The sequence below is a fragment of the Eptesicus fuscus genome, chromosome 17, assembly GCF_027574615.1.
Source record: "Eptesicus fuscus isolate TK198812 chromosome 17, DD_ASM_mEF_20220401, whole genome shotgun sequence".
Classification (NCBI taxonomy): Eukaryota; Metazoa; Chordata; class Mammalia; order Chiroptera; family Vespertilionidae; genus Eptesicus; species Eptesicus fuscus.
The window spans coordinates 43686025-43965378 of record NC_072489.1 but is presented as its reverse complement, the minus strand read 5'-3'; the positions used below and the strand labels follow the sequence as shown (position 1 = coordinate 43965378).

The 279354-nt window shown below is 44.7% G+C and overlaps 8 protein-coding genes, 1 long non-coding RNA gene and 2 pseudogenes across 22 annotated transcripts in view; 6 read left to right on the top strand and 5 right to left on the bottom strand.

Annotated features, from left to right (window-relative positions):
- LDB1 (LIM domain binding 1) overlaps nucleotides 1-12463 on the top strand; it is a 14491-nt gene extending 2028 nt beyond the window's left edge. For 3 of the 7 annotated variants that reach the window (XM_054728868.1, XM_008144223.3, XM_054728870.1), the window contains exons 2-11: nucleotides 7463-7565; nucleotides 7689-7733; nucleotides 7846-7921; nucleotides 8015-8117; nucleotides 8291-8463; nucleotides 8939-9061; nucleotides 9287-9370; nucleotides 9455-9578; nucleotides 9776-9924; nucleotides 10633-12463. In XM_054728868.1, coding sequence (XP_054584843.1) covers nucleotides 7546-7565; nucleotides 7689-7733; nucleotides 7846-7921; nucleotides 8015-8117; nucleotides 8291-8463; nucleotides 8939-9061; nucleotides 9287-9370; nucleotides 9455-9578; nucleotides 9776-9924; nucleotides 10633-10863 — 1128 coding nt within the window. In that variant the 5' untranslated portion in view covers nucleotides 7463-7545 and the 3' untranslated portion in view covers nucleotides 10864-12463. Of the gene's footprint in view, nucleotides 1-4956; nucleotides 5031-7462; nucleotides 7566-7671; nucleotides 7734-7845; nucleotides 7922-8014; nucleotides 8118-8290; nucleotides 8464-8938; nucleotides 9062-9286; nucleotides 9371-9454; nucleotides 9579-9775; nucleotides 9925-10632 lie in introns of those variants that run through there. The other 4 variants (XM_008144224.3, XM_008144225.3, XM_028149312.2 and 1 more) reach the window with 4 other exon arrangements.
- An 18631-nt stretch (nucleotides 12464-31094) lies between these two features.
- On the bottom strand, nucleotides 31095-33750 carry HPS6 (HPS6 biogenesis of lysosomal organelles complex 2 subunit 3). 2 transcript variants are annotated; one of them, XM_054729153.1, is made up of 2 exons: nucleotides 32986-33750; nucleotides 31095-32571 (listed from the first exon to the last, which is right to left on the bottom strand). In XM_054729153.1, the coding sequence occupies exons 1-2, from the start codon at nucleotides 33647-33649 to the stop codon at nucleotides 31238-31240; spliced, it is 1998 nt and encodes a 665-aa protein (XP_054585128.1). In that variant the 5' UTR covers nucleotides 33650-33750; the 3' UTR covers nucleotides 31095-31237. The 2 variants fall into 2 exon arrangements, with proteins under 2 accessions (XP_054585128.1, XP_008142444.2); XM_008144222.3 differs by having other exon boundaries at nucleotides 31095-33750.
- Nucleotides 33751-36460: 2710 nt separating this feature from the next.
- ARMH3 (armadillo like helical domain containing 3) lies at nucleotides 36461-194167 on the top strand. Its single transcript, XM_008144221.3, has 26 exons — nucleotides 36461-36559; nucleotides 47785-47897; nucleotides 52156-52212; nucleotides 52322-52468; nucleotides 54810-54917; nucleotides 58146-58238; nucleotides 59227-59301; nucleotides 59423-59509; nucleotides 67698-67754; nucleotides 70204-70247; nucleotides 71498-71558; nucleotides 76608-76654; nucleotides 77168-77243; nucleotides 79247-79340; nucleotides 84464-84565; nucleotides 92147-92205; nucleotides 94276-94341; nucleotides 95655-95724; nucleotides 96769-96829; nucleotides 102593-102681; nucleotides 117397-117479; nucleotides 118696-118822; nucleotides 126610-126685; nucleotides 167212-167290; nucleotides 190245-190361; nucleotides 192551-194167. The coding sequence occupies exons 2-26, from the start codon at nucleotides 47796-47798 to the stop codon at nucleotides 192641-192643; spliced, it is 2070 nt and encodes a 689-aa protein (XP_008142443.1). The 5' UTR covers nucleotides 36461-36559; nucleotides 47785-47795; the 3' UTR covers nucleotides 192644-194167.
- On the bottom strand, nucleotides 69208-69750 carry LOC114232488 (60S ribosomal protein L21-like; annotated as a pseudogene).
- LOC103288499 (kelch-like protein 36) lies at nucleotides 72302-74458 on the bottom strand. Its single transcript, XM_054728761.1, has one exon. It carries the CDS (start codon nucleotides 74444-74446, stop codon nucleotides 72599-72601), a length of 1848 nt encoding a protein of 615 aa, XP_054584736.1. The 5' UTR covers nucleotides 74447-74458; the 3' UTR covers nucleotides 72302-72598.
- On the bottom strand, nucleotides 153615-154114 carry LOC114232487 (60S ribosomal protein L17-like; annotated as a pseudogene).
- A 1906-nt stretch (nucleotides 194168-196073) lies between the features above and the next one.
- KCNIP2 (potassium voltage-gated channel interacting protein 2) lies at nucleotides 196074-213648 on the top strand. 3 transcript variants are annotated; one of them, XM_008144212.3, is made up of 10 exons: nucleotides 196074-196146; nucleotides 209945-210040; nucleotides 210890-210943; nucleotides 211599-211723; nucleotides 212136-212205; nucleotides 212370-212440; nucleotides 212566-212673; nucleotides 212844-212948; nucleotides 213082-213144; nucleotides 213424-213648. In XM_008144212.3, the coding sequence occupies exons 1-10, from the start codon at nucleotides 196074-196076 to the stop codon at nucleotides 213469-213471; spliced, it is 813 nt and encodes a 270-aa protein (XP_008142434.1). In that variant the 3' UTR covers nucleotides 213472-213648. The 3 variants fall into 3 exon arrangements, with proteins under 3 accessions (XP_008142434.1, XP_008142433.1, XP_008142435.1); XM_008144211.3 differs by having other exon boundaries at nucleotides 210845-210943; XM_008144213.3 differs by lacking the exon at nucleotides 210890-210943.
- Nucleotides 213649-216854: 3206 nt separating this feature from the next.
- Nucleotides 216855-218506, bottom strand: LOC114232486 (uncharacterized). The gene is made up of 2 exons (XR_003618543.2): nucleotides 218378-218506; nucleotides 216855-218124 (listed from the first exon to the last, which is right to left on the bottom strand). It is a non-coding gene; the product is annotated as an uncharacterized LOC114232486 (long non-coding RNA).
- Nucleotides 218507-218905: 399 nt separating this feature from the next.
- Nucleotides 218906-246619, top strand: OGA (O-GlcNAcase). 2 transcript variants are annotated; one of them, XM_008144209.3, is made up of 16 exons: nucleotides 218906-219129; nucleotides 222702-222753; nucleotides 223155-223252; nucleotides 225330-225460; nucleotides 225789-225960; nucleotides 228064-228162; nucleotides 229349-229633; nucleotides 232461-232619; nucleotides 233083-233696; nucleotides 234071-234245; nucleotides 237390-237475; nucleotides 238432-238536; nucleotides 239227-239312; nucleotides 239585-239777; nucleotides 243283-243442; nucleotides 244509-246619. In XM_008144209.3, exons 1-16 carry the CDS (start codon nucleotides 218931-218933, stop codon nucleotides 244643-244645), a joined length of 2751 nt encoding a protein of 916 aa, XP_008142431.2. In that variant the 5' UTR covers nucleotides 218906-218930; the 3' UTR covers nucleotides 244646-246619. The 2 variants fall into 2 exon arrangements, with proteins under 2 accessions (XP_008142431.2, XP_054585170.1); XM_054729195.1 differs by lacking the exon at nucleotides 229349-229633.
- A 987-nt stretch (nucleotides 246620-247606) lies between these two features.
- NPM3 (nucleophosmin/nucleoplasmin 3) lies at nucleotides 247607-249856 on the top strand. The gene is made up of 6 exons (XM_008144407.3): nucleotides 247607-247731; nucleotides 248025-248110; nucleotides 248365-248484; nucleotides 248581-248674; nucleotides 249294-249418; nucleotides 249511-249856. The coding sequence occupies exons 1-5, from the start codon at nucleotides 247626-247628 to the stop codon at nucleotides 249407-249409; spliced, it is 522 nt and encodes a 173-aa protein (XP_008142629.1). The 5' UTR covers nucleotides 247607-247625; the 3' UTR covers nucleotides 249410-249418; nucleotides 249511-249856.
- A 5274-nt stretch (nucleotides 249857-255130) lies between these two features.
- On the top strand, nucleotides 255131-260702 carry FGF8 (fibroblast growth factor 8). 4 transcript variants are annotated; one of them, XM_054729078.1, is made up of 6 exons: nucleotides 255131-255162; nucleotides 255256-255292; nucleotides 255825-255911; nucleotides 256179-256326; nucleotides 259466-259572; nucleotides 260412-260702. In XM_054729078.1, the coding sequence occupies exons 1-6, from the start codon at nucleotides 255131-255133 to the stop codon at nucleotides 260700-260702; spliced, it is 702 nt and encodes a 233-aa protein (XP_054585053.1). The 4 variants fall into 4 exon arrangements, with proteins under 4 accessions (XP_054585053.1, XP_054585052.1, XP_054585055.1 ...); XM_054729077.1 differs by having other exon boundaries at nucleotides 256146-256326; XM_054729080.1 differs by lacking the exon at nucleotides 255825-255911.
- The last annotated feature ends 18652 nt before the right edge of the window (nucleotides 260703-279354 follow it).

Here is a 279354-nt window from a genome sequence, read left to right as displayed (position 1 = left end):
GCCTATTCCCTCTTAAGATCCTGTGACACCCCCCTCCAGGCAGTTTCTGAGGACCGTGTTTGGGTGGAGGGGTTAATTGGGGCCCATCTTCCCCCCTTCAAATTTTCCTGCCTGTTGCCAGGGAAGGCTGGCCATCCTGAGGGACAGGAGGTATTCCTGGGGGAGGGGGGCAGATAATTGGGCCCTGGGGCCTGGCATGTCCGCCCTCGTGAGAGTGGGAATGTGGAGCCCCAGGCAAAATAGGAACTACTAGAGTGATTTGTGAGAGCTGAGTTGAGGGGAGCAATGCTTGAACCCAAAATAAGAATTTGAGAGAGAACTTAGGGTCAGAGCCCTGCCTCCCCAAAACACTGCTCTTGCCAATGACAGCCTGGATCTGAGTTCTTTCCTGGGGAGGGAAGGCTCCCCTTCCCTGCCAGGGGGGAAGAGAGAGGCGATGTGACTGGAGAGGTAGTCTTCAGAGGGCCTCAGAACACTGTCAATCCACATCCCCAGGACTCCCCAGGACCCCGGGTTCTTGAGTTATTTGCAGGACCCCCTCCTGCCCCAGATTGGAGTTAGCTTTCTTCTGAAAGTCAGGTTTCCCCAAATCTAGTCTGGTTTGGGACCTTTGCTCCTCCTCGATATGCTCTGTTTTGTGGGAGGCCCATACCCCACAACTGCCCCTCCCCCGCATCCCCAAGGGAAGCTGCCAGTGAGGAAGCTTCCTTGAAAATCATGTGACCCTGGCCAAACTGGGTTGGGCACACACTTAAAGTGCCTGCTGAGGCTGAGGTTTAAGGGGCCCAGGGCCCAGAAGGAGGGCTAGTAGAGCCTGAGAATCCTGGAGTATCCGGGTGTGGGGACCCCTGGCTCCTGCTGCAGAGAGTGAGGAAGAGGAGAGGGAAGAGCTTACTAAGCTGGAATCATGCCCAGTCCCATCATTCTTCCTCCTCCCAGCTTGGTGTGCATATTTATGTGTGTATTTTCTTTATAAAGAAAATGCTGGGTGCCTTGTTTGGATCCATTCATGCTCTGAGTTCACCCCATGGCCTTGATCCTCCGTTGCCACACGTGAGCATAGCAGAAACTAAGGCTCTGGACAAATTAGAGTCTTATATTTTGATACTTAGTTCCTACCAATAGTGGGTAGGAGGTGGGTATGGAGGGGTTGTCAGGCTGGGAGTAGATGGGAGGTTGGCCCTGAAGTTGAGACAGGGTGCTTGGGTCCAGTAGAGAAGGGAGAAGGTTTCCTCCTCAGCCTCTAGTGTAGCAGCATGGGGACAGGAAGAGGACTCAAGCACCAAGACGTGGGAATGTGGGGGAGGGGCGTATTCAGTCAGTGCCCCAAAAGGCATGTTTCTTTCTTGTGTCTTGACCTGGTTGTGGGAGAGAGGGCAAAAGGTGGCTAAGATTGGGGAATCATTTACCGAATGTGAAGAAGTCTGATGGATTGATGCCACAGAGGATGGATGGAGGTTAAAGGAGAACCGCATGAAGAAGGGCTGGAGAGGGGCCTGGAGGTGGGGAATGATAGGAGTTGGGATAAGAGAGGGGACCAGGCTTGCATGGGTGGGTGGGAGCACATGGCTAAACACAAGGACATCGTGGCAGCATGTACAGTCCAGGCCCAAAGATACCCCCCCCTACACACACCACCACCCAACCTGAGCAGTCCTAGGGTGGGGGTTGAGGCGCCCTGGCAGGCCGCCCGCCTGCTGCTTGCCTGCCTGTCTGAGTCTCTCCTTTGTGCTCTGCTGTCTCCCAGCTCCTCCTCCTCCTCCTCCTCCCCGAGCCCAGCAGAGACAGCACATGCCCCACACATGTGACTGAGGGAAGCCAGAGCACATGCAGACCCACGAACATGCACACCACAAGATACACATATACACACACTCAGCTCCCATAGTGCTCCTGGGGTGGTGACTAGCTTCTGGGGCTTTGGGCAGGAACAGGTAGAACCTCTGCTAAGGGGCATCACCCTGGGCAGGGCAGGTTGCTGAAGGGGCCAGGGCCTGTCTGGGGCAGCATGTGGCTCAGAAGGGTTAAGGCAGGGAGGAGTAGGGGGAGGGGAGGAGAGAGCAGTGGTGGCGGCTGGGAGCCAGGAGAGGAGGATGGCAGAGCGCCAGGCCAACGGGAGGCCGGGCACAGACAAAGGAAGGGGGGCAGGCACACTGGAGGCCTGGGTCAGGGAGCCCCAGGGGCCCGGGCAGGGGGCAGTGCTGGTACATTATCCTGTGGGCTGGGGCAGGCTGCTGCCCTTCAGAGTTCTCACCTCCAGGAGGGGTGCTCTCCCTCTACTCTGTCCTCATCACCTTTGTCATTCTTTGCTGCTCCCTGCTCATTCCTACCCCAAATTTTAGGGCCTTCTAATTCAGACTTGCTCTCTTTAGCTGGACCTCTTCTGTCCCTGTGCAAGTGAGAGAATTAAGTCAGGACATGGAGAGGAGTAGACTTGCTAGAGAAGGAACTAAGAGAGGGACCATTTTGGATGATATGCCAGAGCCTTGGTATGTCTTGGTATATAGGGGCACTTCTCCCCAAAATTTGAGGAGACAGACTGAGTCAGGGTTCTGAGCTCTGAACTGGAGCAGAAGCCAGAGCATACACCTATACTCCTTCACATGTAGACACGCATTTGGGGCCTAGAATGGGGATTCCTTGGAGGGGGAATAGGAATGGCTGCAGTGCCCTAGGGCTGGCCTTGGATGAGTGAGGTTAGAAACCCAGGATTCCAGGCTCAGGCCCTTCTGTCTTATTATAGTCTGTTCTAGTTAGGGTAATAGTTGGCTCTGTGTACTGTAAGGATTTCTTGAGGTACTGCCTGTGAATGCACTTTGGAAAGTTTAAAGGCACCAAACAAATGACAGGAATTGTCAGTGGGGGAGGAGTGTGGTTCTCCCAGAGTTGAACAGTAAATTTGGGGGTCAGTGGGAATGTCTCAAATCCTGGTGTAGGCAGTATTTTGCTGGGTCTGGCTGAATGTCACATATTTCGATGTTTGTAAAAGCTGGGGTGTGTCCGTGGCCAGGCTGTGAGAGTGCCGTGCAGGTTTCAGGAAGTGTGGTTTATGGGGTTCAACCCTGGATAACAAATGGTCAGTACGTGTATATAATAGTCTGTCACAAGTTCAGGAGGTATATAATGCGCTTTTGGTGTGTATATTAGGGTTAAGGGAATGTGTGTCACTAGTCCCAGTGTGTATGGAAGTCAGGGTCTTTAATAGACTGTATGTGCATCTTGGGTTTGGGTTTATTTAGGGTTTGAGGTATATCACTGGTTAAAAGTGTGTTATCAGGTGTGCATCAGGTACTGATTTATGTGAAAGTGAGATGTGTTATTTATGTGTGAGGATGTTCACAGAGCCGGGTGCAATATTATTTCTGCACAGTCAACTGGTGTGTATGTCGTGGGACTATGGGTGAATATGGTGGGGATGGGTAGGAAATAGGGAGCAGCAACTCCACCTTCAATGAAGTAGGAGATCATACGCTGCCCCCTCTAGCATGTGTGTGTGTGTGTGTGTGTGTTTCTTTTTTCCTATGTGGCCAGGGAGTAGGGTCTGGACCACGACCCAAGTTTTAGAAACACCTCCTCTCTCGGGATTACCCTTTGCATTGGAGAACAGGTTCTACAACAGTAACTACATATCTTTTTTACTGGGGTGTTGGGGAGGATTCAGCCTCAGACTAAGCTCCTCCTGTAGACCCTTGGTTGGGCAAGCGTGGCCTTCCTGGCTTTCCTGGCTCTGACAGCGCCTCTTTCCCCTGCACCCACGTGTCTCTGGTGGTGGTGGTGGTGGTGGTGGTGGAGGAGGTGGAGGTGGAGGAGGAGGAAGGGGCCTCCTGCTAAGGCAGATCTAAGTCAGGGCTTGGAACTTAGCTGGGTTGGGGGCCCAGGAGCCTGGAGTGTCCCCCTCCCTCCAATCAGAGTTCACAGGCTGAAGTCAGAGTCTATCTCTGTCAAAAGTAACCCCCTGGAGTCTCCCCCCCCAGCTAGCTGCTCTGGGATTTCACCAGGAGTGGCAGCCCAGACCAGTGTTCAACCCAAGAGATCACCGAGGAGAGGAAGAGGGACTGGGGGCACCTTTGGGAGGCAGTTTGGAGATACTGGGAGTCTCCAGAGGGGAGGGCACCCTCCTCCACCCCTGCCTGTGGCTTTGGCTCCCCTGCTCACTCCTGAGCACCACACGAGAGTTGGGGAGGGGGCGGTGAAACATTTCAGTTCCTGGCCCCCACAGGCCTCCCTTCCGTCCAGGTCTCTGCAGGCCCAGTCTGTTTTGTTTCCATCTCTCCATCCCAGTCTCTCCCAGTCTCTGTCTCTCTTTGTTTTTCTCAGCAGTCCTCCAGGCCTGCCTGCCTCCCTCCCTCTCTCCCTCCCTCCCTCTCTCCCTCTTCCTCTTCCCCGGCTGGGAGGGGGCGGGGCCGGTGGGGGCAGCTCCACCCTCTGCCCGCCCTGGGGCCTCATTCTGAGAGAGGCTCCGAGAGCGAGCTGGGAGGGAGGGAAAGAAAGGGAGAAAAGGCTGTGAGCTGGTGGGCGCTGTGTGTGTCCGTGCGTGTGCGATTGTGAGTGAGTGTGAGTGCCGTGCACTGCCTCTCCCGGTGCCCCGGCAGAGGGGCCTGGGGGCCTGGGGAGGGCGGGTGGGCTGCTTGGAGGCAGAGGCTGCGAGAGGCGGCGGCGGGGAGAGCCGAGGAGGAGGAGGAGGAGAGAGGAGAGAGCGGAGCAGCCATTGTTGAGGGAAACCTCGCAAACAAAGAAGGCTTCGGACTCCCCGCAGTCCCCCGCCCCCCAGGCCGGCCCCCTGGCCCCCGGCCCCCGGCCCGGTGGCCATTATAACTTTCCCCCGGGGCTGTGGCCGCCACGGGGCAGGCCAAGGCAGTGCGTGCGAGTCTTTGTGCGGCCCGCAGAGTGGAGCTCCCAGCCAGGCCTGCCCGTCCCACTCGGGACATGAGCGGCTGAAGTTGGCCCCCCTTCAGCCCTCACCCCTGCCAGAGCCCTGGTGGGCTGCCAGTTGCTCCCCGCACCTCTCTTGGGCCCCTCAGTTCTCCCAGGTAAGTCTGAGCGCCCTGCAAGCCTGTAGGGGGTGGGTAGAAGGTCCTGGGTCTAGCCCTGGCCTGGTATGCTGGCTGGGGAAGAGGTGCCTCAACTCAGAGAGGCCAGGGCTCCCCGGCCTGCTGACCTCTGGTCAGCCCCGAAGGGAGGGAGCCTGCCCTCAAGTCAGGCTGGTTACCATGGAAATGCCCAGCTGGAGGTGCCCCCCTCAGCCCTAAGATGCAGCTTCCATCCTGAGAAAACTTTGCTAGTTCTGGGCTCTTCCTTTCTCCTTCTTCCTAAGGTTTCCCAGATTGCTAGAGATGGGAAGGGGGCTATGTTTGACTCCAAGACTGGATGACACATCCCTTTCATCCCCACCCCCACTTTGCTCCCTCTACCCCTGCTGCTGGGGACAGGCAGCAACAGGGACAGATGGTCTGGGTGATGTTCCCTCCCCTTCTCTTCTCTCTCCCAAGCCCTTGTGCTGGGGCTACTGGGAGTTGCTATGCCTCTGGAGAGGTGCTGAGTTTTTGTGTCCATTCACTGGAGGTGTAAATAGAGTCCACAGAGCTTTGAATTTTTCCTCTTCAGAACTGTTAACCCAACCCCAGACAATGCCTGTCAGTTTGCTAGTGAGAGAAATGGAAGTTCTGAAACTTTTTTCAGAATTAAAGAGGAGCCCAGGTGTCCCTGCCTCCCTTCTTTTTAGGGTCTTGAGCTGACACATTTCTCCAAGTGGCCCTGAAACTAAGGGCAAGGGCAGTGATGCTTTTGGGGGGAGGATGGCCTAGTTAAGGCCTGGCCTGGCCTGTGGTGAGCTGTGTGAGTTTGGGCTTCCTACATGGCTTTGGTCTACCTGTCTGTGGAGTGGGGAGACTTGGGGCTGGGTGGGACTGTCCCTTTTCTTGAGGACACAGGCTCCTCATTCAGTTCAGACAGGCATGTGAAGGCTGTGTGTGCTGTGATGGGAACATATGGACATGGCCTGTGTGAGCTCATGCATGGGGCGAGGGCCTGTTTTGGGCATACTGATCCTGCCTGGGGCTGCTGGGTTCCAGCCCTTGGTAGGCATGTTGGGGCGAGCTGAGGGTAGAAGCCTGCTAGGCAAGATGAGGCACACATGTGTGCAGGCATACACAGGCTCTGACTCTTGGCTTCTTCAGGGACTGTATAGTGTAGGCCCTTCTGGGACCCTCCTTTTGCCTGTATTGTGAGGAAGATCCCTGGGGAGAGAATTAAATGACACATTGGCACAGGGTCTTCCTTTGTCTCTTCCCCCTAAGGACAAAGTAGATTTTGTGTCTAAATTGAGGAGGAGGCTCAGACACAACCAATACAGCTACCCTCCCAAATGTAATCAAGTCTGGGGACGAGGAAGCACCTGTAACTGGGGTCGGGACCTTTGGAATGGTGCCTCAGTTTCCCCTCATCTTGTAGCGAGAGGGAAAATAGCATTGCAGGGGTACCTGGCTCATACCCAACTATGAATATAACACATCTTCCAGTTAGGTAATATAGTTCACTAGGAACTCAGGTGGAGAGGAGACGTATGCAGGAGCACAGATACAAGTAGAGATCCCTGTCTAGTTACCACCTGCCTCTTAGATGGAGCCTCCTGGAAGCTAGTCTCCTTCCTAGGCCTCCTCTTTTCCTTTTGTAAGTAGAGCAAGATTCAGTGACTGTAAGTCTCAAAGGCAAAATGGGTTGAGGTTTTGGGTTTCTGGTTTGGAGACAATGCTAGATTGGTGTTAGGTGTGAGGGAGGGGGCTGGCTGATAAGGGAGTGGCCGTTGGAGGGGGGTGGGACAGAAGGCCCAAGTGGTTATCTGGTCTGCAGCACCCAGCAGGCACCCACCCCCCTTTATCTTTCCATCCCCTGTCCTCCTGAGACCCTGGGTGTGGAGGAGGGGCAGGGGTTGGCCAAATTCCCTTTCTTTCTCCCACGACTTGATCTTCAGAGGGAACAGAAAAGTGAAAATACTGCAGGCTATGGGAATAATCGAAGATCTGGGCTCAAATCCTAGCTTTATGATCTTGGCAAGTCCCCTTGAGCTTTCAATTGCCTAATCTGTAAAATGGGAATGTTACAGTTGACCCTGCTACCTCACATCGTGGTAGTGATGATTGAACAAAATAATGTAGTTGAAAAGGGGGTTTATCAAAATTAGGTTATAATGTTTAGATATTTATTTATTCTATGGTATTGACATTTCTTTCCAGTTTCAATTTTATCATCCAGGCCTCAGTCACATGAAGAAATAAGATCTTGGATATTGGGCCAGGGTACTAATAGTTTCTTAATAAAATAAGATTGGTACCAGATTTAAAAGCAGAGATAGGTACTCCCTAGGGTAGTCCCCCTCCCTTGGCTCACTGTCCACACAGTCTAGCAAACTTTAGGAGAGCTCCTAAGAGGGGCTCAGGGTGCCCCTTCTTCCTTTCCATTCTAGGTTGTTCCTCAAAGTCATTCAAGCTGTACTCACCGAAGGAGCCCCCGAACGGCAACGCCTTCCCTCCCTTCCATCCCGGCACCATGCTAGATCGGGATGTGGGGTGAGTCCTATTCACTTCTCATCCCTTTTCCAGATGGGATCCTGCCTGAAAAGGGGAGGGAGTGACATCTCCCAATAATTCCTGTCTTCCACCCCCATTCTCATAGCCTCTTCCCTTATACAGCCCAACTCCCATGTACCCGCCTACATACCTGGAGCCTGGGATTGGGTAAGTGGAGTCCAGTGGGGTGGGAGGTACTTTCTGTTACATGGGTGAAGGCAGAGGTGGGGGTGGGGAGGAGGCGCTGCTCCTACTAACTTCTCTTCTACACTTACCCCAGAAGGCACACACCATATGGCAACCAAACTGACTACAGAATATTCGAGCTTAACAAACGGCTTCAAAACTGGACAGAGGTATCCAGGGGAAAGAGGAGGGTGAGGGCCATCTGGGCACCCCTGTGGGATATCTTCTGATAGACACAAAAATACCTCTCCCTGTGCTCTTAGGAGTGTGACAATCTCTGGTGGGATGCTTTCACAACTGAGTTCTTTGAGGATGATGCCATGTTAACCATCACTTTCTGTCTGGAGGATGGACCAAAGAGATACAGTGAGTGGCCTCTGAGGGTTCTACCAGTTCTGCTGTGGGAGTGTGTACCTCCTGTGTCCTTCTAAGGTCTGGGAGTGGGTATTTGTCTCAGGTTATCTGTTTTGGCAGGGGTAGCATCTGCCTGACCCCTTTTGAGGTCCTTCTATTCTAAAGAGTTTTTCCCATCTCCACAGCCATTGGCCGGACCCTGATCCCACGCTACTTCCGCAGCATCTTTGAGGGTGGTGCTACAGAGCTGTACTATGTGCTTAAGCACCCCAAGGAGGCATTCCACAGCAACTTTGTGTCCCTCGACTGTGACCAGGGCAGCATGGTGACCCAGCACGGCAAACCCATGTTCACCCAGGTCAGCAATCCAGCTGGATGTGGAATGCTGAAGCACCTGAGTTTGATTCCCTTCCTCTTTCCCAAAATGTACTCAGCTGTTCCCCAAGGAGGCATAATGGGAAATGATCAGACAAGAAGGGAGGGCAGGTGTGCTGCAGCATTGAGCAGGCATTTATTGAGCTTGTACATGACTGTATTCTAGGCCACAGGGGTATGTACACCAGTGAACAAGAGCCTGCCTTAATAGAAAGCTTATAGCAGATGAGTGTATCGCTAGCTACATGGGAAAAGACAGGATCAGTTAAGCATTTCTACCATGTATGTGTTATGTGTAAGGGTCAAGGGTGTGACAGGTATGTGAGGGGATAGTCCATGTCAGTTACATACCCAGATTTAGGTGCAGGTAGCAGAAGTATACACAGTAGGAGAGTTGTGAGCAAATGGGAGAACAGGTATATGGGGAGGGGGCAGAGCTGTGACAACCTTGTCTCCAGGTATGTGTGGAGGGGCGGTTGTACCTGGAGTTCATGTTTGATGACATGATGCGGATAAAGACATGGCACTTCAGCATCCGGCAGCACCGGGAGCTCATCCCCCGCAGCATCCTTGCCATGCATGTGAGTGTGGGCAGAACCCAAGACACAAGGGGGAGGGCAGACAGTGGGAAGGATGGGATAAGGTCTGCCATTTCTTGTCAGTGACCTGAGAGGGTTAGAGTTTCTCCACCTAAAAAATTATTGAATACTAGCCCCTCTTTTTCAGGAGTGTCACAGGCTCAGATGATAGGGCAGGTGAGCAGATGCATCCCAAGTGCTAGTATTCTTATCTTTCTCCCCCTCTAGGCCCAGGACCCCCAGATGTTGGATCAGCTCTCCAAAAATATCACACGCTGTGGGCTGTCCAATTCCACTCTCAACTACCTCCGAGTGAGTCTGATCGCCCAGTCTCTGGCCTATTCCACTTGGTCTCAGTTCCATGTCCTGAAAAGCCCCCTTCTGATCTCCCTACAGCTCTGTGTGATACTCGAGCCCATGCAGGAGCTCATGTCCCGCCACAAGACCTACAGCCTCAGCCCTCGTGACTGCCTCAAGACCTGCCTTTTCCAGAAGTGGCAGCGTATGGTAGCACCCCCCGGTGAGTGCCTTGCACCTGTACCTGTTCTTACCAGGATCTGATGCCATCCCCCAAGGCTGTTTCTTCTCATGAAGCCCTTTTCTTGCCCCTGGGTCTGCAAGATTGGGATCAGGGTAGGCTCAGGCTCCTTAGGAGCCAGAATAGGGAGCCAGGGGCCCAGGACCCTGCCCCACCTGAGTTTCCTTTTCCTGGCACAGCGGAGCCCGCCCGGCAGCAGCCCAGCAAACGGCGGAAACGGAAGATGTCAGGGGGCAGCACCATGAGTTCGGGGGGTGGCAACACCAACAACAGCAACAGCAAGAAGAAAAGCCCAGCCAGCACCTTCGCCCTCTCCAGCCAGGTACCTGTAAGCATCTCGGCTTTCTTCTCTCTTCTGGGCTGCCCCACTGCTGACCCCTGACCCTTGACCCTGTCCCATTGTGAGCTCACTAGCGGGCATAGAAGCACAGACGGTTTTTACCAGTGTACTCTGCCAGTATGGCTGACTCTTATCACTGATGAGAGTCCTTGTTAGTCACATGCACAGTTGTGGTCACACAGACTCAGACATAACAATATAGATATAAAGGGACAGAGTCAGCCATGATAACATACGGACGTTCAGGACAGACAGCTTAGGGGCACACAGACCATCAGAGACATACACATTCACATTGATAGAGGGCCATGCAGCCGCAATATGTGTGAATCTGCAATACACCGACATGCACATGCACATACTTCCCCCATTGGTGTTTTTTATCTGCTCCCTCTCTTACATGTGGACAGAAGTTTAGGAGCCATCTAAAATGGGGGGGAGATGGAATAGGGAGCTAGGGGAGTAAATTGACTTCCCAGATTCTAGTGGATGTGGGTTAAAGGGTGTGATGCTCTGCAGTCCTTCAGTGGGAAGGATTCTTGGGGATAGAGGAGTCGATGTTTAAAACTGGGATATGAGAAGGGGGAGGGGGTGTTGAGTTTCTTGGGTGGGTATTGGGGCACTGGGGGGTTTCTGCCGCCCTGGGCCGGGCGAGCCCCTGCCCCGATTATGTTTGGGGACCTCCGCCACTCTCAGGATGTGATGGTGGTGGGGGAGCCCACCCTGATGGGCGGGGAGTTCGGGGACGAGGACGAGAGGCTCATCACCCGGCTGGAGAATACCCAGTTTGACGCGGCCAACGGCATTGACGACGAGGACAGCTTTAACAACTCCCCTGCCCTGGGCGCCAACAGCCCCTGGAACAGCAAGCCTCCATCCAGCCAAGAAAGCAAATCGGAGAACCCCACATCACAAGCCTCCCAGTAAAGGCCTCACCAGGGCCACGCAGCGCTCTGCTTACCTGCCCCACCCCTCGAAGCCCCAGGGAGCAGAAGACAGAATGAAGAGACTGAGCATCTAAAATGGGCAGCCTCCATCCACCCACTTCAGGGAGGAACTGGACTCGCTGGGGGCAGGTGCCAAGCTTTGCCCCCCAGTGGCCCTGGGCTGGGCCTGGCCTCTGCAGAGCCTTTTGGGGGAAGGGGGGTACTCATGTGGATGCCTACATGGACCCTGGGCCTCTGAGAAATGTTCTGAACACCCCCAGAGCATTTGCCTCCATCTTCACCCCAGGTTCTGGGTTCCCCATCCTCCTGACTCTGCTCCCTTCAAGCCTGGGGTTGTCTGTACCCACAGCTCCTAGGGACTTAAATTTATGGAGCTTGGTTGAGCACCCCTCCCCCAGGCCCTTCCCCTAGGTGGCTGGTAATAGGGGGGTAAAACTCTGAGCCCCTCCCTTTTACCACCTCCCAGCTTCACATTTTTTAAAAAAATAATATTATTAAAAAATGTAAGTTAAAAAAAATCATTCATGTCCCCCCTCTTCCCCTTATTGAAAGTCCAGCTACCTCCCTATACCTGGCAGATGGGGGGCTTAGGGTCCAGGTGGAGGTGAGTGTGGGGGTAGGGTAGGGGAGTTACACATCATTTTATATAGTTTGAGAGCTTCAGACCAAGGAGACACTTTGCCATCTCTCTTCCCTTTTCCTCGGGGGTGACGAGTTGGGGAGGCATGCCATGGGGCAGGGGGCCATTGATGGCCTCACCTTTGTAACAGTTCCCAGCTGTTGTCTGTCTCCCCGTCCTCCAGGAGTCTGGCCTGCCCTCCTAGTGCTTGTGACTCCCTCAAACCCAGCCCCCTTCTCCCCCATGATGTGTATATTCTTTACAAGCCCTCCACTAGAGCAGCTGCCTTGGATGGGAGGAGGGGGAGGCTCCCTCCCTTAGGGAGTGTGGCGGGAAGGGAGCAGCCTTGTTTGTCACTGTGTTTTTTGTTTTGTCTCAGTTGGGCAGGCATGGGATAGGGGAGGGGTTCATCCATATTCTCCAATACTCTCTTCCTCCAATCCCTCAAATTTTGTATCTAGTCCTCCCCTGCCCTCCATAGAGGAGCCACTGAGGATGTCCCAGCTCTAAGCTCACCAGGGAGGAATAGGCCTCTGTTCGCCAGCTGAAGTAGAGGATCTTCATCTCCCAATACCTTCCAGTTACTGGTCTCATAGAAGGAAGGGGGAAGGCAGCCAGGATCCTCAGTTCTACTTCAGTTGGACATGTGGAAGCTTTGAGGCCAAAAGCAGGATCCTATGAGTCTGGGCCCAGCTCTCCCTTTTCCTGCTGCCAGTTCCAGAAGTGTTAGTACCACCTCTTCCCACTCTTCTTTCTGGATTCTGGGGCCCTTTACACCCTGATTCCTTCACTCTAGCTGCCACTGTTGGAAGGGTATTGTGCCAGGAGCTGAGGGAAGGGGGTGGGGAAGATGAATGTCCCACCCTAACTGTAATGCCTTTTTTTTTTTCTTTTTTTTTTTTTTTTTCTGGCCATTTGAGTCATGTATGGTACAGATCAATAAAGAGACTTTTGGGTTTGAGCGTGTCTTGGTTGGTCATTGGTGCCCAATAATGACTGCCCAAAGCAGTCTTTTTCCCTCCTTCCTGCAGTCCTAAGACCAGTCATTGGGGAAGAGGTATGAATTGGACTGTGGATTCCCTTTTACTCCCATCTCACATTTCCCCTCATCATTCTGGTGTTGCTTCTCATGTATCCCAATATGGCCCCTTGTCCCTCAAAAGTTGACTCCCCATTCCCCCTCTCTCCCAACTGTTCCTCACTCCTGTCTTGGGGTTGCCAGAAAGGTGGCCCTGAGGCAGGGTTCCTGAGATATCCTCCCTGTTAGGCTGTTGGAGGTAGAATGGAGAACAGAGTCTCTGAAGGAGTTTTGGATAGTTAGAGTTCCTGGGAGGCTCAGTCAGTGAGATTCAGGCCATTACTAGGGAGGCCAACCAGCCCAGCTGCCTAGGTCTCAAGTCGGAGAGTGGGATTGTTTATCTCCTTGCTGGCTTTGGGTGGGGCATAGAGGGAAAGAGGAGGATGCTTAAGCGGTGTTGCTAGGGAGCAGCCTGAGACACTCCATAGAAGAATGGAAAGAGGAATAGGACACTTCTTAAACTCCTTTCTGGGTAGTAACTCCCCACCTCCAGTCCCCTCTTCCCCCACCATTAAAAAAGATTGTCAAGACAGGGACACCCTACTGTGGATTCGGAATGGGGTCTCAGTACCTACAAAGCCCCCTACCCAGTCTCCCTCATTTTCATCCCAGACAGGGGAACCTGAGGCCTCAGACTATTCCCCCACTAAGGTCTCTCTGGATCTGAAGTAAGATCTCATGGACCTGTGTCTCTACCCTCACCTCCCAGCTAGCAGAAGAAACCAGAGGACAGCACTTCATGGCCTACCCCGCTCCCTCTCCAATTCAGGAGGGATCTTAGCCCTGCCTGCTGCCAGCCCAGCTCCTTGTTGCCCAGTGCCTCAGGACCCCAAAGCCTGCATTTGCTTACACACAAACACACCACTCCTCTTCTGCAGGCATGACCTGGCTGAAGGACATTGGCCAGACAGCTGCTACCACCAACTCACCCTGAGAGTGCTAGGTAACACCTACTTGCAGTGTGTGTCTGGTACTAGGTGTACATCTAACATTTTTGCCTGAGTGTGTGCCATTGTATGTATATATGTGACTGATGAGGTGGGAGAGGCCTTAGATATATGTATGTAATAGAACAGGTGCATGTGTGAATATGTATGTGGTGTAGTATATGCATTTGTTTATGGTATGTGTCTTAGTGGATTCATTCATTCAGCTAATATTCATTGAGCTTTCTCCAGGTTTCAGGAACAACTCTAGGTGCTAGGGATATGGTTCTGAACAAGGCAGAGAAAGCATGACTGCTGAGTGTGAGTGGGAGGCTACAAATACAGAATGAGAATGCATTCAAATACAGAAATGAATCCATGGCTTAGCAGTATGTGTTGGGTTTGGGGGGCTGCTGAGACAGCAATTGTGTGACTGGGTTGGGCATATGAAGATTCATTGTGTGTGTGTGTGTGTGTGTGTGTGTGTGTGTGTGTGTGTGTGTGTATGTGTGTTTTGGAGGAGGTGGGGAAATAAAAATAAAAAAAAGGTGAATTGCCAGGCTTGGACTCTGCCCTGCTTGGAGGAAGGGAGTGTGTCGGAGAGACTGGGGGACCCACTTTTGAACTCAGGAAACAGTGGCCAGCAGACTTCCTCTGGAGCCGCAGATCTGGCTCCTCCCTGTTGGCCCCAGCAACCTCCCTGAGGAAGGACCTTGGTCAAGAGGAATTGCTGAGATAGGGGAAGGGAGAGTCCCTTCAAGGCCCTCATCCTCTCTGTTTGCAGGAGCAGGTGAGGGCCCTGCCCCAGGTCCCAACATGATACAGAAAAAATTTGTTTTAGTCCAGTTAGCCCCCACCGCAGAGGCACAGGCCCTGAACCCCAGATTCCCAGTTCAGCCTGGGCTCAGCTCTTTCCCCATATTTCCTGTCCCAGCCCAATTCAGCCTGACCTCTAGCCCCACTTTTTTAGGACTGCTCAACCTCCAGCCCTTTTAATATCCTTAGCCCACTCTAGCCTGCTCTGTAATCCCTTTCCCCAAAGGTAAGACTCCAGCCTAGCCAGCCCAACCCAGTTCAGTCTGATTTCAAGTCCCATTCCCTAATGTGAAAGGTTCTAAGCTACCCTCCCAGGGCCTCCCCCCACTCCCCCCTTTTTTTTTTTTCATAAAGTAGGGCCTCTTTGGGGGATTGGTAGATGTAGAGGTGAAGGTATAGGATTAAGAACTATAGCCTGGATGAAGGGAAGGCAGGGAGGTGAGGGGTAGGAGGTATTGAAGATGACCCAGGCATGTTGTGGGCCAGGATGAAAGGAAAGGAATGTGTAAAAAAGTTTTAAGTCCGTGATCCCCGACTCGCAAGCTGAATTTCAAAGATCCTGGTTTTGGCCCCTGCTTATTCCAGTTCCCAGTACCCCGAATGCTTACAATGACTGTCTACCCTTTGACCACAGTCCCATTCTCTCAGGACCCACTTATGAAACTCCTCCCCACCCCCATGCTGAGGTCTTCAATGAAGCAGAACAGGAAATGGGTGGGAAACTACACACCCTGCAGTTCTTAACCTGGGGAATGGGGGAAGCTGAATGGGAATGGCAGCTGACCCACACCTCCAGATTCCTACTCTAGCGTTGGGAAGGGGCCATTTCCCCATCAATTTTGGGATCCTTTTCCTGAAGTAGCTAAACTCAGGATTACTCCTCTTTCCTGCTACCCCACCTTTGTGCCACCAGTTCACCTCTCTAGAAGGAGAACCTGAGTCAGTCCCTGGAAAAAAGTCCCCGAGAGGGATGGGAGAGAAGAATCTTTTCCCATTGCTCCCAAACAAGTAAGGCTGCCTGACATTCTTTAATGGATGTCAGGTACACAGGATTAGATTAATCATAACCTTGGTTTATGGCACACTCTTTTCATTGCTCCATGCACAGGACACATTTATTTACTTATAATACTACCATAAGAGCTCATCAACATGAAAGCTAAGATTTAGGCAATAGCTAAAATCTAACTGTGATCCATCCCCATTCCATCCTCTCCCAAGGTATTCATCATTCTTTTTTCTCATATGTACATTTTTTTTTCTTCTTTCTCATTTTTTTCAAATGTGCCCTGACCAGGGATTGAACCCACAACCTTGATGTATTTGGATGATGCTCTACCCAACTGAGCTATCTGGCATTTATTACTATTATATGTATTCCTAAAACTTATATTTTAAAAATTTTAGGTGTTTTTTTTTTTTTACCTTATAAAGGAATACTGCTATATGTAATTTTTGATGGATTATTACTTTTACTTAATATTGTATTACTAAGATTCATATTGTTACATACTGCTGCAACTCATTCATTTTCAGTGCTGTGTAATATTTGTGTGATTGTACCATACATAGTTCATTCTCCTGTCACTGAACATTGGTTTTTCTCTTAGGTTTTTGCTATCATAAAGTGTACTTTTATGAATGTTGTTATTCCTGTCTCCTATTGTACACTGCATAGTTTTTCTTGGTTATAATATTGAGACATAATCTCTGCAAACTCAGGTTTCCACTTCTGAAGCCCAGGCAGAGTATCTATCTAGGGTTAACTTGAATTAAAGTTCAAACACTTATTGAGTACCTGCTATATAAACCATTCTGTTCATCATTCATTCAGCCAAACTCATGCTACACTTAATGAGCATCTATAATATGCCAGGAGCTGGGGAGGGAACAGTGAACAAGATAACATGACACATATAGTTGGGCAGGGGAAGCATATTGAACAAATGGTTACATACATATCTATCTATATATATAAAAGGCTAATATGCTAAGTGTCTGTCCAACTGGTAGCTATGATGCGTACTGACCACCAAGGGGCAGACACTCAACGTAGGAGCTGCTGTGACACCCACTGGCCATTTACAGAGAAACGGCACCACGGACCTGGTGCCCACAAAGGAACACTCAGCTTCCCATAAGTGGGACACAGGCCTCGCCACCACCCTGGAGCGACAGCCCACCAAATCGCAGTCAACGCTGCTGAGACCCCATGGCGCAAAGTGTGGCCCACAGCCCAGCCCAGTCTGGATATGGTCACTGTGGGCGCTGGGTAATGACATCACATAGCAATGCCTGGCTTTCTCTCCCTAGCAGCTAGCCTCTTTGGAGTTTCTTCAGCCTAGGCACACAACTTGCTTTATAGCCAGGTGCAAACATTTTACACTTTAACCAAATGTCTGAAGCGTTTTCCCATGCCTCATCTCATTTGATCCTCACAGAAGTCCTGAAGTAGGTAGATAGGAGACTCAGTGGAATCATATTTTCTTTTCATTAGCCAGAAAATGGTGATTTAGAAAACTTAGAAACTTGACCCGACTGAAAAGAAGTAAGAAATGGTGGAACTTGAAAATGACTTCAGGTTTTCTCGATGCGCAAAATATAGTCAAACACTGCTGCAGTTAAATATTTTACCCTTTGTCCTCCCTGCATGATCTACAATAATAATCTGCTTTGTGTTGATATTTACTGCTGTGTTGCTGACAATTACCTGAAAGAGAAGTTGGGGTGCTTCACTGGGCTGGAAAAAGTTTAGCTAAATCAGAAAGCAGGTCTAATTAAGTAAGTTTATTCTATATCTATAAAAGGCTAAGTTGACTCGCTCATGCTTGATACATGTAAAGCTCTCACTGGCGCCAGTCAACATGCGTGTGTTTCAATCTGTCATTGTCAATCGTGAATTTGGTTGACACTTCTATTATAGAGAAAGGGCGAAGAGCGATATTAAAATATTTCTTCTAATTAATTTTCTTTCAATGTGCACGAATTTGTGCACCAGGCCACTAGTGTAATTATAATCTATACTGATAAAAGGGTAATATGCTAATTAGACCAGACATCTTCTGGACGTCCTTCCTGACAAAGCTGGGCCCAGGCAGAGCTTCCCGTGGCCCCGGGTGCCTATGGCTGGCCCGGGCCGAGCTGCTGGGGCTCCTGGGTGCCTGCGGCTGGCCCGGGCAGAGCCACCGGGGGTCCCAGGTGCCTGCAGCCAGCTGGGCCGAGCTGCCCAGGGTTCCGGGTGCCTGCAGCCAGCCAGAGGGAGGGAAGCCTGGGTGGGGGGACCAAGGCAGAGGTGGTTAGGGATTATCAGGCAGGCAGAGGAGCAGTTAGGGGCAATTAGGCCAGCAAGGGAGCAGTTAGGGGCAATCAGGCCAGCCGGGGAGCAGTTAGGGGCAATCAGGCTGGCAGGGGAGGAGTTAGGGGTGATCAGGCTGTCAGGCAAAGGGGTTCAGGGCGATCAGACAGGCAGGGAGAGTGGTTAGGGGCAATCAGGCAGGCAGGCAGGCAGGCAGGCGAGCGGTTAGGAGCCAGTGGTCCTGGATTACAAGAGGGATTGTCCAACTGACCAGCAATCAGACATCCCCCGAGGGGTCCCGGATTGGAGATGGTGCAGGCTGGGCTGAGGGACTCCCCCTCTGTGCACAAATTTTGTGCATTAGGCCTCTAGTTTATGATATAACTGAATAGGAAGACCTAATTTAAACTGGTATGTTAAGGAAGGTCTCTCAGAGGGGATGATGTATCTGCTGAGACTTGAAGGATGAGGAGAACTTAGCCAGGTAGAACATGGGGAAGAGGATTTCAGGTAGAGGAAACAGGTCCTCATGCTGGTAAGTGCTTGGTGGGTTGGAAGAATAGAACAAAAGTAGATTCTAAACCTAGTGAGCAAGGGGAAATGGTAGCAGAGAGAGGCTCAGTTCAGATGAGACAATGAATGCCCTGGTGTCGATGATGATGATGAAGATGATGATGATGAAGATGACGACGATGACAACAAAAGCTGACAACTCTGTGATGTAGGTACTGTTATTATCTATCCTTAATGTGAGAACACTAAAGGCCAGAAACCAGGAAGGGCCAGAGAGGCAAGCAACTTTGCCCAAAGTCACAGAGTCAGCAAGGATTTGCATTGCATCCAAACATAATGTGCTGTCACTGAAGGGGCTAAGGCAGTTCACGATTAAGGCCTGGTCCCTGCCTCCCAGAAACTCCCAGAGCCAGAGAAATCAGGCCCTACCACAATGTGAGTAAAAAGCACACGTCATGAAATAGGATTAAGATGGGCAACGTGCTATAAACCTATAGGAAGAGAAATTTGTTTTGACCAAAGATATCTGGGAAAGTTTCTTGCTGAAGGTGAAATTGGTTGTGATTGTTGAAGGGAGGTGGATCTGTAGCAAGTAATTTTGGCAAGGACCTAAAGACACTCTTAAGCAGTGGGACAGCTTTAGGGAAGGTACTGAAGCAGGAGGGTCCAGGGAGAAGATAATTAAGCAAGTGAGGCTATAGCAGCAAGGGGTAAACTGGGAGTTTGAGGTGTCAAGGGAAGGAATGGTGGTACATTGCTGGATGGGAGAGAAGGAATCAGTAAAACTGCCTTCCACCGTTTTCCTAAATTGTAGAGAATTTTGAATGACAGGCTGAGAAGTTTAGACTTAATTTCATAGGGAATGGGAAGCCACCAACAGTTTTTGAACAGAGAGTGACTTAATTAGATTTTTTAAAAAATATATATTTTATTGATTTTTTACAGAGAGGAAGAGAGAGGGATAGAGAGTTAGAAACATCGATGAGAGAGAAACATCGATCGGCTGCCTCTTGCACACCTCCTACTGGGGATGTGCCCGCAACCAAGGTACATGCCCTTGACCGGAATCGAACCTGGGACCCTTGAGTCCGCAGGCCAACGCTCTATCCACTGAGCCAAACCGGTTTCGGCTTAATTAGATTTTTTAAAAATATATTTTTTTATTGATTTCAGAGAAGAAGGGAGAGAGAGAGAGTAACATCAATGATGAGAGGGAGTCATTGATCGGCTGCCTCCTGCATACCTAGTGGGGGATCAAGCCCACAAAGCGGGCATGTGCCCTTGACCGGAATAGAACCTGGGACCCTTCAGTCCACAGGCCTACTCTATCCACTAAGCCAAACCGGCTAGGGATAGATATGTTTTTTTAAGTATTATTTATTGATTTTAGAGAGAGAGGAAAGGAAAGAAAAAAAAGAAACATTGATTTGTTGTTCCACTTGTAATTGCATTCATTGGTTGCTTCTTGTATGTACCCTGACTGGGGATTAAACCAGAGATCTTGGTGTATCAGAACAATGCTCTAAATGACTAAACTACCTGGGCAGGGCTTTAGATCTGTTTTTAAATAAGATTAGTTTGTTAAGGTGTATAGGACTAGAGAAGAAGAACCATTTAGGAGGACATGAAGTCCATGCAGCTAATAACAGAAAACCAAAACAAAAAGATCCTAACTTTTCGTGAAATAAATTGTACAAGATTAGAGAATTAAATGTATGCCCTGGCTGGGTAGCTCAGTTGGTCGCAACATCATTCAGATATGCCAAGGTTGAGGGTTAAATCACTGGTTAGGGCACATACAAAAGCCAACCAATGAATGTATAAATGGATGGAACAACAAATTGATGTTTCTCTCTCTCTCTCTAAAAATTAATCAATAAAAAAAATTTTTTTAAAGAATTAAGTGTAGCCGAGGCCGGTTTGGCTCAGTGGATGGAGCGTCGGCCTGTGGACTGAAGGGTCCCCAGGTTCGATTCCAGTCAAGGGCATGTGCCTTGGTTGCGGGCACATCCCCAGTGTGGGGTGTGTAGGAGGCAGGTGATCGATGTTTCTCTCTCATCGATGTTTCTAACTCTCTCTCTCCCTTCCTCTCTGTAAAAAATCAATAAAGTATATTTTAAAAAAATAATTAAGTGTAAGTAAATAAAATTAGAAGAAAATGACATGAAATAATATTCATCAATCTTCTAGGAGTATGTGTAGGGAAGACAAACTTGAAAGTTTAAATACCTTTCTTTCTGATTTCTTCTTTCATAGAAAGAAAAGAGTGAATTTCACCTCAATACTCAATAAAAGAATCATCAATTTGACTACATATAGACTAAATTTACAATTTTGGTAAGTGTGTGTGTGTATAAATAAAAAACAAACTAGATTTCTCCCTCCTTCCCCCAACCCCACCAAAAAAGGGGCAGATACTTATTTTAAAACATTTTCACCACTCCTACATTTGCAGGAAATATGAGTTACAATCTTTTGTATAACCAATTCATGCAAAATAGGTTTTAAAAAAGAGGCTCCTTAATAGATAAATGGATAAAAAACAATTTCAGAGGAGGAAGTACTAAGAATACATATAAAAATATAGTAAACAGGCCCTGGCCAGGTAGCTCAGTTGGTTAGAGCGTTGTCCCAATGTGCCAGGGTTGCAGGTTTGGTCTCCAGTCAGGGCACATATAAGAAGCAACCAATGAATGAATGCATAAATAAGTAGAACAACAAATCAATGTTTTTTTCTCTCTCCCTCTCTCCCTCTTTATATACAGGTCAATCAATCAATAATTTTAAAAAATAGTAAACAAATGAGTGTATATTGAAATAACATGGCTCTTTTTTTGGTTTATTAAACTAACAAATACATTTTCCCCAGTAAATTAAAAAATATAACAGCTTTATTGAGATATAATTCACATATCATACAATTCACCCATTTAAACTGTACAATTCAATGGCTTTTGGTATATTCATGCTGTTGTTCAACCATCACAACTTATTTTCTTTTTCTTTTTTTTTTTTTAAAGGAAGGAAAACATGTTCTTTTTAGTTGAATTTATTTGGGTGACATTGGTTAATAAAATTACATAGGTTTCAGGTGTACAATTCTATAATACATCATCTGTATATTGTATTGTGTGTTCACCACCTCAAGTCAAATCTCTCTTCCATGCCATAACCGGTTTGGCTCAGTGGATAGAGCTTTGGCTTTCGGACTCAAGGGTTCATCACCATTTATTCTCTCTACATCCACTTCTACCCCTCCCCCCCCTTTCCCAGCATTGGGTAAAGATTTTCAATGATCCTACCTAATGCTGGGAAGACTGCAGGCGTCCTCAAACTACAGCCCGCGGGCCACATGCGGGTGTTTTTGCCGTTTTGTTTTTTTACTTCAAAATAAGATATGTGCCGTGTGCATAGGAATTTGTTCATAGTTTTTTTTAAACTATAGTCCGGCCCTCCAACGGTCTGAGGGACAGTGAACTGGCCCCCTGTTTAAAAAGTTTGAGGACCCCTGGTGAAGAGGCTAGAATCTCATACACTTTGAGTAAGGTAATCTTTCAGAAAAGCAACTTGTATTAATGTGCACGCTAATTGACCCATTAATTTCCTTTCTGGGAATCGCTGCATTATTTATACTACGGAAAATTTGGAAACTCCAGAAAGTGATGGATAGGAGAATGGCTTGGTTAACTTATGGGACATCCTAACAATGGAATGCTACACAGCCATCCAAATTATGTTTACCAAGAGGTTAAAAGAATGTGAAAAAACATGATAAATGTTAACTGAAATAGTATGATAAATTATCATCTGAAGTGGCTGCAATTATATAAAGGAGTCTATTCATAGGAAAAAATACATGGGAAGAAAGTACAATGGTGATACTAAGATGATTGAATTCTAATTGGATTTTTTCTTTGCCAGTTTCCAAATTTCCTTTATGTACTCAGCTATCTTTTTTTTTTTTTTTTTTTTTTGGAGAGGAGTGGGGAGAGTTGGGGGAAGAAGGGAAAAGGGAAAGGCAGGGGCGTGCTCCTAAGAGGAAGCGCACCTCAGCTATCTTTATAACACCAAATACTAAGCATAAAAATGAGACAGAATCCTGGTGGAAAGTAACAAAGACCTAAATTAGAGCCTTTGTGGTGGGTCTGGGGAAAGGAGGAGGAGAATAGATACAATTTGGCAGCTTACTGAATTTGGGGAATGAGTGGGTGCCAAGGATGAAAGACAATGTTGACATTTGGAAGAACTGAGAGGGCACTGGTGCTGTGAACTAAAATGAGGATCCCTGCCTAGCTCAGGGGATAGAGCGTTGGCCTGCGGACTGAAGAGTCCCGGGTTTGATTCCAGTCAGAGGCACTGGCTGGGTTGTGGGCTCCGTCCCCAGTAGGGGGCGTGCAGGAGGCAGCTGATAAATGATTCTCATCATCGATGTTTCTAACTCCTCTCCCTTCCTCTCTGAAATCAATATACTAGTATATATTAAATAAAATGAGGGTCCCTGGAGTAATCACAGCACAGTGGTTCAGAGCATGAGCTCTTGCTATGGATGCTTTGAATCCCTGGCTCAACCTTTTATAGGTGGGTAACCCTGAACAAGTCATTTCATCTCTTTGAGCTTGTTTCCTCATCTCTAAAATGGGGATAATAACAGCACCTGTCTTATAGGATTGTTAGGAGGATGAATTCATAATAGAGAGTTTAGAAAGTACAGAAAGAGTCCCTTCATCTCCCCTCTTCCAGCCAGCTCACTGCCAGGAGGTTGCCCAAGGGGATGCTCTGAAGCTCACAGAATGGGAATGGATGGGACCCTGAAGTGGGATGTGTGGGAGGATTGGAGTAGAGGAATGGAGAGAGGAAATAAGAAACTGCAAAACAAGTAGGGTAGTATAACAGTAAGCAGAGAGGCTCTGGAGCACCCCATCAGAGCCTTCCTGTCCCTGGTCAGTATATCAAGGTGCTTTCTGGATGGTGTAAGGAAAGGGCACAGGAGAGGCTGTCTGCCTTTGCTCAGTAGGTGCTGAATTGGGTCCATTCCACCTTACCACTCTGCCTCCTGCCCCACCTAGACCTAAACTTGCTGAGAGCATAAAAAATAAGGACAGCTAGTGGGACAGCTGCTAGAAGATAAAGGGAATTCTGTTTGCTGGTCTGGCCTCCAGAGGACACCTCTGTCACTGCCCCGGCCTGTCCTGAACACATAGGAGGTAGGATAGGATGTGTGAGTAGCTAACCGATGTTTGGCTGAAGTCCAAGACCACATTCCTGCCTGGCCCCCCTCCCAGGTCTTAAAATATGAGGCTGGCTACGTAATGGTGTTTGCCTCATCTTTGGTCTGGTGTTCTTTCTGTCTGGCCTCAGACTGCATAACTGCCTGTGTGAATTCTGCAGAAGCTATTAGTTCCATCAGTGCAGTCCCCAGAACCTGCCTACCTGCTTCCTGCTGGCCATGACCATGCTCCTCCTGTATGCTGACCTTCCCCTACCCAGTGCCCACCCCTCCTGTCTGAAAGCTGGTCCCTCTCAGGAAGATGCCATCCTAACCTGTGACCCCTCCCCACCTTAACTATTTGGGCCCCATGACTCCAAAAAACATCCCCTTTCATTACCCAGAACTTCCCAAACCCAACCCCTGCTCATGCCCTCACTCCTCTCATCTGCTCCTGACACCTCTTCCATTGTCTTCCCTCACTCCTGACTCCCCTACACTCCTAACCACCACCCCTCCGCCACACCTCCATCCATCCCCTCCTAACGTCTACACCCTCCCACACTTCCACCTGCCCTCTTTTCCTGATTCTCACCCCTCTCTACTTTCTGACCTGGCCGTGAATGTCCTCCGCGCCCCCCCTTCCCCTTCCTATCCTCCCGCCTACTTCTCACTTCCCCCTCCTGCCTTGTCTCCCTAGGAGCTGGAACGTCTGCAGTTTATAAACAATAAACAGCCATAGGAAGCCATGTCCTACAGCAGCTACTCCCTCAGAAATAACAAGTACAACCTCTCCTCCCTTAAGTTCATCCTCGAGGCACAGAGTGGACTTAACTCTCCCTCCACCCTGGGAATTTCCCTCTGGGCCAGATTCGGATCCCACCCCCACTCCAGAATCCCAACCTCCCAGAGAGCCTGGGTCACACCCACAGGAATGTCAGATTCCAGGCATCACAGTCACAGGTGATTGACCCCAGCCTACCCAATCTCATTTCTCTGGCTCTTCTCCCTAGGGATCATTTCTGGGCAGGAAACCCTCTTCCCCCAAACTTTCCCTCATTCCTGGTATCCTGACCCTGCTCCCTCTCCCCCCCAGGACATGGATATAAACAGTACCTCCCAGGACAGGGATATAAATACTATCTGTGGATGGAAGCCCATTAGAAAAATCCAATCCAACTTGCTGGGTGAGGTGGAAACAGCCTGCAGGGGGGGGGGGGTTTGGTGGTTTGTTATCCTGTCTCCCCCAGGCTTCAGGCCCTTGCCGGGAATCAAATGTGGATTGCCCTCCATCGCCACTGTATTTTTTCAACACCACCAAGCAATTATCTGACAGCAACTGGGTGTCCTATAATTCAACTAGATTCTGACACTATCTACCTGGAGAATAGTATCAGATCCCACAGGTTAAGGTTTCCATCTTACAAGACAGACCTCCACTTCAGACATCCATCACAGGTCCAGGTTGTTACCTGTGCTTCTGACTAACTGGCTGTAAATTGAACATTCTCATGAGGGGGAGGAACATCCCCCTCGTCTGTTTCATTAATTTGCCAGAACAGCTCACAAAACTCAAGAAACCAGTTTACTTACTACATTGCCAGTTTATTACAAAGGATATTAAAGGATATCGTTAGAAAGAAACAGGCCTCAAATGAGTCACGTGTGCTAAGCCCCACAGTGGCAAACTTAATTGCTGTTTCAGCCTCTCCCATGTATGTGACTTTAAAAAAAAAATGTTTTTATTGATTTCGGAGAGAGAGGAAGGGAGAGGAAGAGATAGAAAAACATCAATGATGAGAGAGAATAATAATTGATTGGCTGCCTCCTGCACACCCCACACTGGGGATCAAGACTGCAACCAGGGCATGTGCCCTGACTGGGAATTAAACCAGAAACTTTTGTTAGCCTTGTGTATCATTGTCCATCATTGACCTTTAACTCAAAGAGGGCTAGGACTATGCCCAACCAACTGAGCCATACCGGCTAGGGCACCACCCTCATGCTTGGTGAAGGCCACCCCTCACTCTCCTTTTCCCTCCTCTCCCCACCTCTCCTCCCTTTCCTCCTTTCTTGCCCTCTGAGAACATTAATTTATTACCTCCAGAGGCTTCCTCTGTCCTTAAGAAATGGTCAAGTGCATGCAGGTTTAAGGAAGTGGATGTAGCTGGCTGTGACAAGAGGAACCACTAGGGGGAGCCTGTGCATAGGAAGAGAATAAGTGGAGACTTGAGCCACTTCAAGGATTCTTCTTCCCTTCTCTCCAGGAAGAGTCAGGCATTCCAGCCTGGGGTGGCTCCCTATGGAGCTGGGGGTGGGAGGTGGGGGGTTTGGATCTCCTTCTTTCCCACTCTTTGAAGTGCCCTCTCTTTCCCTGACCACCCAGGTCAGTGTGAATCAAATTCTGGCACATCTGAACACTTCCTAAGGACAAGTTCCCTGAAAGCTGTATTCAACATGGAGCTTAGCACATACAGTGAGGCTCAGTTGGTTGAGTGTCATCCCATGCACCAAGAGGTTGCCAGTTCAATTCCTAGTCAAGGTACATGCCTGGGTTGTGGGCTCAATCCCCAGTGGGGGTCATGCAGGAGGCAGCTGATTGATATTTTTATCTCTCTCTTTCTCTCCTTCCTCTCTCTCTAAAATCAATAAAAAACATACTTTAAAAACAAATAAACATTGCCCTGGCTGGTTTGGCTCTGTGGATAGAATGTCGGCCTGTGGACTGAAGGGTCCCGAATTCGATTCTGGTCAAGGGCACATGCCCAGGTTGTGGGCTCAACCCCCAGTAGGGGCGTGCAGAAGGCAGCCAATCTTTCTCTCTTTCATCATTGATGTTTCTCTCTCTCTCCTTCTCCCTTCCTCTCTGACATCAATAAAAAAAATATTTTAAAACAAACAAACAAACATGGAGATCAATCTTCAGTTCTTTGACCTGACCCCCCAACTCTCTCTAGCTCCTTCTACCCATTCCTCCCATAGAACCACACTGACCCAGGCTTTACCTGTCCTTCTTCTCTCCTGGTCTGGGGATCAGGGGACCCTGGGTAGTACCAGTTATGCCCATTCCTTCCACCTCCACCCCAGCTCCCAAGATGGCTCTGGCTCAGCAGCTTCTTCACCCTCACCATTGCCCCAGATGGACTGGTTCTTCCTTCCGATCCAGCTGACCTACTTCTATCAATTTCATGTTTCGATCAACCAAACAGTAAGTCTTCCCTAAGGGAAAAAGGGAAGAAAGCCAGAGAATCCATAAAAACCCAGAGTCCAATCCCTCTCATTCAAGGTCACAGGGACCAGTCACTTCCTGCATCTGTAATAATAATTTAAACTAGTATGACACTGGCACTGTGATACATGCTAAGGGTACAAAAGTACAAATAACCATAGTCTTTGTCCTCAGGGAATTTGTTTACTAAATAGGGAGACAAATAAGTAGGTAACACAACATAATTTTTTAAAAATATATATATTTCTTTATTGATTTCAGAGAGGAAGGGAGAAGGAGAGAACGATAGAAACATCAATAATGAGAGAGAACCATCGATGGGCTGCCTCCTGCGTGGACAGCCCCCACTGGGGACCAAGCCCGCAACCCAGGCATGTGCCCTTGGCTGGAATCGAACCTGGATCCCTTGGGTCCGCAGGCTGACGTTCTATCCACTGAGCCAAGCCGGCCAGGGCCACAACATAATTTGATAAATGCTGTTTTAGAGGTATGCACCAAGAATTGTGGGAGAACAGGAGAAGGTGCAACTAAATTTATTGGAGGTGAGTAGGGAAACCTTAGGAGAGGAGATGATATCTGAATGTATCTTAAAGAGTTTAGGCCAGGCAGAAAAGAAGGGGGAAAGCGTGCCAAACCTAAGGCACAGGGATAAGAAACCTAGTGAGTTCAGGGAACAACAAAGTAGTTCAAAGTGTAATATATTCTTCAGAAGGTGGGAGAAGGAAGAGTGACTGGAAAGGAAGGCCGATCCAGTCATGAAGGAAGAGATGTGTTTTTTGAGAATTTGGCCTTTACCCTGAATATTGAAATAGGCGCTGAACTTGATCAGATTTGCTTGTTACAATATTCTGGGTAAGCAAGGCTAGATTTGAGAAGACAGGGATACCAACCAGGAACCCATGGCAACAGTCTCAATGATAGGTGGTTGGGGCCAGGCCTAGTGCTGGGTCAGGGCATGGGAGGAAAGCAGGAGTGGTTTGGACACTGACCCACGTTGGCCAGGAGATCCAATTTCCTACAGGCCACATGGAGAGGAAGGGGTGAGGCTCTGATCTCTGGCTTTTGCAGGCTGGTTGCTATAGTCCTCTGGTCCAGTCATTGGGCAGCATGGAAACTGGTCTGTATTCAAATAGCAGATTCCTTGGTAAAGCTTGGAGTCTTCTGACTTAGGCAGACCACACTGGGTCATTTCTTTTCTTTTCTTTTTTAAAAAATATATTTTTTATTGATTTCAGAGAGGAAGGGAGAGGGATAGATAGAAACATCAACGATGAGAGAGAATCGTTGATTGGCTGCTTCCTGCACACCCCACACTGGGGATTGAGCCTGAAACCCAGGCATGTGCCCTGACCTGGAACTGAACCATGACCTCCTGGTTCATAGGTCGATGCTCAACCACTGAGCCACGCCGGCCAGGTTCACAATGGGCCATTTCTATGATGGCCCTTTCACACACTAAACCAGAATCCAGTCACATGATGACATATGCATGCCTGAGCTGTTTTCCAAAGTCGTAAGACATGGTTTGGGGTCAGTCCCACCCCCCACATTAGAGGTGGAACATGAGCAAAGACATGAGCAATCAAGGGCCCAGCCTGTTAGAGCAGGCGGGAGTTCCCGACTAAGCCCACCTGCTCCCCTGAGAGCTTTAAGACGGGGTCATTCCTCATTGGAGGCTCTACTAGTGGGTGGCCCTGAGGAACCTTCTTGAGCCATAAAACTCCAAGGAATAACTGGTCCCTTCTTTTCCCCATGCCCCCAGGGGCCTACTGAGTACAATTCCTTCTCCTCTGAGCACAAAAGGAGTTCCAACCCAAATTTCAAGCAAAGAAACAACCACAATTCAGCAGGATCATGACCAGGAAGATTTCTTTTGTCCAGCCCCAGCTTCCCACTGAGGAGCCTCAAGACCAAGAAGAGGAAGAGGACCCTTCCTGGCTGAGGAGGCTGAGGGATGACCTATCCCTAGTTGTGGGCCTCTGGGAGTAGTAGTAGCTTAGGGGTAGTAGCATGACTCCTGGTGTTGGTAGATAACCGGGCTTGAGGCCAGGACGATGGCCACTCAAGTCCTGGATGAGGCCAAAGTATTATCCTTAACACTTCAGTGAGACTGGGGAGCCATCCCAGGACTTGGCCATGTAGATGAGTTAACTCAGTACCTCCATGAGGCTGAAGAGTAGCAACAGGCCTTGACAAGCCTGAGAAGCTGCCGCACTTTGCCAAGAGACTGAAGAACTGTCTCTAGTACCCTAGGAAACTAAAGGACCACCTTAAGCACAGGATGAGGCTGAGCAGAATCCAAGCTGTAGGTACCAGCTGAGGATAAAACTGAGTGGCAGTTTTTACCTTGTCCCAAGTCTTGGACAAGGGATAGGTGGGGGCCCAGGATGATGCTAAGTAGCAGTATCCAGGGTCCTACCCTAAACCTAGAACCAGGCTGAGGGGTCACGTGGGTAGAAGTTGGCATAGGGCCAAGACCTCTTCGGAAGTGGTCTTACTGAATAAATCCAGACAAACAGAAATCTGTGTTGGAGATGCTCTTGTTTCTTGGCTTAAGGAGTCAAGAGGAATGTGGGGTATTCCAAGCAACCCTACTCAGGTAGCTTTTCTGTCTGTGACAAATCTTGCCTCAATTAGGGGCTGCTCCAGGAATCCTGGAGTGAAAAAAGCATGGGTCCAGGACCTAGCACAGCTCCTATGTGGGAACAGAAGTCTTGAGGAAAGGGTCCAGCTCTGCTGATCCCCCTCCTCACAACAGGCTAGGAAAGCTAGCGTTGGGCCAGGAATGAGAAGTGCATTCAAGACCAAGCTGATAGTAGCTATTGGGCTGTACGGTGAAGTGGTTCAAATCTTGAGTTAAGCCCTTGCTGGTTTTGCTCAGTGGATAGAGCATCAGCCTACCGACTGAAGGGTCCCAGGTTCTATTCCGGTCAAGGGCTCGATCCCTAGTAGGGGGTGTGCAGGAGGCAGCCAATCAATGATTCTCTCTCATCATTGATGTTTCTATTTCTCTCTCTCTCCCCCTCTCTGAAATCAATAACAAATATATATTATAAAAAAAAGAGTTGCCACTTTTTAGTTGACTGATCTCAACTAATCTTTCTAAAGTAATCTTTCCAAACCTTATTTCCTATTTCTAAACCTATTTCATCACCTGTAAATGGGGATAATATTAGTACTTTCCTGATGGGGTTACCAGAAGCATTAAACGAGGAATTATTAAAAAACCAGCAGAGTACCTGACACATATTAAATGCTCATAAGTGTTAATTATTTTCATGATTGGAAATGGCCACTTTAGTCAACAGATTTAGGTTCAACAACTCCCTCTATAACACACAACCCTCTGATATCTTTAGCTATTCAAAAACACATAAACCGCCCTGGCCAGTGTGGCTCCCTTAGTTGAGTACTGGCCTATGCACAAGGAAGTTGCTGGTTGGATTCCGGGTCAGGGCACATGCCCAGGTTGCAGGCTTGATCCCAGTAGGGCGTGTGTAGGAGGTAGCCAATAGATGTTTCTATCTCTCTCTCCCTCTAAAACATATTTTTAAGAACATGCATGTACAAACTGTGTATATAATTCTGGAGTATTTTCCAACACCAACAATCAGTTCTCTTGTAGAACACACACACAATTGGGTGTCTTACAAGTCAATTCAATTCTGACACTAACTACCTGGAGTTAGTTCAGGTCTCACAGGTTAAGGGCTCAGTCCCACGAGACTGCCCCCTTTTCAAACGCCAGTCACATGCATGTGCCCTGACTGGGATTTGACCCAGCAACCTTTTGGTGCATGGGAGGATGCCCAACTGATAAAGATTTAGGCCAGGGCTAAAATGATATAGATTTAAAAAAATGTTTTTATTGATTTCAGAGAGAGGAAGGGGGGAGAGAGATAGAAACATCAGTGATGAGAGAATCATTGATCAGCTGCCTCCTGCATGCCCCCCACGTCGACTTCCTGGTTTATAGGTCGACACTCGATCACTGAGCCACACTGTCCGGGCATGATATAGATTTTTAAAAAATGCCAGTTGCAAGACACTGGTGGAATTCCCATATAATAAATTGGTTTGATAATTTGCTAGAATGACTCACAGAACTCTGGGAAATACAACTCAGGAAAAGCCAGATGGAAGAGATGCGTAGGGCAGGCACAGGATGGATGTGTGTGCCTGTCATTTTCATGCCCTCTCTAGGTGTCACCCTCCCAGCACCTTGATGTATTCATCCAGCTAAAAGCTCAAATTTCCTTGTTCGGCAGTTTTTATAGATAGAGCTCAATCTCTAACCCACTGCCTTCCCAGGAGATTGGAAATGGGGCTGAAAGTTCCAACCCTCTCATCACTTGGTCTTTCTGGTAACCAGCACCATCAGAGGCTGGGGCCACACCCTCGTTAGCATACAGGCAGGTGTGATCTAAAGGAGTTCGTATGAATAACAAAAGATATTCCTATCTCACTCAGGGAAGTCCAAGGGTTTTAGGAGAGCTCTGTACCATAATAAAAACCTGAGGATGAGACAAAACATATTTATTATACCACAATATTTAACACACATATATATATTTTTACATTGCTCCAGAAGTGAGAAGAGTATTGCACAAGCTGGTCCCACCCTGGCCCTCTCCAACTCCTAGGCATCCTTCTCTAATCACAGAAACGATTTTCAGCCTGTGTCAGTCACACAGAGGTCCTGTCCAGATGGTGCCCAGGCCCCTGGCCCTGGGTGGTCTGATGCCTGGAGGGTAGTCATAGGTCCCCGAGGTGGGGTAGGGGGTGGAGTGCCTGGGTCCCAGAGGATGTCCTCATATAGGCTTAGAACTGGGCCCGAGGGCTGTCTTTTAGCCCCAGTCTGCTCCAGGAGAGCTCTGAGCAAGCCCACAGTGAGAGGGGGTTCTGCTCCAGGCTCAGGAAATGGGGTAGGGGGCTCCGACTCATCGGGGAGATGTGTCTGCAGTAGCAACAGGAGCTCAGCTGGAGCTAGGTCTGGTGGGCACAGGCGGCACAGGAGGGGGAGGTGAGCATCAAGCCGGCGGTGCCGAGCAAATTCGGCCAATAGCAGTTTGAAGATCTCACTTCGAAGTAGGGGGCTGGAGGGGCCGAGGGCTAAGCCAGACTCTAGGACCCGCTCCCACTGCCCCTTTTTCACCAGCTGCCCCACAGCTTGGAGCACAGCTTTGGGCCGCCCACTGCCCAAAAGCAACTCTAGCTCTAGTGCCTCAGGCCTGGTCCCCTCCTCACCTAGTACGGCCAGGGCTCGGCGATACAGGGGAAGCCCTGGGCTCCCAGCCCCCCAACCAGGCCCACCCTGCTGCTGTGCCAGCTCCACAAAGGGTGGCAACCATCGTGGCTCCAGCTGGCAGAGGCATTGGCACAGGAGTTCAAAGAGGGGCAGTACCCCATTGGGGGGTTCCTTTCCAACTGCTGTACCCCCTAGTACCTTCTTCCATACATCAGGGGGAGCTTGAGACCTCAACCTGCCATTCCCATCTGGTTGGAGCTGCAGAGCCCTGAGGATGGCGCCCCAGGCTGCTGTAGGAAGGGCTTGGAAAATGGTGTTGAGCTGGGCCAGCTGGTCTCCTATCAACTCAGTCCTTAGCAGACGTGCCACTTCCTGCTCTGCCAGCTCCGTCCAGCCAGCCTCCTCCTCATCCCCAGCCACCAGCTGGGCTTTGAGCTGCTCTAAGCCCCGGTAATCGCGAAGCTCAGCCCTCAGTGTGGTCAACAGTGTAGATGGGGACACATGGCCCTGGAGGATGGAGGCCAGGGCCTGAGGTGCCCGGAACACGTTGTTCTGTCTCAGTTCCTCTGGGGTGAGCTGGGCACCCCGCAGGCTCCGCCGTTGGTAGTACTCGCAGGCTTCCTCAAACACCAGGTCTTCAGCTGAAGGCAGCTCAAGCGTCTGTGGGGCTTCCCATACTACTTGAAACAGACCCAAGGCTGAAAGCAAACGAAGACCCCCCCGGGTCTCCATCTCTTCCTCATCTTTTGTGCCAGGAGCTAGGGGTTCAAGCAAATGTACTCGGTCTGTACTAAGGACCTTCCTCTCCAGCAGCTGCCCGCTGCCCATGTCCAGCAATTCCAATGTGGAGCCCAGCACACAGGCTAGAGTGCCCTGAAATGTTCCCAGTGCTGCAGACTCTGCTAGGCCTACAGGTGCCTCCTGCAAGGTGCCCACAGCCCGGGTACCACCGTGGGGCTGCACCAGGCTCACAGTGCCCCGGAAGTCAAGCAGCAGCAGGCCCTGGGGAGTTGGGGCCCAGGTATGTACAGTCAATGGCTGCCTGGGGGACAGCAGCCCAGGAAGACCTCGGAGCAGGGTCCGGAAGTCCCATGTGTCCCCTCGTCCAGGATTCAGGCTCTTACTGTAGGAGAGGCGAAGACTTGGGGCAGCCACCATCACCTTCCCCTTACCTGGGCTCCAGATGAGCAGAATGTGGTTCACGCCAGGCAAGGTGGTGGCAGTGGGCACCAGGAAGAGGTCCTTGCGGGAGGCCAGTAGCCTGAAAGGGGGGCAATGGTGCAGAAGGATGCGTGTGCGGCCCAGGTTGGTGCCGGCCTCCCCGCTGGGCTCCAGAGTCCGGACGCACACGCAGTGGCTGAAAGCGGCGCAGGGCGGCGGTACCCGGCCCTCAGCATCAGCCTGTCGCTCCTCGCACCACACCAGGCGGCCTCGGGGTGCCGCCACGGCCACCACGCGGGATCCGCCGCCCGGACACAGCTCGGTGCTCTGAAGCAGCCGCCAGCCAGGCCCCACGCCCGCACCCCACACCTCCGCTAGTCCACTCTCCCACACCAACACCAGCGCGGGTCGCACGGGCCACGGCAGAAAGAAGGCGTCTATTGGCGAGGGGTGGCCCGCCGGCCAGGCACGCTCCAGTTCCTCGCCGAGTCCACGCACGGCGACGAGCAGCTGCGGGACAGGCGCCCCCGGGGGTCGCAGCAGCAGCAGGTGGCGGCCATCCGGGCTGCAGCGGACTCGGACGGCTGGGTCCGCAGCCAGAAGCTCCCGGAGCCGGGCCGCGCCGCTGAAGTTGCTCAGGTCCGAGAGCAGGCGCAGAGTCGCCGCACGCTTCATGGTGCCGGCGGCCCAGTGGGGCGAGGCCCCGCGCTGGGTCGCGGGTTCCTAGGGGAGGTCGACGGAGGAGCTGAGACTTCCGTCCCGGGTCGATGAGGTGGGCGGAGGCCCGGCCTCAGTGTCTCCGCCGGCCCCGCCCCGCCCCGCCCCGCCCCGCCCGCCGGCTGGCCGGCCGAGGGCTTGCCCCCGCTTGCCAGGGGAGGAGTCACGGAAGCCGCGCGGGGAGGAGCTCCCGGAGCTCCCGGAGCGCCCTGGTGGCTGCGCCTCTGACCTTGCTATCCCTAGAGACGCTCTCTGAGCTGGGATGTAGGAAGCCGCCAAGTGGCCAGAATCTGACTCAGGAACTGGTATTCCAGTCCCGCTGAGCCCTGAACCGAAAGCCTCCTTCCCCAAGGCTTTCCTTCCCTCGAAGCCTCACTCTCTCACCCCAACTTATTCACTCATTTATTCATGAAATTTTATTGAGCACTTACTCCGAGTAGCCAGTCCTGAGCAAAATAGAAGCCCTCATCCTCATAGAGGTGACAATTTAATGGAAAATAATTGTAATAGCTAATACTTCCATTCAACAAGCCCCTTTTACAGATAAAGAAAATAAAAAGCACAGAGAGATGAAGTAAATTGACCAAGATCACACAGCTATTGAGCAGTAGAGGTAGAGGTGGGCTTTTAACCACTGGTAATCTGAGTCCAGAGTCAGTATACCAAAGCACTTTATCAACAATTCATCACTAAAACTAACAGCTTGCTAGAAGAAATAATTAAAACATACGTTAGAGGCACTGATTCTGTGTGTAATTTCTCCAGCAACACCTACAAGTTGATATGCAGGGGCTCTTTCCACCTCTGATTGCCTTTTCAGGTGATGTGATCGGTATTCCTCCTCCCTCCAAGTCTAGTCCCTCTTCATGAGTTCTGCTTCTCCCTCTGTTCTCCCACAAATTCCCTGAGAACCTGCATCCATTTCTACTTCATCAGCTTCATTCTGCCCTCTTGCTCTATCATAGAAACACTCCCATTTGTCCTTAGAAGTCACTCTTCCATCCTTATTACCTTTAGCCCTATTGTTTCCTCTCCCTTTCCTTTCAATCAAGTTTCTTGCAAAGATCCTCTAGCATTTGCTGCCTCCACGTTTTCTTCCATTCCTTTCTCAAACAACTACTTACCTGAAAGTCCCTCTTGTGGTTTCCACAGCATCTTTTCCCTCTCAATTTCCTCTTTTCTATCTCCAGAATTTTGTTTGCTATTGGTTCATCTTCCTCCACCATTCTTTAAATGTAGGTGTTTAAATTCTATCTTGACCCCATTTTTTTCTTTAAAAATAAAATATATATATTTTGCCGAAACCGGTTTGGCTCAGTGGATAGAGCGTCGGCCTGTGGACTCAAGGGTCCCAGGTTCGATTCCGGTCAAGGGCATGTACCTTGGTTGCGGGCAAATCCCCAGTAGGGGGTGTGCAAGAGGCAGCTGATCGATGTTTCTCTCTCATCAATGTTTCTAACTCTCTATCCCTTTCTCTTCCTCTCTGTAAAAAAATCAATAAAATATATTTAAAAAATATATATATATTTTATTGATTTTTTTCAGAGAGGAAGGGAGAGAGATAGAGAGTTAGAAACATCGATGAGAGAGAAACATCAATCAGCTGCCTCCTGCACACTCCCCACTGGGGATGTGCCCACAACCAAGGTACATGCCCTTGACCGGAATCAAACCTGGGACCTTTCAGTCCGCAGGCCGACGCTCTATCCACTGAGCCAAACCGGTTTTGGCGACCCCATTTTTTTTTAACCTTCTTCCTAGGTCATTCCCTCTCTTCTCGTGACTTGAACCATTACCACTAAGCCAAATGGCTTCAAAATATTTATATCTGCTCAGTTCCATAAAATCATTGAGGCAGCCACCCTCAATCTTTTTTACTGCCCAGCATATCTTTTTCGTAATCCTCACCCAAGGACAGGCTTAGAGAGAGGAAGAGAGAGAGAGAGAGTGAGAGAGAGAGAATCCGACCAAGGATAGAACCCAGGTATGTGCCCTGACTGGGAATCAAACATGCACAGGATGATTTTCAACCAATTGAGCCACTACAGCTGGGCCCAGCATATCTTTTTTTAAAAAATATATTTTTTATTGATTTCAGAGAGGAAGGGAGAGGGAGAGAGAGAAAAAACATCAATGATGGGAGAGAATCATTGATCGGCTGCCTCCTGCAGGACCCACACTGTTTTGTTGTTTTTTGAAAAAAAATTTTTTTCCACTCCGGGATTTGAGCCTGCAACTCAGGCATGTGCTCTGACAGGGAATCGAACCATGACCTCCAGCTTCATAGGTCGATGCTCAACCACTAAGCCACACCTGCCAGGCCCAGTATATATTTTTTAATCTTCCATTTTGCATATGCAAAAACAGACTCAGGTTACTTGCCAACTTAACACAGTCTTACACGATGTTCTGCACATAGTAGTTACACAATACCTATTTGTTAAATGAATTTGTTTCCAATCTTTCGCTCACAAAGTTGCCATAAATAGCTTGGAACATATATCTTTCCAAACTCTGCCAGTGTATAGTCATATTCAGATTCTGCCATATTTAAAAACATTGCTATTGCAACTTGCATCCAGCAGATCCTCATAGATATTTCTTTTGTTAATTTTTTTTTCGCGGTGCATTTTGGGAGTTGTTGTCTTTGTGATGCTTGCTGGGAGTCGTGGTCTAAGCCTGCCTCAGGGTGTGGACGAATCTATCAGACGGCGGACTTTAGGACCCAGCGGGGCGCTGTGGGCCTGGGGAAGGGTCGGGGGAGGTCGGGAGCGCGGCCGTGAGCCCGGAGCAGCGGCGGCGTCGGTGGCATCGGGAGCGAGCGCGCCCGGGAGCGGCGCGGGTGGTGGAGGAGGAGTCGGGGGCTCGGTAAGAGGCGCGGGCCCGGGCCGGGCTCCGAACCTGGCCAACCCCTTTGGGTCCTGCTGTAACTAGGCCTTGGCCCTGTGGCGGCTCTGGGGGCGGGGCCTGCGCTCGCCTAGGGGACGACGGGGGTGGCGGGCGGGGGAGCGGGGAGAGGGAGGGAGGACAGATGCTGAGGCTGCGTGAGGCGAGGAGGCTGGGCCCGGGGCGGTGGAGCGGAGCCCGAAGCGCCTCGGTTCAACAGCCGCGGGGTCCGTCGGAACATCCGGTCCGGTGCCTGTCAAGTCCCTCCTGCTCCCTGTTGGGCCCTCCGGGCAACCGACCTTTGACCCCAGCACGGGGCTGACCCTGACCCCTAAAGCAGCCTCCCCTCCGCAGATTGTTCCCGCTCCTGGGTGGCCTTCAACCCATCCTGGCCTTGGGGTGAGGGCTTAGGGCAAGACCTTCGAGAAGGATTAGGGGAGGGCCCGTCTGACCCTAGGCTTCAGGTGTCCCGGAAGGGCCCCACCCTCTCGCTCTTTTTAGTCTCTGACTGACGGTCTTGAGCCCACCCTTCACACAGAATCCGTGCAGCCACCGTGCTTTCTCCGGGTTACGTGGTGCGAGGCTGGGAAATGAACCTGTTCCCAGACAAGTGTGGGGAATAAACTAGTTCCCTGAGGAAGGAGAGCTATGGAGGCTGTGGAGTGCCGCCTCTGCAGAGTGGGGAAGTAGAATTTGGGCCGGGCCGAATAAATGTTTCTTGATCATAAGACCCTCCCCAGTTACTCCTCTACAGAAAAAGTTTTGAGCTGAGTCAGAGCTGTTTCTTTGCTATCCTGAGCTCTCAGTGACTTGTAAACCAGGGCAAATAAGGTTTATATACCTGCCCTTAACTTAGCACAAGTGAGTTGGAATTATTTGGGTGTGCCTTCAGTTGGATTTGTGTGCGCAGTGCGTACTGTGTAAAGTCTTTTCAGATAATCAGTCTAGGGACAGGTGGATCCTTCTTGTTAGGATTGTAAAGGGGGAATTACCATTCTTTTAGTGAGTAGGGGAGCCTTTAAGGTGTTTTCTCTGGAAGTTTAGGCATTAATTCATTCACCTGTTCAACATTTGTATAATTAAAGAAAAGCACCTTGAAGACTCAAAAGAAATTGTTATAAAACTTGAAATTTCACATAGAATCAAATTCAAGAATTCATTTGGGGAATATTTGGGGAAAATAGCCAAATAAATTGATTAAGGATATATGGAGGTGAACTGTTTATTCAACATACATTTATTGAGCACTTGCTATGTAACTGGCACTGGGGTTAGAAATATGAGTATTGCCCTGGCCCGGTAGAGCACATACGAGAATCAGCCAATGAATGCATAAATAAGTGGAACAGCAAGTTGATGTTTCTCTGTCTTTGTTTCTCTCACTCTTTCTCTCTAAAATCAATAATAATAAGAAAGGAAATAAGAGTATCTTTTCTAAAGGACATCAGAAAGACATATTCATATGAAAGTTGTGCTGTGTGTTACATATCATTACAAAGGAATTTATACAGTGTGAAGTGACTCCTGCCATTGCCTGGGAGAGTCAGGGAAACCTTCACAAGGGGGAGATACTTTAGTCGGGTGATGAAGAGTGAGTAGGAGCGTGCACAAGTAAGGAAAGGCATTCCAGTTGTAGAGAACAGTATGTACACAGAAATGGTGCAAGTGTGAGGAAAAAAATAACGTGATGTTTAAATGTCAGAAATTTGTCCCAATCAGGATATGTGGTGGGGAAGTTGTCAGGAGATGCTTTTTATGTTACGGAATGACAGAAGTGCAGATTAAAGTAATGAGAAATGAGTCAGTGAGACCAATTCGAGTTGTTGCAGTTAAGTGAGAGTCTGAAAAAAGTGTGGCAGTGGGCATGAAGAATGGACTTTAGAAGTAATTTGGAGATAGATGCAGCAGGACTTAGTGACTGGAGAGAGTGGGCTAAGGTTTCTAATTTGAGAGATTGGGTGAATGGGAATTCCACTGGCCAGGATATGCACTGGGAAAAGTAGAACGTATTTTTAAAGAGTTGGAGTGGCTATGGAAAGAAGTACAGAGCAGAAAGTCTGGTGTGCTGAGGTCAAGTTGCCTGTGGGATGTGTATATGGAGATATTAGTAGGCAGCTGGAAGTGAGGAGGTTTAGTGAGTTTAATACATTGGCAATGGTAAGTGAGGGCATATCTGAAAAAAAATCCCGGGGAAAATCTTTATTTTGTTTGTTTATAAAGAAGTATCAGAATATGTACTTCTTCCATTTAATTGTGAGCTTCTCAAGGCAGGGACCAGAACAGTAATTTTAGGTCCCCTTTTTGTGGTATACTATGCCTGTGTTATTATAAGGTTAGTTATTAAGTTAGCAGGAAATCAATTTACTTTGTAAGGTTGCAGTCACCTTTTTGGGCTTAAAGAAGATTCTGGGAATTTCTTATAATTTTCATTTTATATTTAGGTGGTATTCATGAGGCTTGTATGGTTCAGTAGGAAAGGAAATGAAGAACATATGAGTGACGTTGTGCTGCTTGAGGAAGTTCAGGGTTTGAGCAGGAGATAGACAGTGTTAATTTACAAGAGGCTCCTGCTCATTGAAGAGAGAATCGTACAATGAATTTTCATTCTGGGAGATGTCAGAGGAATGTGATTTTCAATCAGTGTTTTCTGCAATCTTGTCAATTTGGAGTTGGTTTCTCTTTCTGAAGGTGCAAGTGCATTCTTTCTTGTGTAAAATAATTTGAAAGGGAACCTGAGATAGTCATGTTTATTTAAACCTCTTCATCTGTATTATTAGTTTGTGAAGATAGGCAGATTTGGTCAATTCGGATGAGATTGGATTGAATTCTGTGAAGCTAGTTCACCATTAGTAGGTACAGAAAGCGGGTGATACCTAGAGTGGAGATTGGGAAATTCCTGGTTTTGCCACTTGCTGCTTAGACTTGGGAAAATCCCTGAATTACTTCCACTTTCAAGTATAGGCACCACACGCACTCTGAGGTGAGCTTTGCCCAGAGCACACACAAGATATGGATGCTGCCCCGTAGTGGCTCGTGCGCTCACTGAATCAGGCTGATCTGTCCTGGTATCTAGAAAGTAGGGAAGATGCTTGTCAGACAAGGTCCTGAGTTGACTGGCTTTTCTTGGATAAAGTGGGAATGTTGATATTATGAATATCAGTCTCCATAGAACTTTAAGTGAATCTGATTTTGAATGTTCTACCAGTCAGCACCTGAGTTTTTGCATTAATAGGGTATTCTGATAGGGAGAAGGGCTACCCGAGAGAAGTATTTAGTGGCTTTACCTACTTACTAGCTGTGTGACTGGGCAAAGTAGAATCCTCATTGTAAAATATGATAATAGTAGCTATTTCATCTGGTTGTTGTAAGGATTAAGTATAGTATATTTAAAGCACTTAGAACATTGCCAAGTGTGTAGTGAGTGCTCAGTCGTGTTATTTATTATATATCACCCTGAGTGGGAGGCAGTGCTTTGAAAGATTTGGAGGAATAAGTGATGAATTCCAGAATTAAAAAAAGGAAATATAAAATAAGGAGGTGGTGGCCTGCCCTGGAGCTATCCATGAAAGGAGGGAAAGAGCCAGGTGGCTTCAAGAATGCAGGCCTTAAAAAAAAAAAAAAAGAATGCAGGCCTTACACCATTTGGAAAATATAAAAGGCTTAGAGTGACTAGCACTAAAAATTCATTAAAATGGAAAGGAGTTGTATGATTGTTTTAGAGCCAGTCAGGGGGTGGAATTGGAGGAACATGTTTTTCTCACATCGATATTTCTCTCTGTCTCTCCCTCTCTCTCTGAAAACCAATAGAAAAATATCTTCGGGTGAGGATTAAAAAAAAAAAAGAAGCTATGGCAAGGAACCATGAGGAATAGTAGCAACACAGTACAGTGCCCATGCCTATATCTGGAAAGTGAAGTAAATACAGATTCAGACAAGGGTAAATTTAGAAGGCCAGTCTGGACTATGTGGGCCAGCAAGTGAGCTAAATCCTTGGGGCTTTCAGAAATGAAGAGGTGACTGGTGTGAGTGGCTCAGTTGGTTGAGCGTTATCCCATACACTGAAAGGTTGCTGGTTTGATTCCTGATTAGGGCACATACCTGGGTTTTGGGCAGTCAGGGAGCGTATAGAAGGCAACCGATCAATGTTTCTGTCTCACATTGATGTTTCTCTCTCTCTCTTCCTCCCCCCTCCCCTTCCTTCCCTCCCTTCTTTGCTCTAAGCATGTCCTAGGGTGAGGATTAAAAAAAAAAAAAAAGAAAAAAAAAGAAGAAAAAGAAATGAAGAGGCATATTAGGAACTAGTTTGAAAAATGAAGGTTGAGATTTGGAGGAATACCCTGCATTCTCTTAAATGCTTACACTGCTAGTATTACCTCCAGGGAGTATGGTATACCTTGCAGAAAATTTAGGGAACAGATAACTTGTGCCTAAAGATTAAAAACAAAACAGCCTTGCATCTAGAGGAACTAGGGAACTTTTAGGAGAGTCAGGGCTGGAGACTATTTCTAGCTTTATAAACATACTAGAGGCCCGGTGCATGAAATTCATGCACGGGGGGTTTGTGTCCCTCAGCCCAGCCTGCACCCTCTCCAATCTGGGATCCCTTGAGGGATGTCCGACTGCCCATTTAGGCCTGATCCTACAGGGCAATGGTAAGTGAGGGCATAACTTACCTACCGGGATCGGGCCTAAACGGGCAGTCTGACATCCCTCTCACAATCCAGGACTGCTGGCTCCCAACTGCTCGCCGCCTGCCTTCCTGATTGCCCCTAACTGCTTCTGCCTGCCAGCCTGATCACCCCCTAACCACTCCCCTGCCAGCCTGATTGATGCCTAACTGCTCCCCTGCCAGCCTGATTGATGCCTAACTGCTCCCCTGCCAGCCTGTTTGCCCCTAACTGCCCTCCCCTGCAGGCCTGGTCCCCCCCAGCTGCTCTCCCCTGCAGGCCTGGGTCCCCCCCAACTGCCCTTCCCTGCAGGCCCGGTCGCCCCCAACTTCCCTCCTCTGTTGGCCTGGTCACCCCTAACTGCCCTCCCCTGCAGGCTTGATCGCCCCCAATTGCCTTCCCTTGCAGGCCTGGTCCCTCCCAATTGCTCCCCTGCTGGCCTGATTGCCCACAACTACTCTCCCTTGCAGACCTGGTCCCTCCCAACTGCCCTCCCCTGCTGGCCATCTTGTGGTGGCCATCTTGTGTCCACATGGGGGCAGGATCTTTGACCACATAGGGGCAGCCATCTTGTGTGTTGGAGTGACAGTCAATTTGCATATTACTCTTTTATTAGATAGGATAGAGGCCTGGTGCACGGGTGGGGGTCAGCTGGTTTGCCCTGAAGGGTGTCCTGGATCAGGGTGGGGATTCCCTTGGGGCATGGGGTGGCCTGGGCGAGGGGCCTGTGGTGGTTTGCAGGCCGGCCATGCCCCCCGGCGACCCAAGTGGAGGCCCTGGTATCTGGGATTTATTTATCTTCTATAATTGAAACTTTGTAGCCTTGAGTGGAGACCAAGGCAGGCCAGGTTGTGCGGAAAGCTTGGCTTCCTCCATTGCCAGGGAAACCCAAGCCTCCTGCTCACTCCAGCTCCGTGGCTGCCGCCATTTTTGTTGGGATTTATTTATCTTGTATAATTGAAACTTTGTAGCTTTGAGTGGAGGGAGGCCTGGGCCCGCCAGAGTGTGTGAAAAGCTTGGCTTCCTCCATTGCCAGGGAAACCCAAGTCTCCTGCTCACTCCGTGGCTGCAGCCATCTTGGTTGGGGTTAATTTGCATACTCGCTCCTGATTGGCTGGTCGGCGTGGCTTGTGGACGTAGCAGAGTGATGGTTAATTTGCATATTACTCTTTTATTAGATAGGATGGCCTCCTCTTGTGTATTGGGTGAATGGCTCATGGTTAGACAATGGTAGTATTTTTAAAAAATACATTAGTATTGATTTTAGAGAGAGGAAGAGAGAGGGAGAGAGAGAAACATCAATGATGAGAATCATCGATCTGCTGCCTCCCACACACCCCCTACTGTGGATCAACTTCTCAATCTGGGCATGTGCCCTGACCGGGAAATGAACCATGATCTCCTGGTTCATAGGTCCTCGTTCAACCATTGAACCACACCATCTGGACTCTTTCTTTTTTTAAGTTTTATTTAAACTGATTTTTAGAGAGGAAGGGAGAGGGAGAGAGAGAGAAACATCAATGTGAGAGTGAGACATCGATTGGCTGCCCCCTCCTGCATGTTCCCATACTGGCCTGTAACCCAGGCATGTGCCCAACCAACTGAGCCATACAGGCCAGGGTCATACTTTAGTTTTTTTATTGTAAAGTTCCTTGATCATAAGTTTGTTGTGAGGATACAACGAATTAATGTATATAACATGTTTAGAACAGTGCTTGGTACATAGTAAGTGCTAAATAAGTGTTAACTCTTTGGTTGTTATTTATTTATTTTTTATTTCAGAGAGAGGAAGGGAGAGAGAGAGAGAGAAACTTCGATGTGAGAAAGAAACATGTATGGGTTGTCTCCCACACTTGCTCTGACTGGTAATCATACCTGTTACCTTTTGGTGTACAGGGCGATGCTCCAACCTGAGCTACCTGGCCAGGGCCCAAGACTTTTGATTGATTAACTATGGCAGCTCTCTTGAAATCAGAGTGAATTTCTATAAAATTCTTTTTAAAAAATTCTTTTAAAAAATATGTTTTTATTGATTTCAGAGAGCGGAAGGGAGAGGGGAAGAGGGATAGAAATATTAGTGATGAGAGAATCTTGATCAGCTGCCTCTTGCACTACTCCTGCTGGGGATCGAGCCTGCAACCCAGGAATGCACCCTGACTGGGAATCGAATCATGACCTCCTGGTTCATGGGTCAACTCAACCACTGAACCATGCCGGCCAGGCTTAAAATTATTTTTGATACTAGAATTGGCAAATGTTGTAATGAAGACAATAAAATAAATGAATAACTGGCTAAGTGTAACTAACATTCCTTGCATGTTAGACATTGGAATAGTTGGCTTTAGGTTTTAAAATCTTGATGTTTGGCTTTTTTGTACTGTAGGGGTGTGAAGTGATATGCATTTAAGAAATATGTGTCTCAGTGGATAGAGTGTTGGCCCGAGGACTGAAGGGACCGGGTTTGATTCTGGTCAAGGGCATATACCTCAGTTGCAGGTAACCAATCACACATGGATGTTTCTCTCTCTGTTTCTCCCTCACCCTTCCACTCTCTCTCTAAAAAAAGAGTCAATGGAAAAATATTCTCAGATGAGGATTAACAACAACAATAACAACAAAAAAGAAGTATGTGGCTGGATTGCTTAAATATATAGTTCTTAAGAAATTATATGGCCCGGCCAGTGTGGTTCAGTGGTTGAGCATCAACCTATGAACCAGGAGGTCACAGTTCAATTCCCAGTCAGGGCACATGCCTGGGTTGTGGGCTTGATCTCCAGTGTGGGACGTGCAGGAAGCAGCTGATCAATGATTCTCTCTCATCATTGATGTTTCTATCTCTCCCTCTCCCTTCCTCTCTGAAATAAATTAAAAAACCAAATATATATATGAAATGTATGACTTGGAACTTTGAGATAAAAGTTGTACTACAGGTCATGGGATCGGCAGTCCCTGAGGTTTAGGAATAAAAGACTTCATTTATTTACTATTGAGTCGGGGGGATTTGAAGCCATTCCTGTTTGGTGGTAAATGAAATTAGTATTGAAAAGTTGCCTGATTCTCTTTTATATTTTGCCTAGTATGTCTTATTTCTGAGAAACTGTACTAAGCCTAATATGACATTTCTGTGGGATTACTATGGCTTTGCTGTATTTGCTTCTTCACCACAAGGATTTAAAAACCAGGATCAACAAAGGTCATAGTCATAGAATGCTTCTTTCCCTTCCTTGTGGTCCCATAGCATTAAAAAATTTGTTTTTAGTGCTTTTACTCTATTTATTTCTCTATTTATTGCCTTGTACTATGCATTATTATGTGTCTGTCTCTGCCAATAGATAGTGAGCTCCCAGAGCATCAGGTATGAAGTTTGCTTTTTGTAACCCCGTAGGGCCTAAGCTAGTGCTTTATAATATGTAGGTGTTCCTTATGTGTTTATGGTATTTAAGTGATGTTGAGAGGATCATTAGATGATATATCTAGTCCAGTGGTCGGCAAACTCATTAGTCAACAGAGCCAAATATCAACAGTACAACGATTGAAATTTCTTTTGAGAGCCAAATTTTTTAAACTTAAACTTCTTCTAATGCCACTTCTTCAAAATAGACTCGCCCAGGCTGTGGTATTTTGTGGAAGAGCCATACTCAAGGGGCCAAAGAGCCACATGTGGCTCGCGAGCTGCAGTTTGCCGACCACGGGTCTAGTCCAATCCCCTTGTTTTATTTATAAGGAAACTGAGGAGTAAAGACTTAATTACTCTGTCATCTAGTTGGTGTTCTCGTTTTGGTTCTGTTGGTTGGTTCCATTCTGCCTTGATGCTCCTCAGCTGGTGCTGATTCTCTCTACAACAGGGGAGTGTTGTAAAAGAGGAAAAAGTGCACTGAGAAGTTGTAAATAGATTATACTCACATTACTGATGTGCTGCAATCGACTGCTCTACCAGTCAAATATTTTACTTTCAAATTTAGGATTACAGGCTTAATTTCTGAGATACCCACTCCCCTAAAAACATTCTGTAAGAGTTCGACATTTCTCCCAGTCTACCACCCTAGATATACCCTTTGCTGTGTTTCATGGATAGAAGTGCTGGAGGAGGAGGTTTATATTATCGTTTCCAGTCACATTTTCGACAGCTTGGGTGGTAAATTCCAGTTGTTTGTGATGATGACAGAGAGTAATGAGTTGAAGCCCTTGGTTGAATGTTCCCCCCCCCCCCCCCCCGCCCCGCTCCAAATTGAAGGAGAGTGATGGAAAGAATTTAATTTCTTAGGGAATTTGGTACTTTGGATTGGAATTGTTTTTCCCTCTTCTCCTATTCCCATTTGCTTATTAGAAAGTATTGATTCTGAAATGGAGAAAGTGAGTTTATTAGATTTGAGGTAGACATTGATTAGCTGGAACCCAATTATAAATCCTCAGAGGGGGATGTTTGTAAACATGTGCTTTTCACATCCAGGAACTCGTGGTTCCCACTATTCCTGCTAATCAACTGGTTGAAGCTGAGTACATGAAAGATCTATACCCACTAAGTTTAGAATTGCATTGCTTTTGATTTATTTTAATAGGATCCTCTTGATTTCCAATTTGTTTTCTCCCCTTTAAGGATATCTTCCTCTTGACAACCTATTTAAGAGACACAGGAATGTTTTGAACAGAGGCTGTATTTCATGTTTTAAGGCAAAGCCATGATCAATATAGCATAAATTGCCCACAAGAATCTTTTCTTTGTTATTTTCCCCTTCAGTTTTCTCTGCACCATAGTGGAATTTGAGGGCTTAGTGAGGCCTCAATAAAGATAGGTCTTACTAACATTTTAGGTCAGATCTAGTACTTTTCAGCTGCCTCCCTCCCCCCCCCCCCGCCCCCCGCCTTTCAGATTCAGTCAGTGATGAGCATACCATGAGCCATGGGGCTATAGAAAAAATATAGGATGCATTCCCTTTGCTAAAGATGCCTAATACCTAGTTGGGGAAATTTTCTGTGCTTTATGCATTTTGTGTTCAAAGGTGAATCTCCTTTTTGGCTGTATGTATTAGAGAAAAACAATGTCTGAGATAAAATCTTTTATACTACTTAAGGAACATCTGTTCCTTAAACTTTTTATTTTGATTTGAAAGATACTGTATATTTCTCAAAAGTGATTGAACAAAATTAATTTTGTTCTGCTGCTTTGGGTTAGTCTGGAAGTAAAAATCAGGCTCCTCACTACCCCCCATACTTGCCATTGGGAAGTGAGGGAATATGTGTAAATCCACAGCGAAGACCTGTTGGATTTTAAGTTCTCACTTAAAAAATTGGGAATTCCTAGCCCTAGCCGGGTGATTCAGTTGGAATGTCGTTCGGTAACCAATGGTTGTGGGTTCGATTCCTTGTCAGAGCATATATCTAGGTTGCAGAATTGATCCCTGGTCAGGGCACATAAGGGAGGCAACCAATTGATGTTTCTCTCTCACATCGATGTGTCTCTTTCTCCCTTTCTCCCTCTCCTCCTTCCTCTCTCTAAAATCAGTAAACATATCCTTGGGCCCTGGCTGATTTGGCTCAGTGGATAGAGAGTCAGCCTGCAGACTGAAGGGTCCAGGGTTCGATTCGGGTCAGGGGCACATGCTTGGGTTTCGGGCTTGATCCCCAGTGGGGGGGGGTGGGGTGGGGTGCAGGAGGCAGCTGCTCAATGATTCTCTCTCATCATTGATGTTTCTATCTCTCTCTCCCTGTCCCTTCCTCTCTAAAATCAATAAATATGGTGTGTGTGTTTAAAAAAAAACCAAAAAACATTTCCTTGGGTGAGAATTAAAAAAAAAAATTGAGAATTCCTTGAAGCAAGATGGGGAAATTTGGGCATGATTCATGGAATTGCTTTTATATAGAATTGAAAAATACATTGAGGTTTGATCTGTAATATTATATTTATGCACATACATACATGTATAATTACATTTAAAAGGAGTACATTGTTATATTCAGTTATTTTGAAATCAAGTTTAATTTTTGGCCTTTAACTGGTATTTTCTACCTTGGGTCTCTTTCCAGAGGAATTTCTGAAGACAGTCAAGTGCGTTGTGATTTATGAGGCAGTGAAGGCCAAATGCTTTGCAGTGACGAGAACCTACTTACTCTGGGGAAAATCAATGGAGCATATCAGTCTGCAGCACACTTCCTGTCTTAATGGTTCTAAGCTCGATCAATACTTGAAATTTAACTTCACCATCAGTCTGGGGCAGTGTGTACTTTGCAGCCTTCCATCAACCTCAAATATATGGCCAGACCTATTACAGATGGAGCTAGTTACACTTTCCTGCTTGGTTTTGGATCTGCTTTAAGCCTTGTCCACTGGCATGTTTTAAGGATATAAAATGTGTTGTGCTATAATTTAAATCTTGAAATTACCTGGTCAGGAGAGGGGGTGTTGGACAGATGTGCAAGACCTATAGCATGGTTGTTTATTATTTCTTCTTCCTAAAAAATTTCCCATTAAGCGGTGTTTCAATAGAATCTCCAGAATCTTGGAGAGCAATTCTAGCACTGACTCTGGTTTTCTTTTCACAGATTCTCTAACCATGGCACAGGTAGAGAAAAGAGGGGGTTTGCTCCGGAAATCTTCAGCCTCCAAAAAACCACTGAAGGAAAAAGTGGTGCTGATGTATGATGAGATCTTCATGGTAAGACCTGAATCCATCTCCTTTATGATCCATGTTAGAATTCATTGTATTAAGACATTAGTTCTTGGTAGTAATTTTAAAAGGTCAACTTAAGGAAAGGTGATAGCAGGCAATTGACCTACTGATTTTTGTCATTAGCTTTCCTGTAAAGTGGCGGGGTAAGGGTTATCTTTTTTCTTATTTCACTCATTAACTGGAAGCCTCTGTCTAGAACAGTGGTCGCCAACTGGTGGTCTGCGGACTACTGGTAGTCTGTGAGGTCTGAAAGGTTGGCGACCGCTGGTCTAGAATTTCTGTTTGAAAATTATTGCTGAGAAATTTTGGATCTTAGCACTATAATTTTTGCTAACCTTTTGGACCAATTTAACTAAGGAAAGAGCATGTTAAAAACTCTGTACAAAGGACTAAATACATATGTGAGGGCAAGTAGAAGCAATCAACACAAGATGTTGTAAAAACCATGACAGTATTACTGAGATGATTTGGGTTCTGGCTCCTGCTCTTTTATAAGTCACTTAACTTTGTTGACCCTCTTTCCCAGAAAGAGATAATGATTATATCTACCATACTTGGTTCACTGGGTCATTATATTTCATACTAGAGGCCTGGTGCACGAATTTGTGCATGGGTGGGGTCCCTTGGGGTGGCCTGTGGGGTGGGTGGCCTGGTACTGCCCCCTCACCTGCTTCACCATCCCGCCTGTGGGGCGATTGCTTGGGGCCACCTGCCTCCCCCCCTCAGTGCCTGGAAGCCAGGCAGAGTCTATGCCCCCTGCCGCCATCTGCGGGGTGATTGGCAGGGCGATTGGGCCCCTGCTCGCACCTGCCTTGGCCTGGCGCTGCCTGCTCATCTGCTGCACCATCCCACCGCAGTCCCGCTCTCATTGAGGCCCATCGCCTGCACTGCCGCCTGCTGCCAGCACCGATGCCTGCCATGTTTCGCCCGCCCCCTGGTGATCAGTGCACGTTATAGCAAGCGGTCGAACTCCTGATTGAACTCCTGGTCGAGGGGACAATTTGTATATTAGGCTTTTATTATTTAGGACTAGAGGCCTGATGCAGGAAATTTGTGCAAGGGGCTCGGCCCTCACAGCCATGGTGGCTTGCCTCGGCCCTTGCAGCCCCAACTTTGTCTGGAAGGTCGTCAGGAAGGACATTTGGCTGTCCAGTCTAATTAGCATATTACACTTTTTTTATTATAGATATGTGAATGGGCTTTGAAAACTGAGCTTGATACAAATTCAGTGGGGACATATAATTTGACTAATTTATTTGGATGATTAAGTGCACTTACTTTTTAAGAAAAAATTTGTTTATTGATTTCAGAGAGGAAGGGAGAGGGAGAGAGAGATAGAAACATCAGTGATGAGAGGAAATCATTGATTGGCTGCCTACTGCACGCCCCCTACTGAGGATTGAGCCTGCAACCCGGGCATGTGCCCTGATTGGGAATTGAATTGTGGCCACCTGGTTCATAGGTTGATGCTCAACCACTGAGCCAAATTGGCTAGGGCTAGGTGCACTTCTTTTTTATTTTTTAAATGTATTTTATTGATTTTTTACAGAGAGGAAGGGAGAGGGATAGGGAGTTAGAAACATTGATGAGAGAGAAACATCGATTAGCTGCCTCCTGCACACCTCCTACTGGGGATGTGCCCACAACCAAGGTACATGCCCTTGACCGGAATCTAACCTGGGACCTTTCAGTCCCAAGGCCAACGCTCTATCCACTGAGCAAAACCGGTCAGGGCTAGGTGCACTTCTTGTTAGAAGAGAAAGATTTGAGGGAGATTCTTTTTTTTTTTTTTTTTTTTTTCTTTTCTTTTTTTTAATGAATCTTTATTGTTCAGATTACAATTGTTTCTCCTTTTTCCCCACATATCTCCCCACCACCCAGTTCCTACCCGCCCTCTTCCCTTACCTCCCCCCCCCCGCTGTCCTTATCCATAGGTGTATGATTTTTGTCCAGTCTCTTCCCATACTCCCCACACAGACACCCCTTTCCCCCTGAGAATTATCAATCTACTCCCATTCTATGCCTGATTCTATTAAGTTCACCAGTTTATTCTGTTCCTCAGATTTTTAATTCACTTGACTTTTAGATTCACTTGTTGATAGATATGTATTTGTTGTTCATAATTTTTATCTTTCTTCTTCTTTTTCCTCTTTTTAAAGAATACCTTTCAGCATTTCATATAATGCTGGTTTGGTGGTGATGAACTCCTTTAGCTTTTTCTTATCTGTGAAGCTCTTTATCTGCCCTTCAATTCTGAATGATAACTTTGCTGGGTAGAGTAGTCTTGGTTGTAGGTTCCTGCTATTCATCACTTTGAATATTTCTTGCCACTCCCGTCTGGCCTGCATGATTTCTGTTGAGAAATTAGCTGATAATCGTATGGGAGCTCCCTTGTAGGTAACTAACTGTTTTTCTCTTGCTGCTTGTAAGATTCTCTCTTGTCTTTTGCTCTTGGCATTTTAATTATGATGTGTCTTGGTGTGGTCCTCTTTGGATTCCTTTTGTTTGGGGTTCTGTGCGCTTCCTGGACTTGTAAGTCTATTTCTTTCATCAGGTGGGGGAAGTTTTCGTTCATTATTTCTTCAAATAGGTTTTCAGCATCTTGCTCTCTCTCTTCTTCTGGTACCCCCATAATTCTGATGTTGGTTCGCTTGAAGTTGTTCCAGAGGCTTCTTACACTATCTTCAACTTTCTGAATTCTCTTCTCTTCATGCTTCTCTGGAAGAGTGTCCTTGGCCTCTTTGTATTCCAAATCTTTGAGTTGATTCTTGCAATCCTCTAGTCTGCTTTTGGGTCTCTGTATAATATTTTTTATCTCAGTCAGTGTATGTTTAATTTCTAGTTGGTCCTCATTGAATTTATTGGCCTTTTTAGGAAGAGTGTCCTTGGCCTCTTTGTATTCCAAATCTTTGAGTTGATTCTTGCAATCCTCTAGTCTGCTTTTGGGTCTCTGTATAATATTTTTTATCTCAGTCAGTGTACGTTTAATTTCTAGTTGGTCCTCATTGAATTTATCGGCCTTTTCCATGAAATTCTTGAAAAACCTTATAACCGTGGTTTTGAACTCTATGTCCAGTCGCTTGTTCTCCTCCATTTCTTTGGTTTGTGATCTGTTTCCTTGCCTTCTCATATTCTCTGCTTCCCTAAGTTGGTAGGGTAGTTTTGTGTACTAGGTGTCCTATTGGTTCAACGGGTCAGCCTCCCAGTTACTTGAGGTGGACACTCTTGGTGTACCCTTGTGTACTGTGTGTCCCCCAGCAGGAGCTACAGCAAGGGCTAGTTTTCTCCTCCTTTGCTTGGGCGGTTTTGGAGCAGTCTGACTGGAGCTGCGTTGGTTAAGCTGCTCCAGAACAGGCCATTTATATGCAAAAGCCGCTGTGTGGAGCCGGGGCGGGTTTGTAGAATGTGCGGGGCGGGGCCTCAGGGCGGGGCCTCAGGGCGTCACTAGGCTGGGGCGTGGCCAACGGCGATGGCTGCCGTCAGCCGTCTCTGCCTTTCCACGTTTCCAAGTCCCTGCGCCCCGCGCTCCAGCGCAGTAAACAATGATTGCTGGGCGCACCACTGCAAAAGTCACTCTCACTTTCCGACCCGATGGCCGAGAGTCCAGCTTCTCCCTGTAAGTGCCTGGGTCCCCCGAGTGTCCCCAGAAACTGGATTTCAGAGTGATCGGGAGCTTGTCTCCCTGCGGGTTGAAGAAAAGCCGCGCACCCAGCCGCCCGCCGCCGGCCCGATTCGCGTGCCTCCGTACCTCAGCTTTTCAGCGATTGTGCTTCTTTCTCTTCTTAGTTGTAAATCTTCCACTCAGCCAGCTTTCCCGTGGTTCTGGGTGGTAGACGTTTTTGTCTTTTAGTTGTATTTTTGAAATTGTTGTGTGAGGCAGCAGATTAGTTGTTTAACTATGCCGCCATCTTGGTTCCTCCCCTGAGGGAGATTCTTCGAGCCATTTTTTAAATTTTGGCTCAGAGAATAAATATATATGCAAAATGCTTTTCATTTGGGGGAAAAAAAACCCCCAAAACTGTTGTTCCCCATTACAGTAATTTATACTGACCAAGTAAAACCGAGGCAAGCCACCATGGCTGTGAGGGCTGAGCCCCTTGCACAAATTTCCTTAATTTTGAAAGGTAATTTTCAAAGTTAATTTTGTAAGGTAATGTTGATTATGTGTAGTGACTTTTTCAAATGTATTCTTAGTGATTTGATGTTTAGCTGCAGATATTGAACCTACTTATCTTGATTTTAGACAGAGGACCCCAGTAAGTGCAGTCCTCGATTTTGGGAGGAGCTCTTCCTCATGAAGGTAAGACTTGGTGGCATCTGTGGATTTTCCTGGTAACTGAGATTGCCTTCTCATGTGTTCTAGGTGCTGTACTAAAAGTGAACTCAGGTTCTTATCGTTTCCTTGGTAGGTGAATTTAGATTACCTAGAAGGCAAACTGGAATCTCTTGATGGTGAGGAGTTAATGAAGATTAAGGACAACATTAATTGCTTATTTCAACACTGCATCCAGGCTCTAGGAGAGGAACATCCAATTCGAGTTGTCAACGCATTGCAGGTACAAGGCTGGGAGACTGGGAAGTCTTGTTTGATAGAAGAAAGGAATTGTAACACATCTGTTGAAACCTGAGGAACTTAGAATTGCCCTTAGGTGTGAGATTTTCATTTTTCTTTACTTCTTTAAGTAATGAAACATATATGTCATATTTGTTTAGTCATCTTCCTGGTTAAACAAATTGATGCTTATAGTAGTAATCTTGTCCATTTGTATAATTTGATCTAGTGTCAAGGCAGATTGTTTGACAGAATTCTTATTATTACTTGAGGAAAGGAAATAGAGAGGAAATTGAGGCGAGTTTACTTAGTGTACAGCAAAAATCAGGGAGATTTTTTTTTGTTAAATCCTCACCTGAGGATATTTTTTCCATTGATTTATTTTTTTTTTTTTTATTTTTAGAGAGAGTGGAAGGGAGAGAGGCAGGGAGGAGAGAGAGACAGAAACATTGATGTGAGAGAGACACATCTATTGGTTGCCTCCCACATGTGGGGCTGGGGACCCAGATATGTGTCCTTGACCGGGAATTGAACCCGAGACCCTTCAGTGCATGGGTTGATGCTCTAATCATTTACCAACAGCGCCAGAGCAGAGGAGATTCTTAATACAGTATTTTCTCACTAGTTCAGGAGTTCATAATCTGAGGTTTCAGAGGGTCCTTGACTCCCTGAAATTATATGTAGTATTTTATATGCGTATGTATAATCTTTCTGGAGAGAGGGCTTTCTTTCATCAGATTCTCAAAAGGGTCTGTAACTCTGAAAACATTAAGAATCATTGTTCTTAATGCTAAGTGGCATGATCAATAGGAAGATTCATTGAAAAATTATTTCTTAGATGACTGTTACGTGCTAATCATTAGACTCGTGGGGATACATTATAGACTTCCAGAAGGCAAAGACTTTTATAATTTCATTCAAAACTTTGTTCCTAGTGTGTAGAACAGTGCCTGGCAAATAGTACTCTATAAGTACATTTTTTCTGAATGAATGATGGGCAGTTTCTAAAGTTTATTGTCTAGTAACTCCAAGGGTAGCCAGTCTAGGGCTGTGTATCTAGGTTAGTGATTGATAGATTTAGGGTAGTGATAGACAGACAGCATAAAGGATTTTATTGAAGTTTTGATTGATTTGGTTTTAAGTTTCTAACTTACTAGTTAGATCACTTTGTGAGCCCCAGTTTTCTCATCTGTAGAATGTAGAAATTACCTCTTGAGTTGATGCTCCAGAAAGGACTATGTTTATCCTGTAGCTTTGATAACCTTTGGCACAATAAATTCCAAGTTGTAAGGGCTCATTGAAAGTTGAAAAGTGTACTTTCCGTAATTGCATGGGGGCATGAATTGTAAACTGTTTTTAGTTTGGTGGAAATAAATTGACATTAAACCACTTGGTGACCAATTAAAATATAGTACATTATTGTAATAGCTGATACTTATTGAACTTTAACAACATTTGAGATACTATTATTGGAGCTTTAACAAAGTTGCAGGGACTATTCTAAGTGCTTTATAGTATTAATTCACATAGTTCTCACAACATTCCTATGAGATGGGTGCTATTATTGTTATTCCCATTTTATAGATGAGAAAAGAGGCATTGAAAAGTTAACTAATTTGTCTAGACTCGCACAGCTAATAAGTAGTGGAATGTAATGAATTTAAGATTTGAAACAATTGGTTATTATCATATAGAGACTTAAATAACTTGTAGTTGTTAAAAATATTAAAAATAATAAACTATAATGTAAATACAAAATTAATTTTAATAAAGGACATCATGTTCATCAATCCCATGATACAAACTCAAACAATTTTTTTATTTTTTATTATTATTTTTTTAATATATATTTTATTGATTTTTTACAGAGAGGAAGAGAGAGGGATAGAGAGTTAGAAACATCGATGAGAGAGAAACATCGATCAGCTGCCTCTTGCACACCCCCCACTGGGGATGTGCCCGCAACCAAGGTACATGCCCTTGACCGGAATCGAACCTGGGACCCTTGAGTCCGAAGGCCGACGCTCTATCCACTGAGCCAAACCGGTTTCGGCTATTTTTGAATATCACCTTCCAGTCTTTGTCTCCACTGCAATTTTAAAAAAGAGGATGGGTAAAGCAGCAGAAAAAGAGGATAAAAATAGTTTTAGTTGCTGTTCCTCTTTTGATTTCTGGGTTTTGCACATATGAAGACTCAGACTGAGTTTTGAAACGCAAGTATTAGAGCACTTGAATGTCAGCTGTGTGAGGAGGAGGTTCTGAGGTTGCAATGTGAGGCTACAGTTCCAGTGCCCTTCGTTTTGAGACTTCCTTTCTAGAAAGAATTCTTTCTCTCATTCCTGCAGACCTTGTGTGCACTCATTCGAGGAGTACATCAAAAGAATAAGTCTACCTCTGGGTTTGACATTATCAACATGCTGATGGGCTTTGATAAGGCGGAGCTGTGCATGAAGGTGAGGCGTAAGCTGCAGCTATGCCTGTATATGGCTGCTTCTGACAGCTGTTCATGGGTACCATCTGCAGACAGTTAGTTGTACTAGAATAGTGGTCGCCAACCGGTGGTCCGCAGACCACTTGTGGTCCATGAGGTCTGAAAGGTTGGCGACGACTGTACTAGAAGATTTGGACTCAAATAGATTTAGATGATTAAATTTGGCCTTGAATTTGCATGTTTTTATTTTACAGATTTGGTTTATCTGAATAAGGGAAAATTTGAAATTCAAATTTGAATTGAGGCATTCTTTCTCTGCAAGATAAAGACTGAGCAGCTTTTTTTATGATTTATATCATCTGATCATACAGTTTTAAAAACATGTATGAACTTAAATAAAATGTAACAAAATATACAAGAGTAACTTTTGTTTTAAATTTTAAGCTTTCTTTTTTAATTTTACTTTATTAAATATATTTTTATGGATTTCAGAGAGGAAGGGAGAGGGAGAGAGAGATAGAAACATCAATGATGAGAGAGAATCATGGATCGACTGCTTCTTGCATGCCCCACACTGGGGATCGAGCCCACAATTGGCATGTGTTCTGACCCGGAATCGAACCAGGACCTCTTAGTTCATGGGTTGATGCTCAACCACTTAGCCACACCAGCCAGGCTATTAAAAAAACATAGATGGTTTGGCTCAGTGGACAAAGCGCCGGCCTGCGGACTCAAGGGTCTCAGGTTCGATTCCAGTCAAGGGCACATGCCTGGGTTGTGGGCTCGGTCCCCAGTAGGAGGTCTGCAGGAGGCAGCTGATTCTCTCATCATTAATGTTTCTCTCTCTCTCTCCCTCTCCCCTCCTCTCTGAAATCAGTAAAAATATATTAAAAAAAAAATAGATGTGTGTACACATACATACACACACACACACACACACATATATATATACACACACACATATATATATTTGTTAATCCTCACCTGAGCATATTTTTTTCATTGATTTTTAGAGAGAGCAGAAGGGAGGCAGAGAGACAGAGAGAAAAATACATTGGTGTGAGAGAGACACATTGATTGGTTGTCTCCCTGGGGTGGGCATCAAGCTTGCAACCAAGGTATGTGCCCTTGACCAGAATTGAACCGTGACCCTTCAGTCTATGGGCTGACATTCTACCTACTGAGCCAAACCAGCTAGGGCTATAAAAATATATTAAGCCCTAACGGCGTGGCTGAATGGTTGTGTTAAGCTATGGACCAGGAGATCATGGTTCGATTCCTGGTCAGAGCACATGCCCGGGTTGTGGGCTCAATCTCAGTGTGGGGCGTGTAGGAGGCAGCTGATCAATGATTCTCTCTCATCATTGATGTTTCTATTTCTCTCTCCCTCTTCCTTCCTCTCTGAAATCAATAAAAATATATTTGAAAATACATTAAAAAATCTGTGTGCCAAAGAATCCTCATAGTGATTAGACAATTTTAAAAAGTTATGAATAGACAATTATGACTACACAAAGATTTACTACCTGGAGTCATTTTTGTTGTTTTGTTAATTCTCACCTGAGGATTTTTTTTGCATTGATTTTTAGAGAGCGTGGAAGGGAGGTGGAGGAGAGAGAGAGAGAGAGAGGGAGAGAGAAACATCAATGTGAGAGAGACACATTGATTGGTTGCCTCCCGCATGTACTCTGACCGGTCCGGGGATCTAACCTGCAACCCAGGCATGTACCCTTGACCGGGTATCAAATATGAGACGCTTCGGTTTGACAGTCGACACTCGAACTGCTGAGCAATACCAACTAGGGCTGGAGTCATTTTTTAATTCTAGCCTATACACTTCATGTATATATCATAGTAAAATTCCCTATTTACCTTTCATCCTCATCATTCTAACTACTGCCTATAAGCTACTGATTATTAAGTCTCTAACTTTAGCCTTAACATCCCTTCATGAGTCTCAAAATTGTATATGTACTCTGTAAGCACTTGTTGAATATACCCACTCCCTAAATATCTCTTGCTAAACATATTTAAAATGGAACTCATTGTTTTCCCTACATCTGTTCTTTCTCATTCATTCCCTATCAGAATAGGAGCACCTGTCTTCTCAGTATCTAAAGCCAAAAACCTAGGAGTCATCCTTTACTCTGTCCTCTCTCTCATTTTTCATATCCAAATGATCACCAAGTTCAGCTAATTTTACCTCAGCTCATATTTCTCATACCTTTTCTCCCCCTCCTCTCCCCCCGCCCCCCCATTACCAGTGTCCCCATTATCTCTCACTTGAACCATTGCAGTGATGTCTTTATACATTCTTTGACAAACATTTGTTAGGCTCCTGTGTGTCAGGCACTGGGGATACAGAGACAAATAAGACATGGCAGCTATTTTCAGAAAACTGATAGATTAGTCCTCATTTGTCTCAATTCCTTCAGGCTTACCATCTTTACTAGTAAATCTGTCATCCTTACTGACACCAGAGGTATTGTATCTTACACTCATTTTTTTCTGCTTAAAACCCTTCATTAGTTTCCTATCACTAACAAGATATAGACCAAACTCTTAGTTAGCCTTATAAAACTTTCAAGGCTATTTCTCTAGTCTCATCTTTCATCACTGTGCCTCACTCATTATACTTCCGTAATAACAAACTACTCGTATTCGAAGTTCATATTCAGAGCTGTTTCATTCCTCATTGTCTTTGATCATGCTAATGCCTGTCTAGAAATCCTTTCCTCCTCAAGTTTTAATTAATTCCTACTGATTTTTCAAAATACAACCCACCCTTGAGGAGTCCTGGTATATCAAATTATACTACAAAGCCATTCTAATCAAAACAGCCTGGTATTTGTTATTTTTAATTTATTTTTATTTTATTGTTAGCTTATTTGTTGTTTTTAGTTTATATACTTATTATTTAACTTACCCATTATTAAATAATTCTTAAATATTTAAAAATGTACTTCATTCTAAAATAAAGGTTTATATGAGGATGATAGGCTATAAACATTTATTTGGTAGGATAGTGAATTCTATGCTGTTGTTACTTAAGCATTTTCCTAAAAATAGGTAGACTTAGAAGTCTTCCTTTTCTTTGTCTAATTTTGCAAGACCTGGGCCTCAGGGGGTGATATGCTTGCTTTCTTGTGTGTTATTCACATTACCCTGTGTAACATAACCCAGAATTGGACAAAGACACAGTGCAGATATTACTTGGTATGGTTTAACATTTAACCATTCTCTTTCTCAGAACTTGATGGAGAGTTTGGATTCATTGCTTTGTGCAGAAGGTTCTGAAAGTCTGAAGAGTTTATGTCTGAAACTTCTCCTTTGCCTAGTGACTGTAAGTCACTCATCTATGTTTCCTTGTCAAGGGTATTAGTTAACAGCAGGGGCAAGCTTATTTGAAAATTTGAGCCAAAGCTAGAGAGGAAAATAAATTATGTACTGGGGCATTTCATCACTCTGTTGTGTCTGAATGTGTAGGAGGACATTAGTTGCATGGGCTTTCGTTTCTTGGAAGTTGCTCTTTGGAGTAACTGCTGTCATTTTAACCTGCAGGATATGTGATATTTGTTACTTTAAGGGTACCACTCCTGGAGAACTACTCTCTTCTGGATGATCAGCTTTGCCCTTCTCATCAGGTCTCATTTGGAGACAGTTTTTGTAATTCTGAATATTTTTATTTATTCTGATTTACATTTTATAGCATGAAGCTGGCCTGTACATTCTAGTGGGAGGAGGGCAAGGTATTGTTCATTTACTTCAGGTGATTCCTTTTCCTTGCCACTACTCAGAGACTTCTGGATCATAAACTTCTTCCTGTGCATTTGTGGATTGAAATCCAAGAAACCGTTAAGCAAATGCTTGTGTGAGGGTATGAGAGAAACAATGAGAAGTTAAAAAATTTAGGGAGTTTTAATTTGCTAATTTCCTATCCATCTAGTGTCTGTTTAGGCCAGTGATGGCGAACCTATGACACGCGTGTCAGCACTGACACGCGTAGCCATTTCTGATGACACGCGGCCGCTGAGGCGGCCGCATGCTGAGGCTGAAACATTTGCTGCTCCTGAGGATGAAACATTTGCGAAATAATGTTTTTTCCTCAAAGTGACACACTACCCGAGTTATGCTCAGTTTTTTGGCGAAGTTTGACACATCAAGCTCAAAAGGTTGCCCATCACTGGTTTAGGCTCTAGTGGCTTTGGTCCAGTAAGTATTTACTAGAATGTTTTAACATTTCTGTTTTTCTTAGATGCTAGCAGAGGAGATATATATGCAATATCAGAGTATCTCAGGGTAGTCTTTAAAAAGCCTTTTATTGCACTCAGGTGACAGATAACATCAGCCAGAACACTATCCTGGAGTATGTAATGATCAACAGCATATTTGAAGCAATTTTACAGGTTGGTCAATTCCCTTGTCACCTCTTTCTCTTTTGGGTAAGCTACCTCCTCAAATCTTCTCTATCTGCATTCCTAGGAACTAGGAATTAGCACTATTACACATTTCTGGTTCTTATTACAGATACTCTCCCACCCCCCAAGTCGTAGGGAGCATGGGTATGATGCTGTAGTCCTCTTGGCTTTGCTGGTGAACTACAGAAAATATGAGGTAAGTGGCTTTTTTTTTTTTAAATATATTTTTATTGATTTCAGAGAGGAAGGGAGAGGGAGAGAGGGATAGAAACATCAATGAGAGAGAATCATGGATCGGCTGCCTCCTGCACGCTCCCCATTGGGGACTGAGCCCACAACCCTGGCATGTGCCCTTGACTGGGACCCCTCAGTCCACAGGCCGATGCTCTATCCACTGAGCCAAACCAGTTAGGGTGTAAGTGACTTCTTTAATCAATAGTTGTTATCCTATATAATAAAAGCCTAATATGCTAATTTCTGATAGTCCAGTTGGTCATTCAACCAATCAAAGTGTAATATGCTAATGATATGCTAAGGCCTCTCAATCACTCACTATGATGTGCACTGACCACCAGGGGCAGACGCTCTTGACCAGTATGTGAGCTTGCTGCTGGGGTCTGGCTGATTGGGACTGAGCGAGAGAGATGGGCGGTCCATCCCCGGCTGGCCAACCTCCTGCATCCCGCAGGCCAGGCCAAGGGACCCCACTGGTGCATGAATTTGTGCACGGGCCCTCTAATCTTTCTATAATCTTCCTACATGTGGCTACTCCTGGAAGACTTTGCTTAATGTGGAAGACATGCTCTTGGTAAATGGTATATGGATTTATTTTGATAAGCCAAATTATAAATATCCTATATTAAATGCATGGGGCAGATGATATAACTGTTTAAAGGAACTCTCTAGTGCAACTTCTAATAAAGTGAGTAAATATCCCTTAATATAGTGGTTCCCAGACCCAGCTTATCATTAGAATCACCTAGGACAGTGGTCGGCAAACTCATTAGTCAACAGAGCCAAATATCAACAGTACAACGACTGAAATTTCTTTTGAGAGCCAAATTTTTTAAACTTAAACTTCTTCTAACGCCACTTCTTCAAAATAGACTCGCCCAGGCCGTGGTATTTTGTGGAAGAGCCACACTCAAGGGGCCAAAGAGCTGCATGTGGCTTGCAAGCTGCAGTTTGCTGTCCACGGGCCTAGGAACTTTTAAAAAAGAAGAAATGTCCAGGTTTTACTCTCAATACACTGAATCAGAATCTCTTGGGGGTGGGACCTGGGAATCTTTTTTTTAAGATCACTATTGAATATGATGATTTGCCAGGATTGGAAACACTGACATCTGTTTTGAAAGATTGGACTTTCATATGTTGGATTTACTTAATGCAATCCATTTGTAAAAGTATCACTGTTGGTCTGGGAATTCTGATTTTTTTTTAATCCTCACTGAGAAGTGAGGATATTTTTTTCATTGGTTTTTAGAGAGAGTGGAAGAGAGGGGAGAGGGGAAGAGAGAGAGAGAGAGAGAGAAACATTGACTCGAGAGAGACATTGCTATCAGTTACCTCCCGCTCCGAGCCCTGATCTAGGCTGGTGATTGAACCCAAAACTGAGGTATGCACCCTTGACCAAGAATGAACCTGTGACTCTTGGGTCCATGGACCAACACTGCAATCACTGAGCAAAACCAGCTAGGGCTCTTTCTTATTTTAATGGAAATTGAAGTCAGAGCCTTATTCATGTTAATTCTGGAGTTCTTTTTGCCCCTGAATTAATTGGGGACAGATTTATAGGTTTTTGAGATGAAGAGTAGAACTCAGAGTTCTACTGTGATTGGTTGGTGTGTCTACTTGATTCCCCTCAAAGGGCAGAAAATGCCATTTAGAGAAGACCAGGGGCCTCACTGGGGATAGCTTCGGACTAATAAGGAGCATTTAGCCTTCAATCCTGGACACTAGGAGTATTTTTTCTAAACCCAGAAGTCAGGAAGTGCATTGAGGCAACCTGACTTTCTTCACTTAGTAAGTAGCAGTGCTATGAGAAGTGGGCCAGCTGGAGGGAGGATTATCATTTCTGAACTTCTGGATCTTCACTTAGTGATGTTTGATAAGATTCCTAGTCAGGTCAACAATGATGAGTAACAAAATCTGGAGGTTATTCTTACATGGAGGGGTATGGAAGAAGGGAAGGCCATGAGAAAGGAACACTTAAAGAGGAACTGGAATATGTGGAGCAATGTTAATGTCCTATAAATCCCAGGAGCTGAACATTTTTATTGTCTTGGAGGAATTGACGGATGGTGTTTAAAGCGACTAATAAATATGTAATTTATCACCAAAACCTGTTATACTGGTGATCTGGAGGGGTTGGCATGGCAGCCATTTTGATCTCTGTCATGTATAATAGCCTCTGGGGCCTTATAACAACTGCAAGAAAAATAGCTGAGGAAAAATGCTGAAGATAGTTAAAGAGAGTTGAGTTACATGTGATAGGAAAGCACCATCATCAGTAATGAGTATTTTTGGAACATTCTGCTGGATGCAGGCCACTCTGAGGCAGTGGCTTGGCTTTTCTGAATGTGAACTGAAAGCTGGCTCATCCCAGTAGGGCTCTCTGAAATGTCAGCCTGAAAAATTGGACATGGCCAAGGAACTGGAGAAAATCATATTTCTGGAGCGAGGCATGCATCTCTAGTCTGTCAGAAGCCCCAGAAGAATTAATATACTAGGCAAGGTCAAGCTGGTGGGCATAATTTATCTGGGCTTTGCAGCTTTTGATATAAGTCACTCACCAGAAACCATTAAGGAAGCCTGGTGACCAGGGAGGAGGCAGGTTTTTGAAGAAACATGAGGAATTCCAGATGAATGTAGCAAAACCAAAAGTTGGTGAAATTTTATACAAACTAGTATGAGAGGGTATGTGCTGTGGAGAATCAATCCCGTGACCAATGCAGTAATTTGTAACCTTTCTAGAAAGGTGCAGAGGGCACCAGAGAGGCTGGGTGCCCAGCTAAACACAGAGAAAGCAAATAAGGTGTTGGACTTAAGGGATGGAAGTAATAGAAAAGATGTCATGTAGTAAATGTAAAAGATAGTTCTTCCTCACCTCAAGTAATGCATTCCATTTTAGTCGTTTTATTTAAAGAAGTAGAGGAGGCAATAACAACAACAAAAAAGGTCTAAGGAAGTGCAATGAAAAATGGTAAGAATGGAATGGTTTATTTAGATCAAATAAAGGCAGGACTCTATGAGAGTAACCTCATGATGCCTCACTGAATTTGTAATTCTGTTTTGTGGCTGAAAAGTAGATTGCCTCGTGTTTTTTTTTTTGTTTTGTTTTGTTTTTTACCTGCAAGAGTTTATTTAAGTCTCCCAATAGTTCTACTTGTGGACAGGCTAGCTCTGATATTAGTAAAATACCTTCCAGAAGAATCTTGAAGATCTTGCCCTGATTATTATTATTTTTTTAAATTTAATAAACCTTTATTGTTCAGATTATTACAATAGTTTCTTCTTTTTCCCCCCATAGCTCCCCTCTACCTGGCTCCCACCCCACCCTCTGCCCCCACCTCCCCCCCATTGTCCTCATCCATAGGTGTACAACCTTTGTCCAGTCTCTTCCTGCACCCCCCACAGCCCTCTCCCCCTGAGAATTATCAGTCCACTCCCTTTCTATGCCCCTGGTTCTATCACATTCACCAGTTCATTCTGTTCCTCAGATTTTTAAATCACTTGATTTTTGGGTTCACTTGTTGATAGATATGTATTTGTTGTTCATAATTTTTATCTTTACTTTTTTCTTCTTCTTCCTCTTCTTAAAGAATACCTTTCAGCATTTTATATAATACTGGTTTGGTGGTGATGAATTCTTTTAGCTTTTTCTTATCTGCAAAGCTCTTTATCTGACCTTCAATTCTGAACGATAGCTTTGCTGGGTAGAGTAATCTTGGTTGTAGATTCTTGCTATTCATCACTTGGAATATTTCTTGCCACTCCCTTCTGGCCTGCATAGTTTCTGTTGAGAAATCAGCTGACAATCGTATGGGTGCTCCCTTGTAGGTAATTAACTGTTTTTCTCTTGCTGCTTTTAATATTCTCTCTTTGTCTTTTGCTCTTGGCATTTTAATTATGATGTGTCTTGGTGTGATCCTCTTTGGATTCCTTTTGTTTGGGGTTCTGTGCACCTCCTGGACTTGTAAGTCTATTTCTTTCGCCAGGTGGGGGAAGTTTTCAGTCATTATTTCTTCAAATAGGTTTTCAGTATCTTTCTCTCTCTCTTCTTCTGGCACCCCCATAATTCTGATATTGGTATGCTTGAAGTTATCCCAACACTTCTTACACTATCTTCAACTTTTTGGATTCTTTTTTCTTTTTGCTTTTCCTGTTGAGTGTTTTTTGCTCTTTGACTTGATTCTTGCATTCCTCTAGTCTGCTGTTGGGTCTCTGTATAATATTTTTTATTTCAGTCAGTGTATGTTTAATTTCTAGTTGGTCCTTTTTCATATCCTCGAGGGTCTGACTAAATTTATCGGCCTTTTCTAGGAAATTCTTGAAAAACCTTGTAACCGTGGTTTTGAATTCTATATCCAGTCATTTATTTTCCTCCATTTCTTTCGTTTGTGATCTGTTACTTTGTCTCCGAATTTTCGCTGCTTCCCTAAGTTGGTAGGGTAGCTTTGTGTGCTAGGTTTCCTATATGGCCCAGTGGGTCGGCCTCCCAGTCACCTGAGGTGGACACTCTTGGTGCGCCCCTTTGTGGTCTGTGTGTACAGCCTTGTTGTAGTTAAGTCTTGATTGTTGTTGGTATCACTGGGAGGAATTGACCTCCAGGCCAATTGGCTATGTGTATCAGCTGTGTCTATGCAGGGAGACCTGTGCTGGAGACAGTCTTATAGGACCAGATTTGCAAAATTGCAAAGCTTCTGTGCTCAGCTTGGATGGGGTGGGGTCTCAGGGCTGAACAGACAGTCTTGGCTTCCCGTCAGCCGTGTCCATGCGCGCGCCTCCAGACCTCTGCCTTCCGCCTGACAGTCCCGATTCCCCCAGGCTCACCCAGAGCTGGGGTTCATTGCAGTCGGAACTGGGGTTCAGTGCAGTCAGGAGCTTCCGATTCCCTTCCGCTAGGGAGAGCTAGCAGCAACCTCAGCAGTCAGTCTTCCCTGCGCGCACTCATGCACATGTATCCAGACCCCTGCCCGCCACGGCTTCCCTGAGTCTCAGTTTGCCTTTCTTTCTACCTGACAGACCAGACTCCCCCTGTTTGAGCCTGGGTCCACGGCGTTTCGCCCGGAACTGGGGTTCAGTGCAGTCAGGAGCTTCCGATTCCCTTCCACTGGGGAGAGCTAGCGGCAACCTCAGCAGTCAGTCTTCCTTACGTGCACTCTCCCGCACGCGCGTATCCAGACCCCTGCCCACCGGGACTTGCGGCTTCCCCGAGTCTCTGAGTCTCCGTTTGCCTTTCTTTCTACCTGACAGTCCGGACTCCCCCTATATGAGCCTGGGTCTACGGCGTTTCGCCAGGAACTGGGGTTCAGTGCAGTCGGAACTGGGGTTTAGTGCAGTTGGGGGCTTCCTTCCCCTCCCGCCAGAGAACACCTGCCAGGCACTTAGCCGCCCTTCCTCTCTGTGTGCGCCCTTCCTCTCTGTGTGCGCGTCTCCGTACCTCAGTCCTTTACAACTCCTCTGATTTTCTGTGAGCTTTCCTATTTTCCTCTAGTCGCAGAACCTCCACTCAGCCAGCTTTCCTGTGGTTCTGGATAATGTCTGTTCTGTCCTTTAGTTGTAGTTTTGAAATTGTTTTGCGAGGCAGCAGTTTAGGTGTTTACCTAAGCCGCCATCTTGGTTTTTCCCTCTGCCTCCAGTTTTAAAACGTGACCAGCACAACAGGTACATAGTGCTAAGGAGAATCAGTATCTGGAGAGTAGAGTTTTTCACAGCATTAATATCCTGGCCTTCTAGGTTGGCCACATCTCCTGAGATGAAGTGACTCACTCTCCAACTGTTGCCTATTGAACATGACATTTTCCAGAAATTACAAAATTGTTTATTATGTCCAATTGCAAGTTGTTTCTCTCTTTCTCTCCCCCCCTTCTCCCCCCTCTCTCACCCCGCTCTCTCCCTCTCTCCCTCCTTCCCTCTCTCTCTTCCTTCCCTAAAGAGCTTCCTTTGAATATGATAAAAATGTCAAAGGAGAAAAAAAATAAGGTTACCAATCATTGAGCCCTTACCATATGCCAGATACTATGCTAAAGATTTTACATGTCTTACTTCATTTAAGTCTCATAGCAACTCCAAGGAAGAAAATATAATTCCCATTTTACAGGTGAGGAAATTGAGCTTCTGTTAATTGGTGTGCTTAACTTATCACAGTTAATAAGTAGAGAAGCTAGAACTCAAACCCTTGCTTTTAGCCACCTGGCCTTTCCCCCAACTGCTGCAAAAGCACAGACTATTCTTGGTAATCAGATGATCCTTATTATTACCTGTAGCAGTGTACTTTTTGGAAGGTGAGTGACTAGGACTTTCAAAAATTATGCTAAGATAAACTGATGAACAAAAACAGATCCAGAGACAGAAAAGCATCGATCAGACTGTCAAACCTCAGAGGGAAGGTAGGGGAGGGTGGGGGTAAGGGGGAGAGATCAACCAAAGGACTTGTATGCATGCATATGGGCCTAACCAATGGACACAGACAACAGGGGGGTGAGGGCATGAGTGGTGCGGTGGGGGGCAATGGGGGGATAAGGACACATATGTAATACCTTAATCAATAAGGAAGTTAAAAAAAAATAAAACTCCACCTTTATGGTGAAAAAAAGAAAAGAAGTGCTGACTGGAGCCTCAGCAGCCATCTTGCAACCATGAGAAGATAAACTGAGAAAAAGGCCAACATGTTGAAAATAACGAAACAGAAACTTGGGGTCTTGATATCATTGTGGAACCACTAAATTAACACTGAAACTGCCTTACTGCTAGGCTTTCATTTTGTGAGATAATAAATCCCTCCTTATGTAAAAGGAAAAAAAAAATGCTAAGAAACTGGTCGTTTTTCTTCTGGTGTTCTAATCATGGTGGCATCTCTAGGTCAGTCTATTGCTGATTTTTTTTTTTTTTTAAAGCTTCCACTTGCATTGGACCTTATCTGAAATCTGTAGCACTGGCAGAATTTGACTATTGATTATAGGAAGACATGTTGAGAGCTTTCTTCTGTTATATCAAGTAACAAATGGAATGGGTTTTGCCTTCTTGAGTTGTGTTGCAGAAAACCTTATAAACATTTGGCTGGCTGTTAAGAAAGCAAAGCTGTCTCTTTCTCCATTCCCAACTGACATTCGAAAGATGCCCTCAGAAACTTGACTAAATAAGGTCTTTGTGGGGGGTTAGCCTTTTAGTTGGGTTTCTAAGTTTCTCTGTAATGAGTTTTCTTGGTTGCTGTAAAAACTGCCAATCTGAGAACTATTGTTCCTTGCTTGCCTTGGGTTAGAATTGGTGCCTGATCTACATGAGATCTTTCCTCACATCCCATGGGTGGGATGTTTTCAAGGTGAGCAGGTCATTGGTTCTCATCTCACCAGTAGGAGATGGCCCAACTGCTTAATGAGTTTAAATATATGTTCATTTCCATATGCTGCCCAGCTGAGATTGGGTCTGGAAAAACTCAGGAAATCTTCCAATGCTATAAGTGATGGGACAATCATTAAATCCCAGTGTCCTGACCAGATTGTAGTTTGGGTAATTACATCCTTTTTTTTTACCCCCGTCCCCCTGCAGTGTTATTTGGGTATCAGATCCACAAATGGCCTCTCTGGCTGTTAAGCAGCTGCCACTTTCCACCCCCCATGTGGCTTTGTTTTACGGGTGGGTGAATCAGTCCTTGCATATTGTTTGTGGAATGGTTAGGGAGCCTTTGGGATGAGAATGTAAGTTAGCAACTTACAAATTTGTGCCTTATGGCAAAGAAGCTTTTATGTCCCCCAAAAGACAGTTGTCCCTATGGACTCAGTAAATTATTAGCAGGATAGGACAGAGAGAGTTTTGTGGAGTGTTCACTTACTTTTTAGAAACAAATACGAAGAAAAGATGGGAGAAGTGCCAGATGTAGGCTTGAGTTGATTTCAGCCCAGAGGAAAAGAACAGAATTTGTGTGTGTGCATGTGTGAGCAGGTGTATGCATGTGTATGCATGTTTGTGCTTGGTGAATGCCCATGCACATTGAGAGATTTACTGGAAATGGGGGAGTCAGCTTATAAGATGGGTTGGGTGTGGGTAGTAGGAGCATTGCTGTGGAGAGAGGGCCTGATACCTGCATTTTTATTAACACCTTATTAAATAGTGGGTTTTTAAGTAGGTCATAGTCATCTTGAGTCTCCTCTCTTCTTTAACAGTCTGTGAATCCTTATATTGTGAAGCTGTCTATTGTGGATGACGAGGCCACGCTCAATGTGAGTATCTGGATCTTTGTGTATTGTTTTAATTGCTTGCATTCAGTAAACTTACTTGCAGTGGATATTTAGAGAGCAGAGGGCTTTTGTGTTAATTTCATCTGGCTATAAAGAGGGACTTTGTGTTTCTTTTTGGAGCATTAGTGCAACTATCTTATTGTATTCTATCTTCTCATGGAAGGAAGATTTGAAGGGACATTTGCTTGCTAATCATGATGAAATAGTTGGTTATATTTCATGTTATAGTGTGCTGAGGTTGACTATCCTACAAAGTCCAGTAAGTTACATTTTCAAGAATAAGAAGGCTTAAATGATATATCAAAGTACTATGCTGTACACTTTAAATAGCTTACAATTTTATATGTCAACTAGAGGCCCGGTGCATGAAATTCGTGCATGGGGGGGGAGGGGCGGTCCCTTCAGCCCAGCCTGCACCCTTTCCAATCCGGGACCCCTCCTGGGGATCGGGCCTAAACTGGCAGTCGGACATCCCTTTCACAATCCGGGACCGCTGGCTCCTAACTGCTCACCTGCCTGTCTGATCGCCCCTGACTACCCCCCCGCCCCCTGCCAGCCTGGTCGCCCCCAAATGCCCCCCCCACTGGCCTGGTTGTCCCCAACTGCCCCCCTGCTGACCTTGTTGCCCTTAACTGCCCCCCCTGCCAGCCTGGTCGCCCCATGCAGCCTGCTGTTCAGTCGTTTGGTCATCCCTTGCTAACCCCCCTGCTGGCCTTGTTGCCCCAGCAGCATGTTGTTCGGTCGTCTGTCCAGTTTCAGTTGTGATGACCCCTGGCTTTTTATATATTAGGATTATACCTCAAGAAAGGGGGGAAAAGGGGGCTTAAGTGACTACACGATCAGAAATTCCTTTTTGTACAACTAGCCAGATGGTATTTATAGCTTGACTTGGTGAAGCTGAAACATGGATGATGGTATATATCTGTTGCAATATGTCCTCGAAAGTTTGGGAAATAACATCTGATCTCTGAATATAGGGAGGAGGAAGCTGACCAGGTGTCTGGCTTTATTCTCTTTCCATCTTGCCCTCTTCATTCTTCTAATTTCCCTTATGAATAGAAGTACCCATTATTCATCTTGTGGCCTTAATTGATCTTTGTGTTGGGTTTAATAGATTCTAGAGGGAAAGTTGATAAGTCACTTTAATTTTTATTAGATCTTCTCATACTCCTGTGGCTTGAAGAGTGGCTTGTCTATATACACCTTCATTTAGCATGGGACTCATTGTCACTATTACCAGTATTGTGGTTGTTTTAGAGACATATGAGAGTTTTTTTTGTTTGAAACTTCTAACTCAGTCTTCTCTTTTTAAGTGAAAATGATCCCAGTGAAATTGTCAGTGATCTGAGCTGGTCTGTTTTACCCCCGGTACGCTGTTAAGTAACATTAAGATAATCAGATCAGGGAAATCTCTCCAAAGATGTTCCTTTATTTATTTATTTTTATTTTTTAAATTTTTTATCAGCACAGAAGTCTATTTTATTTTTTCCCACTTATCATGCCATGAATTCATAGGGAATGGGTTCCAGCAGCTCAGGCTCCTTTCCATTGGTTCTCACAAAGTGTGCTTCTCTGGGTGGAGCAGGCTGATGCTTCAGTTGAACCCAGGTACCTTTCTCTCTGGCTTCCTTCTTTTTCCGATCATTTTCCTTCACATGTTTCAGGAGGCTATCTCAGCTCTTAGAGTGCTTAATATGCTCAATATGTACATTAATCCTCTTGGCAAGAATCTTGCCCATAACTTGCTTGTTCACAGTAATGCCCACTGCATGCTGGGTGACATTATAGACTCTTCCAGTTTTGCCACAGTAACCTTTGTGGGCATTCCTTTTTGAACAATGCCCATTCCCTTGACGTCCACAATATCACCTTTATTGTAGATTCACATGTATGTGGCCAAAGGAACGACTCCATGTTTTCTAAAAGGCCTAGAGAACATATAGAAGGTGCCTCTCCCCTTTCCCTTTGTGTTAGTCATTTTGGTGAACTACTGGAAGGTGGCAGTTCTGCCCAAAAGCCGAGGTTCTTTAAAAAAATAAATAAAATGTTTTTATTGATTTTTTAAAGAGAGGGGATAGGGGAGGGATAGAGAGATAGAAACATTGATGAGAGAGAAACATTACTTGGCTGCCTCCTACATGCCCCCTACTGGGATGGAGCCCGCAACCCAGGCATGTGCCCTGACCCTGAATTGAACTGGTGACCTTTTGGTTCATGGGTCGATGCTCAAACACTTAGCCACCCCAGCTGGGCCAAAGAAGTTGTTTTTGATGCTTTGGCAATGCCTCTCAGAATTTCTGTCCTTGTTGCCTACTTTCAGGTAGAACTTCTTGGCCTTGGACCATGATGGTGTAATTAGTGTTTTCTCTGGCCTAATCATAGCATCACTGCCAGAACCTTATTTCACCTGTGCTATCTTTTTTCTTTCTAGGGAATGGGGCTTGTAATTGCTCAGGCTTTATCTGAGTACAACAGGTAAGTCTACCTTTCCAGGAGAAAAGGGAAACAGGTTTGTTCGAGTTCTTGGGTGAATTTGCCTTACCTATGCTAGAAGGTATTCAGAGGTGCAGCTGCTGGCAGAGGTGTTTGCTCTAGCTTGGCTGGATGGCTTTAGCAGGGGTTATTTGTAACACCAAGGGAGAAGCCATCAGGTTAGTGTCCATTGTTTCTTTAAATATATTTTATTGATTTTTTACAGAGAGGGAGAGGAAGAGAGAGTTAGAAACATCGATGAGAGAGAAACATCACTCAGCTGCCTCCTGCACACCCCCTACTGGGGATTTACCCGCAACCAAGGTACATGCCCTTGATCGGAATCGAACCTGGGATCCTTGAGTCCACAGGCCGACGCTCCAGCCACTGAGCCAAACCAGTTAGGGCCCATTGTTTCTTTAAATAAGTAGGCACATTCTTTGCAGCTTTTAGCATTTTATCTCAGAGCATTTTAACTAGTATTTCAGCCACAAGCAGGCTCTTCCATTTAACCCAGTGTATCACACAAATATCATATTCTAAGTAAAAAAGGTTGTGAAACACTGTTTTTGTATGCTTAAAATATAAATAAAAGGAGAAAACATTGAATTAGGTTTCCAGATGCTTCTTTTTCATCAGGAATCGACTGCAGTTTATTGGAGTCCCTGTCTCTTCTGTGGGCTCACTTCAGTGATGCTTGCTTTTCCTCCATCAGGAGAAGTATCTGATATTCAGTGAATGGGAACCAGAAGTGTCCCCAGTCTTCACAAGGGCCAGGCAGGATCTTCCTTGCTTCTTTCCACACTTTCCTCATACACAGTTGGGTATTGGAATTTAAAATCTGTCCCATCTCCACAAATAGTTTAGCTCACAGATTTCTTCTGTCCTCGTCCTTCAAAAACCAACACGATTTTCACTATTACAGCCTTGAAGTAATTTCACTGTCACACTTTTCAAGTAATAGTCTGTTTGGGAAATAACTGGATCAGCCATATGTTAGAGTAGTTTCACACTTTTGCAGCTTGCTTTCTAAGTCTCTACCAAAGTAGCCAGGCATTTTGGTACACACTACCTCAGAGCAGATGGGTGCCTTTTAGCTTGCAAGAGAAACTGCAGTGACTACATTGTCGTAGTGCTTTCATTTTCTGGAGTCAGTGAATTCTATGAGTGTCCTGCCTGATTACCTAGAATGCTAAGGACAAAGACATACTTGATAGATAATACTCAAGTTGAATTTAGTTATTTTTCTTTAGGCAGTATAAAGACAAGGAAGAAGAACACCAGAGCGGTTTTTTCTCTGCTTTAACAAATATGGTAAGTCCTACTTATTTTTTCTCTCCCACTCAGAAATATAAGAGGTCTGTAGGGGTAGACAAATCTGGACTCAGAAGTTTGAGGTGATGGCATGATGAGGGGAGAGAGAGGGCTACTCAGAGCAGATTATTTTGAGAGCTGTATCTCTTAGTGATTTCCAAACTGAAGTAAGGAGAAAGAAGAGCTTTGATTTCTCTGAGATTTTTTTCCAAATTAATTTAGTTTTTAAGGCTACAATAAAGGTACATATTAAGCCAGACTTCTGCTTTCTAAAAAGTTGGCTTTGTTTGAGGACCAACCCTATGGAACATAGAATAGGAGGGTTTAGATCCGAATATAACCCTGAGTGCTCCTTGGCTGTCTGCTGTGGCTACTTGTTTCCTCATAGCTGTTCCTGGAATCGAGAGATTGGTGCAGTGGATCTGAGCCACCCGTCTAAAGGCTTAATGGGCTGTGAGGTTCATGGTCTAAGAAAGTTATTGGTCTACTTTACAAGACTGCTGAGCAAGGTTTCTCAATTTTGGCATCATAGGCATTTTGGGCCAGATAATCTGTGACTAATTTTTATTTTTATTTTTTGTGACTAATTTTTAAGAAATAAACTAGCAGGTCTTAGACTCTAGGCAGATTCAGAAAGTCTTCTTGGGCATTAGTAGTCAAATAATCAGCCCTAGGGCAAGACAATCTAAAAAAATTTTTTTTATTGATTGATTTTAGAGAGAGAAGGAAACAGTTTTGTGGTTCCATTATTTAAGCATTTATTCTTTTTTTTTTTTTACAGTTTTTTATTGTTGAAAGTATTACATAGATCCTCCTTCTCCCTCCCCACCCCCCATTGGTTGTTTCTTTTTTCTTTTTTTTTAAAGTTACGTAGAATATTTAATCGATTATGGTGATATTATAGAAATACTAAGAATCATAAAAGTAAAAAAAGCTGCTAAGGGATACATAATGGTTCCAGGGTTCTATGAAGTCGCTGCTGGTCTACAGACATTCTGGGAGGTGGTGGTGGGGACCAGATCCCAGCAGGCACGGCGGGGTCACTGGCCCGGGTCCTGGTGCCTCCTGGCCTTGCCCTCCTTCTTGTCCTCCAGTCGTGGCTTCAGGGCGCAGACGCAGGCAGACATGCTGGCGATGGCCTTGGGCAGGTCGGTGCCTTTGCTCCACTTGTCCTTCTCGCGGTCATACACCTGGACCGTCTTGGAGAAGGCCTTGTTCTCCCAGCTGTAGCCGCCCAGGATGTATATGCGGCCCTCCCACACAGCCACGCCGGACTCGCTGTTGGCGTGCAGCAGCGGGGCCACGCGGGTCCACTGGTTGCACTGCGGGCTGTAGGCCTCCACGCCCAGGACATCGAAGCGCTCCATGGAGTCCACGCTGTCGTTACTGCCCCCGATGGAGTAGATGCGGTCCTCCAGGCTGCACATGCTGTGCCAGCCCCGCGCGGTGGTCATGGGCCGGCGCTCCTTCCACACGTCCGTCCGGTGGTCGTAGCACAGCAGGTTCTTGCGGTAGAAGCCCATCTGGTAGCCGTGGCCCCCCGAGATGTACACGAAGTCTTTGTAGATGGTGCCTGCGTGGCCACATGTGAACCTTGGCAAGCCGGCCACGTAGGACCAGGAGTCGGTCTTGGGACTGTAAGTCTCTACTGAAGAGAGAGCTCCATTCTCATTCTGGCCACCGACGGCCACCAGCATGTCTTCAATGGAGGCAAGGTAGAAGTCCACGCGGCGTTGGTTCATGGAGGCCAACTTGATCCACTGTTTACAGCGGGGGTCATACCTATAAAGAAGATTGGACGCTGAGTCCCCTCCATTGTCACTTGAGAAGTTGCCGCCAGCCATGAAGATGAATCCCCCCAGCACAGCAACACAGTGATGGCTCCGTCGGGCCGGCAGGGGTGTCTCCTTGACCCACTGCTCGCTCTTGGCGTCCAGGTAGCAGGTGTCATCACTGAGCTCCAGACACCGCTTGGAGACCTCGCCACCCACGAACAGCAGGCGCTCCTCCTTGGTGCGGAGCGCCGTGCGCTTGGTCTGCATGACCGGCTGGGCCGCCAGGCTGTTGTGGTAGCGCACAGCCTCCTCAATGAAGCCCTCGCAGTTGGCCTCCCTGGGCAGCACCGAGCACATGGCCGGCTTGACGCAGTGCAGCAGGTCGTTCTTGGGGATGAGCGGGAAGTGGATGTGCTCCAGCACCTGGTAGGCGTGAGCCTCGCGCTCCCGCTGCTGCGTCAGCCACTGCAGGGCGGCCTGCAGCAGGTCGTTCTCGCATTCCCGCTGCACCTCGCTGCTGCTCAGGTACACGCAGAGTTTCTTCATGGAGATGTTCTGCAGGAAGTCAGTGGTGAAGGACAGTGTGCCGAAGTGGCTCAGGATGAAGCCGTCGATGAAGGTATCCAGCCGCTTGAGGCTGTAGATGGAGGCCAGCTCCTGCAGGTACAGGTAGTTGTCCTCGCTCACCTCCTGCTCCAGGTACTCGCAGCAGAAATCCACCACAGTCCAGATCTGCAGCAGGTGGGCTGTCTCCAGGATGTAGTCGATGTTGCCACTATCCAGGGCCAGCTCCCCGCCATACAAGAAGTCCACCACGGCCTTGAGGCCAATGTAGGAGGCATCAATCAGCTCCACCTCCTTCTGGAAGGCCTCACGCATGCCCAAGGTGAACATGGAGTTGAAGTAGTCGCTGCACACGGCCAGCAGATTGCGGTGGGCTGGCACGCGGTGCTCCTCGGCCACCAGGACGATATCACAGAAGAGGCCACGCAGACGCTGCTCATTCAGCCGCTGTAGCACTGTGGTCGAGTGCTCAGACCAGCGGTACACCTTTGAAGATTCACTGATCTTGTAGGGTCGAGACACTCTTGTCAGCCGACTTCCCTCCATCATAAGAGCGGTCACAGTCCGTCGCCCGCAGGGTCTCCGGGGATGCTGCTGTAGCTTGCTCGGACTCGGCACCGCCTCCCCCTCCCCGCGTAACTGCCGGCACAACGGCCGCCCCGCCCGGTAGGCTCGAGCCGGCTGCGAGGAGGCGGGGCCGCGACGCGGGGACACTCACCTGGGCCGGCCGCCCAGGCTGCACCAGTCCCACCTTTGGGGGCGGCGCCCCTCCCCGCTCAGCGGCACACCTGCCCCGGCACAAAAGGGCGCCGTGGGGGCCGGGCGGGGAGGCGCTTGCTGGGCCGAGGTCTTCCCAGGCAGGCCCGCCCCCGTCCCCGACGGGCCGGAGGCCACCTGGAGGCGCTATGGGGCTGGGCGCGGGGCGGGGGGGGGGGGGCTCCGGCGGGGGGTGGGGGGCGGCCCGGGGGCGCTGGCTCCGCAGCCCCCGTGTGGCCCTGTGCGCAGCCATGGCTCCGCCAGGAAGTCTGGTTGTTTCTTATAATGTGCCTTGACTGTGGGTCAAACCCACAACCTTGGCATATCAGGATGATGCTCTAACCAACTGAGTTAGCTGGTCAAGGCCTAGAGCAAGACAGTTTTGAGTTCATTGCAAGAAACAGTTATCCCTCTACCCTCCCAAAGTCAATCCTCCCCACCCCAAATGCCTATGCTCTTCTTCTTTCTTAGAGTCTACTCTCAGGAAGGACTTGATAAGCTCTTTAACTCTGAAACATCGATAACTAAAGTCTCTCAGAGGTCAGAGCACTTATGGGGGCTGTATTGGTATTTGGTTAAATGACTTAGATGTAATTATACTATTCTCAAGGATATTTGCCATTTAGTCAAGAAGAAAAAGTTTTGTAACAAACAAATGAAGCTCCAGCTGCATAGTTTTGTATTGTACATCAGTAAACAGGTGGAACGGTATTTTTAGAGGGATGGGCATCTTTCTCGTTGCTTCTGATAATCACACATATTGGAGGCAACATTTACTTATTCGGCTTCCCTGCCTAGAACACAAATTAAAAATTTTGTGATCTGATAAATGGACAATGGATTTCACATAGACAGTTCTGGTCTGAAACTCAAGTATTCCCCCGAAGATGGCTCTATGTTGGATGAAATAAGCCTACTTTCTCTGATGTTCTTTATGAATTAGTTTTTAAAAAATATATTTTTATTGATTTCAAAGAGGAAGGGAGAAGGAGAGAGGGATAGAAACATCAACGATGAGAGAGAATCATTGATTGGCTGCCTCCTGCATGCCCCCCAATGGGGATTGAGCCTGCAACCTGGGCATGTGCCCTGACTGGGAATCAAACCGTGACCTGGTTCATGAGTTGACGATCCTCAACCACTGAGACACTCTGGCTGGGCAGGAATTAGTTTTTGACTTTAACAAAACAACTTCCAGGAAAGATGCAGAATTATGGTCTAGGTCAGTGGTCAGCAAACTCATTAGTCAACAGGGCCAAATATCAACAGTACAACGATTGAAATTTCTTTTGAGAGCCAAATTTTTTAAACTTAAACATCTTCTAACACCACTTCTTCAAAATACTCACCCAGACCGTGGTATTTTGTGGAAGAGCCACACTCTAGGGGCCAAAGATCCTCCTGTGGCTCGAGAGCCGCAGTTTGCCGACCACGGGTCTAAGTTAACATTTACTTCCTGTCAGTGGTTACTAAATTTAAATTGAAAAGGAGAGCTGGAAAAAAGTACTAGGATTGTTTTTAAGTCCCTTTAAGAAAGATGATTTGGAGTTCTCATTATTTCATTTATTACTTATGATTCTTTTAAGGCAGGCGTCCTCAAACTACGGCCCGCGGGCCACATGCGGGTGTTTTTGCCGTTTTGTTTTTTTACTTCAAAATAAGATATGCGCAGTGTGCATAGGAATTTGTTCATAGTTTTTTTTTTAAACTATAGTCCGGCCCTCCAACAGTCTGAGGGACAGTGAACTGGCCCCCTGTTTAAAAAGTTTGAGGACCCCTGTTTTAAGGTCTTCAAAGTGGGCTGATTTTGGTGTGTATGTATGACTGGTGGGCCAGAGCTCCAAATTCCCTTGGGCAGCAAGTAGCTTGTTTTTTCACTGATTAATGGCTTCTTAGGCAGAGCTCCTCTTAAATTTTCCTGCTGTAAGTGTGCAATTCCCCTTTTCTTCCACAGGTGGGCAACATGTTCATAGCAGATGCCCATGAGAAAATCTCAGTACAGTAAGTGCTTGACATTCTTGTGCAGTAACTTGAACTTAATGTGGGCTCACCAACTGTGTGTGAGAGTGAGACGGTACCTCTTGTTAATCTTTTATAGATTCAAACTTTCGTGGTGATGTATCAAGTGTTTCTTGAGAATGAACTCTTAGAAATCTCTACTTTGGTTCCTGTGTATTGAGCCCCAGGAAGCTGAGAAACTATTTCCAGCTATCTTTGAAGTGGAATGCAAGAGGGCTGGGTATTTGAGCCAGTTAAGGACTTAAATGGATTGGGGTGAAGCAGAGAGAGTGAAAATAGTGAGTGAAGTAGATAAGAACTAAGGAATTAAAGTTAAGGCTTTTTACTTTTTTCTATTTGCCTATATACACTTTACATATTGGGGTGGGGAGGAAATAAAAGAAGCATCAGAAATTCCAAAGGATTGATAATGAGGAGCTGGGGTGAAATCTTATCTTGATGGTTATATTGCTCTAACTTCTCCATTATAAGAGAATTTGTTATCTTTTTCTTTAGAACCAATGAGGCCATCCTCCTGGCACTTTATGAAGCTGTTCATTTAAATCGCAACTTCATCACAGTGTTAGCTCAGGTTGGTTATATTGAAAACTCCAATCCTTTTTCTTCCTGAATTTCCTACAGATTCACTCCCTTGACAAGCCTTCTGGCTTTGTCTGTTTAAGCCCTGCTTTGCATTGGTAAGTGGTGGTAACACAGAGTTGCATCAGTTGCCTTTGCTTTGTGCTATCCTCAGATATGTATGTTTCCATCTGGTGCAAAGTGGGTCGGGTAACATGTAAAGTTTTTACTGATTCTGTTAACCCAGATGAGTTGAGATTACTTCATTTGGCTCACTGAAAATCCCTTGGTATTATCAACCCATATGGATTTTTTTCTTTTTTAAGGAATAGTTTATTGATTAAAAAAAAACACTTTATTGTTGAAAATATTACACATGTCCCCCTTTTTCCCCATTGACCCCTTCTGGCCTGCCCCCATTGCCCCCAGTCCTTTATCCCACTATTGTCTGTGTACATGGGTTATGCATATAAGCATATAAGTTCATTGGTTAATCTCTTCCCACCCACTCCCAGTTTATTGGTTTTTAGAGAGAGAGGAAGAGAGAAGGAAAGAGAGAGAAACACTGATGTGAGTGCATAACATTGATTGGCTGCCTCCTGTAACCCCCTACTGGGGATCGAGCCTGCAACCTGGTTTAGCTGTAAAATTAAATATATAGCTCTGACTGGTTTGGCTCAGTGGATAGAGCGTCGGACTGTGGACTGAGGGGTCCCAGGTTCGATTCCGGTCAGGGGCATGTGCCTTGGTTGCGGGCACATCCCCGGTGGGGCGTGTGCAGGAGGCAGCTGGTCAATGTTTCTCTCTCCTCGATGTTTCTAGCTCTTTACCCTCTCCCTTCCTCTCTGTAAAAAATCAATAAAATATATTAAAAAAATTAAATATATATGTATATATATACATACATATATATGTAAAAATAAAAGAAACCTAATACATATTTCTAAAATATATTTTTATTGATTTCAGAAAGGAAGGGAGAGGGAGAGAGAGAGACAGAAACAACACATGAGAGTCATCAATAGGCCACCTCCCACATGCACCATACTGGGGATTGAATCAGCGTGAACTATGACCTCCTGGTTCATAGGTCAATGCTCAACCACTGAGCAACACTAAACCTAAAAGGCTTAGGTTTCTTTTAAAGGAAGATTTGCTTATATTTTTTTCTCAAAGGGCAGATGTGTATGGGATCCCCTGATTGAGTTTAACAAAAATAAGCCATGCTTAAAAAGCAGTGTGCTGGTTTGGGGTCTGCTTAGTAGGACACATAATTTTTCACAACTGATAACATGAGACTTTATTTATTTTTCTTACTATTCTTACTCTGTTCCTTTGCTTTCTGAATTCTGTAACTAACTGATTTTAAAGGAAGTAAAGGGTTGGTAAAGCTGTTGGGGAGGAGGACTGAATGGCTTCCACTCATTTTAATTCTGAAGAGCTGATGTGGCAGGGGTGGCTAAGAAGGTCAGGGACAGAGGAGCCATCTGTTTTGGTCCCCAGTGTATGTCTACCCTGTGTCTTTACCTCCCCATCCCACACACTCTTAATTTGTTGTGGAACAGGAAGAATATCATCTGCATAGCTCTTTTTATAGTACCTGTTATCCTCTTGGCTTACCTGCATTTATTATCAACTATGTGGTCATCAGAATAATCTGTAAATGAGGTTGATCTGATGAGAGTAGTCTTTTACAGGTTCAAATAGGACTGCAAATGCCTCCCCCATTTTTTTGTAGAATAATCCTGTGTATTTGTTTAGTCCAGTTTTTTATTTGTATGATTCTACAGAAAAGCTTATATAATGAGATCTTGGTTGCTTAGAAAGAACTAGCCCACAGAGCTTGTTAGTGTTTAGCAAGCATCAACAGTAATCAGGTAGTCATGGGAACTAAATGTTGAAGCAGTCCCCCCTTAGTGAGCTGACTCTGAGGCCAGGGATACCAGAAAGGATATTAATCAGAGGATACTCGGAATTGGATTTTCTCTCTCCTTACCCATCAGTGTTCTTTTTCAGAGTCATCCAGAGATAGGCTTGGTGACAACCCCTGTCAGTCCCGCTCCAACAACCCCAGTCACACCACTTGGTACCACCCCGCCCTCATCTGATGGTAAGCCCACAGCCTCTTTTGTTTTCTTGATTAATATAGTTTTGAATCTTTCAAGGTGAGCATAGTTGTGTTGAACAAATAACACAGTTGTCTATTGTTTCACTTAAGAAATTGTCTGAAAAATACTGCCCTTCAGAAGGACTCCTTAAGCTCCAAAGAAAACTTTGGGAAAGATAGTTAAGTACTTTTCTCTGTGTAAGAAGCTACATAATTCCAGCATGTCCTCCTCAGGGAATCATTGAGTCATGAAGTGCTAGATCTTTTTTCTTTTTTTTTTAAAATATATATTTTATTGATTTTTTTACAGAGAGGAAGAGAGAGGGATAGAGAGTTAGAAACATCGATCAGCTGCCTCTTGCACACTCCCCACTGGGGATGTGCCCGCAACCAAGGTACATGCCCTTGACCGGAATCGAACCTGGGACCCTTGAGTCCGCAGGCCGACGCTCTATCCACTGAGCCAAACCGGTTTCAGCATGAAGTGCTAGATCTTAAAAGGACCTCAGAGGTCAGTGATGCCTGCCTTGCCAAACTCTCAGTGTACTTGTGAGACTCAGATGAGATATGTTATGAATATCTCGCTGACATAAATGTAAAATAGTAATGTTATCTTATGTTACTATTTGACAAATGATGGAATTGAGGCCAGAGAAATAAATGATTTGCCTAAGGTTAGTGAGAGTTGCAATTAAGAACCAAGACATGAATCAGGGCAGGGAACCATGTATATTTTTATCACTACTTTCTGCTCAGCATAGTGCCTGGCATGGTTATTACTTAGTAAATATTTGTTGAATAAATGAATGAGAGAGTGAACCTGGGATTTACTCACTGTTATGTGTTTGTTTGCCACTCCCCCTTAGAAAATTATTAGATTTGATGGGAGTTTGGTGGGTATTTAAGACTTCTCCCCCTAAAAAATAAAAAAAACCCCACCTTCCACTGTATAAATCTTATGGTTATAACTTAAGAAAAAGGTAACAGAAAAGAAATTATGAATTTTGTACAATAAACTGTGTATTACCTGAGTTAGTTTTACTGTAAGCTGAGTGTGTTTGATGGACTACCTTAACCAAAAAATAATCTTTGTTAATACTTGATGTTTTGCCTCAAATGTTGACCTCATTTTGGATAAAGAAATACAGGAAATCAGCCTGACAGGTGTGGCTCAGTGGTTGAGCATCAACCCATGAACCAGGAGGTCACGGTTCGATTTCCTGTCAGGGCACATGCCCAGGGTTTGGGCTTGATCCCCAGTGTAGGACATGCAGGAGACAGCCTATTGATGATTCCCTCTCAACATTGATGTTTCTATCTCTCTCTCCTCTCCCTTCCTTTCTCTCTAAAATCAAAAATACATTTTAAAGAAATGAAATACAGGAAATCTAACTTTGATCCTTTTTTTGTGCCTCCCTATTGTCTCTATGTGAAAGACCTCCTTTGATCTGCTTTCTCGCGTTTAAATTTTCATATTGGACTGGTAGCAGTAGCATTTCAAGGTAATAAAGCAGTATTCATGCAGAAGCATGACAAGGAGGTGCTGTTGATATTCAGGTCTATGGTAGCAAATTGGATCTGTTTAAAATTGAAAGACAAATTCCAAAATATTTTAATGAGAAGGAACAAGTAGTGAGGATTGCCTAATTGTCTCTGCTTATTCAGGTCACTGAATAATCCAATGGAAATACTGTTCTTTCTCTTTAAGGATAAAGCCTGCCTGGTTACCATGGACACACACACACACACACACACACACACACACACATATCTGAGTTCCATGTGATGTTGGGCTTTGGATGCTTCAGAGAACTGCCTTTCAAACTGTTCATTGTGAGCACTTCCACCCACACACTTGATTATGCAATGGCAGGATTTGTGCTTACTTACCTACAACTAGTGAGCTTTTTATTTTTTCTAGTGGGAAGATGGAGTCAGCCCACTTTCAAATGACTGTCTCCCTTGACAAAGGCTGCTAGAAAGAATTATGAAGACAGAGATCAAGGAATAATTTCCTTAGGAAGGAGATTTTAATTTGTGAGGGATTTTATTCTCTCTCTTCTATTTTGTTCTTTTTGTTGTTGTTAATCCTCACCTGGGGATATTTTTCTATTGATTTTTATAGAGAGTGAAAAGGAGGGGGAGAGACAGAAATATCGATGTGAGAGAGACACATTGATTGGTTGCCTCCTCCATGCGCCCTCACCAGGATCAGGGCTGGGGATCAAGCTGCAACTGGTATGTGCCCTTGACTGGAATCGTACCTGGGACTCTTCAAACTGCGGGCTGATGCTCTATTCATTGAGTCAAACTGGCTAGGGCTATTTTTATTCTTTTTTCCTCCTAATTCATTTCTTTTCTGTAGGGGTCCTAAATATTATAAACTTGTTTTTAGGTTTTGGTTTTTAATTATAATGGTGTTCAGTAACCCAGTTATATTTAAAGGTATATCACTCAAAGTCAACAGTTTAGCTGTAACATTTGTTCTCAGCTCAGACTTGACATTTGACAACTCAGCCTTGGCAAAAGAGGACTGTCTGATAAAGTAAAAATACATATACTTTTATATTTCTACATATTATATAAGACTAGAGGCCTGGTGCATGAATTCATGCACGGGTGGGGTCCGGCTGGTCCATGCTGATGGGGCTGATCAGGGCCAGGCCGGCGGTGGGGAGGGGCTGTGGGAGATTGGCCGGCTCTGTCCCGATGGAGCGGCTTATTAGGGGTCAGGCTGGTGGGGGGGCTGTGAGAGGTTGCCTGGCCATCCCTGCTTCCGATCAGGGTAGCGGGGGCTGATTGGGGGCTGGGCTGGACGGGGGGAGGGGCTGCGGGAGGTTTGGGGGGCCGATTGGGGCCCTGATCAGGCTGGTTGGCTGCCACAGTGTGTATCATAGCAACCGGTCGTTCCAGTCGTTCTGGCATTCCAGTCACTTGGCTTTTACATATATAGATAGTTTTCCAGTTATTGCTGTGAGTGGATGGGGAAAAAAGTCCTACCTACCAATTAGATGTATTGGAGAAAAGAATGATTATGGGCTCTGAGCTTTAAAATAGGCTACAGTAGTTTGAAATGACAGTTTCAGGTCATTTACCTGTAGCATGAATTAAGACCTTTTAGTATCCGATATAATAAAGAGGTAATATGCAAATTAACCCTCACGCCATAACACCGTCACAAGATGGCAGCGTGCACAGCAGGCGAGGCCGACTGCTCCGCACGCCTGCTGCCGCAGTTCCTGTGGCCATGTGGGGGGCGCGGGAGGTCCAGTGGCAACTCCGTGCACCTGCCGCCAGGGTTCCCTCAGCCCTGCTAGAGGGCGGGTCCCAGCTGCTGCTCCTCGCGGCTTCCCCAGAGTTCCCTCAGCCCTGCTGGGGCGGGGGGGAGGGGTGTCCCCGCTGCTGCTCTGCACAGCTTCCACCAGGGTGATCAGGCCAGCAGGGAAGGGCAGTTGGGGGCAGTTGGGCCAGCAAGGGAGGGCAGCTGGGGGCTATCTGGCCAGCAAGGGAGCAGTTAGGAGGTGATCAGGCTGGCAGGCAGAAGCGGTTAGGGGCAGTCAGGCAGGCAGCCGAGCTGTTAGGAGCCAGCAGTCCCAGATTGTGAGAGGGTGCAGGCTGGGCTGAGGGACACCCCCCCCCACCCCCGTGCATGAATTTCGTGCACCTGGCCTCTAGTTTCAACATAAAAATATATTTGTCTTTTAAAAATATATATATTTCTATTGATTTCAGAGAGTAAGGGAGAGGGAGATAGAAACATCAATGATGAGAGAGAATCATTGATTGGCCGCCTGGGGATTGAGCCCATAACCAGGCATGTGCCCTTGACTGGAATCGAACCCGGGACCCTTCAGTCCACAGGCTGACACTCTATCCACTAAGTCAAACCGGCTAGGGCTATATTTGTCTTTTATTAGTTCTTGGGGGCTGAACTGTAGGAAAACAGCCATGGGTGAGGCATGCTAATTTTTTCTCATGAGGCTTTTTGCTGTGCTTGCTCTGTATTATGGATTGATAATATGCAAATATTTCCCATTGTTAATAAACATTCTATGCATATGTCATAATAACTCCAGAGGGATCCATTATAGTATGAATACATATTATGAATAATATCCCAAGCTCAGTTGAGTCTTCATGGATGGAAATACAGCAGAAAGCTATAGATTCTCTAGCTTGTCTGGGCCATTATGAGCTTCCTTTTGCTTATGTATTATGTCTTAGTGTAAAAGCACTTAACAAAATGTCTAAGTCTAATTTAAAGTCCTAGAAACTTGGGGAATTTACATAAGATTGTTCAGTGCGGGTCAGCCCTGGTCTGGTCCTTCACTGGTCATTGGGACTGTGGCTTAGAGAATGTGGAGGAGTAGTTTCTTTAGGAAACAGCAAGCAGCTGGGTGTATAAAAGTCAGTTCCCAGGCTGTCTCAAATAATAATGTCCTCCTGTTTTCTGGTATTTCCTTTTAGGCTCCCTTTCACTGGGGGTAAGGGACTAAGGAATATCATTTGAATGTAGTTCTACCTTCCATCTTGGTATTTCCAACTGAAAGGCTTATTCTCAAAATTGAGCAAGATTTCTCCTTATTAAGAAAGAATTGTCATTTATTTTAAGCAGGAGAGTCATCAAAGCAAAACTCATTTATATTCAGTACAGGTCTTACCCTTAGGACAAATCAAAGTGACTTTAAGAAGGACCCTGAATCTTTTTGGGTTATTTGGAGTTAGAAGTGGAATCAAAATACCCTTTTTAGTACTGGAAATATTGGGGGAAATACTTTGAAAAGTATGTGATCGTCTAAACACTGTGCTGTATACCTGAAATTAATACAAAATGATATTGAATGTAAACTGTAACTGAAAAAAATACCCTTCTTAGAATGTTGGGATAAAAGCACTGTTCCTAGAGACTGGCCCTCCTAGATAGGAGAGAAGAGCATTGGGTTTAATCTTGGAAGTAGGAAGGACTCCTGGGGCCTAGGAAGATAAAGGTTTTATGATAAGCACTTGGTCTCTCTGTTGCAAAAAAAAAAGCTTATTTAGTGATTTCTTTGTCTGCTGGCAAATTAGCTACAGAGGTAGAAGTGTTAAGTAATATAGGCTAACTGCATTTCATTGTTTTATTGCAGTTATAAGTTCTGTGGAACTCCCACTGGATGCAGATGTACAGACCAGTAATCTACTGATAACCTTCTTAAAATATAGCTCCATTGTCATGCAGGACACCAAAGGTAAGGACGCCATGCTGCTTTGGGGGCTCAGAAAGCAGGAGGTGTGGCAGAATTCTTAGCTAGAATCAAGGAGCAGCATTAATATTTTGAAGCTTCCACAGATGAACTATTGGGGCCTCCTGTACAGGGTGATGGTCCTGATTACTGGAAAACAGTGATTTCTCACTGCCAGATGGCAGTTAGGTGGTGTTAGGAAAACCTGGAGCTGGAGGGGGAGTGCTACAAAATAGAACAGAAAAAAAAAAAAGGTCTGTACGAAAACTAGCAAGTCTTCTTAGCAGATTTTGGTAAGTAGATGCAAACTCTTTTGTGTGGGAAGTGGGGGGATTAGCATACTTCAGGGAATTCCCTTTTGAGGACAAGAATTGAATGCACCAGCTTGTGGTGAGAATTAGAGGACTGTTGCACAGAGTACAGTAGGAAGAGGTGAGATCCAGAGGGACTATGTTCCTTAACACTTAAAATACAAGTGTCAGTACCCATCCAGAAATGCAGAGTGGAAATTGGGAGAAAAATGGGTGATGGGAAAGTTTTAGTTTCTGTTTGGGTTCCTGTTCTTTCTGTTTATGGTTTTTGTATGATCTTTTAATTGGTGGTAGGGTAGTAGAATCTTTGGGCTAGGGGTGAAAAAGGATTGGGAGGAACCTGGCAAATTCCATTCAGTATGTATCTCAGTTTTGTGTGTTTTTAACTCATTTTTTTTCTTTATACTAGATATATCTGTGTTCACAATTTTTATTTATTTCTATTATTTTTTTATTGTGCTAAAATATACATAACATAAAACCCACCACTCAAAACTGTACAATTTAGTGGCATTAAGTACATTTACATTGTTGTGCAGCCATCACCACCATCTTCTGAACTCTTTTCATCTTGCAAAACTAAAACTCTGTACCTATTAAACAGTAACTCCGCATTCTCTATATTCTCTCCTTTTCCCAGCCCACCATTTCAATCTCTCTCTCTCTCTTTTTTTTTTTTTTTTTTGCCTTACTGATCAGGAACTCAGTTCCCATCTTTTATTTATTTATTTATGTATTTATTTATTATGTTTATTTATTTAATTTTATTTATTTTCCATCACCATTTATCCCCTCTATGCCCTCTTCCACCTCCATTCACCTCCCTCCCCACCCACCATTCTACTTTCTGTCTTTATGAATTGACTACTCTAGGTACCTTATATAAGTAGAATTCTCTGGAAATAAACCTTTTAGATAGTACCTTTCCTCTAATTTTTTAAAGTGAAAAAATTTCAATAAACAGAGTAAGTTGAAGGGATCATACAATGATCACTCATGTACCCATTAACATTTTGCCATATTTGGTTTGTCTCTAAATTTATTTGTGTGTTGTTATTATTTTGGCTGAATCATTTTAAGGTAAGTTGTAGACATCATTCTACTTCACACCTTAAGTACTTTGGCATGTATCTCAAAATTAAAGACTTTTCCAAGATATCCATTATTATAGCTAATAAAATCAACAATAATTCTCTAATATCATGTAATATTCAGTTGATATTTAGTTTTTCCAAGTTGTCCCAAAAATGTTTTTCATAACTGCTAGTTTCTTAGCCACACATAGTATTTAAAAAATTTTTATTTTATTGATTTCAGAGAGGAAGGGAGAGGGATAGAGAGAGAGAAACATCAATGATGAGAGTCAATGATTGGCTGCCTCCTGCATGCCCTCCGCTGGGGATCGAGCCCAAAACCTTGAGCATGGCCCTAGCTGGCTTGGCTCAGTGGATAGAGCGTCAGCCTGCAGACTGAAGGGTCCCAGGTTTGATTCTGGCCAAGGGCACATGCCTGGGTTGTGGGCTTGATCCCCAGTAGGGGGTATGCAGGAGGCAGCCAATCAATGATTCTCTTTCATCATTGATGTTTCTTTCTCTCTCTCCCTCTCCCTTCTTCTCTGAAATCAATAAAGAAATATATTAAAAAAACAAAACAAAACCTTGAGCATGGTGCCCCAAATGGTAATGGAACCACCACCTCCTGGTTCATAGGTTGATGCTCAATCACTGAGCCACACATCCCGGGCCACACATAGCATTTTAATGAATATTTTAACTAGCATTTTATTTAGTACCTACTGGTTGATCCAGTGGGCTTCTCCCATTTACAAAGATATTTTTTCCCTAATTACAAAAGTAATTTGAATAGTATTTGTTAAAAATAAAACATTCTAGGGAGAAAACCAAGATGGCGGCATAGGTAAACACCTGAACTGCTGCCTCACACAACAATTTCAAAACTACAACTAAAAGACAAAACGGACATCATCCAGAACCACAGGAAGGCTGGCTGAGTGGAAATTCTACAACTAAAAGAGAAAAGCACACTGAGACTAAGAGGAGCTGCAGAAGGCAGAGGTACTGAGGCACGTGCACAGAGAGGGCTGGCAACTGAGTACACGGCTGGCTTTCTCAACCAGGAGGGAGACAAAAGCTCCCGACAGCTCTTAACTCCAGTTCCGGGCAAGACTCTGGGGACCCAGACTCATATGGGGAGAAACTGGACTGTCAGGAAAGAGAAAAGCACACTGAGACTCAGAGGAACTGTGGAAGGCAGATGTACCAAGACGCGCGCACGTGGAGAGGGCTGGCAACTGCAGGAGGGAGACCAAAGCTCCCGACGGCTCTGAACTCCAGTTCTGGGTGAGACTCTGGGGCCCCAGACTCATTTAGGGAGAAACTGGACTCTGTGGTAGTGGGTGAAACTCGAGGGCGGCTTTCTCTCAGAGGTGCTTGCAGTGATTACCGCGGGACACTGAGACACAGGGGCCTCTTATGGCAGGGCTGATGGGAAGCCATTGCTGTCTGCTCTGCCCTGAGACTCTACCCCATCCAAGCTGAGCACAAAGGCTTTTGCAAGTCTTGTCTCATAAGGGTGTCCCCAGCACAGAAGTTTTCCCAGCATAGACACAGCTGATCCTCACAGCCAATTGGCCTGGAAGTCAATTCCTCTCAGTGATACCAACAACAATCAAGACTTAACTACAACAAGACTGCACACAGCCCACAAAGGGGTGCACCAAGAGTGTCCACTTCAGGTAACCTAGCACACAAAGCCACTCTCAACACAGGGAAGCAGCCAAAATGCGGAGACAAAGAAACAGGTCACAAATGAAAGAAATGGAGGAAAACAAAAGACTGGATATAGAGTTCAAAACCAGGGTTATAAGATTTTTCAAGAATTTCCTAGAAACCGCCGATAAATTGAGTGAGACCCTTGTGGATATGAAAAAGGACCAACTAGAAATTAAGCATACACTGACTGAAATAAAAAATAATATACAGAGATCCAACAGCAGACTAGAGGATCACAAGAATCAAGTCAAAGATTTGAAATACAAAGAAGTAAAAAACACCCAACTGGAAAAGCAAAAAGAAAAAAAGACTCCAAAAATTTGAAGGTAGTATAAGGAGCCTCTGGGACAACTTCAAGCATACCAACATCCAAATTATGCGGGTGCTAGAAGAAGAGAGAGAGAGCGCAAGATACTGAAAACCTATTTGAAGAAATAATGACCGAAAACTTCCCCCACCTGGCGAAAGAAATAGACTTCCAAGTCCAGGAAGCGCAGAGAACCCCCAAAAAAAGGAATCTAAAGAGGACCACACTAAGACACATCATAATTAAAATGCCAAGAGCAAAAGACAAAGAATATTAAAAGCAGCAAGAGAAAAACAGTTAGTTACCTACAAGGGAGCACCCATACGATTGTCAGCTGATTTCTCAACAGAAACTATGCAGGCCAGAAGGGAGTGGCAAGAAATATTCAAAGTGATGAATAGCAAGAACCTACAACCAAGATTACTCTACCCAGCAAAGCTATCATTCAGAATTGAAGGTCAGATAAAGAGCTTCACAGATAAGAAAAAGCTAAAGGAGTTCATCACCACCAAATCAGTATTATATGAAATGCTGAAAGGTATTCTTTAAGAAGAGGAAGAAGAAGAAAAAGGTAAAGATAAAAATTATGAACAAATACATATCTATCAACAAGTGAATCTAAAAAGTGATTTAAAAATCTGAGGAACAGAATAAACTGGTGAATATAATAGAATCAGGGGCATAGAAAAGGAGTGGACTGACAATTCTTGGGGGTAAAGGGGTGTGGGGGGTGTGGGAAGAGACTGGACAAAAATCGTACACCTATGGATGAGGACAGTGGGGGGGCGGGTAAGGGCAGAGGATGGGGTGGGAACCGGGTGGAGGGGAGCTATGTGGGGGAAAAAGGAACAATTGTAATAATCTGAACAGTAAAGATTTATTAAGAAAAATAAAAGAAAACATTCTAGTAATGGTTAACTAGCAAAGTGAAATTCTTTTGGAATTAAACTCCTTATATTCTTTTTTAAAATTAGCCTTTCTTGTAAGAATCTTTAAATCCTATTTTAGACACCAACTGTTCTCTCTACTCAGTAGTTGAAATTTGTTTTGGGTTCTTAAATTATGGTCTATGGATAAGCTTCAGATTCCCAGATAACAAAAAATCCAGTTCCATTGTAGAAACAAAATTGCTAAAATACTATTGCTTTTGTCACTCTACTCTCCATGAGGAGAGACTAATGCTTTGTGAGGTAGTTTAAGATCCCTTAGGCATTAAGTATTTGCCAGGTGGGCTGGGCAGGTTTCAGGAATTCCAGAATGGAGCCGAAAAGCAGCGTAAGAGAGGAAGACCAGGATATGGTGGCTTTTGGAGTTAGAAGGAAGCATTGGTAGAAAGAACTAGAAAACTAAAAGATAAATAAGGGAAATAAATTGCCAGAGTTATAAGGAAGCTGGGTGGGCAGAATCTAAATCTTGTTACACTCATACATACTGCATTAGCTCTTGGAGATTTCTGCCTTATAAACGTAGACTTTTTCTTCTGTTATGCCTTGTGAGTGTGCTCTTTCAAGAGAGATGCTAGAAGCCCATATCACAAACTCCTAACATAAGGCAGTCCATTGGGAGCTGCAGAGATGGTGAACCTTTGGGACTTGGCAAGTGAGATCAGCCAGGCAAGGATAAGACAACTCTGGTGTATCAGTGTTTCCGGAGGCCATTGCTTCTCCTTTATGGGAAGGGGTAACCTTTTTCTTTCTCTCAACATATTGCAGCAAAGAGAAACTATAGATGTGACCCTGAAAATGATCTTTTAGCTTTGCTTGATATAACACAGTGAATTGAGGCCCTGGGAACTCATTTTTAGCTTTAATGATTATATAAACCTCTTTGTCCTGGTCATTTTGCCATCCATAAAATGGAAGGCAAAATTGAGGGCAGATTAATTGCACTATGGTTTGCCTCAGGCTGTTTCTGTAAACACAGGCTGGATTAGGTCTTTGCCAACAAGCAGCCTAAATATGGCAAGGTGCAAGGTTAGGTATGATGAAGCATTAAATTAAAAAACGGCTCCTGTGTGGCTTCATTGGACTGGCTTTCTTCCTGTCTCTTAAGCTCCTGTCCTGTATGCCCTTGCTAAAGAAATCTCATTGTTTTGGGGAGCATAGAAGCCATTTATTCTTGGCTCTGCTTCCCCTGCCCCCACCCTTTCTGGGAATTATCTCTTTTTTTCTTCATTATCTATCATTTTATGTATATACTAGAGGCCCGATGCACGAAATTCATGCAAGAGCAGGCCTTCCTTCCCCTGACTGCTGGCACTGGCTTCCCTCTGGCACCCGGGACCCGGGCTTCCCACACAGTCCCGGCTTCATCTGGAAGGTCGTCCGGAGGGATGTCTGGAAGGATATCTGGTCTAATTAGCATATTACGCTTTTATTATTATAGATATAAATACATATACTTTTAATATATATGCATATTGTTATAAAGTTTATAATAAGTATAATAAATAGCATACATTATAATGTATAATAATCAAGTGAACATATGTGAACCTACCACCCAACTTAAGCAATTATTAATGACATTGAAGCTACCTGTGTGTCTCCTTTCCTCTCAGTTATTCCTTTCCTCTCAATTCTCCAGAATTTTGTGTTTATCTCTCCCTTGATTTGGCTCTTCTTTCAAAGTCTTTTTTCCCCCTGAGGTTCTTCTGACTTGAGTATTGTCACTTTAAAGGAGAACCTGCTTAATCTTAAAAATAGACATTAGGCAAAAATATTTAAAAATACATGTATATCTATCTATACATGGACTGCAAGTTGATTCACCAAAATCTTAACAGATATGACATCTGGGTGGTATGATTAAGCTTAGTTTTTATTGTCCTCTTCTGAATTAAAAAAATGTTCATTTTCAAATATGCCTTATTTTTGCATTCAGAAACATTATTTTTAAAAGCGGAGAAGTAGCTGTAGGCTTTCTTATGGGAGTTGCTCATCACATTTTGGGGGAAGGGAGAATAATGCCAGAGAAACTCAGTGGCCAGAGGTAGAGGTAGAAGAGTGTCATGAATCTAGATTTGCATGGCAGAGGCACTTCTCTTTCCCTGCCTGGGGGCTCTGATGTAAGCTGTGGGGAATGTCAGCTGGGGATTGTCATCATGACTCTTTGCACTGCCTATCTCTGAGGAGAGGTAAATGTATTTCTGGACTATAACCTCCATTATGCTTTTTAATTGTCAGGTTTTAGTTGATAGATTCCATCTTTGAGGAAGTAGCAGGTTAATGTTAGGGTAAGTACTGTTAGCTCATTTTTCTATAGCACTGTAATCTGTTAATAGATCTCCTCTCCAGAATGAACTTCAATCTGTGTCCTGTCAGAGCTAATCTGAAACATTATAAGCCATTTGTCTATTCTGGATAATTTGGTGTACACCTCTTCTTACCTTCATTTCACCCCCTCACCCACAAAGATCCTTGAAAGTAAATAAGCTTTGATGGTTCTGGTAATTGGAGGGGATGGAGTAGCTCTTGCTTGGTCCTGAATGTGGGCTTAGAGCCCTACTCTCAAGGTTGTTTTCTTCTCTTTTTAATAACTAGAATGTGAGTTCTGGGAGACTGGGGTCCTTTGTTTTGTTCAGTGCCCAGTGCACTGCCTGCTGTATAGTAGGTACTAAGTAAGTATATAGAGTGAATGACTTTGGCAGGAAGAAAAATGATCCAGTTCACAGCTTTCCTGTTTGTAAATAATGTGGACAGTGCAAGGAGAAGCATGGGCTTGACCCTGATCTCCAATTAGTTTCTTTCTGATTCTACTGCCAATTTGCTATGAATAGTTAGGTGGGTATAGATGGTGTTGCTAATGGCTAGTGGATGAGGAAGTGTTGGAAAGGGAATGGACCTGTATTGAGAAGCAAAGGGCTGATATGAAAGCAAAGGACATGGCCATTAATTGGGCCATGACAGTAGAACCATTACAGTAATTAGATGGCTCTCAGAAGGTAGTTAGCTGTCTATCAGACTACCAAGAATATTTAAGAAAAATAATCTTCTGGGGGAATTCTTTTGCCTAGAAGAAAAGCAAGAATTATTCTAGTAGAACCTTGATTCATGAATTCATGAATTTTTGTGGGGAAAGAAAGAATGAATGTTCTTTTTGATGATACACATTTTTATTCTCTTATAATAGAAACATGGTATGGATGACTTAGAAGGGTTTTATTTTTATTTTACAGATGAGCACCGGCTTCATAGTGGCAAACTCTGCCTGATTATCCTCACATGTATTGCAGAGGTAGGTTTCATCCATCTTCTGGTATTAGCTCATTTCTTACAGAGTGCTATCTTTTTCTGCCTTTCTCACCCAGTTTCTGACTTTTAGGGTCCTAAAGCTTGGGAGAGAAAATATGCCCCTTTTTTATTGTCTGTCTCCTCCTGCTAGAATGTAAGCTCTGATAGCAGGTATTATGTCTCCCTCACCAGTCTAGTCTCAGTGTCTGGCACATAGTAGAGGCTCAATTAATATTTACTGCATGAATTAATGAATTAAGACATGCTGTAATTGAGAACTTGGAAGATTCTAGCTCTTATTACTATTTTTTTTTTTTTAAGAGAGAGTGGAAGGGGTAGGAGAGAGAGAGAAATATCAATGTGAAACAGACACATCGATTGTTTGCCGCCTGCTCGCATCCTGACCAGGGCCAGGGATTGAACCTGGAACCAAAGTACATGCCCTTGACTGGGAATTGAACCCTTGATCCTTTAGTCTGAGTGCTGACGCTCTAACCATTGAACAACAGACCAGGGCAGATTCTAGCTCTTAATAGTTTGAGAGACCTAACCCTCTTTAGAAAAAACAATCCTGCCCCTTTGAAGCTGCTCAGATTGGGTCTTTTCCACTTCACAAAATGAAAAAAGGAGCTCAGGTTTCTGTGTGGGGCGAGGTGGAGAGAAAAGCCAAAGAAGGCAATTGGAAAGTGAGTGAAGTTGGGCTGAATGCAGTTTCGTGAACAAGAATCTGAGGAGTTAAAGAAGAGATGCTTTTGCTTTGTAAGGAGGTACTTTTGCTTGGTTAATTACTAATAGTCCTGAACTCACCCTGGATCTTGGTGGCAACACAGGTATGGCAGAACTAGAGTCAATTTTAGAGCTAAATTTATAGTTTCAACCTCCCCCTTCATTAAAACATTAAAGTTGGTCTATGTGGAATAGAGAGAGATCTCGCTCATTCTTTCCCTTTTTATGTTCTCTGTGAAAAGATGACCTTCTTTTGACTAGGTTAGGGATAGCTTGTTATAGAAGAGCTGCTGGTTAGCAGTGGGCCGGATGTAATTGCTTTTCAAAAATCTTTCTAAGAAAATATCTTTTAAAATATTTTTATTGACTTCAGAGAGGAAGGGAGAGGGAGAGAGAGATAGAACCATCAATGATGAGAATCATTGATCAGCTGCCTTCTGCACAATCCCCATGGAGGATCAAGCCCAAAAGATCATGTGCCCTGATTGGGAACAAAACTGTGACCTCCTTGGGGACTCTTCCCCCTCCCTATGTGGGAGTCTGTACTTGTTCTTCAATAAATCTCCATCTTTGCTATATAAAAAAAAAACAACAACCCACAAACAAACAAAAAACAACTGTGACCTCCTAGTTCATAGGTTGATGCTCAACCACTGAACCACGCTGGCTAGACTCTAAGAAAATCTTTAAAGGAGTTGCTTTTCACAAATTGTAACTGTTCTTAGTAATTAGTCTATAGGCATGTCAGATCTTCAGCTAAGGTGTTGGGAAAGGGCCAAGAGATGTTTATTACTGATCCATGGTGAGATGTTTTTGATTTCCCATCAGTCTTTGGTGAAGCCAGAGATAGACAGGGTCTTGCCTGCTGCCATGCTGCCTGTGTAGCAGTTTTCTTCTGCTATGCCAAACCTGTTCCCAGTGGACTGCAGACCTTTCTTCTCAACTGTAGATCCTCCTGTGGAGCCTGCACATGCATCCTGCAGCCCCTATGGAGACCTTCAAGCTGTCACAAACAGAGTAGGCTCCTTGGGCAGATGGGAAGGAAGAGAGAATAGGAAAACAGATTCCTCTCAGCATTTGCTTCAAGTCCCTGTGCCTTAATTTTTATTGTGTGTAATTTGCTTAGAGTTTTTGGGCCAGTTAGAGACATACTGAGAATTACTCCATAGTAAAATCTCATGGCTTAAGTAGGGTTTGACATAAAGGCTCTAGGTTCATCCTGTTAGCTCTCCAATTGGTCCTTGAAAGTAGTAAATAAAGACCAAGGATTTGTAGGAAGTGTGATAGATTACAAACTGGAGTATGGCTCTCATTCCTTACTTTGTCTCTATATTTTTATTTTTATTAGGATCAGTATGCCAATGCATTTTTGCATGATGACAACATGAATTTTCGAGTAAACTTACATAAAATGGTAGGTATGACTTTTTGCTTCTTGTTTTTTCTTAGAGGAAATTTATTTTTGTGTTGGCAGGATTGGGGTGGATGAACTTGATCCTACTTACAACAAATGTGGGTGGAATGTTGTGCTAAAGGGCTCTTGCTTGACTTACTCAACAAGCCCATGCCTGTTGTCGGGATTTGTGTGTGTGTCATGGCGCTGTTTCTTACTCCAGAGAGGATGGATTATTACCCATGGTAGTAGTATTAGAATGTATCAGTAACATAGATTTTAACAAGGAGATGGTCCTAAGACCTTTGTTTTCCAAAATGTAGTATGATCTTTGGTTAGTTAAGACTAAATGCTGCTTTGTTTATTCATCTAAGTAGTGAGGGAAATAGAATATGAAGGATCAGGAAATTTCCTAAAACTTGGAGGTATATTAAAAAATATTACATAGAGTTTTATATCTGAAACTTACTTTAAAAAAATCCTTTTTTAAAAAGATATGTTTTTATTAGTTTCAGAGAGAGGAAGGAAAAGGGAGAAACAGAAACATCAATGATGAGAATCACTGATCAGCTGCCTCCTGCATGCCCCCTATGGGCATTTAGCCCGAAACCTGGGCATGTGCTTTGACCAGGAATCGAACCATGAACTCCTGTTTCATAGGTCGATGCTTAACCACTGAGCCACACTGGCTGGGCTATTTTTGTTTTTTTGTAACTGCCTCTGTTGCTGCCTTTACACAGTCACTTTGTCCCCTTTTTTTTCTTTTTTTTTTTTCTTAAATATATTTTATTGATTTTTTACAGAGAGGAAGAGAGAGGGATAGAGAGCTAGAAACATCGATGATAGAGAAACATCCATCAGCTGCCTCCTGCACACCTCCCACTGGGGATGTGCCCGCAACCAAGACACATGCCCTTGACCGGAATCGAACCCGGGACCACTCAGTCCGCAGGCCGACGCTCTCTCCACTGAGCCAAACCGGTTTCGGCCCCTTTTTTTCCCCTCTTTATTATTTTATCAATGAGAAATATTAGTATACCTCTTTTTATTGTTAGTAATGTCACTTGTAAAATCAAAGTAAAAAACAACAGCTTTCCCATTGTGTAGTATGCTCCAGTACCCTTTGGGCTGTTATTTTGCTGTGAATTGTGTTTTTACCATAGGCTTGCATTGATAAGTGAGTAGCATTTGCGTCCTCCCTGCCCCGCCCCACCCCCACCACTAGAAAAGATAGCATCTCTGTAGTAGTGATGTTATTGGCATGAAACCCATGGTGATGAGCCATTGGATGTCAATTCAGATGCCTATTAATTGCATTTCTTTTTTGTTTGAAGCCTATGCGACACAGGAAGAAGGCAGCGGACAAGAACCTTCCCTGCCGTCCTTTAGTATGTGCAGTCCTGGGTGAGTATCATCATAATTGGCATTTTCTGAGTCAGTGACAGGTTTTTATGATTAAGATGAGCCATAAATCCTGGTTGATATACTTCTTCCTCAGAGAAGTTTTTATTAGTTATGTTTCTTCCCTGGCCTAAGAAACCATATTTTTTGTTGAGTTTGGTAAAGCAGTTCCAATGAGTAAAATGCTCAATTAAAAGGAGCTCTTGTTCAAAGAAAAAGATATTTCTAAGGAGATAAATGACTAAGTCTAAGCTTGAGACATGATTTACATTTGTAAAATATCTTATTCCTGATCAAGATTTCAAATTCTTCCCTCCCTTTCTTGGTTCAAATTGATGTGTCAGCTGGCCAGGAGGCTTGAAGTTCAAGGCCTGCAAAACTTCCTCTGAGATGAGGCTGACAGAGTTATATCTTAGATAATTTTGTTAGAATGCTGCATTTTCCTTGGGGAATGATCTGAACTCTTAATCTCATTTCATTTGAATATTAAGCCCTAGTTCCTAAATCTACTTGACTTTATAAACAATGATTACGACTCTATAATAAACTTCTATCGATCCAAAGCCTAATGGACCTTTTCAGTCAATATCTATCAAACTGAGCGTGATAGTGACATGAGATAGACATTGCTTTAGAGCTGAGTCTCTGGTTACATGGATGTGATCCATAATTTCCTCTCTGCTTACTAGTACCTCATCACTGGGTTCTCAGAATATGATTCTCCTCTGGCTTTTTGTATTAGTTCCATGGTATGAAAAACTTGAATAGCGAACTCTCCCTTGAATCTGAATTTATTGGCAGGTCAAGGCATCCTTCTGGAAGTAGGAGAGTGAACTGATTTTCTTGTTATTTTACAAGTGGCAGGTGGTGAAAAGTGTTGCAAAAGTGCCTTATGTAAAATAAATTTAAGTTCATGTGAATAAAGATGTGCTTAGTGGATGCCACTCAGCATGAGTACAAGGTGTACTCAGATGTTTTTTTTCCAACTCAAAGGCAAGGAATGAATTTAATTCTGATTGATTTAATTTTTCTCCTTTCCCTATTCAGACCTGATGGTAGAGTTTATTGTAACACACATGATGAAGGAGTTTCCCATGGATCTCTATGTGTAAGTACCATGGGTTTTGTGTTTTTTTAAAAATAAATTCTTTATTGTTGGAAGTATTATATATGTCTCCTTTTTCCCCCCATTGACCTCTTCCAGCCCACTACTGCCCACCAGAACAGGTCTCACCCCCTACTGTCTGTATCCATTGGTTATGCTTATATGCATGCATACACATCCTTTGGTTGATCTCTTATCCCCCCTCCCACACTCCCCTGCCCTCCCTCTGAGGTTTGATGGTCTGTTCGATGCTTCTATGTGTCTGGATCTATTTTTGTTCACCAGTTTATGTTTTTCATTATATTCCACAAATGAGTGAGACTGTGGTTTATTTAATGTGTGCAAATCTGTTTTATAGTTGAGTGATAGGACATTTGTAGTCACAAAATTTCTGTGTATACTTCAGGAAAAACAAATTTGTGTGGAGAAGTGTCAGGGAGCATTTTACGGCCTGGATTTATAATATACATCTTTCCAGAAGGGGAAAGAAGTATAACCACAATTTGGATTCTGCACATATCTTCATTATCACTTATAGGCACATTGCATGAGGAATAGGGCTGATGCATTGAAGCAGTGATCGTGGGTGGCTGTTTTAATCCAAAGATATGGAATAGCAGCAGTTAGGAGGTAGAAAAAGGCCAGAGAGATCGAGCTTCTGGTCCCTTTTCAGCTTACATTGTCCTAGCAGCCTGGCCAGAACTGTGTTAACTAGACAGATTATGTATATAGTGGTCCAGCTAGGAGATTCCTGCCTCCTGAGGAGATCTGATGGTATCTCACAATTATTTTTTTATTGTTTGTAAATCCTCATCTGTGGATTAATTTTTTTTTAGAAATGGAAGGGAGGGAGGAGAGAGAGAGAGAGAAAGACAGAGAGACAGAGAGACAGACAGACACATATCGATGTGAGAGAGACACATTGATTGGTTGCCTCTCGAACGCACCCTGACCAGGCCGAGGCTTGAATCTGCAACCCAGGTACGTGCCCTTGACTTGGAATCAAATCCAAGACCCTTCCATCTGTGGGCCGATGCTTTAATCACTCAGCCAAACTGGCTAGGGCTCTCACAATTCTTAACAACCAGTATAGCTAGAGGCAATTGAAAATCATACTTTAGTAAAGTTTAAGCCTTAAGTCTTTCTTTCTCCTTTGCTGTTTCTGCTTTATTTTTGTTTCAATTTTTGTTTATTGATTTTAGAGAGAAAGAGGAAGGGGGAGAGAGGGAGGGAGGGAGAGAAATGCTTTGTTTCTAAAAGAGTTTTATTCATTGATTTTAGAGAGAGAGGGAAAGAGTAAGAGAGAGAGAGAGAAAAAAACATTGATTTGTTTCACTTATTTATGCATTCATTGGTGGATTCTTTCTTTTTTTCTTTTTTGATATTTATCATTGGTTGATTCTTGTATGAGTCCTGACCGGGAATTGAACCTGCAACCTTGGTATACAGGTTCAATGCTCTAACTAACTGAGCAGTTCGGCCAGGGCTGTCTTCCCATCTTTAATGCCCAAGAACTGCTATGCTATATATGTATATTATCTTTATTCCTTAAAAAGCATCTGAAGACACAATTGGTACCTCCATTTTTTGAGCAAGAGAAAGCTGTTTGGTGTGCAGAAAAGAGGCTCAGTGTACTTCGTTCTAATACCAGGCCTGTGATCTAGAGAATATAAAAAATTTTGCTTGGAACAGAGTAGACCTCCAGCTTTTTAGACTGCTTGCAAGCTATATAGTTTTGGTGTCCTAGGTCTGAAATAATGATACAAATTTTACTTTTAGGTAAGTAGGCTGTATTTGCATTTGTTTCATATATTTTGGGTGTTTAGAATTAACCTGATCCTTTATTTCAATTCAAAGATGATGAAAAGCTTTTTAAAAAAATAATATTTATCATGCCGAAACCGGTTTGGCTCAGTGGATAGAGCGTCGGCCTGAGGACTCAAGGGTCCCAGGTTCAATTCCGGTCAAGGGCATGTGCCTTGGTTGCGGGCACATCCCCAGTGGGGGGGTGCAGGAGGTGGCCGATCGATGCTTCTCTCTCATCGATGTTTCTAACTCTCTATCCCTCTCTCTTCCTCTCTGTAAAAAATCAATAAAATATATTTTTAAAAATAATAATAAAAAATAATATTTATCAGATGAGTTTTCTGCTTATTTTATTTATTTTTATATTTTTACTAGTAGCCCTGGCCCTGCGCATGAATCTGTGCGCCAATAGGTCACTGCCACCCTCCTGTAGCTTTCTGCCTGCTGCCCTGCCCTCCTGTAGCTCCCCTCGCCCCATCCACCCCCTCAAAGCTTGCTGCCCTGCCCCCTTCTGTAGCTCTCCAGTCCACTTGTAGTTCACTGCCCCACCTTCCTGGTCTTAAGCGGTTGGTCGTTAAGCCCTGAGGTTAATTAGCATATTTCTCTCTCATTATATAGATTGATTTCATAGAGGAAAGGAGAGGGAGAGAGAGATAGAAACATCAGTGATGAGAGAGAATCATTGATCAGCTGCCTCCTGCATGACCCCTACTGGGGATCAAGCCTGTAACCTGGGCATGTGCCCTGATCGGGAATCGAACAGAGAACTCCTGGTTCATAGGTTGATGCTCAACCATTGAGCCACTGCGCTGGGCTCTGCTTATTTTAGATGGGATCTCTGAACCTCATTACCTTAGGGATCAGATTTTTTTTTTGCTAGAGACTTTATTTCTAGCTTGATTATTTTATGCTCTTCTTTTAGGATATGCTATTTAGTTTGTAGTATATTATTATAGTCTCAGTTTTCTCATTTTCCAAGTAAGGAAACTTAGGCTGTGGACATGCTTTGCCCAGGTTTATTCTGTTATTAAGCACCATTGCCTAGACTTGATCCCAAATTTTCTTAATATAAATTCTAGGCTGTTGCCATTCCTTCTCAGGTGTATTAGTTATCTATTACTGTGTAACAAGATAACATGTATTATCTCAGTTTCTGTGGTTATCTATTACTGTGTACTGAGATAACATGTATTATCTCAGTTTCTGTGGTTAAGGAATCTAGGAGCAGTTTAGCTGGGTAGTTTTGGCATAGGGGTTCTCACAAGGCTGCAATCAGAGCCTTAGCTGGGGCTGCAGGCATCTAAGGAAGTACTAGGCTAGAGAATGTGCATCCAAGCTCATTTACGTGGTTGTTGGCAAGCCTCAGTTTCTTGCCACTTGGGTCTCTCCACAGGGTTGTTTGACATGGCAGCCGGCTTCCCCCAAAGCAAGTAATCCAATAGAGAGAGAAAGAGAGACCTAGAATGGAAGCCATAGTGTCTTTTATAACCCAATCGCAAATGACATATCATTTCTGTTGGGCACATAGACCCACCCTGATACAATGTGGGAAGGGACTAAACAAGGATGTGAATGTCAGGAGGTAGGGACCACTTGGGCCATCTTGCAGGCTGGCTACCATAGTTGCACACCTAGTTAAGTTGCATCACTAAGATTCAAACTCAAGTCTCTGTGACCTCAGAGGCTGTACTCTTAACCAATACTGTGTTAAGTAACAGAGAGTGACTGATGCTGACTGGGGCATCAGAAAAGACATGCAAAGGTTGATGCATTTGACCTGAGTCATAAAGAAACAGTAGGAGTTTTCTGTGTAAGGGAGTGGGAGAGGGACATACCAAGCAGGGGACCAATACTGTATGTTCAAGGGCTTGGAAGTGTGGCATGTTTGGAGAATCGAAAGTAATTCAGGATGATTGGAGTGTAGGGTGCATGAAGGTAGGATAGGAGAGTAGTGAAAACTTTGCCTGAGATTAAGTGGATGATGGGGAACAGTTGAAGATGGGGATGACATAATAATATTGTGTGTTCAGTACAGAGTTATAGGTATGTATCTGTCCACCCAAACCTTCATATCCTAGCCAGTGAACCTGGTCTACACTAAATACTTTAGACCCCTCCTAACCTTCTAGTTCCTAACTTTTTCTATAGTCCCTTGCTTTCTCAGTTGCTTTTTTCCATCTGCTCCCTAATTTAATGTGCTAAGGTTAGGGAAGATGGAGAAGATAATGAGGCATCAAGCTGACAGAGGCTGGGCAGAAGGTCCCAACTTGGGGCTGAATTCCCTTTCTTCATTATTGCCTATGGGCATATTTCAGATCTTCCTCCCTCTTCCAATCCTTTTTCCAGTTTTTGGCACTTGGAGCACCAAGTCCTTTTTAGGTGAACTTATCTGCTCCCAGCTGGGCATCAGGCCAGCTTGTTGCTCTACTTATTATTATGTACTGCTTTTTAGAAGCATACAGCAGAGTGAGAAGTTGAAAGCAAAATGAATTTCTACCATTTCAGATAACTTTATAATCCTCCTGGTGAAATATGAAGAAATATGGAGTGTAGAAAGACTTAATACTCAAAGCCAGGATCTGGGTCAGATACGAAATAATTTCACATCTGTATATAAATGCTATAGGTGAAGTAATAATGGAAGAAGGCGCTTATACAGAGAAAAAAAGAGAAAGAGAGAGAGAGAGAGAAAGGAAGGTCAGAAGGGAGGGAGGGAGGGAAGGAAGGTAGGAAGAAAAGAAGTGAGAAAGAAAGAAATGGGAAAACCCAAGCAGTTTCCACTCCTGGCTGTAATTCTTGCTGCCATCCCCACTGCTGTCATAAGATTTGGGACTGCGGGGAAATAGTCTCTGAGGAATAAACTCTCCTTTAAGTTACTCTTATATGGAAAACTTGGACTCTTACTAAGTCAGAAAGCCCCAAATATGTGGGTAGGCACCAGAAGAAAGTAGAGACTTCAGTGGACCTCACAAGAATATTTCAGGTTAAATTGTGTCTTGTGTTGACAACATGCATGAATGAAATTTGGAGTCATTCAGCCAGTGTATAATTTTAAGATAGTAGCAGTGTTAAAATTTTTGTTCTGCTTGGTAAATAGTTTAAGTTGAGACCACAAGGCTAATGATGTCACGTGTTGGGTAGCTACAGAGGCAGGAACAGTGCAGGAGTGGCTATCAATAGCCTTTAACCAGAAGGTGGTGGCAGCAGGGGTGGGGGACATAGTTTGTATCTCACTGCTGCTCCACAGTGGCTCAGTGTTGAGAAGGCATTCTCCAAAGAGCCAGGTGCAGGCAGGCTGTCTCCATCCAGGCCATGTGAGAAGTGCTGGCATCTTGGAATGTACTGTGCGTGGGTAGTCACGCATGGGCAACATCCAACCTCCCTCGCTGGCTGCAACAAAGCTTCCAGCACCAGGTACCTAATGACTATCAATTTAATGGGGAAATTGATAGGAGAGTTTGTATATTCCTAAGTTAAATCATGGCTTAAGTAAGGGCATCCTGTAGCTAGTGACAACTGCATCATACAGGAGAGATCACACCACAATTTCTAAAGTTGAACAAATGATTTGGAAACTATTAGGATGATTTACACTATAATTTTTATCTCTTGGTAAGTAGCTTTGATACAGTTTATTTAGAGACTAAAGGAATTAAAATTTTTAATGTATATATTGATTTATATGTTAATTTATATTTCTCTATTGTTTGCAAAATATTTTTGATATCACTCTTGAAGATACTTGAATTATTGCAAGCAGTGTGTGTGTGTGTGTGTGGGGGGGGGATGTTTTACTCACTGGAAGGCTGCAGGTAGGCATTCCTTTCTTTTGCATGTGTACAGATTCAAAGCCAGCATCTTAGTGGCCTTAGCAAAGTTGCCTCACTAAAGAAAGGGTATCTTTGGTGAGTTGCACCATATTCTTAGGCTTATCCCAGTTTTTCTCTTTCTCTGTTACAGACGCTGCATTCAGGTGGTACATAAGCTACTTTGTTACCAGAAGAAGTGTAGGGTACGCCTGCATTACACCTGGCGGGAACTCTGGTCAGGTAACTTTATGTTTTTAATTCTTCCTCTTTTCCTATATCTTTTATGGAGCACAAGATGATTTTTTTAAAAACTTTTTAGTTTGTTTAGGATGCTTCTATTTTCATTTATATTTTTTGTCATTTCAGCCTTGTTCTAATCCAGACCTGAGCATGTCACATATCTATTCCATATTCTCTTGTTCCCTCTCCTCCCTGTATTTTTTTTTGTGTGTCAGCTTTTAGAAACAGTTGAATATTTATTGAGTTCCAATGCTTCTTCCTTTGAGTAAGAGAGAGTAGTCAGTACAAACTTGGATTCTCTCTCAATTCCATTTGGTAGCAGCATATGGACTATAGGGAGGCTTCTGTGTGTTTCTTCAAGATGAGTAATCTCAGGAGGAATGTCATAGGGAGAGGGGGAGCAGAGGAGGCGGAGAGATGGGGGAATCCTGTTCTTTGTGTTACATCTGGCATTATTACTGTTTACAGACAGTGTCAATTATACCACTCCCCCAGTGCCAGAGACAAAAACAGCAAATTACAGTGTTTACTTTTGTCTTTGTATCCTTTTGGTAGCCCAGTAAAGTCACTGCCCTGCCTGCAGGCGGGAAGTGGCTCTTCTCTAAGGGTACAATTAATGCTCGCTTGCCACCCCTTTCTTTGGTACAATTTAAATGGAGCTTACAGGAAAGCAGAGGAGAGACATATTCCCTGAGGCATTCATTCATTTGCTGATAGGTCCTGTGGCTTTCATGACCTGATGGTACAATAAAGTCTTCTCCAGATAATTATAGTGATGAATGGTTACCCCACTCTGGGAGAGTTTCTCTGTAGTCTCAGCAGTGGAGGGTGTATTAGTGTCAGAGGCTTTTTAAGAAAAGAAGAAAAGGGTCAGTAATCTCGCCCCCTTCTATTGAATTTATTTCACTTGTTGTGACTTGTTGTTTCCTCCCAACCCAGTTTGGCTTTCTAAATTTAGTCGTCCATAATGGGAAGTAGAGATTTTTAATAAACGGATTAGCAAGATCTTTGCAGTTAATGCCTATGGTAGTGAAGGGGGAGTAGGAGAATAACACGAAATGGCAATAGTAGCATTTTTTGTGTGAGAGTTTCAGACTGAGGGAATGTCTGAAAGACAGAAGAGCTAAGGAAAGATCAAAAGAGACTGAAATAACTAAAGTTAGTAGAATTTCTTAGGAACAATTCTTTTTAATATAAAGGACTATTATGTTTGCCTATGAATATTAGCTATATGATTGTTAGGCTCTAAAATTTAGGATTGGAGAGAAACACAAAAATGATGCAACTCTGTTTGTACAGTTGTAGGATTTATTTATAACAAGTACAAATGGCTTATATATGTAACTGATAGGAAGTTACACATTGTAACTGAAAAGTTGGTGGTAGTAGTTGGTTTTGCTTGCTTTTGATTCTCTTCTGGTTTTATTTTCTGTTATTCTATTTTCTTTCCTCTCTATCCTAGCCATCACATCTCTGGCCCCTGGGATTTCTCTGGATTTTCTCCCATCCTCATCATCTGCTGTCTTCTTCCTCATTGCACTCTTCACATTGCCTGTTCCACATTGCCTTCTCCTGCTCACTGTGGCCCTGGGCTTCCCATTGTTCTTCTACCTCTACCTTATATCCTGTCCTTGGTGCTATTATTGTCATACATTTTACTTTTACATAGGTTATAAACCCCACAATTCATTGCCATCATTTTTGTTTAAAGAGGCAATCGTCTTTTAAAGAAATTTTAAAATGTCTTTTATATTTATCTTTTCTGACTTACATTTCCCCATCTGGCTAGGAAATTGTGGGTCAGGAGACCATTCTATGTTGGTCAGTTGACTTGATGTCCTTGAGTTCTTCTGTGATGTCAGCTCTGTTTATAATTATGTGCTATCTCAGAACTGATGGATTGACATCCTAAGGCCCTGGATAAATTTAGAGGAGGTATAATATGAGTGTCATTAGTGAGACTTGGATGACTGCTTGCTTCTAAAGCATAAGCATTTGTGCTAGAGCTCTCTGCCAAGTGAGGTTATCTTCTTTTCCTAGATAGACTGAAAGAGCCCTCCTGGAACCCTGTCTCCATGTGTTCATACATGGAGTATACAGTGAGATGTAGAGCAGTAGGTGTTAAGGAAAACTGCAAAATATCACACTACATGTGATGCATCAGAGCCCATAATAATGTATAATATTGCAATCAGTGAATACAAATGTGACTAGAGGATCCACCCATTCTTTGGCTGGTGCCACCCCTCATATAAGGGTATGCCCATGTTTTCACTCTTCCTTTGCCTTCTAGACTTATTTATTTGAGGGAGCTGTTGAAACTCATCATGGCAAATAGGCTTACATGTATAGCTACCTGTCCGTACATGTGCTGCAAACTTTAATTCCATTTTATTTACAAATAAGACTGGCAAGGCATATGTGGTGTTAGATTAGATATTCAGAAGTCCTTGGGTGTCTAGGAAGCAGTCAGCTAGGATCCAAATGCCTTTTGTCATATGGAATGTGGTTGTTTAATATCCCTGCACTTTGAGTGATTTTTATTTCTATGATGTTGGCTATTGTAGCTTTTTGTTATTGGGGAGATAGCCAAAGGTCCCCCTCTAAATTCTTATATGGAATTCCCAGACTTTGTCTCATGGACAAGGACAAGTCAGCTGCGGTAGTTGGGGGTTTAATCCTGCCTGATATGTTGACTACAAGCCGTGACCTACTCCCTGCTGCCACTGTCTATTTATATGATGCCTGTCACCATGGCATCTGAGTATGTGGGGAAATATATTTAAGTTAACTTCAGCTAGACTATGGAAAGGACTCTCTCATTGTCCTCTTTTCAGCAATCACTATTTTTCATCAAGTTATGGAAAGTTCAGAAGCTCTTCTCTGACACCTAGGCTTCTATTTTAGCACATCACATTGTTTTGCTGTGTTTACAAATGTCTGAACAATGAATTGTTTAAATATCTATCCTCTTTAAAAAGTTCCTGGAGGGCAAGGTTTGTGTTTTAATCATTATTTCATCCCAAATACACTACTTGGGTTATGATAGGGGCTCAGAAAACATTTGAGAGAATAAATGAATAGATATTAGAATTTCCATTAATGATGAATCAATATTTTCTTAAAGCAGTACAGTGTTGTGTTTGGGTCTTAGAACTAACAATAATAATAGGACCCAGTAGGATGTTTGTTGTCATGTTTCTGTTGAGCTGACTTCATCACCTTTTTTTTTTAAAAAAAAGTTTTTTTTATTGATTTCAGAGAGAGGATGGGAGAGGGAGAGAGAAATAGAAACATCAATGATGAGAGAGAATTACTGATCTGCTGTCTCCTGTATGTCACCTACTGGGGATCAAACCACAACCCCGGTATGTGCCCCAACTGGGAATAGAACCAGCAACCTCCTGGTGCATGGGTCGATGCTCAATTACTTAACCACACTGGCCAGGCCATTATCTTTTAATTTTAGTTATTGATGTGAAAGGGAGTGGTGAGTAATTTCTCTTTTCTTGTCTCTTTCTTCCTTACGTTCAAATACATGGATTGCTTTTTACCAACTAAAAATGGAAACTAATGGTTTCTAAGCCATTAACCAAAGAATGAGTAGAATGTTTAGAGAGAAGTATGTAGTTGCTGGAAAGGGAAATCTTTGAACAGAGCTTCATGGAGTCAGCTTATTTTACTACCACTTCAGGCAGACGTGGCGTTAGGGAGGCAGCCTCCATTTAAATAACGCAGCTTTCCACAGTCTAAAAACATGGGTTGAGCCCTGACCAGTCTGGCTCAGTGGGTAGAGTGTTGGCCTGTGGACTGAAGGGTCCCAGGTTCGGTTCCAGTCAAGGGCATGTATCTTGGTTGCGGGCACATCCCCAGTGGGGTTTGTGCAGGAGGCAGCTGATGGATGTTTCTCTCTCATCAATGTTTCTAACTCTATCCCTCTCCCTTCCTCTCTGTAAAAAAATCAATAAAATATATTTTAAAAAATAATAAAAACATGGGTTGATTTAAAGGCAGATTTATACTGGCATTTTATATTCGATATTTAACTAGGGATCACAGTCCTTCTTACCCTTTCACCTTGCTACATTCCTGGGCGATAAGTCATTATTTTTATCACCATTTGTTGGGGAAGGGAGTAGAGATATAGAAGGGAAGTGATTTACTTCCTAAGGATCATGGAACCAGATACTAAGCAGATTAGAACTTAGCGTTCCTGACTCCTTTGCTCAGATGTGATCACTAGGCAACATTTGCCTCCCTGCAGGAAGAAAGGCCTCCAAAGCCCCCAAAACAATCTGTTCAGCTCCACTGTGCTAAATAGCATCCAAAGCATTCACAGCTCTGTGGAAAAGAGAGAAATTGTACATTGCCTGACCTTTCAGGTACCTACTGGGAAAATGAAAAGCCTAGAGAGTGTCTAGCTAGCTCTCTTATCACTGGCAGAAGCCTATGACTTCATGGTTTAGGTATACCTTGAGACTGGAAATCGAGAGCCTTTTGTAGTTATGCTGTTGTTGTATGGAACTGAACATTTTCAAGAGAAAGAATGACCTGAGCCATAGATTTATCCTGTAGTTCTTGTATAGTATAATTTTGACTGTTTGGTAGCCCCTCCTGATTTGGGAAACTATCCTTTGGAAAACTTTTAATTGTCTGCTTCTTTTAGTTTAGTTTAAAAACTTTTACTATTGATATAATTATAACTCACAGGAAGTTGCAAAAATAGTACAGAGAATTTTTGTGTCCTTTACCCAGCTTCTTCTAATAGTGACATCTTATATAACTACATTATTGCTTCTTTTAGTTTTGAAGAGAGTATCTAGGTGGGAAAGAACAAAGCAGTAAATAGCTAGAGTAGATGGGAAGAGAAATTTTGGCAGCTGCTATTACTGTTTTGTTTTTTAAATTGTTCTTGCTCTTTACCCCCAGTTTTCTCTGATTTAGTGAAATATATTACAAGATGTATGCTAGGCTTGATGTACTTAATTAATACTGCTCTGTGCCCCAGCCTGTTCCTCAGTGGTTAGAGTGTTGGCCTGTAGACCAAAGAGTCTTAGGTTTGATTCCCAGTCAAGGGCATATACCTTGTTTGCAGGCTTGATCCTGACCCTAGTCTGGTCGGTCGGTCAGTCTCTCTCTCTTTCTCTCTCTCTCTCTCTCTCTCCCTCTCTCTCCCTTCCTCTCTTTCCTCCTTCTCCCTCCCCTCTAATATCTCTAAAAACATAAAATAAATTGAAAAAATGCCTTAGCTCTAGCTTTCATGTGCAAAAAGATGGAGGCTTTTATCTTCTGTTGATAATCAGTTCGAAAAGTTAGAGTGTTCTAATATAGGCCATTAGAATATATTTATCTGTTTCCATAATTTTGTTATGTAATTCTGTGTAGCAGTATAGAAAGCCCCAGGACTGGAAAAGATTGCCAGGAAACTCTTTTTATCCTCTTCAAATCACCACATTTGACTAAATCCAAAATTTACACTATTTTGAATCTTTCTTTCATCTCTTCAGAAACTTGGCAGAAGAAAAAGATAAGAATTTCTAACAGGTTTAGCCTGTTATAAGGAGAAAAAGATTCCCACCTAAAAACCACTAAAAGAGTGAGCAATCTCTGTTCTTTCTCTGCACATGAAGTCACTTCCTAACCAGAGGCCCATTAATGTCTTGTCACTTAAAGAGACAGAGGAAGGAGTAGCTATACTTTTGTGGCTGTGCCTATCCTAGTTTTAAAGCAGGGGTGGGGAACATCTGGCTCGTGGGTTGTATAAGGCCCTGGTTGTATAAGGCAGGTTGGTCTGGCCCTGTCAAGGCAACCGCAGGCAGGACTCAAAATTCAATAAATCTAGGAGCTTTTTTATAGCAACAAATTTTTATTAAGTAAATTAAGTGAATGATGTTATAAATATCCAAATGGCCCTTGGCAGCAAAAGGTTCCACACCCTTGTTCTTTTTTATTACTGTTTTTTAAGTCTTTATTGTTGAGTGTTACAGATGTCCCCTCCCCCGCTATTGTCCTTCCTCCACTCACTTCCTACCCTGCCCTTCACCACCCTATTGTCTGTGTCCATAGGTAAATGCATATATACATACTAGAGGCCCAGTGCATGAAATTTGTGCACTGATAGGTCCCTAGTGGCTGCCAGCTGCTGGCCAAGTACTCCCTCCCTCCACCCCTCCCACCCCCCCCCGCCGGCCCGCTCCCAGGTTGAACTCCCAGAAGAACTCTGGTTGAGGGGACAATTTGCATACTATGCTTTTATTATATAGGATAAGATCTTTGGTTAATCTCCCCCCCCCCCCACCAGATCCGTCAGTCTGTTCCATGTTTCCATGCCTCTAATTCTATTTTATTCATCAGTTTATTTTTTTCATTAGATTCCTTGTTTATTTTGATTTTTAGATTCAGTTGTTGATAGGTATGTATTTATTGCCATTATATTGTTCATATATTTTTAATTCTCTATTGTTTAAAGTATTACATATAGTATTATTGTTCATATTTTTTATCTTTTTTCTTCTTCCTTTTCTTAAAGAATATCTTTCAACATTTCATGTAAAACTGGTTTGGTAGTGATGAACTCTTTTAGCTTTTTCTTGTCTGTGAAGCTCTTTATCTGACCTTCAATTCTGAATGATAGCTTTGCTGAGTAGAGTAATCTTGGTTGTAGGTCCTTGCTATTCATCACTTTGAATATTTCTTGCCACTCCCGTCTGGCCTGCAAAGTTTCTGTTGAGAAATCAGCTGACAGTCATATGGGCGTTCCCTTGTAGGTAACCAACTGCTTTTCTCTTGCTGCTTTTAAGATTCTCTCTTTGTCCTTAACCCTTGGCATTTTAATTATGACATGTCTTGGTGTGGGCCTCTTTGGATTCCTCTTTGGGACTCTCTGTGCTTCCTGGACTTGTAAGTCCATTTCTTTCATATCTTTGGATTCTTTTTTTCTTTTTTGCTCTTCTGATTGGGTGCCAGTCAGTTCTGTGGCAGGGGAGATCCCAGCACAGGAACAATGCCCTGTGAGCACCCCTGTCTTGGACAAAGCCGTCCCCGAGTTCCTGTCCCGATGCCAGACAATCCAGTTCCTCCCTGTTTGTCTCTGGATCCCCCAAAGCTGCTGCTGGGCACTGGAGCTCAGAGGAAGCGGGACCCTGTAAGAACTGCCTGGGACTCCAGCAGCCTCCATGTCACTAAGCCACAATCCCCACTGGTTTTTATAGCCTGAAATTACAGGGACTTCTCTTCCCAGCTCTGGAATCCTGGGCTAGAGGTCTGATGTGGGGCTGGGACCCCTTGCTTCTCACAGGAGGCCTCTGCAGCTGAGATGTCCAACCTGATTGAAAAAAATGCCACACCTGGGTGTCAGACCAGCCCATTCTATGCCTCCCTGCTCCTACCAGTCCCAATGTACTTTCTTTACTTCTCTAGTTGTAGGATTTCCATTCAGCCAGATTTCAGGCAGTTCTGAATGATGGTTGTTCTGTATTTTAGTTGTAATTCTGATGTCCCCACCCCTGTTCTAAAGGAACATATCATTTGGTTTCATTAATATCTTCGTTTCCTGGCTCAGAAAGCAGGACAGGTCTATTATTGATTTTCATTCATTTTGGCAGAAAGTAAAGCTTTTGGATCTACTTCAGACACATGGTCTCATTGACTATTAGATTTCTTAAAGAGTGATTTTGGCTATCTCTCAGTTGAGCAATGTTGGCTTCTGAGCATGTTTAGTTAGAGGTAGCTACACAGGAATGAGGTACATATATGGGATCCTGCATGCTCCATATGGAAACTTTCACATAAAAGCTCATTTTCATGAGAAAGAAGAGGGTGAGTGGTAACTGTGAGAATTGCAGTGTTCCAAGTAAATGGAAAATTGGAGATAGATGAGAACCATATTTTCTCTTTTAGTAGATACACTTCAAACACAAGGAAAATGGTAAAATACTAGTAGAACGTAACTTCATTTAAAGAAAGGATTTGCTCTTTTTTCCAATTCATCTAGATTAGGTAGTTTAGCCTGTTGATATACTGACCCTTTATTATTATTATTATTATTATTATTATTATGGTAAAATACACAAAACAGAAAATTTACCATTGTAACCACTTTTTAAGTATACAGTCCAGTGGTATTAAATATACTCACATTGTTTTGTAGCCATCACCACCATCTTTTCCCATAACTCCTTTCATCTTGTAAAACTAAAATTCTGTACCTATTAAACAATAACTCTCTATTCCTTCCTTCCCCCAACCCTTGGCAATCACCAGTCTACTTTCTAGGTACCCCATGTAAATGGAATCATACAGTATTTGTCTTTTTGTGAGGCTTATTTCACTTAACATAATGCCCTCAAGGTACAAGAAATCAGATTCTGTCCCTTCCTCAGAGTTTGCTGACTTTATTATTGTTTTGTTGTTTTATTGTTATAGGCTGTCTGTGTTGAGGATCAACTTGAGCTCTAAACTGAATGTCTTCTTAGGTCTCTTCCGAGCCTTTTCTTGGGCATGCGCAGTCACTTTTTAATTTTTCCCGTTTGTGCAGTTGTTTTTTTGAATATCTTAGTCTTTAATGTCCAGTTTTCTGTTAATCCTCACCTGAGGATATATATTTTTCCATGATTTTTTTTTTTTTTAATAGAGAATGGAAGGGTGGGAGGGAGGGGAAGAGAGAGAGACATCGATGTGAGAGAGACACATTGATTGGTTGCCTCCTGCACATGCCCCAACCAGGGTGGGGAATGAATCTGCAATCCAGATACATGCCCTTGACCGGGGAGCAAACCCATGACCCTTGGGTGCTTGGGCTGACACTCTAACCACTGAGCAATACCTGCCAGGGCAATGTCTGGTTTTCTAAAGGGGAAATGTGAAAAATGAAGGCAGGGGAAAAAGGAGTACTGACTCTTTAATCTCCTGGAATTCACATATCTGGAGGGGGAAGGGCTTGCAACAACGCGGGAGGTGTAAAACAATGGCTGCCCACCTCTTTGACCCCTAGAATCAAAAGCAGCAGTCAGCCATCAGTGCACATATCCCCACTATTAGAAGGACAGGGTCAGTTTTGCCACCTTAGCTTCTGCAAGATGTGTGTGTGCAAGCTGCTCCAGGAACAAGTGCCCAGTACTTGCCACATGGCTGAGGGTGGGGGATGGGTAGCTGCTATATAGTGCTAGGAGCTAAAATTGACTGAAATTAACCAAAATATACCATCCAAATCTTCTATAACCTGCAAATTTTCATCAGAGTCCAGAGTTCCAAAATAGTTAATCAGACAGATTCTGCAAATGCAATTGTCTAGCTGGGGAGAGAGAGAGTCCTGGTGCTTCCTACTCTGCCATCTTCCCAGAATCTTCCTACCAGATGTACAGACTTTTGTGCAACCTTCACCTGGAGAGGTTCATAGCTTGCAACCAACGCCATTTCATTTTCTTTTTTGATATGTTGTCCTCTGTTTCAGGGAGGTGTTTGAGTTTGCAGTCAGACAGATGCCTGTATTCTGAGAAGCCACCTAGTGTATTTTTAAATTATTCTGTTGGTGGGTGCTTGCTTCTAAATCCTTCCTGTGCCACTTTGCTGATTGACAGTGAGTCTACTGATTGCTGGCATTGTCCCTGGACAATTGGTGATTTTGTCCAGAGATGCTAGAATTGGCTAGAGTTTATAGTGCCTCTGGGGTTTTGGAGGCTTTGGCTTATTACACTAGTGCTATTTCTAGTCCTTTAAGTTCCTCTGCCTCTCTCTTAAGCAAGTGAGATGCAAATATTCCTCTGCTATCAGTCCCTGTGAAATTATCCGTTTCCCCTAATGAGTGGATTTTTTTGATTTGTGATCTGTGGCATCTTATCCTAGCTCCATGCAAGGCCACAAAATAGGGCCTGGCAGACTCTTGTCTTTACTTTGTATCTCTTTCTCTTCATAGCATGTAAAAGCTGTTCAACAGACAGCTCTCTCTGCCCTGAATCTTCTGAGACATTTATTCATGTTCTGCTGGAGGCTCTCTGTCTCCTTCCTGTTTTTAATTTTATTTAAATGTCATTCACTTGGGTTTGTAATTAAACCTCCCCTCTGCTTCTCTGAGGCAGGCATCTGAGGTACCATTTAATTGTGTCTTTCCATGGTTGGCTTGTTCATCTGTGCACCTGGTTTACCTCAACGTGGGGGACAGGTTTTAGTCCTGGAGAAGTTCCCATATCCATTATTCATTCTACTCTCCTACATAGCAATACAATTTGAATTCAAAATAGGATAAAATTTGAGAGTCTTTATGATGTGAGGAACGTAAATGCTAGGAACATTTTGGCAAACAAGGTTTCTTGAGGGTTGAGGGGGGACCTTGTGTATAAGGTGGCAGAATTCTCAGGGGATGGTACTGAACTCTTCCCATTTGAAAAATAGATTGGTTGTCTCTGCCTCTGAGAATTCACTTGGGACCCAGGAACCATCAAGGTACCTGTTCCTGGTTCAGCTTCCCAGAACCTGCACACTATCCTTTATTCCACCTGTGTCTGCATTCAGTAAAGTCAGAACTGCTGCACACCGCTGCCATACTTCATGCACAAGATTCCCCAAGGAAAGGAGCTTGGGCCAAAGCTAAGTGTGAGGCTGACAATTGCCTCCAGTACAGAGTCAAAAGAGGCAGCAGTTGCAGTCAATTTCTAGTTCCTGAAAAAGAGCCCAGAAATTAAGTTTTCAAAGTGCCTGATAGAAAAGACCTTCCAATGAAGAATTTGTGTGTGTGGAACACCCATTTCCCTATAACTTAATGTATTGAATGTGTAATATAATACCTCAAATATTGCATTGACATAACTTCTCTATTTTTCATTCAGGTTAAGAGTAATTGGAGCCAGGTATCTAGAGCTTCATTTAGTAGAGATAGCAAAGATTAGGAGTCAAACCCAGGATTCCCAAGGATTTCCTAGAATATCGTTGGCGCTTCAGTGCATTGGTGGTTTTGTGAACTTTGATTATTATTTTGAAGACTGCCATAGGTTTGTTTTGAAGGCTGCCCAGATTTCCTTTTGAATTTTCATTCCTGCCTAAGAGTTCATGGCTCTCTATGTTGATTGAATATACTTGGCTCCTTTCCTTTCTCCATCAGAGAGGAAATACCTTTGTATGTTTGGCCCTGTACTTAGTACTGTGTACCATAATGTAAATTTCAGCTGAATCAGTTATGGTGAGGTTATAGAAAGTTGAGATGGAGTGTTTGTGGGGATCATGTTAGTTTCTATGGAAAGAAATACATTGACCTGTTGTCTGTTTGTTTTTTTAAAATATATTTTATTAATTTTTTACAGAGAGGAAGGGAGAAGGATAGAGAGTTAGAAACATTGATGAGAGAGAAACATCCATCAGCTGCCTCCTGCACACCTCCCACTGGGGATGTGCCCGCAACCAAGGTACATGCCCTTGACCGGAATCGAACCTGGGACCTTTCAGTCCGCAGGCTGACGCTCTATCCACTGAGCCAAACCGGTTAGGGCTGTCTGGTTGTTGTTTTTTTTAACAAATTTAAAAAATATATATTTTTTTGATTTCAGAGAAGAAGGGAGAGGAGAGATCAAAACATCAATGATGAGAGAATAATTGATCAGCTGCCTCCTGTACACCCCCTACTGGGGATTGAGCCCGAAACCTTAAATGACATTTAATGTCATTTTTAGCTCTAAAAAAAAACTATAATCAGCTATGTTGACGCCTCATAGAACTCTCATCACGTCAGGTCAGAGGATAAAAGACAATGCGTGTGTAGTGATGTAGAGTACACTGAACAGTTGGTAGAATGAGTGCAAAGTCAGGGAGATGATGAAGGAAAAAAAGCACTATTTCATGGGATGTTAGGGGCATTCTCTGTTGGAGAGGAATTGTGGTCCCTGATGCCAGAGGCTTGTGGGAGCCAATTTTAAGGTTGCTTTGTTCCTTTTAGCTGCCTGCTAAATTCCCTGTAGAGCAGGGGTTGGGAACATTCTGCCCGTAGGCCGTTCAAGGCCCGCTTGGTCTGACCCTGCCAAGGCAACCACAGGCCGGACTTGAAATTCAATAAATTTAGGAGCTTTTTTCAGAGAAACATAATTTTTTTTATTTTTATTTTTATTGATTTCAGAGAGGAAGGGAGAGAGAGAGAAACATCAATGGTGAGAGAGAATGATTGATTGTTTGCCTCCCGCAGGCCCCACACTGGGGATTGATCCCGCAACCCAGGGCATGTGCCCTGATCGGGAATCGAACTGTGGCCTCATGCTGCATGGGTCAACTTTCAACCACTCAGCCATGCCGGCCGGGCACAACATATATTTATATTGAGTGAATGATGTTATAAATATCCAAATGGGCCCTAGCCGGTTTGGCTCAGTGGATTACAGCGTCAGCCTGCGGACTGAAAGGTCCTGGGTTCGATTCTGGCCAGGGACACATGCCAGGGTTGTGGGCTCAATCCCTACTGTGGGGCGTGCAGGAGGCAGCCAACCAATGATTCTCTCTCATCATTGATGTTTCTATCTCTCCCTCTCCCTTCCTCTCTGAAATCAATAAAAATATATTTAAAAAAAATCCAAATGGCCCTTGGCAGAAAAAAGGTTCCTGACCCCTGCTTTAGAGAATGGCTACTTCCAGGTGATAAAATCTTGGCTTGTTTTTTGGAGGGAAAGGGGAATCTGACCTAAATTATCAGGGGCAAGATGCAGGTATCCCCTGGCATTGACTCTCAGCATTACAGTGCCAGACTCTCCTCCTCACTACTGTTCAGCTCTGTTGATGTCTCTTGCAGTGGGACACAGGTCACCTCTTGGATTGTACCAGAATTGCTCTTTTCCTTCTCTAATATTTATCACTTTGTCATCTCTGATTCTGAATCCCAGAGATCAAGACTAACTGTAGTCCAGCAGAGGGGCAATAAATCATTGTTTCCACTTCCGAAAATTTTCTCCAGGTTTTGTGTCCCTTAATTATCATATAACCACTGCTGAAGTTGCATCTTTGTGCTGTTTGCGCTGGGGACAAAATCCTTGTTGATTGGATTTGTACAAAAGCTGCTTTATCTCTCTCCAGCCATTATGTTTTGCAGAGTTCCACGTGCGCTACCCATCAATTCCTCTTTTTCTCCTGTGAGTTTATAGAGTGTGATTGTCATGTGATCTATCCATTAGCAGGGCTTGTCTAAGCTCTGAGGTAGAGGGTGGAGTGGGCAGCCCTTAAATTTACTCAGCAAAGTGATCATTAATGAGAGAGATTTGGTCTGGGTTAGTTTTATATGAATTTTAATGTTAGTCCCCTTCATTATCTGAGCTCCTGGTAGGAGCTAAGCAGATTATGTGATCCTCCCATGGAGCTTTTTCTTTTTTTTCCAGTCCAACAGATCACTTGTTAACAGACCATATCAAAAGGCCCAGCTGCCTATCACTTGCCTGTCCATTATGAATCCTCAAAGACTTTGAGTTGGGGCAGGAGTAAAGAGTTCATAAATGAGTTCCTACCTCCTTCATCCAGTGCAAGACTCTTTTGCTATTTGAGGGGAAGATTCAGGCTTTAGAAACAGAATGTAGGCAGGCTTTTGTACTTTTCCTTACCTGCTGCTTCTTTATTGTACCTGTGCTTTTAGAGGATTTGAGAGTGAGGGGTGTTGTGTGGCAGGCAGCCAGTGTTGAGAGGTTTTACTCCTACTCATTATTCCCTGCTGTTTCAAATCAAAGTCCATGTCTCTTCTCTAAGAGTAGTAAACTTCACACAAAGCTCAGAGAACATGGGAGAATGGACTTTGCTGGCAAAGAAGCAGATATGGTCTTAGAAAGGAGAGGTCAAATCTTTTTTTGTGTCTGTGGAAGTAAGGAGGGTTGAAGAAGAGAAGACGGGAGGACCACCAATTGCTTGCAGCTGCCAAACGCCTTTATAGCTTGCCATCAAATAGGGCTGCTAAGACAGAGCTGATGGTCATGAGGGACACAAGCAGGATTGATTTTACAGTCCTAGGCGAATGAGTACAAGGCAATTGATAATTTCCTGTATGCTTAATATTTATTTGTAAAATGTCTTTAAAGCTGCACTGCTAACCTAGGAACTTGACAGTCTCTTTACTGAGATTATTTGGGTTTTGGCAATCTCTCCCCTCAATAAGGATTGCCAAGCAAAAAGAGGACCTTTTCAGTAAGTGTTGTCTTAGTTGAGAAAGGACAGAGCAGAGCTGTACATTTGTTTGAATAGTTAGAACAGTTAAGGGCTTTTTTATTTTTCCTCTTCATGAGCTCTCTTCTGATTCTGAGCTGAAGCCCAGGTATAAGTTCTACAACATAGCTGGCTCATCTGGTGATCAGTTAGAATTGAAAAATGTCCCTCGTAGCAATGATGTTTGAAATAGGTACATAGCTAAAATTTGGTGACAGGAGATGCTAGCAGCCTAGAGTGAGAAGGGAACCCTTATTTTGACTTGTAAATTGAGCAAATTTGATGGGGGTATAAATTTAGAATATTTAATATGTATTTTATAGTCAAATTTCTGAGCTTGAAGTAGATTTTTTAAAACCTTCTATGGGCAGATAAGCAGACTTGTGCTTGGGAAGGTCAATTCAAATAGATACTCACCTTATCTGCTTTTAAAAAGTGCTTAGTAGCTGTGACTTACCCTATTTGGATTTCTGTAGAGCTAGTTGATTTTCATTGCTTTCATTTAACTTTATTGGTTATGCTTTGAATGGCTTGTTGATGTCTGTCTTTTTTTTTTTTAAGCCTTGATAAATTTGCTGAAGTTCCTTATGTCAAATGAGACTGTTCTTTTGGCCAAACACAACATTTTTACGTTAGCCCTTATGGTGAGTAACCAACAAATATTTCTTTTTCTAAAGTTCTACCCTAAGACAGAGATGGGCTTGTTTAAAACAGGAACTGGGTTCTGGGGACTAAGTCATAGGGGGAACCAGGTCTTTGTTTTCCTTTTGGATTAGAATCTCTATATTGGTGCTCCCTACTCTTACTTATGTCTTCGGTGAACCTGATATACTTTCTATTCCTTTTTTTTTTTTTTAATCCTCACTTAAGGATATGTTTTTATTGATTTTAGAGAGGAAGGAAGGGGGAGGGGAAGAGGAAGGAGAGAGAGAGAGAGAGAGAGAGAGAGAGAGAGAAACATTGATGTGAGAAATATCTATTGGTTGCCTCCCATACATGCCCCAACTGGGGATCGAACTTGCAACCTGGGTATATGCTCTGACTGGGAATTGATCCCACAGCCCTTCGCTCCAACCAACTGAGCCACACCAGCCAGGGCAGGACTCTTTCTCTTTCATGAGAGTATATTACCTGGCAGGGGCAGGTATAGGTCAGATCTCTGTATGAGTATGAGCCTCGGTTCCAGTTGAGAGACTGTACTACAGTACTGTAGTATCTATGTTGGTACATAGCAAAGCCTCTAGAGGTGTCCTAGCCATGTGAATAGTTCCATCATGGCTGCACTTAGTTTCTGAGGGACATTGCAGATGCCTGCTTATCTGACTGGTTATTTGGGGTAATAGGCGGGCATTTTGCCTTTTTACTGTCTTCTCAGGATATTACCCAGTGTGTTCATAAATGTTTAACATTTTTTGGGGGAAAAGTCCTGATTTATATCTTTTGCTGATTTCCACGGTAAAACTATACCCACCAGGGCCAATGCCAAAGTTATCAAAATGGCATTGTTGAATGCAGATTTGGGAAAAGATAAGCATAACACTCCATTATATATGGTATTCCCACCACATCAGATTTAAGAGATGTAAATTAATCTCAAGAGCATAGATGATACTAAAAGATAGAAAGTAATTAGGCAGTGATGATTTTTAGTATTTATTACCTTCATTGTAATATAATTTATTAAATTGTAAGTTTATGTAAATTATTTTTTAATAATGGCTTTTAATAACCAACTCACAAATTCCTGAAAATGTAACAATCAGCTCTTACAAGCCAGTAAGAGCTGGCTGCAGTATGCAACTGATACCTTCCAGTCTTCATAGTGTGATGCCTGTGTATGGGCTTTTGCTTCTTTTTTAGATTGTGAACCTATTTAATATGTTTATCACATATGGTGACACATTCCTGCCCACCCCAAGCAGCTATGATGAACTCTACTATGAGATTATCCGCATGCACCAGAGCTTTGACAACCTATACTCCATGGGTAAGCTGTCTTTTCTTTTTACTCCTCTCTGCCCTCTTTTTGCTCAGCTCTCTGCATCAGCTGTGATTTTTAGCATATAAAAGGAAAAGACTACAAAAGATTCTGTAGTTGCTTGGTGCCCTTGCTTGGCATAGAAATACAGTAGTCTCTTCTTCTCAGGCAATAAGAAGGAACATGTGGACTTTTTTGCCTTCAAGAACTCAGAATTCATCTCAGTAGAAAGCTGGTTAGCAGCCCTGTAGCCCTTTCTTGATGTTTGTGAGGAAAAGAGAGAATAGGGAGGCTGTGGATTTAGTGAATACAGTGAGATGGGAGAGAAGGAGTGGGTGGGAATTGACAGTGGAAATAGAAGAGCTTGGATCCCAAGGGAAGAACATTGTGTTATTTGAGAAAGTACAAGATTTTAAGGAGTTTTAATATACCTATGTATTTTAGCATAACTTACAAGAGGAAGTGGGCATTAAATAAAAATCTTTCTTGCAAACCTTTTGGTGATTGGCTCACTGAAAATTTACTCTTGGGCCATAATGAGTACAACTACAGGGTAGGGCAAAAGTAGGGTTACAATTGTTTGTGGGAAAATACAATAATTAATAAATAATAATACAAGAATAAACTCTGTGTTTCGCATACTCACAACTGTAAGTCTACTTTTGCCCCACCTGTATTTCTGAAAGAGGTCATGTATCCCTGTAAATTTGAGTAGAGTCTAGTCAAAACTACCTGGAGTTTGAAAGTTTAGGGAAGATTTCACAGAAACAGAAATTCACTTAGTAAAAGTGTCTATTAAAATCCCCAACTTAATAGCTTTATTGAGGTGTAATTGGTATATAATGAACTGCACTCATTTAAAGTAGTATATAATATTTTATTGCTTTGACACACACACATACATATATATACATGTGAAGCTATCATACACACACACACACACACACACACACACACACACACACACACACATATTCCAGGCTTCAGCACCCATTAATAGAGAATAAAGATGCCTTTCAGTGAGGAAAGAAAAAGAGTTGGCGTGGGAGAGAAATTTTATAGAAGCCTGTCATACCTGCTTAACTGGGCCATGTACAGAGTAAAATGAGATTAAGTCCTTGTAGCTATAGCAACAAGATGAGAGAGGATATCTGGGAATGCTCAAATCTGCCCAGGGAATTAAAATGTTAATCTGGAGGGGGGAAAGGGTGGGGAAAAGAGAGATATCTGCAATATTATCAACAATAAAAAATTTATCTTAAAAAATGTTAACCTGGAAAACACAAATAGAAAAGTGAAATCTTCACTAAATTAAGCACGACAAATGGAGATAGCATGTTTTAGTACTCTCTCCATTTTTTATAAAGTATGATGAAACTTCTGATGGAAAAAGCATTTTTTAAGTCAAGTTGTTTTGTTTTTTTTTTTAAACTTTTTATTGATTTCAGAAAGGAAGGGAGAGAGAGAGATAGAAACATCAATGATGAGAATCATGGATCAGCTGCCTCCTGCAAACCCCCCAGTGGGGATCGAATCCGAAACCCAGGCATGTGCCCTTGACTGGAATCAAACCTGGGACCCTTAATCCACAGGCTGACGCTGTACCCATTGAGCCAAACCAGCTAGGTCTTAAGTCAAGTTTTTTGAGGTATATTTTTTATATTTATCTTTATTGTTGAAAGTATTATAGATGTTCCCTTTTTCCCCCATTGACCCCTTCTATCCCACCCCCCCACACACACCCAGACCTACTGCACTATTGTCTGTGTCCATAGTTTATATATAAATGCATGTAAGTTCATTATTTAATTTCTTCCCACTCTCTACTCCCTTCCCTCTGAGATTCATATAATTCTGAGTTTTGACAAATGCATATATAAGTGTAATTACCACAAAAATTCAAGATATGGGAGTTTCATTACCTCCAGAATTTTTGTTGTGCTCCTATGAGATCAACTCTTCCATTACCCACCACTCCTAGCAACCACTGATCTGTTCCCTGTCCACATAGTTTTTGCCTTTTCTAAAAAAATACATATATACAGGGACAATAGTGTAGTGATTGTGGGGCGGGGGAGTGGGTGAGGTGTTGTGGCAGTGGAGGAGGGTACAGGGGGGATAAATAGTGATGGATGGAGACTTGACTTGGGGTGGTGAACACACAATACAGTGTACAGATGATGTGGTGTAGAATTGTGCACCTGAAACCTGTATAATTTTGTTAACTGGTGTCATTCCAATAAATTCAATAAAAAGGAAACAAATTTTAAAAATTAAAAAATACATATATATGGATGGGATCATATAGTCTTTTGAGCCTGGCTTCTTTTACAGAGTAATTTGTTTGAAGTTCATCCATGTTGATGCATGTATTAGTAGTTCATTCCTCTTTGTTATGGAATAATATGTCATTGTAGAAATATGCCAGTTTAGTTTATCTGTCAATCAAAGTACATTTGAGAGGTTTCTAGTTTTTAGCAATTGTAAATAAAGCCTCTACAAACATTCTTGTGCAGGGTTTTGTGTGAGTACAAGTTGTTATTTCACTTGGTTACATACCTATGAATGGAATTTTTGGGTGTTTGATAAATATATTAACTTTATAAGAAACTATCAAACTGTTTTCCAAAGTGGATGCATTATTATTTTTATTTTTTTAATCTTTATTGTTGAGAGTATTACAGATGTCTTCCCTCCCCCCCCCCATTGTCCCCTTCCACCTGGTTCCCACCCTGCCCCAGGCCTTCACCACCCTATTGTCTATGTCCATATGTATATGCATATCTATCTATTTATATAAAAGCCTAATATGCTAATAGTTCCTCTGACCTTTCCACTGCTTGACCAGTCTCTATGACATGCACTGACCACCAGGGGGCAGACGCTCTGACAGGTAGGTTAGCTTGCTGCTGGGGTCCAGCTGATTGGGACTGGGTGAGTCAGGCTGGACACGCCCTGGAGCCTTCCCGCGGTCCCTCCCCAGCCCCAGTTGTGCACCAATGGGGTCCCTTGGCCTGGCCTGTGCCCTCTCACAATCCAGGACCCCTTGGGGGATGTCAGAGAGCCGGTTTTGGCCGATCCCGGCAGGCCTCTGGTATGCATATAAGATCTTTGGTTAATCTCTCTTCACCTCCCCTGTCCCCTTCCCTCTGAGATTAGTCAGTCTGTTCCATGTTTCCATGCCTGTGGTTCTATTTTATTCATGCTATTTTGTAGTTTTCAGCATGAAAATCTTGTGTGCACATGTGCACACACACATACACGCATATCGTGTACCCCCAAAAATGTGTACACACACTTGGAATAATTTTAAAGGAAGTGTTTATTAAAATACATTTCATTTTCAAAATTTAGCTATCAGCTGTTAAAGTATGTATACATTTTGGGGTACACACACTGTATTTTTTTAATCCTCACCCGAGGATATGTTTTTCATTAATTCAAGAGAGAGAGGAAAGAAGAGGGAGAGAGAGAAAAAAAAAAATTGATGTAAGAGAGAAACATTGATCTGTGCCTCCCATATGTGCCCTTACTGGGAATTGATGCATAGGACGATGCTCTAACCAACTGAGCCTCACCGGCCAGGGCAAATCTTGCATATATTTTATTAAATTTATCTCAAAATATTTCATGGATTTTGGTGCTATTGTAAATGGTATTATTTAGAATCTCAATTTTTTTTGTTCATTGCTAATATAAAAAAACACTTTAATTTTTAAATTTCACCTTGTATCCTGTCATCTTGCTAAACTCACTTATTAGATTTAGTAGCTTCTTAAAACCTTTTTGGGATTTTCTGTGTAGACCATGGTGTCTGCGAATAAAACAGTTCTTATTCCAATTTGTATGCCTTATTTTTTCTTGCCTTATTTCACTGGCTAGTACCTCCAGTAGTATGTTAAATTAGAGTTGTGAGAATGGATATATTTGCCTTGTTTCCAATATAAAATACTCAATTATTCTTCATTAAATGTGACATTAGCTATAGGTTTTCATAGATGCCCTTTATCAGGTTAAAGAAATTCCCTTTTGTTTCTAGTTGCAGTGGAGTTATTATCATTAATAAATGTGGATACTATTAAAACAGTTTTAGCATTTATTGAGATGATCACATGGTTTTCCTACTGTAGAGTATTACTAGAGTGAGTGATTGAGTTTTAAATGTTAAACCAACCCTACATTATTGTTTTTATTTGTTGTTGGATTTGATTTGCAAATATTCATGAAGGATATTAGTCTGTACTTATCTATCTATCTATCTATCTATCTATCTATCTATCTATCTATCTATCTATCTATCTAAAAAGAGGAAATATGCAAATTAGGCCAGGACGCTGTAACAGGTCATGACCAGACAGGAGGAGGTTGCACGTGCAGGTGAGGCCTGGAGCAGAGACATAGATGGGGGGCCAGTGAGCTGCCGCACCCTGGCTCGGGCTGGTCCCCCGGAGCCGGCGCCGGCGCCGGAGTGGACACGGACAGTCATAGGGGGGCCAGCCGGCAGCTCCTGCGGCTGAGCACAGGCCCGGAGAGGAGACGGCGGGCCTGCCTCTCGTGGAAGCAGTACGGCTCCGTCCCGCCTCCTGTGGAATCGGCGCGGGTCCCTCCTGGCTCCCGCGGAATTGGTGCAGCTGGCTCCCTCCCGGCTCCTGTGGTGGGCACTGGCGGCTCGCTTCCACCTTCAGTGGAAGCCGCACGGCTCCCGTGGACGCGGTGCGGCTCCCGTGGACGCGGTGCGGCTCCCGTGGACGCGGTGCGGCTCCCGGTGGCACACTGCAGTTCCCGCTGGCTCCCGCAGAAGCTGCGGGTGGCCTGCTGCACGATATCGCGCAATGGGCTTCTAGTTTTCTTATAATACCATTTTATTTTCTGGCTTTAGTATCAGATAATGTTGACCTCCTAAAATAATATGAAGAGTGCTCTCTCATCTTCCATTTTCTGGAATAATTTATTTATAAGTGATGTTATTTCTTCCTTAAATGTTTGGTAGAATTTGTCAATGAAGCCAGCTGTGCCTAGAATTTACTTTATTAGATGATTTTTAACTATGAATTCAATTTTTTAATAGGTGTAAGACTATTTAAGTTACCTGTTCCTTTGGAGCAACTTTTAAAAGTTTGTGTCTTTCAAGGAATTTGTTTTATTTCATTAAGTTGTGAGTTTTATGGGCATATGGTTGTTCATATGAAAAATAATACAATAATTAATAAATAATAATACAAGAGTAAACTCTGTTTTACATACAACTGTAAACCTACTTTTGTTCAACCCTGTATACATCATAAAACATTTTCCTATTTGGGGGATAATTTTCTTGAGTGTCTCTCTCTCTCTCTCTCTTTCTTGCTAAGTATGGGTATAGTTTATTTAATCATTTTTTAATAGAAATTATGGTTGTTTCTAGTTTTTGCTATTACTTTTTAATAGTTGCATATGTTATTTTTGTATATCATAATTTACCACATAAATGATTATGTTAGCTTAAGGCTTTGGGGCATTTTTTTTTCTTTTTTCTTTTTTTTTTCTTTTGGGCATTTTGAAATAATTTTGTGTTTAAATTTGGTAACTTAGAAAAGAATGTAAAAGCCTAAGGCATTTCCAAAGGAAATGCAGTGATGAGGTCATCTGGGTGCCTATTCACTAAGGAACAGAATTGACAGAATGTTACAGAGAAATAATCCATGGACAGATTTAAATACCTCTTTGAGGTAAGGAACAGAAAACTCAGTTCAATTTCATGTTTAGGTTCGCATCATCAGAGAACTTATGATTTACTGGAGGATGTAGTGAAAAACAAACACATCTAATTTTCACAATTGAGTTGAAAAAGTTATGTCTGTCCTGCTGAAACAGTTTTATTTATTACTTGAATACATTTGCACATACACTGAGTGAAACCTGAGTTCAGACTGTAGAGCTCTAACTTGGAACTATACCAAGTTCCCTGCACTAAACCTTATAAATTAGAAAAGCAGCACTCTGATAATATGTTTTATTAAGGCTTCTATCTTCTCTTTCATAAAATTGCATGAATTTATAAAAATGATACTGCTAGAACAGATGGAGAGCAACCACATGAGTTTTCTTTCCATATGATAGCCACAGGCCCTGCCTCTGATGGAGCTGCTGCTACTACTATTCTTGCTAGAGGAATACTGATCAAGAGCAGGTAGTGATGATATTCAGATATAAAGTTCCTATGCAAATTGGCTGTACATTGCTTAATGTTAGTTGGGCTCTATTTTCCTTCCTTAAGGAAAGTTTCAGGTACATTCATTCATTTGTTTGGGAGGCAGTCTATTTAAATTAATGATAGCTAATATATATTTGTATAGCATTTGCTATGTACCAGGCACTGATTTAAGGCTTTCTATGTATTAACTTATTTAATTTTCACAATAATCCTTGCATATAGTGTTGCTATTATTCTCTAGTAAGTGGCAGGGGCTGGTCACGGACCCTGACAGCTGGCTTCAGAGTTCATACTCTTAACCACTCACTTTATAAATACAGGCTCGTCATTCCCTCCAGGTTCAAATTCTAGCTCCATTACGTAAAACTGTGTGAATGACCTTGATCAGTTACTTTTCTCTTCTGAGTATCAGCTTTCTCCTCTATATGCTGTATTGCATATAACTCAACTTTGTCCCGTTTCTGGCACGTAGTAAACTTACTACATAATTAGCTCTTATTAGCTATTTGTTCATTAAAAACATAAACTTGGGGTACCCACCATGTGCTTGTTCTTTCAAGGAGCATTGCTGGTTTGTCTCTTTTCTAAAATAGTATAGGTACTATAATGTATGATCCTGAAGCTCATAGCTGCAAGAGAATGTTCTATATTCCTATCATCTCTCCTCCTGTGGGTAAGTGTGGAAAAGAGACAGAATTTGTTTAGAGAAGGGAAGAATATTCCTGTTGATTCATGTTGCAGGTCACACAATTAAGTCAGGGGAACTAAAATAGATTATATGTGAATGCAACAACTAAGTATGGAAATCTTTTAGTGGGGAGTGGAGGAAGGGGAACCCTAAAGCAGAGGAGTAGTTTGATAGAAAGTGAAAAAAAATTCCCGGTGAAAATAGGTCCTTATATTTAACAGCGATTTTCAACCTTTTTCATCTCATGGCACACATAAACTAATTGCTAAAATTCTGTGACACACCAAAAAAATAAATTATTTTTTTGCCGATCTGACAAAAAAAAAAAAAGGTAATTTTGATTCATTTGCACTGGATGGCTGTTGTGTTGGCTGTTATCATCTTTTTGTTTGACAATCTACAGGAAAAGAGGTCAGAGCTCCTGACTAGATAGATATTGCATGTTTTAAAAAGTCTTGCAGCACACTGGTTGAAAATCGCTACTCTAGGATGAGGACATTTTATTTATTTTTTTAATCATCATCCAAGAATATTTTTTCATTGTTGTTGTTTTTTGTTTTGTTTTGTTTTCAGAGAGAGAGGAAGAAAGAGGGAAAGACAGAGAGAAATAGCGATGTAAGAGAAACACATCGATTGGTTGCCTCCTGCATGCACCCAGGGTCCAGTCCAGGAAGGAGCCTGCAACTGAGATAGTGCCCTTGATTGGAATTGAACCTGGGACTCTTCGGTCCTGAGGTCGACGTTCTATCCACTGAGCCAAATAAGCTAGGGCTAGGATGAGGACATTTTAAACAGAAGATTGGTACAGGCTCTGTTTGGTTATTCTAATAGTGCTATTCTGAGACGTGTCCTCATCTTCATATCTGTGTTTTATACCAGGGGTCTGACAGATCTTTGTTTTTTCCTTCTGTACAGTCCTGAGGCTTTCTACCAATGCAGGCCAGTGGAAAGAAGCTGCTAGCAAGGTGACCCATGCATTGGTTAATATCAGGTAAGGAATGAGATTTTCTCTTTCAGAATTCCTTGGTTCATCCTCAGGTGTATTGTACTTTTCTAAGTAGTTTGTTGAACACCACTACTATTTTAAGCCCTGAAGCCTGTAGGAGTGGAAGAAATTGTCGTACTTGATCAAGAAAAGCAGCCGTGCATGAGACTTTCATTTTGTCATATTGAAATAACTCAGTGCTGTTCTGTGAATTTTCTTTTCTTACTCAGAGATGGTTGCAGGGCCTTTTCAGGCATCTTTATTGCCAAAGTATTTTCTGTGTATAGGGCATCTGAAAGCTTTTCTTTGAAAATTTTTTCTGCCGTTCTCAGTTCAAAGAATGACTCATGGGAATCTGGAACCTTGACGTTTTGCTTTACATAGCTATTTCTATTTGTGGTAAACAGAGGCAAATGGAATGGAGCTTGTGGGGGTATAGATTCCTTATGAAGCCACAAGGCAATTACAGAGTGCTGTTGGTATTGGATAAAACTGAGTCATACATGGAGTTGGTTTAGGGTCTTAAGGAAATACTACATGGAGGGACCTGGAGAGTATTATGCTAAGTGAAATAAGACAGTCAGAGACAGACAAATATCACAAGATCTCACTCATAATGTGGAATCTAATGAATAAAATAAACTGATGAACAAAATAGATCCAGAGACATAGAAGGAAATACCACACATTCACTGGAGTGAGCTGTTTGTAAATGGAGAAACGATGCTTTCAGTATTGGGAAACCTAAAGCTGACTTTTCTTATATTTCTTGCTTCCTCTGTGCCTGTTATTTTCCATTTTTCTCAAGTTATTAAATTGTTCTTGCAAACAATTGAAAAATTAACATTGAGTGGATGAGGCAAACCCAGCAGATGGGGAAACTTGATTTAGCTCCAGATGTAAGCCTTGCCAGGCATTCCCAGTAATAGTAATATACCAGTACATTTATAACTTGGTATATCCTAATGTATGACAGAGCTTGGAGTCAGTGTTTGTTTCCAAAGGTTTTTTTGGGTTTTTTTACGACAAACTGTCCTATCCCTGTAGTGATTTACTATAGTGTTTGGCATGTCTGGGAATGAAAGGAAAAGTGTGAAATTGCGTTGAGAAGACTGGGATGAGGGTGAGATGTGCTAACAAGATTGCACTGAAGGTTGATCTGCCTTACCTGACCCTAGAGACATTTTGTAGCAAACACAGTTTTATAAATCTCACAAATAAATGTATATTTGCACCTAGCAAGTAAACCAGATATGGTAGTGAGGCCTTATGATAAATATGATTTTCTGTAAGAATCAGGAATTACAAACTACTTTATTACAAATATCCCTTTGTGACCAAAGGGCAATATGACGAATGTGGGTATTTGAAAGAAGCACTAATTCTTGGTTAGATTATAAAGTGCATATGGGTATAAATTATATTATGTTTATTTATTCATGTATTTACTTGGGCTTTCTAGGCATCTCCTTTTCATCTGGGATCTGTTTCCTTGATCACATTCTTTTATGCTTGCTTTATCTCCTAATTTGTTGCTTTTCCTTTTAGTGACTTCTGGCTTGGCTGCTGTCCTTATTCTTTTCAAGGGCCATCAAACAGCTGATTTAAGATCTTGGCCTGTCCTTTTTCTGAATAGACCAGAAAGGACTGGATTAAGTTTTCTTCTTTTTTAATAATTCTTTATTGTTGAAAGTATTACATATGTTCCCCTTTTTCCCCATTGACCCCCTCCAGCTTGCCCCCAGGACTGGGTTAAGTTTTTAGCAGATGCCTGTGACTATGACCTCTTCCTTCTCTTTGCAAGTCTTTGTTAGGCTTGTACTCCATTTATATTCCTCAAACTTTTTTGATAAATTTGCTGCAGAGAATAATTATTATATCATTTTCACTGTTGCTAATTAATTAGACTCAGAGTATGTGTCAGATGTATCAGAGATGCAGTCAGTTTTCTCAGGAGATTCCTAGAAAGATGTGTTTGTGATAAGTGCCACTTATCACACTAAGGCCAGATCAGGGGGAAATACTGGTGATGCTTAGTCTGTGAAAGTTTACATTTTTTTCTTTCTGACATTTATTTTCACTTAATAAGTTCTAAACTTTGTTCTGCTCTTTCATTTACTGTCTTCTTTAATTATCAAACTCTATAAAGAAGACTATATTATAAACTTAAAGTACACTTTTACCAATGAGGAAACTGAGTCTTAAAGATATTGTGAAATGCAGAAAGTCTCACAATTGTGTGGCAAAGCTGAGAATTAATCATAGACCTTCTAACTCCCAAGTCCAGGGCTCTTCTGCACCAGACATGGGGAACCTTTTTTCTGCCAAGGGTCATTTGGATATTTATAACATCATTTGTGGACCAAAATTATCAACTTAAAAATTAGCCTTCTACTAGTATATATTGTCAAACATTGAATGAACTCACCCTTAATGCCTTGGCAGGGCCAGACCAAATAAATGGGCCCTCAGGCCAGACGTTCCCCACTCCTGTTCTATACCATACTGCCTCCTTCTGTAGAGTTGCATCAGAGGCTTCCGTAGAGGTAAACATAAAACTCAGCATGATAATTGAAAGGAGTATGGATATTTCAGTTAGAGAAACTGGATTTTTTGTTTTTGTCTTTTAATGTGTGACCTTGAGCAAGTTATTTAGCTTCTCTGGAACTCTTTCCACTACCTATAAAATGGAGATCATGGCAATATCAACTGTTTCATTGGGAAGTGGTTGTGAGAATTACATGATGTAATGTATATGAAAGCACTTAGTAAACTATAAAAATACTGGTCATTTCACTTAGCCTAATGTTTTTAAGGTTCACTCCTGTTGTAGCATGTGTCAGAATTTCCTTCCTTTTTAGGCTAAATAATATTCCATAGCATGTATGTGCCACATTTTGTTTATTCATTCATCCATTGATGAAGCCCCAAGCGAGTTACTTCCATCTTTTGGTTATTGTGATTTTGGTTATTTGTGCATGGGTGTACAAACATCTGAGCAGTATCTGCTTTTACTTCTTTTGGGCATTAACTGGGAAGTAGAATTGGTGGATCATATGGTGATTCTTTGTTTAATTTTTTTGAGGAATTGCCATACCATTTTTCAGATTTAGCATTTTGAGCCTTCCTTAGAATGTTTCCTAAATATGTCTTCATTTGTCCCTTCTATAAAAGTTAAGATGTTACCCTTAGCCTTAAGAGATATTTTGCTTTTTTTGTGTGGCTTGATTTTGATGCTTTGTATAAAGATGGTCCAGGGAGTTTTCTTTTCTCAGCTGAGGGCAAAAAAGTGATATGCCTAAGAAGTCTCTATTCCACTGAGCCAACGTTAATGAGTGCTGCCTTTTTATGCTCCTTTTCTTTTTTTCTGAGGTTGTTTTGTACATCCATGACACTTTTAAATTTGAATGATTTAGAAAACAGGAGACTGTCAGAAAATTGGACCTGTGGGTTAAATATCTCCCAAGGATACTGTGAGACATTTAACTGTTTCCTGCCAAGTTGATTATCAAGTTGATTATAAAGGTTTAGGAATAATATTGTGATGGTATGTAACATTTACTTCTGTTGTTTATAAAGGTATTTGTGCTGATCCCACACCTGGAAAGGATTTCTAGAGCAGAGCAAACAAACTCTTAGCCACCTCTCCTGTACTAAGTTCTTTGATAGCCATGGGAAGGGATTGGATTGCATGTGAAACTTTCAGACATGTAACAGCTGGGAGGACCTCTGAGACTGATTTGCTAGTTGATGACAGCTACAAATTATGCCTTTGGAATTTTCTGGAATGCAGTACATCTGATGGCAACTGTAACATAGTATCTCACCAGTAGGTAAAAGGCTGCAGGCCTTTCTGTTCTTTGGGGTTTAGATTCTGATAGTGAAAATTAAAAGTACTCCCACATGTTTGGAGTCCTAAATTTGCTCAAGTGTCAGACTGTTTGCTTTTCACTTGTCTTTCCTCGCTTAGTCATGCTAGTTCTTTAATTGTCAAAGTTATTTGTATTTAAACAACTTGTCTCTCTCTTCCTATTTGATCCTTCAGAGATATTCTTAAAATGCAGCTGCTTAGAAAGTGCTATTTTTGTTGCAACACCTGATGTCATTAACATACAGAGCCCTGTGTTTATTCCTCCCCATAGGAGGGTTGTTCCATTACTTTGCCACAAGAAAAGTAAAATATAGCTCCACCTTTAAAATTCTACTTGGTATAATTGTTACTGCAGCTGCCTTCACAGATCTACTAGTCCACAAGAGAACACTCTGGTGTGTGTGGGGGGGTGGGGTGGGGGGAGGGAACATGTACAGGGATGGAAGGAGAAAACATTTGGGAAGTTTTGCTTGGAGACTTCTATGCTAAATATATCCTGCTACCACTTAGCAGGCTCCTTTATTGGGGTCCTATAGATGTCTGCTGACTAATGAGTCAAAAGAGAACAAGAAAAATGTTAGACTAAAATCTGACCTTCATCTAATCAAACTACTTTCAAAGTAAGTAATTTGAAGTCTGTAATGAATCTCTTCAAGTTAACATCTTAATGCTTTTCACTTAATGAACATTTTATTAGTGCCAGATTCACAATCCCATTCTCTGATTGCTCACAGAAGTAGAGGCTAAATCACTGCAAATAGGTTTTTTCCTGATCTGTAATTTTCTTAATTTGGATAAAATTTGAACTCTATGATTAACATATTAATTTTCTCCGTTATTTGGAATGTGTTTACTTTTTCTTCGAGAACGACTTTTTATTCTTTATTTTATTAAATATATTTTTTATTGATTTCACAGAGGAAGGGAGAGGGAGAGAGAGCTAAAAACATCAATGCCCCCTACTGGGGATTGAGCCCACAACCCAGGCCTGTGCCCTTGACCGGAATCAAACCCGGGACCCTTCAGTCCGCAGGCGGATGCTCTGTCCACTGAGCCAAACAGGCTAGGGCTCAAGAATGACTTTTTAGATATTGCTATGGTTAGTGACAAGCCTAGGGTTTGGAATAAGACTTCAGTGCATTTCTTTGTAAATCTCTTAATTGTTCACCTAATGAATTTGCCTCTTGTTACCTTGCTTGTTCCATGGTCTTTTTTGTTCTATGCTAAGAAGCCCCCTCTCCCCCTCCCATTTCCTGCTTATTTGCTTATGTAGCTATTTTCCTTTACTCTAAAAAAAATACTCCCTCCAAAAAAAAAAAAACGAGAAGAAGAAAAGCTTTAAATGTGTACTCTGCTGGGGAGGCAAAGGAACAAGAATAGCTCTCAGCGGCCTCTACATAGGGGAGTTAACATCCTTTGGAGAAGGTTGTGCATAGAGTTTTGAATGTCACAGAATAAAAACCCTCAGGCAGTAATCAAAGAAAGTACATTTACTGTTGATGGCCACAGAGTTAAAGTTGGAAAGGGAATGTGAGGGCTCAGTCACTCAAAGTCCCCCCAAGCCCTCTTGCCCATGCACCTGTTTGTGCTACAATATTAGTCACGGTTCTCTTATCGTGAGTAGATACTGATGAGTGGGGAAGAGGAGCAGTTTGATGCCAGGCACTTAAGCTGAAGGTTGCAACTTAGTCTAGTGAAAAGTAAATATGGATTAAAGTGAATAGGAGCCGAGGCATTGGGCTGATGACTCAATTAGCAAGAAATACAGGAACACAGTCTCTTATTCCAGTTGCCTGTTCTAAAGTGGCAGACAGACTCAGATTATCCCCGAGGTTAGAATTTGTCAGTAATGACCTTTCTTTTGTTAATCAGATCCGCTGATCTCCTCTTACAGAGAATGAAAAGCACTATACAGACTAAAACAAAGCACTGAAATGAGGCTTCTGTTATATTGTTTCTCCAATGACTAGGAGCATTACATATTATTCTGATAGTTGCTGTTGCCTAATCTCGTAGGACTACAGTTAGAAATTAAAAAAACCATGTGGCTAATCTGTTTTGCCTTAACTTGGTTTATGCTACAAAGTGAGGTTTTGCATTAGGTCATAGCTGGGCTTGGTGAATTGCAGTGCAGTAAAGAAGTCTTGATTTAGGAGATTCAGATATGTGTTATAGAATATTAAGATTTTTAGTTGGGTCTACTGTGGTTTTAGGTGAGTGTAACTTTAGTGTATGAAACCTGCTTACCTCAACCTGAAATTCCACTGGAGTCTTTTTCCACTTCGATTTTTTTTTTTTTTTTTTTTTTAATTTCAGAGAGGAAGGGAGAGGGAGAGAGATAGAAACATCAATGATGAGAGAGAATCATTGATTGGCTGCCTCCTGCATGCCCCCCACTGGGGATCGAGCCTGCAGTCAGGGCATGTGCTCTTGACTGGAATTGAACCTGGGATCCTTCAGTCCGCAGGCCAACGCTCTATCCACTGAGCCAAACCGGCTAGGGCCGATTTTTTTTTTTTTAAGGATGGAAAAATATAACAAAATTTACCATTTTAGCCATTTTTAAGTCTACAGTTTTATTACATTAAGTACATTCACATGTAGTTGTGCAACCATCACCACCAGCCATCTCCAGAACTTTTTCATCTTCCTCAACTGATTTTTTTTTTAAGGTAGGATAGGAATCCATTTAACCATGGTTTATTTCACAAACTGTTGGTTTCTAATTGTAACTTACAAAAAGCTTAGCCGAAAATGAGAACAATAGGCATCGTTTAGGTCCCTAATTAATTCATTTCCCTTTTGCATCTTATATCTAGGTTACTTTATAAAGTAGTCTTTTTAAAAGTGGGCACTTTTTCATCTTATCCCTTATTTTTCCCTCTCTATTTATCGTTCCCAAAATCAGGCCAAACTCTGGTCACATAACTCAGGTATTCTAACCATGTTGAACAAGTAGACTGTTAATGGGATGAAAGAGCCATTACTATTGAGTAGTAATGTATTATCCTATCAGCAAACCCAAACAGGCATCTCTTCAGCAGATGGAAGTTTAGGTGTCTGGATTATTGTGAACAACAAGAGACATGTTTTTGGCTCCATAGAAGCTTAATCACTCTAAATTCTCAGATTTACACCAGAATGGCTAAGGTACCATACCTCCTCTTTTTTTTTTTTTTTTATTGGACTTTGATCTTGCAGATTAGCAGTGCCTGGGTCACGGTACCTTAAAAGTTGAAAGAACCTAAGAGGCCATCTAGCCTGGTCTCCTTCCAAAGCTGTTAGGTAATATCCATTGATATTTACTAAGTGCTTGAACACTTAGTAAAATAGTTCTTAATATTTTAGGCTATATTCCATTCAGTTTTTTAAGGGATGAGGATTTCTTCCTCATGATGGAATTTTCCTCTTCATAACCTGAACCTATTGATTCTATTTCTTCTTTCAGATGCAACACCGAAATGTTCCTGTCTTCTACATGTGAACTTCTTTAGAAGGTTAACATGTATATGATTGCCATTCTGTTGGCAAAACATCCTTTCTTCCCTCAGTTGTTCTTCATATGACATAGTTTCAAAATCTCTGGCTACTGTGATTTTTTTAAAGTCATATCCTAACTTCTCAATTTACCTCCTACAAGTATGGTGTTAGGGTGTGCCTTGTACTAAATAAGCATTCAGTAAACGTTTATTGGATTGAATGACATCTAAAATGAGATCCAAATATAATCTTAATAGCTTAAATTATAGGGAGACTATTAGCATCTGAGATATGGGCATTTTAATTGCAGCCTCCAATTATATGAATTTTTCAGTAGCAGACTTGCATTGTTGCTTCATAACAAGCTTAGGTCCTACTAAAACCTGCAAATCTGCTTAAAGTGACCTTCTATCAAGCTCTCTCTCCCATCCTGTAATTAATTAGTTGGTAATGATGTTGTGCTTTGTGGTAGTTTATTTGTTTTTTGTTTTGTTTTGTTTTAATGCTATAGAAATTTTAATTAATACAGAAGAGTGCAAAGAATAAAATAAAGTAAGGTCATCTAAACTTTCTCCATTCAGAGATAGCTACTACTAGTATTACTGTTTTGGTGAATCTCCTGAACATCTCTGGTTGATTTTTTTCCTCCTTTAACCTAAATGAAACTCTATATCCTTATTAACCCTTTGCACTCGCTTGCTTTTTTCTCGATTCCTTTATTCTACTTGGGATTTAATTTTTTAAATACCCCAGATTTTACAAAGCGCGGCAGTAGAATAAAAAACTGGAGTTTCTTTTCATACAAACTTATTTATTTGGATTTTTTTATATTTCAAATTATTGATACATTCAATACAATTCGACATACGAGCTGCTACCGATGCTAACCGTGTCGAGTCACACTCGACATCCGAGTGCAAAAGGTTAAATATATCTAATTCATTGCAACCTACTGTTCTAGTTTATTAGGATATATATATATATTTTTTTTTTAATACTCAGCTGAGGATATGTTATTATTGATTTTAAAGAGAGGAAGGGAGAGGGAGAAAAACATCAATATGAGAGAGAAACATCAATTAGTTGCCTCCTATAAGTGCCCTGATTTGTGGATTGAACCCACAACCTGGGTATGTGACCTGACGTGGAATTGAACTCGCAATCTTTTTTAGTGTATGGAAAGATGCTCCAACCAACTGAGCCACACCAGCCAGGGCTATTAGGATATATTTTGAAGCCTGATTATGTCATTTAATGTATTAGTTTTCCTTTGCAGTTTTGCATCATCAGCACTTTTGATAAATATGCCTTCTAAATTTTTATCCAGGTGCTTTTATTTAATCCTGACTCTGGTGGATGATTTGGGAACAATCTTTCCCCTCACTGAGTTTTGGCTTGCTGCTGTTACATAAAATGGACTCGAAGACTGAAACAATTCCCTAAGAATCAACTGCAAAGCTCTTTGTAAAGAATAAATTTGTGGGTGGAAAATCATCAACCAGAGCCAGACTGGAAAAATAAAATCTTTTTATAGAGAAATCAGAGATGACAACCTTCATAGAATAGTTCAAGTCTTTCTCTATCCTCCTACTCTCCCAAAACCCCTTTGGAGAGGTTTACCACTTGAAATATTAAAGAAGGAGGAGGAGGGGGAGGGGGAAGAAGAGGAAAGATTGTAGCTTATATTGAGAAATTAGGACAGACAGACAAAGGACAGTTAAAAAGGCCGTTTGTGGTGAGGGTAGGTGTGAGAGCTTTACTGAGAAAGAAGATGCTCCTTTAGTCAGTAGTAAGCTTGGTGGTCACAATGAAGTCTCTTCTGTGTTTGGGTCCATTGGGAGAGGAAAGTGTAAAGCTCAATGCTGCCTGCTATTTCTCCCCTAAATAAACCTTGCCTTGTGCATCACATTTCTTCTGGGTTTTTAAAGGTGTGTGATAATCTAGAACTAAAACTGAGGCAGCATTTTAAGCAGACAATTAATGACATGGTAAGAATTTTTAGCTCCAGTAGATTAATTGTTAAATGAATTGTGTGCATCGTACTGTCATTTTACTGTGATACCAGCCTAATTATAAATATAGTGTTACATAGTAGAAGAAAATAATAAGCAGAATTATGCACTCAGTGATCAGACTTTAGGAATTTCTAACACTGAGGAAAGATTTTCTTCTTAAACTGTCTCTTGCTGTTCTTTTTATGTAGGTTTTGATTAATTTTTACCTTGATTATACATTTCTCTCTGGAGCCCAGATATTGTGCATGCTTTAGCAAAGTGGGCTCCTGTTGTAGGAGGTTTAATGAGATGTTTTTGTTCTAATTGGTTTCTATATAATTTCTTTTAAAACCAATAACATGTGAGTGGGATGTCAAACAGAGGGTGTGCTGACAGGTATTTTCACTATCTTGTATACCAAAGAACATTAATTTATCTCTTCTCATTTGACACTATTTTTATATGATGAAAATTCTCAATCTCAAGGAAGTTCCAGAGACAGTTGGTTCTCATTGGTCTCCCCTCTCCTGCATTCATCTTGGTGACACCTCTGTAAAGGCAGCAGGAATAGCCATCTGTAGTTGGAGCTCATTTTGGGTAGAAGGGGACAAAAGATTTCTGAACAGGGTTTTGACTGTAATACATCTTTCTTAAGGAAAAGTTTACAAGATGGGATTTAGATAGGATGGATTAAAATCTGTTCCTTTTGGCCATTTAATCTAAACTAATTTCCTACTTTAAAAGTATGAACTAGCTGAAACCGGTTTGGCTCAGTGGATAGAGCGTCGGCCTGCGGACTCAAGGGTCCCAGGTTCGATTCCGGTCAAGGGCATGTGCCTTGGTTGCGGGCACATCCCCGGTGGGGGTGTGTGCAGGAGGCAGCTGATCGATGTTTCTAACTCTCTATCCCTCTCTCTTCCTCTCTGTAAAAAAATCAATAAAATATATTTTTAAAAAAGTATGAACTATTTGATAAATTCTGAAGAGTGCTATATGGGCCCCTAGTATATTAATACATGATTGTAATAAAGGTTGATCCTAAAATGAGCCTGTGAACCACTCATCTCAAGAAATGGAATGTTGCTGAAACCAGTTTGGCTCAGTGGATAGAGCGTTGGTCTGCGGACTGAAGGGTCCCAGGTTCGATTCAGGTCAAGGGCATGTACATTGGTTGCGGGCACATCCCCGGTGGGGGGTGTGCAGGAGGCAGCTGGTCGATGTTTCTCTCTCATCGATGTTTCTAGCTCTCTATCCCTCTCCCTTCCTCTCTGTAAAAAATCAATAAAATATATTTTAAAAAAAGAATCAAACCCATGACCCTTTGGTGCGTGGGCCGATACTTTAAAAAAAAAAGAAAAAAAAAAGAAGAAATGGAATGTTGCCGTAGCCAGTTTGGCTCAGGGATAGAGCATCAGCCTGCGGATTGAATGATCCGAGGTTCAATTCTGGCCAAGGGCACATGCCCGGGTTGCAGGCTCGATCCCCAGTAGGGGGCATGCAGGAGGCAGCTGATCCATGATTCTCTCTCATCATTGATGTTTTCTCTCTCTCTCTCTCCCTCTTCCTTCCTCTCTGAAATCAATAAAGACATATATATATAAATATATATATATATAGGTGTGTGTGTGTGTGTGTGTGTGTGTGTGTGTGTGTGTGTGTGTAAAAGAAAAAAAACAACATAGGAATAGAATGCTGTCCTGGCTGGGTGGCTCAGTTAGTTGGAATGTTGTCCCATGCACCAAAAAGGTTTCAGGTTTGATTCCCAGTCAGGGCACATACCTCGGTTGCGGGTTCCATCCCCAGTTGGGTTGATGTTTCTCTCCCACATCAGTGTTTCTCTCTTCCTTCCCCTCTCTCTCTCTCTCTCTCTCAAAACAACAACAACAAAAATCAGTTGAGGATTTAAAAAAAAGAATGTTGCAAATTCACTGAAACCCTATCTTTGTTTCTTTTTTTTCTTTTTTTAAAATATATTTTATTGATTTTTTTACAGAGAGGAAGAGAGAGGGATAGAGAGTCAGAAACATCGGTGAGAGAGAAACATCGATCAGCTGCCTCCTGCACATCCCCCGACTGGGGATGTGCCCGCAACCAAGGCACATGCCCTTGACCGGAACCGAACCCGGGACCCTTCAGTCCGCAGGCCGACGCTCTATCCACTGAGCCAAACTGGTTTCGGCTCTTTGTTTCTTTTTAATTGAGCTATTATATATGGTAAAATGTGTGATATCTTAAGTATTTAATTGAACATTGTACCTATGTAATCATCATCCAGATTAAGACAGAACATTTCCATCACCCCAGAAGTTCCCTCATGACCTTTTTCTTCCTGGAATTATGCACTTGTTTTTATATATGTCATTTTTTAAGGACAACCATGACAGTATCTTTCTAGCTTTTACATTTTTCTTTCTCTTTTTTTAAAAATAATAATGTTTTTATTGATTTTAGAGAGAGAGGGAGAGGAAGAGAGAGATAGCAACATTGATGAGAGAGAAACATCGATCGGCTGCCTCCTGCACGACCCCACCAGGAATCGAGCCTGCAACCCGGGCTTGTGCCTCGACCAGGAATCAAACCAGCGACCTCTTGGTGCATGGGTTAATAATGCTCAACCACTGAGCCACACCAACCAGGTTTTTCTTTCTTTTTCTTTTTAATTGTATTTTAAAATTACAGTTTATATTCAGTATTATTTTGTGTTAGTTTCGGGTGCACAGAATAGTAGTTAGACAATCATATACTTTACAAAGTGTTCTCTTCCATATCTCCAGTACCTACCTGGCACCATACTTAATTATTACAATAGTATTGACTATATATTCCCTATACTATATTTTATATCTCTGTGACTATTTTGTGACTACCAATTTGTACTCCTTAATCCCTTCACCTTTTTTACCCAGTCTCCCAACCCCCTTCTCCTCTGAACTATACACTTTTGTGACTTCTTTCACCATAAATTAGTTTTGCTGTTTTTTTGTTTTTGTGTGCTTTTTTTTATGATTCTCTAGTTTTAACTTAATTTATTGGGGTGACATTGGTTACTAAAATTATATGTTTCAGGTGTACTATTCTGTAATACATTACCTGTATATTGTCTTGTGTGTTCACCACTCAATTTTGCTTGTTCTTGAACTTCATATAGACATATACAGTTGACACTTGATATACTTGTATACATAGGTTTGAGCTGTGTGGGCCTATTTATTATGTAGATTTTTTCAATAAATATTGTAAATATATTTTCTCTTCTTTATGATTTTCTTAATAACATTTTCTTTTCTCTACCTTACTTTATTGTGAGAATATCTATACATATAAAAGCCTAAGTGACCATTATGACCGAACGACTGGAATGACCGGTTGCTATGATGTGCACTGACCACCTGCCATGCACGAATTCATGCACCAGGCCTCTAGGACTATATAATACATGTAATATGAAATATGTGGTAATTGACTGTTTATGTTATTGGTATGGCTTCTAGTCAACAATAGGTTATTAGTAGTTAAGTTTTGGGGAAGTTCAAAATTATACATGGATTTTTTTACTGTGTGGGGGTTGATGCCTCTAATCCCTTGTGTTGCTCAAGGGTCAACTATACTATGTCCTCTTTTGTGTCTGGCTTCTTGAAGTCAATATAATATTTTTGAGATTCATCCACTTAATAGTGTATATTAGTTCAGTCCTTTAAAAAATAAACATTTTAAAGATTCTTGTAAGAAACATACAACAAAAAATTTATCATCATAACCATTTTTAAGTGTACAGTTCAGTTCAATAGTGTTAATTATATTCACATTGTTCTACAACAGATCTCCAGAACTTTTTCATCCTGACAGACGAAACTCTATACCTATTAAGCAACAGCTCCTCCATTCCTTTGAATTTGACTACTTTAGGTACCTCATATAAGTGAAATCATACATTATTTGTTTGTCAATTTTGATTTGTTTCACTTAGCATAATATCCTCAAGGTTCATTCATGTTGGCATATGTGACAGAATTCCCTTCCTTTTTAAGACTGAATAGCATTCCATTATACGTATAAACCACATTTTGTTTATTTTTTCATCTTTTGATGGACACTTGGGTGGTTTCCATTTTTTACTATTGTGAATAATTTGCTATGAACACGGGTGTGCAGATACCTAGTAGTTCATTCCTTTTTATTGCTGAGCAGTATTTTATTATTATATAACTATACTGCAGTTAATTTATTCATTCTCCCCATTTCTTTTTCAGTTGTATTTTCTAAGCCTGTAGTCTTACTTGTCATCTTCTCTGCCCCTTCCTCTCTCTCTTGTTCTCCTTCCTATGCTTGTCTCCTTCACTGGATTCCTCAACACCTGCAGAATAAAAATTAAGCTTTATAGTGTGGCATACAATTCCACTCTTAATATGCTTTCTGGAATTTCTGTCCTCACTGCAGCTATGCCAGACTACCTACAGTTCTCTGGAGAAAACTTAGAGTTTTCTGAACAAACTGTTTTATACTCCTCATTGCCTCCTTGGCTTAGATTTCCTTCCCCAACTTATCAGATTACCTCCTGAAATAGTACGTGTTAAGTAGCACTTCATTCTTAGGGCCAAACCTGGCCATACTACAGTAGTAACTATCTGCTTGTCTATTTGTCTTCTTTACTAGGCTGTGAGCTTGTTGAAGGCAGGCAGCATCCATGCTTTACTCATCCAGGTAACACAGTGTCTGTGTTCAGTGAATGTTTGTTAAACATAGATCAACAAACATAGAGGTCTGCTCTCTTAGACAAGTGAGGATTCCAATTGGCTGGGCCTGATCTGGAATGGGCTATGAGTCAAAGTACTGAACAGAATTGCCAAGCAGACTCCACAAAAGAGAAATGGACTGAAGGGCCAGGCAGAGTAGAAGAGTTCAGATACAAGTCAATGGCTCTGAATAATAGAGCCAAGGATAATAGAGCAAAATGGTTTGAAGGAGGGCAAGTGTTAAAATCTAGAGGGAAATGCCCTGGGCCAAATAGGATATCTGCAACAGCTTTTCTCAAGTTGTAAATACAGTCTGGGTGGAAGTGTGAAAAGCACAAGTTTCCCTTTATAGTTGAATAAGTATTGAATGTTTCATGGGACCCAGCATTGGAGGTCAAGCAGGTCAGTAAAGAGAAAACCACTTTGGTTGCAGCCAGCAGATGCCTGGGCTCTCTCAAGTGCTTTCATCTATCTATAGGAGTTTGCTTTAAAAAAAAAAAAAATCAAGAAGAGATGGGAACATTTTAAAATATATTTTTATTGATTTCAGAGAAGAAGGAAGAGGCAGCAAGAGATAGAAACATCACTGATGAGAGAGAATCATTGATCAGCTGCCTCCTGCATGCCCCACACTGGGGATGGAGCCTGCAACCTGGGCATATGCCCCGACCAGGAATCGAATCATGACCACCTGGTTCATAGGTCAACACTCAACCACTGAGCCACGGTCAGCCAGGCAAGAGATAGGAATATTAAAGGCTTACAGTACCATGAGCTTTCTTGGTTAAAAAAAAAAAAAGGAAGGAGGATGAACAGTTCAAATACAGCTAAGCAGAGAGGGTAGTTGGGAAGGAGTTCTGAAGATAGTCTCTTACACCTTCTTAGCTAATGTGTGTCCCTCTGTCTTTGAAAATTGAGGCCATTCAAAAACTCAGCCTATTGACTTCTTCAACCTAGTAAAGCTGTTGGGGCTCAGGGAAAGTGGGCCATTGTTTAAAGACTGAAGGAAAGAGTAAAGGAGATTTCTTTGAGTTAAATTTCACTGCATTGAAATGTGCCCCTCCCCACTTTGCTTATTCTGAAGATCAAAAGCTGTTTTTCTCTGTTGTCAGCCTTTGAGGGTCCTCCCTTTGGCTTTTTGGTAATATCTGTGACCTATATATAATTGTCACTCCTAATGCTAAGTGTTTATTTTCTTGGTTTTTTTTTTAATGAGTCATTTAGCAATTATCTATGGGTTTGACTAAACTGACCTAGATTTAGAATGCTTGAGGTTAAGACCTCTATGCCTTAAAAAAAAAAGAAAGAAAGAAAGACCTCCATGTCTATCGCCATGTACCTCTGCCCTGTAACCCTTAGCTCTTTGGTTGTTCAGGGACTGTAACTTGATTTGAAAAACTCAGTGTTCTTCTTTTTCACCAGAAAGCATGTTCTACTACGGCTGACACTTCATTGTCTCCTGGACAATTTTGAGTCGGATAACAAATTAGAGTTTGGGATACATTACAGATGATAAATGTGACTTCCTTAAAGGGAAATCCATTTGTTTTGCTTAGTGTTTCTGTGATTAATTACTTGCCAGATTAAATTGCTCCATAGAAATGCATAATATTTTATTCGATTGCTCTTCATGGTGATTAATTAGGCCATACTGTTGCTTTGTATGTTAATTATGTTGACTTTTTTTCCCCCCTCATCTGTGGTTTAATTAATACAGCATTTATTTGAAAGACTGTTTTTAGAATGGGACACTGTTGAAGGAGTACAAAGCTTAATGTTGCTTTTAGGCTGGTGTTAGAGAGTAACACTTCAAATTTTCCGAGTTTGTTTTCTATTGGTCCTTATCTGTATCTGTGATGTCCAGAAAGTACATTAACTGCAAATGAATTGGGGAAAGCTCTGGTTTTCCTGTAGTTATTAAAGGTGATATACTGAAAATTATTGGCTCAACTGAAAATTGATTAAAAATATAAAGGAGAAGCTACTGATGCAATGTGTGCTGTAAATCAAGTGTAAAATAAATGGTAGTATGTGTGGTTTGGGAATGAGTGTTGTTTTCTAAGATGTTGCAGGATGTTGAGGAAATTGGGCATATTTAGCATTTTTATTAATGAGTTAGGGCTAAAAGTAAACAAAGTCTTAATGAAGTTTGTAAGTGATAATGGTTTGGAGATGTTTCTTATACCCAGGAGAGCAAAAAAATGATATTGTAGATGGACCAGGAAGAGAAACATCACAAATATAGCATCACAGCTATTCCATTGGGAAAGTATATAACTGTTTTATAGAAATACCATACATAAAACCAGGTAACAACGAATTCATTTGCATTATGTAGTATGAAAGAAACCAGACTCAGAAGGCTATATAATGTATGATCCTATGTTTATGACATTCTGGAAATGGCAAAATTGTAGGGACAGAATTCAGATCAGCCACGGGCTAGACTTGGGAGGAGGAGGGACACAGGGGAACTTTATGGGTGAAGGAACTGTTCTGTATCTTGATTGTGGTGTTGATTACATGACTGTATGCATTTTTCAAAACTTGTAGACTCTACACTAAGAAGGGTAAAATTTTCTGTATGTGGATTTTACCTTAATTTTAAAATTAGGGGGGAAAAAAAGGTCTTCAGGGGGAAGGGAAAGAAATTCAATTTTTGACCATCACTACCATACTTTATATGTGGCAATTTTTTAAAAATAATTTGAGTAACAGGAAGTAGAATTGGAGGATTTGGATTTTCCTCATGTTGCTTTCAAATTCCAAGGAAGCAGAAATGGGAGGGTGGGTTGTGGTTTTCCTTAGGTATTAGTATTATTTAAACCTATATACTAATGAGAGGGTTATTTTAAGAAGGAAATCAGTTAAGGAGCTCTTGGACCTTGTTGATAGCCATCAGACATAGAAAAGAGGATCATTTCCCAAATTTATGGATTGAATCCAATTATTTGGGTTTTCTATTAACTTAATTTTTATCTTAGAGCTTTATTTATTTCTTCTGTCTGGGCCCTCCCACTGTTGAAATGTTATAAGACACAGAAGAATGCCAGGGATATTTTGTGTCCCAGAACTGACTTCAGAGACAACTTCTATAAATCTCTGCATTTGGACTGGAACAAAAAGCTTGGTCACACTATGGGTGTCTAAGTCAGGTTTGCACCATATCAGGGATAGGTGAACCACAAATGCTAAACCAATGCTGATAGCTGCTGCGCCTCTTTGCCCCTCTCCCCCATGTCTTCAATGTTCTAAACTTCGTGTAGAGTGTTTGCTTTACATGTCCAACTTGAAGCACCTCCCTGAATGCCAAGCTATTCAATATCTACTCAATATCTCTAAAAATATCTCAGTGAGGGAAATTATATAATGGTAGTATTGCATTAGTTGCAGGGATAATATTCAGGATAGCTCTGTGGCTGCAGCTTAGTGTGCTAACTGCTGACTACCCAGAGCAGATGTGTGGCCATCATTCTGACCCAGACTGGGAAGATTACATTTAGTAAGATGCTGACTCCCTAAATGACTTGCAGAGCAAATGTCTCTGGATCTTTCAATGTTTTCAGCTGAATGATTTTCAGCTCTGGACCTGAAGGGGCTGCTGTGGCTCCCAACCAAGACTCCATCTGTTAAAACCTCATATTGATTTGTATCCCTGTTTACAAAAATTCTGTCCCTTCTTCTCCTTCTAGTGTGATAAATAATGGATATATGCTGTCAGAACAGCACTGTAATCATTTTGTTCAGGGTTAAATTAAACTAATTTAATCAGAAATGGGACTTTCTCATAGCCATCTATATCAAGTGGCTTATTGTTTTCTTTTTCTGACTTAACATGTCCACTAATACTTGCAGGATCAGCAAATAGTAATTATAAAGCTGTAATTAACCTTGTAAAAATAATAAATTTTAGTAGGGAGAGAAATCATAACATGACATTTAAAATTTTTGACTAGATAAATAGGTGATAATGAAACACTATGAGGTAAGGGTTTATGTCAGCTGTGTGTCATATCTTAATACTGTATTTTTGTGCCCCTTCCACCCAGAAGGGATAAAGTGCAATTTACTGACTATATGTAGTAAACAGACAGTACTTCATTTAGCTGGGAAATGCAGATCCATCTTGGCTAACTCTTAACTAATCATAGTTACTTATGTATTTCCTGTATAACAACCCCATGCCCTTAGCTCCTGACTTGCATTGAGAGTACCACATGGCAAGACTTCATAGAGTACTACTGCAATTAAGACTTTGGAAGAACATCTGAAGTCCAGGGTGCAATCTTGTTGTACCTGAGATAGAATCTTATATAATAAAAGGCTAATATGCAAATTGACCAAACAGCAGAACAACCAGTCACTATGACGCGCACTGACCACCAGGGGGCAGATGCTCAATGCAGGAGCTGCCCCCGGTGGTCAGTGTGTTCCCACATGGGGAGCACTGCTCAGCCAAAAGCCTGGCTCATGGCTGGCGAGTGCAGCGGTGGTGGCGGGAGCCTATTCTGCCTCTGTGGCAGCACTAAGGACTCCTCAGGGGATGACTGCAAGAGGGCACAGGCCAGGTGAGGGAACACCCCCCCTCTCCCTGCAGTGCACAAATGTTGTGCACTGGGCCTCTAGTATGACCAGAATAGCTATGTTCCTACTATAGCTCCTATGAAAGGCTCCAGGAGATGACCATCCATCATTTGCTTCTGGAGAGTTTCTGAAGTGTTCCCTCCTTCTGGTGATGTCATGGAAGTCACTCTAGGAAGGAGGAGGCACTAAACCAAATAGGTCTGTTGAGAACATTTGCCCACTAGAGACTGGTGGCCTTGACTTTAGTTAAGGTTGATGTTCTTCCTTCTGTCTGACCTTGGAAACAAGAGATTTCTGCTTTAGAGCAAGAATTTCCTCCCTTTTTGGTTATTCTTCCAGACATAATATGTACATGTACAAGTATGCTTTGTTTTGGGGTTTTTTGTTTGTTTATCAGTCATTAGGAAATGCAGAATTCAACATCTATTCTTTTTAAAAATATATATATTTCTTTTGATTTCAGAAAGGAAGGGAGAAGGAGAGAGAGAGACAGAAACATCAATGATGAGAGATAACCATTGATTGGCTGCCTCCTGCACCCCCCCCACTGGGGACCGAGTCCGCAACCCGGGCATGTGCCCCTGACCAGAATCGAACCCTTCAGTCCGTTGGCCAACGCTCTACCTGCTGAGCCAAACTGGCCAGGGCACGACATCTATTCTTTTTTTTTTTTTTTCTTTTTTTTTTATAATATATTTTATTGATTTTTTTACAGAGAGGAAGGGAGAGAGATAGAGAGCTAGAAACATCGATCAGCTGCCTTTTGCACACCCCCCACCGGGGATGTGCCCGCAACCAAGGCACATGCCCTTGACCGGAATCGAACCTGGGACCCCCTCAGTCCGCAGGCCGACGCTCTATCCACTGAGCCAAACCGGTTTCGGCACGACATCTATTCTTAATAAAAATTCTCATAATGCTAGGAATAGAAGAGCATATCCTCAACCTGATAAAGCATATGTCAATTCAGGTGATGTATTTTCATTGGCAATATTTTATCTCTATTTAGATTTAATATAATTTGCAATTGAAAAAGTAGAGTTAAATATCCAAGTTGTCCAAACTTACTTAAAGGTTTTTCAATAATTGAGTAACTAAAAATAATTTCTCCGTAACATTTGCATCCATATTGATAAAAGTGGTTCATCTGCCTTACTGGCATGGCTCAGTGGTTGAGTGTCGACCTATGAACCAGGAGGTCATGGTTGGATTCCCAGTTTGTGGGCTCAATCCCCAGTAGGGGTATGCAGGAGGCAGCTGATCAATGATTTCTGTCATCATTGATGTTTCTATCTTTCCCTCCCTTCCTCTCTGAAATAAATTTTAAAAGTTTTTAAGTGGTTCATCTTTTTTAGAATTCATTTTACTTCAAAGCAATATCTGTCCAGGTTAAGGAAATTCACTAACTCTTGTGTTGACAAACACCATTTTAGTTCAAGGCCTCATAACCTCTCACATTATAAGAGCCTCCTAACTGTTCTCTACCTCCAGTCTTTTCCGTTTATTTAATCACTAGAGTTGAATTTCAGAAGCACAGGTCTTTACACTACTGGTGGGAGTATATGTTGTTATCATGATTTTTTTTCAGGCAATTTGGCAATAGTTAAGTGCAAGTTGCCCAAACCTTATGACACAGTAATTCCATTCCTAGGTATATTTTCTGAAGACACTCTCCCAAATGGTCTCAGGGATATATAAGTAGGAACATTTATTCAGTATTGTCTTTCATACCAAGAAAGTGGGAAACCACCTACATTTCAATCAGTAGAATGGATTATGGTATATTTATACAATGGAATATTATGCAACATTGAAGTTGGATTAGAGCAACACAAGTCAATAAAAATCTTACAAATATAATATTGAATAAAAAAATTGTAGAATGTAAGATAATATGCACAAAAAGTTTAAAAATACACAAAAATTAGTAAGTTATTTAGTAAGAAGAGTAAAGCAGCTTATAAGAATGATAAATTCCAAAATCAAGAGACTATTTATTTGGGAAGAGAGTGACAGATATGCAGTCAAGAAGAGGTATGTGGCCCCAACTAGTTTGGTACAGTGGATAGAGCATCAGCCTGTGGATTGAAGGGTCCCGGGTTTGATTCTAGTCAAGGGCACATGCCAGGGTTGTAGGTTCGATCCCCAGTGGGTAGTGTGCAGGCGGCAGCCGATCAATGATTCTCTCATCATTGATGTTTCTCTCTCTCTCGCCCTCTCCCTTCCTCTCTGAAATCAATTAAAATATACACTGAGGGGCCAGATTAGTATGATCTCTGAACGCATAATAATATGGCCACTCAGTGTGTGTGCGTGTGTGTATTTTTTAGAGGCCCGGTGCATGAATTTGTGCATGGGTGGGGTCCGGCCAGCCTGGCCAGGGGGAGGGGACATGGGCAGTTGGCCAGCCTGCCTGCTGGTCGAACTCCTGGTCAAGGGGACAATTTGCATATTAGCCTTTTATTATATAGGATATACACTGAGTGGCCAGATTATTATGCGTTCAGAGATCATAATAATCTGGCCACTCAGTGTGTGTATGTGTGTGTGTGTTTGTTTGTTTATTTATTTATTATTTTAAAAAAGAAGAAGAGATACATGGATGGTTTGGAAGGTAATTGTAATGCTTTCTGAAGTTGGATATTAGGTACATAAACATTCAGTATATTCTTTTCTGCACCTTTTTCTATGTCTGAAGCATTTAATTTTAAAAAATTACCAGATTTAAATCTTGTGTGATTCCCCCTCACTGATAGGGATAGGATAATGTCCAAACTTCTTTGCATGACACCTTGACCTCAGCCTACCTTCCTTTCTAGTTTTATTTACTTTCACTCTCCCATCTGTCCTAAGATCTGGCCAAAGTACAATTGGCCACAGAATCTCAAATGTCATACCTCTGCACATGTTTTTACCTAGAATGTCTTCCCATTCCTCTTTTCACCTAGCAAAATCCTATTTATGCTTCAAAATCTATCTCAGATGTCACATTCCTTGAAAGCTTTCTGGGTTCTTTGAAGAAGTATGATTCCCACCTGTATTACCACAGGACTTTATACATCTCTTAAAGAACTTGTCACATTGTAGTATAGTCTTTTATTTATCTGACCATCACTAGATGGCAAACTCCTAAGGACAGAGACCACGTTTTGTTTTGTTTTGTTTCTGTAATCACTGCCCCTAGCACAGTGCTGTATGGTACAATAAAAGAATGAGTGGATGGCTGGAATGAATGGTTTTATCTTCCAAGGCCTTAATATTGCCACCATCATCTTCCAGAATCATCAGCCGATCTGAGGTCCTAAGCTAGGGAAGTGGATATTGAGATGTCTAAGTGCTTATAGAGCTCCCCTTCTGATTGTGCTCTCTAATGTTTCTGTGGGGCCTCCCATATAAAAGAGTGCTTCATATCTTAATAGATATTATGCAAAGTGCTGCATGTTGTTCATGGATTCCAAAGAAATAACTTAGGGTACTGGCTGTGAAAGACCTGGGTTTATTAGGATTTATGTGTGCACTGTTGCAGCCGACTGGTGAAGTTTACTGCCACACTGGCTGCCACCAATGAAGTTGTCCCACTAAGTCCATCTGGCCTATGGACGGGCCACACTAGAGTCAACGGACCAGTGCTCTTCGTTTGCCGCCATCTAGACTTTCCCAACATAAGGTTTTATAGAATACAGAAAACAGAAAAACAGGGCATGCAAGTAGAGGGGGATGTGCCTGTAGTGAGATCAAAACAAGAGCTGTTTATAATCCAGGCTCCCATTTAGAAGCAGTTTCTCTTTGGCCTTTCTTAGACTGAGTTGCTGCCAGGTTCCCAAGGTCTCACAGTCTGCTTACAGGATGGGAGGGAGAGTTGGAGTATGGGAAGGGCCTAATACATTCTTGGCAACTCCTGAATTAATCTAGGATAGCCAGGAAGTATGCTTTGGGATTATCAAGAGAGTCCCCTTTCTCATTGATGAGCTGAATTGTTTTTCCTGACACAGTAGAATTTACTACTAATTCCTTCTAGAGTAACAAGAGGACAGCCAAAAAGTTTTAATTATCTAAAATGGGGCTTTGAGACAACTAAAGCAACTTTGAAGTGAATTATTAATAGCATTATGCATTGTTTTCCTTCCTTTTTAAATTAAATCCTCACCTGAGGATATATCATTTATTTATTTATCTTTATTTTAGAGGAAGGGGGAGAGGGGAGGGGAGAGAGAGAGAGAGAGAGAGAGAGAGAGATTGAGATTGATGGGTTGCCTCTCATACTCTCCTCAACTAGGGACTGAACCCTGCAATCTAGGTATGTGCTCTGACAGGAAATTGAATCTGTGACCTTTCTGTGTATAAGACGACTCTCCAACTGAGCCACACTGGCTTGGGCTGTCTTTCTTCCTTTTTAAAGTAACAAGTCAAGACAATTAATGCTATTTTTATCTTACAGATCTCCTGAATGTAAAAGATGGTTTTATAAGGATGCTTTTAAAAAGCCCTCTTATTGGCTGAGTGATGGATTGCTATCATTTATGTAAGCTAGAGGCCCTGCTGAAGGAATCTGTGTTCTGATGTTCTGATGCTGTCTCACGTGCTATTGTTTTAGGTGTTTGGATGCCTTACTGCTGCTGGCAGTAGGTGTTTTTTCAGGCTCTTTATGAAGTAAAAGTTCTCTTATGTGTTTCTTACTGAGGACCTTCCCAAATGCATATTATTGTCTTATAAACCAAAAGAGGACCAAGGAAACTGTTATAATTAACAGGCAGCTGCAAAGCAGAGCCATTTATTCTCTTCAGTGTGGTTTGGTGGAGATCAGAGACTCAAGGCTTCAGTGTGGCTTTAAGTGGAACAGCTGCCACACCAGCTGGAGACTGACACTCTGTGGAGGGCGGGGCGGGCACAGCACCACCGAGATCCATCACTCCCATGAGACTGAAAGGCCTGCCTTCAGCTTACTAGTTTGTAGCTGCTGTGTGCTTACATTTAGTTTTAGGTGAAAGGAGGCATAGAACCTGCCATAGCCTAACTCCATGAGCATCTTTGAGTCAGTATTGAGCAAAAAGGTGCAAATAGGACTCTGGCAGGCTTGTGGCTTTCACAAAGGTATCCTGCTACTCTTTAGCTAGGGAAGCTTTAAAATAAGACTTAACTCAAGCACTATCTCCTTCAGGATGCCTTTTCTAAGCCCCCAGGTTGGGCTATACCCGCCTCCTCCTCGTGCTCCCATGATACCGTTTAGCCCTTGCCATATTATAATGAAATTGTCTATGGTGTGTCTTTTCCATTAACCTCTATATTCCTTGCTAATTGGAATCAAATGTCATTTGCCTCCTCCATTTCCTAGCATAGTACCTGCACATAGTAAATATTCAAATGTTTGTCAAACAAATTAAACTATCAAGAGTCAATGGCTGTACTAGCAAAACCTCACGTTCAGAAACCGTAGAACTTTCTTCTAGGGACGATTGTTCCTTCACTACATAAGAAAGCTGTCATCACTTCTTGGCCTTATGGCTAAGATCAAGTGGAGAAAGCAGTCAATTTGCAGAGTAAGGGAGGGGGAGAAAATAGAGAAATTCTCTCTTTCTAAAATGGTGCATATAGTAGTATAAAGTTCTGTAATCACTATAAAACCAAATTTCTCCTTTGGGCAGTGTCACCACTATTTCTGGGATATTGAAGAGAAAGCAACTAATAAGTTCTTCGTGAGCATAAAACAATTATACCCAGCCTCCCACAGAGACAATCTGCCAGAGCCAACTGCCTTACCCTCCACATGGGCTTCATTTTCTTACTCCAGAATCTCATAGACTCTCCCCCAAAGACGTTCATCTTGTTGCACTATGATGATGAATGTTTCGAGCTGGCTCTTACCCCCTGCTTTACTAGCTATTATTGGGGGTGCTGTCAAAGAATCAGTCTCCAATTTTATCCTCCAATTAAGTCCTCTCCTGGGCAGCGCTGCTTGGTTTTGAATAGTCGTTATCTAGTCTCCCTTTTCCCACCTCCCACTGCCTTTGAATGTAAGGAAATTGCAGGCCTGTTGCAAACAAAGCACTGTGGTAGAAAGTAGGGTTGCAAGTCATTTTCTACCACAGCTCTTTATGTGCTCTTGTTCTAGGCCTAGAGGGAAGCTCAAATGTATGGGTGCCTGCATGTGCATGTGCATGTGCTGTGAGACTTCCATCAATTTCAGTCACAAGCCATTCCATGTCATTTCTTCAATTGGCTGATCATGTCTGTCTCCCAGCAATGTCTTTAGGATCTACTCTCTATAATGAGGTAGAGATTTATTGGTTTCTGAACCCAGGGGCCTTACCTACCTGTCTACTCTTAGCTGCTCCTCTGAGTGATAGACACATGGCCTGTGATGAGTTTTTTTAATGTTGCATGATTTTTAAATTTGTCTCAACAGGTATTCCTGCAGTCTTCCTCTTGTGAGGATCCTGACTTAGTAGGCTACCATTTAGTTAGTTTGGGACTTTCATTTTGTCTCTGATAATTATTTTCGGAAAGAAATAGGGCCAAAAGTTGTTCCAGGTGCCATTTGTAAATCTTAGGATAATTGATAAATATCCATTTCACTAGCAAATAATGCATTTTGTTCAATAATAGATATCGATTAGGTTGTTGAGAAAAATCTGACCCTTTTGCTTTGGAGCTAACTCATTAATAATCTGATATTGAGGCTGCCACTAACATTGGAAAAGCAACATGTCTCAGTAGTATATTTTTTCCTGTAGAAAAAGTATATTGCAATGAAGTTTTAACTTTTTCCTTATTCAGTGAAATACTATCAACTTCACCCAAGCAGAATGGTCCAATACTTTGAGCAGCTTATTTATTCTTCATTTACCTTTTTAAAAAATATATTTTTTCTTTTTTAAAGCAATGCTTACTATTTTATTTGTTTGTTTATTTATTTATTTTTGATCATCGCCTGAGGATGTTTAGTGAGAGGAAGAGAGAGAAAGAGAGTGAGAGAGAAACAGAAAAAAAACATCTATTGGTTGCCTCCCATACATGCCTTAACTAGCTAGTATCAAACCCGAAACCCTTCAGTGTACGAGCAATGCTTCAGTCACTGCTATGCATGTGCTATGAGACCAGCCAGGGCTTCATTTACTTACTTTCTTTATTTATTTTTTTGTTAATCCTCACCTGAGGATAACTTTTCCATTGATTTTTAGAGGGAGTGAGAGAGAGAGAGAGAGAGAGAGAGAGAGAGAGAGAGAGAGAGAGAGAGAAACATTGATGTGAGAGAGATGCCCTTGACTGGTAATTGAACCCACAACCCGTCAGTGCTCAGGCCGATGCTCTAACCACTTACCCATGCCAGCCAGGGCTTCATTTACTTCTTGACCTACTAACCTATCCCATTTTTCTTACCTTACTAATCAAACGTCTATGCAGTTCCCCTGCTTTCTCCCATATCTCTGCCTCTCTATCTCTCGAGGCTCCTTTCTCTAGCCAACCACACCTCTTTCCCCAATATTTACAGCCAGGCTTCTTACAAAAAAACACTGGTGCTGGTGCTAAGGCCTCTCTGAAGGCAACATAAGTCACTGCCAGAGCAGGTGAAAGCAGCCTGTTTTTTAGAGCTGACAAGAAGGGTGAAGCTCTCCGTCACAATGGGTGAGCGAGCAGACAGGGCCGAGTAACGCCACATCGCAGTGGTTAGTACCTGCAGGCTCAGAGCTGACAGTGCACTGTAATAAGATTCATCTCTGTTCACTTAACTGATGTGGGCTTTATGGTAAATGTTCGCTTGCTTAATTACTTTGGCAGACTCACTGATTGCCTTTCCTGAGGAGTTCCAAAAGGTGCCCCTGGGATAGAGCATAAACCTCTTTCCATGTCTTTTAATTTCATTCTTTACTTGGAGTACTTAAAAACTGGTATGTGATCCATTTGTTTGCCATCCCCTCTCTGCTGTGCATGAACATTAGGACCACTCCTGTCTAGTATGGTGTCCATATGCCTGCACTAGACCACTCAGAAATATTGACAGCCTTTTCCCTCCTTTGTCCATATGGGATCCCATTCCTCCCTTGCTACCACTGAGGTATATGCACAGCTCTTCTGATTAGTTTGGGATTCATGTACCTTTTTTCTCTATCTAGTATGGGATCCACAGACAATTTCCCCCTCTCTCTAGTCCAGCGTGTGTTCTACTAAAATAATTTCCCTCTTTTTTTTAATTTTAATTTTTTGTTAATCCTCACTCAAGGATATTTTTTTCCATTGATTTTTTTTTTTTTTTTTAGATTTATTTTATGCTGAATTTACTCCCGGGCCATAAGTTTTTGTTTCTTTATTTTCTTCTGGGATACCTTTTTCTTCTGTGCAATGTGGCAGGGAGAGCTCATGTATGGGTTAATCCGCCCACAGGCTTTGTAGATTCTACAACGCATCTTGGGAGCTTTGTTCACCTGAATATGCTCAATGATCAGAGATTCTACATCTAAACCCTTAAGTTCAGCATTGCTCTCGGCATTTTTAAGTATGTGCAGCAAAAATTCAGCACTCTTTTTGGGCCACCAACCCTTTGTCCAGCCCCACTGTTTCGCCTGGGCATACCTACCAGCTCCACCATTGTAACGACAGAATGGCACACACTGCTTCTTTAAAGTGACACCCTTCAGATACTTGGTGTGTTTTCAAATATGCATATCCTTAATGGCCTGGGCAGTTTCACGAGTGTTCTTAAAGTGAATACAAAGTTTGAGCCTCTTGATATGCATGATTTCGTGGAGTTTTCTGGGTCTAGTGAATAGCGAACCATTTTCAGAGGTCACCTATGGCCACTTTGGGGAAGAGGAAGAGGTGTGTGTTTTTGTTGTTGTTTTTCAGAGAGAGTGGAAGGGTGGGAGTGTGTGTGTGTGGGGAGAGAGAGAGAGAGAGAGAGAGAGAGAGAGAGAGAGAGAGAGGGAGAGAGAGGAGGGAGAGAGAGAGGGAGAGAAACATCGATGTAAGAGTAAAACATTGATGTGAGAGAGACTCATCGATTGGTTGCCTCTTGCACAAGCCCTGACCAGGGCCAGGGATCGAATCGGCAACCCAGGTACATGCCCTTGACCGGTAATAGAGCCCATGACCCTTTGATGCATGGGCTGGCACTCTAACCGCAGAGCAACACCAACCAGGGCTTTCCCGCTGTTTTTGAAATGATAAAAAAAAAAGAAGTCTAAGTAAGCCAACTGCTAATTTTTTTTGCCCTCTTGCTCAAAGTTAAATGTTTTATAATAAATTGATTAATTGGGCTCATGGGAATGAGATGTAGTTAATATATTTCAGGTTCTTGGTTCATGCCAGTTTTTGTTTTTTTTTAATATATTTTATTGATTTTTTACAGAGAGGAAGGGAGAGGGAGAGAGTTAGAAACTTCCATCAGCTGCCTCTTGCACACCCCCTACTGGGGATGTGCTCGAAACCAAGGTACATGCCCTTGACTGGAATCGAACCTGGGACCCTTCAGTCCAGAGGCTGACGCTCTATCCACTGAGCCAAACTGGACAGGGCTCATGACAGTTTTTAAAAAGTTTTTGAGTCACATTCAGGGGATTGCAATATTCACCATTAATTAAAATTAGATTACTTCTGGGGGTTTTGAGCTGATTTCTGCCTGAGAAGTCCTCCCATGTATATATTAGGATTTTCTGTCTTGAAGTGGGACAGAAAATCTAATAGACATTCCCACATGGCACATTTTATTCCTTTGTATTTATTAGGTATATCTGAGAGTTTAGAGGGGCCTTGCTTCTGGAGATAGGAAATCCAGGGCCAATCTAATTGCAAAATCTATCAAAGGTTTGCATTCTATACTCCCTGGAACTGTGCCACCAACTCCTGCTTTGCCACTAGAGACAAATTAAGGGAAGCTGAAGCACAGAATAATGGGATCTGAGCAGGGATAGGCTAATCTTCCTTTTTTGAGAGAGAGATAGATTTGTTTTCTTTCCATCCATTCATGTATTCAGTGGTTGATTTTTGTATTTGCCCTGACCAAGGATCAAACCTGCAACCTTGGTGTATTGTGGCGACAGTCTAACCAACTGAGTTACCCAGCCAGGGCTAGGGATAGGCTAATCTTGTCAGTGTTTTACCCCTAGGAATATTTTGGAGCCTCTCTTCATTTATTGAGACATACCTTTAATAAAAAGCAGACATTTCTAAGGGGAACGAATTAAGTAATGTCTTTTATGGAAATGTAGATGGTCCATTTGACTTTTGTGGTTCCTTCAACTCCTGTGGTTCATTTTTCATTTACATTCAGTGTGATTACGTAAACAGTGAAAAAATGTCAGGTTGGTATCTAAAGCAGGAAGGAATTACATTATTTTCTTATGGCAGTGCTAGAGGAAATAATTTAGCCAAAGTGTAAAGCCCATGGCCTCTTACTTGGCTTAAATCTATGGTTTGGGGCCACAGTAACTAGAAATTAGCTCATTTTTCAAGCAAAGTAGCTATAACCAATTGCCCAATTTCCAGCAGGTGATGAGGTGGAAACCTACATTGGACAAAGTCATGCATCAAAGTAGAAAGCTCAAACTGCCAAAATGTATAATCATGCACACAGCTCCAGAAAATGAGGCAACTGCCCCTCAGGCTGTGTGCATGTACATTTCACATACATTAACTCTTTCCTGTTTTGCTTCACTTAATGAATTTTAAGCCTTCATTTGTCCAATGCAGTGCCTGGATGAAAATGTCACCCAATAGGTAAATAACTTACCTGGTGTGACATATGTATTTCTCACCTAGAAATCAAGAGGAATGCTGATTCATATCGTTCATTCTCCAGGTTAAAATATGAGGGTTACTATGTTGCAGTCAATGATATACATTCTCTGTTCTCCCTTCGACCAATAAGTTTGTGTACAAAAATAAATCAAGTTCTCTTTAGTAATTGGGCCAATTTACATAGTTGGATCATTGGGTAAAGCAAGCAACTAGATATACTGGCCAGTAGCTTATTCTTCCTGATGGTTGTCAAAATGGCTTCTATAGTAAGGTTCTATTTTTGTGTCTCTGGTCCTAAAAAGAATGGCCACAGAAACTGCCGTATAAGGAAGGGGCTACTTGGCATGAAAGGGTTAAGACTTGGTACATAGGGAATAAGTTAGAGGAATAACCTTAACAGGTCAGTCACTGAAGTTTTGAGTAGATAGTTTCAAAGTGAAAAGGTTAGAAGGTAATTCTTATTTGAGGTTTTATTTTGTTTAATGTTAATTAGCAGAATCTCTGAGGCTTGTAATGTACTGCTGTTAACAGGCGTCAAGGGAAATTGCTTTTTTTGTTATTGTTGAATTGGATGGGCTGAAGATTCATTGACTCCATGAAGAAGAAAGCTTATTACTGCATGAAATGGGAGTATATGAGGCAGTTCTGAAGATGAAAAGAAATGTTGGTTTGAAATTAAGTAACTCAACTTCAGATAAACCATTTTAAACACTGTTACATACCACTTAATCATACCTTCACCCCTTCTCCAAAGCCAATCTTTTACCTGTATGTTTGAAGGTTTCCCAGGTAGAAGCAGTTATGAATATGATGGTTTTCTTGTCTTTAACTCCAGATATCTGAGAATATACTCTGTAGTATATCACACTGGGCTGCTCTTTTGGGTCTAGGAAAAGGGAAGCTGCTTGGGGGTTGGGGAGAAGTTCCCTTTAGCTCATGTTAGATGGTATAAATATAGGAAAACAGAGGAAAAGCTCTGGAAAGGAAATCCAAGTAGATGAAGAAACTGGTACTCAGAGAGATTGGTCTCTTGCCTGTGGTGACACAGCCTAGAAGTGGAGTAAGCAGGATTTTAATACAGATCTACTGCCTCTAAAGCCATGATATATATATCATGTTCAGGGAAGCAATGGTATTTTAACCGGTCTTCAAGGAAAAATAAGATTTAGTCTTTTTAGTGATGGGGGGAAAAAAGCATTTCATGTGAAGAAGACCATGTAAACAAAAGCATGACATCCAGTTGTACGTGTTTAGCAAGTATTTAAAAATACAGGATTATAGCTCTTATGAGTTTGAACCTTGAGATCCAGATTTATTTTGATCAGAATTTAGGTATTCACTCATAATCTCTTTAATGTAAATCTGGTAGCCTTATAGGAATAATTTTAGGGTGAAACATTGAAGAATCTTCCCAGTATGTACCAAGTTAAGTATACTAATTATGTTTCCTCCCTTGGAATAAGAGCTATAAAAACTTATCCTGTAAACAACCTTTGCCTGTTTTTCTCCTTTTTAAAAAAGTAATATATATTTTTAAATTTTCACCTGAAGATATGTTTATTCATTTTAGAGAGAAAGAGAAGGGTGAGAAAGAGAGAGGGGCGGGAGAGAAACATGGATCGGTTGCCTTCTATATGGACCCTGACCGGGAATTGAACCTGCAACCTTTTGGTTACAGGATGATGCTCCAACTAACTGAGCCACTTTGCCAGAGCTGTTTTTGTCCTTTCTTCCTGAAGGATTTACATAGCAGCTTTCAGAGACAGCCTGCTTCCTTCAGCCATCTCAGTCAGGATACAGTCACCATGTTCTGGGCTCCTGGATGAAACATTTATCTATTGTTTCATGAAAGACCCTTAGATGCTCCCCCTGTCTGTAGGAGATAGCTGGTCTTGTGAGAAATTGCATCTTTGGAGGATTTGTTTTAGATTCACATTGGATATGAGGAGAAGAGTCCACATTTTCTCTTAAGCTACATTGCCTACATTGTTAAGGTAACATTTCCATGCATTTCTTGGGTAAGTTGGGCATTAACTTGTGTCTCAGCCATCATCCACCTAGCACTAGGGAAAAGAGAGCTGCTTTGCAGAGCCATGAGTCAGAGAGAATAAGTTAAAAATGGACCAAGAAATCCCCAGCTCAGCCTTGCTGTTCCATCTGTCCACTTCATTTTGCTTCAGTTTGTGTAAGTGACCCCTGTCTTCAGCAGACAGAAGTTGACAGTTGCTTGGAGGGTGGCCCAGATTCTTGCCCTTAAAGGTGCTTTGGGTGCAGAGTCATCCCTCATGCAGGCTGGCTTTTGAAATACCCTTGACTATGCCATTGTCTTTTTCTTTTCTCTTTCCTCTTTGGGGCTGTCTAATTCAGCTGCACTAGGAGATCACATACCAGCGTGTAACACACTCGCCCACTGCTCTCCCACCTCCCCGCCCCCAAATAAACAAATTTAGGCTTACTTTCAGAAGCTACTACATTAATAGGAAATCCAGAAAGCTTTTCTCTGGCCTCCTGATATGATTTAAGATGAGAAGTCTTTATTGTCTTTAGTAACAACTTTTGTTCCTTTTTTGGAGGACAGCTCTTCCTGTCTGAGCCACCTTTTTTCCCATGATAGGGATAAAACATTTTTACTGCTATTTTCATACTTTTGGAGAATAGCTGGTGATCATGGAGCTTGTTTGTGGTGAGACTGGACAGAACCTTCTCAAATTTCATTCATTTGTTCAGTTTTAAAAATCAAATCTGCCAGTATGCCAGACATTTTGCTAAAGGCCTGAGAATATATTGGTGAGCAAAATAAATTTGGTTCTTGCTAACATGGAGCACTTAGTTCCATTTTGAGAAAAGCTGGAAGTTTGGTTAAAAATTATATTCCCTTTGTCCACCAAATTCTACCTCCAGATTCCTTTCCCTTTCCTTGGGCCTAATTTTTTTTTAATATTTTTATTTAAATCCTTTATTGTTGAAAGTATTACATAAGTCTCCTTCCCCCCCCCCCCATTGACCTCTCCTCGGCCACCCCCACCCCTCCAACACATGCCCTCAACCCTCACACCTGTCCCCCCGCCCTGCCGTCTGTGTCCATTGGTTATGCTCATATGCATGCATACAAGTCCTTTGGTTGATCTCTTTCCCCCCCACCCCCTTCCCTCATAGGTTGGACAGTCGGGCCTTATTTCTTTAAGCCCTCTTCACAGTCCTGGATGGATAGCTTTCTGAGTAATGTGGGCAGCTTCAGCCATTTCTTAAAAAAAAATAAAAATAAAAAAGTGGTCAAGAGTGTTAAAAATAACCTTCCTTCTCCAGCACCAATCTACCCCCAATTTTTTTACTCCAACGAGTTTTTTTTTCAATAGCCAAAAGTTGACATCATTTGCCAAATGCAAACCTTTTTTTTTGTAAATGTATTTTTTTATTGATTTTAGAGAAGAAGGGAGAAGGAGAGAGAGATGGAAACATCAATGATGAGAGAGAATCATTGATCAGCTGTCTCCTGAACGCTCCCTACTGGGGATTGAACCTGCAACTCAGGCATGTGCCCTTGACGGGAATCGAACCTGGGACCCTTCAGTCCACAGGCTGACGCTCTATCCACTGAGCCAAACCGGCTAGGGCCAAATGCAAACCTTTTAATGTAAAGATATCACACATATTACCAGGAGTTGACCTTTTCTTATCTCCAGGTACGGTTGGTCCTCCCTAAACATGTGGTTTCCACTGCCAGTCTCACCCATGTTGCTATCCTCTTGTACACACAGAGGCTTCTGCGGAAGCTCCTTAAACTCCATCTGCTGTAATTTATAAAATAGTCAGTGGCCCAATGAGCTTCTTTTCCTCCTGCCAATAGCATTGCTAACAGATGCAGGCTCTAGGACAGTGGTTCTCAACCTTTCTAATGCCGCGACCCTTTAATACAGTTCCTCATGTTGTGGTGACCCCCAACCATAAAATTATTTTCGTTGCTACTTCATAACTGTAATTTTGCTACTGTTAATGAATCGTAATGTAAATATCCCTGTTTTCCGATGGTCTTAGGCGACCCTGCTAGCGGTTCTCAACAGTAGCAAAATTACAGTTATGAAGTAGCAACGATACTTCTCTATACTTCACTGCTCTATACCCATTAGCAGTCAATCTTCATTACTCCTCTAATCCTCCCTTTAGCCTCAGGCAACCACTAATATGCTTTCTCTATATATAATAATTTACCTATTCTGGACCTTTTCTATAAATGGAATCATACAATATTTGGCCTTTTGTGTCTGGCCTCTTTCATTTAATATTGTCAAGGTCCATCCATGTTGTAGCATTTATCAGTACTTCATTACTTTTTATGGCTGAATAATCTATTATAGCCATACCACATTTTGTTTATCATTTCTTCAGTTTACCCATTCTTCAGTTATACATTCATGGACATTTGGATTGTTTCTACTTTTTGGCTATTACAAATAATGCTACTATGAACATTTGTGTACAGGTTTTTGTGTAGACATAATGTTTTTTAAAAATTGATTTGAGCGAGAGAGAGGAAAGGAGAGAGAGAGAAACATTGATTTTTGTTCCACTTATTTATGTATTCATTAGTTGATTTTTGTATGTGCTCTGACCAGGGATCAAGCCCATAACCTTGGTATATCTGGACAGTGCTCTAACCAACTGACCTATACGGCCAGGGCCCTCTGTAGCCATAATGTTTTCATTCTTTTGGGTATATCCCCAGGAGTAGAATTTCTGAGTCATATGGTAACACTATTTATTAACATTTGAGGAACTGCCAAATCATTTTCCAAAGTAGCTGTACCATTTTAAAATCCCACCAGCAATATATGAGAATTCTCCATGTCCTTATCAATACGTGTTATGGTCTTTTTTATTATTGCCATCCTAGTGGGTGTGAAGTAGTATCTCATTGGGGTTCTTTATCAGCTATATGATGCCCAAATATTGTCTCCCATTCTCTGGGTTTTCTTTTCACTTTCTTGATGGTACCATTTGCAGCACAAACATTTTTTAACTTGACCTACTTTTTCTTTGTCACTTGTGCTTTTGGTATCCTATCCAAGAAATCATTGCCTAACCCAGGCTTGTGAAGATTTACTAGGTGTACTGGTTAATAATAGCAGATTTTGCCCTCACCAGTGTGGCTCAGCGGATAGGGCGTCGGCCTGCGGACTCAAGGGTCCCAGGTTCGATTCCGGTCAGGGGCATGTACCTTGGTTGCGGGCGCATCCCCAGGTGGGGGTGTGCAGGAGGCAGCTGATCAATGTTTCTCTCTCATCGATGTTTCTGACTCTCTATCCCTCTCCCTTCCTCTCTGTAAAAAAAAATCAATAAAATATATTTTTTTAAAAATAAAAGCAGATTTTGTAATCAAAGAAAACACGATAATTTCAAGAGAAACATCAAAAGTGCTTGTATTCGAAGTAATGTCCATCACTAGCTACACATTTCCCCATCCTCAGGTAATTTGTGGATACCATCCCAATAGAGCTTTTCTTGTTTTGAGGCAAACCATTCAGAGACCCAATTGTCCACTTCTTCGTATCTTTTGAAATGCTGCTCAGAAAGTGCATGTGCCATCGATCAGAACAAGTGGTAATCTGAAGGAGCAAGGTCTGATGAATACAGTGGGTGGGTTAATACTTCCCAGACAAGATCTTTTAACGTGTCTTTTTAAAAAATATATATTTTATTGATTTTTTACAGAGAGGAAGAGAGTTAGAAACATCGATGAAAGAGAAACATCAATAAGCTGCCTCCTGCACACCCCCTACTGGGGATGTGCCCACAACCAAGGTACATGCCCTTGACCGGAATCGAACCTAGGACCCTTGAGTCTGCAGGCCGACGCTCTATCCACTGAGTCAAACCGGTTAGGGCTCTTTTCACATGTCTTTGGTTTTGAAATGTGTAATGGTGCGTCATCATGAAGCAAAATTACTTTGCCGTGTCTTCTGGAACATTCTGGTCTTTTCATGATCAAAGCGTGGTTCAAATTGATTATTTGTTGTCGGTAGCAATCAGTATTAATGGTTTCACCTGGTTTTAGAAGCTCATAATACACCACACCTTCCTGATCCCACCAAACGCAGAGCATTGTCTTCTTTCCGAATCCAATTGGCCTTGCAGTTGATGTTGATGGTTGACCTGGATCAACCCATGATTTTGTGCATTTGGGATTCTCAAAATAGATCCACTTTTCATCGCCAGTCACAATTCGATGCAAAAAAAGACTTTCTTTTGTGCCATTGAAGAAACATTTTACTGATGACTTTTCGGTTTTCCATTTGTCTTTCATTCAGTTGATGTGGCACCCATTTTCCTTCCTTTAAAATCTTTCCCATTGCTTGTAAACGATTGGAAATTGTTTGCTGAGCAATGTTTAATCTTTCTGCAAGTTGTTTTTGAGTTTGTCACGCATCTTCATCCAATAATGTTTGTAATTGTTGGTCTTCAAACTTTTTCGGTTGACCTGGACGTTCTTTGTCTTTCACATTGAAATCATCACTTTTAAAGCATTTAAACCAGTGTTCACAAGTATCTTGAGATGGAGCATGTTCACCATAAGCTTCCCAAAGAATTCAGCAGCACTTTTCTTAAAGTAATGAATTATAACTTCCCACAAATGCTTTTTTTTTGGCATGAAATTTGACATTTTTAAGTGTAAAAATATCTATGATATTAACATCTTCAGCACATTTGACATATGCAGTTTTGAAGCTTCTTGTCAATTCGACAAAATAGCATACATTTCAAATTGCATATATATCAACATATGTGTAACTCCATCTATTGAAAAAAATCCACATTATTACCAGTACACCTAGCATTCTCATGTGTTCTTCTAAAAATTATATAGTTTTTAGATCTTACATTTAGATCTGTGATCCACATTGAGTTGATTTTGTATATGGTGTGAGATAGGGATCTAACTTTATTTTTTTGCATATAGATATCCAATGTCCCAGCACCATTTCTTGAAAAAAAACCAAACACTATTGTTTTTCTATTTAATTGTCTTGCCACCCTTATCAAAGGGAAGCCTTAATCTTTCCATAAGGCTCTGTTTAATGATTTATTCCCTACTCAAATTTCCTCTTCTTTCTACCCCTTCATCCGCACAATCTTCAGAAGAGATGGTAGCAAATCCTTTTGGAGATAATATCAGTGGGAAGGAAAGCCTTAAAAAAAAAAAAAGATTTTCGCTTATCCATAAATCTGGTGTCTCATCTTTCTTCCACTGAGAGCTTAAGTCCCAGTCTAGGGCCATGGCCAGGTGGAGGCAGTGTGGAATCACAACCCAGATGAGCCCTGGTAGCCTCCAAATTTCCTAGAGAAGGAGAAGCTTAGTATTTCAGTCACTGCAAAGGCATGTGTCGCTCAGTTGGGCTGACTTAGCCTGATTTAGCATGTGTCACTCAGTGTTTTGTCATCTCTTTGCTATCTTGGAACATATTTCTATTTCAACAGTATGAAGCTCCCAATCCCGCTCTCAAATTCCTTCCTAAAGAGGCTGGAAGGAAAAACAGTCAGTGCCAGGTTATTTTTCTTATCTCTTAAGCCTAGTGCCCTGCACCTGGCATCTCCAGTAGATCAGATTAGTACTCAGATTTTTCAAGTAACAGCCCTAAAGAAACAGCAAGAAAAGTAAAGCAGAGACATATACTCAGTGCCCTTTGTGGGTATTGAGTTAGAGATTGCTAACTGGATTTAGACTGTTCCACATCTCTTAGGTTCCTAAACAGTCCCTCAGTTTGTCTGGTGGGAGACCTTAATCACCTGCTGAGATTTGAAGCTCTGGAAGAGAATGTCACAGGGCAGGTTGGAGGTTGATTTTATCTTCATTCCAAATATAAATTCCCGGAGTGGCAAATTTGTCATACCCTCCGCCAAACAATATGAGCATATATGCTCTGCAGCATAAAGCATAGGACTCTGACCCATTTCTGTCTTATTTAATTTATTCGTTCATTGAATATTTACTGAGCACCAGCTGTGTGCCAGGCATTGTGCTAGATGTTTGATGTTGCTTTATTATATAAATGTTGTAAGAATCCTCTAAGATTTAGTCACTCTTTCAACAAACATTTATTTTACGCCTACAATGTACTATTCCTAGGTACTGTGTTAAGTGCTAAGAAAGGTATTATTATTCCCACATTTTTCCCTCTGATGAGAGATTATAGCTTCCCTAAAATCATTCAGAATCATGTGGTCAAAGTAGGATTCCAGACCATGTTTTTGTAAAATTTCTGGTTTATATATTTTTACCTGTATTAGATTCAATGGTTCTGTAATTCTTTACAATCAATAAATTATATGAAAAGAAAACATTGATTTTTATTACGCTATCATACACACAAATGTTTGTTTTGTTTTGTTACTTCTCATCCGAGGATATTTTTTTCATCGATTTTCTTTTTTTTAATTTAATTTTTTTTTATTTTTTAATAGGCTTTCTCTTTTTTTTTCTTTTTTTTCTTAAGGTATTATATGTGTACATATCTTACCATTGTCCCCCCCCCACCCCACTCCCATAAATGCCCTCATCCCCCAGAGTTTTGTGTCCATTGGTTATGCTTATATGCTTGCAGACAAGTCCTTCGGTTGATCTCTTATCTCCCCCACCTCTCCCTAACCTTCCCGCTGTAATTTGACCTTCTGTTTGATGCTTTACTGTCTCTGTATCTATCTTTTTGTTCAACAGCTTATAATTTTCTTTATTATCCATAGATGAGTGAGATCATGTGGTATTTTTCTTTCATGGACTGGCTTATTTCACTTAGCATCATGTTCTCCAATTCCATCCAGGTTGCTGCAAATGGTAGGAATTCCTTCTTTTTTATGGCAGCATAGTATGATTTTCTTTTTTTTTTTTAATAAATTTTTATTGATTTCAGAGAGGAAGGGAGAGGGAGAGAGAGATAGAAACAGCAATGATGAGAATCATTGATCGGCTGCCTTCTGTACGCCCCCTACTGGGGATCAAGCCCACAACCCAGGCATGTGTCCTTGACCGGAATCGAACTTGGGACCCTTTGATCTATCCACTGAGCCAAACCGGCTAGGGCTCCATTGATTTTCTTTAGAGAGAGTGGAAGGGAGGGTGGGGGAGAGAGAGAAAAAAAACAAACACATCGATTGGTTGCTTCCTGCATATATCCCAACCAGGTGAGGATTGAACCTGTAACCCAGGTATGTGTCCTTGACCAGGAACTGAACCCATGACCCTTCAGTGCACGGGCCTGCACTCTAACCACTGAGCAACTCTGGCCAGGGCCACATACACATTTTAATAAACTTTTTTATTTTGGAATAATTTTAAGAATTACAGAAGAAATGCCCCTCAACCTAGTTTCCCCATCTTATATTACCATGGTATATTTAACACTAAGAAACTGACATTGATACATTACTGTTAAACTCCAGATTTTATTTGGATTTCACAGTTTATCCATTAATGTCCTCTTTCTGCTCCAGGAGACATTTTAGGGTATTACATTGCACTTATTTGTGATGTCTCCCAAATGTCCTCTGGTCTTTGACAATATCTCTGTTCTTCATGACCTTGACAGTCTGCTCTAGTCTGTTTGTCTCATGTTTTTCTTGTGATTAGACTGAGGGTCTGGGTTCTGGGTTCTGCAAAGTATACAAAAGAAGTGAAGTTCCCTTCTCATTAGATCATATCAGGGATTACTTGACAACTACATGATATTACTGGTGATGTTCACCTTCATCTCTTGGTTAAGGTGGTGTTCTCAGAATATTTTACTATAAAGTTACTATTTTTCCCTTTTGCTACTCTGTTCTTTGGAAATAAGTCACTAAGTCTAGCCTACCCTCAGTGGGAATGGGAACTAAACTCCACCTCCTAAAGAGGAGAGTACACATGTTATTTTAAATTGTTCTGTTAGAAAGATTTGTCTCTTCTCCCAATTTATTTAATCATTTTTATGTGAATACTAGAGGCCCGATGCACAAAATCATGCGCGGGTACTGTCCCTAGCTAGCGTGTGATCAGGGCCATCTTCCCCGGCTGCCAGCAGCCAGCCTCGCCCCCCACTGCCACCCACCCGGGTTCTCTGTTTGCCATCCAGCAATTGGAGCCTGCGGGTGGTGGGGAGGGACTAAGAGGTCAGCTGTTCTTGCCCACTCACCAGCCCCACCCCTGCTGCAGGTCGCCTCTGTGTGTGGAATGACCAGCGGGGTGGGGGCCTTGGCCTGGCACCGCTGGCATCCCCCGCCACCCACCCCAGTTTCCCGTTCGCCATCAGGCGATGGGAGCCTGCGGCTGGGAGAAAGGGACCAAGAGGTGGTCAGTGCACTTCATAGTGACTGGTTGAGCGGTCATACTGGTCATTCTGCCGTTATGGTTGCTGGACTTTTATTATATATGATGGACTCATACTAAACTCTTACTAGTATCTAAAACCTGTGGTTTTTCTGCCATACCAAAAAAGAAACAAGGACCTATACCAAGGCATTGGTTTCAGAGAAATGTATTTATTTCAGATTTCAGAGATTTTTTTCAGAGGTAGATTTGATAAGACTTGGTGACCTTGAATGTGAGGAAGTAAAGGAGAGGGAGTATTTGAAAATGACACTCAGATTTTGGTTTCAATGGCTGGAAATAAAATTCTGATTTGAAATATTAACTAACAAGTATGAAGATTGATTCTAGGCTTTGATAAAGCTCACCTTCATCAGAGACTGCATTTAGGGTACGTGTAGGTCCAGAGTGCCCTGTTCTCCCCTTGGAGCTGTTCAGAGCAGAGCCAATTACTTTTCATCCTGACTGAAACACCAGGGCCCCCTAGTGGACAGCCCACTGGGTCCTGTTTCTTGTCTGAAGGATGCTTGGTTTTGTTTTTTGTTTGGTTGTGAGGTTTTCTCTAGTTCATTTGCAAAGCAGAGATGCTTAATTCTATTGTCTCTAATAAATTATTAAACCCTTCCCTCTTCAGAGTTATCAGTTCACCCTCATGTGATCTAATGTTCAGTAAGGAGACAATTACCCTCTGACAATCACTCCCATGCTCTCGCTCTCTAAACCAGAGAGTACACAATACTTGTTTTTAACTCATTTCTTTTTTTTTTTTCATCCAGTGCTATATTAATGTTAATTCTTTGTTTCAGAGCCATCATCAACCACTTTAACCCCAAAATTGAATCCTATGCTGCTGTGAATCATATATCCCAACTGTCTGAGGAGCAGGTAAGCTACTACTCTCCCTAGAGTGACCCTGCTTGGTGGCTAGGATCAAGTAGTTGCCCTTTCTGTAATGGCAGAGGGATTCTGTGACTGAGCTTCTAGTGGGAGTGGCAAGAGCTAGGCTGCTAAGAGGAATTAGTAAGGGATTTGTTGATAGTACTTTAAATAGTAATGGCTTCAGCTTTTGTGCCATATGAGAGGTTTGTTAAATTATATAGAAGATATGTAGGTGAAAATTTGGAGAATTCTTATATTAGAGTGGGTGATAAGGCATTTCTTTTCTTTTTATTTTAGGCAGAGAGTCATTTTGATTTTTGAAAATAAGAAATGAAATCTTAGAAATGGATAAAACTGCCAATTAGAAAAACCCTGAGTTCAGCTTAATTTGATGCTATTTGGCTTGTTAAAACATGAGCCCTCATTGGGGCAGATTTTCTTCAGTAATTGAGTTCTATATGCCTTGAACAACTATTTCTGAGCAGATCTTTCTATGGTATGGACTGATTGGAGATTCAGATAGCATTGTGTGTTTGTTTTCCTGGAGTCTGGACTGATTTCCCCATCTCCCAAAGTGCCTGCACTTGGCTCTGCATTATATAAAAGTAGAGATGGGACTTTAGCGCATGGTGTGGGTTTGAACTTGGTTTCAGAATGAGACTCTTGAGTCCTTTATTTAAAAAATATTTTTTTATTGATTTCAGAGAGGAAAGGAGAGGGAAAGAGAGACAGAAACATCAATGATGAGAGAGAATAATTGATCAGCTGCCACTTCCATGCCCCACACTGGAATCGAACCCACAACCCAGGCATATGCTCTGGCTGGAATTGAACTGTGATCTCCTGCTTTATAGGTTGAGACTCAACCACTGAGCCATGCTGGCCAGGCGAGTCCTATTTTTAAAAGCACAAAATGAGACATCCTATTCACACAGTCTCCCTTCCTTCTCACTTTATTCTTAAGTTGGAGGGCCAAGGTATGCATTAGGTGAGAGTCCAGATATATAGGCCCCAAGCCAATTTTTTTTTATTAAGGTATTATATGTGTACATATCTTACCCTTGCCCCCCCCACCCCACTCTCATATATGCCCTCACCCCCCCGAGTTTTGCGTCCATTGGTTATGCTTATATGTCCAAGCCAATTTTTAAAAGCCCACATATGCTCTGCTCTGCCTTTTTTTGCCAGTGCACCAATGTAACCCTTCTTTGAACCTCTTGCTAGCAGGACTAGCCAGCTACAGTGTGACCATGTGTTCCAGTGTTCCTAAAAGCTGTTCAGTTCTTCCAGTGAGGCACCCAGCAAGCCTTTTTCCTAACAGACAAGCTTCTCAGTATTCCAACCAGTGCTCTTTCCTCAGCCAGATGGATAGGACTCTATTAGTATATCAGTTGTTCCCTGTGACATATTTGTTCTCTTTCGTGAGGCCACCAGTGAGAATCCATCCTGTTATTTAAACTGCCTTTATAAATGGCTTCATTTTCTTTTTTTTCTTTTTTTCTATTCTGCCTGTGGAGCATTCCTCAATCCTGTTGTTTGATACCACTGCTGTCTGTGAGGTACTTCAAGATGCTACTTTTTTCCTGATGGACCAATTCAGATTGGTTTTACTACATACCATTTTTTTTTTTTTTTTTTTAAATATATTTTATTGATTTTTTACAGAGAGGAAGGGAGAGGGATAGAGAGCCAGAAATATCGATGAGAGAGGAACATCGATCAGCTGCCTCCTGCACACCTCCTACTGGGGATGTGCCCGCAACCAAGGTACGTGCCCTTGACCGGAATCGAACCTGGGACCTTTCAGTCCGCAGGCTGATGCTCCATCCACTGAGCCAAACCGGTTTCAGCTACATACCATTTTTATACAAAAGAATACGGCATCTTGAGTTTTGTTCAATGAGAGAAAGGGTGACTTTCCTACCATAGTGAGCTCTGGTTAGTCTAAAAGTTTGTTTGTTTTTTAAAAAAAGGAAGACCTTTTCTCTGTCAGCCATGTGCATGTTCATCCCCGGTAGCTTGGGAAGGTCAGGCTGAAATCTTTCTACAGCAGTAGCAGCCACAGACCAATAATAAAAATCTATTCTGGCGCATGAGGCAATCTGGAAAAGGATGATTAGTAAGCACATGTCCTCACCCTCCTCCAACTTCTTACAAAGTTAAATGAAGTGATGAAAGTGCCTCTCAAAAAGAGTCCGCAAACCAGAGATGAGGCAATTTCTATGGGGGACAGTAGATAGTTCTGTTTGAGAATGGGGAAGGGATAACAGCTCTCCAAGGTTTATTTAGTCAATAAATAATCACAGGCCTGCTGTATACAATGTATGCTGCTGGGTAATGGGAATCAGTGGTGAGTGATCAAAGTGTAGTCCTTATTCTCACGGAGTTTTTGTAAACTCATTACTTCTCTTACCAATCCTTTTCACTTGGGAATGGGGGAAGGGTGATACTATTCTGGGACCCTTTGCAAAACTGCTCTCAAAATAGTTGTTGCTTCTCTTCCCTAACTGACTTTGAAGGGCACTACATGATAGTTTAGGGTACACTTGATTTTATTCTCAGCACTATCAGATTTGAAGTATTTGACTGCTTTGTTAATCTCCAGCATGTGTTGGAGCACTTCTCTCTCTTCACTTATGAACATTAATGCTAACATCACTTAACGTTAAGTGTATTCACAGCTTCCCAAAAAGCTGACTTTGAGATGCAGTAGGGACCTGCAGTTGTTAGCAGCAAACTAAGTAGAAAGAAAAAATCAAGAACTTAATCCCCAAGTAGATTCTAAAGGACTCCTAAAATAAAAACTAAAGACCATAAACAGGCGTTAACTGGAATCTATAGCAGCTAGTAAGATAGCAGACAAGAGAAGGCTCTTTGTTAGATCTGCCTACCCAGCCTGCCATTTAAAAAAATTTTTTTTTCCTGATAGATTTGTGAGTTTTTGAGCTCTGATAACCCCCAGACACATTCCAGCCTCTTGTTTGGGCATTGCAAGATAATGCTTGTAAATCCATTATTGCTTATTAAACAAAGTCCATTCTCTCACATGGGGTTTTTGTTGTTGTTGTTGTTGTTGTTTTAGTTATCCAGAAGATAGATGGCATTTTTCTGTTAATTCTTATTGGCTTCATAGAGGGCAAAACTTTTTAATCAGTTAATACCCTCTGCATGATTGAATGATTGTGCATTTTCTAATGTAATAAACTGCATGCATTTTTATATTGTATACACAGGTGTCATATTTGTCTGAAGTTGATTGTGAAGCTTGTTCATCTTGATTCCTTTTCTGTGCATGATAAAATATACGTAAATTTACCATTTTAACCATTTTTTCGTGTACAGTTCAATGGCATTAAGTCTATTCACATTTTGTGGACCATCACTACTATCCATCTCCTGAACTTTTTCATCTTCCCAAACTGAAATCCTATACCCATTAAAGAGTAACTCCCCATTTTTCCTCCCCAGCCCCTAGTAACCATGTTTTACTTTCTGTATTTGTGTATTTGATTATTCTAGGTGGCTCATATAAGTGGAATCATGAAATATTTGTCCTTTTGTATCTGGTTTATTTCACTTAGCATAATGTCTTCAAGGTGCAACCATGTTGAAGCATGTACCAGAATTTAATTCCTCTTCAAAACTGAATAATATTGCAGTGTATGTGTGTGTGTGTGTGTGTGTGTGTGTGTGTGTGTGTGTGTAGAGTGAGAGCACATTTTGTTTATTCATTTACCCATCAGTGGACATTTAGATTGTTTGCACCTTTTGGCTATTTAAAGAATGCTGCTATGAACATTGATGTGCAAATAGCTATTTGAGTTCCTGCTTACAGTTCTTTTGTATATATCAAGAATTTAAATTGCTGGATCAAATGGTAATTCTGCTTAAGTTTTTGAGAAACCACCGTACTATTTTCCATAGTGGTTGTACCATTTTACATCCCAATTTCTCTACATTCTCGTCAACACTTGTTTTCTGTTGTTTGTGTGTGTGTGTGTGTGTGTGTGTGTGTGTACACACACACTAGAGGCCCGGTGCATGAAATTCGTGCACAGAGGGGGCGGTGTCCCTCAGCCCAGCCTGCACCCTCTCCAATCTGGGACCCCTCGAGGGATGTCCGACTGCCCTACCAGGATCGGGCCTAAACGGGCAGTCGAACATCCCTCTCACAATCCAGGACTGCTGGCTCCCAACTGCTTGCTTGTCTGCCTTCCTGATTGCCCCTAACCACTTCTGCCTGCCAGCCTGATCACCCCCTAACCACTCCACTGCCAGCCTGTTTGCCCCCAACTTCCCTCCTCTGCTGGCCTGATCACCCTAACTGCCCTCTCCTGCAGGGTTGATCACCTCCAACTGCCCTCCCTTGCAGGCCTGGTCCTTCTCAACTGCCCTCCCATGCAGGCTGGGTGCCTCCCAACTGCCCTCTCCTGCTGGCCATCTTGTGGTGGCCATCTTGTGTCCACATGGGGGCAGGATCTTTGACCACATGGGGGCAGCTATATTGTGTGTTGCAGTGATGATCAATCTGCATATTACTCTCTTATTAGATAGGATAGAGGCCTGGTACAGGGGTGGGGGCCAGCTGGTTTGCCCTGAAGGGTGTCCCTGATTAGGGTGGGGTTCTCTTGGGGCGTGGGGTGGCCTGAGCGAGGGGCCTGTGGTGGTTTGCAGGCCGGCCACGCCCCCTGGCAACCCAAGCGGAGGCCCTGGTATCTGGAATTTATTTTCCTTCTACAATTGAAACTTTGTAGCCTGGAGCGGAGCCAAGCCTGGGGCTCCCTCTGCCGCCTGCAGCCATTTGTGTTGGGGTTATAATTGAAACTTTGTTGCCTTAAGCGGGTGGGCCCGGCCAGGGTGTTCGGAAAGCTTTGCTTCCCCTGTTGCCGGGGCAACCCTGGCCTGCTCTCTCAAGCTCCATTCTGCCGCCATTTCTGTTTGAATTTGTTTACCTTCTATAAGTGAAACTTTGTAGCTTGAGTGGAGGCTTAGGCCTGGCAAGGGCAGGTGGAAAGCTTGGCTTCCTCTGTTACTTAGGAAACCTTGCTCTCTGTGGCTGTAGCCATCTTGGTTGGGTTAATTTGCATACTCGCTCTGATTGGCGTGTCAGCGGTATGGTCAATTTGCATATTTATCTATTATTAGGTAGGATATATATATAGCCATCCTAATGGGTGTGAAGTGCTATCTCGTTGTGGTTTTGATTTGCATTTCCCTAATCATTATTAAAATTGAGTATCTTTTCATGTGCTTATTTATCATTTGCATATCTCCTTTGTAGAATGTCTATTCAAGCCTTTTGCCCATTTTTTAATTGGGTTGTTTGAGTTTTTTTGTTATTGAGTTCTAGGAGTTCTTTCTATATTCTGGATATTAATTCCTCTTCAGATATGTGATTTGCAAATATTTTCTCCCATTCTGTGAGTTGCCTTTTTATTGTGTTGACAGTGTCCCTTGATGCACAAAACTTTAATTTTTATGCAGTCTTACTTCTCTATTCTTTTGTTACCTGCCCTTTCTTAACTTTTTTAATTGATTTCAGAGAGGAAAGAAGAGAGAGAGAGAGAGAGAGAGAGAGAGAGAGAGAGAGAGAGAGAGAGAAACATCAGTGATGATAAAGAATCATTGATTGGCTGCCTCCTGCACACTTCCTACTGAGAATCAAGCCGGCAACTCCAGCATGTGCCCTGACTGGGAATCAAACCGTGAACTCCTGGTTCATAGGTTGATGCTCAACCACTGAGCCAGACTGGCTGACCTGATGTCATATCTAAGAAATCATCACCAAATGCAATGTCATGAAGCTTTTCTCCTATGTTTTCATCTAAGAGTTACATAGTTTTAGCTCTTACATTTAAGTCTTTGATCCATTTTAAGTTAATATTTCTATGTGGTGTTCGATAAGGGTATTTGGCCATTTTGTATTTCACATATCTTTATGAATCAAGATTATGGAGAAGATGCAGCTTGTTTTTCCAAGAACTGTGAAACTACTCCCCAGTTTGTTTCCTACTGGGTTTGCTTATCTCTAGTACATCTTGTAAAAATTGCCCTTCAGGCTCCTTGCCCATCCTCAGCTGAGATTTAGTTCCTTTCTCTCCCCAGTATGGCTTGTTGGTAAGGACCTGTCCTTAGCTGGGCAATCATTTGATATGCTTCTCCTCCCACGAGTGGCCTACACCCTGATTTTCATTCTCCTAGGAGAATAGCTGAGTCACCAACCTGTGTTTCATAAATGTGACCCTTTTGTCTGTACTAAATAAATGTAGATGGAAAGTATTTAAGAGAAACTCTCGACTTCAGGCTAAGTCTTGGGTTTGGTTGCTTTAAGGACATCTTGTTTTGATGATGCAATGCTCCCTTTATAGAACTATGTTGAAATGAAAGAGCTCTTCAAGGGGTTCTCCTCCCTATCTGGCCTACCCTAAACTCTTATATACTCCTCCCTCTTCTTTATTCTTGCTTTTCAAATTAGGAAAAATACTTTATTATTATTGGCTAGATAATATTAGAAATGAGTCGCACATTCAAGAGGTCTGTCATGAAATCTTCACAGGTTCTTAACCTAAGGTTCAAAATTAGGCTTTAGAGAATTATTGTACACTCTGAAATTGTGTTTAAAATTATTTATATGTCCTTTTTTTTTTCTTGAAGAGGGTTCATCTTTCTTAAAATTCTCAACCAGTCTTTGACACTTGGGCTGCCTTGAATACTGTCTCATACTTTCCTTGCCCCAAAAGCCCTTAGATTTTTTAAAAATGTCCATTGAGGATTTTAAGCTCCTTTTAGGCTATTCACTATTTGTTTTGATTTACAAATGGTATAACATATTGATTTATATCAGTTCTAATTTCCTTATAGGCAAGAGAAGGCTTCTTAGCAGAACTTTACATAAGATTCTCTAGAGCCCTGAATCTAGAGTACATAGTGGCAATTTAAGATTCAAGTCAAAGCCTTCTCTGAGTATCTGATTCCTTAAGCTTTCAGTCACATTCATGACCAGTTTTATTCCTTTGAAATATCCCATTGGAAAGCAAGTAAATGATTGGCCTACTCTTGCTTTCTTCAGCCTTCATTCAGGATCAGTATTTTAGCTTTTAGTGTCTGCTGTGTGCTTCAGATTGTGCTAGGCATTTGAGGGATACTGAAGTATGGTAAAGGGCCTTTGTTCTCAAAGGATGGAATAAGTAAGTGCAAGAGATGGCTTAAGGCAACTTATTGTCAATAGCCGACTAGTCCTAGTAGTAAGATCTGTGAGTTCAGGTTAGAGAAATATCTCTGCAAGTTGTGGTGGTCAGGAAAGGCCAGATAGAGGAGAGAAGACTTGAGTTGGGACTTGAGAGAAGAGGAATAGGAATTGGATAAATAAAGAGGCATAGATTATAAAATGTACTCAAAGTCAGGGACCTAAAAAGGACAGAAAGAATGAAAAGTCTGAGAGTTTCTGTAAGTCTTATCCCCAGGTCACTGGGTATCCAGAGGCTGGGTGATTTAGAAATACAATTCAGTCATTTAAATTATCACAGTTTCTATAATCCCTAATGCACTGACTCTCATCCCTGTCCTAATTGCACTGTCTTTCATTCAATTTACAGGCGTTCATCAAGGGCCTGGTATGAGCCAGCCTCAATGCTAGGCATGTGATAAGACCTAAAGGGCAAGCCTATCTCTTTTTTACTTTAATTTTTATTAAAAATCACATAAATTTTACCATCTTAACTATCTTTAAGTGTACAGTATAGTAGTGTTAATATAAGCGCAATTTCTGTCCAGAACTTTTTAAAAATATATGTTTATTGATTTCAGAGAGGAAGGGAGTGGGAGAGAGAAAGAGAAACATCAATGATGAGAGAAAATCATTGATCGGCTGCCTCCTACACACCCCCTACTGGGGATTGAGCCAGCAACATGGGCATGTGCCCTTGACCAGAATCGAACCTGGGAACCCTCAGTCCACAGACCAACGCTCTGTCCACTGAGCCAAACCGGCTAGGGCTGTCTAGAACCTTTCCATCTCACGAAACTGAAACTCTACTCATTGTACAACAACTCCCCCACTCCCCATCTCTCACCTTTGGCAACCACCATTCTACTTTTTGTTTTGAAGAGGGTCAAATCTATCTTGAAGCTGGTGTTCCTTTCAACCAAGTGGCCTGCTAAAAATTTCTCTACATACATACCTTGGAATTTTCTGGTATGATCAGAAGGTGGTCTGCAGGTTCCCCATATGTCAAGGACCATAGGATACTGTACCCAAATTCATAAATTTTCTACATTAGGAATTTTATGAAGTTTCATCTCCCATTATTTCTTTAAGTCTCCACTTTCACTAGAGCTTTGGATATTAGATTCAGAGGAGTCCTGTATAATGTACATTACAAAAGATCTCTTCAAAAGTATTATGGCAAAGCAGAGTATAATTCATTTTGGGTAGTAGGTTAAAGTAAATTAGGAAAATAGACAAGAAACGCTTCCCAGCTGAATAAGTGAAGGTTGCATTGGAAGCTAAGTATTGTTTCCATCTATTAATGGTCTTTCTAACCCTTCTTTATTTTCTCCTAATCCTAAGTATAACTGCTGTGTTTACAAATCCTAATGAAACCCAGCTTTATCTTCCCAGAGAGGAATGAGATAAGAATAAGAGAAGAGCTCTAGTGTGTGGGGCAAACATTGTTAGGGGCCCTGGGTGGCACCCATTACTTGGGAACATCTCGGAGAAAGCCCAGGAAGATCTTGGAGAAATATCCTAAGAGCTTCAAGGTTTATGAGGAAAACGGAGCCTAATGCTTCAGCTTCAGAGTTGTTGGCCCTTGGTGTGCTAGTAAATGTTTAACAACTGGAATATGAGGGGGTGAGTGGTGGGAAGGGGGCTGTTCTGTAGCGTTGTGTGTGAATGCTTCCACCATGGCTGCTGTAGAGCCTGTAATGTAAACATTTGTGTAACTATCGTAATGTAAATATCTGTGTTTTCCGATGGTCTAGGTTCTACAGCAGCGGTTCTCAACCTGTGGGTTGCGACCCACAGGTTGAGAACCACTAGCAGGGTCACCTAAGACCATCGGAAAACACAGATATTTACATTACGATTCATAACAGTAGCAAAATTACAGTTGTGAAGTAGCAACGAAAATAATTTTATGGTTGGGGGTCACCATAACATGAGGAACTGTATTAAAGGGTCGTGGCATTAGAAATGTTGAGAACCACTGATCTAAAGGAAAAGGCTAGCCAGGGATAGGAAAGTGGATGGAGAAACAGGAAGAGTGAAGATAATAGGGCTCATTGCTGAGGTTGGGAAAGGTCCTGGTTTGGGAAGGACCCATTCAGTTGAGGGGAAAAAAGCACTGAACACAGGGGCCTGGAGAGTTTGCTGCCAGTTTTGGCAGAAATGCCTAAGTAGAGGCTCCTGGCACAGTATGATAACTTTATAATACCAGTGAAAGAAGAGTCTCTTTATTCCATCTAAGCATATCAGGAATGAGAAATAAAACTTTTCTACACACTAAAGGAGCATGGTGATTTTTTAGTTTTTATTTATTTATTTATTTTAATAGATAATATACTTATGTGAGTCAGAATGTAAAATTTTGCACACTGAATTTTAATAGTTTTTAAAGTAGTAGTTCCATTTTGTTTTTTTTAAAAAGGCAAAATGAAGACTCTCAAAATTAATGTCCCAGAGCCAAGCTAGAGGAATGCTGAGATCACTGGTGAAGAGCGCAGCTTATTCTTCTCTGCCACTGTCAGCATTTTCTCCAACTAAGTACGAATTTTGAAATGTCCATCACATAAACTTCTGGTCTTCCTCAGTCAGGCTTCATTGCCAGTGAAGCATCATTGGCAGTGCATAGGAAGAATAGTGTTGGAGTTGTAGGAATTCCAGTAGTTGTCAGCTTTTCAAGAGGTTACAGGAGACAACAGTCCTTGCTTTCTTAACCTAAGAAAGATCCTATACCCCAGTTATTAGATGAGAATATACGGGTAGGACTTCCTTCTTCCATTTGATTTTAGCCACTCCCTTCCTTCCAAATAGATCTTTGGGAACTTTTGTTTTGTTTCCATCAAGACCTCTTCCCAAGGAGGTAGCTTAAAACTGTATAAGATGTTCTCAGAAAAGCATGGTTTGCCATCAGAAGTGTTCCTATGCAAACTTTTATCTTCAGTATACTAGTAAGTGTTAATTGAAAGTGTTTTTGCTAAGTACCATAATAGCACTTTGACCTTTCTCAGTGATCCTGCCCAAGGAAAAATGCGGTTTTAAATATGACCCAGTCAGCTAGAAGGGTAACTAGAGAGCCCACAGATGGGATTTCTGTTAAGAACTGTCTGTTAGGGAGGGACAGATCAGTGAGGCTAGGCAGGGAGGCAGAGACCCTATGTTGAATTTCCAGTGAATTAGGCGCAGAGACTGTGTTTTCTGTCTCCCTTCCTGAGAAGTGATATGTTTCCAAGGAAAGAAACCTCACATGGGGAGAAGAAAGACATCTGCATCTTGGTTTGAGCTGGGCAGAGTGGTCCCACTGCAATAAACCGTAGAGAAGGAAAAGGCCTGATGTGGTATTAGTGTATCCTGTTCCCCACCCCATTACACTGGCTGCTTTTTAGTGTGATTGCATGCCTTGCTTGTGCAGGGTAAAGACCTGGGCATGTTGGATCTGTAATTAGTGCAAAGAAAAGCTTCACAAGGAGCGTCTAGGGCTTCAACCAAATAAAGTCAGAGGTGGGGCATCTGCCCAGGGAAATTAAAGAAAGTCACTGTCACCACTCCTTTAACCAACTGATGGCCTCTCACTAATCACTCACTGTGAGGTTCATTATCTGGTCCACCTTGCTGAAGGGCAGAGCCAGTCGGTCAGATCAATAAATCTCAGGGCAGTAGAGAGCCCTTGGTAACAGGCTTGAAAGACATGGATAGACAGGGAGAACTGGCCAACTTACATTGGTTCTGAAATTGTGTTTGGTCCTGAACTATATGAGATGAAAATAGAAAGGGGGAAAAAAACTTCTATGTTCTATATGCAGGGTGCCAGTATAGAGGAAATAGTTATCTTTTAAAAGGTATTATCTTTTCTAGCTTAAGAGATTTATGTCCATTTTTAGGTCCTTGTTTCCAAACATATATATTGGATAACTGTGCCCTGGAGATGCAGGTTGTCTTGGACAGAAAGTCACTGTAAGCACCCAGAGAGGGATGCTCACTCAATGAAGTCTATGGTTTTATTATCAGGTTGCTATCTCTTCTAATTCCTGTGCTATTGGCTTCTTTTCTTTTTTCAAATACTTTGAAAAAGTGTTCTGAAAAAGAACCAATTCTTGCCTTCCAAGAATATCTCAGATCCTGCTTTGATATGAGAATTCTCTGTTTCTGGGTGTCCTTGGTTAGTGCAATAAGACAACGAATAATGGGTGCTCTAGCTTCAAGTTCCCAGATTTTATTATTTCTTTTCTATGCAAAAGTACAGAAATATCTGCTGCGTGCCAAGCCAGGGGCTATAAAAATACAAACTCATACTTGCCCATCCTTGAGGACTTCTTGGTATAAGAATCAGGATCGCTACTTTCTTGCTTAGACCTCTTTGCCTATGTGCTTCCCTGTAGACCTCCCTCAGTGATATATTTAGCATGCTTACAATAGCCCCACCTGACTCTTTACAAGCCTAAGGAGGACAAATAAACCTCCCTGTTCTCCTTGTACCCTGGTGAAATACTGCCTCATTATAAATCCATAAAAGGTTGGCTAATGACCCCTATTTGGAGTGAGTTTCCACATGGAGAGCCATATCTTTTATCCCTGCCTCAGTTTCATTAAAAAGGCAAAAGTAGAATCTTCATTAGTTGTCCATGGCATAAGTCCCTAAGCTTGGCAAATGGTTTTGTCAGAAAGTCCAGTTTAAGTGCACTCACTTAAAAAAAAAAGCAACAACTCATGTGGCTAGTACCCAGCTGAATATTATTTCAAACATTGTTGATTGCTACCCAGAGTCCATTTCATTTGTCAGGGAAGTGGAGGGGAGGAGTACAATGAGGGGAATCCTTGACATTGTTGAAACTCTAAGAACTCCTAGCTTAGAGTGACTGATATATCAGTCTGAATCATTTTTGCCCCAACCAAAAATGAAATAGTAAGACCAAAAAAAAGACATAACTTTCCCAGCTGGTGTGGGTCAGTGGTTGAGCATTGACCTATGAACCAGGGGGTATGGTTTGATTCCAGTTGGGCAAGTGCTGGGTTTCGGGCTCCATCCCCAGTAGGGGATGTGTAGGAGGCAACCAAGCCATGATTCTCTCTCATCATTGATGTTTCTATTTCTCTCTCCCTCTCCCTTTCGCTCTCTGGGAAAAAAAAAAAGAAAAGACAAATTTACTGCCATGGCATTTTTTTTTTACTAGTCATGATTTACTGGACTTATTTTTTATTTAACTTTATTGAGGTATAATTAACATATAATAAAATATATTTATGTAACCACCACCACCACCGCAAAAAAAAAAGCCTGTTAAGATTTTGATTGGAATTACATTAACTTTATAGATCAACCTGGGGGAGAATTGACACTAATAATATTGTTTCGTTATCATTATGAAATTTCACTCATTATTCCTGATAAATTCCTTGTTTTGAAGTCTCCTTTGTCATATATTAATGTAGTAAATCGACTTTCTTTCAATTAGTGTTTTATAACATATCTTTTTATCTCTTTTTTACTTTCAACATATCTGTCTTTATATTTTACATGGATTTCTTTTAGACAGCCCATAGTTGAGTTGTGATTTTATATCTAGTTTAACAATCTCTGCCTTTTAATTAGAGTGTTACATTTAATTTATCAATATGGCTGAGTTAAAAATCTGCCTTTTTTTTTTCTATTTCTCCCATCTGTTCTTTATTCTTTTGTTTTTCTGCTTTCTCTTGGATTAATTGAGTATACTTTTTAGTACTCCATTTTATGTCCACTATTGGCTTTTTAGCTATACCTCTTCATTTATTTTTTTAGTGTTTGCTCTAGAGCTTATAATATGCATCTTTAAACTTATCGCAATATACTTTCAAAATTATGTTCATGTAACATATATGACTTCATGTAACATATAATAACCTTGCAATAGTTTATTTCCATTTGTCCCCCTTCTGTCCTTTGTACTAGTGTTGTCATACAATTTTCTTCAAGGTTTGTTATAAATTTCACAGTACATTGCTATTATTTTTTGCTTAAAAGAGTCAAATATCTTCTTTCCTCAGTTTTAAATTTGGAAAAGTTCCTGACAGTGGCTGTACAACCTTGATGTGAGAGGGCTTTGCCATGTGCCTGAAAAATTGCTTAGTCTGAATTGCTGTTGGACTGAATTCCCAGCAGAATGAGAATTAGGGGACAGCTAAGGAAAAGGATGTGACCTGACAGCAAGCTTGTGTCATTACCTTCTTCTCAGTTTGATCTGACATCTTCAGTATAACCTATCAGGGGAGATTATTTAAGGCTGCCATCGACCCTCTCCCAGTCCAGACAACATGTATGGCCTTCTCTGCGAGGCTGCCAAACGAGGATGGAAACCACAAGATAACAATAGAGAAACTTACTGAGACTTATTATAAAATAGGAAATAAACATGGAACACACTAGTAGCAAGAAGATTATAGTGGGAGGTAATGGAAAAGAGGCTATGGAATCAGAAACCTGGGCTCAAAAAAACCATCATTTACTAGTTATATGACCTTGATCTGTCTGAGCTTTCGTTTCTTTATCTGTAAAATAGTCATCATTATTGTCCATAATATTTTCTAATAATAATATGAAGTTTAGAGATAATATATGCCATAACTGATATGGCTCAGTTGGTTGAGCTTTGTCCCAATGCACCAAAAGGCCACCTGTTGTATTCCTGGTCAGGGCACATGTCTATGGTGGCCTCAATCCCCAGTAGGGGGCGTGCATGAGCCATCCGAATGAAGTTTCTCTCACATCCATGCTTCTCTCTCCCCCTCTCCCTTCCTCTCTAAAATCAATAAAAACATATTTTGAAAAGAGAGATGATATATAAAATAAACATAAAAATATAAGTGATAGCATCGAGCAAATACAAAGGTGCCAAATGAATGCAGGCTATGAGAACAAAGAAGAAAAATGAAAAGAGAAAGTATTTGATGTATTCAAATAAGTTGAATCAGGTGGTTAAATGGTGGCCAGGAGGGTATGGAATTACACTAATATTTGAGGATAATGACATGGAAGGCAACCATACTTCTTTTTGGCAAAGTGTTACCATAGGGATAAAATCATAGAAATAATAGTTTTGCAAGGAACCTTTGAAAGCACCTACCTAATTCATGGCCCTCATTTCACGTATGAAGAAACAGATGTCCAGAAAGACTGTAAACTACCCAAAGAAAAAGGCTGGAATTATAAAACATCCAGGGTTCTTAATCCTCATCCAGGGTTCTTCCTGTACTGGCAGCCTAGTCTAACTTGGGGCATGTTCCTGAGTTTACAGGCCAAACTTGGTGTCTTAGAGAACAAACTTTCAAGGAAATCCAATTCACTTCTAGGAAATGGCAGGCATGATCTATGGAGAGCTGGGAAGGTAATTGGGTAAAGGCTGGCTTGATGTTTGAGCTTCAATGATTTCCAGGTCCTCAGAGCTCCAGGGATTCTCAGTTTCCACCAGTAGCAGGTGAAGACCCTGCTCATCCTTGTCCTAGTTCAGTGGTCAGCAAACTCATTAGTTAACAGAGCCAAATATCAACAGTACAACGATTGAAATTTCTTTTGAGAGCCAAATTTTTTAAACTTAAACTTCTTCTAATGCCACTTCTTCAAAATAGACTCGTCGAGGCCGTGGTATTTTGTGGAAGAGCCACACTCAAGGGGCCAAAGAGCCGCATGTGGCTAGTTTGCCGACCACTGTCCTAGTTGGTATAAACCACCAACAAAACTTTATAGACCACTCCAAATTCATTATCAGCAAAATCTGGTTTGGGTTGCTATTTTAATTACTTAATACCCATTTAGAGGCTTGAAATTCAGAGGTCTTTAATCTATTGGGCTTCTTTAGCCACAGCTGTCAGGTGATCTCCAGGCTTGGGTGGATGGGTGTTAAAATGATTCAACGAATCCCTTCTACATGAAGGCTCCTACCTCAGGGCCAACTTTCCATGCTCTTCTCTTCTACTTGTAATCTAGCCAGCTCCCTAATCATAGAAAAAATAATCCCTGGATGATTTGAAACAGACATAGTAGTTTAAAGGAAGAAAGAAGATGAAGGCTTTTAAATGATTTTTCATGATAATCCCACTGCCATGTGATCTATTTCAGATATTTATTCACTAGTTAGAGAGGATGATTTTTTGGCCCCATTTCTTCCACAAGGCAGGAAAGTACAGCTTGAGAGATCAAGCTCTGAAACCACAGACGAGCACCACCAGGCATAAGTCTAAACGTTGCCTTTGCTTCTCTCTCCCATCAATTAGAGGAAGCTGAGTGGTTACTGCTTATTCTGCAGGCTGATGATGAAAAAAATAATTAAAGATTTTGTTCCATAGAAAGTTGTTGGGAAGTGATGTTCGTCCCTTACAATTATTCCAGATTTGGGACAAACCTATCCATGTGCCCACAGAACCAAAGTCTGAATAATCAGTTTTGCTCTCCATACCATGACTCTCAACAGGGTCGCCTGAGACCATCGGAAAACACAGATATTTACATTACGATTCATAACAGTAGCAAAATTACAGTTATGAAGTAGCAACAAAAATAATTTTATGGTTGGGGGTCACCACAACATGAGGAACTGTATTAAAGGGTCGCGGCATTAGGAAGGTTGAGAACCACTGCTCTAAACTATTTGTTGCTCCAGCATAATGTCCTATCTCTAGAAGAAATAGTGCTGAACACAGAGTAGTCCTTCAGTAATGGTCAGTGGCAAATGGGACTGCCAGAGAGGAGAAGATCCAAGTAGTTGCAGGCAATTTTTATGGTAAAAGCAAAATGAGATCACCTTCTTGTTATCCATGGAGGAACAACGAAAGTCAAGCACACCTTTTCTCAGCCAGGAAGATGGAAATCTTTTTCTCTCTACTACACGGTAACCGTCTTCAAACTCAAAGGAAGATAACTCTTCCTGTGAAAATGAGAATGACCTACTCAGGGCATTGCCTAACTTCCTTCTCTGGATTTGTTATAGGGCTGAAATGCTCTGTTATCTTCACAAGAAACTAGAGACATTGGAGCTCTGATCTTTCATTTTCTCTGAAGGGAGCTAATATAGCCTCCCACATTCCTTTACTTTGCTAAAACCAGACCTTCCCCAGAACTGGTTATGGATCTCCCAATGAGCAACAACCCTCTTTTCTCCCAGAATCAATAAAGGTCTGTCCCTAACCTTATAATTTCACCAGTCTAAGGACAGGCTCTCAGTGGCATTCTTACAACTAAGTTATTGGACAGCTTGGAATGGAAATTATGATGACAGAGAAGGAAAAAGCCAATTCTTCTTCCTCCATAATCCATATTTATTCTTCCAAATTTAGGTCTAGTTAAAAATAAACAAGAAGCACTGAAGCCTTGGTAGTGTGGCTCAGTTGGTTGAGCATCGACCCATGTACTGAAAGGTCGCCAGTTCAATTTCCTGTCAGGGCACATACCCAGGTTGCAAGTTCAATCCCTGGTTGGGGAGTATATGGAAGGCAACCAATCGATGTTTCTCCCTCCCCCTCCACCTTTCCTCTCTCTCTAGAATCAGTGAAAGGCATATCCTTGGGTGACAATTAAATTAAAAAAGAAGCACTACAAAGATGTTCTCCAAGTAAATACCGTGGTGGATCACCACTGGGTCTGGTTGTGCCTAGACTCTGAAAAAGAGTTTCAACCAATAGCTAGTAATTTTTAAGATAACATTGTTGAAGGGTATAGTTCTAGATTCAGCCTTCCTGAACTCATATCTTACTAGCAGGGTGGAGTTGGGTGAGACTCAGTTTACTTATCTGTAAAATGGGGATGATAATGTTTATCATATAGGGCCGATAGTGAGGATTAAATAAGGAAATGCATATATAAAGTGCCAAGCATACTGCTTGATACACAAAAAGTGCCTAATAACCTTAGCTGCTATTATTATCTCATTTTAATAACTCCATGAAAACTGCTTTCTAGGACCTGAAATTCCAACTCCTGCCATAAATGAGCAAATGCTCCCCTCCCTGACTTTCTTCCTGGAAGAGACCTGTCTTTTACAGGCTTACCAATGAGGGATATACTGTGGAGGAAAGCACACACTGCTTTAAGGTTTAAACATCAGCAGCTGTAGACAGGCAGAGTGGCAGGCCCTCTCCTGGAGAAACAAACATGCTACTACTATTGATTTCCTCACTGAAATTGTGTCACAGCTTGATTCTCGGCACTCTGAAGGAAGGGACCCACTGTTACATTATAGATTTTTCATAGCACCTAACAGAGTCCTAAGAAACAGTAAACATTCATCATAGTTGTAGACTAATTTAGTAACACTCAGGCCCAACCAAAAAGGAAAGGAATCTCTCATCAAGGTCACACAATAAGATTAGAGTTAGGACATTACAGTACACCCAGCACTGTTCTCAGCACTCTTGATAGTTTCTAAAGCCCTCAGAGCTATGTCCTGCCTTTAAGGAGCTAACAAGCAAAATGGGGAATCAAGAAAAAACACCATGAAGGGCATACCCACAGATGTAAGCACATAATAGGGTTCAGCCAGTAACACTAACTGTGGATTGGAGTCAGCTGCAAAACTAACCAGTGAATAGGCAGCCAGGTTGAAATCACATCACACCTTTAAGACAGGGAAAAGGACGGAATCCAAGGTCTCTTCTATTTTGTCTACCACCTCGTCCACTTTACATTACTGTGTCAGCTAATTCTGAAGGCAAGATTCTCCATCAGCGAGCAGGGCCCCTGAGACGGCAGCTGTGGGGACCGCCATTACCTCTGACAGGTCTGTGACTCTGGCACTGACGGTTTAGGCTCCGCCTCAAGGGCAGATTGTTCAGGCTCAGCTCTCATGCTGAAAATAAATCCTACAAAAAGGATGAGCAGCCCTAGCCGGTTTGGCTCAGGGGATATAGCGTCGGCCTGCAGACTGAAGGGGTCTCAGGTTTGATTCTGGCCAAGGACACATGCCTAGGTTGTGGGCTCGATCCCCCCACCCCAGTAGGGGGAGTGCAGGTGGCAGCCAATTTATGATTCTCTCTCATCATTGATGTTTCTATCTATCTCCTTTCCTCTATGAAATCAATGGGGGTGGGGGGGGAGAAAGGATGAGCAAAAGGTTAAAAGGATGGGAAATAATGTTACTTTACTCCCAAAATACACAATCCATAGTTTTCATTTCTTAAAAACCAGGTTTGATCCATTCTGAAATGCCCTTGTGAGGTGTGTTCAAACTGAGAAGAAGGTAATGACACAAGCTTGCTGTCAGGTCACATCCTTTTCCTTAGCTGTCCCCTAATTCTCATTCTGCTGGGAATTCAGTCCAACAGTGATTTGAAATTAAGCAATTTTTCAGGCACAGGACAAAGCCTCTCTGACATCAAGGCTGGATAGCCATTGCCAGGAACTTTACCAACTTGACTGTTCTCCTTTGCTGCTGTCTTCAGGGTAGAAGTTATTTCCCATTTTGAAGGCTCTGTCTTAAAAAATGGGGCAGAGGCTCTTGAATAGACTGTGAGGAATGTCTGTTGTGTGTGCTAAGGGGAGGGTGTGAGTTTGTCTGAAATTTAGTCAGCAATTTGAACTAACTTCGTGCACTGGGACCGCTTTCCTTCCTGTTCCTGATGACACCAAGAGCCTCAGAATCTGTACGATGCAAGGCTGGCCTCTGTGGGTATTTCTGATCAGTTTTTCTTCAGTATAACTTGTATCCCTTTGCACTACCAAGATTGGTAAGGTTGGGTATTCTCTGACTTCTCACTGATACATTGCCAGTTAACTCAGGACAGTGTGGTCATTATGGGAAGCCTGCTTTCATGTTGAACAGAGAAAGTAGATTTTCTCCTCACCAGAATCTGCCATATCCTGAATGAAGATGTGCAAGGCCCTAGCTCCCAGCTTATGGTTAACTCTATCTGGGGATAAGCAGAACTTCCAAATGCTTCATTGTCACCAGAAAGAAGCTTTCATCATAAAATTAATAACCATTTATTGACTACTCATTATGTGCCAGACATTGGACAATCATCTCTTTTCATTCTCACATCAGCCTTATGAGGGAGTGTTATCTCCATTTCGCAGATAAGAAAACTGAGGCTCCAAGACATTAAGTTATGTGTTTACATAGCTAATTAGTGGTCGATGGGACCAAAATTCAGGTCTCTCTGACCTTAACGCCTATGTCATGCCCTTCCCCTCAAGAGACCTCACAGGAGGGGTTTAGGTTCACCCCGTTCCCCAGTTTGTTCTTCCCTAAACTGAGGCCATTTGTATCTTCCACTTGAATCCAGAAGATGTTCCTTTGTGATGAAGAATGATTTATGCACATAGGGTCATTGAGATAGTTTGAAACGGGCTGTGAAGACAGTTACTCTTGAGTCCCAAGAGCTCTCCAGGTAGTTGTTTATTATCAGATAATTCACTTAACCTTCTTAATCAGTATTAAAACTGGTCCCAGTGCACGAAGTTAGTTCAAATTGCTGACTAAATTTCAGACAAACTCACACCCTCCCTCTGGCACACACAATAGACATTCCTCACAGTCTATTCAAGAGCATGTGCCCCATTTTTAAAAACAGAGCCTTCATAATGGGAAATAACTTCTACCGTGAAGACAGCAGCAAAGGAGAATGTTTCCATCAATTGTATGTTACTTTTAAGAACTCAAAATTTTATTCCCATCTCATTTTAGGAAGATAAATTCAAGTTCCATTTTATAGAAAGAAGAGCTAAGGCTCCAAGAGGTTAAGTGAATTATCTGAGATCCTATAGTAAGAGTGGGACTACCAGTTCCATTCTATCAGGCCTCTTGCCAGGACCCCCATTTCTGTCTAGTGAGGGTCTCGGGGGTCGGGAGGGGTATGGACTCCTTAGAGAGCACGTGGCTTACAGGTGATTTACTGACTTTGGAGCTACTTTGAGCTGAGGTGGTGAGCATGGTTCTAGGAAACCTGCAAGCCCAACAGCTGATGATAGAAGGTAGGCTTGTGCCGAAACCGGTTTGGCTCAGTGGATAGAGCGTCGGCCTGCGGACTGAAAGGTCCCAGGTTCGATTCCGGTCAAGGGCATGTACCTTGGTTGCGGGCACATCCCCAGTAGGGGGTGTGCAAGAGGCAGCTGATCGATGTTTCTCTCTCATCGATGTTTCTAACTCTCTATCCCTCTCTCTTCCTCTCTGTAAAGAATCAATAAAATATATTTAAAAAAAAAAAAAAAAAAAAAAGAAGGTAGGCTTGTACTTGGAAGATGGATTAGGGAGGGATCTCAGCCAGGATGAGGCCAGGAAGCCAGAGACCAAGGCTGAAAATTATGGTAAAACCTAAGGTCGTTAGGCACAAGGGCACTGGAGGTTGCCCTCTGACTAAGTGCTGCCTTTGCCACGTCCCAGGCCATTGTTGAGTGTGAGGTCCAAATGAGACATGTTCCTAAAGTCTGGAGTTACAGAAGGCAAAGTCCCAAACGAGGAAAGTACCCAGTGCTCCAAAGTCCCGAATGGGCTAGAGCCCTGACTTGAGCTTAGAATGTCTTCTTTTAGGAATTTCAGAGAAATGATGAGGGCAGGAGATGGCAAAGGCTGGGTGAACTGAAGGGCAACTTTCCCGTGGGTAAAAGAGGACAAAAAGAAATAAGGTCTGGCCGAAACCGGTTTGGCTCAGTGGATAGAGCGTCGGCCTGCGGACTCAAGGGTCCCGGGTTCGATTCCGGTCAAGGGCATGTACCTTGGTTGCGGGCACATCCCCAGTAGGGGATGTGCAAGAGGCAGCTGATCGATGTTTCTCTCTCATCGATGTTTCTAACTCTCTATCCCTCTCTCTTCCTCTCTGTAAAAAATCAATAAAAAATATATTTAAAAAAAAAGAAAAGAAATAAGGTCTGGACAGAGGAGAGCTGGGGTCATGCACTAAGTCCAACAAGGCCTGTGGTTTTCTCCCAAGGGGCTGGCAGTGCAGGGGCCTTCTTTGCTTTCACCTCCCTGCAAGAAACTGAATGAAGCTGTTCTGGCAAATGCCAGCTTTACTGGGAAAGGAGAAATCCCTGTTCTGGGTGAGATAGAGCTTCCATTCTGCCCTGGCAGGAAGAGAAAGTCCAGGTGATCAAGGCAGCCTTGCCTGAGGTGTGAGGCTCTTGGGATGGAGCTTCTCTTGACACCCTCACCTTCTCAGACATTGGCTTTAGCATGGTATTTGCCTTTTGGCAACTGACACCCTTCAGGAAAGGCTGAGGCCATGCTGCTGAGGCTGCCATTGTTCAGGGTTTGGGCAGCATGTATTCTTCTATTCTGCCTGGTTTCTGGGGGCTGGTTCCATCTTGGAGGCGTTCTGCCTTTTTCCAGACTTGAGCCATTCACTTCTGAGCCAAGACCTTGGCTGTAGCTATTCCAGCCAAGAACACAGCCCAGGTGTATTAAAGGACCAGGTTACTTTGTGGGTGGTTGCCATTGCTGGGGACTGGTCCTCCTCCTGTCAGAGCTTTCAAATGGAATTTGAAGCAAGAGAGCCAGCCTGGGGTCTTGGGATACACCGGCAAAATCACCTGAGGAGTTCTGGAGTAGTGATCCTAGAGCCTGGGCCAGACTTTTGTCCTAGCTGTCCCTTCCCCCCAAACTCGGGGACACAGCCTTCCCCACGTTCTCCATCCATACTCTCCCCTCAGGAATTCTTGGCAGGCAGAAGTGTTTGCTACCAAATGAAGTCTGCCCTGGCACAAGACTGAATTGCTGAGAACAGCTCAGAGGCACCTTTGCGCCCTTCAGGGGTTTATCCTTGATCCCTCTGACCAGTCCAGACTCTAGCTTATCCCCTTCACCCTTATCTGCTGTTAGAGCTAAGCCTCCTTCATTACTCATTCTCCTAAGCTTCCTACTGAGCTGGGAGCTCTCCATGACATCATAGACTTCCCTCCCAGGTCGGATCAAGTTGCAAAATAGCTACCACCCAGATTGCCAGAGTGAACAGTCACTTCCTCTCCTGGTCTCTCCTTTCTGCCCAGCTCATTTCTTCTAATTTGATGTAGTGCCTCTCTTCCTAATTGTCCTTGCCTTTAATTCATGGTCTTATAAACTGAAGTCACATCAGGACCAGCTATGATAGTCCCTTCCTTTTGGAACAACAGAGATCCAAGGTTCCTGGAGTCAGTTGAGTCTGAATCCCTACCATAGGAAGTCAGAGAGAGGAATGATGGGGGAGAGACCCACTCATCAGAACAAAAGATGAGGTTACCTCTAGCTTAGTCTAGAAAGTGTTCTCTACACCCCAAAGTTGGGATACCCAAAAGTTCGATCTAGGCAATAGATAGGAAGACTGAGTTGGCATTGAGAGATGAAAACAAGTGGCAGATGGTGCTAAGGAACATCCCAGAACTGAAGAAATATGGTTCCCAAAAAGGAAAAAGGAAGGATACATTGGCAAAGTCTTACGGAGCTGCTGTGGCAACCTGGCCAGAGAAAGCTGCAGGATGTGGCTGAGAACACATTTCTGGTATGGGGACATTGGTGAGCTTAGAAGCTCACTATTCTGTCACTTCTTTCATGCTCTTTTACCATACCCAGAGTAAATAGCCTTGGTGGCCAGGCTGGACTAGTCAGAAAAAGTGGGGAATGGAAGAGATTAGAATGTGATCCCAAAATCCTGAGGAATTGCTCCCCATGTTTAGGGATTTTTTTTTTTTTGGGGGGGGGGCGTGTTAAGTACTGAGCAGTGCAGTAGGGCAGCAGGAGGGGCATGCATGGGGCCATGTAACCTAGGGTTTGCCTGTACTAAGCCCTGCCTGGCTCTTGACCTCCCCAGGTGCTGGAGGTAGTACGAGCCAACTATGACACACTCACACTGAAGCTGCAGGATGGCCTGGACCAGTATGAGCGCTATTCGGAACAGCACAAGGAAGCTGCCTTCTTCAAAGAGCTGGTAAGTCTGCCCTGCTCCATCTCTATCTGTGTCCTCTGGGGACCCTTTCCCAACCACTGGGTTCTACTCTGCAGCTGAGCATCTAGAGAACAACCGCAGTATTCCAAAGGCTGATGAAATAAGACTTAAGGGGTGTGCAAACTGCTCTCCCAAAGAAGCGCAGGACCAGGCAGTGAGAGAAGATATTCCCCAGGGTGCTGGTGCCAGGTTGGGAAGGGCGAGAAGCCTGAGACAGCATTGCCCACCTCTCTTCTGCAGCCATAGAGACAGCCCTTGTACAGCTTCAGCTGGGCCTGGGGTTTGACATGTGCTCCCAGTGGCACCTCTGGCTCATTACTCCTTATCCTGTCTAGAGAGCAACTAATGAGAATAATTGATTCTTCTCCTCCTTATGCAGTCAGTTCCTAAATTCCTAACTGGTTCCTGGTCTGAGTGTCTCCCCCGCCCCCACCCCAAACCTAGTTCTCCAGTCTTCACTCTCTGTCCCCACTCCCACTTTCCAATCACTCAGCTTCCTACAGCCTCCATCCATGGCCACCTGGAGCAGTGAGCATTTGCTCTGCCTCCTACTCCACCTCCCAGTCAGCATCTCTTCACAGAACTGGCCTCTCCCTGTTGATGGTCCCTCTCCTGCACAGTGCTCAGAGCTACTCTCAGGAAAAGCTCAGCCTCCCTGTAGTCCTGCCACTCCGCCTGCCTGGTTGCACATGAACATCCCGGCTGGGGGCTGAGCCCAGGACACACAGGCCTCTGTACCTACTTCCCATGTCCTCAGACCTCTCACTGCTAGGCAGAAATTGCATCAGCCCAGCTTTTACTGCTCTCTGCTGAGTCCAAGATGAAGATACTGGATTTTAGCTCATCTATCTTGAACTAAACACAGCCCAACTTGACATTTCCAGGATTTTGGACTTCCCCGGGGTGAGGAAGACATACTCTGGGTTGAGTTAGCTGGTAAAAGGGAAGCCTTTAGTGTAAGGAAATGGAGTATTTGTATGGGGTAGTTGGCAAGTCTTTAAGGTGATGTGGGGGAATTACTGGGGTCCAAGACTTAAGAAAGAGACTAAGTTATTGGGAGATGAAGATGGTTGTGGAGGAGAGCATTAGAGGAACTCTATCTCAAGGCTCTTTGACACTAACTGCTACCTTTTCAACTCTCCTTATACCTGTACCTCTGGCATAGGGGAGCAGAGACAGTCTGGTAGGGTTTGGAGCTAATGAGCTTTAGCTGCTTGCTGTTTGCCATGCCGCCTTTTCCTCTGCTCCCAGCCTGACGACTGCATTATCTTTCCCATAGCAAAGCAGAAATTGAAGGAAAACTCCCTGGACTTTGGGGCCCAGCAGAGTTACGCACTCTTTTTCTCCTTCCTCCCTCCTCCCCCTTTCTCTCATACAACATTCACATCTATTTCCTATGAATGGATCTCCTTCCAGAGTCTGCTGGATTCCTCTTAGAATGCGCTCAGAGTAGGGAACTTGGCCCTCTGACCCCTTTTCCATAGATCTTTTCCCCTGCTAACACAGGCACCACTTCCTGCAAGGTTCTGGGTCTGTGGGTAGGAAACATGTGAGGTGAGCAGGAGAGACACAGCAAGGGTACACTCCAGACTTTCCTCTAAAGTAGGAGCGCATATTTGTGGTATGGAAAGAGTGCTGGATTAGGAATTAAGAAACCTAGGTTCTGCCCCAGGCCTGGGACTCACTAGCCATATGGCCTGATCCTGGTCATTGGCCTCCTTGGATCATACTTCTATCATCTATGCCAGACAAGGCCTGCATCTGTAAACGTTCTTCCCAACCCAAAAAAGGAGATAAATACAAAGGGAGAGTGAGAAGACTAGAAATGCATTCAAAAGGAGGCAGTTCCAGAGTGTGAGTCCACTAGCATCAGTTTCTCCTCCATCACCCTTGTGCAAGGCCGAGGCAAGGACAAAGGCCTGCCCTGTCCTTCCTTGTCTGTGCTTGCTTCTACCACTTTAGGTGCTCAGATCCTCTTCTCCTCCCTATCACCGAGCTGTTTGCTCATTTGCCTGCAGGGATGATAGCTATTAAGGGTTTATTTCCTGAGAGAAACTTCTAGCACTGAATCTTGGCCTTGTGCCTCAAACACTGCCCTCTACTGTTTGTAACAACTCTCTCCTCTTTTCTCTCTGCCTGTGTCCTCCTTCCTACCTCGCCCACTTTCCCAGGTTCGATCCATTAGCACCAACGTCCGGAGAAACCTGGCCTTCCACACACTCAGCCAGGAAGTCCTGCTCAAGGAGTTCTCCACTATCTCCTGAGACCACGCCAACCTGAGCAGCCACTGACTGCCCTTACCCATGAGGCTTCTGGGCTGGAGGGGGAGTCAGAGGAGAGGGGGCTGTCCCCAAGGTTGGAGAACAACACAGACACCCAGTTCTCTGGGTGAAGGCCATGCTTCAGGGGAGCTTGGACAGCAGGGGCCAGAAGGGGCAAGCCAGGGATAATCTTATTTGGGGCAGGGTGGGTGGGCACAGAGAGAGGGCTCCCTGGACATCCCTTCACATTTCCAGTTGCGACTACAAGTTGAGGCTACTGACTAATTTTCAGGCGCTGTTGGGGCAAGCCTTAGGGTGATGCCAATACCCTGAGGATCAAGGGCTTTCCAAGGCTTCTGAAAACAGACAACTCTCAGATGTAGGTGGAACCAGTTCTGCTTCCTTTGGCCTGGGGCTCAGCTGGACTTGAAATCTGTCTCCTCTGTCCCGCTGTCACTCTGTCCAGTCATTAGGACTCTTAACTCAGGCTTCGGGCAGGGTTTTCTAAATCCAAAACTGACTTATCTGGGAGACTGAAGATTAGAATCCACCCAGTGCTCTGCTGTCCAGCCATCACTTTCTGGATTTGATTCTTGGTACCAGGAGTACCTGTTACCTTTCCCCTGTCTCCCACCCATTGACTCATCAGCACTTTAGGGTCACAACTTTAGCTTTTCATTTCCAAATCTGGTTTAAACTGTCTTTAGGATGTTTGTGTGAAATAAACATTGACAGGTTTTCTGGAGCCCTCAGGTGCCTACTTTGCTGGTTCCTTTTCCAGCAGCCTCCCCACCTCCCTAGCCACCCCTCCTCTGGGAGTCTTGCCTGCCTCTGCCTAGCTCCCTCCACGTGTTCCACCCCCTCAGCCGGCTGTTGTTTACATCCAGCCTGCCTGAGAATTTCCTCTGGGGAGGGATCTGTTTCTAAAGTGGTTTGGTGCCTAGGACAGAGAGAATCTGCTGGGGGCACAGTACCCTCCATCTGAAAGAGGCCAGGTGAGCATCATGGAGAGGCCACTCTGTCTACCCACTTTGTGGGTGGAGCCACAGGCAAGACTCGACATTGGAGAATTTGGCTTGTGATTCCTCCTCTGAACGGCCTCCATAGGACTACTGTAGGCTTTCCCTACCCAACAGCTGCCTCCTCAGTAGCTGCTGCTTTGAGATCCTCGCTTTCTAAAACACTTCCTAAAGCCTCAGGATGGCAGGGAGCAAGCAGCACAGCAAGAGTCTAGGAGTAAGTACAGGGACCTCTCTGGCTACCGTTCCACTTAAACTTCAGGGGAGGGATACTTGCCCCTCACCCCCACCCCCGCCTTGGCACCAGGGTTCTGCCTCCAGCATTGAGCAGATATGCACTAGTACCAGAGAATCCACCAACATGCTGCCATGGACAGGTGTAGATTAAGAGATCAGCAGCTGGGTCCCCTCTGCTCACTAGATGGATAGCTCAACCTGGGGCATTTAGTGGAACTGGAGCTGGAAGCTGGTGGCAAGCTGAAATGATTAAAAATTGATTTGTATGGGACAGTCGTTTTAGTGTCTTTCTTTTTCCTTGACCCCTTACCCAGAACTCATTTCTCAAATACAAAGTTGAGGTAATCTTCCAGGTACTGGTCCCATTTGGCTATGGGGGCCCTGCATATCCTTATAGACTCTCCTCTGGAGTCTCCTGGCCACAGAGGAAGCAAATTCAGTTCAAAGAAGTCCTTTGGGTGGAAAGGGGGAGAAGAATGCCCCCTTATCTCCAAACTCGGTATTGAGGAGGACAGCCAGCCCATTAGGGACTCCTGCTAGTCCTTCCTATGAAGTGAGTAAGTGCAGGTCAAGGGCATGAAGTAATGAAGGATTCCATTGTAAAGGCCCATCCATCTCTGGCCTATACACCTTATTCTAAGAACTCTAAACAGGAAGTCCATCCCCTCCTAGAACTGAACTCCAAAGCAAGCTGCCCATGCTCTCTCCATTCCCCAGTGTCTGGGCCAGGTCTAGGAGGACCCTCCAGAGCCAGGGGAGCGCCAGGAGCAGGACATTGCTCCCAAAGACAGTCTTTCCTTTGGTTGCTTGTCCCCTTTTCATGCCTCGTCTCCCCCCATAATTCCTGCTGGGTTAATTGAATCAAATGCTTGGAAATTAAATCCAATTGAAGAAATTAAATGTGTTGGGGTCATTTTAGCAGAAGCTTTTGGTCTAAACAGGTCACTCCTCCAAAGGAGCCATTGGGCAGGCAGGATTACCTGGGACACTGCCACCAGACCATCCAGACCCAGCAGACACTCCCTCCCCTCCATCCTCATGGGGGTGGGATAGGGAGGGTTCTTGGGAAGGGAGCGGGGCTCACATCAAGAGCATTTATTCCCCACTGGATCTTCACCTGGGTCCTCAAACTCTCAGTTGCCACCCTTCCCAGCCCCCCGGCCCCCCCCTCCGCCAAATCTTATGGATAAATGAGGAATCTAGGACAGAGCAGGTGATAGAAGAGAGAAGACCAGGAAAGTTGAATAAACAGAAGAGCAAGAAAGTCTTGAGAATTCTGCTGACCTGTTTCACTGTCTTTTCCTTTTCTCCCCAGTTGGCCAACAGGGGTCATTAGATCAGGAAAGAAGGCACCCTGAGAGTGAATGTGCCCAAGTCCTGGAGTGGGTGAGGGTTGGGGTACTTCTGAGAGAGAAGAGGAAATTGTAGTCCACTGGCCTGAGGAAAGTCTGTCTTCCCAGGTTGACCCCTCCTCTGACTCCCCAGCCCCCTTCAAGCTGGGTGGGCACTGGCGGGGGCAGGGGGCGGCGGGAGGCACAGAGACTCGTACATAGGAAGAGAGCAACAGAGAAAAATAGGGGCTACATAGAGACGGACTAACGGGACTCGGACGGAGACTTACCCGACCAGTGCTGGCTTAGTGGGGGAGAACAGGGGGCGGAGTTTCCTCACAGTGGGGCCTTTCTGGCCCCGCTCTCTCTTCCACCCCCAAGACCCAGGGCTTCGGGTTTAGGGGGTAGTGTTGCTGGAGAGCCAATCTCTCCCCCGGCACTTCCCAGCTCACCCTTTCACCGGGTGCCTCCTGGAGCTGCAAAGAGGAGGGGGCGGGGGTAGGGGGAGCCAATCCCGGCAGCGCCAAAGGGGGGAGGCAGTGGTGACAGCCGCGGGGAGGGGGCGGGAGGAAAGAGGCGGCTGGCTCCGGCTCCGCGCTCAGCTCAGCTCTGCCTCAGGCTCTGCGCTCACCTACTGCCCAAGCCTCCCTTCCGCTCCTGCCCCAGGACCCCTGGGTGGGCTCTAGACCCTCCCGGTCCCCAGACTCAATCCTAGCCCAGACTCTCCTGGCCCCCAGCCCCGGCTGAGGGCTCCGCCGCCAGGGGGCGCCGTGTGAGCGCCCTATCCCAGCCACCCGGCGCCCCCTCCCACAGCCCAGGAGGGACGGGAGGGGGTCGCCGGGGGCCATGCGGGGCCAGGGTCGCAAGGAGAGTTTGTCCGATTCCCGAGACCTGGACGGATCTTATGACCAGCTCACTGGTGAGTCGGTGGATCGGGGCTCGTGGGAGGGAGGGAGGGTAGATTCCAGTCCTCCAAACCCTTAAGCCTCTGACCCTGCCAATCCCTTACCCACACTCTGCCCCATTTCCAGGCACCTCCCTGCTGTTCTGGGCCCCTGGACACAAGTTCAAAGTCTTGGGTCCCACGGGGGCGGCGGGAGGGGGGAATGGCAGGGGGTGGGAAGAGTAGGTGGGCAGGTGGGGAGAGGCAGCAGGTGTGGGCCCTTATGACACAAGGCAGGAGGGTTCTGGTGGGAGGTGCGTGAGTGCCTGTCATTCTTTGTGTGTGTCTGTGTATACAGTATATATATGTGTGCGCCTCCCACAGCTGGTTGCCATGTGCCCTGGGCTTGGTGACAGCCAGGGTGAGCATGATTGTATGTGGCTGTGGGATTGTATGATCTCGTCAGATGTTTGCGTGAGGTTGTGTAGTACCCTGAGTGTACTAATGAAGTTGTTTGACCATGTTTCTCTGTTCTATGTGCAACCCTGTGCTTTGAGTGTGTGATTCTGTATGAAGTGGCATGTGACTACCATTAGTGTCAGGGCTTCACTTTATGGTGGTATGTCTCTTTGTAAGACGTTGTGAATTTCCTGGGGCAAGCATTTGTTAAAGTGGGTTGTGTTGTGTGTTGTGATTGTGAGACTATGTGGGTTATATTGACATTTGATGCTGATTGTGCACTTTCATGTGGAGGTATCTTCAGTGGGGCTTTGTGAGTGTCTATGACGCCTCTTACCCTAGCTGCCTCTCTAGCTTCCTGGCGCAGAAGGAGATCTTTAGTACACACCCCTGTTTCCCCCATGTTTCCCACAAGTAGCCCAGGTGGACCCAGGAGGGACTCTAGTGTCCTAGCTACCCAGCCTGGCTCCTAGGAGCAGCATCTGGCCCCAGTCCCTGGGCTTTGGTTAGTGCTGGGTCAGGTCCCCATCCCACCCCATAAAGTACTCAGAGATCATTCTTATAACTGAAGCTCATTCAATACCCAACAACCCTCCCAGAACTTCACCCAAACCCAAAGGAAAACGCACTCTCTTGCCTCCCTCTAGACCCAGAGATAGAAAGAAGCTCTAGCTTGGGAGGTGCCATGTGGCCTCCCTTTATAAATGTCCCCCAAACCACTTTGCTGCCCAGATATCCTCTCTCCCCCACATTGGGGAGGCATGTGAGACCAGTGCATCTGTGCCTGTGCACAATCCTGGGTTTGGTAAGCAGATCCATGTGTTTGTGTGGGTGACACCTTGTGTACATTTCCATGTACGTGTGTGTTTCTGTCTCTCATTGTGCAGCCTGCTCAAAAACTCTTAACAGAAGATGGGAGGAGGGAGAGTGTCTCCTCTGTGTGTGAAACAAGTTGGGGAGGTGGAAGGAGGCTAAGTGATCCTTGTCTGTCCTGAAGGAAATGAGGTTAAGACTTGGGGATGGGGTAGAGGACTAGAATGTAATGCCTTTAGAAAGTGTCTTTCTGGCTCACTAAGCCTGCGGAGGGCCTAGTTCCTATGCTCAGACCCCCAGAAGGGGAAGCCCTTCCATTCAGGCAGGCCCCAGATGTGCCCTAGATGTGCCTCAGATCTGGATGGAATCCAAAGGTCCAGCTGTCTATTTCTGCTCTGTACTGTCCTCATCTCAGGATCCTTGAGAGTCGTAAGGGCCCAGGGCACTTATTAGCACCACATTAGTCGGTGTTTGCTTCCTGCTTTAATTGATTCTCCCTATAATGGAATCATCCCCTCCTCACTTGGCTGTTTGAATCAGAGATTGATTGGGTGAAGGTGGGGAAGCATTTTTATTAGAAGGTGCAGGAATGGAAATGTGAATACCAGGTATGTATGACTTTTTCTCTCTCTGAGCCTCACTGTTCTCATCTGTGAAATGGGGAATACTATCTCCTGCCTTCCCAAGGGAAAGAGAAAGGTCAAATGTTGGCAAGCATCAAGAATCATGTTCTGTGTCATGAGCATCCTCTCTGTAGCAAGGTCTACACACGGCTTTGAAAGAGAAATAGGACTCCCAGGATCTCTTCTTTCGAAGGAGGGCTTATTTTATAGCGGAAGACAAATGGGGTTGCAATGCCCCCTGTGTTAAAGCGCTGGGCACTCAGAGATGCCTGAGCAGAAACCTGCCGGGGAGGCGTTGTCCACGGTACTGAAGAACGTTCAGGGGAGAGGTGCGGCCGGGCCACCTCCCAAAGTATCCTCCCTGTGCAGACCGAGAAGACTTTTAGGGGGGGGGGGGGGGGGCGGGGGGGCCAGTCCGAGAGTCACCCCGCCCGCATCTAACACCCCGGTCTTACCAGCCTGGCAGGGCCGCTTGGCAGCGCGGCGGGGTGGGGAAAGTCAGTGATCGATGGCGGTCCTTTCCTAGCTGGAAACAAAGGAAGGACTGGAGAAGATGAGAGAATATGCACCTGGCTGGCCAAGGCCAGAGCTCCAGTCGCTGGGCCTGGGATCTCGGGAATCACGTCCTTCTGGCCATAAATATTGTTCCCCGGACTGGGGCGCCCCCGTGTGGTATTAAAGGAGCTCTGCCTGCGGAGCTGATTCTGTATAGGGATGTTCCCAAATCAAAGGGCAAGATTTGCATGGAGTTCGGGCGGGGACTCTTGCCTTGTAAACGTAAGATTTTCAAACAAAAATACGGGATGCCAGTCGAGAGGAGTGGAATTATGTCCCTTCTGTCCCAGCAGTTTGAAAGCATAGTGGGTAATGAAAAGGGTTTACTTTGGGTAAAGCCGGATGGGAATGAATTCAGGAAAGAGGTCAGGGCTCGGACTGAGAAGAGGGGGGCTTCTCCGCCTGCTGGGGTGGCTCAGTGGTTGAGCGTGGACCTACGAACCAGGAGGTCACTGTTCAATTCCCCGTCAGGGCACATGCCCGGGTTGCAGGCTCGATCCCAGGAGGGGGCGTGCAGGAGGCAGCCGATCAATGATTCTCTCTCATCATTGATGCTTCTAGCTCTCTCGCTCCCTGCTTCTCTGAAATCAATAAAAATGTTTTGTTTTGTTTTTTTATAAAGAGGGTGGCTTCTCCCAATGCATTTGCTGGAAGTCAGTGTATAATGGGAGAATCTGTGAACCTGCTGGGACAGAGGGACACAAACAGCTATGAGAGAAAGGAATTTGGAGCCAGGAGAAAGATCAGTAGGGGCACATCCCTGTCACCTCTTCTTTGCCCAATACACTGGCCAGTTCCTCCTCCTCCCTTCTGCTCTCCCCCATTGGTCCAGGAAGTATGGAAGTGTGGGAAGTTGCCATGACAACTGTGTCCTCTCACCTCTTACCCCTTCATATCTCTACCAAAATGCAAAGAGGAGGGTGTGACAAGCGGAGGGAGGGCTGAAGAAGGGCAATAAAAGATTTCATTTACCCCCAACTCCTTTTTCAAAAGCCGTGGGTGCGGCTCTTCCCCAACAGAAATCCAGAAAATGTTCCCAAAGAAGGCTATGAAGAGAGTCCTCGCCGTCCCGCCCCGCCTCCCCGTCCCCCCTCCCTCCCCCGTGCCCCCTCCGCTTCAGTCTGGAAACTTTGGGGTTCAGTGCTCTAGATGCTGGGGCTAGGGCGAGTTCCCCTCATGCGGTCCGGAGAAGACCTGGCGTGGAATGAGACTCTGCTGTCTGAGGTCCTGGTCCTGCGGGTCCGGCCCTCCCGCGCCGCCCACGCAGGGCCCACAAGGCGGAAACCGACCACCCCGGGCCTTGGGGGCGGAGCTTGGCCACTGCGCTCTCAGCGGAATCATGCACCGTTGCCCCCGCAGGTGCAGGAGCCCATTGGGGCAGGCAGCACGATCCCTCTACCAGCTGGTGACTGGGTCGCTGTCGCCAGGTAGGAGGAAGGGAGGAAGGGGCTGGACCCCTCAAAAAGTGAGCGAAGTGGGACAGGAGCTTTACAAAGGTGGGGCGGGAAAGGGCTCCTCGCAGATGGAGGGAGCAGGATCCCGCCAAAAAAAAGGGGGGTTAAAGGGCAGTACCCCTGACAGAGTGGAGTAGGGATAGGGCTCCTTACCGAGGAGGTGGAGGAGTAGGGGTTGTCAAGGAGGAAAGGAGATGGGCATCATGGTCCCTCCCCGTGGTGGAGGAGGGGGCAGGGCTTCTCATTGAGGGCAGAGGAGGGGGCTGCAAGCAGGTGGGCGTAGGAGGCAGGACACCCCACAGGGATAAAGGGAAGAAGCTTGCAGCAGAGCAGGGGAAAAGCACAGCCCCTTACTGAATTGTTCAGTTTAATGGGATCTTAAGATGACTGGGGTGAGTGTCCAGAGGAAAAAAATCTGAGGTAGGACTGGGCCAACATGAACTCCGCTAGTGAGCTCATGCATGATGGGGTGGGTAAACTTGTGTGGCATAAGGATTACATGTCACTGTTTTGTCTATCTCTAAGAGTCTGTACTAAGGGGGTTGTGCATGCATCAGTGGGGTTGTGAACGCTGGGGCTGTGTGTCCCTGAGGTTGCATATCCCTGGGATTCTGTGACAGTGAAACTGCATGTACTTGAGTTTTATGCTTTGGAGTTGGGTTGGGGGCTCCCGAGTCACACTGAATTAGTTGTGCAGCCTTCACAAGATTGTACTTTGGTGTGGGATTTGTGGAATTTATGATATGGGAATTATGGGCACTGCTATTTGTACACACTTCCACTTGGGTTTCCTTAGGGCGGCCTGGAAAACCCAGCATCCCCTCCCCATCTGGCCCCAGGGAGGCCAAAATAACCTAGCCCTGGGGCATTCTGGAACCTGTAGTTCTCTGGCTCTCTCCATGGTATCCACTTGATCCCCTGGAGTACAGACAGGCCTCTCTTTGCCTTGTGCTCCTCAGAAGGAGGGGAGATGGGGCTGAGCCAGAGTCATACTTAGAAGTTGCTTGGGGATCATGCGTCCCCCAAGCCCACTGCTTGGGCCTGTCTTCAGTGACAGATGGCTAGAGCCTGGCAGGGCCAGCTCTCAATCATAGCAGGCATGACTTCCAGGCCCCAAAATAGCCCAAAGGCCTAGGAGTTCATTAATCACCTGATACAGCTGGGGGCTGCTGTGTCTTCTGGCCTGGCTGGGAGAGAGTGGAGCCGGGGGACTGAGAGAGAACACTTGGGATCTTCACTGGAGGAGGAAGGAGAGAGAAAGTGGGACAGAAACATAGGGTGGGTCCCCCACAAGGTTTGAATGACTAAATGATAGGAGTATGTCTGCTGAGATTTGAGAGAACCAGGGAGGGCCCACCTAATGCTTCAAGAAAGTTTTCCCTTGAGCCTTCACTCTGTCTGAAGCACTTCCGTGAAGACTTCACTCCTTTGCTCTGGCTGGTGTGGCTCAGGTGGTTGGGTGTTGTCCTGTGGCTGGGGTGTCACTGGTTCAATTCAGGGTTAGAACACATGCCTGAGTTTTGAGCTTGATCCCCGGGGGGACGTTCAGGAGGCAGCTGATCTGTTTCTCGCACACTGATGTTTCTCTCTCTCTCTCTCTCCCTCTCCATTTCTCTCTCTCCAAAATCAATAAGCCCTAGCCAGTTTGGCCCAGGGGAGAGAGCATCGGCCTGCAGACTGAGGAGTCCTGGGTTCGATTCTGGTCAAGGGCACATACCTCAGTTGCAGGCTCAATCCCCTGCCCCCAACCAATCGATGTGTCTTGACATTTCTCTCTCTCTGTCTTTCCCTCTCCCTTACACTGTCTCTAAAAATCAATGGAAAAATATCCTCTGGTGAGGATTAACAAAAAAACCCCACCAAAAACATAAAAAAATAAATAAAGTCAATAAAAACATATTTTAAAAAAAGACTTCACTCCTTTGAATAAAGAACTAGAGGGTGCTAGAGGAGGACACATCTGGGCAAGTTTCTCACAGGGTCCAGAGACTTGAGAGGTCTCTGAGCAGGGAGAAGGGAGAACCTGAAAAATGACTCACTCTTTCACTTCTGACAGACCATCCCACCAGAGGCCTGATTGATTTAGGACCTTGAGTCCCTGTAAGGCTGGGTCAAGGCTAAGTCAAGGTCTCTAAAGGTTGAGGGTGGGAGTGAGAGAGGAAAGTGGAAGGTCAGGGACATGGCAATTGGCTGCAAAGTTGTCAATCTGTCCATCTGTGAATCAGCATCAGAGGTCAGGGAAATGATGCTGTACTATTTCAATGCAAATAGTCTGGCTTGGCATTCAAGGCTCCATGGACTCTGACCCTTTTGGTCTTATCACTTTTAGCTCCTGGTGAGTAAGCTACAGTCATCCAGGATTCCTTTCCATATCCACATGCACTGGAGAGACAGCCTGAGGGAGCTGGCAGATCATTTGTTCTGGTTCAAGTTTTTAATTTTGTTTTACTGATTTGAGAGAGAGAGGAATGGAGAGGGAGAGAGAAACATTGATCAGCTGTCTCCTGCAGGCCCCCTACTGGGGATCAAGCCTGCAACCTGGGCATGAGCCATGACTGGAAATCGAACCCGTGACTTCTCCGTGCATGGGACAAAGCTCAACCACACTGTTCAGGGCCTGGTTCAAGTTTTCATCTATCCCTTATCATCTGTGCTGACTTGGGAAAATCACTTCTCTGAGCCTCAATTCTTTCATCTGCAAAATAGGTATATTACTACTCACTCTAACCATGCCAGCTATAAACACAGGAATAATAGGCCGTATCTACCAGGTTTATTATGAGGACTAAGTGAGGTCATATATGTAAAGTATCCAGGACACAAAATGCGCTCAATAAATTATCCCTTTGTTAAAATGGTCCTTTGACATTGTAGCCATACTTTAAGAGTCAACTCAAAAAATAACCTCTCCAAGTTTTGCCTGGCCTCCCACTTAGAAAGTTTTTACTATAGATCATTTCATGGCTTGCCTAGAACAGTTCCTACCATGTAGTAGGCATGCAACAAGTATTTTTTGAATGACTAGATGGCTTGTAGTTCTCTCAGCGAGCTGTCTCTCCCTGCCCAGTGGGAGCCAGAGTCCTGTTTGGTTCGTCTTTGTTTCACAGGCACCAACTCAGAGCCTGGCATTCAATTTGTCTATACAATTTTTTTTTAACATCCTTGCCCTCTAGGAACTTGCCCTCTAGGAACTTAGTTGAGGAAGCAGGTTTGATCCAGTAATATCTGGGTTCAAATCTGCATCATTTAACTAGGTGACTTTGAGCAAGTCCTTTTATCTCTCTGGGCCTTGTTTAACTCATCAATAAAATGGGCACAACACTAATCACTCTGCCTACTTCATGGGGTTGTCATGAGAAGCCATTGAGAGAACAATGTTTGTGGAAACAGTTTGTGTATTGTTAAATATAAGGGGTGAGTGGCATGTTATTAATAACGGTCACAGCCCTACCCGGTTTGGCGCAGTGCATAGAGTATCGGCCTGTGGACCAAAGGGTCCTGGGTTCGATTCCATCCAGGGCATGTACCTCACTTGCAGACTCCTCCCCAGCCTGGGCCCTGGTCAAGGCGCGTGCCAAAGGCAACCAATCGATGTGTTTCTCTCACATCGATGTTTCTCTCTGTCTTTCCCTCTATCTGAAAATCAATGTAGCCCTGGCCGGTTTGGCTCAGTGGATAGAGCATCAGCCTGCGGACTGAAGCATCCTGGGTTCAATTCTGGTCAAGGGCACATGCCTGGGTTGTGGGCTCCATCCCCAGTAGGGGGCGGGCAGGAGGCAGCCATTCAATGATTCTCATCATTGATGTTTCTATCCCTTTCTCCCTCTCCCTTCCTCTCTGAAATCAATAAAAAAATATTTTTAAAAATCAATGGAAAAATATCCTTAGGTGAGGATTAAATAAATAAATAAATAAATAAATAAATAATTGATGGTCACAAACACTTCAGCACTTGCTCCGTGCCAGGAGTTATTCTATCAGCTTTCCATTTTTAATTCATTTACTCCAACCAGCAAACATGAGATGGGAAACTGAGGCACACAAAGGTCAAGAACTTGCTCATTTAATTGCAAATTAAGTTAAGTGGCAAAGCTGGGATTTGAACCCAGTCTGGCACGTTGGCCAACGCTATTACTGTTAGGTCACCGAAGGAGGAATGCGCGAGCAAGAGGCCAGAAGGGTGAGGGATCGCGAATTTATTTGATCATCCGCACACCAGGTGACTGAGCCTGATGGCTCCAGCACCCAATGACAGGAGTCCGTGGCTTTTAAAGGACTTTTGGCGGGCTTGTTCTGGATGGAGACTTCTTTATGCACACCCGGAGGGGAGAGAATGGAATGTGGTCACCACAAGTGAAATGTGGCCTAAGCAAAGGAATGTCCATAGTGAAATGGCCTGGAAAGCCAGTTCCCCAGGGAGGGGTATTGATTCAATTGTTCCATCAAACCTAACAATTACCTAGCATGCTAGGCTGCCTCCTTTTATTGTTCGCACTAATATATTCCAGAATTAGGTGCTGACTTTTGAAGCCCAACATTGAGTTCGATAGAACTTCAGGTATCTGAGAGTCCGCTGAGGGCTGGAGGCTTTGAAGGGAAGGGAATTTAAGATGTCTCCAAACAGTAGGTAAGAACTGTAGGACGGAAGGAGAGCAAGAAGGGAGGGCATTCCAGGCAGAGGGAACAGGAGGAGCAAAGGCACAGAGAGAGCACCGAGTTTGGTGTATTTGGGAGACAGTGAGGAGGCCAAACTGGCTGAAAGAAAGAGAGATCTGCCTATGAGGGTGAGGGTGAGGGTGAGGGGCGGGGTAGTAAACGCAGATGTGGAATTTGGACGGTGACAGGAAGATGTCTGCTGGTTTCACCTGTTAATCTGTCATCTCTAAAGTGTGGGAACCTGAAAGCAGTCCCTGAGTTTCTTCTTGGGGGCGGAGAGGAGGGGAAGCAGAGGATCAAGTCTGCGGTGGCTCCCCTCCTCCCCTCCTTTCAACACTTTCCTGGGATGTTGGGCTTGGGGGTGAGGGGGGAGGGTGCAGGGGGAGGAATGGGTAAGATATGGCCTGACCCCCAGTGGTGGTCGGTAGAACTACAAATCAGTGACGCTCAAATGAAGTGGTGAGACCAGCTCCCACCCAACCCCCACCCCACAACTGGGGCTCAGTCACAAGCTCATTCCAGAGCTGGACCGCGAAAGAGGGCTTCCTCTGGGGTCCATCATCCTAAACTGGGCCTCCTGGGTGGGCAAGCTGTCTAAGAAGGGAGCCGGTGTAGTGTGGTGGTTTAGAGTGCAGTAGGCTCACAGTCAGACTGGTTTAAAATTGAGGCTCTGATGCTGATCTTACCTTCTTCCGCCTTAATTTCACCACCTGTAATGTGGGGATAATTCTACTGCTGTCACAGGTTTATTGTGAAAACTCAGCATGATAATGTCTGTGAGCACATAGAACTCTATCTAACACACAGTGAGGGTGCAATCAGTGTTACTCAGCTGTGCAGTAACTCAGCAGCCCCAGTCTTCTGGCTCACTGGCTCTGCAGGCCTCTCCCCACCCCCTACACCCACCACCACCACTGACCCCGAAGGAGCTGGGAAGATGGGGGAGGAGTTCCAGGAATGTTCGGGGCGGGGGGGGGGGGGGGGAGGGGCAGTGGGGGTGGTGCCCTTGGCGAGTTCAGATTTCTCTTCTACCCTGGGCTTCTCCATCTGCTCAATAACGGTTCCCTGGGAGCAGGCAGGGCTTAGGCAGCCCCAGTCAGGAGGAAGGGAAGAGCAGTCTCTCCTCCTCTCCCAAGAAACGGGGTCTCTTGGTCCCAAAGGCAGGTGCAATAAGTCTCCTCCCAAAAAGGTCCTGATAAGGCTAAGCAGACTTTTTTCCTGCCCAGGCTATTGGGCCTAATTCTCGCTCTCTGAGCCTCAATTTTCCTGTCTGTGGCCAGTGGGAAGAGAATGCTTCGCCCCACCCCCACTGTCTCCATGGCAACTGCAATCGATGCTGGTAGTGTCCTCTGGGCGGGAGAGGTCACTGCTTTCTTCCCTCTTATATTCTCATACAGTTCCATGCAGATACAATTACACAACCACCAGAGACCTGGACTCCTAATTATAGACACATCCATATTACCAGTCTTCAGACCCACAGCCCATAAGTCTACTAAAACACAGACACTTACACCCATACACACTCAGAAATATTCCAATACACTCTCTCACATACATCATAGACACCCAGGTCACATACCCCCTATACACAAGACACACACCTAATAGACAGGTGCACGATCAGGTGTAAACACACAGACACGTATTCTCCATACAGACAAACATAGGAATATACACACCAGAAAACACCCATCACATATTCTGACCCATACATCTATTACTTACTCGTAGTTTCTCACCCTGCCCTTCCCTGCCTTCTCCCTAAGGACAGCTCCTCTTTCTACCCCCTCCCTTTGGCACAGAGTAGCCACAGGGTGTCTGGGGGAAGCTGTCCTGCGGACAGAGTCAGGTCACTGTATCCCTCCTCTGGCCTGGCCTGGCCCATATCCTTCACACCAAAGGCTTCCAAGAAGATGCCAGTCTAGAGGCTAAAGTGGCCTGTGAAGAGGAAGAAGCTGTGGCTGGGAGGCCTGTGGGGCAGGGGCGGGGTGAGGGAGGTGGGGAGAGGGAGGAGATCCAGAGAAGAAGGGGAGGGAGGCTGCCGGCCGGCCGTCTTACTCTCCATGGGGAGGTGGTGTGAGTAGGGCTGGCAGGCGTGCTGAGACTCAGCCTGGGGACCATGCCCCAGGCCCACCATGAACCTGGAAGGGCTGGAGATGGTCGCCGTGCTTGTGGTCCTCGCTCTGTTTGTCAAGGTCCTGGAGCAGTTTGGCCTCTTTGAGCCTGTCTCCTTGGAAGGTAACCCAGGTGCCTGGGCAGCTCTGGGCCTCTGGCTGGAGGGACAGCGCCTGCAGCACTGGGGAGGGGCTACTCTGACTTTTATGACTGGGAGCAGGAGTGAGCAGGTTAGTGATGGAATAGGGCATCTCCGGGAGGTGAGGAGAGAATCTTGGGGAACAGGACATCTGGGAGAGGTAAAGACGGGAACTCTGTGGTGGGGCATCTAGGGGAGGTAAGGAGGGAATCTGGAGGACTGGGAGGTGAAGAGAGAAGACCAGTGGACAGGGTGTTTGAGGAAATGATGAGGGTGCAGTGCAGGAGGACTAGGGTATGGAGATGAGGGAAGTCTGGGAGATATGAGGAGAGGTCTGGAGATAAGCAGGGATATCTGGGGTAGAGGAAGGAGGTTCCGGGAATCCTGACGTAACACTAGACTTCTGGGGAGTCCCTTTTGGGGCCAGGGGCCCACAACGGCTCTGAAGATGTGTGATTCCCACACCTCTATCCTTGCAGGTATAGGTAATAGAGTGTTTGTGGACTCAGTGGGTGACAGATACAGGGGATATGATTGTGTGTGTTCATGTGTGAGATGATAAAGGATGAAAGTGTGACTATGTGAGAGCCTGTGTACTGTGACAGGGATGTGATTTAATGTGTCAAAGTGACAGAGTACATGGCTTTGTCAGATGGTAGATGTGACTGTCTGAGAGGACAGGGTATGTGCTAGCCTCTTCGGGTATCAGATTGTGTGTGTGGCTGTTCCCAGAGTTTCCTGATAATGTAACAGTTCTATACCCAAGACTTAGGATGGGGATGGGCTCTGGAGGGACAGGAGAAGGAACACTGTGAATGAAACATTTACAGGTCAGCTCTGGCAGGAGGGTGAGGGGTGGGTCAGATTGGGACCCTGCTTCCTAAGCCCCCATATCCTCTCAGGATCCAATGGCAGAATGGTCTCCAGGTGCAGACACTGGGAGTGGGAAGTCAATTTTCCACTCCCCTCCCAAGTCAAGTGGGGCGAGTGATATTGGAGGTAGGAAGGGGACATATTCTGCCTCCACCAGAGTGTTTTGGCCTCTGCCTCCTCTTTACAGTAAGAGCTGTGCAGCTTCATAGCATGGCTGTTCCCCAGTTCCACCAGGGGCAGGAAAACAAGCAAGAACCATGATAGGAGGACTGCATGGGGCGATGTGGAAGGAGCTAGGGAGAAAAGGAAGGTCCATGCACTGCCTGCTCTAGTGTTCAGTAGGAGCAGAAAACTCCATCCTCTGCTGCATTTATTGGGATGGGTTGGGGAACAGGAATTGGTCCTACATGAACTGGGGTTCATCCCGTTTTAAAAAGATGAAATCAGTTGGGCTCTAACTTGCCACCCCCTTTAGACTATTTAGTGGGAAGAGGGGTCATCTAGAAAACCCAGCATCCCTTAGGCTGAAGGCAGCCCCTTTCTCTTTCTACCTTCAGAGAAGCCTAGAGGGAGGAGATTGAGTCCTGGGAGCAGGTAAGGAGGATGTGCAAAGAGGTGGTGGTTGGAAGAGGGCGGGAGTCCCTACCCCCATCCCCACCTCCCCTGTCTGGTGGCAACTCTACCACCAAAGTCCCCAGGTGCAACCCAGCTTCGTGAAACCCAAGTCCAGGCTAATGGAGTCCTGGGCCAGGGGCCAGGCTGCTATCGATCCCCCACCCGACCCACTCCCTCCCTCCCACCTCTCCATAGCTCCTGCTGCGGAGGAGGGAGAGAGGACATATTGGAGGAGGAGAAGGCCATCACTTCTAGCACTTACTTCCTGAAGATGGAGACTGACTTGGGAGGGCAGGGCCCGTGTGGGAGCTGGGATGCCCAAGTAACCTACAACCAAAGGAAGTTGGGGGCCTCGGTGTCTACACCAGGACCTGTGGACTCTGGCCCTGGAGTCTGGAGGTGGGTGCAGTTGGGAGACAGGCACACATGAATGTGGAGGGTCGCCTTAGGATGCAATTAGAGCTGTAGGACATGCGTGTAAATAAGAGGAAGGGAGACGAATGGTGATCAGTGGGCTCACACCAAAACACTCATCTTAAGTTCTGTTATTGCCTCAAAGTTTGCTATGATTTCCCTTTCAAAGAGTTAGCCATACTAGGAAGGACTGGGACGGGATGCTTTTAGGGTGGATGAGTTAGCTGATGAGGAACTCTGTGCCACTGGTAGGAAGATTTGGTGCCTTGGAATGAGGGGTTGTGGAACAGAAAGGTGGGCATATCCAGGACAGACAGGGATTCTGTGGGTGGGGTGCAGTCTTAGGTATCTGGGTGCCATGGGCACATAGGTCACAATATGATAATCGATATGCGACATTGTGGCATAATATTATAAGGTCTTAGTGTGTCATTAACGCAGTGTGTCATGATGTCCCAGGGTCATTGTGTGTTTTGTGTGGTTTGATCATGCTGTGTGTAAGATGGCCTGCAGAGGTCCTCATGTATATGTTTTCCTAGGTCATATTTGTTTATGTTTGTATTAAGGAATTTTAGGTCAGTGTGTGTGTGTGTGTGTGTGTGTGTGTGTGTGTGTGTGTGTGTGTTGAAGCCTGCTTAATTAGGCCACTGGGTGTGAGTTACTGGGTATGAGGCTGTCACCATGGCATCCATTACTCCGTCATTTATCATTCTATGTGTCACTATACATGCCTGTCTGAATGTGTCTGTGAGAGAGAGGTGTTCCTACCCAGGCAATCCTTGGGTTGGACATCCCCCTCAGAGGTTCAGCCATAACACGGGAGGCAAGGGCACTGGGTCAGCAGACACTGAAGCCAGTGCTACTTCCCCCCACCCCCCGCTGCCTCGCAGTCCCTGGCTGCATCCCATTATGCAAGGTGTCCAAGCTGCCTCTGTGGGCTTTCCATACCTCTGAAACCCAGAGGCTCCTCTAACCCAGCCCCAGCTGCCCTCGCCATCTCCTCTTAATTCTCCCCCAACACCCGCCCCCAACCGGGGTTAATTTGTGATGGTGGGAAAGGGAACGGAGGGGCAGTGGGGGTTAATGTGCCTTCCTGGGGTCTTCTCTCTTCCCAGGCCACCCTCCAGGGCCTACTAAAAAAGCGCTGAAGCAGCGGTTCCTCCAGCTGCTGCCATGCTGCGGGCCCCAAGCCCTGCCCTCAGTCAGTGAAAGCAAGTGCTGCTCCTGTACTTCCGGGGCGGGGTCTGTTGTGTGGGGTGGGACCGGTGTGTCGGGAGCGTGTGTGTGTGTGTGTGTGTGTGTGTGTGTCTCCAATGTGTCGGTAGGGTGGGCGCTGGCTGGCACAAGAGTGAGTAGCTACCTCTTGCAGAAGGAACTGGTTGTGGGGTGTGGCCAGTTTGAGGGCGTGGCCTGAGTGTCTGTGGGCGGTGCCTGCTTGAGAAGTGGGTGTGGCCTGCGTGTTTGGGCGTGGCCAGTGTGGTAGGGCTGAGGCCTGAGCCCAGTGCTGTGGCTAGAGTGGCAGGGGCGGGTCCAGGCGGCTGTGCGGGTCTGTGCCTGGCTTAGCTGGGTTGTCTATGACTCTGGCCTCCTGTCCTGTCCTTGGCATGTTTTGGTTGTCAAGATGTGTGTCGCCCATGCGAATGGAGTGCTCCTTCCACCAGATGCCAGGATACTTGGATTTTCCAGTGACAACCTGGTTCCCAGTTGAGTGATCTCCCTTTGTCTCTAGGCCTGTTTCTTCTGTTGGGCCTTGTCCATGTCATAGGATCATACTTCATTTTGCAAGCTATGAAGGCCCGTTTTGTAGTTATTTGAGAGTGTTTGATTCCTGATCCCACTTGGGGATCGATTTGGAAAAAGGACAGGCGTGAGTTTCTCAAGCACGCGTGCGTGGGGTCCATTTCGTGTGTCTGTGCCCGTTCGTCATGTGTGCTTCTGCGTGCGGGGCTGGGGTGTGCGCACTGTAACACGCAGGTCTGTGAGATTTGCAGTGAGTGTGAGGAGTGTGTTTGCAGTTGGCCGGGTCTTCAGCTTTCTCGGTGACAGTTCGCTCCCTTCAGCATTAGCTGCCCCAGCCTCCCTACGCCCCCACAGACCCCGCCCGCTGGACCCAGGTGACTTACTCTCCTGGTGGGGGCGGGGGCGGGGGGTGCTTCGGGAGCACGGGGTGGGGGTATTTGCCTGGGGACTGGATGTTGGGGGGGCTGGGGAGGGTACTGAAATGGGGCCGAGGGTGGGGCCTTGGCTAAGACTTACCCAGGGCGGAGGCAGGGGTGGTGTCTGGATGGGGCTTGGCTGGAGCTGGATGGGGCATGGCTCAGGCATGGCTGGGATAGACGGGGTTTGGTAGGAAGGATCTGGAAAAGGCAAGACCGGGACTGGGCAGATCTGAGTTCGTCTGGTAAGTCCCAGAGCTGGGATCCTCAGACGCCCCCTCTTGAACCTGTCTTTACTACTCCAACCCCTTCTGGGATGAAGATGGGCTTGGGGCTTTTCCCTCCAACCAGGGACCAAGGGGCCAGGGGCCTGAGATGGGTCGGATCCGTGGCTCTGGGACCAGGCACTGGCCTTGGGCTGATAGACCTTGAAGCTGACCAGTGTCTTCTCTCCTTGCCTTCATGTCCTTGGCTTGGGGTCCAGTGAACTGGCAGGCTGGTCTCTGGAGTCGGAGATAAGGGGGATGTATGGGTCCGTGATTTTGAAGAAGGGTTGTGGGGACCGGGCCTGAGGCTCGGCTCTCCCTCCCCTCGTCCCCCCTAACCCTCGCAGACAGCGTGGAGGATGAGTTTGAGCTGTCAACCGTGTGTCACCGGCCCGAGGGTCTGGAGCAGCTTCAAGAGCAAACCAAGTTCACTCGCAAAGAATTGCAGGTCCTGTACCGAGGCTTCAAGAACGTGAGTGCAAAGCCAGGCTAAACTGGGTGAGGGGTGGGACAGGAGGGGCGGGGCCCATCCAGGACTTCTCAGAAAGGTGGCCTGGCTTTGGGGTGTGAGAGGGAAGGGGAGGTGGAAGGAAGAACCCCCTCCTCCTCTCCTCCCAGACAGAACTTCTAGCCGGAGTTCTGGCCTGTTTGAGATGGGCAGACCAGACTGCCAGGTTAGTTCTGTGTTATTTTATTTTATTTTATTTTATTTTATTTATGTATTGGGAGAAGTCTTGCCTCCCATTAGAAAAGCTGCATGGTGAGCCTCTGGGAGACATGAAGATTTGGTCCTTCTCTGGGCATGGAGGAGAGAGGGGTATGGAAGAAGAGTAAGTAGAAGGGGGTTTTGTCTCTGTCTTCAGTTTGGTCTCCCCACTCCCCAGGAATGTCCCAGTGGAATTGTCAATGAGGAGAACTTCAAGCAGATTTACTCCCAGTTCTTCCCTCAAGGAGGTGAGGGGACAGGCCTGAAAGGAAGCAGCTGTTCGTCTCTAGGCTGAGAGGGGTCTGGAGGGGGTGGGAATGCCAAATGATAAGAGTGCTTGGGGAATCCCATAGAGATAGGAAGCCCTCTGCTGTCTGGAAGTCAAGCTTACTGATCCCCACATATTCTTCAGACTCTAGCACATATGCCACTTTTCTCTTCAATGCCTTTGACACCAACCATGATGGCTCAGTCAATTTTGAGGTAAGCTGGAGGAGGTGGGCCAGGGAGGCCTAGGGCTTCAGGGCCAGAATGTATAGGCCAACCCCAGAGAGGAGGTTGGGTAAAGGGTATCTAAAGACACGTTTCCCCCCCTGCCTCCTTCCCAGGACTTTGTGGCTGGTTTGTCAGTGATTCTTCGGGGAACCATAGATGACAGGCTGAACTGGGCCTTCAACCTGTATGACCTCAACAAGGACGGCTGCATCACCAAGGAGGTGAGCAAGGCAACTGAAGAGCTTGAAGGGGGTGCAAAAGGCCCATAGGAAGGAAATGTGACCCACATATGCATCACCAGCAGGGTGATGCGTGCCCTAGGGCCTAGGCCTCCTGGTTTGGAGGCTAAGAGGCTCTGAAGAGGGATCCTCTTTTTTTCCTGGTCTAACAGGAAATGCTTGATATCATGAAGTCTATCTATGACATGATGGGCAAGTATACGTATCCTGCACTCCGAGAGGAGGCCCCAAGGGAACATGTGGAGAGCTTCTTCCAGGTGCTTGGGACTGGGTAGGCTGGAGGGTCCTGGAGTGAAGAGAAGGTGAGGTCCCTGTAGGGAACTTGCCTGAATTCTACCTGCCTCTCTCCCGCCATCCATCCTGTTCTCCCTCCGAACTACCTTTTTGCAGAAGATGGACAGGAATAAGGATGGCGTGGTGACCATTGAGGAATTCATTGAATCTTGTCAAAAGGTACAGGTCCCCACCCTCCACATTCCCTGGTCTGGACTCAGGGCCTAATTCAATGATATAGGAGAAGGCTCCTTAACTCACCCCCACTCCCAATCCTGTTCCTTCACAACTGGGGGAGGCCTGTCATTCTTCACCTCTGGTCTCTCTGGGTGTCTCCTTCCTCGTTGCCTCTCTGTGTTTCTGAATGTCCTCCTTTATGACTCAGTGTCTCTCTCCCTGCCTCTGACAAGCTCTTTTTCTTTCTTTCTCCAATCTGCCTCTCTCACACCATGGCTACAGGATGAGAACATCATGAGGTCCATGCAGCTCTTTGACAATGTCATCTAGCTCACCAGGAGAGGGGGTCAGTTGTCCTGTGGGGGGACCATGCTCTAGCCCTAGTCCAGTTGGACCTCATCTTTCTCTTCCTAGCTCTCTCCTCACCCTAGCCCTGCCCCAGGGCCTGTAGGAATCCAAGAGCCTGGGGATTCAGTAGTTCAGATCATTGGAGCTGAAGGAGCCAGGGAGTGGGCAGAGTGTATCCGCTGGTATTCCCAATTCCCAACAGCTCCACTCCCTCCCTGACAGTGCTAAGGATGCCCCTGCTAAAGGAATTAAGTGGTTCTCCACCTCCAACCCCCACTCTAGAAACAACAACACTAGACAAAATTTCTCCTGTTACGGTGCTTCCCCCATCCCTGATATCATAAACATTGTCCTTAAGACTCCCTTCTCAGACAGGTTGCTCTGTCCTTGGCACTGATTGGCCTTTCAGACCAGGGCCTTAGAGAGCTCCATAGGAGAGGGACAAGGGAGAACTCTTGGGCTTCAGGCAGTGGTTAAGTCCTAGGAAGTAGCTGGAGTATAAAGCAGAAAGGCCTAGAGATTGTGAGAACTAAGGCTATGACTCTGAGCTCCACAGGTCTGCCACCAGAATATGAGTTTGCAGGCTCTTCAGAAGACCTTGGCTCCTTAGAAACACTCCAGAAATTTTCCATACAATGTTCAGTATACCAAGAGATCCTGGGATTGTGAAGTCTAGCTCATCCCTAGAATTTTTTTCTCTCCTTCCTTCCTGTTTGTATGTTGGCAGCAGAAGAATATGGCTGGGAGATGTCCTGGCTGATTCCTGCCAAAGGTTCAGCCTACCAGCATAGAGTGAGTCAGGGACCACCCAGTGGATGCATTAGAAGAAAAGGGAAGGAGGGAAGCAGGCATAGCATCTAAACCCAGTGAGGGGGCATTCATTAGAATCTTTGATCTACCCAGGCTTTATTTCAACCCCCCAGATAGCCTCCCCAATTCCCATCTAGTGTCTCCTCTTGCTCTATTAAATCTACCCAGAGATGCCCCTGAACACACCTAGAAGGCAGGAGTCATAGGATTCAGGTCCCATATCACCAACAGCACCCCTGCCATGCTGCCACTCCTTAATATACCTGCTTGTCCCATTAGCTAGGATCTGAGGGGAAGGGCCCCTAGGAAGCTCCCTTTCCCATCAGAACACTGTTGACTGCTTTGCATTTTGGGCTCCTCTGTATATTTTGTAAAATAAGAAATACACCAGATCCAATAAAACACAATGGCTATGCACAGGCTGCTGTCTCCGCCTTTTTGTCTCTCCCACCCCACACATACACCTAACTCATGCACCTGAAACCTTTTAGATCCCAAAGAAAGTGCCTCTCTTTCCCATAGTTTGACCAACCATTGGCAGGAGACCAAGGCACAGGTTCTGGAAGGGCTGGAAACCTACCTGACCTCAGAGAAGCACCCATGGGAATCTCTCCCCTTAGAGACGACAAGGAAGAGACAGGATAGTAATGTCTAAAAGACGGTGCCAAACCAACTGTCTTTTGTCTAGACGTTATTACAAGTTGAATCAAGAATTTTTAATTTATAGACATCAGTTAATCTCAAAGTGCTTTCTTTTGAGGGGGAGCATTCTCTTTAGTTTCTAATGAAAATATCATTGTGTAAACATCCCAACCTTGCCTCCAGTATGGACATACACTTATGCCTATACTCCAGCCAAGAATGGATCAGATGGAGTGGACCCAGGGCAGGTGACCATGGAGCAGGTGACACTAGGGTAATAGAGACTTCCTTAGTGGGGTGGGAACCTTTTTTTGTTTTGTTCCAGGAGAGTAGCCACCAATGGTAGATTCCTCCCATTCTTTCTCTAAGGTACCTTCACATAGTTACTAAGCTTAGCCATCCATAGAAGAGGGATCAGGCCTTCTATTCCATAACTCTACACACTGACAAGGTCAAGGGAAGGGTATGGTATCCAAGAAACAAATAGTTCCAAAGTGCATAATTTTGCCATCTGTCCTGGCTCATATCATTCACATCACACAATTATCTGATCCTTAGGTCCTTGAGTTTCTTTGGGTCACAACACCTCTGAAGGATCTGATGAAAGCTATGGGTTTACTGTCCAGAAGGGAAAAAAAAAGCACACTTTACTTTTCCATTTATTTGTGTATCCCTGAAGCCCATCCATGGGCCTTAGGTTAAGAACCTGTGATTCAGTCTACCTTTCGGCCTTCCATTGTAGAGAAGAGGAAACAGGCACATTTATAGGAGGATTGAGACTAGACTCAGTCCCCTGAGTCTGTTCGGGGTGGCCTTGTGGCACAGTAGAGATTTGTGTGTGAAAGATGGATGCTGTGCATGTTATGCATAATTTAAACAAGGTGACACTGACAGGCTCTCATGGTGCCCTATACTTTTCCTTCATGGCACATCTCAGTTTATAACTACATATTTGAGTGATTGTCTTCTTTGATACACTGTAAGCTCTTGAGGGCTCCTTGAGTGCCTGGACTAAGTTCTCCCCACCTCACTGTTTTATCCTCAAGGCCTGGCAAATAATAGGCACTCAATAATTGTATGATTGGATGAATGAGCATGGTGAGTGTGTGTATATAACTAGGTTAGGTATGGAGACATTTTCTATATTTTAGGGTAGATCCACATTCAAGGGAAGTTGGAGTCTGAGCTGAGAATTTCTAGTGAAGTAGGAAGTGCCCCAGAACCACAGCACACACATGGGAACCAGAAGAAAACATTCTGACTTTTTTCTCTCCATTCGTCAGACTCTGAATGTTGTCAGCTGCTCAGTCTCAAAACACCCTCCTTTCCTGCTTTCCAGTATTTTATACTTCCTGGTTTTTCTCTTACATTTCCGGATGACCCTTCTGACCCCTCCCCTGCAGACTCATCCTTCTCAACTGGAATTCTAAACAACATTGGGCCCCACAGCTCAGACTCGAGCCTCTTCTCTAAATCACAGTAAACCCCAGGGCTTCATTTATATGCAGAGGACTCCTGAGTTTATAGCTCCAGAATTATCTATTTGACATATCATGTGGGCGTGAAATGTTCAAACTTAACATGTTCAGAATGGAACTTTGATTCATGCCTTCCAAGTATCCCCCATTTCAGTAAATCACACCATCCACCTAGTTGCTCAGATCAAAACTGAGAATTCTTCATTTCTTCCTCTCCCTCACTCTCCCTCTTACCCCCTTTTAATCAATCACCAATTCCACCACCAAAAGTGTACCACCTCTCTGTCTCCACTGCTGCTCCCTAGTCAAAGCCACTGTCATTACTCACCTGGATCACTGCTTATTCTTCCACCCAAAGTAGCCCCTCCTTGCTGTGGTTACTTTTTATCACCTCCCTCCATTTCTTCCCTTCATAATTACTTATCACAAACTGAGTTCCTGTGTATGTATTGGATTTATTATGGCCTGTTTCCTCAACTAGAATGTACACTCTGTGAGAGCAGGGCCCTATGTCATTTATCCACAAATATTTATCACAAGGCCTATTAAATTTTGATTCCTATTGTAGGTGTGGTATGGAGAGAAAGTGTGTAGCAAGAACTGCCCTTCAGATTTGAGAGATACAGATAAGGAAAGTAGATCTTGCCTGGGCCACAGACCCGAGTCTGGACTGTGGAGAGACGAAATTGTGGCTACTGACTTGCTAGCAGATATCATGGTGTGAGGTGAGAGGCAAAGAGTAAAGTGTCATGAGACTAAAGGCTGGGGTCAGCTGGAATAACAGTCCCCAAATCCCCCAAGTGATCACAGGATCCACTGAAGCTGCTTATGACTCCCAATTGTTATCACAGGAAATCCCCTAAGAAAATGCTTGCCCTTAACCCCAATCTCAACACTCCCAGAATAAAAACAAACAAACATGGGCTATAAGAGTCTTTAGAGCTACAAGTTGAGCTACCCACTGGAGGAGCCAAATATGAAACTGAAGTGTAAGATGGACAATACCAAGCCTTAGTAATCACAATGAGACTGAGATGCTTATTTCACATTTACACCTCACACCTTGAGACAGATCTCTCTACACAAATGTAAAGTGCATTCTGACAGAACTACAGGGAGCTGAGAACATATAGCAAGGGGACCCAAGCCCGTCTAGGGCTAAGGGAAGGCTTCCCCAAGGAACTGGTGTTTATGCTGAGGCCCAAGGGATCTCACTCCTCACTCACAATTCACGCTCGCTCCCCATTCCTAAACACACCTGGCCTTTTCACCCCTCCCTACATTTGTACTCTGGTCCTTTGGCCTGGAGTGTTCTCTTCTTCAGTACTCACTCTGGCTAACTCCTCATCCTTTAACATCCGACTCAAAACACAAAACCGTCATGGTCACTGCCTCTTCCCCAAAGAGGATGAAGTCAGTCCCCTCTCTGCACTCTGTTAACACTTGGATACACCTTTCGGGGATTGTGTGTGTACTTGGTTGTCTCCACCACTACGCTGTGAGCTCATAGAGACCCTACAGCCCAGCACGAGGCAAGCTCAATAGGTGTCTGCGGAATGAAGGAGCGAATGATGGAATTTTTTAAAGGGGTGAGCGCCAGGCTGGGGGTAGAGGAAAACGATTCAAGTTACAGGGGTTAGCTGAGCACCTCGAAGTTTGGTCTTCACAGAATCGAGCCCGTGTCAGGCCGTCGTAAGGAACCAACCTGTGAGAAGGACCCCAATAGAAATAGGTCAATTCCTTCCTACGTCTTTAAGAACTAGAGGCTTCGTTTCCGCGCCTGCGCATTGAGAGAGTAAACACCTCTCTCCCCCCCCCCTCTTTTCCCAGTTGCCCCAATCCACTGCAGCCCCCTCCCACATTCCCTTTCTTTGGGTGGGGTAATTGTCCGTCCCGGGGCGCCAGGCTCGCTCTGGAGGGTGGCGAACAGAAGTGGTACATCCTGCTGCTTTCATTACCTTCCGCTTCTCGCGTCTCCTCGCTTCCACTTCTCCCTGCCGAATGCATCGCAATAGGCTGGCCCTGAATAAGGAGGGGGAGCCGGGCTGAGGGGACCGGTCTGAGCCGGTCTCCAGCGCAGGCGCAGTGCGGATAAACAGGAAGCTGGTGGTAGAGGCAGCGGCAGAAGAGATCTGGGGGCTTCGGGGGGGGAAACAGCGGAAGAACTAAGCTCCTAGGGCGGGCAACAGGGGCCGGCCGAGAAGGAGAAAAGCAGCTTTTGCCATCTGCCTCCCGGGGACGAGAGGTGCCGCTTCGCCCTCGGCTTAGGCCTCCCGCTCCCCAGCTTCGGCTGAGGCTGCAGCTGACAAAGGGCTCGCTCCGGTGCCGCCGCCCTTCTCATCCGGGCATTCGGGTCCCTGCGGAGTGGGAGGGGGAAGGGCAGAGGGGGAAGGGCAGGAGCCGGAGAGGCGAGCACTTGGAGCCGAGGCCCTGTCCAGGGCTCTGGGCCGGGGGCCCAGCCGACGGAGCCGAGGAGGACCCGGAGAGGTGGCGGCGGTCGCGGGCAGGAGGATGGTGCAGAAGGAGAGCCAGGCGGCGCTGGAGGAGCGGGAGAACGAGCTCAACGCCAACCCTGCCACCTCCGCGGCGGCATCGTTGGAGCCCCCGGCAACTCCGGCCCCCGGAGAAGACAGCCCAGCCGGGGTCGGGGGCGCTGCGGTGTCCGGGGCGGCAGGAGGGGCTCGGAAGTTCCTGTGTGGCGTGGTGGAAGGTGAGCGTTCTGGCGCGGGCTGGGCAAGAGCGTCCCCCGGCCCCCCCGCCTCTACCCAGGACTTAGAGGTTCGGTCCTCGTGAGGGGGGGGGGGAGGGGGCGGCGGTGCTGGGGGGCGCAAACCCTGGTTTTGAAATTGGCCCCTGCTAACCCAGGCGAGAGGCGAGAAGGTGGGCAAGTCTTCCCTCTGGTTCTTAAATGGCGCCGAGTTCCCCTCTGGCAATTAAGCCTGACCCCACCCGCCTCGGGCTGGGAGCCAGGCGTTCTCCGGCGGAGGCGTCGGCGGGGAGCCTAGTGCTAGGCTCTGAGTTGTACTTCAGACATGTCTGTTCCTTGGAATGTTACTCTTGGGGGGAAAATAACCCACACAAGTATGCTTGTTGTACTCCTGCAGTGAGGAGAAGCACTGTAGGCCGGTAGTTGTACTATTTCCTTCTCGCTTAGAATTCTCTCTTTGCTGGCCAGTCATCCCCACCCCCCACCATGTGAAGATTCATTTGCCGCCCGGGAAGTTGCCCCTGGACAACCATTGTGCTTTGCCCCCGAGGGAAGAAGCTTTCATGTTAATATCGGAGATACGGAATTTTAATTTAGCGACTGCAGACGTGGTTTAAAAATGCCCTTCTCGAGACCTCCCTTCCCGCTCCCATTTAAAAGGAATGATGGACTTTTTTGGTAGTTGGGGGAAATGACAACACATTGTATCGCAGTTTATTAATGTAATGGACAAATATTCGGCTGTATAGGCAGTGTGGAAGCATTAGTCAGTTACATTGTTACTGTTTCCTCGAGTACAGCACATACAAATGTGTTTGAATTTACCTAAGTATTTTTGCTGACCCAGGGTTTCCTAGCTGTCTGCTTTATTCTCTCCTATATGTAATGGTATGTATAGGAGTAAAAGTGCATAAAAATTAGTCTTTATAAAAAGCCAAAAAGGCATGGAAAAGGAAGGATTGTTGCCCTCTTAGTATCAGTGTTATCGGTATACAGCAGCAGTTTTCATTTCATGGCACATATCAACTAATTACTGAAAATCTGCAGTACACTAAAAAATTGATTTTTTGCCAGTCTGACAAAAAAATAGAGATAGTTTTGATTAATTCACACCGGATAGCTATTGTGTTGGCTGTTGTCATGTTTTAAAAATTCTTGTCCCACACCAGTTGCAATTTGCTGGCATAGTGTATTCATTTGAAAGATGGGTGATAGTTACCGTAGTCCAATATATCTAATCCATTATATCCAATCCCATCAATATAGTCCAATATACCGTACTTTCCGGCGTATAAAACGACTTTTTAACCCAGCAAAATCTTATACGCCCAGTCGTCTTATACGCCAGAAAGTACGGTATTGTATTTTAGGTAAATTGTAGGGGAGAACAGACTAATTTTCAGTAAGGAGTGAAACAGCTCAAAGTTAACATGCAGAATTTGGGGGAAGACAGAATGGAAAACTACTTTTGTATTTGACTGGAGTTAAAGGAGTACTGGAGGATACCGAAATCTTAGACTAGAGTGAGTCTAAGGAAACTTGCCTTCAGTAATTAGAGAAAAGCTTGTAGTGTGAATAAGTTGGTTTGTTTTTCAGAATGGTATTGGAAGTGAACTACTCTTCCTAGAGAATAGTTTTCTTGTTTCTTATGTGTTGTTTCACCTCTGTCCCATTCCCTCGTATATTTTCTTGGTGGCTACTAAGCACCTGATAGTGGTTGTTGTTTTTTTGTACTTGTAAGTTGGCACTCTTCCTAAAATGAACGGGGATAGAAATACTGTAGGTATTGTCAGGATTCCTTTTTTGTTTCCTTTGTTGGTTTTAACTTCTGTGTGATAGCACTGCTTCCTCTTTCTGGTGCCAATTAACCAAAACCAACCTGACATTCAAAGAGCAAAGTTAGGATTTCTGAAAATGATTCTTTTCTAGATTGAGGCAGCTTTAAAGTGATGTTTAATGCATACTCCTTTAAGAGAAAAATGATGATGTTAAGTGTTCTAGGAAAGCTATAAAGACTTGAATAAAATTTACCTACTGTTTTAAGCAAGATCGCCTTAAGAGGGTGATCACCTGTAAGAGGGTAACACTGAATTGTCAAGATTGAAAATTGCTACAGTTTCATACATTGGTATGTAATGAATGTTTTTGTGGGGAGATCTGTCATTGCCCTTGTTTGTGGTGCAGAGTAACCATCTTGTCTAGCTATTGGAGTTTAATACATTTCAGAAATTTTGGTTTTAAGTTAGTCTCATAGGTAGATTGTGTGTACTGGTTGTGTGTGTGTGTGTGTGTGTGTAGACCATTTTGTATTCAAAATGCAATTTTAACCTTCTTCATGGTACTTCTGAGAGGTCGTCCTAATCTCTTGCAGATGTATAGACTGCGAGAGGCAGAAAATAAAGGTTAGGGGAGTTTGTAAAGTGTGATTAGCACAATGAGCTCCAGTACCAGTTTGGTGCTTATACCACTAAAGTCATCAGTCTGCAAATTTGATTCCTGCAATGTGCATTACTAGTGCTTTACTCTCTACCTGGGACACTCTGGAGCAAGTAATATTCTTGAATAATCAGTTGTTCAAACCTTTGCTCTGGAATTGAGATTGCTTGAGAGCTTCCTGTTTGGGCCAGTTCCATTGTTGAATTTGTTGTGAATGTAGTTTAAGGTGTTTTAAAGAGTTTTAAATTGATTTTTAGAGAGAGAGGAGGGGAGAGGGAGAAATACCAATGTGAAAATGTGAGAGGGAAACATCAATATCGATTGCCTCCTACACACCCTCTACCGGGGATCAAGCTCACTACCCGGTCATGTGCCCTGAGGCGGAATCCAGCTGGCAACCTTTTGGTGTCCAGGATGACGCCCAACCAACTGAGCTACACCGACCAGGGCTATTTTGCTGTTTGTTTTTTAATATTTTTTATTGATTTCATAAAGGAAGGGAGAGGGAGAGAGAGAGAGATAGAAACATCAATGATGAGAGAGAATCATTGATCAGCTGCCTCCTGCATGTTCCCCACTGGGGATCAAACCTGCAACCCAGGCTGTGCCCTTGACTAGAATTGAACTCAGAACCCTTCAGTCCACAGGCTGATGCTCTATCCACTGAGCCAAACCAGCTAGAGCTCTTTTGCTGTTTTTAAATGACTTTATAAGTAACTAGAGGCCCAATGCATGAAATTCGTGCAAGAGGTAGGCCTTCCTTCCCCTATTGATGGCACCACCACCAGCTTCCCTCCGCAGCCCTGGCTTCCCTCTGCAGCACCAGCTTCCTCAGGAAGGTTATCCAGAAGGATGTCAGGTCTAATTAGCATATTACACTTTTATTATTATAGATGTGTTCATGGTAGAAAAATCAGAAAATTTACCCAAACAAAAAGGGAATAAAAATTCCCCTATAATATCACCACCCAAAGACACCTTAATGTTTTACTTACTAAATACCCTTCAGGTTTTGGTATAATTTTACACATTTTTTTTACAAAATGGGATTGTATTATATGTTTTGTAACCTGCTTTTTCTCAAACAGTTTAACATATTTTGAAACTTAAAAATAATTTCATTCTTACTTTGAATCCAGGATTTTATGGAAGACCTTGGGTTATGGAACAGAGAAAAGAACTCTTTAGAAGGTAAATTTTTATTTTATGATGGAGAGTCTTAAATCATTAACATTTCCTTTTGTTTGAAGAAATACTAACAAGAAGCCAGATGCAATTTGATGATTTCTCAGTTGTAGAAGTTGATCTTTTACCTCTTCTAACCTAGGCCATTGGTTTTCAAACTTCCCTGGGGAAGCTGATTATATTTTGGGCTTCACCTGCCTCACTTGGAGTTGTTGTGTGTTTAGTTAAGACTTTAATATGCTGACATTTGTTGTAATATTTTTTACAATTCCACAAAAAGGTTGAAAGCTACTGCTCCAGAATATTATTAGCTTTTTAAGAGATGCTTCAACCAAAGGGGGGAAGATGAGATTTACAGCCTGTGCATGTGCCTGTTTATACATAATGCAATTTTCTTTCCCCTCAAGGCTCCAGAAATGGGAATTAAATACATACTTGTATGCCCCAAAAGATGACTACAAACATAGGATGTTTTGGCGAGAGATGTATTCAGTGGAGGAAGCTGGTAATCTTTTTCTTTTTAATCCATAAATTCAGAATGTGTGAAGAAAACAGCTATATTTTTAATATAGTGGTACAAGAATTTTATTAAGTATTTTTTTCACTTTGTAGGTAGTTCTATTTGGTAACTACACGAGTTAGTGCAGATTGAAAGACTAGTGCTAACTGTGCGTAGCCATGGTGTGATTCATGGGTATGCTGGTCTGACTCCATCTGTTCTGTGGTCATAAGTTGTACATTTTAACTTCTGCCAGTGGTCTAAATAGTGGGCTACTGGATGAAAGGGTGCCGAAGTAGGGGTAGGCCTGGAGCCAGGCAAATGAGGCACCCATCTTGGACACAAATTTTATGGGACTCAAAAAAAAAATTGGGATAATTAATATTTTATGCAATTTTTTAAAACCAAAGTTAATGCAAAAAAAAAAATCCATTAACAAAATACCAAAATTTTAAATAAAGATAGGATCAGTATTCTTGATCCTTCTGCTTTAGGCTTAAGTATGTTTTGGTCTTGACTACTTGATTATTATTACTGGTCCTGTCTTTATTTAAAATAAAGACCTCACCAGAGTCCAGGCCTGTACTGAAGTGAAAAGCAATCTCAAACTGTCCTTATATGTGTTTTTATGTTGAGTTAGTTATATAAAATTCGTAAATAAAGTAGTATATCACAGAACCTCCTCGTAAATTAGACAAATGGTGCTTTTTTTTTTAAAATAAGAGAATGGCTTTGTTCTTTTTTTTAATATATATTTTTATTGATTTCAGAGAGGAAGGGAGAGGGAGAGAGAGATAGAAACATCAGTGATGAGAGAGAATCATTTATTGGCTGCCTCCTGCACGTCACACACTGGGGATCGATCCCACAACCCTGGAAGGTGCCCTTGGCCGAAATCGAACCTGGGACCCTTCTGTCCGCAGGCCGACGCTCTACCCACTGAGCAAAACTGGCTAAGGCGACAAATGGGGAAACATTTTCATACTTGGAATTAAATGATATACATACAAGATGTTTGGTTATAGAGCCCAGCCAAGGCACTGAAGACAGAAAGTTTTCTTAAATTATGAAGAAGCAATTAAAACTTAATCCCATCTCCATCAATTGTTTACTACTTTGTATAAGTGTCTTCAACTTAATTGTTTTCTGGAGATGCTGGTAATGAACTTTAATGTGATCCATAATCAAAATGTATTTTGAGATACCACTGAAACTTAAAGATATATTCTGTGTTGTGTAATAGTGTTTCAGTTTATTTAGGAAAACTGTAGCACATTTTAAAAACTTAAAATCTGTAATGAATATTTTTCCTGTAGTTACAAAGGTGAGGGGGCAGGATTGTTAAGGCCATTACTTAACCCTGGTTTTTAAGAAAACATTTTTCTTTTTATTGTTACACTAGCGGCCCAGTGCACGTGCACGGGGGTGGGGTGTGTGTGTCCCTCAGCCCAGCCTGCACCCTCTCCAATCTGGGACCCCTCGAGGGATGTCCGACTGCCCGTTTAGGCCCGATCCCGGTAGGATCGGGCCTAAACGGGCAGTCGGACATCCCTCTCATAATCCAGGACCGCTGGCTCCCAACTGCTTGCCTGCCTGCCTTCCTGATTGCCCCTAACCGCTTCTGCCTGCCAGCCTGATCACCCCCTAACCACTGCCCTGCCAGCCTGATGCCTAACTGCTCCCCTGCCAGCCTGTTTGCCCCTAACTGTCCTCCCCTGTAGGCCCGGTCGCCCCCAACTTCCCTCCTCTGCTGGCCTGGTCACCCCTAACTGCCCTCCCCTGCAGGCTTGATCGCCCCCAACTGCCCTCCCTTTCAGGCCTGGTCCCTCCCAATTGCCCTCCCCTGCTGGCCATCTTGTGGTGGCCATCTTGTGTCCACATGGGGGCAGCCATCTTGTGTGTTGGAGTTATGGTCAATTTGCATATTACTCTTTTATTATATAGGATTGAACATAATTTTGTGAAATTAAGGGACTTCCTTTTTTGACTCATTGTAAATTGGAGAAATGACCTTTTCAATCAAAAGGTGAGGTTCTATTAGTTTTCTGTGCTGCTTTCTAAAAACATGGACTCTGTTCTTTAGAACAACTTATGACTCTCATCTCTGCTGCACGGGAATATGAGATAGAGTTCATCTATGCTATCTCACCTGGATTGGATATTACCTTTTCTAATCCCAAGGAAGTTTCTACATTGAAACGCAAACTTGACCAGGTAACTTCCTTAACTTTTTCATTCTTTTTCCCTGAATCAGTACCTGAAACTAAGTTTTCTGTGTTGCTTTTATGATGTTAAAAGGAAACCAAATTCATACTTTTTGTTTCTGTACAGATTTTTTACTTTAATGCTTTTGATAGAAGGGTATTTTCTAAAGTTTACTGGAGGTATCAGTGCTTCTCAAACTTCATTTGGCATAAGAACTTTCTTAAAAGAATGCTTACAAGTGACTTTTAAATTATTAAGTATATACTTTAATTTTGGAATTCTATATTTTTTACTCTAAGATGAGCTGGTAAGGCTTCTTGTTTTTTTCTTTCCCTAGGTTTCTCAGTTTGGGTGTAGGTCATTTGCCTTGCTTTTTGATGATATTGACCATAATATGTGTGCAGCAGATAAAGAGGTATTCAGTTCTTTCGCTCATGCTCAGGTCTCCATCACAAATGAAATTTATCAGTACCTTGGAGAGCCGGAAACTTTCCTCTTCTGTCCCACAGGTATTGTATATAATAGCTTTATACTTAGTCTTGAAATACATAACTTTCAAAGGACCATGTTTGGGCTTTATTGTGCTGTACCCTCTGCCTTGGGTGTATAAAGATAGAAATTCTTTTTTTAGAAGATACTTCTCAAGGTCTTAAACTGGAGAAATTTTAGGACCTAATAAATGATAACTGAATAGGCAAAAGATTTTATGTATTTTTAGTACTGGAAGTACAGTAGTCCCCCCTTATCCATGTTTTCGATTTCTGCAGTTTCAGTTACTCATGGTCAACCATGGTTGGAAAATATTACATGTTACCCGCCTACTAGTCATTTAGCTGTTTGGTTGTCAGAATGACTGTTGAGGCATTGCAGTGCTTGTGGTCAGGTAATCCTTATTTTACTTAATAATGGCCCCAAAGCGCAAGAGTATTGATGCTGGCAGTTCAGATATGCCAAAGAGAAGCTGTAAAGTGCTTCCTTTAAGTGAAAAGGCGAGTACAATACAAGAAGATATTTTGAGAGACCACATTCACACTTAGTGCAATATATTGTTATAATTGTTCTATTTTGTTATTAGTTGTTAATCTCTTACTGTGCCTAATTTATAAATTAAACTTTATCATAGGTTTGTATGTATAGGAAAAAACATAGTATATCAAGGGTTCAGTACCATCTGAGGTTTTAAGCATCCACTGGGGGCTTGGAACTTAGCCCCAGCAGATAAAGGGGAGCTACTGTATATGGACATTACATTTTCAGGATTTCTAGTATCAAAATGAAAAATAGAAAAAAACACATTGACATAGCTTTTAATTTAGTCATTTCTTATTCCTGCTTCTTCCTTTTTTTTGCCCATGTATCTCTGTCCTTTATCATTCCTCCCATTCCCAACTAGGCTCTTACTTTCAGAAGTTAGCATAGACAGCTTAATAATTTTTTTTTTCTTTTTCCTTCACTCCTTCCTTTCCTGGTTCCTTCCATTGAAAATGTTTTAGTCTCTTTTAGTTGCCTCTCAAAATTCAGCTTATAAGAAATTTTCCCAAGAATTAACTTCTTATTCAGGAAGAGATAAATAAGTTCTAAGAAATTTTAGACAATTTATTTAACTTGGTGTGTCTGTCTTGAGTATTGTGAGCCAGTAACCTTATCTTGGTGGTCTGATACTACATGAGTACTCAAATAATGTTCAATAAGATTATACTGGGAATTACTTAATTCACTATAAATTATAATTTAGTTGCAGTTGAGTACTAAATAGCCATGACCATAATGTTGCATTCTTTGTTAACAATATTATCCATTCAGTCTATTTGGCCTCTGATTGTAACTCAAAAAATGGAGACAAGTCAGAATTATGTAGAAAATGCTAAAGTCTTAAATTATTTCTGCAATAAACTTTGTGATCATAGGATTGATCTGTACTCTAATATTGGAGGGAGAATATTAGGTTTTGTGAATTGACTTTAAAAAAAATGAATTGATTCTTAAACGAACTTCCCATTTGCATTTACTTCCTTTGGGGCATGACATGGAGGCCTTTTATCATATGGATGAAAATAATTTAGAATTAGTAGACATATTTTTCCCATTTATTTATTTATTTTATATATTTTATTGATTTTTTACAGAGAGGAATAGAGAGCTAGAAACATCGATGAGAGAGAAACATCGATCAGCTGCCTCTTGCACACCCCCTACTGGGGATGTGCTCGCAACCAAGGTACATGCCCTTGACCGGAATCGAACCTGGGACCTTTCAGTCCGCAGGCTGACGCTCTATCCACTGAGCCAAACCGGTTTCGGCTATTTTTCCCATTTAAAAACTCATGACCGCCCTAACCGGTTTGGCTCAGTGGATGGAGTGTCGGCCTACAGTCTGAAGGGTCCCAGGTTCGATTCTGGTCAAGGACATGTATCTTGGTTGCGGGCACATCCCCAGTAGGGGGTGTGCAGCAGGCAGCTGATCGATGTTTCTCTCTCATCGATGTTTCTAACTCTCTATCCCTCTCCCTTCCTCTCTGTAAAAAATCAATAAAGTATATTTAAAAATAAAAATAAAAACTCATGACCATTTCACTCCTAACTATTTTACTTATGTTCCCCCCTACATTCAGAATATTGTGGCACTTTCTGTTATCCAAATGTGTCTCAGTCTCCTTATTTAAGGACTGTGGGTGAAAAGCTTCTACCTGGAATTGAGGTGCTTTGGACAGGTAAGTCTTTAAGATTTATATAGTGATACTTGAATTAACTAGGACCAAGAGAAGTTGGTTGGTTGAATTGGATACTTTTTTGAAAAAATTCTTTATTGTTGAAAGTATTACATATGTCCCTCCCCCAGCCCCCGTTGTCCTCTCCCAGCCTGCCCCTAGCCCCAGCCTTCACTCCCCCACGCCAGTTGGATACTTCTTAAAAACAGAGCCTTAATCAGAAAACTTTGTTATTAAAATTCTCTTTTTACAAAGTATTCACTCTTCACTTAGTATAAGAAACATCTTTGAGGATTTCCAGGGAACCTAAATATCATTTACTGATAAATAATAGATCTATGGGAACTGGGCTAAAGGGTATTGATCCCAGCCCTAGGAGACTATTTTGTTATATAAAATGAAAGCTGGCATGCTAGATTGATAGCTAGTAATCAGCAAGCTATATTAGCTTTCATTCTAAGAATTAAGGTCAGCCCTAACCGGTTTGGCTCAGTGGATAGAGCGTCGGCCTGCAGACTGAAGGGTCCCAGGTTTGATTCTGGTCAAGGACATGTACCTTGGTTGCGGGAACATCCCCAATAGGGAGTGTGCAGGAGGCAGTTGATGGATGTTTCTCTCTCATCGGTGTTTCTAACTATCCCTCTCCCCTCCTCTCTGTAAAAAAAAAATCAATAAAATATATTTAAAAAAAAAAGGTCAGAAACCCAGAGTTTAGATTAATTGGGGTCTAATTAAGGATATACTATATTATATTGGAAAAAGAAATTGTTTACATAAAAAACTTACTAGCATATCAGTTTAAGGAAGCTTGCCCAAACCTTAAATATTCATACCTTTTGACTAATTCTATTTCTAGAAATCTGAAGAAATATTGGGGTGGGAAGGTGAGTAAAACTGAGTAAAAAGACATGTTGCTGTGTTATTTCAAAAAGAAAAATAGTTAGCCCTGGCTGGGTAGATAAATTGGTTAGAGTGTTGCAGGTTCGATCTCTGGACAGGGCACATACAAGATGCAACCAATGAAAGTAATAAATAAGTGGAATAACAAATTGATATTTCTTAAATCAATTAAAAAAAGAAAAGTTGTTAGAAAGTATCCATATAACAAAGAAAACAGTTAAATATTGTATGCGGTATATTTTGAAGAACCATGTGTGAGGGTTTTTTAATAAAACGTCATTATTTCTAGGTCCCAAAGTTGTTTCTAAAGAAATTCCAGTAGAATCCATCGAAGAGGTTTCTAAGATTATTAAGAGAGCTCCGGTAATCTGGGATAACATTCATGCTAATGATTACGATCAGAAGAGACTATTTCTGGGTCCATACAAAGGAAGGTCCACAGAACTCATCCCACGGTTAAAAGGAGTCCTGACTAATCCAAATTGCGAATTTGAAGCCAACTATGTTGCTATCCATACCCTTGCCACCTGGTACAAATCAAACATGAATGGAGTGAGAAAAGATGTAGTGATGAGTAAGTATACTACTTAACCCTTGACCTTGGGAGAAGAGCTGGGGTTAGGGGTTAACTAGAGGCATTGGCAAGTAAGTGTTCATTTGTTGTCACAGTTTAAGAGATTTTTTTTTAAAGGTGTGTTATTTAGTCCTATGAATGAGATGTGTACATATATGATAGAAGAAGGGTTGAATGGCTTTGGACAAGTTACCTAATAACAACCTCTTGGCCTCAGGTTTTTGTTTTTAAAATGTCACTTAACCTTTGACTACTCTGACTAGTCTTTTAGTGATATGCTATCCCTAGAATTCTGATTTAGTTTATGTTTTTAGGTGATTTTATTAATGGGATATTTTAGATGACTAGATATTCTTATCTGAGTTACTTTAGATTCAGCTTAATGAACATATTCTCATTTTTTTTAATCTTTTTTTTTTTTTATAATACCCGGCCCCGCCTCCGCTCCGCCTTTATCACCCGCCTCACCTTCTCCTCCGGCCCGCCTGCTTTTCCCTTCGCCCCCGGCCCCGCCTCCGCCCCGCCCTTGTCACCGGCCCCGCCTTCTCCTCCAGCCCGCCTGCGTTTCCCTTCGCCCCCGGCCCCGCCTCCGCTCCGCCCTTGCCGCCGGCCCCGCCTTCTCCTCCAGCCCGCCTTCGTTTCCCTTCGCCCACGGCCCTGACTTCGCTCCTCCCTTCTCCTCCCCCAGCCCCCCTGGCTTGCTTGCTTCTTCGAAGCTTTACTCCCCTTTGCAGCTCTTGGCTTCTTTCGACACTGTCTTGATATGCAAATTAGCCGCCATCTTTGTTGGGGCAATTTGCATACTCGTCCTGATTGGTTGGTGGGCGTGGCTTGGCTGGTGGGCGTGGCTTAGGTGTAGCGAAGGTGCGGTCAATTTGCATATTTGTCTATTATTAGATATATATATATATATATATATATATATATATATTTTATTGACTTTTTAGAGAGAGGAAGAGAGAGGGATAGAGAGTTAGAAACATCTATGAGAGAGAAACATCGATCAGCTGCCTCTTACACACTCCCTACTGGGGATGTGCCCGCAACCAAGGTACATGCCCTTGACCGGAATCGAACCTGGGACCCTTGAGTCCGCAGGCCAACGCTCTATCCACTGAGCTAAACCGGTTTCGGCATATTCTCATTTTTTAAATGTTGGCTTACTGATTTTTTATTTATGAAAAATTCCTAATTGATTTCCAAGTAAGAGAATGCTGATAGTTATTTATTCATTAACTTTTTTTTTTTTTTTTCTGGGGAGAGGAGACACTTTATTGTTTCTCGTGGTCTCAGGAGGCCTCTGGTTGGGCTGGGATCACTGGCTTCTCCCAAAAGGATGCTACTTCATGGCTATGTCCCCCACCAAGGACAGAAACTCTGAAATCTGGACATGTCTTCATTCTTGTCCTTTTCCTTAAAGATAGAGGACATGTCTGTGTCACAAATAACATCTGACAGGCAGTGGATCATCTTATTTTTGTTACTTGGAGGGTCATTAACATTTAAATACCTATTGAGTGGTAAGTGTATCTTCCCAGCACTAAGGGTACAAAAAATAAAGTATTCCCTAATTTTGAAAAACATAGTCTGGTGTTGTATAAAGTATATTAGCAACTGTACTTATAATATGGCAAGTGCTGAAATAATTACCTACAAAGTGCTGTAGGAACACAGGGAGGGAGTGATTATTTCTGATAAGCAAATTTGGTGGTAAGAAACAGTTTAATAGAGGAGGGGATACTTGAACTAGGTCAAAGTATGAGTAGAGTTTGCTGGGCATTGAAGGGTTGGTGGTCAATAGGTGGAAACACTGGACACTGAACATTAAAAGTTATTTGAATTTTGGCTCATTTGGGGGTATTGAAATGTCACATTGTGATGCTTGGTGGTAGGTAGTTATATAGTTGTGTGTGTGGTTTTTTTAATTGGGGTGACAATGGTTAAAAAGATCATAAAAATTTCAAGTGTACATTTCAATGATACATGATCTGTATATTGCATTGAGTTCTCACCACCCACAGTCAAATCATCTTCCATCACGATGTATTTGGTACATAGTTCTGTACCCCTGCTTCCAGTTCTGTTTATTGAATTAATGCTTCCCTTTATAGCTCAGTCATTGTTATCCTCCTTCTTCCCCCCATAACCCCACAAAATTAGGGATATAATCTCCATTCCCTGTGTATTTATGGCACTTAGCTCCTATTTCTTCTAAGGCAGGGCATGAAGCATGTTGAGAAGTAGTAGATATTACCAAACTGGGCCATGTAAGGAAAATGAGGATAGCTAAGAATAGAGGGTTTTGAATACCAACCCAGAGTTCACACTTAATTTTCTCCACCATTTTCCTGGTTCAGAGCTTTCTTATTTGCTTATTATTTGTGCTCATATGTGGACTCTCTAATCACTTTTACTCTTTCCCCCAATGCACTTAATTAGTTTGCCCATTATTTTTTCATAATTATTTACCCATTAAGTTATAAGCCCCTGAAGGGTAGGGAATGCTTTCTTTATGAAAAACATAGTGCCTTTAACCTTGCATTCCCAATAATTGGTACTCGTTGGGCATTTATGAATGACTTTTCCAGTAATTCTAAAATTATTGTTGGTTTTTTTTTTATTTCAATTGGGATTTTACACTTAGCAATACATTTATATGACTATTCTAGATGAAGTTGTTCAGTGAAGGGTCTTGCACTTTTATGTTTAAGGTTTGTTTTGGTTCTTTGCTTCTCTGGTTGTACTGTAACAAATGTTTTGCATTTGTCCCCCTTGTCAGGAGGCTTTTGTAATCAGAACTGTTTTTTGTGTTGTTGTTTTTTTGCAGCTGACAGTGAAGACAGTACTGTATCAATCCAGATAAAGTTAGAAAATGAAGGCAGTGATGAAGATATTGAAACTGATGTACTTTATAGTCCACAGATGGCTCTAAAGTTAGCTTTAACAGAATGGTTGCAGGATTTTGGAGTACCTCATCAGTACAGCAGTGAGTTTTGGGCCATTTTTTGTAATGGGGTTGGATCACATGGTTGAGTCGAAAAGTAAAGAATATTTGTGATGTGCCTTGCCATAGGCCCACCAAGCAAAATGATTAGGGATCTAGAGAAAAATAAAGTTCTTGAAATCTTTTGGTTGTAAATAGCTATTATCTTGATGGAATGCTAATTTGTTTTAAAAATACTTATTTTGAAATACTTATTTAGCTGTTTTTAAATGCAGGTCTTCAAAAGAGAGGATAATAGGTGTTGGCATATTTAGGAATGTTTATCATCTGTTTCTTCTTTCTCCACTTCCCTGGTGATTTTAGAGAAATTGTACTTTTCTTGGGGGTTTACATTATTTGGAAGCTCAAACTGAAGTTCCAGTTACAGATATGATAAGAAAATGTCTCTGATCTAATTTGTTCTGTTTCTAATTCTGGTTATTTTTGTGGCAATTTGTTTTTGTAGGTAGGCAAGTTGCACATAGTGGAGCTAAAGCAAGTGTAGTTGATGGGACTCCCCTAGTTACAGCGCCCTCTTTAAATGCCGCAACTGTAGTTACAACGGTTTACCAGGAGCCCATTATGAGTCAGGGAGCAGCCTTGAGTGGTGAACCTACAGTTCTGACCAAGGAAGAAGAAAAGAAACAGTCAGATGAGGAACCCATGGACATGGTAGTGGAAAAACAAGAAGAAACAGACCACAAGAATGACAATCAAATATTAACTGAAATTGTAGAAGCTAAAATGGCAGAGGAATTGAAACCAATGGACACTGATAAAGAGAGCATAGCTGAATCAAAATCTCCAGAGATGTCTATGCAGGAAGATTGCATCAGTGATATTGCCCCTATGCAGACCGATGAACAGATAAACAAGGAGCAGTTTGTGCCAGCTCCAAATGAAAAGCCTTTGTACACTGTAGAACCAGTGACTCTAGAGGATTTGCAGTTACTTGCTGATCTGTTCTACCTACCTTATGAGCATGGACCCAAAGGAGCACAGATGTTACGCGAGTTCCAGTGGCTTCGAGCAAATAGCAGTGTTGTCAGTGTCAATTGTAAAGGAAAAGACTCTGAAAAAGTGAGTTTGCTTATTTACTTGCTTCTCTAGCCTGGATGGGTCCCCATGTTGATGATATGGAGGAGGTATTAAAACGAGTGCACTGGTAACTGGCAGAAAATTGACCAGATCTTAAAAATATATTCTATAAAGTGGATGTGCACTCTACCAAATCGGGTACATAGAGTTCCATAGTTTGACCTTATAGTTAGGAATGGAGGAAAGTCAAAGTTGATTATTTTAGGAATATTTGTCAGCTTGAGTCAGCACACACTTTTATTGTTTGTCTAAAGAGTTTAAGCAGGCACCTGATAGCAAACAGCTTAATTTAGAACTATTTTAGATTATTTTATTAAGCTTGCAAATTTTTGAGTCTTTTTATTGATTCTCAATAGATTGAAGAATGGCGGTCACGAGCAGCCAAGTTTGAAGAAATGTGTGGACTAGTGATGGGAATGTTCACTCGGCTTTCCAATTGTGCCAACAGGACAATCCTTTATGACATGTACTCCTATGTTTGGGATATCAAGAGTATAATGTCTATGGTGAAGTCTTTTGTACAGTGGTTAGGTAGGTGCACCAGGAATAATCTCTTCCCAGATATTTTGTCCCTTAAAGAAAAAAAGACATTATCCCACAGGAGAAAAACATTTAGGGAATTTGCAAATTTCCAACTCTTTAAATTCTTTGCCTAGAATTATTTCAAACATTTAGCCACTGTCACAGACTTGAGGTACAAGTCTCAGTAAATACATCGAGTACATTGATTTTTCTCCCTTGGGCTAATTCAGCATAAATATTGTGTTAGAAAGTACTGACTTTAACTTACTCCGACTGAATGCTTCCTGGATGGAACCCTTTATCCCACTTTTGTCTGATTTGGAGATGAGACACTATGAATTGTGACTCTGTAAGCTCTCTGCTGCTTGCTGTGTCTTGATAACATTAATGCCCTTTAACAGAGCAATTGCCGAAATGACCTAAGGGGCCTGGCAAGAGGAAGCCATCCTCCCAGCCCTGTGCGCATGCGAGCTTTAGTGGTGGGCTATTCTGGTGCTACTTAGTATGACCTCACATGGCCTTTTCTTTATTTCTCTACCAAGTAATTGGTTTTAGCAGGGGATGGAAGTTACAGCCCCCTAAGAAATCTCTTCATTAAATGGACTTCTGTATGTCTCTTTTGAAAACAGTATCTTTTTTTTTTTTAATGTTAAAACTTGGTAAAAAGCACCAGCATGGCCAAGTTTCTCCAGAGACCTCATTTCATTTCCAGGTTATCATTCCAGCTGTAAGGAATAAGTAATGGACTTACAATCCAGCACGCAGCAGGCAGCAAGGCTAACTGATATGTCATAGTTTTCATAGTAGTCACAAATACAATGATGGGTTACATGGTCTTGGTTATGAAGTAGATGTGTGAAATACTGTGAGCTTAGATTAACTAAGGAGTAGTGGCAATGAGATTTCTCACTTTCTACCTATGTACTTGGGGTTCTTAAATATTAAAAAATAAGTTTCCTTGTGATACAATTAATTAGTAGCTAAGATTAGTCTCTGATTGTTCATTTGAAAATATAGGACTTTGGGTTCCTGTACATATAGCACAACAGGTAGAAGAGAGAATTTTTACCTTTTGTTAAAAGGCTCCAAGAGATACCTCTTTTCTGTGATAGATGTCTGCTCTTAGGCTCAGGAAAAACCTCTATGTTGGTTGTTGGATGGCAATAATTGCCTTCCAGGCTTCTGGCCTGAGGGTTATAATTAACCCTTGTAAGGTTTTAAATAGTAAATTTCTACTCTGAAATCTGGATTATTGAGCTTGAGAAAGTATCTCTTAAAACATTTGATATTCAGCTTTTAATTCAAGAATTAATAAAAATTAAATTCTTGATTACACAGATACTATGGTGTTTCCTCAGGCTTTACCTCTGTTTTGTGCAATGATGGTGCAGCTTTCTCAAGTTATATAGATAGCTGTTGTACAATCTTAAGCTCAGAGCATCTTAGAAGTTTTAAATGATTATCTTCTTAAAGCTTACTAAAAGCTCACGACAAAGAGTATTTTCATGGTTCTGTAGTAATTTCAGGGAATTACCAATTAGAACCCTTTGTTTTCCTCCTCTCTCCAATCCAGCTGGCATTCAGTCCTTTAAAGAATGTGGCTATGCAGTACTTTTGATTACTAACGACTTCTATTATCTTCTTCCCCATTGTGTACAGATGGGAGAATCCTCAGCACAAGTGTCTACTACTAATGGATGGACAGCGGCAGATGTTCACAGCGCGTCATGATTAATTAGTTTAAATTGAAAGGTTCTATCTGTGAGGTAGCTCAGGTAGATTTAAGGGCAGTAGATATGCACTGAAGTCACGTTTGCGCAGCGACTGAGGCATTAACCATATTTTCATTTACACAGCTCTTCGTACATGCAGCTTTTTATTGTAATAGTTGGAAGTGCTAGTTACATTGTAGTCTCAAAGTTGGGGGTAGGGGAAATTGGCTGATCTTAAAGTTTGAGAGGTATAGTTTTTTCCTGCAGTGTAAATTTACACTGAGCTATGGAATGGGGCAGGTTCTCTTCATAGCCTAAATTTTTTGACTCTATTCGTATTTACTTACAAATATTACATTATATGTTCTTTTTTAAAATACCCCTACCCCTACAAAATGACAAACCTCGATATAATCTCTTAATGGGCCTGAATTGTCAACAACAAAAAAATTGGTTTGCTTTGGGACTGTCTGACTAGCACACTATACCTTGTACTGATGATGAGACTGTTAACTTGAACAGGAGGTAGAATGCTGTCTTCAAATGGAAAAGACCTATGTTGCGCTGCTTATCTTGTCAGAAGACTAGGCAGGTGATTTTGATTTGGCCTCCACATAATTTACCTTTAATTAACTCTATTGTTAGCTGCCTTTATTGCATGTGAATATGAAGGTGATTAAGTGGTAAACCTTAATGCTGACTTCTGGACCTCAAAGCCTGCTACTTCAAGCATCTGTTCAGTGCACTGCAAAGATTACAATGGCCAATCAGAGGAGCCAGATGTAGTCATACTTTTAAGAAAAGTATGTCTTAGCTCTGGACAGATTAGGAGCATCAGTTGGCTCTTCTTAGTTCTCAGTTTCTGTCAGGCTGGTATTATTACTAGCCAGTTTGAATTTGGATTGTCCTTGTTAGAAAAAATATATTGTTCTCATTGTGGCCAACTTATGAACAGTTTCCTTTATTCTGCTGAACTTAGTCTTCTGACAAGATTAACCCTTTTTTTCCCCTTTTTCCCTTTCCTGTACCCTTCCTCAAAATGTGACTTCAGACAGGTTTAATTCCTTCATAGGCTGTGATAATAAAATGTCTCATTCATTTCACTTTGTAGTTACTGTAATTTTACTACAGAGCAAGCAGCTGACTTGATTTTTATGGCCATTTCTAGACAATATATAAACTTGACCCAGACAAATTTGACACTTGCTTCCCTTCCAACAATTAAAGGGTAGAACTCTTAACATTGATTATTAACCAGAGGAAGGAATATCAGTATTGAAATTCCATTATGAATTAAAAAAAATTATCACAGCCTTGTCCTGAAACCCTGGATTATTATTGTTAGAGAGCTATTTCCACAAAGTGTGTGTTTGTTGGACGTTTGAGACCTCAGGAAATCCCCTTTCTCGTAACATTCTCCGCTTGGATCTGATCTCAACAGGGTGTCGTAGTCATTCTTCAGCACAGTTCTTAATTGGAGACCAAGAACCCTGGGCCTTTAGAGGCGGTCTAGCAGGAGAGTTCCAGGTATCAATATGAATTCACAACTGAATTGACATTTTCTTTGTTTTATGAGAAACCTTATGTTGCGCATCAGATGGCTGGAAGGATTGGTCTGCCGAAGGCTTTCTAGTCCCAAATTCAATTTAGTTACATAGCTGGATTTTAAATCAAATTTTCCTCCTCTTTCACAGTAATTTCTGAAGGAGATGCTGCCAATTCCCCCCGCGCCTGCGAAGCGCAGCGGCTCTAGGTATACTTCACATTGTTTCTTTGCAGGTCGCACAGCATTTTAATCTGCGCCCGCAATGCACAATGCGCGCATGCTTGTCTGCCAGTGGAAACTCCATGAGCAAAAAGGATGAATAATTATGCAAATGATGGTGAAAGGGCTTATGGATACTTTCACAATTACCTTATAAATAAAACACTTGACAGAACAGTCTGTTAGTGAAAATATGAATGAAATATGAAGCATTTTTGCTATTAGAATTTGTTCATGGACTTTTCAGGTGCTCTACTTTTCTCCCCCCAACAGGTGCTCTGCTGCGCACAGCAAACTGAAGCGCATTGCTTTGGGGATAAAGCGTCTCCTGGACAGATAACCCTCTTCAGACCAAACCTCTCCTTCTGACATTCTGTTCTGCCATCTTTTAGTAGAAAGATGGTCTATATGAAATTTTTTTTTTAAAGAAATTTGTCATAATTGGAATGGATTTTTTTTTAATTTTTTTTTTACTGTAAATTTAAATCCCTATTAAGAAGCCACTAAAACTATGTAATTCAGTTTGGGTAATTTCTATTCAGAAGCATTTCCCTCCCCCAGTAAAGAAGTGTTTATTTTAGTAAAACATAGTACACCCCTCGTCTTTAGGTCTGCCTGCAGTAGCCAGTTAATATTAAGTTGGTAGTCTGCAGTGTACACTCATGTAAAAAAATGAATATCTTCCCAACACTAATCCATCTTTTTTTTCCTCCCACAGCGTTTGCTGCCAATTGATGGGGCAAATGATCTCTTTTTTCAACCACCCCCACTGACTCCTACCTCCAAAGTTTATACTATCAGACCATATTTTCCTAAAGATGAGGTAATTGTCTGTCTACCAACCTGGTGTATGGTTATGGTGCACATTACTATTTTTCCTTTGAACTCCTGGTTAAAAGAATTAGTTCTGTCTTAAAACATGAACTTTAGATAAGAGTTAACTAAACATTGATCATGGGCGAGGGGGTATATTTAAGGAAGAACCTAAGGAGTTCGTTATCTTGTGCTAAGGTCTTTAATTCCTCCCTTAAAAAAAATTAGATGAAATGTCTTCAAAGTTGAAATTACTGAACAGTCCCAAGTTGTCTAAATGATATGTTGTCCTTGGCTGATTTTCTCCAATGTATTAGTATTCTATAATTTTCAGTTGGGAAATGCCTACAGGCTAGTGACAGTCAGCTACAGAGAAAAGAAAGCCTGTTTAAAGACAATGACATATCCCAGAAAACAGACAATTGATAGTTCTCTGGATTTGAATCCACTACTTACTGCCTATATACACCCTCTACAAAGCACGTTGCAGTGTTTACTATAACCATGCTACTTTCTACTGATTTTACAACTATGCTTCAATGAGTAAATCTTTATTTAAAACAGCAAAGGTTGATAATTATGACAGGCCAGACATTTTGTTACCTCCTGTCCTAGAAGTCCAGTCTGACTTACGAATCACATTGTTAAATTATGTTGCCAATTTTTCTTGATGTGGTAGTTAACTGGATTATATTTTCAGGCTTCCGTGTACAAGATTTGCAGAGAAATGTATGACGATGGAGTGGGTTTACCTTTTCAAAGTCAGCCTGACCTTATTGGAGACAAGTATGTGATGAAGTATTTGGATTTGTTGGATTTGGGAAGTAGACATTTCAAAGCCTGATAAAGGTTGAGGGGAGGTGATGACTGGAAATACAGTTTTTTAGAAATCCCACATTTAATAAAATTTGAATATGTGTGTATTTCCAGTTTTTTTCATAAACCAAGTGTAGTTTCCATAGGTTGTCATTAAAGTACTTTGGGCCTTAACATTACTGAAGTCTGTATTTTGTGTTAGTAACTTACAAACTCACTCTGGCCTTTTTTCTTCTGAGCAGGTTAGTAGGAGGGCTGCTTTCCCTCAGCCTGGATTATTGCTTTGTCCTGGAAGATGAAGATGGCATATGTGGTTATGCCCTGGGCACTGTAGATGTGACCCCCTTCATTAAAAAATGTAAAATTTCCTGGATTCCCTTCATGCAGGAGAAGTATACCAAGCCAAATGGTGATAAAGAACTCTCTGAGGCGGAGGTAATGCACAGGTTTAGAATTCCACTATAGTAATTTTTACTGAATAAGTACTTATTAAAAAGTAAGCAGATACTTTTTTTTTTTTAAGTAGATCTATCTTAAAATCTCAGTGCTTCCTGAATTTCTTACTGAAAAGAATCTTAGGGCTTATTCTTAGCATGCTATTTTCTACAGTTCCTTCATTGTTAGGACTGTTTTTGATTTGGAAGCATAGTTCTAATACTTCCTTGGGTAAAAACACAGCATAAACAACCTTCTTTTTTTCTCTCCCTGTTTTGAAGCACCAAACTTAAGGATGTTCTCTGGGTACTCAGGACAAGTGCAGGACAACATTTGCTTGGTTATCGGGGGGCTAAGCTGGCTTTCTCAGGAATGCTTTTCTCGTTGTAATTAAACAATAGGGGTGAGCTTCTGAGAGTCTGCTTTCTGATAGGAGCACTTGTTATGTCTATTCCAACTTCAGTGAATTTTTCCTCTAAAAAACGTTGTGCCCCACATTGGTCAATTAATGATTATTTTGGTTTATATATTGCATGTGCATTAAAACAACCCACTATTTTACTTATTTATCTACCCACAACTAGCTTTATTCACACATCACTTTGTAAAAAAGATTTTAGAGAGAGAGAGAGAGAGACATCTTTTTGTCCCATTTATGCATTCACTAGGGCCCAGTGCACGAATTCATGCACCTTGAAGGGAACTGTGGGCCTTGAGGCTGCGGTAGGCACAGGGGTGGGTCTCGGCCCATCTTCTGTGCCCCTGCCTGGCCCCTCCTACTGCGCCCTTCCCCCCATCCCGTCTGCCAGCAGTCCCACTCCCGCGGCCAAGGCTCCCATGTGCTGATGGCACTGGCCCCGCTAGCACCTGCTGACGGTGAGGAGCGATTGGGGCCAGCGCTGTCAGCAGGTACAAGTGGTGGCTGCTGCCCTGATTGCCCTTCAAGAGCAGGGGAGGTGGAGAAGCCCTCAGGGGCAATCGGGGCCAGCAGGCACTGCTTGCACCCGCTGACGGCGCCAAGCAATCGGGACCGGTGCCGGGCGCTGGCAGCGGGTGCGAGTGATGGCTCCAGTGCCCTCTGTGGGTACGAGTGGAAGCTCTGGTGCTGGCAGCAGGTGTGAGTGGGGCCGTCACTGGCAGCGGGTGCAAGAGGTGGCTGCTGGCCCCGATTGCCCCTCAGGAGCAGGGGGAGGTGGAGAAGCCCTGAGAGGCGATTGGGGCTGGCAGCCACTGCTCACACCCGCTGACAGCACTGAGCAATCGTGGCTGGTGCTGGGCGCCGGCAGTGGGTGCGAGTGGGGCCGGCGCCAGCAGCGGGTGTGAGTGCTGGGTGGCATTATGATGCGCGGGAACAACGAATTTTCAATAACCAACAGAGGCTCGCCCCAATAACAGCTACTAGCACCCCGCCTTGGTTTGGCGCCCCCACTCACCTGTTGCAGCATCCTGCCGTGGCCAATGCCTGCCATGTTCCACACACGCCCCCTTGTGGTCAGCGCACGTCATAGTGACTGGTTGTTCAGTTGTTCCGCTGTTCGGTCTATTTGCATATTAGGGTTTTATATATAGAAATTGTTTGGTTATTGTATGTGCCCTGACTGGGGATCAAACCTGCAACCTTGGCATATCAGAACGACACTCTTAACCAACTTAGCTATCTGGCCAGGGCCAGTACATGCATTTTTATTGCTTGTTTGTTTGAAATATCACTCATTTTTCCATTGATCTTTTAGAGAGAGAGGAAGAGAGAAGGAAAGATGGAGAGAAACATTGATGTAAGAGAAACATCGATTGGTTGCCTCCTGCACGCACCCTGACCAGGGCCCTGGCTGGGGAGGAGCCTGCAACCAAGCTACCTGCCCCTGACCAGAATTGAACCTGGGACCCTTTGGTCTGCAGACTGATGCTTTATCCACTGAGCCAAACCGGCTTGGGCAACACATGCATTTTAAAATATAGTTCCTTCTTAAGGATAATTTTTTATGTTCAGTAAATACTTTCAGGTATATATTGGACCCTTTAGTTTGCTCCTCTTTTCTGAAACTCTCTACACCAGTGTACTCACATTCTCTCTGTAGTTTTTTTTATTATTTTTTACCTTCTGCCCCTAGCCAGATGGCTTTGTAATAGGCTGGTTGGGAGTGGTTTCACTAAGGGATTGCATTGACACTGACTGCAGCATGCTAGTGACTGAACTGTTGATGTGTTGCTGCTCCTTATCTGACAATTATTGTTTTCAGCATAGGAACATAAAAAGAATGGCCATATAAAATGTGTCTATTAATAAACTTTCTTTAAAAAGTGGTAAAATGTAGCCTTGCTGGCTTTGGCTCAGTGGATAGAGCGTTGGCCTGCAGACTAAAAGGGTCGCAGTTTCGTTTCCTGGTCAGGGCACATGCCCAGGCTGCAGGCTCGATCCCCAATGAGGGTGTGTAGGAGGCAGCCGATCAATGATTATCTCTCATCATTGATGTTTCTCTCCCTCTCCCTTCCTCTCTGAAATCAATTAAAAAATATATATTTTTTTAAAACGTAAAATGTACATTACATAAAGTTACCATCCTAACCATTTTTAAGTGTACAGTTCAGCAGTGTTAAGCACATTCATATTTTTTATGCAAGCCAGACAAACTTTTAAAATTTTATTTGGTTTTAGTCAGTGGTTAGAGCATCGGCCCATGGACTGAAGGGGGTGCAGATTCGATTCTGGTCAAGGGCATGTACCTCGGTTGCAAGCTTGATCCCTGGTCCATGTCGGGGCACGTGTGGGAAGCAAGCAACCAACCAATATCTCTTTCACATAGATGTTCTCTCTGTCTCTTCCCCTCCCTTCCACACTCTAAAAATCAATGGGAAAAATATCTTCCGGTGAGGATTAACAACAAATTTTATTTTGAATAATTTTAAATTTAAAGAAGTTACAGAGAGAATACAGAGTTCCTTTATTTACTTTAAAAAGATATTTTTATTGATATCAGAGTGGAAGGGAGAGAGAGACACATCAGTGATGAGAGAATCATTGATTGCCTTGTGCACACCCCCTACAGGGAGACTGAGCCTGCAACCCGGGCATGTGCCCTGACCCGGAATCGAACGGTGACCTTCTGGTTCATAGGTCCATGCTCAACCATTCAACCATGCTGGCAGGGCTACGGAGTTCCTTTATATTCCTCACCCATTTTCTACATTTGTCCAAGTCTACCAACTTAGGTAGTACGTTACTATAAATTTTACTACTCACCAGTTTTCCCACTAAAGACCATTTTCTGTCCCAAGATCTAATCCAGCATATACTATATTTAGACAGAGTTTTAAAAAGTGAAAACGCTTTAGCTAGAACTATAAGTTAATTAATTCTCCCATGTGATAATTATATGACTGGAGGAGTTATTGAATATTATTTTCCTTTCCTGTTATTGAGTTCTGTAGTTGGGATATAAATATAGAATGTGTGGTTACTGAAAATCAAAACAGATTCTAATTTTTAGAAAATTCTAATTTTTAGAAAATAATGTTGAGTTTCCATGAAGAGCAGGAAGTGTTGCCAGAAACTTTCCTTGCCAACTTCCCTTCTCTGATAAAGGTGGATATTCACAAAAAAGTAACTGACCCAAGTGTAGCCAAAAGCATGATGGCTTGCCTCCTATCTTCACTGAAGGCTAATGGTGAGTACATATTTGTGGAGTTGCTGGTGTTTGGGTTAGGTGGGGACAGGACTATATTTTAGGTTAAAAAGTGAATTATAGTGAATGTACATTCCCTTCTCCACTTATGATTTGGCTTCTGAATTATTGTGCAAGAATTGCTTGAGTATTAATCATTGAAAAATGCTTCTCTTTTACACAATGAATGCTTATTTTGAGCCTCAAGTAACTGAGAAGTGAACACATGAGGATATATTTATTTTGCCAGAAGACTCATAAATGATAGTTGAAAATTAAATGAACCTTGGGGAGAAATTTCATTTAGGAATACAGTCACCAGTTTTCTTCGAGCTTGGCTAAACTCGACCTTCAAAAATATGTGGCTTTACATAAGTATGAAGTCTTTTTCTGTGAAGGGGCAGTTAATAAGTATGCTAGGCTTTAAGGTCCCCATACGGTTTCTGTTGTAGTGCTTTTTAAACGGCCTTTTAAAATTATAAAAAAAACTAACTGTAATCTTTGGGCAATACAAAAGTGGGCAGCTTTTGAGTCCTCATTAGAGGGTGGTTGATACATGAGAATGCACCTGTTGCATTTTTGTATCATTTGAGTCAGTGTTGTCCCTTTGTGGGATAATTTAAACAACCCTGCATAATTCTTAGTGTTGTGCTTGGAACTTAATATTAAAACATTAAGCAAAGGTATCCTTTGCTTTCAGGTCTCTTACAACCTCTTCCCCAAAAGGTTTTCCTTCTGGAGAAGAGTTGCACTTACAGTTGAATTTTTTCAATTGAGGTATTTCTGACAGTTAAGAATTGTATATATTTATTGTACAATTTGATGATTGGAAATACATTTTGAAATAACCACATTCAAGCTAGTTAACATATCCATTTAAGATAGTTATCATTACAGTATTTAATAATGATCATTAATATTCACTTAATATTAATACAAATTTTAAAAATTGTAGGCTAATAATAGACACATTCCCACTATGATTTGTTTGAAATATATTAAAAGAGTAGTCAATTTATATCCATAATTCTACTTATTAATGTATTTTGATTATTTGTTTTATTCCTAGGCTCCCGAGGGGCTTTCTGTGAAGTGAGACCAGATGATAAAAGAATTCTGGAATTTTACAGCAAGTTAGGCTGTTTTGAAATTGCAAAAATGGAAGGATTTCCAAAGGATGTGGTTATACTTGGTCGAAGCCTGTGACATTTGGCACTATGAACTGTCCGAAAGTCTCTTAACTTCACCTGGTGGGTGGTGGTTGGGGTCTTTATACAGTTCAGCCTCTGGAGCGGCCACAGATCAGTCAATTGGGATTGGAAACAAAGAAGACTATGTAAAACTCATGCATCATATTTTGAGACTACTCACTGGTTAGAAGATAGTACTTCTGCAAATCCTATATGAAATAGATATGTGGGCCCCTTTTTGGGTCTTGTGTTAGGTGTCAAGACCTCTTACGTGGGCTTATAGGAAGGGGGTCTTCAATAAATGTAGTCAGCACTGTTTTCTGCATCCAGTGTGGTTGCATTTTTCACCTTAGAGTAATCAAAATCATTTGTCATCCTCCTTGGCTTATTGAATGAAATGTCTCTCATTCTTTGGGGACATGGCAGAGATGAGAAAGATTTAGTGGGTTTCAGAGCCTTCAGGGTGGAAATTCCAAGTGGGATGGTTGTGGCATAGTATAAGCTGAATAAATGATTTCAATTTTGGGCAGTTATTCTTTTTGTAAAGCCATGGCCAGTTGTCCCCTGTAGTGATGATTGGTTCAGGCATGTTGTGCTTTGTAGGGACAAATGTGCATTTGTTTGTGGCAAAAGCCTAAAAATGACAAGCTTGTAAATTTTTTGTATATAAACTAGCTGTGATCTGCCTACCTTTGTGTTTACCGGTTTTGTAATTTTTTTTTCATTTTGAAAATGAAAGGTGTGATTCAGGATGGCACTTTGAATAATATAAATCAGTGGAAAGTGACTTTTTTGTCTTTGGTTGGTTTAGGCTTTTTTTTAGAAGTTTTATTTTTAAAGTGCCTCCCACCTAAGCTAGGCCACAACCACTTTGGGTATAAGAGCCTAACTTCATAGGACTCAAATCTGTTGCAAGTGCAGTCACTTCTAGAAATTAACCTCAATACAGGTCAGCATGTGTAATGTTAGTTTGACATCTGTCAAGTAGGGTTCAGGGACTGATTGGTCCCATTTGCCCTCAGATCAGTTGTCCTTTCATTTCAAGACCTGTTACTACTGGTTTTATTAAATCACAGCCTAATTCTTGCATGTTTGTATCGAATTTTTAAAAGAGACAATGAGTATACTTTAATCAATGACTTAATGGTTAATTTTTCCTTTAACTACAGATTCTGAGAGCTTCATGTATTTTAATTTAGATTTGGTGTATTTAAGGGTTCTGAGCATGAGGCTAGCAGGTAATTTCTGCAGGATTCATTTTTTCATCATGACTGGCTGACTTCTTCATAGATTCATAACAGTATTATCAGTTTCCCTGTAGTTTTGTATCAGCTGATTAACTTGGAGCTGAGAGGGAAAGGGCAAGGAGAAGGAAACTTGAGACATACTTTTCTATATAGGATTCCATCAGGATGGGCTTTGAGGGGTTCCACTAGTGACTTCCAACCAAGGCCCGTGACGGGCACTGAATGGGTGAGATGAAGGGAGGAAAGCAAGGAGGCCTCCTCATTTTCAGGGTAGCAACCTCTAACTGATAGGATATAGTATGTTGGAAAGTTTGGACCACGCTTGCATTTTCAAGGGCTGAGGTGTGAAAGGAATATCTCTACAAGATACTGGATTAAACGGCTTATGTCACGGGCTTCTCTTTAAGTACGTTTTCTACACGAGTGAACAATTGTGGCATTTTATCTGGAGGATTTCAGGGCCAACCTATGAATCAAGACTTTTAGCGTTCGCTTGTGACTTTTTCTTGGCTTTTAATAACTGGCTAGCCTTCTGGTCACAGATGCTGAGAACCAGATGTCCAAGCCTATACATTCATCACTCTAGGATTGTAAAATGCTATGCTACCTTCTGTGGTTGTGAATATTTATTAAGGTTGGAATGACATTTCCTTGATTGTTTAGATCACAGCTCAGTTCCTGTAGAAAACGAACTGTAAATTATGTGAAGATCATGCAAGAGGCAAAATAAAACTTGAAGTGAATGTGTATGGTGGTGTACTGTGTAAACCTAATTTCTGTTTCTGCCTCCTACCTTTTCTCCTGCCCTTCATGCCTCACCTGCAAGCAAGTATTCCTCCTCCCTCTTCATAGCTCTTGAAGGCAGTCCTCTCCTCCTCCCATCTCCAATAAAAGGCCTCCTTTCCGGTTTTCCCAAGGCAAGGCAAAAAATAAGAAAAGTAGACTGGTTCTTGGCCTAGCCACCCTTTTGCCAGTTTTAACTTGGGTGTAAATAACTTGGGAGCAAGTCGTTTGAGTTCCTGCCATCCAACAGGATAAGGAACATGCTTTGTGTGGTTCTTGATTAAACGGTGAAAGATGGGAGAGTAGCCCAAAATACGAGACAGAGGAGTCTAAGGTGGAAGGATGTTCTGGAATGATTTGGGAGGAGCTCGAAAGATTGGGTCTGCCAGGAGCAGGAGTTGGTCTTGCCAGCAAGCGCCAGCATCTGAAGCTCAATGAAGATAAGCCATCTGGATAGTAAGCTGCAAGGTCGTTGGAGCTGGAAGCGAATCTAGGAGAGGATGATTTCGGTACAAGATACCTGGAGTTAAAATGTCACTTAAGGCTACCCGACTCACTTGGAGCAAATACAATATGAGCGCATTTCCTTTGCTTTTTATAAGAAAAATGCCCTGAAACACCTTTGCTGGGGGATTTGGAAAGGTTTCCATTTTTATATCTAGTTTCCCTTTGAGGAAAGTTTACCCCGGGTTGGGAGAGATGGAGAACGTGGAGGTAGGAGCTGCCGCAGAAAGCCATGGTGGTTGTAATGAGGGCGAACGGGAACATTAATCCCAAATCCACGCTTCCGTAATGCGGCTTCCTCCTGGCAGCCTCGGCCCCCTTGTCTGAGCTCGCTGGGCGGGGAAGCCTGGCCCATCGCTTCCGGTTCCCTCTCATAGGCGAGCGTCCCCTTTGGTAGGCGGGGCGGCGCCGCTGGGTTCCCCAGTACGTGTCGGGGGCGGGGTTCCCGGGCGCCCTCGCAGCATGGCCGCCGCGTTAGCGTTTTGGGGTCCGGAGAGCCGAGCCCGGGCCGGGGGTCTCGGGGGGCTGCGGGCCCCAGCTCCGGTCACTATGGACAGTTTTTTCTTCGGTATTGAGGAAGGAGGGGTGAGGGTCGTCCTGGGGCGGGGTGAGGAAGGAATGCAGAGGGGTGCACGGCATGGGTGGGGGCGGAGGGGGCTCGCACGCGGCTGCTGGAGTGGAAGTGGGGGCCAGACCCCTGCCCAGATGTGTGGGGCGGGCTCAGGGCTGAGCGCCCAAGTGTTCCGGAGAAGTGAGCGTGTAAATGGTGGTCGATCAGTCCATGGCCACACGTGACAGAGTTTGGGGAAGCGTTCCCCCTTCCCCCACAATCATGCACACTCACACCATTATCTCTTCCAGGCTGTGAGCTCTCCGGCCACACCCGCTCTTTCACCTTCAAGGTAGAGGAAGAGGATGATGCAGAGCATGTGCTGGCTTTGACCATGGTGAGGGGTGGGGAAGGGGGGTGGTGGTGAATAGCTTGACCTGAGCAGGCCACTGGTGGGCCTCTGCCCGTAGCCCGCCCCCAACCTTTTCTTTAGTGGGAGTCGCCTCCTCTGCCCAACCCCCCAATGGCCTGCTCCCTTGGCCAGGTAATTCAGAGAGACCTCTGAGGTTGAGCAAATTCTAGGATAGATGCCTCCACTGTGTTGTCAACACCTGCTTAGGGAGACCCCAAAGTCTTGTGTACCCTTCCCAGCTCTGCCTCACCGAGGGGGCCAAAGATGAGTGTAATGTGGTAGAAGTTGTGGCCCGTAATCATGACCACCAGGAGATTGCAGTCCCCGTGGCCAACCTCAGGTTGTCCTGCCAACCCATGGTGAGTTCCCTGGCCATACCTGGGGAGGGGAGGGGAGGGGGATAGGGGAGAGGAGGGAAGGATTGGGCTACACCTTCATCCTTGTCTTTCTCCTAGCTCAGTTTGGATGACTTCCAGCTTCAACCTCCTGTAACCTTCCGCCTGAAGTCAGGTTCTGGTCCTGTGCGGATCACTGGGCGGCACCAGATTGGTGAGGGTCCTCTCCTTTGCCTTCAGTGGACTCTCCATCAGGTCTCCTCCTCCCCATTTCGGCTCCTCCTGACTCCACACTCTTGCCCCCTCCCAGCCTTATCTCCCAGTGTAGCTGCCGCACAGGTTCTGCATGATGTGTCCTTCCCTTTCTGTCCTACTCATGCCTACCGCCTTCATGGAACCTGTCTCAGCTTCTCCAGCTCCAGCGATGTGGAACCCTTTGGCTCTTTGTCACCCAGTTTAGTATCTGAGGTTTTTCCCATCTTTTTTTAATTTTCTTAAGTATATATTTTTTATTCAGAGAAGGAGAGAGAGGTAGAAACATCAATGATGAGAGAATCATTGATCAGCTCCCTCCTCCATGCCCCACACTGGGGATCGAGCCCACAACCCCGGGCATGTGCCCTTGACTGGAATTGAACCCGGGACCCTTCAGTCTGCAGGTGGACGCTCTGTTCACTGAGCCAAACTGGCTAGGGTGGTTGTTCCCATCTAGACTATAAGCGCTGGGAGTTCAGGGCCCTGCCTAGCACCCCGGTGCATGAATGAATAACATAATATGAAGGAGACCTGGCTTTAACCATCTCCCTTCCTTTTACAACTTGTGTGTACACCAGTTTCTGTAAGCAGTGTTTCTGAGGAAGAAGAGAGCGAAGAAGAGGGGAGTGAGGAGAATGAGGAAGATGAATTGTGCCCCATTCTGCCTGCCAAGAAACAGAGGGGCAGGCCCTGACCCCCCTTGGTGAGTGGGAGGGCAGGGTGCCCAGCAGGGTCTGGGAGGGCAGGAGGAGCAGATGAGGGCCTAGATGCTGATCCCTTCTTTGCTCTCCTCAGGTCAGCTAGCTGCCTGCATACATGCCATGCACCACGTTGCTGTACAAGGATCAAGAATTTTAAATGTCTTCTTCACTGAAGAGGGGGGTGGGGCTTTGGGTCTTGGGCTGGTGCTAGGAGAAAGGGGGTCCCATTCTTTATAGGGTCCTGATGTTGTTCTAATTCTATACCATGCCTGGGGCTTCCCTTTTCTTCAGGCGTGGAACTCTGAACTGTCCTGACCCTCTCTCCCTCTTTCCCTTTGAGGTTGGAGGTCAGCATTTGAAGCTCAGGACTACATATTTTAAACACTTTTTACATTTTTGGATAAAGGATGAAAATAAAGTGGTGTAGAGTTTTTTTGCAACTCATTGTGTGGCTTCTCTCCCTGCTGGGCTGACATTCCCCTAGGGACCACCAGGTGGCACTGTGGCAGCACCGAGGGTGGCCCCAGGCCTGGGGGAGGGTGAAGAAATGTGGGATCCTGTTATCCCTAGGCCAGGCCTAGGCCCAAACTGCCCAGCTAGAAGAGGACCTCCCAACACCAAACCCATTTCAGTTCCTACAGGTGGGGGAGGGCCATCCCAGGAGGTTATCAGCATCCAAACAAGGGGTCTGGGCCTCTGTCAGCACTCAGGCTGATGGGCAGGGGGGCAGATAAGGGGGTTTAAGCAGCCCGAGGAATGTGCATCTCTAGCCCCATGAGGGGGCTCAGGGTAGGGAGGAGGCCAGTCTTTGCTCCTCCTTTCAGCCTTGCAGACTGTCTCCGAGCTGATCTGGGCCCTTAGAAACCTGATTCCAGGGACCAGATGGAGGGGGTTGGCCAGATTGGGTGACAGGGAAACCAGAATCCTGGTGGCCTGGCATATGGGGGCAGAGAGGAGCCCCTGGGATTCAGCCTCCTAGGTTAAGGGGTTTCTGTGCGCGCACACACACACTCTGCCTGGTCTAGGGGCTCTGGTGCCTGGAATCAGTTGGTTCTGGGGCTTGGCTGCTGCTGTGCCCTGAAGAGAAAGGGATCGACTTGATGTGATGTGTTGTATATGTGACCAACTCTGGGGTCAGCAGTTCAGCAGCTGTGTTGATGGGGTGGGGGTGTCTCAATGCCAACAAACAAACAAATAAAAGGTTACCTCCTGAGATAGCCTGGGGCCAGACATGCTGAGGATGGACAGAGAACAGTGCCTGGTGGGGCCAGGCCCTCTGCCTCCCACAGATGAGTGAGCAAGTAGGAGGGGTCCCTAGATAACCTGAAGGGGCTAGTATTGCGCCAGCTGGGGTCAGCTTTGGAGAGAATGTCTCTGGAAAGCACTCCCATCTTGACCACATCCCTAGAAGAGGTTCCCTCCTCTGTGGTGAGGAGCCTAGAGGCCCAGTTTTTAACCTCCCTTTTCCTCAAGTTGAAGATCACAGAAGATGATCCCTCTGTTTTGTAGTGGTCAGGGTCGCAGGCCCCTTTATCCTCGCCAAGAGGACTTTGCTGAAGTGCTTCTACCAGGAACCAGGGTGGAATGGGGCAGCCAGGCTTGAAAGCAGTCACCTTCTTCCCACAGCAGGGAGTAGAGGGATGGGGAGGAAGAAGCTGGCGCCCTCTGGTGGGCGAGGGTGAAACCACCGGTGGCCGTGTAGCTACCCCACGTCGCCTCTTTAGGGGCTTGAGGCGTGCTGGGGCCCACGTGCCCTGCAAGTGGTCTGGGCCACCCGAAGTTTGGGCAGAAGGCGAGGGGAAAAGTTGTTAAAACTGAATTAATTCGCTTGTTCATCATTCACTGGAAGGGCTCCTGTTAGAGCTCTTCCCTACCTCCTCTCACTTGTAGCCTCCAAAGTCCTAGGCACGTGCACGGTTGGAGGCGCGGGAGACCCGCTGGATGCTGGGAAAAGTAATCTCTCAGGGCTTGGTAGGGGGGAAGGCCGACCCAGCTACCCCCTGCGCATGGCTCAGCTCAAATATTTACCTCCAGCGACGCCGCTGATGGCTCATTGTATGCCTTGACTTTTGTCTTGGGTCTCCGCGAGTCCCCTCCCGGCTGCTGCCCTCAGTGGGGGCCCAATCCACATCTGCCCCTTGGTCCTGGAGTTCCCCAGCCGGACCGGGCGCCCCGCGGATAGAACTAGGAATTAATTTTTCTCCCTCCTCGCCCCCGTCTCTCCTCGACTCCCATTCCTGCACCCTCAGCGCACAGTAGGAGCGCTGCCAATTCGCTCGGCCACAGAGCGCCGAGGGATGAAGGCGCACACCGGGTCTGCAGACCGCTGGGGGAGCGGCAGGCCTGCCTTTGGTGCGGAGACCGGGATCGACTCCCAGACGGTGCCCGGAGTGCTGAACGCAGTCTCGACGATTTGCATTTGAAGGGTCGGCGGAGCGTCCGCGGCGCTTTGAACGCCGGGCGCAGGAGGCGCGCGATGGAGCGAGCGCCAGTCCCGCCAGTCCCGGCGGCCTGCGCAAGCTGGTGTGGATTTGAGGGGCCAGGGGTGGGCTGGGGGCGAGGGATGCGTTTGCGTTTGGAAAGAGGCTGAAGGTGTGTGTTTGGGTACCCGCGAGGGTGTGTTTGCGGAGAGAAGCTGTGTTGGTGAGGAGTGTGTGTTTGTATCTGTAAGCGCGGGGGGGGGGGGGGGGGCGGGAGAGAAGAGAGTATTTGTGTTTGCGAAGTGTGGGGGCGGCCGGGAAAGGTGGCCGGGCTGTCACTCAGCGATCAGGTTGACAGGCGCTCCCTCATCAGGGCCAGGGAGCTCTGATTGCAGATTCAAGGAAACAAAATAGCAATTGTAATTACGGGGCTTTGATAAGATAAAGGAGAGGGCGAGCTGGCTGGGAGGCTAGCAAGGGAGTGAGGGAGGGAGAGAGCAGCCTGCTGGGGCCCCTAAGGAATATTTGCATCTGTCACTCACAGAGTGTACCCCAGGCTGTAATTGGGGCCTGGTTAGGGTGTGTCCCCATCTGCAGCCCTCTAGAGACACAGACTTTTGGGGAGATGAGAAGAATCCCCCCAAATTGAAGAGGATCAAGTTCAGGGGGAGTTCTTCAAATGTAAAGGAATTCTGGTCCTGCAGAGGCGGGCCCTTCCGTAGAGGTTAAGGTGCGGGACTAAAACCCTGACCTCCACACTTTTAGGCCCCAGATGCCCGTCTTCTCTGGGGGAGAGAGGAGGGTGGGTTAAGATCACAGAGACTCAGCCCAGGGCCTTCAGAACCTTCTGGGGACTCCAGAACCTGGTTGGACCCTGATCTGAGCCAGGAGCTTTGGCTCTCGCCCCCACTCCAGGAAAGGCTGGTGCCCAGAGTGACTCTGGTTGTGACTCCAGGACCATGCACAACACACCAAGGATAGGCTGGATGCCGGGGTGCTGGTCGCTGGTGGGGAGAAGGCCCTTCCCATCCTCTGCTCTCCATCTCTCCACTCTTTCATTCATTGATGTCTGCAAGTAAATCGTTTCAAGGGCCTACTGTGTACAGGCACGAGGTTAAGATGGTGAGTCTCCCGCCTGCTTGAAGCAGTGCAGCTGGGGAGGTAGACACTCAACAGGTGTCCCTCAGGCCTCTAACACGGAGGAGCGCAATAAAGAAAAAGGGATGGTCTGGGCTGTGGGCAATGGAGCCCACCTCACCTGTCTCTCCCCACCCCACCCCCCCTTATGCGACCATCTCCCAGTGGGGTTTAGCAAATAAATGGTTGTGTTTATGATTATTATCTGTTGGGGCTAGTGGGTGAAGGCAAGTGTCCCTGGGGAAGCAGCACACGGGCTGAGGTCTGAATGCTTAGCCAGTTTCCCCATTACTGGTTCATCGAATACGAACTGCACAGCAACCCTGCCCAGCTCTGTGCCATGAGCTGCAAGTTCCGAGCTAATAAGACATGGTCCTTGGCTGGAGGTCTGTCTGGGCAAGAGCCAACAGAGTGAACAGAGGGAGTAACAGGTGGGCTCAGGAAGTCCACTCCTCTGAGGAGGGTTGAGATCTTGGGACAAGTCCTCTGACTCTGTTTTCCCATGTGTACATTGCTCTGTGCTGGCATTATGGCTGGGAGTGGGGGAAGGTAGGACACAGAGAAAGGAGAGGAAGGCAGAACGTGGCTGCCTGTTGGAAAAAGGCCTGCTTACTGCCTCTGGCCTAATGGCTTCCCGAGACCACCCAACTCCTCCATCCCGATCCCCAAGGACGGGAAGGGGCCAGGGGGCAGGGGAGGTGTGGTCAGAGGCAGCAGCTGGGCTGGGCATCAGCGACTCCACCTGCTGCTTAGAAGTACCTACCCCAGGGCACCTCTCCTCCCCCACGCTGCTCCCCAAGAAGCACCATGGCTCCAGAAGCTCCCCCTCGCCTCCACCTGGGGAGGTGGGGTGGTGAAGCAAGGAGAGGCTGGGAAAGGCTTAGACAAGCCCACACCTTCTCCTTGGGCACTTCCCCCACCCCCGTTGACACAAAGCGCCAGTCCCTGTCTCGTACACAGTAGGTGTGTAAATACCTCAAGTGCACCAATAATGAGACTCGGAGAGAGAAAAGCTGGCGGCCTGGATGAAGTCTCTTCCCCAGGAAAAGCAGTGACAGTAGTTAGTTTTCCCCCCTCAGCTTGCTGCTCTGGGGGTTGGCAGGGACTGGGGGTCCTTGCCAGGGACTTCTGGGCTCTTTCACATAGGTGGTTCCTAGTTCCTCCCAAGACTTGGCGGGTGTGTGTGTATTTGTATGGGTGGGGGTGGGGGACAGGGGGACAGGGCGGGAGGTGATGGTGATAATGGGGGCGGGAGGGGAGAAGGAGAGATTTCTCTCTCTCTGGGCCTCTTGGAGACTGAACAGGACGGGAGAGACAGGCAAGGCGAGGTACTCAGCAGGAGGATGGGGCTCGCTTCCCTGTGGCACGCACGCACTGCCCGAGAGCCGAGTTCACAGCCCTTCGGTCCAGCGTCAGCGGCCACTTCCCAGGGGCAGGACCAGAGGAGCGCACAGTAGGTGGCTCAGTTACCAGTCGCATCGCCTGGGGCGAGAGTGCCCCGGGCCCGCGGTGGAGCCCTGACACCTTCCAACTCAGCCGCACCGGCGGTCCAGGAAGCCCCTGCGGAGGGTCTGGGGACCCCATGGAGCGGGCGCCCGAGGCACCCCCATCCCCGCGTGTCCAAACCTCAAGAGCGCGCGAGGGGACAGGCCCCGATGGGGGAGAGGCGCCCACCCCGGTGGCCCACACCCCTCCGGCGGGTCCCCAGACCCCTCCCCTGGCCCAGACCCCCAATCCCAGACCCGCCAGCCGCCCCGCCCCGGCCGCCCCGCCCCCGCCCCGGGCTGCCTCCCGGCCCCAGCTCCCAGCCGGGGCTGCGGGCTCCGGCCGCCCGCCCCGCGCTCCCCCCTTGCGCCCGGTGCGGCGCCCCCCGCCCCCACCCCTCCCCCCCTCCCCTTCCCACCTACCCACCCACCCTGCCGGCCCGTTACCCTCCGCCTGCTCTGGCTCCGGAGTAGCCAGCGGCCACCGGCTCCCGGAGCGGCGCAGAGCCACTCGGCGCGGTCAGCTCGACCTTCCACGGGACCCGCGGAGCCGCGTCGGCATCGCCGCTGGGCTCCCGCCCTCGAGCCGTCCTCCCTCGCCGCCGCTCTCGGCTCGTGCGCCCGCGGGCCGGCGTGATCCCGCCGGGCTCCCCGCGCTCCCGGGCCGCGCGCCATGGGCAGCCCCCGCTCGGCGCTGAGCTGCCTGTGAGTACCGCCGCCCCGTCCCCGCCGGCCGCGCGCCGCGCCCCTCGCTCACCCCGCGCCCCTCTCTCTCCCGCCCGCTTTTGTCTCCCGCAGGCTGTTGCACTTGCTGGTGCTGTGCCTCCAAGCCCAGGTAAGGCGCCGCGCGCGGAGGCGGGGGCCGGGGCCGGGGGCCGGGCCGGCGGGGGACGCCGCTGGCCAGGTGGGGCAGGGGCACCGGGACCGCCGCTGCGGCCAGCGCCGCGGGGCTGGAAGGAACCTTAGGAAGCCGACCCCGACCTCTCCCGAGTGGGGGGCGAGGGAACAGAGAGGTAGCGCCCCGCACCAGGTCACACAGCCAGGGCACGGCGAAGCTAGCACCCCGGGTCTCAGAGGCCAGCGCTGGCGCCCACGCGTCCTCGCAGGTCGGGGTGGACGGGGGGCGCACGGGGCCGCCACACCTGGCCGCCGAGGAGGGGGCCGGCTGGGGCAGGGAGCGCCCGTGGCCAGAGGTCCGGGTGACTGCGGCAGGGACCCGCTCCCACTCTCGGGGGAGGCTTGTCTGGCGGAGAGATCAGGTGCCTGGGCCCTCTGCGCTCTCCGCATTTGCTCCGTGAATTTGTCTTTATAAATGTCAGGGGTCAGGCAGCGCTGCCTCCCGACTTAAAAGCGCCCTGCTCTTCTAGGAAGGCCCGGGCGGGGGGCCTGCGCTGGGCAGGGAGCTGGCTTCCCTGTTCGGAGCTGGCCGCGAGTCCCAGGGCGTTCCCCAACAGGTGGGTCCGCCGCCCTCCGCGTCCCCCGCGCATCCACGTGAGGCTGGGTCTGCCCCGCTTTCCTGGGAGGGGGGTGGTAGCCTGAGCTGGCATGTTGGGGGGACCCCCAGCCCCTGCCGGCCGCCGGGGGCAGTGGAGGGGGGTGGGGTGGGGGACAGGGCAATGGGGGCCACTTGGGCCCCTGGGCAGAGTAGCATTATAATGGCGTGTTGTGTATTTTTCAATTTCCTAAAGGTAACTGTTCAGTCCTCACCTAATTTTACACAGCATGTGAGGGAGCAGAGCCTGGTGACGGATCAGCTCAGCCGCCGCCTCATCCGGACCTACCAGCTCTACAGCCGCACCAGCGGGAAGCACGTGCAGGTCCTGGCCAACAAGCGCATCAACGCCATGGCGGAGGACGGGGACCCCTTCGGTAAGGCGGCGGCGGCGGCGCGGCGGCAGCCTGGAGCGGCTGGTGGAACCTGCCCTCCCCCCGGCTGCCTGCTGGGACTGCACCCACCAGCCCCCCCTGTGTGGTGGGCCAGGGGCCTGCAGGCTCCCCAGCTCAGAAGGCAAGGGGTTAAGGCACAGAGCGCATGCTGGGGGTCAGCTGGAGAAGAGCGGTCTGGGGAAGGGACCTTGGGGAGTACTTGGCCCACAGGTGCCCCTTCCCTGCCCAGCAGATGAATGAATCCAGGAACTTCCCTGTACACCTCCCCCTTTCACACACCCCTCCCCGGCTGCAGGTGGAGGCAGAGGGTTCAGGGGGAGGGGGGCCAGGTTTAAGGGAAGCTCTTGAAAGAGGATATGTCGCCAGGGCCCACAAAAGGAGAGTGGGAAAGGGAAGGGAGAGAAGTCCCCCCAACTCTCCCAGCTTGGGGGGGGGGGGCGGTTCGCTGTGAACCTTTAAATGTTGTGATCAGAAGGGTCAACCACACCTGGGAACGAGGCTTGGGAAGGGGCCCTCCCTGCTCCTCTGACCCAGGAACCCAGGTGGTGGGTCAGAGCCTGCTCCCTGTGGGGTGGTGAGTACAGGGAGCTACTGCCGGGGCGGAGAGGCTGAGGACTGATTGATTTCTAAAACATTCAATATTCCTGCCTTGAAACAAGGCCAGTTTCCAGAGTCCTGATGTACCCAGAGAAAAGCAAGCCCTCTGGGCGGCTGGTGTTGTTTTTAGAGAGCGATTATTGTGAGTTTAAAAACCTTTAAATAATGACCAAGTTAAACAAGCATGAAAGGAGAGGGGAAGACTCTATTAAAATGTAATAAAAAGGTGAGGCATTTTAAGAGCTAAGAAGAAAAATGAAGAATGATATAAAACAGAAAAAGAACGGGCCCTTTTTCAGATGTGGAGTTTGAAAAGAGTTGCAAGTCTGTAAATGTTAAAAAAGAGGTTCAAGATTGTTCTCTATGAATCTCTGGAGAGACCCCCGCGTCTGGCAGAGCGATTAAAACTCTTCTTACTTTCACCTTTTTTAACATTTCCTGAATACTTTCTCCTCTTCTCGAGCCAGTTTGGGGGATCGAGTATGTCTCGCTGCATTTTTTCTGCGTCGACGTAGCTGACTTCCCTTCAAAGCTGGAGAAGGAGACATAATTTTCCTGGGATAAATCTGTCACTGGGTGGAAGAATAGGTTTGAAAATGTTAAGCTTTCCAAAAGCCCGGCCGGGAGAGCCGCTGTAGACTGCAGCCCCAGCTCCCCAGAAACATCCAGGAAGGAGAGTGGGGGCTCTTGACGGTGGGGGTGGGGGCGGCCTGCACGGTGGCCGAGCTCCCCCGCTGGGCTGGCAGGGCCAGCCAATCGGCCCTTTGTCCCTCCAAAGTGGCTGCTAGCTGCCCTTCTCAGCTTCCAGGGAAAGGGAACGAATGCCTGCCCGGCTCCTTCTGGGTTTACTCCATCAGAGCAAATGGCCCGGCATCCTTGGGTTTTGGGGAGGGAGGAAGAGGCTACGCTGGCCTTGGAAGAACTCGTCTTCCACATCGGGGGTCTGATGCCCACGTCTCTCCTGAAGCCCAGAGGAGGCTTCCCAGGCTCCCTGGGCCCTGCTTGCCCAGCAGGAGGAGAAGCGGGAGGGCCCAAAAGCAGAGACTTAGGGTGTACAGCCAGGACAGGAAGCGTCTGGAAAAGAACAGCAGAGAGGTCCTAGCTGCTTTCTGATGGGCCCCAGGAAGTGACAGGGGGGGCCTACTCCATCCGTATCTGCCCCACTTGGCCAGAGTCCTCTGAGTGGGATCCTCTCTCGCCCTTCGCCCATCAGCGTCCGTCCTGGCCCTTAAAAGCACCCGCTCCTTGCTCAGGAAGACGGACCAGGAAAGGGATGAGCAGACTGGCTGGATCCAAAAGGAGGTGGGTGGGAGGAGAGGTGACAGCTGCATTCTCCCCTGGCTGACTTGGAGCCAGACTGAGGACTTGGCTGCTGGGTCCCAGCTCTGTGCTTATGTGAAGGGGGTGGGTAGTCACAGGCTGGGCTATGAGGGTGTCTTGCTGACCTTGATGTCCCTCTTCTCAGTAGTTTCAGAGACAGAGGCGGTGCTGCCTTGTCATTGTAGGCTGGGAGGCAGCTCTGCGAGGCCCAGCACCGCTTTCTCAAGGAGGGAAGAGGCTGAGCTCTGCAGTAGGGATGGCAGGAGACCCATCCCCTTCTGTCCCAAAGGGCTAACTCAGCCCTCACTCCCTACTTGGGGACAGCCTCAAAGGGAGGAGTTCCACAGAGAGTGGGGAGGAATTGGCTTCTGTGGCCAGTTGGCTGTCTGAAGGCACGGAGGAGGGGGAAGAAGGCACAGCATTCAGCTCCATGTTTCCTCTCCAGACTGAGAGAAAAGTGTGCCTGGTTTTCTCCCTCCACACCCTCAGAAAGGGCTGGGTCACTGGGGTGAGAGGCCTAGCTGTGACGGACATTGAAAGAGGAAAAACCAATGAGTTGTTGATTTCTGGACACTGGGGCTAGGGACTTCCGTGACTGGGAAGCATGGGGAAGAGGCAGGATCCTCCAAGCTGGTGTCTGAGTTCTGGCTGGGGCTGTGTCAGGAGAGCTGTGCCATCCCTAGCCCTTCTCAGCAGAGCAGCAGAGGGGAAGGGGTGGGGGGTGGCGGCAGGGATGGGAGTGAAACAGGAGGGAATGCTTTGACATTTAGCCTCAGGACTGGAGGCCACCACTGCACCCAGATGTATATAATCATCTGTGGGCACGTGCACATAATATTTTAGTTGGAAGGATCCTCATAGATCTTTTGATTAGCAGGAGAACTCTAGTCATGAAGCCTTGATACAAAAGTCATTACTGTCCGGTTTTAAGAGACTCTTTTCAATTGGCCCCAAAGCCGCTCTGCAGAACCCAGTTGGTACACCATGATCTAGTCCATCCTCCTCTGTAAACCTAGGGGAGCGGCCTGAGACCCGGGAAGGGGACTTGATCTTACCTAGGGGGCTGAAGCCCACCTCGTGGGCACCTGGGCCTTCGAGCAGGTGCGGCTAGGATGTGACAGGGCTGTGGGCCGGCTGGGGCGAGGACAGAGACCCGTGGGGGGTCGGGGAGCTTCCAATAACCTCCTTTTTCTGTCCCGGACAGCAAAGCTCATTGTGGAAACAGATACCTTTGGGAGCCGGGTTCGGGTTCGAGGAGCTGAGACGGGTCTCTACATCTGCATGAACAAGAAGGGGAAGCTGATTGCCAAGGTGAAGCCCCAGAAGGAAGGGGTCCAGGGAGGAGGGGCCGGGGGCCTGGGGAGCTCCTCTAGCATGTCAACAGGGTGGGCAGGGAGACTCAGGGCCACCTTGGGGTTACCGAATGTTTGGGAGGGAGCGGTGAGGGAGAAGGGAACTGCCTGAGAGAGGAAAGCTATAAAGGCAAAGAGGGAAGAAGGAAGGCTAGGGAAGGGGCTTGGGGGAGGCTGGTAAATTCCATATATCTTTTTAACAAATCGCCAAATTGCTTTGCTATTATGTCCAATTACATGGTACCAGCATTTGGAATGTTCAGTAAGCCGCAGGCCCAGCCCCTCGGCCGAGCTCTGAAATGGCCCCATTAGTCACGGCTCCTCTCCAGCCTCGAGCTCCCCGCTCGCTGGGCTTCTGGGGCTTGAGGCTCAGCGCCTCCTCGCAGGCCTCCCCTCCCCCATAGGGTGGCTGCCCAGGGGCCCTGGAGCTGGAATCCTAAGGGACTGAGGGGGGCAGCTGGGGAAACGAGTGCTAGCTGCTCAGGCCAGACTGGCGGGCAGGAGGCCAGGGCAGGCAGGGTCTGGGCCCCCTCTCTGCCTCTCTGTGGCGGGGCCCAGCCCTGCCGGTAGATAGCCATGTGTCACTGCTGCCCGGGAGGACAGGAAGTTGCCGGGTGGGCTGCGGGTTGTGAGGGATTAGAGAGCGGGTGCCCAGGCAGGGGGTGGGGCTGCAGCTCCTGCCCACCCTGCCATCTGCTGGGGTGCCCACCTGCTGTCTGGGGCCGCCTGCCCTCTGCCTCTGATGCGGGGGCTCCGGAGAGAGCCCAGTGACGCTGTGTCTGGCACTCCTACCTGCAGAGCAACGGCAAAGGCAAGGATTGTGTCTTCACGGAGATCGTGCTGGAGAACAACTACACGGCCCTGCAGAACGCCAAGTATGAGGGCTGGTACATGGCCTTCACCCGCAAGGGCCGGCCCCGCAGGGGCTCCAAGACGCGGCAGCACCAGCGCGAGGTCCACTTCATGAAGCGGCTGCCCCGCGGCCACCACACCACCGAGCAGAGCCTGCGCTTCGAGTTCCTCAACTACCCGCCCTTCACGCGCAGCCTGCGCGGCAGCCAGAGGACTTGGGCCCCCGAGCCCCGATAGGCGCCTGCCCGGCCCCTCCTGCAGCTCCCAGCGCAGAGGCTTCTCGGGGCAGCACAGACAGAGAAACTCAAGCAAGATGAGGTCTGCGCCACTGAAGGCTGGGGAGCTGCTGGGGGAGCCCCGGGTTCTAGTTGTTGATAATTGTTTGCTGTTGGGTTTTTTTGTTTTTGTTTTTTTTTTAAACAAAAGAGAGGCTCTATTTTTGTATTCCACTTGGCTGTGGTGTCTTCTTAACTCTCAGGAAGGCCGGTTAGTGGCCCAGGAGTCGGGGCCTTTTCTAATCCAGCAGAGGGGCTCCTGAGCCCCCAGTGCCCGCAGGGCAAGCTGGCCAGGCAGCCAGGAACTCCACTGCACCCCCAGGTGGGGGCAGAGAGGGAAGGGTAGGCACTTAGGTCAGGTGTTTTAAGGGTGGGCGTCAGTTGGGGGAGGTTGTGTATCAGTGCTATTAAATGACTAAAATATTTATTTAATTTGCATATTAAAAATGTGTGTTGGTGGGTGAGTCCTGCTGGGGTCAACCTCCCTCCCCCCTGCCCTGCCCCAGCTGGCGGGGAGGGAGGGAGCGTGGGCTGGGAGATGCAGCAAATCAGGCCCCATCTCTGACTATAGCCTCCCTTTAGCCTAAGGCCCCATGTCTGTCTGCTGTCTCCATCATTGTCACTGGCGGGTTTTCCTGGGAGGACAGGAGCAGGGAAAGGAGCAAGAAGAGGCTCTTAGCTGGTCCTGGGAGACTTGGACTTCCTAGCTTTTAACAGGATTTATTGCTAACACTTCCCCAGGCCACCTCTGGGCCAGAAATGATGACTCTCCTAGGACCAGAGCCGCGATCATGGACTCAATGAGTCTAAAAGGAAGTGCCTCTCCGTGAGTGCCTAGGTCTGCGAGAGAGACAGGAGGTGCCGAAGCTCATTCTTTCTGAGTATCAGGCTCCAGAAAATGAAAGAAAAGAGCAGCTGCCAGGGTCCAAGGTGGGGGTATGTCAGAGGGGGGACCTCCAAGGCTGGTGTTGACAATTGTGACACAGAACAAGTGTTAGCTTTCGCAGATCTGGTTAGAGAGCTGTGAGCAGAAGGTGCTGAGCTCAGGTGCTGCAAAAGAGTCCAGGGACGATGGTTTAGGGAGAGGCTGCCCCCCTTGGAGAGATGGGGCCTGGAGGGAGGGGAGCTGGGCATGGGATGGGAAGGGAAGCAGAAGTCGGGCTAGTAGAGAGCAGGTCATGGTGTGGGCAAGGGGACGGTCCATGGGGAGTGGAGGGGGGGGGTGTTCGGATGTGGACTGGTGACCCTGGTATCATACCACACCGTGGCATGGTATGATGAAGAGCCCAAACCCGGAAGTAACAGGTCTCCTGAGGGCAGAGCTGGCCCAGTCTCTATAACTGAGGCCTCCCATGCTAGCTGCTTCTGCTACCTTCTTTGAGGGTGCCCAGTTCCTAGGTCCGAGGACAATCCAGAAACTTCTTCCCTCTGCGCTTCTGTTCTGTGGCACCTCCTTTGGAAGGGGAGCACCCAAAGGCTTTCTAAACACATAGGTCTCCCAGAGTTGCAGCTGCAAGTCCCAGGCTCAGGCCATCCAGGTGGATCAGGAATTTCAGGGTTCAGTGGAAAGCCTTGGAGTAGTGAGATTGGGGATACTCTGGGGTTTGTCCATGTCGCTTCTTCCAGCCTGCTATGAGGGTGAGGGGTTCTGGATACAGTAGGTTTGGTTTATAGACACTGGGACGTGGGGAGAAGGGCTCTAGACATCTCTCTTCCAGCTCCCCAGCTCTTAGTGCCTCCAACTCTGCTCCATCTCCTCCCCTCCCCCTTTAATTAATTCTGGGTGAGCAGCCTGGCTTTATTGTGCAAGGAGCTGGGGTCTCACTGTGGGAAAAGTCACACCTTCTGAGCAGCTTCTGATGCCATGCAAATGAAGAGACCGTCCAGGAAATGCTTTCATCTGCAGGGCCGCCTGTCCAGCCCCTAGCCCAGTAATTACCCACATTTCATTTGTTTGAGAGCAATTCCTGGGGGAAGCCACAGGACAGGAGGGAGTCTGGGGTGGGGTGGAATGTCAGGCTCTCCCTGCCTGTGATCCTGGCCACAAAGTGGGGCCAGGCTGGGCCAAGGCTGGTCACTGGCTAGGCCAAAGCTACCCCTGAAGCCTGAGTACTCCAGAGTGGTGGGATGGAACTGTGCTATGGTTGTGATAAGGGAGAAGAGGTGGGATGTCCATAGAGCTGGACCTGCCTATAGGGAGGAGGGAGATGACTAAGCGGGGTGGGGGGAGACTAGAAGTGGACAGGATGGTGGGTATCTGGTCCATGAGACTGCCTGAGGCTTTGGGAAGGGGTTGAATCCTAGCAGGACCCCAGGCCAACGTGCCATGGGGCAGAGCCCAAAGCAGTGGGCTAGGCTGGGCTAGGGCACCCACCACCTTGTTTATCTTTGAGTTGCTGCCTCCACAGAACCCTCGCTAATGGGGTTTTACAGCCCACTCAAGCTGCAACTGGCCAAGAATCAATCATTACCGGCACTTAGTGGTTTGATAGTTAACAGCCTGAACTGAAGCCAAACTGGTTGTTAACTGTGATAACAACTGATTTCAAGGGGTTATTGCCGGCCCAATATGCTCAGCCCATTTATTTCGGGGAAAACAAGCAGGGAGCTGTTGCAAGGCCCAGAAAAAGGAGGAGGGCTGGGCTTTCCTCAGCCAAAAGGCCTGCCAGTCTGTCCTGGAGTGGGCGCTGGCTGAGGTCTGCATGAAGGCTTCGTCTCCCAGAACTCCACTGAAGACCAATGTGCGGGCCCAGGTGACCCCACAGAAGGCCCTCTCAGGCTTCCCTTCCTGGTTCTTACCCATCCTGATTCCCCACCTTCCCTTCTCCTCCTTTCCTTATAGCAGCACTTCCCACGAGGCCCTCACAGGCACAGATTCCCCATGAGGAGGAGCCCAGGCGTAGGGACCAGGCCTCTACTTGTCCCCACTCAGCAGGTGGGGCTGGACCCCTCATTCATTCTTCCTCACCAGGGCTCCAAGTCCAAGCCAAAACCTTGCCTCTCATTTCAAAGCCAGTGAAGACTCCACCCAAACCTTGACTAGAAAGAAGGAGCAAGAGTTCTTTCCTCTTAGTGCACCAGGACCTCTCTATCCCTGCCTTCTACCCTCAACCAAACGGCCGAAGGTGGGCTATTGCTAAGCCTCATTCTAGAATGCTGCACCAGCAAAGGACCAGAAGTTCTCCACTGTTTACAGATAGACAAGGTGAGGCCCAGAAGCCACATAGCTAGTGCCAAAGCGAGTACTAGAAATCAGGTCTTCATTCTCAGACCCAGGCTGCTTCTTGAGGACTAGAGGTCTTTCCCTAACTCGATTCATTCATTCACTGTTGAGTGCCAAGCATGTGCCAGGCTCTGATCTGATTAAGGAGAAGCAGGGAATACGAGACAAAGCCCTGTTATTATGAAGTTCACATTCTAGTGGTGGGGGTGGGGGGATGCAGAGCAAACAATGTATAGAATAGCAGATACTGACAACCACTACAGAGAAAAATGAGGCTGAAAGGTGGAGTAGGGTGGTAGCAATTGTAAATAGGCTGGTCAAAGAAGGCCTCACTGAAAACTTACTGTTGGAGCAGGCAGCTGACAGAGGTAAGGCATTAAGATATCTGGGGGCCCTAGCTGGTTTGGCTCAGTGGATAGAGCGTCAGCCTGCAGACTGAAGGGTCCTGAGTTCGATTCCAGTCGGGGGTGCCTGCCCGGGTCGCAGGATCGATCCCCAGTGGGAGGCATGCAGGAGTCAGCCGATCAATGATTCTCTCTCATCAATAATGTTTCTATCTCTCTCTCCCTCTTCCTTCCTCTCTGAAATCAATAATAATAATAATAATAATAATAATAATCAAAGATATCTGGGGAAGAAGCCATTCCGGTAGAGGGAACAGCAAGTGCAAAGACTTATTGCATTAGGGGAAGAGGAAGGAGACCAGTGTGGCTGGAGCCAAGTAAGAGAAGGTTATATGTGTGTGTGTGTGTGTGTGTGTGTGTGTGTGTGTGTGTGTGTGTGTAGTGGGAGGGGTGGATGGGGGTGCAGAGAATGGTAAGTCTGAGCGACTAAATATTCAAGTGGAGATGTTGAGTAGGCAGTTGTGTATGAGTCTGGAATTCAGGGGAGAGAGGTCTAGTGTGAAGATAGAAATTTGGGAGTGTTCAGCACACAGGTGATTTTTAAAAGCCAAGATATGGAATGGATTACCTAGGGAGTGGGCATAAATAGAGAATAGAAGAGCTCCAAGCCTGAACCTTGGTATACTCTAAACATTTAGAGGTCAAGGTGAAGGGGGAAACCAGCAAAGAAGGAAGCGTGGCCCATGAAATAGATGGGAGGAAAACCAACTGATAAAATGTGAGTGGACTCGGTGGTGTCCTGGTGATAAAGGCAAAAGAACAATTTCTGAGCGTAAGCTTTTAGGTGGGATTAGGGGAGAGTTTTACTGTCAACAACTGTTTCCCTTCCTCCCTCCTCCACTAACCCAGGGCCAAGAAGAAGCAGCCAACAGAGTTGGTTTAACCCGGGAGTCTCCTTGCTCTTCTCTCAGCCTCCCCCTGCCTCTCATCCTGCTCCCTTTACCTCCAGAGCATATGTCAAATCCAATACATCTATTCTACTTATCGACTACCACCACCCTGCTCCAAGCCATCTTCAGTCTTGTCTGGCTCATGGCAACAGCCCCCTAATTGCTCTCTCTGATTCCTCTCTTACTCCCCTACCAACCTTTCTGTACTCAGTTTGCACAAATTTTAAAACATAAATATGTGTTACCACCATATCTAGAGAGGTTGAAGGGCTGTGGCTGTGTCTTCTAGAATTTAATTCAAATTCCTTCCCATGGCCTGTGTGGTCCCATCTGCCCTAACCTTACCACTTCACTCTCCCACACACCTGCTGCCTTCTGGCCACACTGTCTTCCAGCTGTATCTGCCTCAGAGCCTTCACACTTGTTCTCTCTGCTTGGAATGCTCCTCTAGATAGTTGGATGGCTGACTGCTCATTATGTAGATTTCTGTCATCACTCCCTGCTTTATCCTATATAATAAAAGGCAAATATGCAAATTGTCCCCTAGACCAGGAGTTCGACCGGGAGTTCAACCAGGGTAGGGCTGGTGGTTGGGTTGGGTAGTCGATGGGGGTGGGGCCGGCCGGCCAACCTTCTGTGTCCCCTCCCCCTGGCCAGCTGGCCTGATCAGCCCGATCGGGCGGGCCAACTGGACCCCACCCGTGCACCAATTCATGCACTGGCCCTCTAATTTTGTTATATACATGTGAATCACATGATTGTACAGACCATTAAAGAAAAGTCTGTCAGTGTTTTCTTCTTTTTGTTCCTGGGATAGTGGCTTCACCACTATCTTATTTATTTACTTAATTAAAAACTTTTAAAAAGTTCCCTCCCCCCCCTTTTTTTTATTGTCTAAAGTTTTACATATGTCTCCTTTTTCCCCAATTGACCCCCCCCACAGCCATTCCCACCCCGAGCAAGCCCCCATCGCCCCAGTGTCTGTGTCCATTGGTTATGCTAATATGCATGCATACAAGTCCTTTGGTTGATCTCTAACCCATCTTCCCTCCCCCACCATTTAAAAAAAATATTTTTATTGATTTCAGAGAGGAAGGGAGAGGGAGAGAGAGAAACATCAATGATGAGAGAGAAACATCAATGATGAGAGAGAATCATTGATTGGCTGCCTCCTGCCCACCCCAGTGAGCCCACAACCAGGGCATGTGCCCTGACTGGGAATCGAACCATTACCTCCTGGTTCATAAGATGATGCTCAACCACTGAGCCATGCCGGGCCCCTCCTCCCCTTTGTCAATCAGCAGCTTGTTCTCTATATCTATGGATCTGTTTCTGTTTCATTTTACTTATTCACTTATTTTGTTTTTGTTTTTTTAGGTTCTGAAATAAGTAAAATCATATGATATTTGTCTTTCTCTGTCTGACTTATTTCCCTTATTTAGCATCATAATACCCTCTAGGTATATCCATGTTGTCACAAATGTTTATTGTATTTATACTATCTGATATTATCCTGTTGTTTATGTATACACTTGCTTTTGGTTTCTGTATCTCTCGTTGATGATTATCCAGTGCCTAGAACAGTGCCTGCTATATTGTAGGTATGCAGCAAACATTAGTTGAAGCAATCAACTGATAGAATGTGAGTAGACTCGGAGGTGTTGAGTGGAGGAGGTGGTTTGGGAGTTCTCTGTATCTAGGACTTGGGTCAGGCTTTAGGCAATGCTGGAAGGTCAGGGAGACTTGAGAATAGTCCTGGGATGGATGACCCTCTGAGCCCATCCAGACATGCATGATTTTACTAAAAGAAGGTCCAAGGCTGTCTGCCCAGGCTCACCCCCATTTCCTCAAGCCGCAATAACGTCTCAGAATCTGGACAAACGAGTAACTAAGTAGGGCCTGTTGGGATGGACGTCTCAGAATCTCCCCAAATTCTGCTTCCTTCCCTGCCACTGGGTTTCCATAGCAACCAGGGGACTTCAAAGGAGAGAGTGAAGGGGAATTAAGAGCCAAAGAGAGCAGAAGAAAGAGGAGGAGTAAGTGGTAGCAAGACAGATGGGGAGCTGGCAGGAACTCCAGGGGGACCCCCAAGTCCCACATTACTGTGGAGGGTTGTGCCAATAAGGTCCCTTTGGTTGCCCCTGCCCCATCTGGATCTCTTGCTGACCCTGAAGGATGAACTGTCCATTTGGGCAGGCCCAGAGCTGACCCTCATGCATGTCCCCCACCTACTGGCTGGCAGATGCTGAGAAGGGCTCAGGCTCAGTCCTACCGTCTCCCCAGTCCCTCTCTCAGCAATAGCGAAACAAGCGGGAGCCCCTGGATTGCTCTGGGGAGCGGCATTTCTTTTCCCTTCCTTCCTTAGCTGGGTGTGGTGTGCTGGTAGGATGGGGAGGGCATACAGGGGAGGAGAGTCAGGGCATTATCCCATGTCGAACAACGCCCTTAGCTTTTGCACTTGGGGATAAGGCCCTAACCATGAAGGATCAGATGGGCTGTAGCTTGGGACCTGGCTGGAGGTGCTCAGGACAAGGGCCCAGGGCTGGACACTGCTTGGAGAGGGCAAGTCCAAGCCTGGACAGGCTCTCTGTGTGCTTTGTAGCCTCCTGCTACCTTGAGCCCAGAGGACCAGGGAGTGCCTGGGAGTGGCAGAATGGCAAGCCCTTGAGGAGCCAGGGCACTGGGCCCTGCGACCCAAGCAGACTGCCCAGAGAACCAGCCAGTGGCTTCCAAGGGTGGGAGTGGCCAGGGTCAACACCAAATTCCAGCTGTCCCTCTGTCTGCCCACAGGCTCCCAGCTCCCAAACTCAGGCTTCCAACCTCTACCTTCTTGGACTGCTTCCTATTTCTAGCTGCCGACATTTAATCATCTCAGTTGGACAAACATCACCAACTCTTGTGAAATCTTTCTTCACAGAGAAATCCCCCTATCCCATCACAACCTGCCCCTGGCCATTTAATGTACTCCCACCTCGTTTCCCTGGCCAGCATCTCTGTGGGCGGCTTTGTCCCCCCTCCCTTGCCCCAGCTCCCACAGCCGGCAGTAATGAAGAGCACACTCATAAAACATTCATCGTGGGTAATACACCATGTAGGGTCTGCCCGATCCCTGCTCCGATAGGAGAGGCTGGGTCAGTAGGATGCCGGGTCTTAGGCTTCTGAGGGTTTGCACCGACTTTTCTACTTGGGCTCAAGTTCCAGCCACTTCCATTAAGCCAGGCCTGATCCTCCCTGGTGGGGTGGAGGGTGGGGGGACCTGGGCGGAGGAGAAGATGGGTTTCCTGAGAAAAGGTGCCAGCAGCCCAGGGAGGGAGAGGTAGTTTCTAGGGTGCTCCTAGGCGAGGCATGACTGGTAGCTGGGGTTCTGAATAAAAGCGGGAAGACAGGGTGGGACCATGACCAAAGGCTGAAGCCCAAGGTTGATGCTGAGAGAGGAGGTGTCTGGAATTGTGAGAGTTTCGTCCTGGGGACCTCGGTAAGGTGGGAGGGTGCAGAGGTGTGTGAGGGAGGGAGGGACCTCTTCTAGGAGCCTGTCCCAGGACGCAGGCCTCCGTGTGGGGGCACTTTCCTCAAACAGCAGTGTGGGTGGAGAGGGGGAAGGGAAAGGGAATCTTTATTACTGTCCTCAGGCCGCAGTAAAGTCAGAGAAGGAATTCAGAGACATGGCTACAGGAGCAGCCGGAAGTCAGCTATGGCTGGGCAAGATGGTTAAGAGGAAGGACTTTGGAGTCAGACAGAACTAAGCTTGAATCCTGGCTCCCTAACTGTGTAAACGGAGTCATTTCACCTCTCTAGGCCTCAATATCCTCACCTGCAAAACGGGGTCCGGACTCCACCTTATAGAGTTGTCATGAGGATTCGAGTTCCCAGGAGAATGAAGGGTGTCTAGCCGAGGGCCTTCCCCACAGTTCCTAACAAACGGTGGCTACTGCGGGGCGGCCTCTAGGGGAGAGTTGGGCCAGCGGAGCCAAATGCCCTGCAAGCCCAGGTTTGCACAGCGATGTCATTCAAGTGGCACCACGAGGAGCCAGGAGAAAGGCGGAGTCTCCAGGGAGCCGTTTTCCCGGGAACCCCAGCGCCCGAGGTAGTAGGAAGCTGGGTGAGAGAAAAGGCAAGGTTCTTCAGGCACCTAAGCCTGCCTTCAGCCAAGCAAGTGTGCCAGCCCAAGGCGGAGGCCCTGCAGACGTAGGGCAACTGGGAGGGCAGATAGGATGTGTTCTGCAGGGGCGTGGTCTTCCTGCTCACTCCGAGGCCAGCGTGCAGGTCCTCACCACCCTGCTCCTCGGACCCGGTCTGGCCTCCCCTCTCCCAACCCCCAAAGCAGCCCACACAAACTGGGGGGAGTCAAGTGTGAGTTGTCTGGGTTGGAAAGAATGGAAGGAGAGGAGCACAGACAACACAGAGTCCACATTCAAGGCTTCTTATCTTTCCTCCCGGCCAATGCCAACTTTCCCTTTCCCTGGGGCCGTGCACTAACGCGTGAGAAGTTTATGAGGCGCTTCCTCTATGCCAGGCATTAAAGCAAGTGTTGGGACGCAATGGTGAGCAAGCCAGAGAGGGCTGTGACTTCCAAAGCGTCCCGTGTAACACAGATGACCCCCGTTAGCCAGTTAGGTGGAATGAGGTGTGGGAAAGGCCGAGACAGAGGAGGAGCAGGGAGGTGTGAGGAGGGAGGGCTCCGGGTTAAGGCAGCCTCGTGGGAGAAAGGACCCTGGGCTGGTTCCGGTGGAGATCAGCCCAACTCATCTCAGTCCCACCTTCATTCCGCGTACGCCGAATATTGAGTTGCCGGAGAGAAAGGGGGGAGACACGGCAAGGTCCCTGCCCTTGGGAGCCTCATGTATTGGGGTTCACGGACTAGTAAACCTAAAGGTGTCACCCCACGTGGTGTGGGCAAGGAGTGGGTTAGCACCAGGTGCTCCACTTGACCGATTCCTAAAAGCGATCGCAGGGAAACAGAAGTTGAGGATGAGCAGCTGCGGCATCATCAGAGAAATCCATCTTTCCTGACCCTTAACTTCCTTACGTAGAGGTGGAAGGTTTGAACTAGAGTATTTGTTTTCAAAAAAATATTTTGACAAGAGAAGCTTATTTCAGGAGGAAGACCCGTTTAGAAGCCCGTTTCATAAAGTAGATGCAAACGAAGTTTGTCTTGGCGGGCTCAGGGCCTGGGCTCCCCTCCACTTCCCCCTTTGTGTCTGACATCTTAGCTGGGGCAGGCGGTGAAGGAGGCGGAGGGCCTGAGCCCTTCAGGGTTCGCCAAGGCGTCCAGGGGGAGAGGATGCACAGCCCCCCCCCAGAGGGGAAGGGCTGGGTGGGCCCCAGGCCCCCTGCCCAGGGCCACCCGCTTGGCCCCGCTGGGAAGGTGCCTCCAGGACGAGCAGCTGAGCCCGCTCCTGCTCTGAGCACCTGGACAAGTGGGGCTGTTCCCACAGCTTCTTGGAGAGGCTCCTGTCTTCCTGCACTGACCACTCATACCCAGGGATTATCTTAACCAGAAACTTCCATTCGGAGCAAAGCTCCCAGGAATGAAACCCGAGCCGCTCCCGGGCTGACTGGGAAGTGGCTGGGAAAGGGAGGGAGAACTTCCAAAGCACCGGGAGCCTCAGGGAGGCCATGAAACCCGAAGACAAACGACCAGCCAGCGGCCTGGTGCCGTGGAGCCGCCGCTGCCTCCTGCAGCACCAAAGGACGGGGCTGAGCGGGGTGGGAAAATGAGGGGGAAGTGCACCCCCCAGGCTTTTCAAGGGGAGAGTAATTGGTGCACCTGTGGCTAGGGCCAATATCCCCTGTGAGGCCCTCAGGGCTGGCCTGCAGTCACTCAAGCTGCCCCCTCCCTTCCCTTCCCCTCCCCACCCCCTCCCAGCTGCTTCCCCTTACTCCAGTGGGCTGCTGGGGCGTCAGCCAGCCCAAGGGAGGGTTCTGAGAAGCGTAATGATCATATCAAGCACCCAGGTGCCAGGTGCTGCATCTTCGGTCAGTTCTTACCCTCACCATCGCCCTGCGAGATCATACTCCCGGTCCCATGTTACCCACGGGGAAATGAAGGCTGAGGGAAGCTGAGCAATTTGCCCCAAGTGATAGAGCTAGTTAGTGGTCCACCTAGGATCCGAACCCGGGGCTTTTGGTCTCTGGAGTGCTAAAGTGTCCTGGGCCACTCCAGGCTCTGCAGTCTTAAATCCCGCCTCAGAGCCCAAGGACCTTAGTGAATTTCCAAATTAACTCTTTCTTCCCCTTCAAGCCATGCCGTAAGATAAAGGAAATGCTATGAGTGGTCATTTCTTTAGTTTGGATCTCTGTGACGGGGTGAAGTTATTTCACTTCTCTGGGGCTCAGCCCCCTCGTCTGTAAAATAGGATTTATAAATAGAGCCTCCTTATAGGTGGAGGGCCAACAAGACAACGCACGTGAAGTGTTTAGAACACCGCGAGGCTCCGAGGAAGCCGGCAATAAGTGGTATCATTGTGGTTAGAAGGTGAGTTCCTTTCCCCCTTCGCCTAGGTCCTAGGAAGAAGCCCTCAGCAGGCCGAGTGGATTATCCTAAACTCACCCGCCTCCCTCCCTGCCTCTGAGGATTCAGATGTAGGTTAGAAGGCCTCCTAAGGCCTCTGAGATGTTCTGGGAGCCAACAGGGAGCTGCTGCTCCCCCGCCAGAGCAGTTCCAGGCCCTCCATTGGCTGAATTGCCACGTCTTCCGTCTTCCACGTAAGGGAGGCGCTTAGCTGAGCTACTCGTTTGCCTCTGCGTTGCTCCGAAGACTGACTTTGAGCCCCAATCCAGCAGAATGCTCCCTTTTGGAGGATCCTTGGACCTGAGCTGACCTGGGAAAAGGGCAAAGGTGAGGTGGTTGGGCTGGGTCCCAGGGACCGGGCTGTTGACTAGGCAGGGGAGTCCCTGTGGTGCTGCTGAGTGGCCTGCGGCTTTGGGCTCTGAGGAGCAGTTCTGCTGGGCTCACGGCCAGGAGCTTAGCGGCAGGGACTGGCCTTTCACCTGCCACCTCCCGAGCTCAGGCTTCCTGACTCCCCTCTAGGACCAGCACCAAGGACTGGCTCTGCCCCACAGGTAGACAGAGATCCTTCTGGCTCCTGCTCACTTCTCAACATGTGGGCATCTTAAGGCCTGGCTTCTGGCTGCCATTAGTGACCCCAGTTTCTTGGGCTTAGAAACTAAGGATACCATGTTCAAGGACAAACGTAGAGTCACCGTTTGTGATGTCTGTGCTTGTGCCTGTGCCCTCAGTAGACGGTGGCAACTGAGAATGGTAGCAGGCTCGGCAGAAGGGCACCTCCCAGCTTGGGGGCTGGCTCCTAGTGGAATGTGGGTCCTAACTATGATTCTTCCCACCGCCCTGCACCAAGCCCTGGGCTCCACTTCACCTCTTGTCCACAGGGAAAGCAATGACTTTGTTCCTGTTCTGGGAAGTGTACCGTCTAGTAAGAGAAACTGGATACACAAATCGTGGTCTGGTATCAAACAGGCAATTACAAATGGGCGTGTTTTTCAATGTTATTTCAGCTATTCAGATAATATCATTACCGTTTAAAGATAAGAAAATTAAGGCGTATATGTAATGTCAATATTGATACTGAGGCCATCCTCATAAGTGTTTGAAGTTAAGAGCTTAGGTCCCGAGACTACAGCGTGTGTGTGTCTGTAGTATGACGGCATAAATATTCTCTAGTGAGTGCCGTATGCTTCAGGCACTGTGTTTGCATACATTATTTCAGTCATTCCTTCTATTGACCTTCTAATGGCTCCATGTAGTAGGCATCGATATTCTGTATTTACGGAGGAAGAAATCAGAGGCCAGCAGGGTTAAACAATGTCTCCAAGCCACACAACTGGCAAGTGGCTGAGCCAGGATTTGAAGCCAGATCTGTTGATTCCAGTCTTTCTACTCTGCAAAGCACAACAATGACCAACAATGCAGAGCAGAATGTAATAGAAAAAGTGACCTAAGACAGGTGCCAACAAGACGTTAGGGAGTTCCAGAGAGGGAAGATCCGCCCTGGTTGAAGGGAAGAAGCACTGAGGACTAGAGACTTACTTGCCCAAGGTCATATAGCGGATTAGTCTGAGTCAGAGGTGAAATTCAGGAGTCTACAATCCAAAAGGAATACCAGTTTTGAATACTATTGACAATAGAACTTTGAGAGGAGTTCACCTCAGCTCTGTCTTGTTAAAGAACAAATTCTGAAGTCGTTGGAAGTCCCTAAGAACCTGTGTGAAATTTGAATGAACTAGAAGCACATGCGGGAAGTGGAGAGCAAACCGCCTCTTTCGGGGGGCTGAGCAGCAGCAGGACTTTCTCGACTTTTCTGGCAGACCCAGACCCCTTTCCCTGTCCCCGAAGGTTGGGGCTCATTCTGCAATCTCTCCACTACAGAGCAGCCAGAATAAAAATTTCTAAACAAAGCCAAAGATTTCTTTCAAGTCACCTGCTTGCTCAAAATCCCCCTTGTTTCTCCTTGCCCACAGGATAAAATTCACAATGTGGCCACGACTTTCCAAACTTAGCTATTTCCACTTGCCCGGGAGAGTCTAGTCATACAGATCTTTTTACCATTTCCCACGCTCTTTCGTGCATTTGTCTTCTCACATGCTGTTGCCTCTGCCTGGATGAACTCCTGCGTAGCCTTCCAAACCTGTCGTCTCCCCATTGTGTTCCTCAGGCAATCTTCTGTGGCCTCACATAGAACAGGTGCGTCACCAATTTTGGTGAATGAATAAATGGGGTCCAATCTGGATGCCTTAATGCTTGGTCTTGCCATTATGGGGCAAATAAGAGGGCTGTAACCACGTTCTGAGGAGACTTGATCAACAACTCCAGAGTTTTGGACCCTTCGAAGATTAGAGGTAGTTTTAGAAAAGAAATAATAATAATAGCTGCCCCTTATGAAGTGCTTACTATCTACCAGGGACTGTGCTAAAGCCCCTTATATGCCTCATCTCATTTCATTCTCACAACAATACTCGGTGGTAGTTGTTATCCTCATGAGGATTTTATCTCCTAAGTAAGTTACTATCCCTATTTTACAATTGGAGAGACAGGTTCAGAAAAGTGAAGGAATATCTTCCTCCCACAGTTATGCGGCCAGGATTTAAATTCAGATCTGTCAGCCAGGATTTAAATTCAGATCCGTTGGCCTTTAAAACCCAAGCTCTTCATTCCCAAGCTTTTCTGCCTCTGACTCCCCCAAGTGTGAGCTTTTGCTTCTGTATTAAGGCGGAACCAAATGCCATTGCTCCTTCTGCCTGGTGAGAAACCACTGGCTTGTGGGTTCTGAGCTGTATGGCACGGGGACTGGGTTGCACCGGCAGCTTCAAGAGATCAGAAGTCCCAGTTTGGTGTTTGTCCTGAGACCTTGACATGCACCCCTTGGGGGAAGGGGTCACTAATCATTACTTATGACCCCTGAAATGGCCTAGACGGACGGCTAAAGAAAAAAAAAAAAAAAGGAAAACAAAACAAAACTAAAAACTGACTTAGGATTGACTGGGGATTCCCTCTTCAGGTTACAGGCACTTTGTTAGGAAAATAAAGCCCCTCATTGGAAGCTCATAAGGACTTCACTTTGAGGACTGAACCTGGGTTCTAGCCTGGCTTTTGTTCCTCACCAGCTGTGTGACCGCGGTCAAGGAGTTTAACCTTATAAGCCGTTGTGAGTGGGCAGAAAAACGGGAAGAACACAATGTACTTAGGAAGGAAAGATCCACATGGCATCCAGGGAGTGGGAGTCTGGGTTGGAGTAGAGGTCACCCAGGAAAGAGGCTCCAGAGTTGCTAGTGGCTGTGTCCCCAGGTGCTGCCGAGGCCGAGAGGCGCGGGGACCGTGGGGAATGGGAGAGGAAACCACAGACAAAGGAAGCATCCTTTTTCCTCCTGTGAGATGCCAAAGGAAGGCCCCCATCACAGTCCTTCTGGAAAGTTGAGCAGTGGGCATCTAGAAACTCCCAGCTTCAGGAAGAACTAACTTTCTCCTCCCTGTACCCAGTACACTCTTGTATCTCAAAAGTGGTTGCACTTCCTTTTCCTTACATGTCAACCTTCTCAGTAGAAAGTGAAGTCCTCGGAGGAAAGAAACTGGACTTCATCTATGTGTTCCTCAGCCCCTGTACTGTCTGGCAAAGCAGGCATCACGTAATTGTCTGATAAATGGACAAATGGATGAATGGATAAGTCTCAGGTGAGTGGGAAGAGGTCCAATATCACAAAGCAGAGAAAACCTTTAAAGCTCATTACAAAAGAGCAGGTACATTCAAGAGGAAACAGGAGCTCAAATGGGCTTGGGATATTTAGGAGCAGAAAAGCTAAAAAGAGCGGAGAACACCAATTCATATGGTCCCTGGGGCTGCCAGTGGCCACAGAATCCTTGACTGGGTAGACTCCAGGCCGTTCTTAGGCTCCTCGCAGAAGATGTAAAGGCAGATGGCACGCAGAGCTCAGGTTCATTGTCTCCAGCTAGAGTGACCATATGTCTTGGTTTATACATATAGGGTGGGACAAAAGCAGATTTACAGTTGTTCATAGGGAAAAGAATATAATAATAAATAATAACATGAGAATAAACCCTGTGTTTTGAGTACTCACAACTGTGAACCTACTTTTGCCCCACTTTGTATTTTCCTAAGGTAATGATTAATACCTCAAATGTCTTGGTCCTGGCTTGGATGACAAACTTTCTTTTTTAGGTGGTATCCACTGCCCCCCTCCCCAGTCTTTGTTGTTGTTGTTGAGATATAATTCACAAACCACAAAATTTACCCCATTAAAGTGTACAATTCAGTGGTTTTTAGTATATTGGCGAAGTTGTGCAATCATCACCACTATCTAATTGCAGTACGTTTTCATCATCCTAAAAAGAAACCCGCCAAAACCGGTTTGGCTCAGTGGATAGAGCGTCGGTCTGCGGACTGAAGGGTCCCAGGTTCGATTCTGGTCAAGGGCATGTGCGTTGGTTGCGGGCACATCCCTGGTGGGGGGTATGCAAGAGGCAGCTGGTTGATGTTTCTCTCTCGTCGATGTTTCTGGCTCTCTATCCCTCTCCCTTCCTCTCTGTAAAAAAAAATCAATAAAATATATTAAAACAAAAAACAAACAAACAAAAAAACCATACCAATTAGCTGTCACTCTCCATTTCCCCTGCCCCCTCGTAACCCCTGGAAACTTCTAACTTACCTTCCATCCTTATGGATTTATCTATTCTGGACAATTCATATATTTAGATTCATACAATATGTGGCCTTTTGTGTCAGGCTTCTTTTACTTAGCATAATGTTTTCAGGTTCATCCATGTTATAACAGGAATTGGTACTTTGGACAATAAATTATTTGGTCACTCTACATGCAGCTGTTAATACTATTGTAGCTATTGCATTGTGGGTGTTTCCTTGGAGCCAAAGAGGAATTGAGATGAAGGAATCGGGCTCCTATTGCCTTACTGAAGATGCCATTTTGTTGGCTCAAGGCACAGTAACACTGAGAGGGGATAAAGCAGAGAAGGAGTCTCATTTAGGATGCTAGACTCTTGAGCTGGCATTTGTATTGACTTTGAGGTCCTCCCCTCCCTGATAGTAGTTACAGAGAACTGGTAACAGTCGAATCTATTGCCACTTCTTGGAGAGAGCAGAACTTAATGCATTAAAAAATGAACCAGGTGAGAAATGAAGCACAGGCTCTGGATTTGAGCATTTGCTCAGCCACTGGCTTTGCCTGTCTTGAGTGGGTCCCTCCATTTCTAGTCTCTGTAAAATGAGTGCAGTGATAATAAGGAAAATCCCAAAGCTATTAGTTTTTAAGACACTTCACAGAATCTTCCAGTATCCTCTGGGCCATTCTATAGATGTGTAATGCTGAGATCCACACACTTAGGGCAGGCTGGACCTTAGAAGGTACATGTGTGGCTTGCATTGTGTGTGGTTTTGAGCACTCTAATCAGCTGGGTAGTCTGTGTTCTATGCAGTTAGTTAGGTCAGAATAGTTTGGGTGTACCGATGAGAAAATGTTATGGATGTTTCTGCAGATACATGTCCACTTGTCTCATTTCCCCTAATGGGTTGAATTCCCAGGGCCAAGGGCCAATTTTTATACAGTTCTATCTCTCCTATAATACGCAACACAAGGCCTTACACAGACAGGAGCCCCATGTGTACAGGAAGGAAGGGAAGGGAAGGGTAAGCAAGTAATATTTGTTAGAGTGTGGAAGTATTTCCTCATCTTTAGGGGACTGATTAACAATCTGCCAAACACTTGGGCCCTGGGGAAAACCGAGGAGGGCAGGGCCTGCTAGCCAGGCCTGCTGTGCTGAAAGCAGCAGACGGGTAATTTCCAAATGACCATTTCAAAGGAAGGTTGAATTTCTCCAAGATAAGAGGGAGAGCAGAGAGCATGCCTATATCTCTAACCCCCTAAGCTCACGGCCGTGATAACAGCTGTGGGGTTGGAAACCTAATGCTGATGAAAGAGTTAAAGGGTGGCTGCGGGCAGCTATCGGTGACACCGCTAGGAATTGAGCATGCCCCTGGAGCGCGGCTGGGGACTGGTGTTACTCCATGAATAGAGGCCACTCTCAGGGAGTTTTTCCTGGAACAGAATGGGGTCAGGGAGCCGCTTGGGGAACAATGGTTGCCACCGACTAGCTGAATTTCTTACAATCACACACCATACCCCCTGATCAAATAGCTCCTTTGTCCGGCTGATATAAAAACATGTCATACAATGATGATTTGGAAGAATGACACGGGTTTGCCTTTCACAGAGATCAGAAGGGCTTGTTGTGCAGCAGGGGGAAAAACATCAGAGTCAAGGAAAACCTGGAGAATAAAAGGAGCAAATGGAAACAGACAGGCACAATAAGAAAGGGCTGGGTTCCTCAAAAGGCGGGCAGGGCTTGGTTACCAGCAGGGAGACCGAGCAGCCAGGCAGCTCCAAGGAAGGAAGAGCCTGCTGGCAGCCCCGTCATCAGCTTCACAGCGCCCCCTTGAAACTCTTGAGAAACTGGAAGAATGAAAGAAATAACAACTTGGAGGAAGAAGTGGCCCGAGGTCCAGAGACCAGAGGGAATGTGAACGGACCTCGGCGATCATCTTACTCATACTGTTATTTTACAGATGGGGAAACTGAGATCGGGGGAGGGAGGGTGGCTTAGTCATTTACTCGGATTGTCTAGATGACAGCTGTTTCTCCTATTTCCCTGACTTTGAAGATGGACATGTGGGAGCGTTTCAAGCACTCGCTGTTCAGAGGGAAGAAATGAGCATTAGGCGTTGAACTGGGAGCCCTGCCGGAGCCAGTGATTCCTTACATAACGGAGCTCGTGCCAGGCAGTGCATTGCTGTGTGCCTCTGTGTTCCTATCTGTAAAGTGAGGACATTCCTGAAGCCAGGTAGGCAGCCATCAGTCCAGCCATCATCGTTAAATGCCTTCTGTGCATCCCACCCTGGTTGAGGGCACTGAAGAGAGGAGAACCTCATTAAAAAAAATAAGCCACAGCCACTGGACCCAGCTAGGCAAATGCTGCCCAGCTAGACTGTGCGGACACCAAACCCTGCTGCTCAGCGGAGACCTGTAATTGAGGTGGGCAGGTTTCCTGTCTGTTTCAGGTAGGCCAGACTGAGACTTTGTTCTTCAAAGAGAGGAGGCTCATATAGCAAGATGTCTGCAGCTCCCAGCCATCAAGTAGGTTTACAAAGAAAATGACAATGGTTAATGTCACTAATTAACATTTATCTCTAGTGAAGCAACTGTAAATGGATCTGAAGCCTTTATATTAGCTTCCCCTAGAACTATGTGAGGTTAAAAAGCAGGAGTATTTTGTGTTAATATATTCTCTTTCATTCCCAGATCCTGAAACCCTTTACCCACAGATAGCCAGTTCTCAGGGCTACCCCTGTGGGGAATGGGGCAAGCGCCACTCTCCCGGTCCCCAGCTGGGAGGCCTGGGTCGCAGAAAGGTTCTAAGCCCTGGAGTGGGGAATGGAAGCCGAGACTTTCACCCTCTTGTTCACTGCTCTGGCTTTGGACTACAGAGCAAGGTGTTGGAAAGCAAAACTGGAAAAAAGAAAGCGAAACTGGCGATTAAACCAACCATGGATCTGG

Coding starts and splice junctions, on each gene's coding strand:
- HPS6 (XM_008144222.3), bottom strand. CDS start 33,649: ATGAAGCGTGCGGCGACTCTGCGCCTGCTCTCGGACCTGAGCAACTTC.
- ARMH3 (XM_008144221.3), top strand. CDS start 47,796: ATGGCACAGGTAGAGAAAAGAGGGGGTTTGCTCCGGAAATCTTCAGCC. Junction 67,755..70,203: donor ATGACGAGGCCACGCTCAAT/GTGAGTATCTGG, acceptor TTTTCTTTCTAG/GGAATGGGGCTTGTAATTGC. Junction 118,823..126,609: donor TGACAACCTATACTCCATGG/GTAAGCTGTCTT, acceptor CCTTCTGTACAG/TCCTGAGGCTTTCTACCAAT.
- LOC103288499 (XM_054728761.1), bottom strand. CDS start 74,446: ATGATGGAGGGAAGTCGGCTGACAAGAGTGTCTCGACCCTACAAGATC.
- KCNIP2 (XM_008144211.3), top strand. CDS start 196,074: ATGCGGGGCCAGGGTCGCAAGGAGAGTTTGTCCGATTCCCGAGACCTG. Junction 196,147..209,944: donor ATCTTATGACCAGCTCACTG/GTGAGTCGGTGG, acceptor CTCTCTTCCCAG/GCCACCCTCCAGGGCCTACT. Junction 212,441..212,565: donor ATGGCTCAGTCAATTTTGAG/GTAAGCTGGAGG, acceptor CCTCCTTCCCAG/GACTTTGTGGCTGGTTTGTC.
- OGA (XM_008144209.3), top strand. CDS start 218,931: ATGGTGCAGAAGGAGAGCCAGGCGGCGCTGGAGGAGCGGGAGAACGAG. Junction 225,961..228,063: donor TTTCCTCTTCTGTCCCACAG/GTATTGTATATA, acceptor CCCTACATTCAG/AATATTGTGGCACTTTCTGT. Junction 238,537..239,226: donor CATATTTTCCTAAAGATGAG/GTAATTGTCTGT, acceptor TTATATTTTCAG/GCTTCCGTGTACAAGATTTG.
- NPM3 (XM_008144407.3), top strand. CDS start 247,626: ATGGCCGCCGCGTTAGCGTTTTGGGGTCCGGAGAGCCGAGCCCGGGCC. Junction 247,732..248,024: donor TATGGACAGTTTTTTCTTCG/GTATTGAGGAAG, acceptor TATCTCTTCCAG/GCTGTGAGCTCTCCGGCCAC. Junction 248,485..248,580: donor GGTTGTCCTGCCAACCCATG/GTGAGTTCCCTG, acceptor TCTTTCTCCTAG/CTCAGTTTGGATGACTTCCA.
- FGF8 (XM_054729077.1), top strand. CDS start 255,131: ATGGGCAGCCCCCGCTCGGCGCTGAGCTGCCT. Junction 255,163..255,255: donor CGCTCGGCGCTGAGCTGCCT/GTGAGTACCGCC, acceptor TGTCTCCCGCAG/GCTGTTGCACTTGCTGGTGC. Junction 255,912..256,145: donor CCCAGGGCGTTCCCCAACAG/GTGGGTCCGCCG, acceptor AATTTCCTAAAG/GTAACTGTTCAGTCCTCACC.